Source organism: Cygnus atratus, chromosome 3, assembly GCF_013377495.2.
Source record: "Cygnus atratus isolate AKBS03 ecotype Queensland, Australia chromosome 3, CAtr_DNAZoo_HiC_assembly, whole genome shotgun sequence".
In the NCBI taxonomy this organism is placed as follows: domain Eukaryota; kingdom Metazoa; phylum Chordata; class Aves; order Anseriformes; family Anatidae; genus Cygnus; species Cygnus atratus.
In genome coordinates, this window is record NC_066364.1 from 76,434,351 (window position 1) to 76,722,708 (window position 288,358).

The window sequence follows — 288,358 nt, forward strand, 5'->3', positions numbered from 1 at the left end:
AAACTCACGTGGTTGTTTTCCCAGTGACATGGCTAATTCACAGCCCAAAACCCTGCAGCTGAGCTACTATTAAAATAAGGCAGCTGGTGAATTGGCTGGAGAAAGAATAATGAGTCTGAGATTCTCCCCCTGTCTCTGCTATGGATTTGTGCTGTAAATGAAATAGCTCTGTGCCTCCATTCACACCTCTGTGAAGGAACTAGACTGCCACAGTGAAGGCAAGTAAAGGACTTCACAGGTTTTCTGGAGAATTTTGAAGGCAGGTAACTTAAATGCATCAAAACAGGAAGATGAATAATATTATAGCTAGTATTATACTATAATACTAATAGTATAGTACAAGGGTACAATTTGCAAATGTTAATATCATAATCACAAATCACTGAGTATTACAAAAATACTTTGGTAAACTTCAGTTGGTTTTTTTTATTATTATTTTGTAGCACTCATGCTTCTTCCTTGTCAGTCAGCAATAGACTACCACAGAAGCCTGTTTTCATCTATAACTTATCTATTCCTGCTAAATCCCATCTGTGAATCAGACAAGAAGACTTCTAATGAGTGCAAGTGTTCACTATTTGTACTGAAAGATATAAAATTCACAGAAAGTTATTTTTTCATCCAACCACAAGACAGAACCAGCAGTAGATAACTCAGTTTATTAGTCACATATGCCATTCACATACTCAAATATATTGTTTATGTACATGCACTGCTAATGCAAAAAAATGCCTATACAATTCCTATATTTAGACAGAGACACTCCAGAATGAATAATTAACAAAGCAAGAAGATCTAATGTACAAATTATTCATAAACCCTGTTCCAACTTCCATTTGAAGACACGCACCAATGCTTCCACACTGTGCTTTGGGTCTCCCCATGCCTGGGGCAACAACCACCTCCTGCAGACAGCAGAAAGGCAAGCCTGGGGTTTTGGGATGCAGTCTCAGGCAGAGCACCACTCTGCCACCAGGACTCCTGTGCCCCTGTCCAGGTAGTTATTCCTGCTTTGGAAAAGGAAGTTTGGCATGCTCCTCTCTCCTGGCTGAAGGTTTCAGTAGCTTTGCGTGCTCACTAGTAGCAAGTTTATCAGATCATGACTGCAGTTGCTCCCATCCAGTACAGATATTGCCTCCTCTACCCTCTGTGCCCTGCCAGTCCCCAGACACCCCAAAGGACCTGCCTGACCCCTGTACCAAGTGTGTCACTCTTGCTAGCAAGCAACTCCACTCCAAAGCACCAGAGCCAACACTCTGCCTGGTCCAGACTTGTAAAGAACTGTCATGGCAGAGAAAGCTGGCAAAGAAAACTTTTGGAGATGCTGCCACTATCCATCCCTAGCTGAGAAAATCAAAGATTTATTAGTGGCCAAGGAAGACTAACAGGAATTTGCAGGAAAAATGTTCAAGATGTTCAAGCAATGAGTAGGGTCAAAGCAAAGGGGGATAAAGAAATCCCTTCAATCTGTGGCTGAAACACCAGCATTATTTCCTAAGTTTTGTATGAACTAAAGCAAGCTATTCTTGCCACATCCTTAATTTAGTATCTAATAAAGGAATAACAAATCAGAAGAAAAACATTATGCAAAACAGAATGAAAAAGAGAAAACCTTTTCAAAGGTGCTTCAACATATGAAGATCCTGTGCTTCAGTTCAGCTTCTTAGGTCATGGATGCAACCTGGAGTTCAATGTTACTAATATATTGCTGTATATTTTTGTTAATAAAGATTCTAAACACTGCTGTCAGTAATACATTAATCTGAAGGGAAAAAAAATCCCATTAAGATCCTCACATTTGTGTATGTGTGTATGTGTGTCTCTGTTCTTGAAAGCGGGGTTGCCAGAGAACACAAACGGGGGAATCATGAGTCAACAATCTTCTATGTTCACATAATGTCCTTTGGGATTGTGTATGTTCTAGCACAAAGCCATATGTTATGTGATCATGGAGAATAAGCATTTAATTGTTACTATTATATACGGCCATGACTTTTTTTTTTTTTTTTGATGGATCATCTGAGCATTGTTTGCATAGCAAGCACCATAGAGTCTACATTTCAAGCCAAGCGGCTAAACAAATCATTACCGTTTCCCATATGTTATGTGAACTTCATTATTACCCTTCACATTTGGAACTGGAGGTGACATTCTTTTTTGTAAGCATTGCTTTTTTGGCATTTCATATTTACATCTTCAAAAAGAGTGTCATAGAAAAAAAATTTAGGAGGGTCTCTTCTCATCAGCTTTTGAGGACAGTCTTGAGAAACAGGATATTCTCCCAAGCAAAGAGATAAGAGGATAAGAGCCCCACTATTCCAGCAAGGAGCAAACACAAGAGCATGCAGATGGCAACACAGATCGGTTGTACTTTTTTTGTACTTTGGGGCACATCATATGCGACATACAAGCTCTGACTTGCTGTGCAGCATAAAGTCTTTGAACTAGAGTTCAGACACACCGCCAGGCTGATCAGTCAGTGCATGACAGATTTTCTGTACCAAAATTGAAACAAAATCTTTGAATCATTTTGCTGTCTGGACCTCAGAGACAGAGACAGTGAAGGATGAGAGGGAGAATAGCAGATGGAGGGAGAAAGGAGAGCCACAGTGTTCTAGTGTTATCTTAATCCATGTGTATGTGAAATACCTCCTGGTCTTTCATAGTGGTTTACACTACAGCAGCCCTGAACCTTGCAGCAGCTGAATGTACCTATGCTGAATTTTATGCAGAGTTATAAACATAGCTGTATTTTTTCACTGAGACTAGGCCAAAGCATGCAAGATACCTGGAAGAAACATCTACAACTCTGGTCCTGCTGCACAGATGTATTGGGCTTATGGGGCAAGGTTTGGTAACAGGAGAACTGCAGGTGTGGCCTCTGTGAAGAGCTCAGAACCTGCCCCATGTAAGATCAGAGCCAGCTCCAGTCAGTTCCAAAAGGTACCTGCTGCTTGCCAGAGCGAAGCACTGGTTGTGCCTCTGGAAAAGCAGATTTAAGAAAAGGAAAAACCTGCTGCACAACAGCAGCTGGGAGAGAGGAGAGTGAGAAAACAAACCCTGCAGACCCCCCAGGTCAGTGCAGCAGGAGGTCAGGAGGTGCTCCAGGCGCTGCAGCTGAAGTTCCCCTGCGGCCTGTGGAGGGGCCCCTGGTGGAGCAGGCTGTCCCCCTACAGCCTATGGGTCCCACATGGGGCAGATCTCCACGCTGCAGCCCATGGAGGAGTCCCCGGTGGAGCAGGTGGATGTGGCCTGGAGTTGGCTGCGGCCCACGGGAAGCCCCCACAGAAGCAGGCCCCGGGCCGGAGCTGCAGCCCGTGGAGAGGAGCCCACGGAGGAGCAGGGGTCTGGGGAGAGCTGCCGCCCGTGGGGGACCCGTGCTGGAGCAGTTTGCTCCTGGGGGATGGACGCTGTGGTACGGAGCCATGTGGGAGCAGTTCTTGCAGAGCTGCTACCTGTGGGAAGCACACAGAAATGCAGAAGCCCTGGAATAACATAAATGACAGCAAGCAATTGACTTTAAAACTTCAGCTGGAATCAAGGAAAGCCACTCCCACTTCCTGCTTTATTCAGCAAAACAATGTCAATACAATTTGAAGCTGTGGTTCTGCTATTAAATTCAGGCCACTCCAACACAAAATAATCTACCAGGTCTGGCAGCTCTCCAGGGGGTTGCACTGAGCAAATCTTCTTCTCACAGTCCACAGATACCATGTGGTTGATGTGTATTAGAACACAACCTGAAACCATTGCTTTCACTGTTTTTTTGTTTTGTTTTGTTTTGTTTTGTTTTGTTTTCCAGTAAGTCTAGTCACAACCTCATTTCTGATTGAGGCATTCTTTACAATGAAAAAAGGTTTAGCAGACAACAATTTATGGGACAAAAATGGGAAAAATGCACTCTTTTTTCCTCCTGCAAAATACAACATGGAAGTGAGACTAAGCTGGTAAGCATATACTATTCTCAGCCTGGAAATTCAGAATTTCAGGACATCTATGAAAACAGTAATGGAAAGGAATGCAAATCACTTACTAAAGCAGAACATAGACCAGCAGGGGTTTTGCCCTGAAAAGGCAGAGTAGCAGAACTTTCTTCTAGGCTGGATTTGCAGAGATGGGCAGTCAAGTTCCTAACCCCTTAAAATCTTTTACGTTTCTTGAATTTGTTGATGCAGAATAGGTAAGAAGATCTGGTTGAAGTTTTTTATTTTTCCATGGAGACAGTTTTCCATGGGAGAAGATGAATTCTGTGGAAGCTTCATAAAACAAAAACTGTCAGAGGATTGGCTGCTTATTCGCTAACTCAGCCTGCCTGTGCTTTGGACTCCTGGTTCTTCTGTACGTATCCTGATGGGCTAGCAGTTTGAGACCTCTCCACTCTTGTTCAGACTTTGCAGGAAGATGATATGGATCTGGAAGCCCTTGGTTTTCCAGACATCGGAGGCTACTTCAGGTTTAGTAAACATCTCACCAGTTCCCCAAGCTTTTTTCCCCTACTATATAGGCTAATCTGGAGGTTGAGTAGTGGACTCCATGTCTTGCTCCCTGTACATCCAGAAACTTAGATCCCCAGTTTCCAACACTCTGCTGGCTCCTGCACTGCTTGGGAGCCAGAGTAGCCATTCACTGTCTCCTAGACCTCATCTGGGACTTTTGGGGTTCCACTTCCCAGGTATCCAACTTGTCAACTAACATTTTCCAAAATTCTCTGCTATTTTGAAAAGCAAGATGGTGAGAAGGTAAGCAGCCTATCCACCTGGAAACCAGGAGAGCAGAACATTTGATTTTATGTCTCTTGAAGCAGAATTTCCCAGAAATTCCATGTTGGGAACAAACCCCCAAACCTGCCCTTTGACATTTTATCCTGGTTTAAAACAAAGCCCTTTTCACAATACAGTACCATTTTCAAGGAAGCATTTTCCTAGCTCCACTAATGGGGTTATTCGCTAATTCCATTTCAGATGTGAGCCAAATACACATTGCCTCTCACTTTGAAGTGTGCACACAAAGGAAGGGTGAGGGCAGCAGAGCTAAATGTGAGTATGACTTTGAATTTCTGCAAAGTTCTATCCCTTAAGGAAAAAATGCAAAGGATGATCTCTGGAGTCTCAGGCATTTCATTTGAGCCTTTTTATTTTTTTTTCCTCAAAAAGGAAAAAAGAAAAAACCTGAGTCCTTTTTGCAGTGTATGGCAAATTGCAAAAGCAGAGGAGGACAAGCATCTAGAGAAAGGGTTAAGGGACAAAGGAAAGCTCAGAGTGTCTTTTTTTGAAATTACTTTCAAATCCAGACTTTTATTTTTTGGAAGTTTTTCCAGCTGAATAATAGTAAAGGAGTTGGGATTGGGAAGGAAGTGGCTGCAGCAATTCATTTCATTTTATTATCCTTTTTATAGAAAGATCTCTTATCTATCACACAGAAGGTCAGTTTTAAAGGGAATAGTCTTCAGTGGGTTGCTTGATGCTATGGACCTGTGAGTCTGGAGCCAGTATCTTTAGCAAAAATATCCTTTCTGCTTTGGCTATAGCTTTTGCTATCATATATGACCTTGGGAAAACCAGTTAGACCAAAACAAATACTTAAAATCAATCAGTTCACCAGTCTCATTTTCTCAACATCCTTTCCTTTGCTCCACTTAGAGAAAATCTAAGAGGAACTTTATGCTCCTAGTGAATATTAGAGAAGGTTAAGGCTTGAAGCCCCTGTATCTTTCATATAATTTGGCAGCCTACTGGAAAGAAATTTGGAAAAAGCATTACAAGAGGAAACCTCACCCTTCTTACAGGTTTCCCTCTGGGAAGCTATTTCCTTTCCTAATTACATTTTTATAGGTGTCTACTTAAGTAATGTATTAACTGCATACAGTAAATACGAAATGCATAGGGATGTTGCTAGGTGTTAGTTCCAGTTGTCATTTATTAACTTTAAAATGTTTTTCCAGCCTATGTGCCAGAGGACTGTGTAGGATGATGATGGTGTGTGTATACTATGACATATATAAAGGGTGTGCAACTTCATTACGCTTAGTGAATGTCCACAGTTTGAAGAAAAATGTCTTAAATCTCCAGTCTCCTCCACCCAAACTATATTCGTTTTTACATCATCCAAGAAATCTTTTTTAACCGTACTTTAAATTATTCCAACTGCTCTCAACATGCAGATTAATAAAGAATGTGTTTAAAATATAGATAACATCTAAGATTATTTGTATTAAGGCACCAGCTGTCAATCTGGAAAGTGCAAGAGTGAAAGCATTTCTAAAGAAGAAAAAAATTATATTGATGTGACTCTTGAATGAAACCTGAAAATGTATTTTACGACCACCATTATATAACTTTGTTTCCTTAAGCAATTTTAGTATAACTTACATCATAAAATCGAAAAGCTACAGTGGATGAAAAACGCTTTGGATAAATTAAAAGAAAAAAAAATCATACTCCTGCGTTAGGACAGAAGAAGGTAATTTGCATCTACTGGATCCCACAACTCCATATTGTGATTTGTTTGTCAGAGAGAAATTCTCTGTTATGACTTCATGGGTGGGAGGAGAAAGGCAGAAAGGGTAAAAGAAAACATACCACCATGTCAGACCACTGATCGTAGTGGTTTCAACTAGAGGAGAATAAAAACGTTTTCCAACTGTACTTCATAGCCCAGAATCACACATGGTGGAAGGCATTTCATTCATTTGTTCAGCTTCTATTTCCTTTCCTTGAGATGTCTTTTTATCTACAGTTGTGGAGAGCATATTTTATATTCATTAGGCCAAGCTCCCCTGGTGTAACCCTAGCTAAGTGTATGGAGTTGGGCCAGGAACACTTTCAGCCTCTGGTCTCGTACTTTCTGGAGCCATTACCACCTGAAACCGGCATCCTCCCTTGAGGCATGGCTTTTTGGTCGGCCAGTCGGTATACACAGACGTGAGGCAACACTTTCTGCCTGGTGATTGGTAGCTGCCTGTGAGTCCGGTCTACAAATTGGTAAAATGAGATACTTTGGGGTATTGTGGGAGAGTAAACTATATACAGGTATTTCTCTCTTCCAAAATGAGAGCTTAAATGGCAAGTTTAGGGGCAGGTGCTATCCTGGGAAAGCAAAAAGTGCTTAATCCAAGCATTTTGGCAGATCTCTGAGTAATAGCATGGAAGCAGAACAGCAGCTACATTGCTATGTGCTGTTATTTTTCACAGCTCACATTGCAAGTCAGCTCTAGGATGAGTTTGCCATTGCAGGTTCTGCAAACAAATGGGAAGTACTCAACCAGTGTTCCAGTCAGCCATGAATTTGGGCCTGTATTTAAATTATAGCTGCTATTTCTTACTTTTTCTCTCACAGTGGTTTAAAATAATAGAACATGGAGTGAAGATTCAGCTACATTTGAGCTTGTTCCCTGTAAGCACAATGCAGCTTGACTGTTCACATCACCCAAGGAGAAAGACTCTGGGTAGTGCTTGTAGTCAATTAGAACTCTTCTTTCATGTAGAGATTAAAAAATATGTTGGATTAAAAAGTCTTTAAGAGTAATAACGCTCAAAATTTTGAAATCCTGCCTTGTTTTAAAATTAAAACAAGGCACAGCAAAATCAGGTTAACTTTTATCCTTCACTTTTACTGCTATTAAATGCCACATCAAGAGCCTGAAACAATGAAGAAAATGCTAGCTTCAGATGGTCTGCATATTTCCTTCAGCCTTAAGAAAATTGTGTAATTCTTTTCTACTGTTAATTCAATCGTTCAAAGAAATGTTATGCAATAATATGCAAGCTCCCCGTATATGAAACAGCTAATGAGAGAAACAGCAGCTGGGAGCCTCCGGTCACTCTCCTAGAATGGCCAGTCCTGCAGTGGAACACTGTAGCCTTTACAAGAAAATTGCATAAGTATTCAGATAATATATTGAAGAATAAAGTAGCAATACATTTTTTCCTGTCCTTTTCCAGATGCAAATCCCCCAGGTCTGAATCAACGCAGCCAAATGGCAACATTTGATGCTACCACAATACAAGGCCTTTGAAGAGAAGTCAGAGCTTTAACTCATCTCAGTTTTACCATTGCAAATGAAGAAGGCTCTTTAAAATGCTAGCAAAGATTAGGTGTAAGACAAATGTGACATTGTTGTGGCTACAGTGCCTGGTCCAAGGACTAAGTTGTACTTGCTTTTCTCATGGCAGGAACCTCCTTGTACCTAACAAGTGGTTAGGTTCAAGGCCAACAAATTGTTTCAAAGTCCATGTCTTCAGATTGAAAAGAAAAAAAAAAAAAGTGTGCATATAAATATGTGCATGATTGTTTTTTTCAACAGGGGGCTAATGCATGTACACAAATTCCCGATGAGCAAAGGGACATTAAATAAGCACTATGAGATAATAAAGTACTGATAATACTCACGTTTTTGACCTCAACAGCATCAGTAAAAGTTGAAGTGCTCTGTTTTCACTGGAAAGCTAGAATAAAGTAGTAATTTCAGCTAATTATATCACTGAAAGTCCTCTCCCCTAGCCCCCATCTGAACTAAGTGAAATAAAAGGAACACCTTCTTTGGCAGTAAATATAAAATCTAAGAGCCAAGTCAGCAGGCGATTGACTCCTCCACCCTCCAGAATCTTTGCTTATTAAATTTACAGACAATAATAAATTAAGAGGGGCTGGAAGCACTTGGGAGCACAAGGTCAGAATTCAGTGTGATCTTGGCCAATTGGAAAAATGAGATGAAATTATGCAGGAGAGAAGTTCAACATGGAAAAGTGTGAAGTTCTTCCATTAGGAAGGAGGCTCAGCTGCATACCTCTGAGGGGGGCACCAACTACTCTGTTAGCAGCTCCTTATAAAGGGCTCTGGGACCCCAGCAAACCTATGGGGTGAACACAAGTCAGTAGTGCTACATATCTGTAAACAAACTCAACACCACAGTAGAATATCAAATTATGAGTGCTATATTTAAGATTCACCAAGATATGCCTTCAGACTACACAGTACTGACAAGGCGTGTAATGGTGTAATCTTCTGGGAGCACTGTGCTTCCACAAAGAGCAACACACAGCCGGAAGAAGTGCAGAAAACATCAAAAATGAACAGAGGTCTGGAAAACAAGACCTATGAGGACAGGTTGAAAGACCTGGCTTTGTTTAGACTTAAATAGAGAAGTCTGAGGAGAGACATGATAACAATCTGCAAATATGTAGAAGGTTGCTGCAAAGAGAGGACAATAAATTATGCCCTGTGCTTTATGGATTAAGACTGAGAGTAATGGGTTTAAATCGCACCAAGGGGATTTCCCACCTAGGGAGGCTGTGGAATCTCAGTCACCAGAGGTTTTTAGGAACTGTTTTGTCAATCATCTGTCAAGAATGATTTAGAAGTAGTTGCATTGGGATGGTGGGCTGGGCTTTGGAGATGACTTCTCAAGGGTTCATCTTTCTTCTGTGACTGGATGACAGTTTCAACCTAATCACCACATTATCTTACAACACTTTTCTTCTCAGAACAGACTTTCTCCCAGTAATAAGCAAAGCAAAACAAAACCCAACAAATCAAAAACTCTCCATCACTTGAATGGAAGGGAAGGTGTGAATTCATTTGTTCACATTAGCTAAGACAGTGCAAATATTTCACTGTGGTTCATTTAACTTTGGCCAAAACATAAGATTAATCTGGAGGCTTTTAAACAATCCAGGAATGAAACATATTTCACTTTATGTTAAATAAATTTTGCTGTTGCTATAATTCTGATCATTGATGGAACAACATTTACATCACTTTTAGTCCAATATTTTTTTTACGACAACATTTGGCTTTCATGAAAATATATACAAGAAAGGCCTTCAGCCAAACATTACTTTCCAATTAGATATCTTTTCTGATAAAGATACTGTAATGACATAAAACATATAAAGATTTAACAAAAGCAGTTAAAATAGAACTTTCTCACCATCAGTTACTTCTGTAGGTCTCCTCAGCCATATACAGCTTTCAGGGCCTCCAGTGTTCACTCACCCAAAATGTGTTACTATTAGAAGTATACCATTATCCTTTGAAAGTTGTTAAAATGCTTGAGACAGAGTCCTCTCCTAGCAGCACCCATGTTCACAAAATTAAAAAAACTCATGCTTTACTGAAGCGTAGAATTCTGAAGAGCAGAGTCTGGCTTAAGTGATCATGGAAATGCTGTTTCCAACTCAGACAATAAGATAAAAAGGATTATCCCCTAGAGCATCATCTTACTGTCTTTGAATAAGATTACTCTTTTAAACCTCCAATGATTTCAAGGAGAGTACTTTGAAGCACTGTATGCGGTTGGTCTTCCATTTTTGGTGGTACGTTTTATCACCAAAGCAGGTCATCCTAAATGACATTAACAGCAGTTTCACATCACACCATTTCAGTTTCAGTTTTGCCACTTTTTGAAATCGTTTAATGCAATTTTTTTTATATATTTTACCCTCCTGTAATAAATACCATAAAACAAACAGATCTCGTTGTTTAAAAGGGAAAATACAATTCACAACATGATTTTCAAAAGATTATTAGGTATGTTTAAATGAAGGAATGATGGAAGGAAAGTAAGCATAAATGCCACTGACTACCTCCAGATATTTCAGGAATATTTAACTATGTATTGAAATGTGACCATCATGTAGAGTGGAAAGCAAAATAGACTTGAAGAATGCATCCAAAGAGCATTTCTTTTATGGTGAACTAAAGAACTGGAAGAGACCAGAGGAAAGCGGTGTTTGTTCATGGGCTTGCTCTTCTCCTCGTCCTGATAGTGCAACCCAAATTTGTCCATCTCTCCTGGGGTCACTGCAGGAATATAAGTGCTAGGAAGCTACTTCTCACCTCACATCCCTGTGTAATATATCTTAAAAAAAAAACACCTGTGTTAGTAATAGTCAGTAGTTTGCCTTTTCTATTCCTGTAACCTCTTCCATCTTTTAAACCCCTGTTGATTTTCCCACACCCTTCTTCTCCATCATATCTTATTCTCTTTCTATTCATTCATTCTCAATAACCTACAACTCTCTAGGACTTGCTTCTGTTTCTATATACTTCTTTCCATCTCTCTATCCTCACTTCCAAGCTCATATTACACACCCTATGTCTACTCAACACTTATAGCACATGGCCCAGCTTTAATACTCCCATTCTCTTTCTCATGCCCTTTGCCATCACCACTTCTGTTTCTGTCCTTGAGACAGCTGCTCCATCCATTCTTACTCTGAAACAATCTCAGTCATCCACAGCACCGTCATTTATCATTGTCTTATTTCTTGTGCTTCAAGGAAAACAAGATGTCTGTTTCCCTTTTGCCTCAGTAGCCACCTTCTCTTACAGAAACCTTTTTGCTTTTTTCACATCACATACTATTGATAGGTCAAGGGAGAGCTTTTGATACAGCTGTGTGGGCTCTTGTTGTGAAAACATGTGTCCTCCTGAACAATGGCTACGTGCATTGAGGCCCTGCTTCAAGGATATGGTCAAGCATCACTCGTTGGTGGGAAATAGATAGTAATTTCTTTCCTCTGCGCTTCCACACAGCCTTTGCTTTTTTTTTTTTTCCTTTCCCTTTTCCCTTTAGTTAAATTATTTAATAATAATTTTTCCTTAATAATTATTTTTCCTTTAATTAAATTATCCTTATCTCAACCCATGAGTTGTTTCTTTCCATTTCTTCTTCCCCTCCTCTTCTGAGGAGGGGGAGTGAGAGAGCGGTTGTGGTGGAGTTCAGCTGCCTAGCAAGGTAAAACCACTACACTCAGGAGTGACTTTAATGCTCAGGCTCTCACTCTTGTTCTCTGCCTGAGCTATGCTGCAGGTACACCTGAGTCTGCCCTTGTATTTTCCTGATTCTGACCCTTATCTTGACCTGATGATGTCATCTGCTGATTTCACCTCAGACCTCCCTCTTCAGTACAGACTTCTCTGACAATCTGGACTGTTGATCCTGGCTCTTGCTGCCTGGTTTTCCCTATTAATATTGCATTTAAAAAAAGGAAATGTAATCAAAACTGCAGGAACAGGAATATAGAACTGCCTGTTTCCTCTGCCCACGAAGAACTGACATGAGGCCTGGGTCATGCTCTTTTCTTCAAGGCATTACTTAACAGCGTCAGTGTTACTCAGCGTAACCTACAAATGAACAATCAACATATATCCACAGGGTAAAGCAGACCATTTTCTCTCAAACAAAGAGTTTCTCAATTTTTTCTTGTTTCTGGAAGCTTTTTTCCATGCTTTCTTTTCCATTTTTCCAAGCTCCAGAGTTTGCCACAAACCCAAATAGTATACCTATTCAGTTAAGAAAGGTTTCAGTTTCATTCCACACAGGAAAATGGGTAATACCTGATATTTTGCAGACCACTTAATCCCAAACAGTATTTAACAGGATCCACTTCAGAATTGTGCTGGCTGCTTCCTGTATCTTCTGACCTTTAAAGAATGATACCAAACTACTCTGGCAACCCATTTTAAGAACCCATTCAGTGACACTCAGTAGAAGATGTTCAGCTGGGAAAGTCCCCCACATAACAGTTCCCAGAAAGACAGGAAAACACCATTCATTTCCCCAAAATGCAGGACATTCAAGGATATATGTTACATGGTAAAACAGCAAATATTTAATGAAATTAGGCTATTTTTCTGCCAAACATTTTCATCACACATTGCCACATAGTCCTTCAAAGCCAAAGTTCTAATGTTCATAAGATATTTAGGAAATACAGTAGTCACTTCTTTTCAAATAAATGTCTGAAAGCGTGCTCAAATTCCTAAAAAATGACCTATTAAATATTTACATTCACAGTTTTCTGGGAAAATTTTTGATAGCTGAGATATATTTAGTTAACCAGGAACTTTTCCTATTTCCCTTTAGGACTGTCTCATTTCAAATAGCTTTGTCTTTATGACAGGAACTGAAAATACAAACCTTAAGGGTTCCCTGTTTGAAAACCAAAGACAGAGTGCCTCTGAGGGCACGTTATGCTGAAAAGAAGCCTTTTATGATTGTAATTCTTTAGTAATTAAATATACACTTCTCTGTGTTTGTGATCCTCAAACAGATCTCACAAGGATAACCTACTGATTATGATAAGTTTAAATACAATATGGGATGGTAGCACCATCCATGACTCTTTTTTCCTCATGTTTGCCATTAGAAAACCTGATTTCAAGCATTTAACTTTGCCAGACTTGAACTGTGTCAGCTAAAGTTTTCCATTCTCAAAACCACAAGTATTCAAGCATTTCTGAGGAGTCCAGGGGGGATTATTTTTTTGATTTTTTTTTTATTTGAACATGTGACAAAATTGTAGTAAATTTCCATTTGAAAAGATCTAGTGCCTGTGTGGTAAGGCAGATTGTCTCACCAGGAAGGAAAAAGGTGTTAACAAATTATTGGTTTACCAACAAGCTGCACATCTGCAAGTCACGGACAGATGAAAGTCTCTATTCAGCTTGGATTAATGATGCTGTGGCTATTGCCAAAATGCCCTAAATTGCAAACCAGAAAGCCTCAGAAAGCTGAGTCTCACATTAAGCAAATAGAGATGATCCATTAGATTTGGAAGAAGAGATCCTTCTACAGAGATCAAACTAGCCCAAGATTAGGAAATGTTACAGGGATAAGCGTTGGCTGATTGGGGACAGAAAGCAGGTAGTCTTAGAAAGTAAGATATCTACAAAAGGGAAACCTTTCCTGTTTACTTCATTCCCATGGAGACTGTGACAACCTACGTTCTTACAGCAAGGATTCAGGTTTTTTTGAGTATGGCCTCCCTTCAAAAATATGGATTTTTTAAAATGTACTAATAATTACAGCTCACACATCCTCAGCAGAGATTTCATATTTTCTGAAGAGTCTATCTCTACTAAACAGGCTGCAACCCAAAGCTGAAGAACACCTTCCTTGCAAATACAGCTTGGGCCATGCTAGTTTTCTGTATTTGACTAATGATTCCTGATGTGGAGTCCAGAGCTTGCAAATGAGAAAGTTAACTAAATGAAGTCTGAAGAAGACTATCCAAAGAATCACTATGATGAAAATAAAAATTTCAATCCTGCTGATAACTCATAAGTGTAGCGTAGTTTATCAGTGTGTAGCCACAGGATAGAATGTGCTCTCTTGGTTAAACTGGTTTTGAACTGGAAAAGTATTCAGGTGTGTTATACCACATTTGCTTTGATCATACCAGAACTGATTCTGATATTCAGACTCCTGAGCATTATCAAGCTGTGTAGCACTCCTGTAGTTATTGATGAAACACTTGTATTGTGGAGAATATCAGAGTATGATACATAGTGACAGCATAGGATTTTGCTTCACAATGCTAAAGCATTTTCAAAAGAACATTTGCTAAGGAATTTACACAACTTATAGAAGTGTCTTGATTTATATATACTAAATATTACACGTATAAATTGGAGGTGCTGGTTGAACATAGCATTCTTTACCATACTGAAGGTGACTTGGCCATACTGATTGATTTGACATAGCAGTGGGGAATCCATTTTTTAAAGTGGAGTGATTAATGAAATTTAGTGATTCTGTTCTGGCAAATTAAACTGAAGTATAACCACAGTTTTCCAATAGAAAATAACATCTGTCTCCTTCAACCTGTCACATACATTATCTCTATTCTTATCTGTTGTCAATGAAGGCTTAGAATAGGTATTAAAACAAAAGTTTTAAAGAGCATTTATCTAACAATCTTTTTCTACGATGAAGACAAGTAAACTAGGAAGAATACAAAAAAAAAAAAGGAGTGATTTTTTTCATAAGTTTATTTTCATATTATTTTAAATATTTTCCAAAAAAATAATTAAGAGTTATTCAAAGGCAGAAATAGTTTACTTACATTTAAAGGTCGTTGAATAATATCAGACTGCAGCAAGACCATAATTTTTTAATAAGACCTTTATCACATATTGCCTACAAAATTTACAGAATGTAGGTAAAGGGTAAAACAGTAAAATTCTGCCTTCAAACAACATTCATGCTGATTCCAGTAACCCCAAAGTTGTATAATAGAAAGACTCTCATGGCACTTGAGAAAGACAATTCTTCTCCCTCTCAGATTAACTTAAATATTAGGGCAAAGGCAGAGGTAGCTTTAAAACTGGCAGAGTTGTTATTTTAACTGCAATCTAGAGCAAAGTGGTCACAGGCTAGAAAAGCTCTACAGCTTACACCCAACTATAAACACTCAAAGTGTCATCTGAAAGCCACTTCTCTGGTGATTTCCTGGAATTAAGTCAGAATGAGTAGTCTTATTTATTGATCTTTTGCCCTTATTTTTGCAATAAAGGCATCAGATCGTACAATAGAAAAACTTTGAGAATAGTTTGAGGAATTTGCAGAAAAGAAAATCAGAAGAAATCTGTACATTAAAAGGGAATATTATGCTGCTTGCCTATGGCCAGCTACTGGTTGCCTTTCTCTCAGCACGTCGTTATTCTCAGAGTAACAGGTCCAAAGCTCCATGTGCTGGCAAATGTCAGGGCAGAAACAATTGGAGTTTGCCACCCAAGGTGGCTGTGGTGAGCTGCAGTTCAAAAGAAAAGAACATATGGCTTTAGTAAAGATCTTTCCAGAGAGTGAAGTTTGCTTTAGTGTGCAACCAACTGAATAAAGACCATCAAGAAGATATTTACATTACTTCTATGTTAAGAGATCCAGAACTTACTTTAAAAAGTGCAACAACATAACCTCTAGACTATTCTAACCCAAATTAATCTGAAAATTCCATTTTTCCTTAGATTTTTCTTTTCGAACTATTTCAAATTTGTGTCAAGATCAGGTAACATATCAACAGTCTGTAAAACCAAAGCATATGTTTAAACCACGTAGAAAGTTAAACAGGCTTCACTGCGTTTGTTTCAAGAAAGGAACATGGAAGAAATATGAAGGAGATGGAATAAATGGAGATGGAAAACACTACAAATTAAATGAGGCATACCAACAAATGCAGTTTTCAGATTTTCATTGGTGTTAAATGTAGTATAATTTCCTTTCCAATAAAGTATATTGAAAAAGGACACAAACCTTTATAAAGAGGCAAGCCTCAAAGACGTGTTAAGAGCTGTTAGCTGCATTAGCTTTCTTTTAACAATTTCACAAAATCTTAATTTTAAAATAAAAGTACTATTTGCTGCAATTTCTTCTATAACAAGCACTTGAAATTCTGCTATAACTCAGATAGTGATGATCTACAAGTGATACCTTTTATTCAAGTTTATTCATGTTTATCCTTTGCATATCAGGATTTACAGTGACAATAATCTGAAGAGCTAGAACCACAACCATATCTCATGCTCTAACCAGTTCATCAGAATATGGTCTCATCACATCACTTATACTTCGGTTTAACTTTTTCTCATCTTTATTTTTTTGACCTGTTGTTTGACATGTTTATTCATTTGCTTACTTCCTTTGGCTCAATAAATTATCTTTTTGGCTTTTGGGCTTCTATACCCTCCTTCAAAATCTCCTATGACAAATTATTGTAATCTCTCACAACTGTTATCTACAAAGACTGTGACTTCAATTTTCTTATATTCTTCTTTCTTACTCTCACTTCTGTAATCTTAAAACTATGAACTACCCAGAACTGTCCAATCTGCTGCCTGTAACTGTATTTTTTTTCCAATATCAAAGTAGTAATATCCACACTGCTATTACACCTTTCACAAATACTTTTATTGGCTCCTTATCTACCTCTGTAACTTATTATTGGAAAGAGGATATATTTATAAAATATCTAAGTAATCTATCCTAAGTTTCTGTATCCATTTATCTTGTGAGAAATAAAATGTTTTTATTATTATTTCAAATTATTAACAAAGAGCTGACCTAACCTGAGAAATCAGAGATGGATTCTATTCTAACTGAAGATTCATTAGTAAAACAATTGAATTTTTACAAGACCCAAGGAGGTCATCTGTTCTATCTTTCTGCATAGGTGAAACCACTGAAGAGTAGAATGGGTTAGCTATGGATTTGTCTTGCCAAATCTAGGAGACCAAATCTAGGAGAACTACAAGGATACAAGATTTCATGACCTGTTCTAGTTCCACACTGCCCTCCTAATGATTTTTTTTTTCCAATTTCCATCCTGAACCTCAAAAACTGCAGCATGTGGTGGTCACTGCCTTGTGTCATAGCCTACTGAAACACTGGTTGGCTTCCACCTGTTAAATGTAAATGCATTTCCTAAAGTACTGTTACATTCCCCTTCCAGAGTCCTACTGTTCATCCACTAAAAATTGTCTTTCTACTTCATCTGATCATTTTCCACATATTTTACAACACCAAAGCACAGAATCATAGAAATATTGGCTGAACTAAAAATGCTCACTTCCTAGCTTTCACATCTCCTTGTTGGTCATGTGCTCTAAGCCATTGATTTTCTCACAAGTCTTTCTCTTTTCCTTTCTACCACTTTTTCAACCTGCTTACATTGGAAGAAGATAAAAGAGGCTGCCCTTAGGCTGTGTCACTCTCCTGAGAAGCATTACACTCTATCTTTCCATGGGCAAAAGGAATATTCCCTAAATAGAGTCAGGATTATAATTATTATTTTTAATCCAACTAATGTTTTAAAAGTCTAATCAAAATAAAGTGATTATTAGACAGTTACAATGATACTATCACTCATAATCTAAATTGCCTACTTGTTACAGAAAAGCTTCACCAAAAAGAGTTTTTGATGGGATCGGTGAGTCATTAGCATCCCGAGTTCTTCCCTGCAAAGTTAGCAGTTGTTTGTTGTTTTTTTTTATTGACATATATAGCTAATTCCTGAATTGTATTTCACCTTTTAAAACTGAGTTTATTGCAATGTCACCCTACCCTGTTGACCTGCTTTCTTGTGTCAACTGACTTTAAATCGTGTATTTATCCATTCTTTCCCGCTACTGAAATAGGACAGAAAGATCATACAGGTATAGGAGAATTTGTCAGACGACCGCATCAATAGATTTCTTATTTCAGTTCCTGTGAAAAAATTACATGTATTTCTACCTCTGTGACCATGTCTAAGTAGTATGGCACAGCAGTAGTGAATATGTAGAACGAAAGTGTTGGTGCAGAGGACACCTGTGTTATTTGTTTCAGAGGGTTAATGTAACCAGGTCTACTCTAGTCCCATGGATTGAAAACCTGTTAGCACACTGAGTGCATCTCTGGAGTTCATCTTTTGGTTTAACTTCATCAGAGACAAATCCAATTCACACCCTCAGGGAGTGTACAGTAACAAGAACCAAAGTTGGATAAGCAGGAACTGGAAGATTCCTTTCAAAGGCATTCAGATCCAAACTAGATTGCTAATACTCACTCAAAGGCAGTCCAGTTTAGCCTTCAGATTTTAGAATGACTCATTGCTTAAAAAATAATTTCACTTGTTAAATTGGTGTATCTGTTTCAGAAATGGCTGAAGATAATGCAGGAACATCCCAACAACTGTTTTACATTGTGTATTACGTTTTGGACAATATAGAAATTTTACCTAATAGTACAATAGCAATATAATAATAGTATAAAGTTAATTGCAATCTGCATTAACATGGGCCAAAAGAGCTACTAAAAATCTAACCTGTAGTGCCTTTGAAATCTCTGAATGATTACACTTAAGAGCTATCAAAACTGATAAAGAATATGCTCACATATTTAGAATCCATTGAAATTTGAATATTTTTTTCAATAATAAATTATGTCTAATTTATGATAGTATTATATTTCCAAACATAGCCTAAAGAAGCACAGTGAACAGAAGTTCCAGAAGGTCCTTCTTGCATATCAGAACATGTGGAGCTACTGCAGAAACTTAATTTTAATAGACAAAAAAGCCAAAAAAATAGCATTTCAAATATTGACAAGAGAAAAGACAGCAAGAACTACAGGGAATAGCTGCAGTGTTTTTGAAATGATTAGCAAATATATTCCTTAGTTTGCTAAGGCCCAGGAAGAAGAATATACTCTGTAGTGAAAAAGGCATAGTATTTTTTCTCTAAAAATTTGGAAAGCTATTCATTGACTCAAATAATTCTAACGTTTCAGTTCAATTATTTCATTTCAAGTGATGTCAGATTTGTAAGGGATTTAAGTCACTCGGAAACTGAAATAAGTGCCATTTTAGGAAGCCAAATAACATACAATGGTTATAATGAAATTATTATAGCTGCAAAAAATTCTTCATTTCCACTTTTTCTACTGCTGAATTAGTAAAATATTTGCTTTGGGCTCCAAACTTAGGAAGTCTTGGTTTCAACCAATTATATTATTCTTTCTTCTCATATATATATTGATGGAATCATAAATTTGAAACTGTCCTTCTCAATCATTTTAAAAAAAGGAAACAAAATATTTTTAAAAGACCCTATCTCCCCCCTTCTGAAGTCCAGTCTTCCAGATCAAGATTGTGTTTACTAGGTAAATATTCTCCTGCAAATATATTGAACTATGCAACTCCTATCAGCCATTACTATTCTAACCTCAGTTACCCCAATTACTCAGCTATGCAATATGCTATTAAAAAAAAAAAAAAAAAAAAACATGCTCAGAAGTGGAATACAGGCAACTGACAGAATTCACATGCTTGCACCATATACTCAGGAATAAACACTTCCATTACTTTGCTCACAGCATCATATCAACTGTGAGATGGAGGCAACACATTGGAGCTTCCCTGGAAACATTTTAATCTCCTCTTATGCCTTGACTAAGCAGGGACGACTAGATCAGTTCATTTGTTGTTGATTGTTTAACAGATACATGTAAGTGATTTTTATATAGTATGATGAAGTGTTATGGGAAAGCCCATCGTGTACTTATTTGTTCTGATTATAAGATCACCTTTTCTTTCTTTCTAAAAAAAAGATTAAAAATATAGAATATAAAATAAAATAAATAAAATAAAATAAAATAAACAAATGTTTTCAGCTGATCCTCACAGAAACACTGAGCTTGCAATTGGATGACAAGGTTCCATCCTGCTGCACTGAGTCCCACTCACCCCACAGACTAACACAGCTGATTCTGTTACTGCCAGCAGTGATGGTGACACTGGGCACAGAAGATGCACCAGCAAGTCACACTGGTGGCACAGAAGCACAACCCAACAAAAGACAGCCTCTCACTGTGGCTTTGAGTACAAGTTAAACAAAAGTCAGAACAACCGAATGTCGTCTTAGCAAGTAATTGTTTTGAAAATTAACTTGGAATTAGTCACACAGATAAAACACAGTTAGAACTCCTATCTCTGTAATGCTATGCAGCATTATCTTCAGCTTCATGGTTTTCAGTTAATTATGACAATTGAGAAAAGGCACTGCTCAATGGGTTTGAAGTGTGGTACACAAGAACAAGCACCATCTTTTACTGCACATATTACAATACTCTCACATTACTCACTAATACAATAAATATAAATTTCAGGCAGTAAGCATATATAACAACACATTTTTGGTTTTATCACCTTTAAATGGATAGATGTGATCTCTGAAACTACAGGCAGCACACTCAGAGCTACAATACACAACTGTGACGGAAACTAATGTAGCTAAAGTGAAATTGACAGGAGTACCACTAAAAACTAGTGTTTACCAGTGAAAACACAGTCACCAATACAGTGGTACTTACTGTTGCTCTTGAATTTTACATTGGTTTGACAGCTAGCAACAATCATGAGCAAAAGGACAAGCAGACAATACAGAACTTTATTATATTTATCCTGTTCTGAAAGTGATGTCTAATGCAATGTAACATTCAGCACCTTTATCCCTGAAGATCTATGGTACACAAAGGACTTACCAACTCTGTTTTTGTGGTTTAACACTAGAACAGAAACATATAAATAGCACTTTGAAAAGTCTTGTTTTCTTGAAAGATGACTGCTTAATCTGACAGCTATACTCTAAGCGTTCAATCAGTTAGATCAAAGCCACGTTTTTTTTAACAGACAAGAGAGAATAGAAAATTTTAATAGTTAAGATAGCCCTCCTATTGCAAAAATGAGAACTGAAAAAATATAAAAAACAGTTTAGCAGTTTTTAATCTTAATACCTCGAGGCATAGTCTGCACACATAATCACATAGAGAGTACAGACAGTGGCATTCAAGATCTGAAGACTTTTCTGTGTTCATAGTACCCATAGATGATATGCTCACTTTTTTGCTCTTGTTATGCTCAGTGCATGCATAGGGTTCATGGAGTACATCTCTGTATTTCTGTTCCCCCAAAACATGGAACCCACATCTCGAATTTCCAGAAGGAAATCTCTGAACAGAAGACTGCCAAGAAAATCAGTCTGCACATGTCTGAAAAAAAATCCACATGACTTAGTTGAACGGATTGACACTTAAGGTAGAATTCACTTCACCTAACTTTTGGTGTCTCTAATATCTGTATGTGTTATGTGTTATGTGGCTTGAATGTCAGAGATGGCTTGCATGTCTACAGGGACTCAAGTTCAAAGGCCAGTGTGACTAAGATATTAAAACAGTTGTTGAAGGAGTCACCATCAATAGATATACAGAGATGTTCTGGATAGGGCTTGGGCCTATAAAAAGAGGAAGAAAGCATTTTCTAGAATTGGTAGGAAGGATAATCGTGAAGAAAGCCAAATTATTCAACAGCTTGAATTTGTATCACGCAAACAATGCCTCACACTTGGCAAGCCTGAGTGGTAGAGAGGCCAAAGAATAAAGACATTTTTTCCAGACCACCTTATATGTGCAGAAGCCTTGTCACAAAACTTACAAGTAATGTAACAGATCTACTGTATTTTTCCTAGTCACTCAGAACAATCAAGCAGATACATAAAAACGTATATATGAGAATTTGAAGAAAAGAATAACTGAATGCAACCCAGAGTGTCTAACCCAGCTTTCTACTGAATCTTTACTGCAAAACCTTGTTTTAAAACCTCAAAATTTTATTTATATTTTTTTCTAAAAAAGTTTTCAGGAAATACAAATCTGAAAGCAACAGTACTAATTTCATGGCCTTACTTGGTCTTCTTGTCATTTAAAGTTCTTAAAATAGTTACAACATACAGATATGTCAGCAAAGCCAAAATGTGTGGGCATATTTGTTTGAAATTTCTGTCCAGAATACTCAGTGCTCTTATTCAAGTGCTTTTATCTGGAACGTAGGAACAGAGATACTGGACCTAAGACCCACCTAGTTAGACACCATCTTGGAATCTGACTCTAAGAGCACTATAAACAAACGCACAGGGCAGAGTGAGATACACTTGTAGTTTGCACTTAGGTTCAATGTAGAGACTTCTCGAGCCACATACAATTTCTACATATTCAGTAGTGTAGTTGAGGGTTGGCCCTGGTGGTCTCCCTAAACACAAGCAGACACTGTTAGCATCTAAAATCTGACCTCTGCATACATCCTGCTGCAGCATGGTAACTGAGTTCTCCCTCTGATGTGGAGCTTCCTGCCCTCACTGATCTTACCATAACACAGACAGTGTTACCATACTGGTTGCGTTACTAGGATATGAGTCCAATACTGCATTCTTCTTATACAAGCTTGGGAATTTCAGCCTGTACGTGACTCCTTCTTTCTTGCTGAGATTTATTAAATTGTTTCTTTCCGAAGCTGTTTTTAACAGGAAGCATACATCCACTGCTAGCAAGATTTAGTCTATGCTCCCCAAACATTTTGCAACTTTGTACTGAAGTGACTCACCGATTGTCCTTTTTCCAACAAATTTATGATAAACCTAATATATCACCCAGGATTGCTTTCACAGGGCTGAGCATTCTATTCACTCCATCATATTTTTTTAGGTTTTGTACAAATGCAACACTAATTCATTTCTCGGCAGCATAATTTATATTTTCTACATAACTATTTCTACCCTCTCTCATACCTCTGAGAATACAGAATTTCTGCATCTTGATCTTTGATAGAAGTCAAATCCAATCAGAAGTCAATGCAAAGCCAATCTTAAGTATTAAAACCTTAGTTTCTTTATGACTAAGATTAACTCTTCTCTTCTGGTCAGAGGTCTTGGAACCTCCTGGGCAGTTTCCTTCATGTATCATACTTTAAAATGTATTACACATTTAGGCACCTGCATCTCTTCGCTGTCAGCTTTTAGTATTACTCACGTGCTCCAAAAAGCAAAATTCTCATCTATATTTAACAACAATTATATATATTAAATTATATAATATATATATTCAATATTATATATATATTTAACAACAATTTTATAGGCAAATAAAACCAGTAATCCCCAATAAGTCTTTCCAAGGTGTGAAATTTACTTGACCAAAATACAACATGAATCAATTTGAAATCTATCTTCTTCCTTCTATACTAACATTTACAGATCTTTCTGTTTTAAATCTGGTATTGATGAAGGAAACCTGAAGGCATAAGCTACCCCAAATAACTGCAAACTCCTGTCATGGACCTTATTTGTTTGACTTTGCCTGCTCAAGCATAAGAATCTGTGAAAAGTGCACAAAAATACCAGCAAGACAATAATAAACAGACAAACAAACAAACAAATAAATAAATGCCCTCACCTAAAAGAATGTAATCCACTTTATATTTTTTCTTCCTTTAGAGATAATGAACAAACAAACACGTAACAGAAGATAGTTCTAATGCTTGTACCACTACTAGAAAATAGTTCAACACCACAGCAATGCAAATGCTCTGAGGATGAGTGTGATACAGAACAAGATTGTACAAAAAGTCCTGTACTCTCCAGATTTGAGATATAAGCCAACATCTGTTAAGTCCAGCAAGAGAGTTTCCTCTAACTTCAAGGGGAATTGGATCAGATCTTCACATAATAATAATAATAAATAAATAAATAAATAAATGGAACGACACACTAATTTAGAGTCACTCTTTAGAACTCACAACAATCAAAAAATCTGGTTTCCTTCTTGCTATTATACTGTTAATGACAACTTATGTAGGCCTCCAAATGCACTTTTTGTTTTAATAGGCCATATTAAATATTTCAATTCTAGAAAGCATGCCATTTTGGCGTAAACTCTAATGTGTGCAGAGAACTATAACAAAGTAGCAGTCAACATTCCTTACATAACTAAGTCCATATCAATACATCACATCCCAGCTGCTAGAATACAAATGAAAGGAAATGACTTTAAAAAAAAAAAAGAAAAAAGTCAGGCATAATAAAAGCATGGGGTGAGCTCTGATGAAACCAGAGAATCATGCAATAAACACAACATGTTTTAAAGAAATATGTATGGTGTTCTTTGACAGAAGAACTACTGGGAGAGCGTCCTATGTAAAATTTGTGTCATGAACTTATGTAAATTGTCTTTTCTTTTTTTTCCATTCTTTAGTGTGAGCTTTGCTCACTACAGATGTTCTCTATCTCCAGACTTTTGATTTTTGAATGAAATCACTATATTGGCTTTGTGACATCATACCTGTTTTTTTTTGTCAAAAAATATTGTTGACGTTGTTATTATTGCTATTGATTTCATAGCAAGATCGAGAAAGCTGGAGTGTAAAGAACAGTCATTTTAAAACTCCCAAACACCTTAACAATAAAAAGTGAACTTTGAAAAGGACTTAAGTACAATTGTTTTTTTCACACAATCTTTTTATTAAATTTGGCTCCAACATAAAGTTCTGTCCCAACAGGCACTCCATCCTGGTGGTCTAACACCTTGGGGCTGCTTGAAGAATGACTGTAGCCTGATACTTCGAAGCAACTAATTCCAATTCAAGCTAGAATGCATCAATCACAGTATATTCACTTCCAAACAGGTGGGTGGCTCACCCTGCTAATGGGAATGAGTCTACAGTGTGTAAAGAAAAATCACAAATGGCCATGCTGAGGAAATAGATGTGATATTACAGGGGACAAACTATATTTTTCTTTGCCAGAAATTATATTCCCAGGACAGGATAAAGGTACGGAAGCACAGCAATGAAATAAACTGCAATTTATTACTTGTGTATTTTTCTTGTGAATAAAAAGTAAACTTCTCTGCAGACCACAGCTCTTACAACAAGAGAATACAACAATTCACCTCCCACGCTGCAGAGGTACATGTGTCACATATTATCATTTCAGAGAAGTAGCTTAGTCCCTTGCTTTGCAATCACAGATATCAATATTAAATAATTTTGAATATAAATATAGATTTTTGATTTGCCATTTGTATGATTGCAAGGCAACAGCAATAGAAATAGGTAAAAACACTATATATAAATTCTTGAAGCAGCCCTCCAGAATTATGCAATCCTTTCAAATGCACTTCTCAGCTTCTCCATTTTTAATTGAAAGTGGACATTGATTTATCACTCAGTTTAACTACAAGAAAGAAAAAAAATATTTTCCCAGTAAATTTTCTTCAACATATTTATATGCAGAAGAAAACAACGGAAAGGAAATTTGTAGTAGATATTGATTAATGGAGGACAAACAAACACACAAACAAAACAAAACCACACAGTATTTTCAGTATTGTGAACATCATTTAAAATTGACTTTACATAAACATAACAAAAGGTCTAAAAAAACAATAATGGTTTTAGTTATGTGCTGAACATTTGTTCAAAAGGCAGTCATATAAAATCTCTTACTGCATGTCTAAGGTTCAATGTAATCAAAATAGTAAACTATGGGCATAAAAGTTCAATAATGAAAACTCAGAAGGGACAAAAAAAGGAAAAGTGAAAGAACTTATTTAATCTTTTCCTGGATTAAGGGACAGAGAAGGGGAACAATACACAATAAATATCAATTTAAGTATTCAATTATAAAAGGCAAAAAATAAAAAATAAATCACAACAAGAGTGATCCATTATGTGATTATGTTTAATCCATGTTCATATATGAAATTTGAGCAAAACATTGCTTCTTCCCAAAGCATTCATACTGATTTAAATTTCTAAATAGACCCACATACTTAAACCAGGGATTTCAAACCTTAGTACAAGACAAAACTCCAGTTGACTTCCTAGGGCCCAGACTGTAATAAGGATCTTTAACTTACAGTAGATGCATGCAGGTTTGTAAAATATTACTTCATACATAATAATTCCCAAATTGCCAAATACATTTCTAGTTCACCTTACACACAGAATTCTGGCCCTATCTAGCAAAGGCTAGCTTGTGTTTGCATCAAGTCTATTGAAGTCAAATCAGAAACATTTCTTGAGGCCAGTAAAGCATTTCTAGAAATACAATGCCCCAAACCAGATATGGTGACCCATGTAATGACTTAGAAGCACTTACAAAGAGTGAAATTTTTTTTTAATTTTTTGATATCTCACGTTAATATGATGCTATTCGTCATTTGATGCACTTAATACCAAACCTAGCAATTGGATGTATGTCTTTATGTGCCAATTATATCTTTATTCCAAAGAGAATATTTTCTAATTTGCCTTAACTGGGGGCATTAAATGAATCACTTTAAGCTCTTTCACTTTTATTTCCACCACAGATATAATAATTTCTATTTCTATGCCTCATTACTACTACCAATACTTCTTTTGCTCCCACTTTCTTTTCATTGCAACATTAATGAGAAATGAAGAGAATTCTTTTAGACGTTATGGTCATACTACACAACATTAATCTTTTTATCCTCACAACATAACAGCTCACTTATTTTCTTGCTTCTTTTCATACTTACAGATGAATATATATTTTTTATTATTATTATTTTGGGACTATTTTTAAGATCTTATTTACTTTGACTTTTCAAGTCTGTCATTTAAATCCTCTGTATGTTGCTAATGTTTTATAGATATGAATGTGCCAACAGATACTTGTCTTTCAGGAAAGTATAGTTAGTTTGCCTTGGAGGAAGGTCATCAAAGATCTTTGCAGGTCAAAAAGGCAATATTAACTAATAATCATAAAAACAGACGCTAAACTGATCAAAAAGACAGGTTGTACAAAGTAAGTTGAATAAGCTTTCAAAGTCCTAAAGATGGATAATGGGACTTCTTGTGAATAGATTTTCTTAGGCAATTTTACCAGTTCATTTTGTGGTTGACTTCTGATGTTGCTATCAGTCATGAGGGAAATAGTGAGCAGTTTGGGTCTGCTTGCACTATCAGCCTGAAACATAGCTCATGGTATACCATTTAAAAAATAAAATATAAAATAAAAATTAAACAAAATAAAATAAAATAAAACAAAATAAAATAAAATTAGGCTTTACTCCTCCTTTTCAGGGCATGCTGCTTCATTGGTCTCAGTTATGGGAGTTTCTAGTATAGTCAAAGCAGTACATGTGCCCTTCACCAGACAGTATAAGGCTAGAAGAGGAAAAGTAAATCTTAAATACCAAAAGCTTTGGCAATGACATCTTGTTCAGTATGAGATAATGTTCCCAACTGAATTGACTTTGAGAAGAAGGTAGAAAGGAGACAATAGTCTCTGAACAGAATAACCACTCTGCACACAGTTTGCAAACTCAAATTCTAAGAAAAGAAAAAGAAAGATAATTGATCCAAGAAGTTCAGGAAAGAATAGCACTAGGAATTATATTTTAGAACCATTTTGTACTAAAGAAGCAGGAGAAAACACAGTAGTAACAACGCACAGGAAGAAAAGAGAAACAAAAATGTAAAACAAGAGAATATTATTTCTCTGGAAGCACACAAATAGAATTACAAAAGCTTAGAATTACAAAAGGAGTAAAAAGCAATATATAGCAGACATATAAAGCATACTCCTGTCCCAAGAAGGAGTGGGACATATGTGCCCTTTCTTGGTACTACCTAAGTTATGAAGTCTCTGCCTTCAAGTGCTGGTGGATCAGCCACCCACTTTGTGCATGTACATATACACTACCATTAGAAATAAACACAACATAGCACAAACATTTCCTCTTCTACTATAATCTTGGTTTCATATTCCAATGGTAAAATCATGCAGTACATTAATTGTGTTTATGTGGGCATATATGCATGAGCTCATTCAACCAGCCAGAAATTGCTTAAGTGTTGGTTGTGTTTCAGATAAAGAACATTTAAGAGTCTTTCTTAATGAACCCACAAAGGTTCAGAAATCTGCATTTAAACAAGAGTGCTATGTCAATATTGCCACGTCTTTATAAATACACATCAATTAACATAAAAAGCACACAACACAGCATAAAATACAGCTGTTTTGCCTTAGGATATTGTGCTCAGGGAATTAAAAATGTCTTGCTTCTCTGGTTCATCCACACAACAGCAGTGAACTTGTTACATCTTTTCACTCATAGCATAACACATTCTATACTTACACAACTTGTTCAAAATGTACGGAATCTAAGCAGCCTGTGAGCTTTCATGTGTGAGATCTCCTCTCTGAGAGGTCATATTTAAAGTCAGTGCTTCTTTGCTAAATTTTCTTCCTGATAAAAGGCTGAGGAATGTCAGCATTCCTGGACAAAGTCCTGCTCCCACTGAAATCAAAAGGAAGGTCACCAGAAACTTACAAAAAGCTGTAATTAATCTCTAGCAGTTCATGGTTTATCCACCAACAAAGATCACCAATTCTGCTTTAGGTATTCCTATATCTTATTTGTAGAAACCAACAGAGACTCACAAAGAATTATCTCTGCTGAAAAATCTCAAGTAGATCAAAATGTGGAATAGGAATGTCACAAAAATATTTTCAGTTGTGAAAACAACAAGATTCTTTGGAACAGATTCTCATCTCTGACCAGTTTTGAACTGGGTAATTCTGGTTTCCATATTGTAACTAAATTTCCACTGGTTTGACTGATATCGTAGACAGTTATATCTCAGTTGCAAATGATCTTTCTACCACAAAATTTGACCACGCAATTAATTCTCAAGAGAGTAATCTCAGCTTTTCATAAAATGGCATATGAAAAGCTATGCACCTCAGAACAAAATCCATAAGAGCAGCATGCTGAGTAGGGAACTGTTTGCCAACAAAGCCAATGGAGAAATGATGAAACTGAGAATATCCTACATCAAAAAATATGGATCTGTTTCATGTATTATCAAGATCCATTCTGTAACTAAAAGTTTTTCTGTCCCTATGCCTCTAACCAGAAGTCTGTTCCAGGTCCCTACACACTTGGTTATTAGGCTGTAAACCAGGAAAGAGTTTTTAAATTTTTCCATGATCACTGTTTCTAAGGAGTCCTTTTCAAAAGTTTCATGGCTGGACTAACAACACTACGAAGCAACATGCCTTTCTTCTGCCCTTGCTCAAGTCCTGTACAGCATATACAGATTTGCACAAATTAGAGGGCAGCTGCTAATCTGGTTGCTATTTTTGTTCAGCCATGTATTTACATGCACCTCTCAGCTATTCCATTTTAAATCTGGGACACTAGAGTATATGGTTCAGCATTATGACAGTATATTGAAACCGACCTTGAAACAGTCGTTCCCATAGAGATTGTGAAGTCTCCAACCTTGGACATGACAGGACATGGTTCTGAGCAATCAGTTGTAGGTGATGCTGTTTAAGCAGGTGGGTTGGACCAGATGACCTGCAGAGGTCCCTTCCACCCTGTTGGTTTTGGTATCAACCCATAATGTCAGAAAAGCGAAGCACAGATCTGAGGATGATGCATAATGAACAACAAAGGGTGCAATGAAGAAAAGTACATTATTGACCTAAGTCATTATTATATGTGAAAGAAGGATGCTGGGCTTAGTTGGACTCTTGGGTACATTAAAGCAAAATTCAATTAAATGTAAAAGAATGAAAATATATAATTAGAGGTATAAAAATGTCTAATAAACCATTTTCAATGTATAAAAGACTTTTACTATATTCTTATACTAGTAATTTTGTAAAGTCTGCAAAATATACTTAGAACTCACATGGCTGGACAAATGATCACGAGTGGTTTCCAGATCATTTCTTTAATGATAGGTTTGAAACAACTTAAATGTAATCTCAGACATTCTTCGAAAGACTGCCTTAATCTCTGAGGCTGCTAATGTTTGCATGACATCATTGTCATTACAATCCTGTCTCTTCACTCAGTAACGAGAAAAACTGAGGGAAACATGAAAAAGAGTTTTTACTAGCATCCCACTCAGGTGTATTATTTCAGTTGCACAAATTCCACTTTAAAATCTGGACATTAGCTCACAGCAAAATACTCAAAAAAATTTTTCATTGAATCCCAGCCACAAAAGGGTAGTCAGGCAGGACCCTTTATAGTAGCTGTTAAATAACCCTAATTATCCTTGATACACCAGAGGGATGGATTTTTCCTCCTGAAACTAAAGCATGTATCAGAATCTAACAGGATCACATTTCTTCTTTTCTTACTCCACATTCAAGTGACTGAACATGTTTACTTAGAGTATATTGCTTTTTTTTTTCAAAACCCTGACATTCTCATACTACTTCTGCATTTAAAACAGTCTCTTCATCATGAAATAATGTATCACAAAAGAAAGGCAAGTATCAAAAAAGTAAGTCTTCTGTATGAAGGAATTTCTATGACTTCTTGCATTCAACATTTTCAAAGCAAAATACAAGAGTAAATGGAAATTTTCAGTATGATTCATCTTGAGCAGTATTATTTTCCCCCGATATGGTAATTACAAATATTTGCACTACTGGCATAAATGTTATGTGTTACAAAAGCCTAAGCTGCAAGAAAGCATAAATGTATTTTAAAAGTAGGTGTTAACTACTGATCACAAAAGCAGCATGATGTACTGAGGCACAAACAGCATAATGAAGTCATTTATACCAGATTTTTTTTTTTTACCCAGCAGATCTAAACACAGCAGCTGAAAGTAACTGCAAGTGGACGGACTTCTTCAGAGTAACTACATTTACAGTTCAAATTGTCACAAGGGTTTAAAAGATTCTTAAAGCTATGAAGACCTCTTATTCATAGTAAATCAACATTCTCTTAAGTTAGTTGTCCCAAAGAAAGGGCTGTAAAAGCAAAGGTTAAAACAGTTATCAGTTACCACAGTCACAAGAGGCATTCAAAATATTATTGGGTTTTAATTTACTTTTGAGTTAACACTTTAAAATAAAGAAAATAAAGAGTTATTAATTAGCAACCCTTTTATATGCCCGTAACAAACTGTTGGCTGAGATGTACTAAGTCTGTAAAATTACAAAAATTCATACTAAAAATAACACCAGTGTAATTTTAAAAGCAGATGAAATTCATGGAAATGCTAAATAACTTGAACTCTGCCCTACCTCTACTAAATATAGTATGAGCTCTTTATGTAAGTTAAATTTACTAAAGCCTCTTAATATTATTAATGACTTTTAGACACACTCAATAATAAGCATGTATTCCAAAATTCAGTAAAGCAAAAGTGCAATGATTAAATTAAAAAATTCATGACATGTCTTCCTCTGGCATAAACTGGCTGAAAACAAGGAAATGTATATTTGCACTTTCCATAAACATTGATGTGACAAAATTAATCTGAGATACAATGGAACTTTATAACGTGAACTACAGAAATGAACCTTCCTTCTTCAATTCATGGAAATGTAATTTCATGAAAAGTCATTGCAGTGGTATTATATTATCACTTCCCTGAAGAAGCAGAAGGCCCAGGGAGATTCCACTGTGTCAAAAATACTTCTGGAAGCAGCTATTGAATGTAATTCTTCAGATGAACATCGAAGAAAAGAAACAGCCAAATGTGTTTTCCATGTATAATGAAGTACAGTTGTTGGCAGTCAAAAACCATAAAATAAAATGAAGCCTCAAAGCTTCACTGCATGAAAAAATATCTTCCCACTACTTGATGACATAGTGCAACAGTTTGTACATGAAAGAGTCCAGGTAGCTCATTAATAGCAATCCGAATGTGACTATAATTTCCACAGACCCATATTCTCAGAGTCATGGGCTATTGTCACTTGGAATCTAACACACTAAAAATCACTGATAAGCCCTAAATCTGAGTGCTTTCCTGCCTTTAAAACAGGCAAGCCCACGGGTCAAATAATGGAAGATGCATTTTTACAGTGCAGGAAACTACGAGGCAGCTACAAGACTCTATGGCAGGATCCATGCATTTTTCCATTCATGATCACTCCAGTAAGCATACCTTGAGGAGAAGGATCATTCATCACACTTTTGCCATTCCACCATTGATTATTTTAACATCTTCCCAATAGATCTGTATTTTCAGATGATCCTTGTTAAGGTTAGCAATTACAAGAAGTGTTCTGAGATACATAGTTTTAAAGGTAAAATAGGGCATCACATATCAAATGAAATTAAAAAATAATAATAAAAAAAATCCCATGGACACAAATATAGATCATTAATTAAGCACAGTTTCTCAAAGAGTACAAATGACATTTATCTGAAGTCACAAATGCTGCCTCTTGCTTTCACTAGTAGAATGCAAAGTATTCCTTTATTCCTTTATCTGGTAAACTCTAGACTGTTAGAAGAAAGCTCAAGTTGCTGATTCACAAGTAATTTGAAAATTATGCACACCCAGCTGTGCTGATTCATCTTGCTCACAGGCATTTTCTACATGGCCATTCTTCTGACATGATCTTCACCTCCCTAGTAATCACTGATATGCTAAGTGGACAAGCTAGTTTATCAGTCTGTGCACTGAATTGCCAGTGGGACCCGATCAGTGGGCACATCTTCGCTTTCATATTCCTCAGGTGAAGCTAGGTCCTAGCATTAACTAGGACCACATATAGCTCTTTTACTGAAGAACAAAATAGTCCATCCAGAACCACACCCATGGAATCATGTGTGTCAACAATTTGAGTATCTTCAAGTCTGCTCTGTGCTAGTCAGATTAGGGAAGAGCCCTAAATCCCTATTTTAATCCCTGTGCAATTAGGCTACTTTCATTTTTTGGCAGCAAAACCAGACTTTTGTGACCAAGTGCAAACACCAACATCTTGGAGCCTTGATTATCCAATTTGAAAACAGGGATAAGAAGACTTCCCCACCACCCAAGGCTGTTGTGAAGATAGGAAGAATTTTTCTAAAAAGACTGTAAGCCACTCAAGGTACCACAAGCAAGAAGGAGGGAGAATTTACCTGTGCTGTATAGGTCAAGTTATTTAAGAAAGTATTGTTTTCTCAAATGTATTAATATACATACATAATAAAATAGAGAATAAGGAAAAAAAATCTGTCATCCTGCATTTTGGTGAAATTTAGATTCTAAAAAGAAACTTTTAGTGTGAGTAAAGTCTTGAGCAGATTTACCTTTAAATCTATTAAAACCAAACTACAAGTCTTAAGCCTAAATATAAATATGCCTCTCCAATAGTCTCCTGTTCCTGTGCAAAATATGAGATGATGGTGTGCATTTTTTTTTTTGTGTAACCTTGTACTGTTTCTAAGAGTAGGCCATCACATCTGGAATAGTCTTCACGTCTTCTCCCACAAAAGAAAACATGAAATAGAAGGAAAGCACAAAGTGATTTTCATTTTATATTTTTACTTGGTTAAACTAGGAAGTTTAATGTTTCTGGTAGCTGAAATGAACCCACCAAAGGTGCAATTTCCAGATTTCTCACCATTGGAATTTGACTATAAAACGATAGGCTCTACATGTGGAATTACTTATTTCATAATATGAATATTATTTATAAACAGATTATTTAACTTTGCTGCTGTATCAGAGGTAAGGACTATATTTTGTTAAGTTCCTTCAAATGATAGGCTTTGATGATATCTGATAACTTTTGGATGACATATATAGTATAAATATATCACATTGGAAAATTGCCATGAATGTATCTGAATTCATGCACTTTGAAAAGGGACTATATGTATGGGGGAGAAGGAAGAGGGGCATGACAAGAAGGCATACTATGTACTGAGTTTAGAAACTGCCAGAATAAAATGATCAGAACAGAAGATTGCTACTTAATTGACACATTCCTTAGATATGACTTCAGTGCTCTCAGTGCTGGAGATCCCAGCACTCAGCACATGAAGAACTGAGTGACTTGCCAGACGATTAGGAACAAATAGTTTTTACTTGCCAGATACTAGATCAATAAGCATAATCTGAACCATCTTCCATGGCCAAAGCCCAGGGACTTCAAATACAAGCATTTACAGAAGTATTGTTGAGACAAAGGCTCATACATAACATTTGTTATTTTACAAGAGACAATCAAATATTTTTTGTATGGCATATTTCAGTTCTGAAAGAAAACCTTGCTGATATACAATACTTGGGAAAAAACATTATTTAATACAGATTCAGGAGGCTGAATTCTTACAATATATAAATTCTTTGAGGGAAAAAATATATGTAAATGATTTGATTCTCTATAGCCATTCTTAATTATTTGTGATTTTCTACACTTTCATGTTCTTTTCAAACTAAGATTTTACAGGCTAACGGAATTTTTTTTTTTTTCCTACTTTAATATAATTCCTACAAATGCTTTTGGCAATAATCCTACAAATTATCAAGAACCTCAGGTATGTACTGTGGTAAGCTTTCTCTATAGCAAGTTAGTGACATGGCAAATATACAAAATGAAAAATATGTTAATTTTCAGAGCACTGAATCTTTACCAATTTGTGTTAACTTTTCAAAACTGTAAGTATTGAGAAATATTCTGCAGGAAAAACTGCAATGCCACATTGCAATTTGGAACAAAAATGCTAAAATAATATACACTCACAAAATACTCAGAACACTAAGAGAAGACTAACCAGAGTTATTTTCCTGGAATTTCTTAGCTCACAAAAGAAAAACATGGGAGAAATTAGATTAATAGCTTTCTTAAAATGTGTTTTTCCTAAGTGCACGATTTGTACAGCCAAATGAGAAGTTTAAATGTAGCATGTCAAGTAACAGACTCATTCAATGTGCTGTACCTCAAATATAAATAGAAAAACATTTGTATTAAGTAGCTCAGGGGGGCAGTTAGAATGTAAACATTAAATTTACACCTGAGTTTTAAAACTGTAAGACTTGTAAGGAGAAATCTACTATTTATATTATAACAGAAACAAAACCACAGAACTTCAAGGCATGAAATTTAGGGCATGCCTATACTGTGAAATGGACCATGGTGCTTGAGTCAACAGAGAATCAAGGTGTCAATATGGCTTACGTCACTATGCAGACTTGTGGGAGTTCACAGGCAATGCAGCCATGTTATCTTGGTATCACCTTGCAGTTAATAAAGCTGACGAGTTATGAGCTCATCTACAGTGCCAGAATAGAACATTAAACTGTCCCAAGCCACAGATTGGCTCACTAGTACTCCATTGATCAGTTTAAGTCTGGTGAGAATAAATCAAGGTTGGAGTCTTCATGCACACCTACAAAAATATGTCCTTAATGCTTTCAGTGCTCAGAGATACTACAAGGGCACATTCACTTTACCATAGCATGATTCATAATAAAAGCATGGGTCATTCTTCAGGTAGAAACTATACGAATGTCTAGCTTAGAAAATATTTCTGGGATTTTCTTGAGACTCCCTTTGGCTTAAATTGATGTCTTACAATAGATAATTCTCTCCAGGCAATTGATAGCAGATACCCACAAAACTAGTACTACTTTAGAGAGGATCTTAGTGAAAGCCTTAGGAATAATCATATCAGGAAAGCAAAATGATATGTAGTAGTTTGTTTTTGTTTTTGTTTTTGTTTTTTTTAAAAAAAAAAAAGACCGAATCTGAGCATTCTTCCAGGGAAGATAATGGTTACCAAAAAGTAATTTTCATAAAAAGATGAAGATATGAGATTACAGACATAAAAGTTCACAAGAAATTAATATCTCATTCTGAGTCATGTTCTCTAAGGGTAGAAGTCATCAGTCCCTCAAAGAAGTTAAAGATGTCAGCATATGAAAAAATTAAATGTGCTTCCATAAAAGAAATACTGTGCAGAAATTGATATTAGATTAATCTTCAGATTCACATAATTCCTCATTCTAAAGGGGGAAGAAACACACTAGTATCTGGGACGGGGTCTTCCTGATTGAAAGAGATCTGATTACATTCAACATTAGAATGCCAGTCCACGTCACTATATGCTTGCAAGTTCCTTTCTGTTATTAATTAAGTGTCAAGTAAACTTGCTTTAACCCTCAGAGTCATACAATATTTCTGTAGTCTGCAATCAAGAGTTATCACTACCACGTATGTGAAGTAATTTTCTTGGAAACATGCTGCCTTGCTCTCCTGTGCACTTATAGTACCAGAGGAAAACAGTTTGAAAGAGGAGAAAATAAAGGACATATATTAGAGTCTCAATTAAATACAGAAGATAGGTCCAACTGGAATTCTTAGACTGGGCCTGGAGCAGAAAAGTCGGCATTTTCTTATGGGTGATCCTATTGACGGAAGAGCTAGCAACAGAGGGAATCTGAGAAAATGTCATTTATGGGGGCAAACCCCAGCTGGCAGCAAAAGCTCCTGGCATTGATTCAATAGTCCAGTGTGAGACCACTACAGACACCACTGCTTTCAGGGGAAACAGAGCTCTGTACTTTTTGTTTCCTCCATGCTCTCCTGAGTGGTTCACATCAACATACAGAAGCATCACTTTGGATCCAAATTATTCCTGAGATTCTTCTGTAGCACACCAGCCTTGCAGAAGATGAAAATGCCCTTCTTGACAATAATCCTTGAAACCGAGAACTAAATTTTCAGCTGAAAACACCCAAACTTTTCTCAGTAGCTAAATAAGAATCCAAAAATGAACATCCATGAGTTCCTGATGGAACAAAGAAAGTAGAAAGTATTTCATAGACTTTTTCCTGGTACATCTGGCTGACTCAGGGTTTGGATACCCAAACACTTAGCTGCATGTGTTCTTCCTTTAAAAACAAAGACACAGGATACAGCCATCCAAGAGTCAAATCAGGCCGCCAGAACCAAGGCACAGGTGAATCTCAGTCAGTTCATCTAGAAGATAACAGAGAGCTACCACTGAAAAAAATGACAAAATTATTACTAAAATGTCAACAGGGGAAACGTAAGGGCATAAGGAAAATTCTATAGCAAAGGAACTTTACATTCATTGAATAGTTAAGAAGAGAGATGGTATACGCTCTAAGAGCAAACAGTACAAGATCAGGGACATGTCCTAAGGAATTGCAGAGGCTATAAAAGCCTGTTTGCTGCAAAGGTTCACAGATCAGTTTTTAATTTTATCCTTACAGCTCTAAATCTGTCAAGTGAATCAGTAGGTGTCTAGAAGTACATGAAAAATTATTGAATTCAGTCCAACTGTACCTGACTGCAATAGTTACACAGAAAGTAATTACAGGAATCTTTCTTGAGGCTTTCAAGATTTTAACATATTTTTGAATAATTTGTGAAGAAAAACAAACAAACAAACAAACAATTCTTTATGTACCTTCCAGAAAGAACTGTGTTATTTTGTTTTCCCATGTATTATGTTATGTAAAATCATGACTGTGGCTATAGATATTACTCTAGTAGGCTTTACTACAAATTTTTGCAATTCTGTGGCAGCCTTTAGACACAATATTACTCCAAATGGAAGAAATGGCTATTTCCACTAATGACAATCAGAGCAAAATCTACCATTTTTATCCATAATGTGAACACACAGAACACAAAAGCAAGCTTTTCATCAACAAATCACTATATCTACAATAATTAAGCTCCCCCCCCACAAAAAAAAAAAAAAATCTGTATTTAGAAATAAATCGTGTCCTCAAATATAAAGATTTTTCACCATATGTATTGTATAATACCCTATTTAGGCCAATGAAATCCCAAGCTCTTGGCCTGAAAAGCAGATTCCACAGCCAACTAAAATAGCAGTGTGGATTTGGTATAAACATTTGATGAAAATTTGTCAAACCCAGAGTTTTCAATCCCATGAGGATATTTAGTATTCTAAAGGAAGAAAATCCTTGTGTCATTAATTAAGCTGTTTTCCAGTTTTTCTCTAAATCTTTACATGTTTTAGAATATGGACCTGGTGTAAATTAATAAAATGTTATTTCTTTTTAAATTAGAATGCTTACAAATACAATTTTCTTCCCAGAAATCTGGGATTTAAAACTGTATTATTCAAATTTTAAATCAGGAAAATTGGATCTACTTGCAAAAGTATGTTTGACACTGCCATTCCTATTAGTCCACAATTATTCAGTATTCCAGATAATCCTTTGCTTTTCACATGTAAACAGTAAATGAGAATCTATTGTTCCATAACACTATCTTTCTTCCCTATGGCTATTAGAGAAAAATTCATTTTGCTTTACTTAGTGGAGTATATCAAATTTGTAATGTCATTATATTGCCTGTGTAAGGTATATATACACGTTTTGTTCACCTCATACATAGTTTTTTTTATTTTTTTTTTTATTTTTCATTATCCTTGCTTGTTTTAAGAATTTTTCACCTTGTAAAAACAAATATCAGTTCTACCCTTTTCTGCACTTTAAAGCTTTGCACTCTCATTTTGTGAAGACACAGTTCTTTCTTTCCTTCCAGATTCTGTTCTACTTGGATTTCTATTTTGTTACTTTTATTGTTTAACTTTATACAGCTATTTGAGTACCCTGTTGTGTTAAGTTGATAATACTTATTTTGAAGGATACTTTTAAAGTCAAATCACTGTCAGCTATATCCTAATACATTCCAAAGAACAAACCTGTGATATGGATGCATCTCTTCTCTGTATTTTTGCCTGCTTCAGGTTTCTCTTGGTCACAGACAGACCAGAAACAGGGAGAAAGCATTTATCTAGTTGATATATTTTTCAAATTTTGCAAATTAAAGCAAATAATCTTTCACGCATATTAAACTGGCAAGGCCTGTGTATGCACAATGTTAATGCTTCACCTTCCAAAGGTACCTTGTGAAGAAACAGAAGCAAACACATTAATAATATGTTCAACATATAAGTTTAGAGTAGAATGGTGCAAATAGCCTTCTGGCAATTTAATATTTCAAATGGGAGAACATTTTTAATTAACATAATTATTTTGACACATTTATTCAAATGTGTGTTAATGACATAAGGTAATACTAATCACAATTTTACCCATAAAGAAAACCTTTTCCCTTGATTATTTCATTTGAAGAAGTCAAAACTGAAAGAAGTTGCAAGACTGATGGATCACTTTGGAACAGCATAGCCTGGCGTTGCCATCATTCCGATAAAATTTAATCCATAAGGAATATTATATTGCCCTCCATCGGAAAAAACAACAAAAAAAAATTATGGTAAAATTGAGAGGGAAACCTAGCGATTTTTAAAGAGGAAGCCCCTATTCCACCCTCTTCCCAAGAAACACTGTTTCATAGCACTTCATGTAATGATAAGCAATACCAACAGAAAACATTTGTAAGGGTATCTGCATATGCCATGAAGGATTATCTCTTCTATCTTTGTGAGGATAGATCTCACAAGAAAAATTCTTCTGAAGATGAAATATGGATTAGTAGAATTGCAATGGCAAAGCCCAATAAAGCCCTGTCTCAATGACAGGTAAATTTTATTTAGTACATGTATGGATCCAGGAGCCTCAACCTAACCCAGACCTGGCTAACTATGCTTCTGCAGTTGAGCAGAACACTTTAACTATAGGAACTGACACCAGGAGTTTCAATTAATATTCTGAGAATTGTATTTCTCTGCTTTTGGAGTGGTTACTACCTTGGCTAAATAATGCTATTTTTCTAAAATGAAATTTCATATCTGTCTTCCCCATTGCTTCTTTCCTAACCCTCTTTCTTTCTCTATAGGATTTTCCAAATTTTGTCTTCCTTTTCTTCTCCCCTACTTGCTGGCTGCTTTGTCAGTTGAGAAATTTCTCTTCTGTTCTCCTTCCCTTGCTCCAGAGATGCAGTCTCACATATGAACTTATTTCCTCCATTTCCTCTATTACTTATTAACATTTCATTGTCAACTGGCTCTTTGTCCTTCCAGCGTAAACATTCCTTAGTTTCTGTGTCCTCAAAAGGCCTGCTGTTGTCCACACTTGGTTGTCCAGCTACAGACCATTTCTCATTTACTTAATAATAAAGATTGTGCTGTTTGCAGTCAGGTTCTGTTGTTTTTGTCTGCTGTTGTTTTCCTTTTTGTTTGTTTGTTTGTTTTCCAGCCAATTTCTCTAAGGCACCTTGTGCCTTTGAATTTCATTGAATTGATTCCTGACAGTCCTTCTAATGATCTGTTCCTAGCCATAACTGAGAATAATCATGCCATCCTTATTTGCTTCTGTCTATCAAGCTGCCTTTAATACAGCTGAAAAACCTTATCCTGGAGTCCAGACATCACTTGTCTTCTTTGATTCTTCTCTGTCCTGATTATCTTCTTGCTTCATAAGTTAGTGTATTCTCATTCCCCAGTCAATGCCATGCATCTCACAGAAGTCTGTTCTTGCTTTTCTATTCCCCGTCTCCTCACATATTAACTTCAGATAATGACAAACTACTACTCCTCTGAGTATGACACTACTCTAGCCCTATCTCCACACCTATCTAATAATTCACCATTATTTCAAGTCCAACAAGATTAGAACTAGGCTCCTAGTTTCTACTTCACTGTAATTTTTGCCCAAACCTTCTCTGTCATTGTAGACAGCAACTGGTCACTAGGATAGATAATTAGCACATCAGCTGCTATTTCAGTTTTCCTTTACATCATCATCACATCTAGGTTGTGTCTTAGTCCTACAAATTCTTTCTGCTTCAGGTCTCTAGGATATGGTCTTCTACACTCATTTAAACTGTTAAATGTTTATCTAAGCGTAGGTCTCATTACAACAATATCCTTTTTCCTGGGCTCATTAATTGCTCTTATGCTTTTTTGGGTACTTTACATTTTAAACTTTGTAGCAACTTAATCCAAAATATTTACAAGCAGCAGAATGACAAAGAACAGGTTAAAGAGTTCACAGATGATTTCTGGATCATACATCAGCAAAGGTATTAGACAATGGGGAAGCTTGCACTAGAAGCAGACAGTGCTTCAGCTTATCATTTTCTATGGTCAGTGATGAAAGGGCAGTAAGAGTTCGGTGAATCTCACATGGTATCTATGACCATTGTTCACCCACCTCACAGTCCATAGAAAAATGTAAAGGCCCTTCCTCTGGAGCTTTTATTGTAGCATCATCTTTAACTTTGGAATAAATGTCTCCACTGATTCAATCTCCTACATATAAACAAACAAATAAATAAATAAATGCAAATTTGCAAAGTTTATTTCTCCATTAAGCTTCATGCATCTTATTTACACAGGAAAAAAACTCATGTATCAGCCATCTTTGCAAAGAAGAATTGATTAGCCTATCCTATTTGAAAGAGCAAAACAAGTCTTGTGAAATGTTTCAGAATGCTTACATCAACGATCTATTTTGACATTTATGGATGTAAATTAATCTAATTGATTCAAAACTAATTTCATAACTGCAATGAGAAAATAAAAAAAGATGATGTCTGAATCACAAAGAAAATTAATCCTGAAATGATTATAAGGATAATTATAATAACATTTGAGGTTTACTGTTATGGTAATATAAAGTAAGAGAACACATATGAAGTATACTATTAGTGTTCCAACATATTAATTCTTGCAGGTTATTAATATAACATGGTAATGTTTGATAACATTCTTTCACAGCATGACTAAAGAGCCCATACAGACAGGTAAGTCTAGAGAAATTCTTACATGTTTACTCTGATAAGCTTGATAAGTCCTCATAGACAAACAGAAGAAAATGACAGTGATTTGAAAATACAAAGAGATGGTCAGCTATTATTTTTAATTTAATTATCACAATTCTTTAAATTCAAAAGATTTACTAGCTTCAAAGCAATTTACCTGTAGTTAATTATTATTCTTTACGTAACCATTCAGTTAAAAACAATTTTCACCATATTACCTCTGCTATAAAAATATGCATTGCATGTCTCTAATAAATAACTTAAAATGGGCATTCAATACAAATTGCAAATGTAAATCACAGATTAAGTTTCTCTGGAACTTAGAATACTTTACTTTGGGCATCTTGAATGTCTGTCTGATGTGAAGTTCCAAGAGTCACCGTTGCCCCTATATTGTCCATAGAATCCCCCTACAGCACAAAGACAATCTATACCAAGGCAGGGTAAGCAGGGTGAGCAATCAATAGAGTGCAAAGATAATCAGGGTAAGCAATCTCTGAATTTTGTTTAACTACATGCTGTAGCAAGAAACTTTTTGAATCAGACAGACAAACAAGAGATGTTTGTGAAATCATTTCTCTCAAAACATACATGTTCTTACCTTATTGCTAACTCCCTGCCTCATCTGTTGGAGGTATAAAAAATTCCCTACTGCTGGTCCCAAAGAAATACTTCTTGAATAAATTCCTAGAATTCAGTCAAAATGGGTAATTCTGTCCACAATTTCTCTTGTGGCTCCCTTTGCTTTCTTTCCCTTGAGACCCTTTTCTTACCTACAATTAATTCACACTCATAGACCTATTTCTTTCCCACTTCTCTCCAACTCTGCTGCTGACTCAGCATCCATGCAGTTTCCACAGGGCACAGTTTTCTTGCAGACCAAGCATAAATGGTCAGAAGCCTAAATGGTCAACGCATTTCTGGCAGTCTCACTACCCTGCCAAAGCTCTTGACAAGCATATCATGGCTGACATGCAATAATTTCTTGAGCACATGGTAATTCATCAGTTTTCCATTATTATAACTTTTACATAGGAAGTCATAAACAGCAGAGATGGAGGCAGCCGTTTGGTTTTGCTGCAAATACTTTTATGATTGATCTTTTTCTGCCATTTAATATAAAGCAAAGAAATACAGTGTGTCATAGATTGTCATAAGACTGTCAAGAATGTTGGGCTACCATTCATCATTCATCTTCAGTATCCATGGTCCATTAACACAAATGACCCATTCTGCAGATATATCAGATTCCAGAAAATTTGCTAGCATGGTATCTTTTTAAAATACTGGGAAGAGATTTGTTAAAAAGTCCCTGAAATACTTTGAATGTTGCACTTCAGCATCATAGACAAGAAGATCAATATTAAGCTGATTTTCGATATGGTCAGTTATGATCAGGCTATACTGGTAACTAAGCAAATATATACTTTCTTTTCGAATTGTATTTTACACCATTTCCAGTGATTTACAGAACTAAGCCAAAAATGATATAACATCCATGCTGAATTTCCAAAGCAAAGTAGTGTTCAAGTCAAAGCTATGCACTGCCTAGTAGAGCCACCAACCAATCAGAGACTATTTGAAATGACAGTGAAGCAGCTTGGATAAGGTCACATGGAAATCAAAAAACGCTGCCATGAGTTCTGAGAAATTTAATTGTCCTCGGCCTGTACTCCTCAGCATGGTATCAGATCATATGTGGGATCTAGCTGTGTAAAAATATTTTTTCAGCTGTACTGACAGGAAAAGACTGTTGCCTAAGTTAGCTTCTCATCTAGAAATGTTCAAATATATGTAAAAGCACAAACAGATCATTAATTTGCTGTCATTTTCTGCAATACCATGAAAGATTTCTCTGCCATTACTCCTCAGAAATAGAGTTTCTTTCTGCTCAAAGAATTAATTAACATGATAAAAATACCTGCATTTCTTAAGTAGCAGGAATGAATAGATGTCTTCAATAATAAGTCAATGTCAATGTCAATGACAGCATTATAGCACCACAATTATAAGCAGGATATAATGTCAGCCACATATGGTTAAAGTACACAACTATGCATGGTAAACAACTTTCCTAAGATACTTAAATCTATAAGGTTGATTTACCATAGATCAGGCCAATATTTTCAGAACCTGGGATGGAACTGGACCATTAATTACCTTTATAACAGCTTTCTTTCTTTCATAGTAGCTGTATGTCCCCTACAGAGTTTTGGTTTGCAAGACTGCATCCCCTACCATCACCATCTTCAGTCAGACACACATTGCCACTGAACAGAAATGTTCAAATGCCGTGTAAGAACTATGAACATGCCTGAACATCTCTCGTTTGGCAACACTGGTTAGTTAGACCTGAAGTTTTCTTTAGGAGGAGGTGATAAATTCTAGATTTTCAGATGATTTCTACAAGTATGTGTACAGATAGAAGGTTTTACTCATGCCAAACAATACCAATGTGAATTCAAAAATCGAAAAGGACAGCTTATGCTTTTATAAAGACTAATACACAGAGGTGTGACCGTAAAATCCAACTGTGAAATCAATCTGCTGTGACAGAAAACAGTTGGTATAACATTTATATTAGGAATTTCAGAATCAAATGAAACTAAAAGACATTTTTTGGATTCTTCTTCAAGGAAACCTGCAGTAAATTCAAACATATTGTCAAACTTGCACTTTCTAAATCAACATGGGGGTGGCTGTTTACTTTAGTCTTGGAATAATCTTTCATTTTTGTAGCCAATTAGCTATGAATTTATCAACAATAAACAATAAAAGAAAGCAACTCACTTTTCTCATTCACAACTGAAAGAAAGACTTCACTAGTCTATTTCTATTCTGATGTTATCAGGAAAGTGGAGGGATAACAAACGGATATATGCTGCAGTTTTCAGCAAACACGTTGGCTTACTAGCAACCAGAAAGTTACCAACAGCTCATTCCTACCTGACCATAAAGCCACTTTATATGCTAGAATTAACTAATACTAATTCAGTGTAAGTTTTGTTTCTTTGTCTTTGATCCTTTTTTATTCTTCCCCACAAAGCAAAGCAGCATACAGACTTATGTCAGGTTTCTTGCCCATTTGCATCATGATGCAGTAGAATATAAAGATTTGGCCAAAACCAATTAAAGTTATTCCATGAAAATGCCAGCTAGATCCTTCCTATGATTTTAACATCTACTTCATGCTGCTGAAGAATTCACATTTTTCAAGCTAGACAAAAGCAAGCACACACACAGACACAAAAGTGTGAACAAGTCTTCTTGTTCACTTTTTACTCAAAAATGTCTAAACTGCTTTTTCTGAACAGCTGAGGAGAAAAACATGTGTTAATAATTTGTCCAGAGAGCAAAAATTTCAGAGGTTAGTAAACAAATGACATGCTAAAATGAAAACATTCACAAAAACTAAACTATGATTCAACCCTAATAACTGTTTATAGCAACATTTTTTTTTCTATTTTTTTCTTCATTTTGTTTCACTTAACTTATTTTTTCTATTGTAGGATTGGCACTTTATAAAAAGACAGATATGAGACTACTTTTAATGCAGAATAAAGATAGATTACTCAGACTACTGGAAAGGAAAAAAAATGGCGACTTGACTACTGACTTGTGATGGCAAAATTTCACAGTTTACCGTCTCCAACATAAATACGATAATATAAACCACTATGAATGGATAAATACAGTGACATAGGAGAAATACATGGAAGGGATCGAAACCATCAGCAATAGCACCACTGCTATTTTACACGAATGAAGGTGTACGTAAGCAACTGTCAATAAAAAGAAATTCTGCTCTAATAACAAGGTAATCAAAGTGATTCACTCCCATGCTAAGCAAATATAACTCAAATCTCAGCCTCTCTACAGCAGTTTGGCATGCAAATTCTCTTCAACCTCAAGGTCTGGAAAAATTCTGCGGTTTGGCAAGAGTGCAGCACAAGGGTACAACTGTATACATATCCTGTATTAATGAAGGAAAAACGTACTATTTCTTTTAGAAAAAAAATACTATAATAATTAATACAAATAATTTATCTATTTTTCAATAAATTGCCAAAAGTGTAACCAGATATTCTGATCTTTCACTATCCCCCCGCAATCCAGTAACTATACCCGCATCTGAAGCAGAACAGCTTCACCACTCTGCAGACTGAAGAGGGAAGACCATCACATAAGGAGAGATGCTGGAGTTGAGCAAGGCAGCCTGATCTGCTCCCCATGTAGCAACAAACACTACTAAGAAAAGGTGATGGGTGATAGTAGTGGGTGACTCTTTTCTGAGAGGTACGGAGGCACCCATTTACCAACCTGATGCACTCTCTAGAGAGGTGTGTTGCTCATATGAGGGATGTCACTGAGAGACTAACAAGCCTAGTACAGTCCACTGACTGTTATCCACTGCTGTTGTTTCATGTGGGTGACAGTGATGCAGCCAGGAGCAATCTGAGGAGTATGAAGGATTACAGAGTTCAGGGAGCAGTAAGGGACATTGGACAGGAGGTTGTTTTTTCATCAGTCCTTCCGGTCAAAGGCAAGGGGATTGAAAGGGCCAGTCGAACCTGGCAAATCAACAGATGGTTACAGGACTGGTGCCACAGCCAGGGGTTCGGCTACTTAGACCATGGGATTCACTTTGAGAAACCTGATCTGTTGGGGGTTGATGGGGTCCTTCTGGCAGAGAAAGGGAAGAGCATCTTCAGTCATAGGCTTGCTAAGCTGGTAAAGAGAGCTTTAAAATAAATTTGCTGAGGGAAGGGAACCTCATTCCATCCTTATCCTACCAATTTTATGCCAGTGCGATAGATGCCTAGAGCCTGGAGAAGGGTCACAAGTCAGCAGAAGAGCGCCTGAAAAGCAGCACAAATGGATTCCAGCCATTTCAGGCAGTAAGTCAGCTTCATCAGGGGCCCAACTTGAATGTCTCAATGCTAACGCATGTAAGCATGGGGAGTAAACAAGAGGAGTTAGAGATGTGCACATGCCTGCATGGCTATGATTTCACTGGCATCGCAGAGATGTGGTGGGATGGCTCCCATGACTAGAGTATTGGAATGGAAGGATACTTCCTCTCTAGGAAGGACAGGCAGGGAAGATGAGGAAGGGGTATTGCCCTCTATGTCAATGAGCAGCTGGAGTGCCCGGAGCTCTGCCTGAGAATGGATGAGGAGCTGAATGAGAGCTTATGGGTCAGGATTAAAGGGAGGGCAGGGACAGGAGACATTATAGTTGGAGTGTGCTACAGGCCACCTGACCAGGAAGACTGAGTGGATGAGGCGGTCTGTAGACAGATAGGAGCAGACTCATATTCACAAGCCCTGGTCCTCACTGGGGACTTCAATCACCCCAATATCTTTTGGCAAACAGAAGGACATAGGCAATCCAGGAGGTTCCTGGAAAGCGTTGATGATAACATCCTTCTCCAAGTGATAGGGAAGCCAACAAGGAGAGGTGCCATGATGAACCTCATTCTCACCAACAAGGAGGGAATGGTAGGGAATGTGAAGCTCAAGGATAGCCAAGAAAATGACCATGAAATGGTGGAGCTCAAGATCCTTAAGGCAGTGAGGAGGAAGTGTAGCAAGCTCACTACCCTGGACTTCAGGAGAGCAGTCTTAGGCCTCTTCAGGGATCTGATTGGTAGAGTACCATGGGACAGAGCTCTGGAGGGAAGATAGGCCCAGGTAAGCAGTTTACTATCCAAGGATCACCTCCTCCAAGCTCAGGAGTGATGCATCCTGAAAAAGAGGAAGTCAGGCAAAAATGCCAGGAGGCTTGCATGGATGAACAAGAAGATCCTGAACAAACTTCAGCACAAAAAGGAAGCCTACAGGGGGTGGAATCAAGGACAGGTATCCTGGAAGGAATACAGAGACATTGCCCAAGCAGCCAGGGATCAAAGCTAAAGCCCTGATAGACATGAGCCGTCAATGTGTACTTGCGGCCCAGAAAGCCAACTATATCCTGGGCTGCATCAAAAGAAGCATGGCCAGCAGGTTGAGGGAGCCACATTCAACTCTGAGGCCGCCAACATAAAAGGACATTGACCTTATGGAGCAAGTCCAGAGTAGGGCCACAAAGATGATCAAATGGCTGGAGCACCTCTCCTGTGAAGACAGGCTGAGGGAGTTCAGGTTGTTCAGCCTGGAGAAGAGAAGGATCTAGTGAGACCTTGAAGGTGGCATACAAAAAAGTTGGAGAGGGACTTTTTACAAGGACATGTAGTGTTAGGACAATGGGTAATGACTTTAAATCAAAAGAGGGCATAATTAGATCAGATATAAAGAATAAATAATAAATAATTTATAAATAAATAAATAATTTATTTATTATGAGGGCGTTGAGGCAGTGGAACAGGTTGCCCAGAGAAGTTGTGTGCCCCATCTCTGGAAGTGCTCAAGGCCAGGCTGGATGGGGCTTTGAGCAACCTGGTCTAGTGGAAGTTTCCCTGCCAATGGCAGGAGAGTTGGAACTGGGTGACCTTCAAGATCCCTTCCAAACCAACCCATTATATGATTCGATGAAATTTAGAGTTGCAAGCCCTGATTTTCTTCATTTAAACAACATAGGAAACCAGCTAATGAAAATACACTTTAAAATGAGACTGTGACCTATCAGGCATTTTGCATGGAGGCATTATGTATGCAGAATCCTCATTTTGTGTAATGTCGTTTTCCTTCCCAATGGGGTGGCTGTCACAAGGTTAGCCACACTTAGCAGAATTTGAGAATATATCTTTAAACGTAGGGGACTACTCCCATTGTAGCCATAGTGTCTTCCTGAAATTGTCCCTCACAGGAAGTTATTGGACCACCCATAATACATGCTACTTAAGCGCTATTTGTTATTGATGGACCTTCCCTGACTGCCAGCTTATTATGATCACCCATTGTGGGTTTGCATGAGGAATGCAACTCAGGCCATTCAACAAAAACAGTGAGAGTCTCCATGAGTTGAGCTAAAGGATGAAAAGCTCAAACAATGAATAAATGATATAAATGAAAGCAGAATAAGTGACTTGAGTAGGTTCCAATCCCATCTTCAAAACGGATCCGTAAATTCTCACAAGCCTACATTACTTGAGTGTTTTAAGACCCTAATATTTAGTCCATAAGCCAACATATGTAGCAGACACCTTACACACTCTTGTGTGGGAAATCCTGGAAAAGTACAAAAACCTCTGATACATTCAAATGGGTTACATGTTCTTGCAATCTACTTAGATTTCCAGGCTACAATATTAATGAAGTGCCACTATTGCCTTGTGAACATCTCTGTCACAAATACTGTTGTATGGCCTAGTCTCTATTTACATTCCAAAATTCCATTTGCTGCCAAATATTGTCCTTACCATGTACTGTATAAATCTCAGACACTTTGATGTTCTCTCGGTTTTAACTGTTGCAATATTCATTTTGACTTTTAAGTCATTCCAATTTTTAAAGCCTGAAATTCATAATTTAGAAGCATAGCGGAAACGAAAATGAAACAAGAGGATGCACAGTGGATATGGTTTGAATGCTGTCCACTAATGATCTGTAACTTAATTCTGATTAAGCTTAGCTCTTAGGAAGCCTTCATTCTGGGTCTTGAACAGAACTCTGGTGGACCCTGTCATTTGTTCTAATTTTGAACTCTGAGGCCATAATTTGTGCTCATCTGTTAGAAAAGAACTGAAGTTAGATAAATGAAATAATGTCAGAAAAAATGTATACATAGATACATTGAAAGGCACTTAGCCATCTATTATATAATATTCTACTAAGCTAAAGTAAGTGATTTTCAATACTGCTTTTTACACTGTACTCATTGGCACTACTTCTTTGGAATCACTGCACATTAAAACTCCAAAAATAACTCAGTGGAACAGGAAATGTTTACAGAAGTGGGAGCTTAAAAACTACAACCGGTTTTCACTTCAGCCATAATCACCCTGACAGGATGGCCAGCTGTAGTGATATCAGTCAAATGGATTCCAGACCTGGTATCATACAGTTTATTTACAAAAGTATTTAATGAAACAAATAAAAATCTCTTGCCTCTTTACAATTTCCCACACAGTGCAAAAGGATAAAGAAAAGCCTCTCTATTTCCTAGCAGAAGTCTAAAGTATGTAATTAAACAAATGGATTAACAGTTGTTTTCTTTTACTTGATCCTGGAGAACCAGAGACCAGCCTCTTTTTCCTCCGGACTCTTTCATGGTATTTTCTGTTTGCATTTCCTTTTTGAAGAAGTCAGAAAGGCTGGTCCTAGTCAATGCAGTTATATTACTTCTCCTTGCATGCAAAAAGGAGACAATATAGCTCATTTTGCTGTATAAAACTCCCTTGCATTGGGCAGTCTTCATTGGCTATATAATCATCGCATTTTTTTTGTAAAAGGTTAATAGAGATTTGCGCTTTAAAATAACCTACCTAAAAGAAGTATTCCTGTCACTCTCACACACCCTGAAGTTCCTTAATGCAAATCGTCATTATTCCATCTGAATGACTTAGATGATAATGAATTTTGTTAATTTGGTATTGCTTCTTTTTTTCCTGTCTCTCTTTTTTTTTTTTTTTTTTTTTTTAAGGTTTTATTTTCCTCCAGATAGTACTCATCTTTTGCGGCTGACAGATTTATAATGTGTATATTCACCTGGATGATATGGCCTGGGACTGAAATTTGTTTTCAATTTGAAACAATTTGAAATGGTTTCCGAATTATTCCTCCTCATCTCTATTTACCCACAGAATGAAAGTTCATTTTATTGTTGGGTAATCCACCTTTTCCTCAGGAAAATATTTTGCAAATCGTAGCATATTCAAAAGCCAAACCATGGTCTTAAATGACATACTGCATTCTCAAAGATTTTCAAGAGAAAAAGATAATCTTTTTAAAAACAATAAAGGCATATAACTTACATTTAAAGAAAGTGGAATCATGTATGTTCCATACAGAGCTTTGTGTCACTTACAGCAATCTTGAAATAATGCACCTAACTTTCCTGAAGGCCTTATTATTTACAAGATGTTTCTAAACACTCTGTTTCAGTATCTAAAGTAAAAGTAACAGGAGCTGTTCAAGTCATGGGATAGTGACGCTTGCATAACACTTGGTAAATCAGTGGGAAAACCAGTTAAATGTGCCAGATTAGCAACTTCCCAATGGGGAATGTATCATATTCTGCAGTGCAAACAAAACACTTTGAAGTTGAGTCATTCATAGAGATGATTTGTTCCAAACTCCAAATATAGAGTAAATCTGAAATTTGGAATGAGAATGCACTTAGAAGCAAAAAACACTTCTCTCACTAAGTATCATAATATAACTGCATAGATACGTTATCGATGGGAGAACCTCAAAAGTTTCATTTCAAAGCAGATGCCAACATTTCAAATACTAGCTGGACTCTATTCAAAACATTTAGATCACGTATAGCTACAAGAAAAACAAAATGGTAGTCTATGTCCATACTTCACAATCAAAATACAGTATTCTTCAAGGAAGAGAAGAAGTTTTGGAAATCCTTAGAAATTTTGTACGGAATCACAGCTTGGGTGTCCCTCATTTGATATTTTTTTAACCTTAATATAAGTCCTAACAGATATTCAGCTAAAACAGCTCAATGAAAAAGTGATTTTTTTTCCAAACACTATTTTGTTATTACTATTACTTGACAGTAACTAAATGATAAATGGTACATATTTATAGGCATCTATTGTTATGACTAATGTATTCCTCTAGGCTTTTGGACTCCTTCTTAAGCAAAGACAAAATATGTATTTCTTAATTTTGTATCAAATACAGCATTAATTCATATTTCATATTAAATCAGCCTTGCAAATAAAATGGAAAGAATGCAACTTCTAGTTAGAATCACAGGAGAAAAAAAGATGTGCTCCAGATACAATTAAATGTTTCCAGACATGGTGTGACATCTGGTTTATAGTACAATCTTTTGGATGTTCTCAAGATTCATCTGCTAGTTCTGTATCTTCCACTCATATGAAATTCTAGCTAAAATACGTATATATGAAATAGTAAACTTTATGCCATACTCTCCATAAAATCATATGAACTGAAATCTCACTATATGACTTTTCTTAGAATTATATATCTGTAATTTCTGTTTTCCCTTTTATTATTTCCTATATTTGACATTATACATTTACAAAAAATACTTCAACTTAGGAAAGTTAGCTAAAATCTGGCAATTGGAATCAGATGTTGCTTTTCACTACTGCACTCTTCTCACCCCCAGTGTTCCATCCACATTCAGTCCAGGCAATTAAACTCTGATTATTCTGTTCTACAAAGGCTCCTATACTGTAGCCATCACCATAACATTTCAACCCTGAAATTGTAAGTATAACAGACATAATGTCATTCTGCATGGCTGCACATTACATTTCAGTGTTAGCTATTCTAAACCCGCGAAGACCGACTGGTGGTTTTGGGATGGAAACAAGCAAAGCTGAAATTTTAACTGGCACCCGGAAAGCTTTAGAACAGACTGCACAAAATGCAGTAGGCTAGATATTTTGTTTGGCAAGCAGGTAATTGAGGAGGGTTCATGAAAATGGTAAGGAGAGAGAATGTAAATGCACAAGGCTTGCACTAATAAACTCCCAGAGACAAGAGCTAGCTCTCCACATGCAGGGCCAGTCAGATGTCTTTGCACTGCAGTTCTCAGAGACTAGGTTTTGGGGAGCTAATTAGTTATCTCTAGGCAAACAATAAGCCAATAAGCTAATGTATAGCAACACAGAGTTTTCTGCAGACATTGCAGGGCTACTGCTGAGACAGAGCTAGTGAAGGCTAATGAACTCAAGCTCTCTACATATGATCAGTATCTGCACCAAAATCCCTTTGCCCATAATAAAAGTATTCACACTCTACATAATTTTTAATTGCCTGAAGTGTGCAAGACCTTACAGAACCAGGGGAAATAGTAGTGTGGAAAATCAGCTTTCAAAACTTTTAAACTGTAGTAGATGCATGGTAACAATTCTCTCAGTGGAGTCCATCACTCATCCTGGGTAGTACACTACTAGTTTACGAATAATTTTACTTTTAATATTTTGCTAGTGGGACACATTTTCAAATTGGCAGTGGATCTACTAGGATATTCTCACTTTCCCCAAGAAGTTTCTGAGTGCTAAGATATCTCCAGCAAATTACAATGTTCTGAAACATCCCACTTAATTTTTGCACATGCTTACAAGGAGAAAAAAAAAAAAAAAAAAAGAGTAAGAGAAAACAGAATTACATGACGAAAGATAGAAAAGAGCTTCCTTAGATCATCCATGTGGTTTAAGCCTGCAAATGACATACTTTACAGACTTGTTCTGAGACTCAGGAAACCTCATATAATGTAGTTGCAGCACAAGGTCTATCCTAAAAAGCGCTGTTGAATTTATGGTCACAAGTTTCAGGTGCACACTGTGAGACTATGGGTGAGTTTTCCTAACTTTAGGCAAGGAAAAAAGAAATTTGTTCATTCAAAGCAAGGAAAAATTTAATCTATTTCTGCTCAATATACACAGCTCTAATTGAGATTTAAAACCACGATTGCTTTATCCCTTTTTGGATACATTAAAATTTAGCTATCCTTGCCTTTTCCTGAGGTCTCTGCATATGGCATGACCTGAAAATTGTGAGACTTTTGAAAGAACTGAAGTAACGGGCACATACATAAGAAAATATGGAAAAAAAAAAATATCGCCTTTTAAGTTATAAGGCTCACTGGGAGAACACCTAGCAGGCACCTGGCCTAATAGGAACCTTGGACTTCACTAAACAAGTAATGAAAGTAAAGTCAGGTTTTGTTTATTTTTTCAGAAAATGACAGAAGCACTTGTAAGAAGTGCATGGAAATAGCAGGAAAAAAAAAACTTGCTTTTTGTTTAGTACTTACTAAAGGTATCATGAACTCAGCATCATCTGTGTATAGTTCTAGGATTTTTTCCAAGCAAAAATAAGAAGCTTTCCCAGTGATTTTTATGTGTAAATACCTATTGAATATAAAATTTAGTAGAATCTAAAGATAAATTGTATAGATCATCTAGTTGTGGTGATGCCAGTCTACTTTAAAAATTATGAAATCTAGTGATTTTTCTCCAAAAATGTATGAAACTTACAAGGAGTTATTTTCTGTCAGTGTGAAAAAATGCAGACTGAAATCTTATCAAAAGGGAGTTTCAGCGTCATTTAAAGTACACCATGCACTCACAACACGCAAAAAAAGACTCCATGATTTCTGCTTCCAAAAATGAGAGCAGAGCAATAATTTAAAATTTCAATATATGAACAGATAAGTTTCAAATCACACTTTTCAAGATCACAAGAATCACTATTTCAGGGTGTTTTTTTTCTTTTTTCTTTTTTTTTTTCCTGCAGATTTCACCTGGAAAACTGTAAAATCTCTTCAAATGGTGATAGTACGTCAGTTGTCTGTGTTTCTGCTGTTAAAAGTTGGGCAGCTAGTCCTAACAATAAAGTTGTAAAAAAGGGTGATCAAAATCGTAATGTATAGAGTTCTTTATTCCCTAAATTTTCTGCTATTGCCATTACTGATAGCATTCACCAGTGACATCAATAATGGCATGAAACCTGAATCAACCTGAGCACTAAAAAAAAAGGAAGTATAAAAGCCTGATGTGTGGAATTAAGAGTATTACTGTACCATAGATATGACACGTGTTCTTAAAGGGATTAGTTAGATGCAGTCCATGTTATCCATCTGTTCAGGTTTAGGGAAAAAAAAAAAAAGAAAAAAAAAAAAAGTGTGTGTGTGGGATTTTTGTAAAATAATTAATGTCAACTGTGAAATTAAATGGCCTTGTTTGTTACCAGCATCGTAATAAAGAGCATTGTACCTTTGCTCCAACAGATGCTGGAGAAAGTTAATGGTGAAAAACAATAAAGAGTTACCACTTTTGGAAGAGTGGAGCAAAGCCTTATTCATAGAGTGGTTAGGGAAGAAGGAAGAAATGGAGAAAACACAAAAAAAGAGACTATGGCACTTTTGTATAAAAAAGCTCAGGCGTTACAGTAACTACTATAATGATATCAGCTACATGCATTGGCTAAACATATAGAAATTTTTCGATGAGATCATAGCCACAAATATGAGGTTTCAGTTGTTTTTTTAATGACATAATCAAAGATCTGATATAACTTTATTCAGGTCACCAGCAAAATATTTACTTAACATATAAATGTAAAATAAAGGTAGAGTTAATAAATTCAAATGTGGAGCTAACTCCGCCTTTGGGCTGTGGAAAATACGTGAATTCCTTCATCCTGTCTTGTCAGCTTATAAAACTTCTACCTGTTATGTCACTTCCAGTCATCAGAAAGGTCACAGAGATTTTAACTGCATATAAATTATGAGAATGACTGTACAGGGTTAGACCAGCCCAATATCCTGCATCTGATAGTGGCCCAAAGTAGATGCCCAGGAAATAAGAATGTAAGAAGAAATGAACTTTTAAGAATAGCAAGTTATAAGAAGAGACTAAGTACATCATCCCTAATGTTCTGCCCATAGAACTTGAAACCCAAACACATTTCACGGTAAATGTGATTTCTATGTATTCTAATTTACCTGTAATGGATTTCTTGCCTATGAATATGTCCAGTCTTCCTTTAAAGCAATATAAATTTTGAGCATGCACAGTATCCCATATCAAGGTATTCCAAAATTTAACTATTTTTAGGGAAAATCCTTGTTTCATTTGGTTTTAAGCTATGGCATCTTCATCTGATGTCCATTAATTCACTATTGGAAGATGAACAACTATTTCTTACCCATCTTCTGCATGCTATGAAATTTCCCCATGACTTCTTTAGACATCTCATATAACATCTCAGAATTGCTTCCTTTCCAGGCTGAAGAATCTTTATTCTAATCAGTCACTTCCTCTGTCAAAGTCATTCCATGTCTCTGATCAACTTTGTGAGTCTTTTCTGAATCATTTCCAATTCTATTACATCTCTTTTTTTTTTTTGAGATTGGCAGAACAAACTTGCACATAGACTGTCATGTATGTGTACAATGACATGATGTCTGTTCTGCTTTCTGTTTCTTTTCTCATAACTCAACATAGTTTTACTCACTGCTACTGGACATTAAATTGATGTTTACATGCAGCTATGGAACCCCAAGATCTTGTTCTAGATCAGTAAGGACTGGCTCAAAGCCCATCAGTTTGTAAAGACATTTTTTCCTTCCCTAACCATGTGTATCACTTTTTAAAATAGAATATAAGTGAAACCTGTGTTTAATTTTTCCCCAGACTCTGGCAACACTGCCTATTTAATATTGTGACATGTCTGTTGCATCTGTTCTTATTCAGAATATTTACTGTCTTCTTTTATTATCTGTCCTTGCTACTTGCAGATGAAAGATTTGTATTAAGTTAAAACAAATAATTGGAATAGTGTAGATTTCAGAACTTGACTAACTACCTGAGAGCACAGACACATCTGTAGTGCCAATATTCAATGCCTATTGCCTTATTCCTCCTCCCACTTTGGATGTTTGCTCTTACCCCCCTGTCTCATGGCCTCATAAAAACTTGACCTCATAAAGAATTGACTGGAAGATGAATTGGATCAAGGCATTGATCTGGCTGGAGTAACAGAAAATTGCAGGAGGATATTTTTTATGTCACAGGCCCTTTTCTACATTCTATACTCTACCTATCTTCATCTCAGGAATTAAATATGAAAACATGTTTTGATATATTTTATATTTCCACTACATTAAAATAGTTGGTTTCCGTTTTTGTTGCTGTTGTTGGTTTTTTTTTAAAAAAAAAAAAAAAACTAGTTAAAATATTCACACAAAAATCTGACAAACAGGTTTTTTTTCAATGGTAGCATTTTTTCAAGTGTTAATGTTTATTTAAACATCAAGCAATACTTTTCCTTTCTACTATTTCAATCTCTCTTTGTTCTTCTGGAATGAATGAATAAATGAATCAATGTTTTCTGACATTAACACCTAACATGTTTCTTTGCTTCTATATCTTTTTTATCTGAAGCGTCATCTGGATACATTCCTTTCAGTGTTTCTGTTACATGATCCTGGTGTTTTCCAAACAACTTACTAAAGACTTGTCCCCAAAATATAATTATACTAACTTTAAAGTAAATGAAGCATCACTGAAATACTTTATTGGTGATCTTTTTTATTATTATTATTATTAAATATGAGTTAAAGATATGTTTAAAAAAACTAATGTTCTAGGAAAATCTATTAAAATAATGCATGTGTACATACATTGATATGCTGTATTAATTTCCATTAACTTCAACCACATTTTATGTGTGAACAAATAAAAATTAGAATTGCCTATTCTCTTGATTGCATGATCCTTCTGAGATTTTCTTCAGGAAAGCAGCAGTGTAGCAGAGCAAATGCCGAGGAGATGGTCTACCAGGCCATTTTCCATATGTATTGGCTTTCACCTGATATACAGGCTTTTCTGTCACAGTCATAAGAGTAATTGACACAGGGTCTAGTTTTCCTACCTTTGCATCAACATTGTAAGGGGAAGGATATAAGGATATAAAATTCTGACCAACTTTACCTACTATACTTTTTCAGACACAAATTCTATTGTTAGTGTTTTTTTCCTTCTGTTAATTAAATAGTTTGTAACATGACAAAAGGCAACTAATAAATAAGGAGTAGGAACTCTAGGAAACTGCAGGAAAACATTAATCATTGATAAGCAGCTGTAGTAAAAATTAGCCTCAGTTTCTTCTATAATGACTATTTTTACTTTAAATTCACATCTTAGACTATTCCGTGTTAGATGTCATACAAGCAAAAATGTTTTCTGTTTTATTACAGCATTTGACAAGTCAAAATGAGAACATTGAAATAAGATAAATGACATACACTAAAACATTTTCTACATTACAATTGATCAGCCTTAGAAAAAAAATCTTAAAAGCATATTTTGTTTCAGGTTATTCTCTTATAACTGGAGGTTGTATCACATCACATTTCTTTTTCTGTCACTCTTTCCCTGTTTCCAGGCAGTGAACCAGCTTCTCTTGGAAACCAGAAATAAAATAACCACAGCCAGGGAGAACAAACATGCTAGAGTTTCATGCTTCTGCCATCATCCTCTGTTGATCCTTCTTCAGAATATCTGATCTAAGAAGTGGCTCACTTGCATTCAGGTGAAAGAGTAACACACTTACTGAGGTAACATTCAAAGATGAGCTACAGCTTTATAATTTGTTTTTCTCCAAACCTAACTTCTCTTCAGTGCATAGTACAGGTCACTACCTGGTCAGAGAATCCTGACAAAAAAAGACAATGTCAGAAGCCAATGTGACTCTCTCCAGGTGTTCTTAGCAGGAGAGCAGAAATGAAGGACGTAAATGTTTGAAAAAGTCCCACACATGGGCTTGTAGTATGGCAGTGGGAAAGTGATCTATTTGTTTCAAGAAAGGTTCTTACATGAGTAAGCAGCTCACGGGATGGGATACTGCTTAAGTTTGATTTAAAAAAAAAAGTCACAGGATGTCTCAGCTAGCATGATATGGTTCATCTATGTTTTTTTCATAATTTAATTACAATCTCCTCAGATTACAATACAACCATTTTAACACATGAATAACCATAGTTGTTAGACATCTCAAATACCACTCTTCAGAAATGCAGCAGCTAGGAACAATGGCGATCCCAGCTCTTGAATATTTCTGCAGCATAAGAGTTACAGGATGCCCTTATCATGATTTACTCTTTCCTGCCTCCTCCAACACATTCTACAGGCCTGAAAGGAAGAAGGCAAAACAGAAGCCACCATCTGCCAAATCAGCTAATGCAGAATGCTTGTTAGAGAGTGAAGAACTGGGAAGTTCTGAGCCTGCTGTTCTTTATGCAGTAGACTGGAAGTTTGTAAGAAAAGAAGCACAAAAGGCAGCTTTAAAGAATTTCTGCTTCCCTCCTTCCCCACATTGTGCTGTACACAGTTCAGATACAGCCAGGAGCTAGGCCAAAATGTTTGGTGTGGCTATATCATACTCCATTGGACAGCTGGAATCATTTTATGTTGCTATTTTAATTTGAGACAGAAGTTGTGTCTGTTTTTCTTTTCATATTTAATCTGTTAGCTAAGATTTAGCATTCTCTTTTCCAAAAGATCATTTGGAATGCATTATATTTGACATTTCATTTTCCTTGTGTTTCATCTAATTGTACTTTTAACAGCTGAATTCCGATTTCTTATACATCCTCTATACATTTATATCATAATTGTCAATACAATTGACAATTATGGTCCTACATTTCTTGAAGACCATGTAAGAAGGTAGAATCTGCTTGGAATGCAAATGCATGGATTTTAATCAAAGTGGGGAAAAACACTTTGTACCTGTTCTACATGAAAGACCAGGAACTGTAGAACTGAGCTCTCCCCAAAAACGGTTTCTAGTATCACCAAGCATTGGACTGCATTCTCTGAATGCTCTTTGTTAAGAGAAATGCTTGATGATGACACCCAGATAGCAAGACAAATGAGATATTTGAAAGACAACTTCCTAGAGGGCTATATAAGATAATTAAATCCTAATTCGTAGTTCTATGTAAGGAACACAATTGAACAAATTCCTAATGATTAGTCCTTTAATTCTTCCTGTTTGCCAAAGCTTCCTCACTTAAACTTCTCAGGACAGAGGAGGAGACTGTATTTGAAGCACAAGATTTCCACTGCACAAAATATTTTTCTACTTGCCCCTTTGTGAAGCATGAAAAGTAGATATTCATTAGTTTATCCTTTTCAGTGTTATATTATTGGGTCCTGCAGGACAGTTGTGTGGTGTGTGAGGGGAACAGGAGAGGTTACTTTATCTGGCCACTTTGTGTCATTTGAAGGGTAGTTTTTTTAAGGCATTGAGCACACTGATTTTCAGAATTGTTAAGATCAACTGGGGCTTTGGGCATCTGATTTTTGCTTTTTTTTTTTTTCAGAAAGAAGACATAACTTAAAGTGCAGAAACTATTATTGTTAACCTTGCAGCTATTTTCTCTTACCTCTCTCTGTAGGGCTTTCACTCCCTCCCTCTAGGCACTCTCTTCATCTCTCCAACATCATCACTTCTTTCCACACATATGTAGGTCAGTTGCCTCCAATTCTTACAGTTAGTCTCCACCTTTCCCCCTTCGTCCTCATTTTCTATCTGATGATCTCCAAAAAGCTGTCTTTTCTCCAGATTATTCCTATGACTACAGTTGGTGCCTTTCCTTCCTGCTCCCAGCCAATCCTATCTCCTTCCAGTCCACAAGTGACCCCAGCCCTCCCCATCTACATTCTTGGTAAATAGAACTCAAGTCGAACAGCTGAGTAACCAATTTTTTAGTACCACCCCTTAAGTATCATTCAGGCTATTAATGCCATTCAATAAAATATCTACACTTGTAAGAACTACAGTAAAGATTTTATGACATATGTGCTATAAATTGAGAAGCTTACTAGTGCAAGCATATTTATCTAAAATCATATGCTGTACAGCTGCGGTTTGCTGGCAACATACTTAGAATGGCTGGAGTATCCCATGGTTAAACTGAATTATATTGTCCTTGCTAGCAGAAGATTTTTTTTTCCTTTTTTTTTTTTTTAGAAAAAAAACACATCCTTCTTCAGTGTTGTCCTATGTGCTTACAATAATTTCTTAAGTATAAGCAAACTTTTCTGCTAAACGGCATTAACTCTCATACTAAGTGACACACAGCATTACTGTTTATTAGAAGCTGCAAAAGAAACATTATTCCTGCTATATGCAGAGACAAAAGTGCAAAGTGAGAAACTCTGGTTATAAGATACCAAAGATTGGAATAAACTCAGTAGGACTACCTGCTGTGTCACTCTGTTAGATTCTCCACAGACTCAAGTACCCTCATAGTACGATTGTGATACAACCAGAAGTTTGTTTTCCGCCCCCGCCCCAATCAAAGCAGTCCTTACAAAAGCAAAGACCAAGATTTGTAAACATAAACAGTAACTTAAAGGTAGGAACCAAACTAGGCACTCTAAGGAATCAGGCCCCCTTTGAGAATTCCCACATGTGGTAATGCTGAAGCCCCTCCTTTCCCCCAAGCCACTTAGAATAGGACTATATTTAGGATAAAAGACAAGCTATAATTTTGTGCTTTGACTGAATTTCTAAATCCATGTAACCTTTGCAAGTTGACAGATTATGCAGCTCACTAAATTCGAAGAGTTTCTCATAGACTATTATTAACAAGTTATTTGCCTGTTTCTGAAGATGTAAGCTACACAGCTACCTCAGTCAATGACTGCTAACATTTTTTTTTTAAAAAAAAAAAGCACTTACATAAAAACAAACAAACAAAAACCAAGCAAAACAAAACAAAAACACCACCAAAGGTCTCACTCCTTGTCACATTTCTTCAACAGCCTTCAAGGAGCTGTTGCCTTTCACAGAGTTCTTTTTATGCATATTTTTGGCCCAGTCCAACTTTTCCTCCTAAGTCTTGTAGTCTTAGTCTCATAAGAATAAGCAAAGATACATGCATCTGCCTTTGGCTGCTTTACACACAAATTTGTACCATTTACAAGTGGATCAAACTAAAGCATCCTTTAGCTGATGAGAGCTAGGAAAAGTTGTCTTAGTTCTGCTATTCCAATCTCTTCTAGAAATAATACTATGATAATAAATCTCTATGTTTGAGAATAAAAGAGGAAGGCTGAACATTACAGTGAAAAAATAAAATTCAGTCAGACTGGTGTTTCAGTAAATTGGATAGAAAAATTAAACTGATGTGCTCATTAAATTTAAGAAGACAACCACCTCAAACTGCCATTCAAGTCACAGAGATTAGTCACAGAAATGAGAGTACACAGGTTTGGCTAACAGTACAAAGGGAAGACAAGGAAAGAATACATTCAACCTCAGAGAGTATGTTATAAACAAGGTCAGCATCAGGCTTTTTTTTCCTTTTTAATGCAAGTATCTTCTTTATTTGGATGAGGGTAAAGAAAATAACTTCTCACCAGACACAAACTGTAGTACAATCGTTGGCAAAGACAGTCCTCATACAAAGCCTGCATTACTGCAAATTACTGCTCATAAGGAAAACAAACAACTGAAACCTCCTCCTCAGCATCTTAAAGTAGTACGTAGAAAGGACAGAGCTGTGAAATAGTAAGTAAAGTGTTGGAGACTTGATGTTAAGACACACAAGGAAAAGTTGACTGACTGCATGTACAGACCCAGCTCATCAAAAATGTGAAATAAAATATGCTAGCTTAAGCAACTGCAGTTGCAAACATGTTTTGTTTAACATATACAGTGGCATAAAAGTAAAAAATTTAAGATAGCAAAATAGCTTGCTCTTAAGCAAAATCACTTAAGATAGCTGTGCACATCACAGAATATGCTTGAAGGCCTCTAAAGTAGAAAAGATACTAGAACAATTAGTTTTGGTAATTTGTTATATTCAGGAATAACTAACAATTCAGTAGTACCACCCTTCTGCCCCCGCTGCCCCCCCCCAAAAAAAAGTGTCTCTTTTTTTCCCCTTTAACGATAATTTTTTTAAGCAGGACAGTAGTGCGTTTAGAGAATATCATTTTATAGGCATATCAACTGTAATTGTTTAACAAGCATAGTAGAGGCATACTCAGTTCAGCTCAGGCAAAAAAAAAAAAATCCTAAAAGTCTAGGAGACTGTTTCTTCTGAGATGAATAGCAACCCACTTGCAAAAGTGTATTTGTTCTGGAGTTAATTAAAACCCAAAAGAAAACATTCAGTCTTCAGATTTTTACCAGGTGTCCTTTTCCACAAATATCCTTACATCCCTTGTCTCAGTATCTAGCTTTTTGAGGCTTCAGGAAATCTTTTCTTCCCTTTATAGATTTGTAAGGTTTTATCATCTCATATAACACAAGGGGTCCTCTGTTCATTATCTGCTACAAAGCTGCCAGATTTTAACTTAAGTGAACTTTCTGCCCTGTGAACAAATGTCCTGACCATTTTTCATTGCCTCTTCCTTGCTGCTTTCTCATTAGGAGAGCACTCACACTCCCAGACACACTCCTCTGAAGTTTTCTGACATGACTACAGCTTCCCCTTATAGATCCAAGTGAGCTTACTTTCCATCTTCTGCTTCTACTTCTTGCGTGAGTATAAAGGTCACTCCAGGAATGGAAGATCAGAAAAGCCAACAGCTGGCTGCTTATTCCTCTCAGACAGAAAATTAAAGGAGAAATAAAAGCTAAAACTACCAAATTCTATTTACATCTATTTTTGATATATTTGTGACTAGGATCAAAAGAACAACGTGAAAGAGTTTTCCTGACTTCAGAAAAGTCATATTAGAGGTCAAGCTGGTCACAAGTTTTATATCTACATGATTTAATCTCTGACAAGGTAGTCCTGAGTCCTAAGGAAGAATATCATACTGGAAAAAATTTGGCCTACATAGGGATGACACAAGACTGATTTGATACTAAAGCCAAAACTCAGCAAATTAAAGTCTGAAAAAGAATTTTCCGTATCGCTAAAAAAGCTACCTCCATTGCGGAAAAATATATGATGAAGTGAACCATCAATGGTGGACCAAAATCGCAAAAGAATAGCATTTTTATACCATTTGTTCTGAAGTGAAATCTCCAGATGTGACCACCAGGGAAAGTATACTTTGTTAGTAGCTAGTAAAAGACAATAACTCATATTTCCAGACACATCCAAAACTACCTGTAGCCAATTCTGACTCAAGTGGTGGTTTTAGTGCCTAACTGTCTGAGAGATCCACAAGCAAACCTCCTTACTAGGAGCACAATGTATGTCTCCCTTCAAGCAGGTGAGCAGAAAATCAGTATGAAATTTTCAGTGAAATCCAGAGCTAGAAATCTAGCTGTGGAAGAGATTTCCAGATCTCTATTATTTATTTAAAATTCTCCATCTGAGAAATAATTTACATACTGTCAATTATTTTCTAACCTAAACTTGCCATGATATAACAATATGCCTGAAACTAATGTCATTTGAAATATAGCTGTACTCACTGAGCATACAATCAGACAAATTAATGCAAAAAAAAAAATCAAAGTAACAGTTTGAATTAATATCTTCCACACATGTACATTATATATTTTCCTGATAAAACAACTTGTGAACTGTTTCATTCACATTATGAGCAAGCAATTTTTATTTTTCATTTGAAATTATGTGGAAGTCAAAAGATGTTAATGCTTTCTAAATGACAATTTTAAATTGTCATGCCTTCAGTGGTAAGAGATTTCTGGCATATGCAGAATCACAAACATAGAATAATTCAAAATTTAAGGAATTCAGGAAATAATATCACCTAGCCTATTCAAAGTAAGGTCAACACTAAACACAGACCAGGTTGCTCAGGGCTTTTTCCTTTATAGTCTAGTTAGGGGTGGGGACTAGCAAGATGCTGTGTTTGGGTTTTCTTCTTTCTTGAAGCTACCTCTCAGTATATCAGTTAGGTGGTAACATCAAACTGTCATACTTACTTGCTTTAAAACTATAGACAAAGATGGAAAACAGAACAGATTTGCCACATTTCATCAAATGCAAACGATATTTTAATCATTTTTTTTAATCAAATGCCCTACATTAATTTATAGTGCATGCATTTAAATAGTTGTATATTTCAGATGGGTAGCCTTCTGGAAACCTAATCCAACCTTCTACTCAAAGTAAGGTCAATACAAAATTTGGGTTATGTTTATCAGGGCTTTTTCCATAAAAATCTATTTGTGTGTGTGTGTGTGTGTCTTTTCACTGTCTCTCAAAGCTACCCCTCAGAACATCCATGAGGCTGTAGCAATGCATACTGATATCAGTTATGATTCAGTCCTGAAATAAGGAATTCCAGCACCCTACATTGGCTCACAGTTTGGAGATCTTTGGAACCTTTCTTTTTTTTTTTTTTGAAAGCAACTAGCAATAAGAGAAGTAATATGTGACAGCGTACACCCAGCTTGTACAGAGATGAAACCAACACAACTATACAAAAGCCACCAAGAAAACCAGCAGATGGCAATAGTGTCCCCACTTGCTTTTATTCTGCTTCAAAATCATTTCATAAAGAGATGATTTATTCCCTCCCCATTTGGATGATAAGATTCCCACCATATTTTAACTTAGATTCACACAAGTGTATTGAAGTTAAAAGTTGCAGTTTTTGTAATGAAAAACTAAAATATCCCTTAACATATATTCCTTAAAACAGATTGAAATTCAGTTAATATTTGTGGTTAGCTAAATACTTTTCCCTATATAAGTTTTGAATAATTAATGAAATAGGGAAAGAAGACAGAGGCTAAAACTGAGAAATCGTCTTGAAAATTAAAATAAGAAAACCAATGCCATCTGATTCTTCTTCTCTGGCTTTCATGGCAACCATTTTATAAATAACTCCAGAATACCATATGATGAAAGGAAAAATGCCCATCAGTAAAAAAAATTTTTTAAAAAATCACTATAAATCACCAAAAAATCACTACCCATCCAGGTTTTCTCTCTTTCATTTCTGGAAGAACATTTATGCAAGTGAGACTTATAATAATGGTTGGAACAAACTGCCTCATGGACAGGTGCTGGGCAAGGAACCACTGAACTGGAGTGCTGCCAATACACCTCGCGCTTGTCTGGATCTTTCCACAGCAGAAAGATCAGCCAGAATGTTTGAATTTCACTCATCAGCCACTTCCCTTTTTTCACCCCTTAATCTTTCCCCTGCCAGTGTTTCACTTTGAATGCAATGGGGCTTTGTGCAGAGGTTATCCAGAACATAATCTAATTCTTAACTGTATTCATTCAAACATTGGATGAAACAAAAACAGTGTCGATGTTAAATCCCTAACTAGTGGTAGCAGTAAGTATAAAAATCTTGCAGTGTTGGAGACTCTGGCTGCCTCATACAAAGTCTTTCTTTCAAAGCATGGGATTACTATTTTCTGATTCACATGTGGCTCACTTTTTTCCACTCTACGAGATCCTCATTGCATTTTTAGATGCCTCTTCTGCCTTCTCCTAGCACCTCTGAATATAACTTCATGCTAACTCCTTTACTGGAAAACCTAGGTGTATATATATATGTTTTTTTGTTTGTTTTGTTTGTTATGCAACTCCCCCAGAAATACTTAGAAAGCTTTTCAGACTGCTTTACTGCTTTATGGAGAAGAACTTAGTTAAGCAACCTTACATTTCAGCTGTAATCTTTCAAAACAGCAGTTTCTGCCTATTTCTTGGTTTTTGGTAAGGTATTCCTGATAACATCAGTTTCCAAATCTTCCTCCAGAACCATAACTATGGGGAAAATTGTAACATGGTTGAAATCCACAGCTCTCATTTCTCAAGGAATAGCTCTTCATGAAAATGGGTTTTGGTCCTTGATCTTCTGGCTCTTAGCCACAATACTGAATTAACTGTGTGACGTTTTATAAAGTTCATTACAGAAGGCTTTTTGCCCAGAGGCACACTCAGTTATACCATCCACAGACAGCACTTACTTTACACCTTTTGCTCATTCTGCCCCTCTTATCAACTGATTTGTCTGAACTTGGTTACTTCAAAGTCTTGAGTCACAGTATTGCAACTAAGCCACTAGACTTCATCAGTTGGACTCTGATTATACTTTTTCAGCCAAAATGCATGCCAACAGCTGGAGCACAAGATGATGATGCTGGAGGACTACAGGAAGTCAGCTGTCCCCTTCAATATATAACACCTTCACACCCTGCCCACTCCCCCCCCCCCCCAACCAGTGCTAAATCTGAAACTAGTCTTCATACATCTGGGTGTAAACTTTAATAATCTGTACCCTTTGGTTGAATGTATTGTAATTATAGAATCATAAGGGTTGGAAAAGATCTCCAAGATCATCTGGTCCAACCATCACCCTACCACCGATGTCACCCACTAAACCATGTCCCTAAGCACCATGTCCAATCTTTCCTTAAACACCCCCAGGGATGGTGACTCTACCACCTCCCTGGGCAACCCATTCCAATGCCTGACTACTCTTTCTGAGAAGAAATTTCTCCTAATTTCCAACCTAAACCTCCCCTGGTGCAACTTGAGGCCATTCCCTCTAGTACTATTGCTGGTTATCTGGGAGAAGAGGCTGACCCCCAGCTCCCCACACTTTCCTTACAGGTATTTGTAGAGAGCAATAAGGTCTCCCCTGAGCCCCCTCTTCTACAGACTAAACAACCCCAGTTCCCCCAGCCGCTCCTCACAGGACTTGTGTTCCAGGTCCTTCACCAGCTTTGCAGCCCTTCTCTGGGCATGTTCCAGGGTATCAATGTCCTTCTTGTACAGAGAGGCCCAAAACTGATCGCAGCACATGTAATGCTGAATCCAAAGACCAGAAATACATAATGTTCACCACAGAATAGCAATTACACATTTTCTGTGTTCAAACCACATACGCAAAAGGAATAAAACTTCTAGAAATTCTAAAATCACAGAAATACACCTTCTTTTATATATGGAAGAATGAGATATGTAAATTAAAAAAACCATACTCTTAGATGTAAAGAAATTAAACTCATTCCATAAATATTTTTGAAGAGTAGCGACTCTTGTTGAGGGGGTAGTGAAGTAAAGAGGAGATACTGTGCACTCCAGGGTCATATACAGAGAGAGAGTTACCATTGATGACACAGACACAGATTTCTAGGTTGGAAGAGACCTCAAGATCATCGAGTCCAACCTCCGACCTAACACTAAGTCCTCCACTAAACCATATCGCTAAGCTCTACATCTAAACGTCTTTTAAAGACCTCCAGGGATGGTGACTCCACCACCTCCCTGGGCAGCCCGTTCCAATGCTTAATAACCCTTTCGGTAAAGAAGTACTTCCTAACATCCAACCTAAAACTCCCCTGTCGCAACTTTCGCCCATTCCCCCTCGTCCTGTCACCAGGCACGTGGGAGAACAGACCAACCCCCACCTCGCTACAGCCTCCTTTAAGGTAACTGTAGAGAGCGATAAGGTCGCCCCTGAGCCTCCTCTTCTCCAGACTGAACAATCCCAGCTCCCTCAGCTGCTCCTCGTAAGACTTGTTCTCCAGACCCCTCACCAGCTTGGTCGCCCTTCTCTGGACTCGCTCGAGCACGTCCATGTCCTTCTTGTAGCGAGGGGCCCAAAACTGAACACAGTACTCGAGGTGCGGCCTCACCAGAGCCGAGTACAGGGGGACAATCACTTCCCTAGACCTGCTGGCCACACTGCTTCTTATACAGGCCAGGATGCTGTTGGCCTTCTTGGCCACCTGAGCACACTGCTGGCTCATATTCAGCCGACTATCCACCAATACTCCCAGGTCCTTCTCTGCCAGGCAGCTTTCCAACCACTCATCTCCCAGCCTGTAGCTCTGCTTGGGGTTGTTGCGCCCCAGGTGCAGGACCCAGCACTTGGCCTTGTTGAACTTCATACAGTTGACCTCAGCCCATCGCTCCAGCCTATCCAGATCCTCCTGCAGAGCCTTCCTGCCCTCGAGCAGATCAACACATGCACCTAACTTGGTGTCATCTGCAAACTTACTGAGGGTGCACTGGACGCCCTCATCCAGACCATCGATAAAGATATTAAAGAGGACCGGCCCCAGTACCGAGCCCTGGGGGACACCACTTGTGACCAGCCTCCAACCAGATTTGACTCCATTCACCACAACTCTCTGGGCCCGGCTATCCAGCCAGTTTCTAACCCAGTGAAGCGTACGCCAGTCCAAGCCCCGAGCAGCCAGTTTCTTGAGGAGAATGTTGTGGGGAACGGTGTCAAAAGCCTTACTGAGGTCAAGGTAAACCACATCCACAGCCCTTCCCTCATCCACCAAGCGCGTCACTTTGTCATAGAAGGAGATCAGGTTCGTCAAGCAGGACCTGCCTTTCATAAACCCATGCTGACTGGGCCTGATCGCCTGCTTGCCCTGCAAGTGCCGCGTGATGACCCTCAAGATAATCTGCTCCATGAGCTTTCCTGGCACTGAGGTCAAACTGACAGGCCTATAGTTCCCCGACTCTATAAAGTATGACTCTATAAAGTAAGAAGAAACACTGAAAGTAGAAAGCTTCACTACAGTTTCAATATATAAAAATAAAGAAGGTAAGTCTATGGGAATCAAAATAGCATGCAAAGACTTGATGGAATAAACTGGCTGTTGGGAAGCCTTGGTTTCTACAGCTTAGATAACAGACTTCTATCTATATATTGGTGTACTAAAATTAAAACATTACGCTGAAATATAATGCTGCTAACACATTGTAGTATTATTGATCAGTAAAAAATAAAAACTGTCATTTCCTAATGCTAAATTTCTTTGGAATATTCTTTACCTATATCTGAAAGGCACAAAACACAAACAATAACAGTATTTCAAAACATTGTCATAAAGCTATTCCACTGTTTATTCCAATACAGCACATTTAAAATAACATTGATTTGTAAAATTTTCAGGCCTTTGAGTAATTAGGGCAGGCCCAAGTCCCTTTGTTAATTCCCTGTCCCAATGTATTTTTTTTTAAATTCTCTGGATTAGGAGCAATCTACTCAGGTAATTTGAGATGGATTTATTTTTTCCCCTACGAGTATAGGTTCATAATACATTCCTAGGCAGAACTCTTCTTTGTAAGCAATGAGTCAGAGCATTTATTGCTGCAGCATCCCGCATGAGTTTACAGTGGACATCATAACCACACCGTAGTTGAAAATAGATGAACAGTTTAACATATAGCTGCACAGTAAATTGACATGTAAATATGAGAACAGTGAAAAACAAAGTTATATTTCCCAGTATAAATCCATCTCTAGACAGAAATTATCTCTGTGTGTGAGAGATGGTGTGTATTATAGAATTGTATAGACCATAGGTCTTATATATCAGCAAATAAAGCTTCTATCTTCTAAATAAGCAAAAAGTAGAGGCGTGTATGTGTGTATAAAAAACCTTTGGTTATTTCTTTAGCTTTGTTTACTTTTCACATCGTTATTATATTATATGGATGACGGATTATAATATCCTTTTCTGAGTTTATCCTCAAAATAATCTCAGGAAAGGAAGCATGATTATTTCTTCTTCAAAGCTGAAGCAATGGGAAATAAACAAGGAAGAGGTAAATTGCGAAAAGGTCCCTCCACAGTCTGTAAAGATCTAGGAACAGAAATAGCCAGGAGTCCTGAGCTCTAGTGCAGATTATACCTGAGGAATAGTCAGATTGGACTTCCAAGTCTCCAAGCAATATATGTAATTGGAAAAAAAAAAAAAAAAAAAAACGACTTTTGAAATCTTAAAAAATGTCCCTTAATAATCTTTAAATATCAAAAATATCAAGAACCATAAACTAATTATTTTTGTGTTTGGCTAGTTCTTAAAGATTCAAAAACTACTTATAAGGAGTACTTATAAGACACATTTTGAGGAGGATAGCAAAGAGTGATGAGAAACGCTCATGACTGGGCAGAGAACAACTGCAGAAGAGAGGGGACGTGACGACGTAGGTTGATATTGGAAGAGTCATAATGAAAGAGGTTGAACTATATGGTGTTGAGCATATTACACAGAAGCTTGGGTAGGTCCTGGAATACCAACGGGAATATGACTTGTGACAAAAAACTCAAAAAAAAAAAAAAAGCTAGATTCCATTAGTTCCACTGATTATAGGGAAGTGTTACTTTCCCAAATTATCTTTAGACAAACATGAAGCACACGGGTGAGAAAGCTTACAGTGAAGGTTTTACATGTTATAATTACAAAGAGAAAAAAAAAGTCTTACCTGTGGAGATGTGGGACTGAAACCCACATTGATGACACATTCTCTGTGTCCCCCCCAGTTTATGTAAAAAGGTACTTGAATGCATCTCGTATATGTAAGCCTTAAAAAAAAAAAATATATTTTCACTTAAAAAAGCTATGAAACATTCTCAAAGCAGTAAATGAGGACAAAATATTCAATCTGCAGAGAAGTTAGAAATGCTTTCAAAATAGTTAAACAGGTATAAATGACATCAGCATTTAGAAGGGATTTCTATAGCTCAGGATAATTTAACAAATGGTTAACTAAAATTAACCCAAATGATATATAACATATATATATATATATATATGTGTGTATATATATTTAGAAAGAGTAATGTAATCTTTTCCCCTTGAACAATTAAATATTGAGTATATCCCAAAATGTATTTTAAGGGTGTTCTTCATAATTTAAACCCTTTATTTTAGATAGAAATATGTATAAATCTAAAATCTTCATTTCTAAATTTGGAAACTCTTATGTCTGCTGCCACTTGAAATAGAATCCTTTAGTTTCTACACAAGGCTGTAGTTTCAAATTGAACAGCATAGAATTCAATAACAAATCAATAACTATTATGAGCAGCACAGGTATCAGTGAGAAAAAAAAATGCTGCCTGTCTTCACCTCTCTAAGAAAAGAGTAAAAAGTGCTTTCCAAGGAGTAAATTAAATTTAGTATCAAAACAATTATACTCTTATTGGTACATCCTCAAAAAATGGAATCGTACCGATGCAGAATTGTATTAAGAAACAAATCCAAAATCCTATGAAAGTCATAGACATACTGATACTAAGAAAACAGCTGAATCGTGTATTTAAATTAGTGTTATCTTTCATTAAAAAAAAAAAATGTTTTCAAATAGAACTGGTTGTATAGGTCCCCCACTAAAAACTAGTGAGAGTCACATGCTTGCACATAGAATTACTTTATACTGTGTTTTTCTGGTATAAAACAACAGAAAGCTGGTAATCCAAACTTCACACTTGCAATAAAAAGCTAAAATGTTCCATTGCATTTTTTAAATATCTGCTGTTAAGCCTCCGAACATGGACTTTGGAGGACAGCTTAATATAACCTAAAGCAAACTGTGCACAGGTACTGTTACAACAATCTATTACTCCATGACTTCCCTTTAAGATTTTTGTTGCTATGCCAAGATGAATTCAATCATTCAGACCCAGGGCAACTCAGTTGCAAACTACTACAAGATACGTGTCCTAAAAACTTGTGGACTCAACTGACAAGTTTTCCAGTTTATGAAAAGGATCATGGACCTAGGCAGCTCCTGAGAATCACTTAATGCTTCACTCAGAAAACAAATCTCATCAGCTGACTCAAACGATTCTCTAGTCCAAGCCAGCACCAAAGAAACATTGGATAGTACTCAGTGTCAACTATTCCATTCATGACCATATTCACTGAGAGGCAATCCAAGAGTCCAACTGTAAATCTACTTAATTGCATCCTGTTTATATACCTCACAAATTCTGAATTCAGTCCAGGATATGGAATTAAACCATCTACTGGCTTCAACCAAGCACCTAAAAATGGATAGAAAAATAAGTATCCATTTGTAACCTCTGGATCTTTTGTAACATTCCATATGGATATTGCCATATTAATTGGAGAAAGCATCAGAAAACCCAGTAATGTGTTAAAATCATTGTGTCCTTCCTTAAAGGACACCAAAAAAAATGTTAATTGGCAACTCTGTCTCAAACAGTAAGACCCTCCTCCCTACTTTTTATGCATGTCAGGAAACTGGTCAGAATAAGTATTTGACTGATAGTAATACACAAGCAGCAATTTTTGTTTTAAAACGTAAGGCCATACCACAACTACTATGACTTACTCCACCTGGAACATGATCAGTTCACAAGGGAACACAGAGGCAAAGAGAACCCAAATATGATTAAGAGATTAAAGTGCTGTAATGACACCCACCCCAACCTTCCCCCTCCCCCCCCCCCCAAAAAGAAATAAAAGGATATAAAATAGACATGATGGAAAGTACAAGAAAATATATCAGTAGTAAATTCAGTCTGTACACAGAACTACTCAAGTTCTTGCTGTTGTGAAATTTTCCATGCAGAAACACAACTTATGTTTATAAATACCTCCAGTTTATCATAAGATTCCTCTTTATTGACTTAAAAATGCTAAGACATAGTTTTGGTTATTTACTTCACACTACAAGCAGATTACGATATTGCCAAGTAATTTGACTTAAAAAGAAAAGGTTTCAGAAAAGTTTTTAACATCACAGTAGCCTCCAAAATTTCCCTTGTTTTATAGGCTGCACGATCACATCCATTCATTCTCCTCCTTCCATACTGACTCTCCATTTTTCTCCCTGATGATACTATACCAAGACTCAACTGATATTAACATTTATTAGATGCTGACATCTCTGTGTGCTGCTGTGTTTGTTACCTCAGTAGCTGTAACGTTGTGCTCTCTACTTCATACCAAGCTGTATCACACTGTATACTACCTGGCTGTATGGTACAGACTTCGCACAGGACTTTCTTACTTCCAAAAACAGAGAAAGTGCTAGCGAGGACTTTTTCTACTCCAGCAAAGATGAGGAGTATAGATTGCAGTCAGGTTGTACTTCACCACCACAGTGCCAGTGCTATCATGTCTACATAATTAATGGGAAATATCAAAAAAATGAGCGAGAGATGAGATGCTACTGGGGCAAGAAGTCCAAAATCCAAGAATAATCCAGGAAGGAAAGGGCTACGCTGAAGGAGAGAAGAGCAAGTTACACTTCCATCTCCTGAACAAGATGCTCCTCTGCATGTAAATGACTGATGAAAGAGGGTATTTATGAGAAAAAGAAGAGATCATCCTTACCAAATGCCTCTCCAAAATCCTGTGGACCTCTTGTCAAAATGGTTCAATAGTATCACAATACCCAGTAATGCTATGACACTTTTGGGGTGTTTGTGTCATTAAAGATTCAAATTATATTCCCCATCACTATTGTACATATGTCCATGCCCTTTGGAACTGTGGGGATGGCAAAAACAGGACACATGTCATGTTGCTTAATACACTACAGAACTCTTAGATATAAGATTTTAAACAGAATAGAAATGAATGAGGAAAATACTGTAGAGAATAAAATAAGCTTTAAAATTCAGGTGTTTGGCATCAGCGTAATTCCTCTGGACTCTGTTCACCTAATGCATGGGGAGCTAGTAAAATAGATTTATGAAATTATTAATGTTCTTATTGTGAGTGATTACTTCCCTTCACAAGCTAATTACTCTTCAGTTGAAATATGTTGGAACAGCTGCACCAGTTCTTCTGCTAACAGTAAGACCAGTCTTTGACAGAGAAGAATACGCATCAGACTGGACTATGCTTCCTATTACTCCCCATCATCTTTGTTCCTTCTGACCCCAAAATTGCCTTACTGTCACCTTTCTTTTCTTCTTTAAGCTACTCTCCTCCCTCCCTTTCATGGAAGCAGGCACAAGAAAAAAGTGAAGGCAATAGCAGCAAGAGTCAGGAGCACAAATGCTCTGAATCACAGGCATAATGTTTTCCAACAGGTTCTGAGCCAAAAAGAAACATGGCTTCATGTTTTAATGAAAAGAACGTATCACAGAGAGATGGTTAGTGAAGCTGAAATTTTTCCATCATAATTCAGTGGCTTACAAAACTTTGCCAAACTTATGCAATAAAAATAAATTTTCCATTCCAGGTTCTCAGTTTTATTTTAATTTGGGGAGAAGAACATTCATTTTTAGCTAAGTCTCTATGTCCCAATTCCTCTTTTAAAATAAATGTTATAACATTTCATTGTCCTTTTGAAGATAAATCCCATGTTTGTGAAACACAGGTATTCTAGTAATTTATGCTCTTCCACACTGTTCCTAGATCAACACTTCAGCTCATACCTGATGTTAACTAATCACACTTCTCAATCTACAAAGCAATCAAGCTCTTGCCACCCACCTTTCAAGAAATGCTTCTTAGTGATGAACTAGAGGTTAGGCTAGATGCAGCACTTTTCTGAATCAGTCACATTGTGTAACAAGACAAGAGTCAGAGAAAACTAAAGACAAGCAGATACAGATAGAAGCCCACATGTAGCTAAGCACTGAAACATTCATTGTGATGAGGATGACTTCAACTCAGATCTTTTCTAGAGACTACTTTCACACTGAAGAGCTGCTACACAAAACACACAACAGGGCTGTGAAACCAATTTTCCCACTGTATTTCAGAAAATTCTCTCCCAACAGAACTACTGTTAAACTTCTTTCTAGTACTGTATTTCTTGTCCTATAAATCTTTTTAGATATAGTAATTCAGCTTCAACAGAAAAAGTGGCAGTCTGTTTACATCCCATAATAGTTTATTTTTATTACGTTGTGGTAGCTATCGTCATCTCTTCCAAGAGCTGTGCTTTTAAGGAAATTAAAAGAAAACAATTAAAATCGAAGTACTTTTGACATGTATCATAACTGAATGTCATTGAAAGGAAAATATCACCACAAAGAGTGTATAAAAACGGCTTCTGTTTAATTAACACTAGTCACATATATTTAAACTAGCCAATGATATCCTAAATCGTGAGAATCGAAGTGAACTTGTTGCAAGACTGAAAATGAACTTTTCAGTAAATTTATTATCTTCAATAGTTAAATATATACATATTGTATTTTAATGGAAATGATATCCAGGTCTTCATAAGTGGAATAACTCCAATATAAACATTCTCCTACTATAGTCCACCATCACTCTAATTTTTACCACATTTCTGATGTCATTCAAATTGTTTTTCTATTCTATACTTACTAGATGTTTTTATTATTTTCTTCTCTATAGAGGAAAAAAAGAACAGTAAGTGATGTATGTATAAATGATAACATTATACTAGCAACAAAAAGAAATAATGTTGAAAATATGAATTCAATGATAGAGAAAGAACAAATTTTTCAGCAAACCAAGTTAAAAAAGAAAGAAAGAAAGAAAGAAAGAAAGAAAGAAAGAAAGAAAGAAAGAAAGAAAAAGAAAAACAGTCTAGGAAGTACTCAGTAATACCCCAAGTGCATATAACCTGCTACAGACTTTAGCCAAAGTCAATCCCTTTTTTTAATATTAAGACCAAGTTTTTTGTAATAAAAATACCAGTTCAGTAGATACAGGTATTTCCTTTCCATTTCTGTCTAAGGGTCAGCCAAAAGTAAAAATAATTTACCTGTACCTATAGCTTCCAAACAGGTTTCCTGCACCCATAACCACATACTTACTTGTGTTTCCTTTCACTTGAAGTTTGAAGAATATTTGGAGTAGTCAGTTTTCATTAAACCCAGAGTGTGAGAGCGTATTTAGCACCTTATATGTATGTAGAGGCTTGTGTTTTCTTCTTTAAATTTCTAGCAAGAGACGGGGAAGAAGGGTGAAGGTCCCTCCTCGAGGAGGAGAATTTATAACCAAATGGAAATCTACTTAATTCTATTACACTGGTAGAGAGGGTGTGCAAAATAAATCGACTATGTACCTGCAGAGTTTCACTATAAATTATTTCCTCTGTTTTCTTATACTGTGCCTTCAAAGCAACCTTGTCCCCATCTGTTCCCACTGCACCCTAGTCTAATCCATGACCATGTGCATTTGAGTCAAAATACTTATATGTCTACTGTCCTCCTGGGAAGGGGAAGAAGGGGAAGCAAGTCATAAAGGGCAACACTAAAATCACAACAGAAAAAAAAGTCTTTTTTAAATCAGTTCTTGCTCAGGGACCAGAAAAACAACAACACTTTCAAGAAAAATCCTTTCTAGTTGCTGTGGCTTTAAACTGGAGTACCTTCTTTATATACACATCACAAATAAATAAATAAATAAATAAATAAAAGACCTAGCATCTAGCATACCTAATTTGACCTTACATAAATATAGATTTTGTTCTTCAGAAATTTTGCATGAATTGGACAAAGCCATCCCTTTCCTGGGACTACTACTACTAATATTTCAAGCGAGCTCCAGAAGATGAAAGTGTTAGAGCCTCTGATGGAAAATAAATAATTTTACTTACACTTTTATGAAAGACATCTGGAATTATTAGTAAGGCATTAGTCTCCATTTGCCTCCATCAGTGCCATCAAGCCTGGTGCATAGTCCCATGCTACATGATAGAATTGTTTGGCTTGCATTCCACCATTCCCTGTTTACACTGGAGCTGCATCTCCCATTGAACCGTGTATTTTTCCTAAACGTCAAGCTTAAAAAGCACCTGAACTACTTACACTAAAATATAAAATAACAATCAGCCTGGAGCAGACACCCAGCATGGAAAGTTTCAGCACAAAACATTCCCAGTTATAAGCAACTGAAAACAGAATTATAGTGGAAAGTGTTAGACTACTGTAACTACAGCCATCAGTGCCAACTCCACACATAATAAAACAGGCTTCACAAGTATCCTAAGCACTGATTAACACTCTTTAGTCCTGAGATATCTTATACAATGGCAGCATGGAAAGCCTTTTCAAGCCTGTGTCCAAAATATTGAGTACAATACGCCCTTTGAGAGTCCCTTCCCTTTCTAATGTCACTTGCAGAGGCTGTTGTTCTGGTGGTCTCAGGAAATTGCCCACTACTGTAGGATCTCAGTTTCCATCTGAGTTCCTTTCATATAACCACCAAAGGAGTAATAGTGAAAATTAATAAGGCTCTTCATTATTAAAAATAAATATTATCAAGTTCAGACCTTTCAAAACACAGGGCACACTCTTCAAAAGTATCAGTATGATGACAGTTATAGTTAACATGCTTTATATAATCTTTTTTAGTGAGGAAATTTAAACAAATCTAACCATAGCTCAGCTTCACTTCTGTAAGTTTCCCTTCTTAGAAATGTCCGATTTATATTTTCCCTGATTTTAGCTTCTATTTAATTAACCAATTTCAAAGCCTCATATATACACGATTGTTTTTATCTGTCTGTCTCTGTTATTTATGTAGCACCGAACACTGCTGTATTTAGGTTACTGTTATAACATTTTGGTTTGGCAGAGTGCAGAACTATTATTTGAAGATTTTGTTCTAAGAAAACTTACCTCGCCTCTAGTTACAGCTAGAAACAACACGGTTGTACCATACCCACTCTGCAAATTATTCTTTGCTGCTAAAACTGTCTTCTGTATTAACTTTACCAATAATTCCATTCCTTGTTTGTGTACTGGTATTGCCTGTTTGACAGAAATACTATGAGATTCAAAAAAATGCAGAGGACCCTCATTTGGGTGTTTAAGCATAACACAGAATTTCAATAGCTTTACAATGGATTATCTTACCTTAATAAATTTGCAAGCACAATGTTATCAACTAGAAGCACAACAGGACATATATGATACATAAAATTCTTCAGAGGTGTACACTGAGACATGCATATAGAAAACACATGACCTGTGGTTATAAGTCTCTATGCATGCACTTTTAGCATCTCACTGTTGTTTTTGTACATAAACAGCTATTACACATGCATGCATACCAAAATGAAACTTGGGTATTCATATCTACTTTGACTTCCTGTTTTGCTTACATTCGAATATGGGGTATTTTCTCATAGAATAATAATAGTCATAAAAGCCAACCACGCTGCAAAGAGTCCAAGAAACCAAGGTTCAAGAGTAATACAAAGTTGTATTCTTCTTTGGAAAGGGATACATTTTCTCCAACAACAGCTGGCAGAGAGGTAGTCACAGTTGCTGTCATTCATACTCTGCCATGGATTTTCTTCTGCCAGCAACGTCAGTCCTGGTTTTTCCACAGTAATCGTTACTAATGCTATTTTCTCCAGATGCTTTCTTTTAAAGCCTGAGTTAAACAATATGGACATATAAAATATAACTTGAGCAAAATATAATTGGGATGTCAATGACACTGAAACCCAAAATACCTCATATAGTCCCTGCCACTGCTTCATATAATACATTCTGTTCTGCAAGCCCTCTGGTACATTGCATAGACTGACACAATAAATACTAATACAACATTGCTATCAGACATTTCTAAAAGTAATTTTCCATCATTTCCAGAAAATATCTTACTTTTTTTCCAAACCCAATACTAAAGTCAATACTACAGCATACTCTACTGATCAAAGATACCTAACTTAAAATATCACTGATACCATACATTTATCACTCCCAAGAGATAACAATATAAATATATACAACTTCTGAACTATTAGAATGATAGAATCATTTACGTTGGAAAAGACCTCTAAGATCATCTAGTCCAACCTTTAACTCTAGCACTGCCAAGTCCACCATTAAACCATGGCAATAAGCTCTACACCTACATGTTTTTTGAAGACCTCCAGGGATGATGACACTACTTCCCGGGGCAGCCGGTTCCAATGCTTCACAACCCTTTCAGTGAAGAAATTTTTCCTAACATACAACTTAAACCTCCCCTGGCACACCTTAAGGCCATTTCCTCGTCTTATCACTTGATGCTTGGGAGAAGAGAACGATCCCCACCTCACTATAGCCTCCTTTAAGGTAATTGTAGAGTGCAATAAGGTCTCCTCTGAGTCTCCTTTTCTCTAGGCTAAACAACCCCAGCTCCTTCAGCCTCTCCTCATTGTGGTGGTTTTACTCAGGTAGGCAGCTGAGCTCCACCACAACTGCTCTCTCACTCCCCCTCCTCAAAGGGAAAGAGGGAGAAAATACAATGCAAATGGCTCAAAGTTTGAGATAAGGACAGGGAGAACACTCAACAATTATGGTGAAGGGCAAAACAGACTCAGAGTAGAGAGACAGTAAAATTTATTGCCTATTACTAACAAGCTAGAGCAGTGAGAAACAAAGGAAAGAAACCAAAACCACCTTCCCCCTATCCACCCTCTTCCACTTCCTACCCCCAAGTGACACAGGGGAACTGGTGAATGGGGGCTGCGGTCAGTCCCCAATGCTTCGTCTCCACCGCTCCTTCACAGTCACTCTCTGCCCCTGCTCCACATGGGCTCCCTCCCATGGGATGCTGTCCTTTCCGAACTGAAGGAAGGCTTCTGCAGGGGCTTCCCACAAGCAGCAGCTCTTCAAGAACTGCTCCAAATATGGGTCCGTACCACAGGGTCCATCCATCAGGGGCAAACTGCTCCAGCACGGGTCCCCCATGGGCGGCAGCTCCCCCCAGACCCCCTGCTCCTGCGTGGGCTCCTCTCCACGGGCTGCAGCTCCAGCCCAGAATCTACTCCAGCAGGGGTCCTCCACAGGCCGCAGCCTTCTACAGGGCAGATCCACCTGCTCCACCACAGTCTCCTCAATGGGCTGCAGCATAGAAATTTGCTCCACCATTTTACACCATGGGCTGTAGGGGAACAACCAGCTTCACCATGATCCTCTCCAGAGGCTGCAGGGGAACTTCTGCTCTGGCACCTGGGGCACCTCCTGCCCTCCTTCTTCACTGACCTTGGTGCCTGCAAGGCTGTTTCTCACCCCCTCTCTACCAGGGGTTTTTGTTGTTGGTGTTTTCTTTCTTAAATATGCTCTCACAGAGGCAAAAACAACATCGCTTATTGGCTCGGCTCTGGACAGCGGTGGGTCCTTTACCTAACATGGGGCAGGCTTCTGGATTCTTCTCACAGAAGCCACCCCTATGGCCCCCCACTACCAAAACCTTGCTATGTAAACCCACTACACTCACAAGACTTGTTCTTTAGACCCTTCACCAGCTTTTTTGCCCTTCTTTGGGCACACACCAGTACCTGGATATCCTTTTTGTAGTGAGGGTCCCAAAACTGAACACAGTATTTGAGATGTGGCCTCGGCAGAACTGAGTACAAGGGAACAATCTCTTCCCTAGTCCGGCTGGCCATGCTATTTCTGTTATAGGCCAGGACGCTGTTGGCCTTCTTGGCCACCTGAGAACACTACTGGCTCATATTCAGATGGCCATCAACCACCCCCATGTGCCTTTCCACCAGGCAGCTTTCCAGCCACTCTTCCTGCAGCCTGTAGCATTGCATGGGATTGTTGTTCCCCAAGTTCACAAACTGGCACTTTGTCTTGTTGAACTTCATACAGTTGGCCTCAGCTCATCATTTCAGCCTATCCAGACCGCCCTGCAGAGCCTTTCTACCCTTGAGCAAATCAACACTTGCACCCAACTAGGTGTCATCTGCAAACTTACTGAGGATGCACTCGATCCCCTCAGCCAAATCATTGACAAAGATATTGAAAGAACTGTCCCCAGCACTGAGCCCTGGGGGACACCACTAGTGAGTGGCCTCCAGCTGGATTTAACTCCATTCACCACAACTCTATGGGCCCAACCACCTACCCAGTTTTTAACCAAAAGCAGCATACACCCATACAAGCCTTGAGCAGCCAGCTTCTTCAGGAGAATGCTATGGGAAACAGTGTCAAAAGTTTTAGTAAAGTCTAGGTCGACCACATCCACAGCCTTTCCCTCATCTACTGAGCGCATCACCTTGTGGTAGGAGATCAAGTTTTTTCAAGCAGAACCTGCCTTTGATAAAACCATGCTGACTGGGCCTGATCACCTGGTTGCCTTGTAGTTGCTACGTGATAGCACTCGAGATAATCTGTTCCATTGGCTTCCCTGGCACAGAGGTCAGAGTGACAGGCCTGTAGTTTCCTGGATCCCCCTTCCGGCCCTTCTTATAGATGGGTGTCACATTTGCTAACCACCAGTTGACTGTGACCTCCCTGAATTGTCAGGACTGCTGATAAATGGTGAAAGTAACTTTGTGAGCACTTCTGCCAACACCCTCCATACCCTCAGGTGAATCCCATCTGGCCCCATACACTTGCTTATCTCTAAGTGGTTTACCAGGTCACTAACCATTTCCTCATGGATTATGGGAGCTTTGTTCAGCTCTCTCTCCGTGTCTACCAGTTCAGGGGACTGGGTACCTACAGAACAGCTGGTCTTGCTGCTAAAGACTGAGACAAAGAAGGCATTAAGCACCTCAACCTTTTCCTCATCTCTTGTCACTATGTTTCCCCCCACATCCAATTTCTTGTTTATGTATTTATAAAAACATGTTTTATTGTCTTTAACAGCAGTAGCCAGATATAGCTCCAGTTGGGCTTATATTTTAATTTATATTATAATATCATATTATATTATAATTCATTTATATTATATTATAATTTTCTGTAATATATATTATAATATATTATAATATATTAATATTAATATATTAAATATAATATATAATAATTTTCTCCCTGCACAGCTTCACAACATTCTTGTAGGCCTCCTGAGTGGCCTGCCACTTCTTTCAAAGGTTATAAGCCCTCTTTTTCTTCCTGATCTCATCATAGCCCTCTGTTCAGCCAGGCCAGTCTTCTTCTGCCTGTCCTATTAGCATGTCCTATCTCCTCCATATATGTACATCTATAGCAGATTTTTCTCATCACAGAGTGATTTGCTAAAGCTCATACAAGGTGTTTCAAACATTGAAATAGTTTTCTTTTCATAAAGTTTTGTATTTTTTTGTTTTTGTGTGTTTTTAAGGAACAGTATTTGAAACTTTGCTGAAGCAAAAAGGTGTTTCCCTACAATGAATAAAACATTATCAAAATGTCAGTATACTGTGAGATGTCCAATAAAAGGAATTCATGCACTAGGGAAAGTAAGGAGGGAAAAATAAATTATTTCAAATAATAAAGCTCCTTTCATTATGGTTTCTCAAAGCCAAAATATATGCAACCAAGTAAAGCAGATGATGAGTTTAACAGAAAGCAGCATTGCATTTTTAATATATTTAAGAGTGGCAAAATAAGAAATATTTTAACAGCTACACATATTGATATAATTACAGATGAAAATTAAGAATTCTGATATATAATGCAATTTTTTTTTTAATCCTTAACGAAGAATTTACTAGTTTAATCCAATATAGAAAGTCATAAAGAGATTGTCTGATTTTAAATGGTCAATTTTATGGCTAAATAAATACCTGGTAATAAAACATTAAAGAATATTGCTCAGTAGGTCTGAAATTCTGTGTGGAATAACAACCTCTGTAACTATTTAGAACTGTCAACTACAAACAAATTCTACTGTTTGTGTTATGCCAGATGTAGAATACAACCTAGTCAGCAAGTACAACTACGTCCAGGTTTGCAACAAGCAACCATTCACAGGCTTACAGAATGCTGTGGATATGCCCCCATGACCAATCTCTGTATCCAGCATCATTTGTATAATGGGAATTCACTGTAAAACTAATTTTTGCACAAATGTAAACATTTAGAAATTCTGCAAGTGGTTAGTGTTGATGTATAAGCATGAAATCAACGTATCGTGTCTCCTGTTTCTCCTTTCAGTGTTGACGCCCTCTGGAAGGGAACAATCCTACTCTCTCTAGCTTTGCTGCCTTCACATTTTGGAGAAAATCCACTTAATCCTGGATTTGGAAAATGTTTCAAAGGCATTGCTATAGGCAAAATCCTATACGTTAACCAAGAGAATAAATAAAATGGAAGACAACTTCATACAATACCCTTGCATTTTTGTTACTGATGTAGCCACCTCTTATGCCAAAAAAACTCTGGGTTTTCAGTATAAGCCAGTCAGTGAGAACTGTGAGCCCAGTCTTTTAGACTTGACATGGACACAGAATTTTATGCTAGCAAATTGCATTTCAACACTGGGGCCAAAACGTGCCCCTTAAATCTACAGTTCAAAGAGAGAAAACAAGAATCTGAAAACAATTAAAGACCCAAATCTCTATTTCTGCATTCCCTACTTCATTTCTGGAAACTTGGACTTTATTCAGAGAGCCTCAAGGTCTTCAAAGACAAAAATGAAGAACCTAATTAGACATGAAGTAAAACAGTTAGCTAGAAACTACATGGAGCACAGGAAAAGGATTAGCTATTTCTATTTTAAAAATCAGTATTTCATACTCTCCAGATATTTTTATCCTTTCAGAATAAGATTTCTTTAGTCAGAAAATATTTAGGTAAACATATTTCTACAGAGCCCAGGAAAATGGAAATCTCAGCCCAGCTGGAATATTTGTCTAACATCCTTAGCGCTATTGCTTGATAGTTAGAAACCTCAAACTGTCCACCTGTAAAATGGCCAGAAATAACGTCAAAAAAGTAAACCTGCCTCATTTATATACTTAGGCTATTTAAGATGAAGAGAGGAACTGATACAAAAAACGCTAACTTTCTAGGTTTTCTAATCAGTATAAATTATGGAAAAGATAACCACGGTTCAAAACCATGATACGGTGTGTACCTGCCTTGATCAGACTGCCACTTCCTATATAGTTCTTGATAAAGGTTCTCTTCAAGAACTGGAAGTAGGCACGTAAGGGAACACTTACAACCCAGGATTTACAATATGTACAGCTTTCACACTAACAGACACAAAAGCAGTTCACATGAAAACAAGGGGTTACTTCAGCCAAACAGAAGCTATACCAAGCTGTTGTAGTATAAAATAGGCTGTATACTTCGTAAGTGGAGTAAAAGGCAGGCAGAATTTGCAACCCTTTGTTTATAACAACATATTTTAGTTTTCTGATTCTGTGCCCTATAAGAATATGGTTTTGATTTTGCTGTTAATCAATGCAGCCAGCACATATTCTTCTCTGTCAAACACGTTACATATTGTGAAATATAAAAGGCAGTTCAAGATTAATGTCTCTCAATCATATTCCAATTCTGTCCCTTCTGGCTTTAAAATCAATCATATTTGTTAACCATGGGGTGCAAACATCACACTTGATAAATCAAATGCCAAGATGATTAAGATGCAGTTACTGGTCAGTGGAAAGTTACAAGATAACCAAATAACCTTTTATCCACACTGATGCATTTGTATACTGTTTTTTGAATTCCAATGGACATTCACTCATATAATTCACATTCCTCCATTTTTATGCAACTTTTATCAATTCCCATGGACATTCATTCATTGAATATAATCTGCAAAAATATCTGGCTTCTTGATAATCTAACACTGTTACAGTTGCACATCAGTCCACCTCTCAGGATGTTATTAGTTTAACAATATGAATGGACGATTCAGTGCCATGCTCAATTTTATTTTTCAAAAGGAAACACAAAAGTATATCCAGTGTCAATGTTTCGAAGAGAGGCCTTCTAAAAATGCCCCAGATCTGTATTTTGTCCTAACAGTAGGGTTGTAGAAAGTTTTCTGCAAGTTTCTCAGACTCTGAAACTTGACTCGGTTTTCCTGAGGGGGCAACAAGAACAATGAAAGATCTCCACAGACATGTGATACAAATTATGCAAAATTCCAACCCAAGAGCCACACTAAAAAGTATTGACTGGCACTGGGCCCACCAGGGACTATATGCCAACTGGAGCAGGATGCGTCCAGCTATTCAGCTTCCTATGATGAGCAACCATGTGCCAAAAATTTGGACTATTGGCAAAACCATGCTCCATGCCTCTCTCTTCTATCAACAGTAATTCCAAACAAAAACTTTAACGCAAAAGAGAAAAGGCCTTACAACTGCACCTCTTTTTGTACATATACCTCTTTTTATATTTTTTTTTATTCATCAATGACCTTAATTAAAATTTCAACTAAATATATTTATACCTTGTATGTCATGAGCTGGGATCAATATTAGGTACATTGTTTAAAGGACAACACAAGAAACTTCTATACTGTATTGCAAACTATATTTTCAAATGCAAATTACCAGAAACTTGAAGAATACATTTTATCCTGGAAATGACAAGAATACATTAGCTACTGCCAAACCTCCAGCAATCTGCCAATAAAATCTCTAACCTTAACACATGATTGGAGCCAGTATTTCAAAACTGGCCACAACAGTAAATTCCTTTTGCTCTGAATTTGAAGCTGACCAGAAACCCTGTGTCATAGTCCTAATGAGTCACCTAGAAAGACCTAGAAGAAAGTTAAACAGTTTTTCTAACCAACTGTTTTGGAATGATGTGTTTACAAGTAACCCAGCCCCATGCAGTGAGAGCAGCTCAGTTTCAAAGGCCTGTACGACAAGCTTGCAAGCATCTATCTCTCAACAAACACCAAGGAAAACATCGTGCCAACAATGCAGGACTTACTGAGTTAAAATTAGGTACATATTCAAAAAAGTAGCAATACACTTTTAATTAAGACTCTTTGCTAAGCGTAGCTAATTTAAATACAGTTGACAGTGAGTGAGAAGAGACCTTGTCTGGGGAGGACATGCATTCAAAGTCACCATAAATTTTAATGTTCTAAATACTGCTGGATGCCTTTTCACTTTGTAGCATCACTGGATCATACAAAACCAGTAATGAAAGCTTCATCATTCTGTATTTGGTAGCTTAAATATATTAACATGTAGTAGCTGCATAGTTCCTAGAGGGCAGATAATATACACACTACACGCGCTACATAAAGTTGTGCTACAGGGGATACCATTCTCATCATCTTTGGTGGCATGTGGCAATTGAGAGTTAAACACTACGAAAGCTTTGAGAAATAACGTCCTAACAAGTGACTAAAAGTGGTAAACTTTTGTTGTTTGGGGATTTTCCAAAACCAGGCAAAACAAAGAAACTACAGAACAGGAATCAGATGTGGCTGCTACATAGTAGTTAGGTATATAAAAGTATAATCCTCCTCAGTTTTGCACATTAAGCTGAATCCTAGGAACATGCATGAAAGGACTATGCTGTGTAAAATACAAGCAGCTCCTACAGTTTTGAAGAAAAATAAAAACATTACTTACACACTTGTCCTCTGATCCACTGGCTATAAACCGCCCACAAGGAGATACTGCAATTCCACATGGGTAGCAGCGGCTACTGTGCCCTTCAAATCGACGTTCACACCTTCAGAAGAGTTTCAGGAAGTCATTAATAACAAAAACAACCTAGCTCTTTTACTACCATTTTCTTGAAATTCTACTGAAGCCTTATTCATTTTCCTCAGTCTACAAACTTAACTAAGGCAAACACACAAATTAAGTTATAAATGACTCTGTCCCAAAATGTTGTGAAAATTGAAAATAAAATGAACATACAATACTCCAGGATAATGCCCAACTTATGTTTTGGCCTTGTTCTGTTTACAAAGGTAGAAACATCACTAGCATCTAGAAATGAGGAGCTGTGAAGTATGCTGTCAAACTACCCCCAGTTAGCTATCTCAGCAGGGAAAGCCAAAACAACCCTGCTTTAAGGGGAGGGTGTTGTGAAAGCCAGCATACACTGTGAAGCTTTATAAATCTCCCTCAGGCAATTTCCATCAAATCAAGATGAAGCATGTTGAAACATAATGTAAATAATTATTACTTGCTTTTCTTATACCCAAATCTGAATATTTAATCTGTGTTGCTCTATTTGCATTCTTACTCCATGCACTCGTTTATCGAATCTTATAAAATCAAGAATGGCAGCATACAAATGACACTCCAAAGTCATAAATCTATATACAGTACAACTGTAGATAGCTTCTTACTTATCTGTGTTAATTCAGTCTAAAGGAAGGAATACATTTAAATTTAACACAAGGAATTAGTTTCCCATTTTTAATGTTAATACTGCAAAGCAGCATTACTAGCAACGTGGAGTAAGTTTTTGATAGCTAAGCACACTTGGGCCATTTAAAAACATTTTTCAAATGAGATGAAGACTACTATCCATTTTAAAAAAATCCCTGGTTGTAAAGAACTGTGATAGTTTTTTAGTCATAACAAAAAAAGGGAAAAAAAGTCTGATTTAGAGTTGTTTCAATGTTAAAAGTCATTTAATACATGTACAACTTAGAGTTTCTATCACATTCAGAATGATCATCTGTAAATGTGTGCCTCATTTCAAATCTTTTTAATACCCCCAAGAAGGTGTCATTTCAAAACAATCTGCATTTTTCTTCTGCCTTTATTATGAATGTTATCACACTGCCTTTCTTCTTACAAAACAAAAGCTTTGCCATTATACAGCTGTCATATATTCTTCTTTTCATGTATGCTAAGTCCAGGAACAAATTTGAAAGAGTAAAAACTGCCAACACCTGTGATATACACTTTTCCCTGGCCAGTGAAATCATGGACACTGTGTTAATTCAATTGACTGAACTTGCGTGCAGAAATGTCTAAATTTTTATACCACGTTGTTGTTCTTTTTTTTTTTTTTTTTTTTTACACACACATGTATGTCTGAATGCCAAGTTGATCTTGCTCACCCAGGTGAAACAGCCATACTTAAACAAAAATATCACTCTGAGACTGATCCAATGGCTATCACTTAGCAAACCATAAAAAGGACAATTTTGAATGCATTTAAATGCATCATTTTATGGAACCTAACTCTCAGCGCATATTTGGCTGAATCTCTGTATAACAAAACTACTGATTTCAATGGACATTTTGAGTATAGAGTAACCAGACTTTTCACTTCAGGCAAATTCTACCATAATAATCTTGTAAACAATCCAGTTTAAGAGAACACTGCAGTTAAAAAAAAAAAGTAAATTATAGAGACAGCCAATTACTGTGACTAATATATAAAAACGTTCTTCTACTTCAGTTTCCACCATAGGTCTTGGGTCAAAGTCCATAGACTTTCAATAACTAATCAATGCCATTGAATAACCTGCCTCTACTCAAGTTTCCTGTTGTCAGCAAAGGACAGTAGCAATTGTTTCAGTCTCCTCTCAAACACAGCATTCTAGCACACATAAATCCAAAGGTTATGTAATGGAGAACAAGTCACAGAATACATGTGTAAATTACACTTTCAAAGAGGCAAATAAATTATATTCATATATTCTCTGTCACTCCTGAATATGCCTTTGGAATCACCATTCTTTTTTAGGTAGACCACTAGCTATGAAGACTAACTCCTAGTGTTTAAGCTCTCATTCTCAGGGCCTGTAAATGTTAATTTCCCTAATGAACTGTCTCTTTCTCACAGAAAAGTCTCCTAGTAAATCAGTGACAACAACTTCTTTGCAGCTATGACTAATAACTCAATTACTCTACCTACGAATGGATGCATAAGAACTTACACAATTACAGGGCTTCCACAGATCTTTTCTATGCTACACGACAGCAATGTAAAACAAAGGCTGAGTCATAGGACAGTACCGCTTGCCACCTTGCTAGTACAGCCACAGTAATAACTAACATTCTGGAATCCACTTTCTTAGTTGTTTTCCTACTCAGAATTGCCATTATAATCAGGATGTATGTTCTATTACTATCCTGCCCACTCAAAATTGGGCTCTAAGACATTTCAAAAAAAATAATAATAATAATAATTCTAGTTAAATTTTCCACAGAATCTAGCAGAAACTGTGATATACTGCCTATTAACTCCAGATATCTCCAGGTACCACAGTGATGAAAAGAAGTGAAAAGAAATCTTAGAATAAATAGATATAATGCATATAATTTTAGCTTATTCTAGGAGTTCTTTTATTTCAGCTTTTTTTTTCCCCTCCTGTTCTGTTAAGTAGCAACAGGTGGTGATCAAACTTATTTTGGATATTGCAGGTTTTCCCTGGCCAGCTGGCATGCTGTCCAGCCTCCTAAGAATAAATCTTTGGTCAGAACTTTTCAGGAGTTACCATGGCAAACATCTGGTAATTGCAAGGGACAGCAAACAGCCAAGTTTTCCCTATGTTTTCCAATGTACAGCTTTTAGTCTACTTTCCAAAATATGTATCTTTTTATGTCACAAACGACTTGTAGAATATTAGGGGGAATAAAACATAATGTGGTGTTTCTGTCTTTGTAAGAGAATGATACCAGAATAAGACACGTCTTTATAAATCAGGGAATACTGTCACGAATGAGTATTTCATTCTTCTTGCTGCACTAAAAATTGACAGCAGACCAAAGTTTTTTTTTCTTTTTTTAACCACCTTGCCTTTTACTTTATCACTTTGTCCCAGTGCTCTGGTATTTGCTCAGAGACCTTTCAATACTAGCAGATCAATCCACTGAGACTATGAAAATCTAAGTATAACTTGACAGGAGTAGTAGCTACCTCAGATGTTCTGTACATGTGGGTTTCATTTAAAACACACACTGAACCCTTCACAAAGGAGCTCAGGATGCTTTCACCAACAGAATCCAGCAAGGACCACACATTCCCCAACCCGTATATTTTGATGTATCCCCAATCCCAAACTTGGAGGAACTCCAGCCACTGCTTATCCATTTCTCCTTTGATATCCTCAGGTAACAAGATAACTCAAATCTCTGGGAGAAAAAGAAAAAAAGATGAAACATCATGGGATCCTCAGGTTGACCAGAGACCAAGAAGTAATCAAATTCTGGGTATGTATATACATATATCTTGCTCAGGATGACATCAAGCAGTTAGTTCACAGTAAAGCAGTTAGTTCACAGTAAAGACAGAAACTGAAGTCTCTGAAAATTGAAGGTAACTCATTCAAACTGCATGTCTGACCCTAATGCTCTCAAAGTGTAATTGTTAGAAAATGTATCAGATGAGTTCCATGTGGCTGCAGGAATTCTACTAAAGTACATTGCCAGGGGAGCTTATTATCTAGTTGCACAAGATCATAATACTAGCTGGAGATACTACCTTAATGTCAAAAGCTGTCTTGTATAAAGAATTGGCAAATCTTTTCAGAGGCTGAAAGAGGGTGAAACTGATTTTTCTCTCGGATCTTCCTTCAAAGCATTATCGTGAATTTGATTAAACCACAGAAGAAAGTCAGTATGTCCAAACAATCCAATATTCTTCCAAACTCTTCACTGTGGTCCAATAAGCATACACTGCTTTTTTCCAGAAAGAGATGAGGAATGGCTGTTTCAGCAGCAAACACAGTTAGAGCAGCTGAACTTGTATTCCTCAACTCCTCAGAGTGAGCCAGAGGCATGCTGCTGCTGCCACCAAAGGTGATACTGGCTGGGGGCTCCTCACAACATCTTACCCCTGACAATCTCAGTAGCAGAAAAGGTAATTTAGCAGCTGTCACATCTGCCTCCCCAAACATAACATAGTAGCAGCCCAGTGCTCTAAAAAGACCAAAAATATATATTAAATGGCAATAATATGGGGCTGTGGTAACTTTTCCCAGTTCTCCTCACCTCTGCATATAAAACAAGCACATCTGACAGAACATGACCACTGTCCCACTCCTCCCTTGCAATTTAATTCCTGGTTTTAACTGTCCTTTTCCATCTTGTTTTCTTATTACATATCACAACAGCTGTCCCAGCAAATTCTCTATCTCTGTATCTCTGTAACAAGTAGAGAACAGCAAGTGCTAGTTTCACAGAAGCACAGAATGGTTGATGCTGGACAGGACCACCAGAGGTCACCAGGTCCAAGCCCCTGCTCAAGCAGGATCATCTAGAGACAGTTGTCCAGGAACATGCTCAGATGGCCTTTGAGTATCTCCAAAGACAGAAACTCCACAGGCTCTCTGGGCAACCTGTGACAGTGCTCAGTCACCTGTACAGTAAAAGAAAAAAAAAAAAAAAAAAAAAAAACTGTTTTTAGAGGGAACATTCTGTGTTTCAGTTTGTGTATATCACTTCTCGTCCTGTCATGGGACGCCACTGAAAAGAAACTGGGTCTACCCTCTTTACAGCCTCTCAATGTATTTACAAACACTGATGAGATTCCTCTCCCTCTACCCCCTGGATCCTTGTCTTCTCTGGGCTGAATAGTCCCAACTCTCCCAACCTTTTCTCATAGAAGAGATGCCCAAGTCCCTTCAGCATTTTTGTGGCACTGTGATGGATTCTGCCTAGTAGCTCCATATTTTTCTTGTAATACTGAGACCAGAACTGGACACAGTTCTCCAGGTATAGCCTCACCATGGCTGAGTAGAGGTGAAGGATCACCTACCCCAGCCTGCTAGCAACACTCTTCCTGATGCAGCTCACAACAACATTAACCTTCTCTGCTCCAAGGGCACATTGCTGGCTGACATTCAGCTTGCGGTCCACCAGGATCTCCAAGTCCTTTTCTGCCAAACTGCTTTCCAGCCAGGCGCCCCCCAGCATATATTTGTGCCTGAGGCTGTTCCTCCTCATGTGCAGGACTCTGCTCTCCCTCTTGTTGAATTTCTTGATCTTCTTGCCAGTCCATTTCTCCAGCCTGTCAGGAGACCTCTGGCATTTCAGTCACTCTTCCCAGTTTTGTGTTGTCTGCAATCTTGCTGAGGGTGCACCCTGCTCCATCATCCAGATTATTAAAACAGACGTTGCATAGGATGGGACCCAGTACTGCCCCCTGGAGTACTCCACTGGTTACTGGCCTCCAACTAGGCCTTGGGCCACTGATCACTGCCCTCTGGGCCTGGCTGTTCAGCCAGTTTTCAACCCCCTCACTGTGTGCTCACCCATCCCATACCTTATCAGCTTCCCTGTGACAATCTCACAGGAGACAGCGTCAAAAACCTTACTGAAGTCCATGTAGACTATATCCATTGCTTTCCCCTTGTCTACCATGCCAGTCATTTCAACACAGAAGTTTATTAAGTTGGTCAAGCATCACTTCTTCTGGTGAATCCATGGTGACCACTCCTGATGACTCTTGTCCTTCATGCTTATGGAAATGTTTTCCAGAATTAGTTGTTCCACCACCTTCCTGGGGCTTGAGGTGAGGCTGACCAGCCTGTAGTTCCCTGGGTCCTGCTTTTTGTCCTTTCTGAAGGGCTTTTTCCTCAGAAATTTATAGAAACTGTGTCTTCCTGGTCAGCTAGAGATCGGAAAAACTTCTGAACAGATATTGTATTGACCTGATAACAAGGTCCATTGTCAGTCCCAGAAAAGGAGAGGTGATGAACCAGGTCTAGGGTCCATCCACGGAGTCCAGTCAGGAACAGCAGGGGATGAAGATGGAGGCAAGACTGTAACATGTGCCCAAGGTACTTCCTGAAGACTGGGCTGCAAACAGAACTCAAGGCAAGTTACCTACACTACCTACAAGGTAGGTCTAAAGTCCATGCAGAAAACAAGGCTGGAGGCATAACTTGAGACAAGTGTAATTACAATATGCTTCTGGCAGACTGAATGCCCAAGCCTACATTTAAAAGGAGCACCTGGAGCAAGGTGCAGAGTGTGTAGGTGGGGGCCCAAGGCTGTTCAGGGCAGTTAGGGCCCAGTGGTACACTCAGGGCCCTGACAGTGCAGTCTGTAGCTCAAGTTAAGCTACATCTGAAAATCTGAGACAAAGCCAGGCCATGCAATTAGTGTCATAAAGAAGGATGAAGTTGTATAACACCGTGACTTTAGCCACATTTTACTGATGAGCAAGAAGGAAGAAATTCACCTTGAAGAAGAAAAGCTTTCACTATTTCACATTCTGGAACTTCTCTTATGAATGTGATTGCTTGGAATGTGACATACAAGGGAAACAGCAAATTGCTGCCGAAATCTGGACAGATGATTTTTCTCAATATCAGCCAATCATGAAGATAAGGGTATTCATGTAACTTTGCTGGCAAACAAACTTAGTTGTAGCATAAGTGTTTAGTCAATATTCTAAACATTTGATAAACTGCAGAGGGCAACACTTTGAATTCATGGTTTCCCCTAGTATCATGAATGGAAAAAAACTTCCTTTATTCTGGATGTTATAAATCACAATTATCTAATCTGCAAGTTGGAGGAAACAAAAAAAAAATGAAGTGATGCAGACTGGTAAGACAGAAGAACTGTCATGTGAAATTTAAAGGACAAACATAATAAAGCAGCTGGTATTTAGTCTAGTCTACCATTTGGGGTTGTCATGGTTTTATTGTGTAAGGGAATGGAATTTTCCCTAATTAGGTTTCTATGCTCTTTCTATGCATTAATTTTAGAGCAGCGGGTTACAGAAGTAAATCTGTCTCTCACTACCCTATGTCTTCATGAACATAGTTACTGAAAGCAGGCAGGACTGGTGGATAAGGAGACTTAGTCTATACTTGGACCAACCATTTTTTTTCATCAAAAGATGAACATTAAATGGTAGAGGCAACAGGAACAGATTCCTATGAATCAGTGCTACTCTTGACATCTGGGGGGGGGGGGGGGGGGGGGGGGGGTGATGTCTCAAATACATTCACCAGAGAGATAGGAGGAGATAAAACTGTAAAAGAGATAAAATGGTAAAGTTTCTATATTTTTATGGGCAATTAGGAGTTACAATGTTTCATCATAAAGAACACAAAATCTTTCAAAAACTGTAAGCATGCATCAAATGTTGTTGGTACCTCCTGATTATTAACTGTTAGTCTGACACTTTCTTGGGAACCCTGAAGCTGGTAACTAATATTCTTCTCAGTTAGATTCCCACTGAACCTCAATTTAATTTCTGTGCTCACTGCTTGCAACTTGGACCATAGATAATATTTTCACTTGTCCTCCAACTAGCCATTCTTTTTAGACAAGACAGACTTAAAATGCTCTTCACAATGTCTTCACAGTGTCTTGGAAGATGATCAAAGGTCATTATCTTACCCCAATGTATGCATTCACAAAGCCTGTTAATTCATTATTGTAACCTGAAAGAATAGTAGCCAGAGTTTTCTTCTTCCAAAAAGATCTAACCTCCTTAGTTCTTTATGCTGCTTTGTAGACTGTCTGAAGTTTTTCTTAGCTACATTTATAATGAAGAGAAGAATGCAGGAGAAGTATACAAATATTCAAAATCTTCAGATGAAACTTTAAAAATCCATGCATTTCAAAGTAAATGAAGCAGGAGTCTGAGTAAGTCCAAAAGTCACTAATAGGATCCAAGATTCCCTCATTTATTGGCAAGATGACCTGGCTGTGTGAGGTTGGCTGACAACATCAGAAGTTTAAATGTCTTTTCTTGTACCACCTTCAGAGGAACCCATAAGACTTCCTGGCACTCTCTGAAGTAGCCCTGGAATGCCTCCAAACCATCCATAGTGAAAGATGCAGATGGATTTACAGCTTTATCCACCAAGGATGATGAAAGTGGAAGGTGCAAAAACACTTTCACCAACTTCAAGAACAAGAGAAAACATACATAAATGAATTTTCACTGGGGAGAAAGGAAAAAAAAACAGAGTATGATAATACAGACTGAATGGAAAAAGTCTTGTGAAACTCAGAGGGGAAAAAAAAAAGGAAGAAAAAAAAAAAGAAACACTGTTCAAAGCCTATAAAGCTGCAGGCCAGGATAAAGTGTCTGAAGATATACTCTAAGCAAGGACCAAAAAAGAACCTGAGCATTCTGATGTGATTCCTCAGTTAATAATGATAAAAACAATGCAAGTCAGAAGAATGAAAAAAAAATGAATCATCATTAAAGAAATTGAACAAAAGAAACAACTAAGGAAGAAATTGTGCAGAATCTTTGAAAATGATTTCTCATGATTTCAACTGCAGCTTTCCAGAGCACCATGCTCTCAAGTTTTCCCAGTTCATCAGCATTTTTCACTTTATAGTGTCACTAAACATAGTATCAGTGGATAAAATTCATTAAGGGCAATAAGCAGGTTAAACAAAAGAAAAACACTTTTCACTGTGGATGCCTGAGGCAAATACTTTGAACAAAATAAACAGACAATAAAAGCTGAGATCTTGCAGTTAATGTTACTATCCACAACTCTGCAAACAGTACAAATCAGAAGGTTGACTTACCTTTGCTATATTTCAAAACACTGGAAAATGATTTCACTTAAAAAAAATAAAATTAAAAAAAAACTTATTCTGTCAACTTCCCCACCCCCACTCCCCACCCCCACCCCCAAAAAAAAAAAAGTAGAAAAAGAGAGATCTTTCCAGCGGACCATTCAAAATACAGTAATGGCAGATGCACCACCTTTACAAATCAGCAACTTCAAGAGATTAAAGGAACTGGCCCATCATAAGATTGTTTAGGAACTAATCTCTCCTCTAAGTACAAGGAATGAACTGGATTTGATTGGACAAGACCTATGAACAAAAAAAACAAAAGTTTTCAATCTGTGTAACTGTATAGTACACCTAGCACTCTGGTGAAGACTTGTTCCAAGTTCAGATAGAGCTTTCCAAACTCAACCATTTCAAAATTATTTATGTAAAAAACACCTGGTGAACACATTAGGAAAAAGTGAACAATTTTCTTCCTTATGAGAACTGAAGAGTAGATTTTAAAATACAGAAGATTTAACCTCTGGCCAGAGGAATGAGGGAAAATTTCATTTTTAAAAATTTGTGGTTTTTATTCACAAAAAAAAAGTTACAAACAATAGCAAAATGGTGATTTATTTGCTCTATTTTTTCCTCTACAATGGTTACTGTCATTGATTGCTGTGTAGTGTGAAACAAGCATACATATTTACACAATACCTATTGCGCACCCTGAAAATATGGATAATTAAGGACTTGAATAAATTTTTTGAAGTTTGGCTAGCAGAACTCAGCAGACACTAGAATACACTGACTTTGCCAAATTAAATATGGAGCAAGAACATACATAAATTATTCCCCTCTTCCCAGGACATATTCATTTAATTGATTGCACAGATTTTACACTTTAACTATTTTACCATTCACCTGCTCTACTTATATAAGTATTTAGAAATGAAGAGACAGATAAGTGATCTGTGAAAAACTCTCTACTTTTTCATTACTCTTCTAGCAACACGGTTTGAACAGCTTATTAGAAAAACATAAGAAGGTAACGGATTCCAACCTCAGCAGTCTCTAGTTTCATTACTTTCTGACATTCAGTACAGGTAATAACAGCAATGCTTTTGGCAAGAACATATGTGCCCCCTATAGGTTTAATGTATTCTTACCACAGAAATTTGGAAATAATTGAAACAACCATTATGTATTTCTAAACAGAAAAATCAGTATCAGAAAAAAAAAGAAAAAAGTAAAAAAAAATTCTTCAGTAAGTACGTTTACTTATGCACAAGGCAAATATTAAATTATTCTTCAAGACTTAAGCATCTTTCCCATCCAAATCGTTTTTCTTTTAAATATAATTCCTGCACAAAAACCTGCACAAAAGAGATTGCCCTAAGTATTTCCTTTCCTGTGCGGTGTTCCCTCCCTGCCACTCTCTCCCTCTGTCCCATACATTTCCCAAGTACAACAGCGAAAAGTGCAGCATCTTGTTCTGAGTTTATCATAGAATATTATGCGTATTTATAGAACTGTATAAGTGATTTATAATAATGCTGTTACAATTGCATTTGTATTTTAAAAGCTGGATCATAAATTTTACCTCCTTTAGCAGTAATGACATGCTGTTTTGGAAATACCATTAGCATCAATATACTATTTTATATATACAATTAGATCTCTGTAAGGTGGGTAAGACATGGGTGATAAATCTTGACTATTTAATGGTTTTCACATAAGTAACTGCAACTGAGGAACCAAAGGGTAAAAATATACTCAACATTATGTTTGGTCTGTTAAAATAAGTAAATTCCAGTTAGCCCAATATCCCTTAATAATATGCATAATACTTTTTTAAAGGCCTGACTGCAGATCTGATTCCACACACTATTTTCTAATAGTATACCACAGGAAGTATGACAACTCTGAATAGAGACAAAGCATGCCTTTTTATTCCAGGGTACCTAATTCAGCCTTACCTGAGAGTTCGTAAATCCCAGAGCTTGATGCCATCACCTACAGCCGTGGTCACAAAAAGATTGTAAGCTTCAGGTTGCTGAGTGCTGAATGCTGACCCCTGAAATATTAAAATTATTTTCAAATAACTCTTCTTGTGACGCTAAATATTTAGTCCATTCAAGAATAAACAATATATAGTTTGTTAGACTGTGCGAGTAAAAGTTTTTCTGCACACATACAAAAGAGCACAGAGGACCACTGGCATGTGGAGGATCCCTCTCAATGCTGTCACAGAAATGCAGCATTGCCTCGCCTTCTCTCAGGGCTGTCCCAGGATAGCCACAAGCCCTTTGAGACAGGAGTGACACCCACTGAAATTAGTCAAAGGGAAAGGCTCTCTGGGTTACCAAACAGACTGACAGGGATAGATGCCTATGGGTACGGGGTTAACTGTGGTATTCAAGAGAATAACATTTTGTGATTGCACAAGACTTTATGGGCCTGTGTGTACTGGAGTGGTTGAGGGTCTGGGTACCAGCAACTGGTGGGGGACCACAGGTCAGGTGGCCTGTTGGTCTGAGTGCCAGCTACTAGAGAGACTGGAGTGAGGGAAATTAAATGCCAGCAGTAGAGTTGGACAACAGGTAATAGGAGACTGAGGATCTGAGGTGTAAGCAACTGAAGCAAGAAACAGTACATAAGCCAGCACGTGATCCCTAGCAAACTTTAAGCTGGTCAGTGAGCAGGTGAAGTGGTTTGGTAGCCAAGTAAGTGTGTGTGTCTCAGAGAGTGAAGAACCTGGAAGAGCTGGCTACCAGAAGGCCCAGGCCAACTGCCAGAGAGACCATATAGTGAGGGGGTCGACTGAGGAACCCACCCACCTGTGGAGGGGGGTGAGGAGGGGGGTAGAGCTGAATGAGACAACTCGGAAGAGCAAAGATCCAGGACCAGCCATCAGATGAACAGCATCTAAAGTCTAAATCTCATTCCTGGATTAATCCTAAGTGTGTGCAAGGGTGCTGGTCTACACCAGCAGCTGGGGTAGGGCTACAGGTCTCAGGAGTTTGCTTACCCAGGTGCCAGCAGCTGGAGACAGCAGAGATCCAGGGCCAGCTACTGGACAGGCTCTGCCTAAGCAAATCTTCCCACTAAAGGACTTTCATCCAAATCATCCAAAGAGGGAAATATGATGAGGCTGCCAGTGATGCCCATGTTTGTATGAGTGCTGAGTGTTGTTGTCTGTGTTGACCTGTGTACATGTATATATGTGCCAACTGGGAACAGAAGTTCAGCCTCACTGCTGGTTGGACCCAGGGGAAGGGACCTATGGCAGTCTCAACTCCATTGGGTTACTGCATTCATCTACTTCTAACAATATTTTATCAGAACTTCAGGAGCATTATTTGGCTTTGTAAAGATGGCAAGATTCAGTTTACACAAACTTCCTGGACCTATTCTATATTTTTTCTATTCTTCAGTTTTCAGTTGACCCTACAAAAAACTTTACTCCAAAAGCCTCTCCCTGTAATATGTACTAGTTTAACTTCACTTCACTTTCCTTGCAGTAGAAAACAATTGTTATGACCCTCAGTTATTAAGAAGGTCTTCAGAAAAAGGTTGAGGTTGCCACCACAAAAATCCTTTAAAAGCAGTAAGACCTCAATACTTTCCCAGATCCTTAAAGGAAGTTTCAAATTGTACTTTCTATCTTCATTCAAGACCTTCTTATTACTAAGGGATAGCAAACCATACCAGGCATGAACATCGCCCAACAGCATGTCAAGAAAGTTTCATGTCATCAAAACAAACTAATTTTACACCTTCTCATAGACATGGGCAAAATATTGATCAGTTATACAAATGTGAAATGGCCCATGGCCATTCATTAGCAAATCATATATTCCAATGATTAATTAGAAGACTGTAGCTTTCATAGAATGAATGATCAATTAAAATTTGTTCACATTAAAGCAGAAAATGAATATATAATACCAGCAGGGAATATTTTCAGCAAATTCTAGTTTAAAGTTACTTTTCTTGTTCCTCACATAGATGAAAATAACATTTAGAATCTGAAAAGAGGTAAAAATAGAAAACCTTAAGGAATCAACTATCTTTACAAAGTCTAACTACATTATACAGCCAAAGTAGTCCAACATTTAACTATAAGCCATGTTTATCCCTGGCATAAGTGGGCACACTTTCCACTGACTTCAGTAGTAATTGCACTCATTCATACCAGGACCAGTTTTGGCTTCATACCTTTAAATAACTAAATCTAGGCTATCTTTAAACCTCTGATTTTTTTAACATCCACATTGGCAAACCTTGACCTTTTTGCTGGCTACAAACTTCTTTCTCCAGGGAACTAAATATAAAGAGTTTGAACTCCTCCTTTCCTTTCCCCACCATTCACATTCTTGATTTGGCTGAATACATCACAGAAACCTCAAGGCCATTTCCCGCAATCAGTTCTCGACTGCCAGGAATCTTCTATTCCTTACGAAAACTGGCGTATGGGTGGAATGTGCTCCAGTACTTTGTCAAGAAATTTCCCCAAATGGCAAGACAAAGTGGGGCACTCAGAACTAAAAAGACTATAGGAGCTTTCACTTCCTAAACTAAGGATTACCACAGCCTGTTCTAACAGATGAAATAAACTACACTGTGCCACTGATTTTCTAACAAAGACAAAGCCTACACATTCTCACATTAGCTCTGTATATGTATTCTGTAAAAAGAACAATTACAAAAGAAAAAGACAATATTTTCCCAAAGGATGGTGTTCATTAAGTTACAGAGCACCCTTATTTTATGTGCTTTGGATATTATTCACTATCTCTTTCTTCAGTCAGCAGTCATCACAGAGTCTAATGAAAAACACTCCCTAGATAAGTACATATTTACCTCCAGCAACACTCCTTTACTTTATGAAGCATGAACAGTAATATATGTGATCAAATATTAATATAAATCCTTTGTTCCATCCTTGCCCTGACGTTTTGTCAGTAACACTTTTCCAATCTAAAGCCATACTTGTAGCTTCAAATTACAATTGCTACTGAATATTGCTGTAAAAAGTATACTAGTTGGGATAGCAAGCTGAAATGTTATTTATCCCTTCATGTTTTTATAGTCTGTTAATTTATGAGAATCTATTCTAAAATACAAAGTAGTAGGATATGCTAACACACTCTGCAGTCCATATTTGTTGCTTCCCCTAAAAGGACACAGTTCAATAGAATCCCTATCTCATTCACTGATTACATATAAATACCATGAATATCATCCAAACAGTCTGGCCGGCTTATGCTAAAGGCATCAATCAATAGCTGTCTCAGAAAGTACTCCACACCTTCCAGGCAAATGCATACCTTCAGACAGGTTTGTCACCACAGCTAGGAAAAAAGTAGCTGACTGTTCAAATACTATATAATTTCTGAGTTTCCTATTACATTTTACATCATATACATTTCCTAGTGAATAGACCAATGTATTTTTAAACAAAAGGTCCTGGAGAGAAAACCAAAAACCTTGCTATTTCTCTGAAAATGAATGTAACCTCTGTGCTTCCTGGTAGAACACAATACCCTCAAAATATTTGCCATTGGTGATAATGGACTCCTGTTCAAAAAGTATATTTTGCAGCAGTACAACTGTGTTGTTAACACTAAAGTTCTGAATCTGCATAGTCTGATCTCAAGTTGACACCCATTTTTGTATCTCAGTGGTTTCCAAACTGAGAAACAGAAACACAACTTTGATATTTCAGTCAATTTATTTTACTACATGACTTAAACATTAGTATGCAAAGCAAAACATTCATGGCTCCAACAGGAACCATGCAAAGTCAAATAATAATTTGGTAATCATCAGTAATCAATTTTCTTTAGGTGATCTTATGCATCAAAACAAAATTAAGTTGTAAATCACTATTTGAAAAACAAGAAGTTAAGGCAATGCAAATACATTATTATCAGCTTAGGACGTTCACCTTGTCAGGATTGGTATAAGACCTCTAATGACTATTTGTCAAAGTGTGGTGAAATTACTACAGCCAGAATAGCAACATTTGCTCATTGCTTCAAAAGGGAGCTTAATGGCACCAGTAGGGTCTAGTAACAACCTGCACTAAAAAAAAGTGTCATAAGCAGTTTTGAGAGTAGGGTCAGGAAAACAGAACACCCCCGTCCTAGGTGGATGTTGTTTCCTCCGTGCTACACCACGATTTCTCTTGCTCCCTCTCACTCTCTCTCTCTGAAGCCTGCCCTGTGTGCCATGACATAGGTTAAGGGAAGAGTGAAGGTTCACTTCAGTGATAAGTGGATGATTTCCATCAGTATCCTCAGGCTGAGGAGAGCAGTGAACCTCCACCTGCCATTTCCTGAGGAAACGATCTGAAAACTAAGCTATTTCATGAATCTACAGCAATATCATCACCACATCTCCAAAGACTGTGTAATTAGCATAAACATCATTTCATTAGGAAATTGAGTAGCTGTACAGTCTTGCTGATTTCTACCCAGAAATTTTTAACCTGCTCCACTGTTTAAATCCAATCTGACAGAGAAATAAAAGTCTAGTGATAAATATATTTCCACAAGATGTGTAAATGAGTAATTAGCATACAAAAATTCAAACCAGAACAGCCATTAAGTGACTTTGTTTTGAAAACCATTAGCCAGCCAACACGAGTCATTCAGAACAGGCATGCATGCAAATATTGTGTCTCTCTCAGTCAGCTAGTAATAAGGACGTGACAAGATGATAACATTGCAATCGTGGAAGAGTGTTAAGTGAACGCAGAACAAAAGTGCAAGTGGTGCAAAAGAAGGTCATAAAGAATGTAATACTCAAATTGGAGTTCTGGTGGGTTTGGAAGGTGATATTTATGACACAGGCTTAAAATCCTTTAGAAAGGATACTCAATTCATTTCATTACTGCTAGAAGAACCTGTATACAAAGACAGATGAGCTTTCTATCATCAACATATGGCATGTCCTTGAACAATTGAGGACAATTTGGTGCCAAGAGTCTTTGTTAAGGAAACAAGAATACGATGAGATTTTTAATAAGCATTAATATGCTCAATTAAATCAAGATCATAGAACTTCAAAGCAAGCAGTATAAAGCCTAAAGTTCTGCAAGTAATTTAATTGTGTAAACTTTAATCATACCTCAAGCTGCAAGAGCTAGACATGTCTTTTGTGGTTTCCTCTCCCAGACTTCAGTACCTAAGTTGCACTATTTTGGATCCAGTCCTAAGGGTTCTGTATATAATCAAATCCTAAATAACTCTACTAATCTAAACTTGGTGACAACTGGGAAGTGGTTTGGCACAAGCAGTACAAATATAAACAAAAACCTGCTAGTAAGCATGCTATGCAGAAAAACTTCTTCCTTACATGAGTTTTAGTCTGTTATGATTTTGTACAGTTTACAGCTTTCTTCTAGTGTTTTTCTTCAACCAATATTTTAAATTTGGCACAGCCTCACAAGTATAGCTCTAAAATGACCTTTTTGTAAGCTTTGGAATACCCATGTTCCATTCAAGAGATGCTTGATACATTCTTGCCCTGGTTTCCTTTGTGTAATGTTGATGAAATAACACAAATTCACAACAAAAATACTGTTCTGTAGAATATAAGGAAAGACCTGAAGAAAACACTATTCTATTCTAGAAAACAATTCTATTCTATATGACAGATGGATAGGTATAGTGAGAATAAGTTTATGTATGTGTGGGCATATATACACATACACAATATGTGTATATATACACACACACACACACACAACACATTACTTTCAACCACTGTTGCAATTTAAGGTTTTCAAATTAAACAAACAGCATGGTATTAAGACATGCAGCTATTCCTACAGTTAAAGAAAGATAGAGGAAAAAATAAGTACAGCAGTATACACAATGCTAGCGTACAAATACATTTTCACTGCATTCATTATTCTTCATCTCACTATAAACATGTAGCAACTCAGGGTAGCTTCTTACCCAGCTTCTTACCAACACAGTTGTTTCTAAAGATTTACCAGCCAAGATTTCTTTCTTACACCTCTCTCTGCTCTGGCACTCAATAATGACTATTTGTTCCCCAGCATCCATGTAATTTTTATAATTTTCTTCAGCATTATACTATTGAATTTTTCATTTCTGAAGTAATCCTCTACATTAAAAGCAGAGTTTAAACTGACAAGACTTCATAACTGCTACTGCATTTAAAGATGTTTATTTTTCATACTGAAGGAGAAATCCCAACCTTCTGGGAGTGAGCTTTAGTGATACTGCTCTCTTCAATTCCTCCTCATGGCCATTACCTCCCCAAGGCTACTTTCTTCCAGTCCTTGCATCTGTCACATCTGGACCCTTGCAAGACTCTGAGGTTGAAGGACTTGAGAAGGAAAGACATAATCAGGGCAGAAGGAGCTCTGGAAAGAACAATAAACTACATGGTTGTGGATGACCAGGACAGAAAAGAAAAAAAGAAAAAACAGGTTTACACTAGGAAGAGGGAATTATGTACATGAGAAAGAGGAAAAAGGAAAGAGGCTGTAGGAGCTGGAAATGTGAAGACGTAGCTACATAAGTGGAGCTCCTGGAATGATATAGAGAGATACAGCATAGCTTCTACAGGTGAAATAGGCTTGGAGATGTAAGCTGGCCAAGTGACATACGATGAGAGGAGCAGGCTTCAGACCTAAGTTATTCCAGACCTGGGGCAAACTGTCAGGAAGCTTGAGCCAGCACAACCATCATAGCAGTTGTCAGTGTGAAATGGAGAACAATGACAAAAGACTAGTTGGAAGTCCCATCTTGTTGCTGCTACTGCTTTCATCTCCAGGAAGGATGAGCCAGTAGGAACGGGCAGAACCACCACCACACACACACCTCACCTAAAAAGAGAAGGGCCAACTGCAGCAATTTCCTAGACTACAATAGGAAACGTTCCATGTATTTATTCTCTCTCTCTCCACACTGTATTAGCATGTACTCCAGGTTGATGTGCAATATTACACGGAATGTTAGCAAGAACAGAGATTACTTTGCACAGTTCGTGTTTCAGATAAGTGATAAGTTTTCATCAGCTGTAATAAAATTGGCAGCCTCTATCTCATGCAAGGGTATGGTCTGATTTTACAATAATTATAGTCAGGATGATTCAACACATTCCTAAAGCTAAAGACAAAGCTACCTAAAGCCGTAGCTAGGCTACAGCTTTCTTTATCTATGCTGTGGCAAGTAATGATTCAGTAGGGTAGTACGTCATCTTCAGGATATCATTAATAAAGCAAGACCTTACTGTACTAATAACTGCCTCTGCAACACAGGATGTGCAACACACAATTAAACTTAAAATAATTTCCTAATTCTTGAGGGAAAGATGACTTTTACATTAACTTTGTTTGATAGGCCAGACAGGGATATTTTCAAAATTAGACAGAAGAGTAAGGCCATAGATTCTTAGATTTAGTTGACATTTAAATAGTTCAATGTTGTTTTGAACATTTGCCTATAACACATTCTAAATTTCTGTTGTGTCACGCACATAATCCAGGAGTATTTTTACAGAAATACTGATTCAGCAGCAGGTTATATGCATGTACAAGTAATATGAAAATTTTATTTAATTTTCATTCCCACTTATCTTCTAAGTATATTTCCATATTCAGAGTAATAAAATTCTAAAGGGAAACAAGATTACAAGATTCACAGACATTGGTTAAAATGGGTTCCATCAAGTAAAAATTAGCACTCCATCATCTTCTAAGAGATATACTTTATAACCATCAGCGCAGCCGAATATTTTATGTTTATATATAATTATATATATATATAAATCACACAGATATATAGATATTTGTAATTTTCTCCTAAATTGTTCAGGAAGAAGACTCTGCATATTGTTCTACCATACATCAAACAATATCTACAGTGAAAAACATATTCCAAGGGATAAAATAAGCTTAATCAAGTACCCTGAAGGCTGAGATAAATCTCATGCCTTGTCATTTCTTGCAAATAATCTCCAGAAATGACAAAAAGAACTACTTAAAGTAATTACGCTGCAAGTTATATGTACTTGTTTACAGCTGCTGCTGTTCAAAACCAGCAATAACTGAATCTCATGCTGGTCATGTATGTTGCTAGAATCCCCCATATATGCAACAGATAACTTGCAGATAGGTTTCTCCCACATTTAATTGAATCAGATCTTCATTAGTATTTTATAAAGACCTTCTAAATATATTTTATCTTTATTATTACTATTTATTAAAAACAAACTCCTGATCTCCCCCACTTAATGCTTATCAGGTTGCATCCAAAAGCAATGTTGGAACATGGGAATTCATTTGTTTTTGCATGAAGTCAAAACAGAAAATGCACTTCAAGAATATACATAATGCATTGCAATCAATAGTGAGCATGAAACCTACAGGAAAGCCTCCATAAATTTTATGGTGTGGGCATTGGTTCCTTAAAACCAACTATTTCATTCCACAGATTTGCTTCTACTTCACCACCCCTCCCCAGTAGCTAAGGTAGTCACATCCTTAGACTGCAATGTATTTTGCACTTTAAACAGGATATAGAATTACAAAAATACGCAGAATTCTATGTGTATGCTATAAAGTATTTCAGCATATTCTCTTAATGCAAATGTTCCAAGTTATATTTACTCTAACAGTTTAAATTATACTAATGTAACAAAAGAGCTGATGATATAATTTTCCTACAGACCTATCTAAAGTATTAATTTTATATAACTGAAAAAATAATTGAGAACCTTGATCTATAATTTTCCCCCAAATGGTCAATTTTCTTTGCTATACCACATGTCTCTAGGTTTTCTCTCAAGCGAATAGTTGTCCACAGCCTTAAAGTTTTTCTTGATTAAATAACCTGAAGCCACTCAGCTGACCAAGCAAAAAGAAAAGCCAAAACTTAAAGCTTGTATGTGTAACAAATAGTACTGAAATAGTTAGCACAATTTTAAGTGTTTTACCAGATCACATCTCTCAGGAAAACCCACAAAGTTATAAAAAGTAGTAATAAGGAACTGTTTTAAACCCACAGAAGCAAGGGCTTTCCAAATAGGAATGAAGAGCCATACTCAAACCTAACACAGTAGGCATTCCAGCAGGAATGTACAGGAATATAAGATTTCCAAACATTCCCAAAGATGAGTGTTTTAAAGCCATCCACTCCGTTGTAATACTGAGCAATTTTTCTTTCAATTTCTGAATGAAACAGATGACTTTGGATTCAACTTTATAGAATGGTTACATAAGACGTATAAGATGACAAACCTAAATTCTCTCATGAGATTCAACAAATTAGCAAGAGGAACCTATCATTCATTTACATAGAGACTAAGTTGTACATTCTGTACATTTTGTAATTTTGTTTCAAGTACTAAAAGCATAAACAAGAAAACTCTGACTGAGGAATGGCAAATCCAAGCCAATATCTGAAAAATATGGTTCTCTTCAGTTCCCAGCACCTTGTACTGGTTTACCTTCTGATGGCATTTCCTAAGGGCTATGAATTCATGATTTCTCCCTGATGATTTTTACCTGTAAACCTTCAGGATGCAACAGTGTATTTCCATCATGCCATACCTGGGCATGATATATTAACTCAACATCAAAGTGACTGAAAACCAGGCTGAAAGGAGAGAAACTGTTCAAGATCATCTACTCTTCAAGTATGTAAGCCCACACTAGAAATTATTATAGCATTATGATATTGCTATTTGCTCACAAGACTTGATTTCAATCTCTTGCTAAACCTACAGGACTGACTTTTATTTCAAGTGTCAGATTCAAGTAACATGGAAAGAAACTATGGCACAGTTTATGGACCCTTTTTCAAGGGACATAAATGTTCAAGTATACAACTAAAATCAAAACATTTATTCAAAATGTAAAAAATTGCCCAGGTTTCCATCACAGTAGAAGAAATTTCACATAATATATCAACACGTGCAGATTGTTCTCTTTCTAAAAGCACTGTTCTAAATAAAAAATAGATAGATGGATAGATAAACCATTGCTTGGCTTAAGGCTGTTTTATGGCTACTTTACACAACAAATTCTGAAATGGAAGAAAATAATTTTCATGGCAGAAAAAGCAAGATTGACAGCTTCCTTATACGAACAATAAACTTAGATAATAGAGTGATTAAAATCCATACTCCTATCACGTCCAATTTATTCCTTTCTCACATAATCTTTTGGGTCAAGAAACTGCACAAGGCCCTTTATCTCACCTTCTTGTTCAGTTTGCACATCCAAGAAGCTTATAGCTACCTCTACTTGTAAGAAACCGTGTTTATACACAGTGCAGTTATAAGCACTGCAGGAGAACAGCTTTGGGCAATAGGAATTTACTCTGAAAATAGCCTTTTGCTGTTATAAAAAAGTTTGGTTGTTGAGGTGTTTTTTGATTGATTTGTTTTTGTTGCTGTAGCTTTTTTGTTTGTTTGTTTGATTGGTTGTTTTTTTTTCTTTTAATTGTAATAACAATGATGATATCAGTAAATACACAAATGATCAACCTCTTGTTCCCATGTCAGGAGAAGAATATTGGAGGAATATGTAGCCACTAATGTAAGAAATACACTCTGAACACTATATGACAATTTTGGCCCTTTGTAAAAAGAACACAATAGGAGGCTAGAATAGGTTACAAGACTCATTAGAATTTTACAACTCCCTTTATTTCCCCATGCAAGAACTGAGTGTTAAATTGGTTTCCTCTTTGTCATGAAATATTTTGAGATATCAAAATCCAGTATGAATGTTAAATAACATCTACATTAATACTTCAACAAATCAGTGTGGAAAAGCCTTCTATTTTCTAAACAGCATGTTAAAAATGCAGGTCAAAAATATGGGAAGTGTTAACAGCTATAAAAATGACTAGCAGATTACAAACATTTTAAATATTTACAATTAATGGTTCCTACTGAACTGCAGTATTACAGTCTGGCCCAAGTAAGGCAAAGGGTAAGTAGGATACACTGCCCTGCTAGCAGGATTGTTCAGTCATTCCTACTGCTGCCTGCTTTCCACAAGAGAATGAATGAGATCTTGTCTGCAGACATGCCTTTATCACACAGAATTAGGTCCTTGTAGTACTATCAATATGCAGTAATATATAAACCTTGTTTTGGCAGATCTGATGGACTGATCTAGTATGAACTTCTGGAATCACTGCTTTGCTTCGGCCTTCATTGAGGTCAAAAACTTCCAATGCTCGGTTGCTGCCAGCTGTAAGCACAATATCTGCAAGGTTTTGTGTGTTAAAGTTAAACTGATCTTAAGGAATAAAAGCATATAGAGAGAGACCAAATATATATATATATATATATATATACAGATAAATGTTCTGTTTTATTTAGTGCTCTACATGCAAAAATCAAAAATCTTTGTCCTAAAAAAAATTATGTCAAAGGCTTAACTTCAATATCACAAAAAATGTGGTATTTCTACAGTAATAGAAAAAGAGTAGTAAAAAAAAAAAATCAAATGCTGATTACTCTAACTTAAATTCTTTCCACGTCATTAAATCCAAAGGTTTGGTTTTTTGTTTTTTTTTTAATGAAAATAATAATTTGTTAAAAAGGATACAAGAGTAGAAATCATTTACTGCTGAAAGGCTGGTAATCTCCATTGTTGAAGCCATGGGAAATTTCTGGATCAATTTGCAAAAAATTCTCTGTTTGTATCTGAAAAAAACATCAAATGAATGCTAGTGTTAATGAAATAAGTTATGATATGTGGCCACCAGTAAAATCCAATTGGAATCACAAAACAAACCAAAATGCTTAATTTTATTATTAAAATTAAAGCCACAGATCTTTTTACTTGTTGCTGAATTCTATTAAATTTGGTAACAAAACTTTTTCAGATGAAAAGAAACATGACATCCGTACATGTAAGACAGATCTTCGATCAATATGAAACGCCAGGCAGTGTCAACACATCACAAGAAATCAAATTTTCCATGTTGTATTCTAAATGCAGACACTTCTATGCATTAAAATAATTCTAATGAAACTGTAAGTACTATACTTCCATTTTAGTGTATCTATCTAATATAAATGTCCATGGGTAGCACACTTACAGGAATAATTACTGTTTCTTTCCACCAGCACAAAGTTTGGAAAACTACGATCATTTGGCAAAAGCAATATGTTTACTAGCAGGATCCAGTCATTAAAAAAAAGATTAATACTTTTGCCGTTCTCAAATGACAGTCTGCTGAGCTTTTCCAGGTAGACATCAGAGCTACTTCAGCAACAATGGTAAGGCATAAGCTAAACCACAGTGGTCTACAACTTAATCCAAGATTTTTTTTTTTTTGTGGTTTACAGAGGCATTTTATCCAATTAAGCTACAAAAATAAGCTGCTCTAGACCTAGGGATAACTGATTTATCGCCATTTTGGAGTAAAGATAACCAAGCTAACTTTAGACACCTGACTGACATAAGAGGAACAGTCTAATGAAGGCAGTACGAAGCTTCCTCTGGGTTAATTTACCATCCTGGAAGAAACTTACTGAAACAGTTAAATTACTCCTAAACGCAAGATCAATTGTTTTGAGTTAGCTGAAGCATCTCTCTTTCACAGTGCAGTCTACTAAATAGATAGCCCACATCATTGGGTGTTTCCCAGATATCATTTCATCTAGAAAGTAAATCTTCAACCAATTCAGTAAATACATGGAAATACAAGTTAGGTCAAAAATGAACAAAAGTAACATGAGTAACATGGGAAAAAAATAGAACAAGAGCACCCATTAGCAGAAAAAAAAAATATATATATATATATTATATTTAAGATCTTATATTTTTTCGATGCAATTCATTTGACACATTTAGCATACACACTCAATTCAAAGTGCAAGTCAACTGAAATTAAGCCAGACATTGTGGACACACTGAGTTGGACACTGTACATTAGTTCTTGTCTCTTAGAGGTTAAAAGCACCTCCATAAGCTAAGAATTAAGATCCAACACAGAAGGTAAGTAATCAGCTTGTGGAAGAAAGGTATTACATAATTCAGACAATACAAAAGCTTAAATGCCACTTGTAATATGTAAGAATAGAATTTGAGAATAAAAATGTATGTGCATTTTTGCTTAAGTTTCAACAATCTATGTTTCCAGTTAAAATAACTGCCTGTGTTATACAAAAGATTGCAATGTATCTTACAACGGGCTTGTTGAGAAATTTTTCAGAGGAATTAACCCAGTAAAGGTCAGAAGGTATTGCAATACTTAACAAGATAAAGTTGTGTAGAGTACACAAAAAAAAAGCTTTTTAGACTGTTGAAAGATATTACAGCTTATCAGTAAGAAGATGCATTTCATAAAGTAACTGTGCTTTTAGCTGCAGAGAATCATCAGGACGTGATTTCTGTGCATATAACGAGCCTTATAGTATAGGTAGAAAGAAAATATAATAAAAAAAGTAAGAAATCTTTATAAGGAACAATTATTTTTATTTTCATTTTTTACCCACCAAAAGTGAATAATGAAAATAAAATTCATACAAGGTTAAGAATTCCACTTCATGTCTGGAGAGTTTTCATAGATAAATTTGATGGCCCATCATTAGCAAAGCTAATTTCCTTGTTGCAAGACTTCCAATAGGATTGCACTGTCAAAGCCAATTGTGAAGTTGTTTTTAGATACTAGAAAACACTAAGAAAAGCCTTATAAAATACTGCACAAATGAAGACCAAGAGTGCAGAGTGTGTATAGGCAAAATTCCAGATCACATGACTACTGAAAAAGTTATTGTAACATAAACAGGCCCTAAAATTGTCTAAATTACACCACAATCTCAAGCCAACAGAAAGCTTATGATGAGGGCCAAAAATGGCTGCAAAGTATCTTCTCACTATGTTTTTTTCCAAGTCTCCAATTCTATGCAAAGCACAAAATCTCACCTGACAATCTTATATACTAGATATCCAAATAAAATAACAGTTTTGAAACAATCAAAATTACAATTCTGTTCCACTTTAATGCCTTCAATTATTACAACCTGGTAACAGCTTTAGTGATTAATTTCTAATTTCATGTCCTCCATACTATGGGTATGTATTCATTTTTGGGGAATACATTTACTGTATGGTAATTTTCAGGAGAATGGTATATCTTCAGAAACAAAATATAAATCTGGATTCTAAGATACAAAAAATGCAATGCTCCTGCGATGACTGCAGAGACAGGTGTCTGCTTTCCAGCAGGCTGTAAGTCATTTGCTGAAGGCATTTTTCAGGAGACCCAGATAAAGTAACATTTTCATGACACACAAAAACTTGCCAAGTATGTTAATATATGCTAAAAATGCAAGATGAATAAGCAACTAAGTTTAATAATAAATAAATTAGTTAATAATAATAAAACAAAGCTTAATGAAGGTCCAATATTTAAAGTTTTAAGGAAAACATCTGCACAAAGTCAAAACTAAGGACCAGACCACAGATACCATGAGATTAAAAGGTGTAAATCTATTAAAAACATTTTATCATGCGTTTAAAAAATAATCTTTGCACACCAGTTCAATTCTACATTTCCATACACAGACTTGAGTTCTATTAAAAAAAAAAAAAAAGATCAGTTATGTGAAAAGGAAAAGAAATACTTCATCTTCTGGAATGATTAGAATTCATCCTAACTGAAAAATAGTTTCATACTACAGAAGAGGATAGATGTTATTCACTGACTGCTTATAATGAATCTTATATCTAAGAAAGGATATAAACAGGAAAATTTAGAGCATTTAGAGATTGCTGTTTTGAGAATGTTGTGAGAAGTCATCTTATGATGTGTACGTCTTGTCTGGTTCCCTCCTTTTCTGACAAGATCAAAGAGTGTTTAAGCTCTTTGAACTAATGGCTAAAGCTCAAAGGAACCAAGCTTAGAACATTCATATTATCATACTGCTGAATTTGGTCTACACTGTCCATTTTATTAAGAAGTCTAAAGTGGTTTAAAGTTGTTTGCATGAATATAGTGATCTTGTTAATTATTAATTTAACAGAAGTACCTGAAATTAACACTCTTCCAATTATCAATAGCATGCTAAATTTTAAATCCACTTACCATGGCCTTTTCTTCACCCATCTATAAAAAGTGCTAGCTAGTAGCTTCACATTTCATCATAGTAGACATTATACAATGGCTTTAAAATGCAATGTTTTGTTTACTGGAATGCAGTTTCCTTCATTTTAACTTAATTTTAAATTGCTTATTCTTATCTTTAAAGTAGCACATGAAACTAACTATAAAAACAAGATGATAACCTCACAGATGTTTTGTTCTGCTCAAATTCTTGTGCAAATTAAAGGTAATTTTTTTGAAGCTCTTAATTAAACAGAATAATTTACCCTTCTTTATATCAGCATACACAACTGCTGATGACAGTGGAAATTCAACAGTAATTTTGGAGAACATAAATAAACTTGTTTAGATGGTGAATAATTTTGAGATTAATCATAGTTGTAGAAGTAAAGATATCTGTATTCTATTCCCAGAGCTGCAGTAAATATCCTGTATGACATTTATAAAGAACTTTTTTTTTTATTTCCACTTCTTAATTCCAGTTTTAAAACTGAACCAATATTTAACCTTTTAACTAGGTTGTTGTGGTGCTTAGCTAATTAATACTTATGGGCAGTTCTTTGAAAGCTCTGCACAGAGAAACACTGATTTGTCATTGTATTGTCTTCATATCTGAAATACAGTAACAGTTAATTGGTTAGCCAGATGGCATTGCCATGCTCTCCTAATTAAAGGTATAAAGCATGCTTTGGGAGTTAGATCTAGCTTTTCCTTGATTCAGCTCCATTCAAGCATTCTTCCAAACTTGACTCAGAAGGCAGAATTAAAAAGTTGTGAGAAACAAAAGGAATGACACAGCATTTCGTAAATGAAATGCTGGGAAATGAACTGGAGGGAAGCCACAAGAAAGTGTCAAAGCAAATCAACCTTCAGTACTTTTTTTTTTTTTTTTTTAATAGATACATATAATCAGGCCTCAGACTAGTTTGTGGATTTGTTGTAATGTCTACAGTTATGTTTGCTCTTTTGGCATTACTAATATCCCAGTGAGTCTAATTGCATATTTTTGAGTTAGTGTTAATCCATCAAGGAATACTGAGAGCACGGCAATAACAAAAGTGTTGGTATAAGCACAATCCTACACACATTAACAGCTTTATATCAGGATATTACACACTTCTAACAAAGTAATTTGAGAAACACAGAGGAAGATCAGTGCCCAAGTCCTTGCAAAACTGCATGGATGGGTGCTACGTCTACACCACATTCTCCTTCTAGCATCTGAACTAGCTAGCTTAAAGGTAGTTCAGATCAGTCTTTTGCATCTAAAACCATACAAGTAAAAGCCACAGCAACTCCCTCCATTAAGGATTTTGACAAGAAACAGGAGTTAAAGGATAACAAATGCCAGTGGATTAACAGTAAAACCAGGCAGGTCACTGAAAATCACAATTAATCAACTATTTGGAACCATTTACAAACCAAAATCAGATTCAATACTATTCATTATCACAAATGGACACTATTCACAGTATCAACTAATAGAATTAAGATTACAACTCCACAGTCTATTTGCCCTTCTACTGAAGATCTATAGTGGTAATATAAAACAAAGCAAAATATCCCTTCAAGGTTTTTTAAACACTATTGTGTCTAAACAGATACATTTATACATGTGTATACACAATACTGCTGAAAGCCAGCAAGAGCAAAAGAAGAGCTGAGAGATAAAAGGATAATAAAACACTTCAGCTACAATTATGAACTAAAAGATCAGAAAAAGTATATCAGATTTAATACAAAAACTTGATTCCAGGTCAGAAAGAAGAAGACACTTAATGATCAATAGAACAGTGTTAGTAAAAAGTACTTGAAGAATGCTTAACCATGAAGAAACAAAGAGAAAAATAAGTTAATAGAAGTAATTAGATACAACATAAAAGGTAGAAAGCCAGTGAAAATGATGAAAGCAATCCACTCCATTTGACACAGAAGGTAGGAGACAGTCAGAGCATATTGGAGTCTCTGAAAGAAAATGTATTTAGAAATACTCCCATAAGAGAAGGAACTGCAATAGCCATTCAAAGGTAACTTAATATATTAATGCACAGTAAAATGTAAACAGACAGAAGGTAAAGTTCAGAAGGTCACAAATTGTTAAAAGTAATAGAAATATTATTTGCACCAGATAAGGTATGCACTATAAAAATTGACATTTCCCTTTTTTTTATTATGCAAGAATAAAGACCTTTTACTATTGGCTTTTACTATTTAATTCTTTCTTCTGTAATATTTTTCCTAAGATAGCCTCTTCCCTCTACCCAACTATCCCCCCCTCCCCTCCCAATAAAAAAAAAAAAACACCCTCAGATCAAACAGCATTTCATGTATTTTCAATGCTCTGTTAATGAGAGATTTAACTCACTGTTTTAAGTCATCCTTGGTTGTGTCTACATGGAAACTTAACAGATGAAATTCAGCTCCACAACACAGCAATATAAATGCATCCATAAAATAAAACTGCACGAAGCGTATAGCCTTATGAAACATACCTTTGCCCTGTTAAAAAAATATATTAGTAAGAACGGATTCTAAGATACTGAATATTTTTTGTTTGAGATAGCTGGTGCTAAAACGTAATCTCCCTGTTAATCTCACCACATCACAGAAGGTTAACCTGATATGTAGTGGCCCTTCCTAGTTTTCATGTCTATTAATCTCAAAACAAAGTTTTCATTGTGCTTAAATGAGTTGGCAGTATAATTAATAGCAATAGTTTATAGCCAATTAAATCTAATACAATCTAGCCTCAGACACTAAACTTCCATCTGAATTGTGGAGTAGACTAAAGTGAAGGAGAGATGAGCCAAGGCAAATAGAAAATACATAGCAGACATTAAAACTAAAACTTCCTGACATGCCTACTAGGCTTGGCTACCGGCCTTTTTTCACAAATTGTCATGATGAAAGCCTAATTTGAAGTCAATGGAGATCACCTGGATTGTAGTATCAGTTGGAATGACAACCAGTCAGTAGCTCTGAAAATCAAGCCATATGTTCTTTCTACAGAACCATTACAAGTAGATGAAAGTGAAAAATAGTGTCCTCTGAACTAACCCAACAGGAGTTTCTAGTTACCAGAATTAGGGCAGGTTCATTCTTGCAGACTGACCAGACCCTTACGGTTTTGTCTTCTGATGCAGAAACTAACCGCTTCTTGTCATGACTCCAACCAACAGAGTTAACTGCACCATCATGACCTAATAAAAATAATAATGAAAATATCATAAAACCCATTTCTTGCATTTATACATTTCTCCAGAGTTAATCATATTGTTTTAATATAGTTATACACAATATTAAAATACATTTTAAATACAGGCTTCAAATGGTTGGATTAAAACTAGTAACAGTAAACCACTCATTGATTTTTTTTTTATTCCACCAAAATATATGGAAAAAAGTCTCTCATTAATAGTCAAAGTTCACTAAATGAAATAAGATCAGAGACATATCGAGATATTCTACCTGAAATCTCATACACATTTGTAAGATATTGCCTCTGTTGCTATAAGGGGGCTCGTATGAAAACTTTATGACATAAAAAGGCATTTATGTTTTAAAGACATTAACATTTTAAAAGAATAAAAACTAGTAGCTAAATTTTCTTCAGCTTCCTGTAATTCAGATTTGACTCAGCTAGAACTACAAAATGGTGCTATACAAATACAGAGCAAAGAAACATCCTTATGAGTTAGCAACAAAAACATATTTACAGATCTTTGCTGCCACAGTGATATTAATAAATTTTATCCCCACACCAGACTGAATAAGAAGCACTTAGTGGTTATAAGGCTGCTGTCATTGATAGGGAGCCTTTCTGCTACAATTGTTGTACTTTTCTTTTTCATTAAATGCTGACTGTCTCAGAGTTAAATTAGCCCTGAATTGGATTACAATTACTCCAAAATGGGGGGTGGGAACAGACCCTTCCATGGAAAACAGAAGCTTGACCATCAACCTCTAATACTTCTAATCAATACTTCTAATGTCTGGAAAAGCTTTCTTTTCATTCACAGAGACCCAAACGCCAGTCTGAAAGAGGCTACCCAGACAAGGATGTTAAGAGAATAGTTTCATTTGGTTTCATCCTCTTGTTGACAGAGTGAATAAAACAACTATCACCGACAACATCACTACCAAATATTTCAAAATGTAGCTGGGATAGTTAAGGTCCAGAGCCCTATGATCTGCTGCAATGGCCAAACGGCAAACAGGATGATTTTCATATAAGACTACAGCACTTTGCACCTGCCTGCTAGCCCATATTTGGCTCATGGAGAGGACCGAAAACCAGTATCTAGTCCACAGTACTGATGATCATGTATTATTTTTCTCTGACTGATAAGTTATCCTGATTGCTTCATCCCAGATTGCTTTGACTCTGCACAGTCCTAATAACAGAGATTTGGAAGACCAGCAAAACTGAACTTAGCAGCCCGGACCTTGTAAAGCCTGGTTAATTTTTGTCATGGGTCTGCAAGAAATGTAGTTCTGTGGAAAGGCTCAGCCCAAAGTAAACTCCTGGATCCCAGGAAGGTTACTCTGGCATCGAAGGCCTTCAGGATCTGAATCAGGCTTCATATGAACCTCATTTGGAATGCTTAACTTCCAGTGCTTAGAAACTGATTTTTCAGAGCTGCAAACAACCAGATATTGTAAAAGAAAACAATGTAATTGGTGGGATGATGATTTACAAGGAGAAAGTCAGGAAGGCAAAGCTAGTGAGTCCCAGAAGGATTCCCAAAAAAGTACAGGAACTCACCATGGCTATGGCAAATCAATACATATTCTAGAAGTCTCAAGCACAGAACAACTGATGTTGACTTCATCAAAGTTCAGTGTTTTTAAGCAAGAAATATCAGCAGTTATAAAAGAATCAGCAATCTAACTTATCCACAAACAATGATCATTCTCATTTTTCAAAATCATTGGGGGAATATTTTCAAGAAACATTCTTGAATTTCAGTTTTAAGAAAAAAGTTACAGTATTAGCCAACAGAAAAAATCTGAGTATTAGATGGTAATCAAATTTGATGTTAGACAGAATATGTATTAGATATAATCTAGAGGCCACTTAAGACCTTGGAAAAAGCTGCAGTATTTTATTTTATTCATTAGGTTTTTATTACTGAGCTAGCTGTTTTTGGAAAAACACAATGCAAGGCTAACTACAGCAGCTTCAACAGGACTATCGCATTAGTTAAATAAAAATTAAGAACCTGTTCAAAAATTATGGCTTAAAGTATTATTGTTTCTCCATAACAGCAAAAAGACTTGGCAAGAATCAGACTTTACCATTTTGGTGTCACAAGGTTAAGAACAAGATCAGGAACTTACAAAGAAAGAAGTTCAGAAGTCACAGACATCACCCAGAAGGTAAAATTATTAATTCATTCTAAAATTATATTGACACTGATCAAAAAGATCAGAAAAGAAGAACATATATCAAACTAAATTAACAAACTTTGGCCCATACTATGCTGCTAATTTGTCCAGATGAAGTCTAAAAAAAATCTCATCTAAACTTAAAACATTCAAAGTTCTTATGCTGCCCTCTTGTGCACATTTTCTCTTTAGTCAATGGAAGACTTAAATGAAATATTTTCATTTTAAATTACAGGAGAGCTAATCAATTTACCTCAGCAATTAAAATCTTCTGTGGTAACATATAGCTACAAAAAGGTTAATAAACAAGATAATTTAATTCTCAATTACCAAAAACATAAAACTTTCACCAGAAAACTGCATGAGTACTGGGTAAGTATATATGTAAGTACTGTACTTATTTTGTCCTCAAAGTAAAAGTTTATTTGGAGGCTTTGGTTTTATAAACTCATTTGGAAGCCTTAAATTATCTGCATGAAAAAAAAAGGGGGGGGGGGGGAGAGAAAAAAGTACTGACTAGAATATACAAAACAGTTTTCCAAAGTGGTGAGGAACATGAGAAACTTTAGGAAAATCTGAGGTTTGGAAAATTGGAAAGGCTGTGTAAAAAGCTTAAGAATTTCTTCACTCCAGGTCCCCCAATCCCAAAGCAAAGGGGAGATGATGCCAGCTGGCTTGCAAGAAGCCAGTAAGCTTCAAAACAGGCTTTACTCAGGGTTCCCCAGTCTTGAAGCACATTGAGAAGGACAGCAGCTGGTTTTGTAAAAAGAGTTCTTCAAAGGGCCGTGCTGGCTGTAACCCTTTTAAAGCTGGCCAACATCACCTGCGCTTCACAATAGCACACAGACACCTGAAGAGCCAACACTGAGAGGAATGCAGAGATAGTTAAAACTGTAACTGAGCACTTCAGGGAACAAAACTGAATAGATTAAGCTTAAAGTAAAACTGCTGTTGTTATACCACCCTTCAGTGATGGAGCATTATAACCATATGTTTTCAACTATCAGCAATATTCAGGTGTTATTACTGCCTTTTTTTTTAAATAAAATACTTTTCATTTTCATTTCTCAATAAAAAGCAAGCTTTAAATTGCCATTGAGTGCAACTGAGTAGGAGTAATTCATCAAAGTTTTTAAAGAAAAAAAAAATTATAAACTTCCAAACAAGGATTTTTAATGTAGATGTATTTAAAGTGGTACTTAAAGTAGAAGATAAAGTAGATTTCATGATAATCTAAGCTGTGCAGAACTACATGAATGAAATAAACAAGTAACTGATGGTCTGAGATTCCTTCTCCCTACAGTAGTGTCTCAGTTTCCCATTTACGCTGGTTTTGAAAAGAACTGTGCACACAGGTTGCATTCTTACACTCCCTGAAGTGCAATGTGGTTTGCACTTCTTTTCAGAAGTGCATCAGAAAAGAGAACAGAGAACAGAAAATTGAAGATATCAATGAAAGAAATTAAATAGTAGCTAGCAAAAACTAAGGAAGTTAACAGCACAAAGCCAGTTGTCAGTAGAACAGTTTATCAATATATATATTTTTTTCTTTGTAAAGCAAGACAAACAACTTGTACTTAACACCTTAATGACTGTCACTTTTTGTAGCACATAATCTACATATCACATATACCTTGAAATGGCTGACATAATCTACACTGTGGCCACTAATGGAGGCAGCGTTAGTGATGATTTCCTCTTTGTGTGAGATAACAGTTGAATATACACGTTATGAGCAGGGCAATAAGGTCTTTCCCCACCCACCCCCCCCCCCATAAATCTATAAACTTAAATAAATGTTTTTCTTCATGTAACACCAATTAATCTGAGTAAAGTCATTGTGCAAGTCACAAACTGAATCCAGGAACGGTGTCTTGAGGTTTTATTTTATAGAAAGACAAAGCCTTTCATTAATAACGTGTTTTGCTTTGTTTTGTTTTGTTTTAAATGATCCCAAGTACAAGAGAAGTTAAGCAGGTATGATCTTGATCTCCCTGGGAATATTTAGACATAACACTTCAGCGCTACACTTACTCTGGGGAAAACATGTTGTTTTGTTAAGTAAGAAAAATCAAAATTCAAAGCACACCCAACTGGGCACATTTTAATAATAACTGTACTGAAGTCTGTGAACTAAAGAGACATTACTAAAAGCAGAAAAAAATCAAAGTCTACATGCAAGATGCTCCATCATTCTGTTTTTGCTGCTAGCAGTTTGGGCTTTGCCAAGAGTTTGATTTCAGTTAAGAAAAATATCTTGTGTTTGCCTCAATAAATATCATTCCTTGTGTTTGAAAACCATAATCTGGGAAAAGCCAAATTGTGTGGTTTCATCAATTTCTTATGTGATGAATTCATAGATGTATTTAATAGGAAACCAAAAATAGCTTTCCAAGCCTGGCTGTTGTAGACTTGAGAAGTCCATTAACACCACAGCCTATGAAATATTACTATTTCATACAGAAGAGTCCTACAATATGGCAGATGTCAGTTTAAAAAATGGTATTATCCATTTGTTTCGAGGATATCAATAATTAAAGAATAATCTGGTATTTTAGTTTGTAAAAAACAAAATGACAATCTTCTTAATAGTTCCTATTTTTAAGTACACTTCATACTATGACTGAGCATCAATATTCATATTTTATAATTTTTCCATGGATAGTGGTTTTTTTTTTTCCACAGTCTTCCACAAAATACAATTAAAAGTATACTCGGAAAAAAAAGGTACTCAGAAAAAAAAAAAAAAAGGGGGGGTTTACTTAGAAATAATTTTCAAAAATTGCTAAAAATACTGAAAATAGTCTGCTTTTATTCTAGATAAGGCCTACTAGTAAATGGCAGTCATTTTCCATTATGACGTTCCACAAAGTCAGTCCTGCTCTATGAATTTTAGTCATAACATTTACTACTATAAAAAATTGCCTATAGAAATTTAGAACTCTTAAAGGCTAATTTTACAATGTTAAGTAATGCACAAATGTACGTGCACACACACTTTTACAGCATGGGTTTCTCCATAGTTCCTCCTATTTCAAATAGTTATTCTTTAGAAGTATGTAGTTGCACACCAATCACATAATTTGCCAAGTCATCAGTCATTTTTTGGCTAATAATCTATTAGAATATATTACTGCAATATACACAATATTTTTATTATTGCAATATATTGCTTTTACTATTTCTACTTAATTATTGTAATACACACCCACACAATACCCACACAATGCAGATTGCAATATATACTGTGATACATTGCTACTGTTTACCTCCCAGAAAACTGAGAAATTTGAAAAACTGGTGGGCAGTTTAATTCTAGAGCAAAATTAACCAGTCAGAGAAATAATTTATACTTCCTGAATCAGAAGCATCTCCCGCCCCCATTCTTTTCAGGGTGATGTAAGTGGAATTTTTAATTAATACACCACTTTAGGTTAAACGCAATTATATACTATCCTTTTAATTATGTAATTCATAAGCTTACCTGAAAAAACATTACACGTATCGGTGAGATTGGCATTGAATATCAGTATAGTCTTGTCAACCAGCCCGCAAGCCAGCTGCTCTCCATCCCCTACAAAGAGATTCTGATGATTTAAATTTGAAAGCAACAAGGATATAATGTGCTGTTCTTTTATTCATAAAAATCACATGCCGCTACAACAGAACACACACTAGGTATTCATTTCACATTTAAAAAATTTTGTGTATGAATGTCATAAACTCACACTGCAGAATTTGGTAGGAATTTGTACACAAATTCATTTCTTTTGTTCCTGACATTCTCACAATAGTTATTCACCACATGGCAGAAATTCACTTTTTACCAAAAAAAAAGTACTAAAAATTTTAAGTGCGTAAATTTTTAGCAGTCATATAAATCTATTTCCTGACTTAACTCATTTTTCTATATCTTCATATTAGAAGTTATATTGCCTTTTCATATATATTAAAAAAGCACATATTAGTCATTCTGGATAACTTTTTAAAGACAATATTTTTCCTGCCAGCTTCACCCCAAAATCTATTCAAGTGCAGTTGGATTGTCTATTGGTATTATTCATTAACAGGAGCACACACTGACAGGATAGTCACTTTTAATGTTTACATTTGAATAATGAAGAAAGAGCAGATAAATGAACCAATGGGAGGGGAGAAGAGCCAGAGAAGACAGCACAGAAACAAAAAAAACGAATAGCACAATTCAAATCAATGCTACCAGGTTCACTATGAAGAGCATCTGTGACAAGGGAAAGGGAGTAAGTCATGGTCAACTGTCGATACAGCAATGTTATCCAAGTACTATCTACCTTGCTGTTCCAGAATCCCACAATAGATCTTTTTATCCAAATGAATCATGAGAATATGACCAGATAAGAGTCCCATATCTCTAATCTCTGAGAACCAACTACTAAAAGTGAATTTTTTTTAAAAAACAGATGCAAAATGGAGTAGATGTATATGCTAAAGAGGCATTCCAGAATCCATTTTTGTTATCAATTATTAAATACACCAGTATACTAAACTAGCAGAGCTACCTTATAAAATTTTTTATTATATCTCACCAGCAATATTTCATCTGTGTTTTTTTTTCTCCAAATGCTAGTAACTATGCATATTAAATAATGTTGTTCAATATTTTCCTAAAAAAAAATAAGTAGTTCTGGATAAAATACCCAAATAAATGCATGCCCCACAAACCCCATAGTCTTTAAGCTAGAGTGTGGTGCTCTTCTCCAGATTTCCACATGCCCCCCTGCTTTTCCTTAATTTTGACAGTATGTATATTCAGCATGAGAGCTGATTGGTAAATGTACCATGTAAGCGATATAACATAAGTCACACACACATAACTAACAAAACATACACCTTTTTGTGCATACAGAATGAAAGAAAATCTTTTTTCTTATAAATGTGGAAGCTTGTTTAATGGAACATCATCTCAAATCCTATGGAAAACTGTCTTTTAATAGTCACAACTTGTAACACCTCCAATGCCACAAGAGTATGTTTATTAAGTTCAAGAGGATTTGTATTAAATCATTAATGCAAGTTTACAACCTCAATTTACTTGCTTTCTATTCAATTTTCTATCTCATATGTTTAAAGATGCACATAAGTATTAATGATTGTGATTCATAGTTTACAATGACCACTTGAAGGAGTGCTGCAAGCTGCAATTCCAGTTTGTAAATTTGCAACAGCAAATGTATTGTAAAGGTCGGAACCATGTGGTTAACACAACCTATAACAATAACAGAACACATCTTTGCAGGCTTACAATCCTATGTTTCTTTTTTACTCAAAAAAAATATAGAAAAGATTTTGTTAAACCCTGTTATGCGAAAATGTTCCTGTTTAAGTCTGTGTTTGTGTGCATGCGTGTGTGAGATACAGACAGATAGATAAAAAGAGAAAGAAAGAAAGAAAGAAATGTGTTCCTTACTTGGATTAAGTAAAAGCGTATTTCCTTAAAATGTATTACCAAAACCATAGTGTTGGTTTTTTGATTGTTGTTTTCGTTTGGTTGGTTGGTTGGTTGGTTGATTTATTTATTTATATATATATATACATATTTTTTTTTTCTAAAAAGGAGCCTTTAATTCTAAGATCATGGAGCATTCCTACAAAAGATCTCTCTGCAACTGATTTCCTTCATGAGCCATAAAAATAATTTCTTCCAGGTCTTTAGGGAACACTTAGGGCTGAAGTATGTTTTAGAAGTTACTGACTGCATCTAGTTTGCTTTTATTTCTTGAAGATGAAAATTGTTCTTGTCCCCAAAATACTTATAAAGATATACATTTTTAAATACTTTGTATGTATTGTGGTTTGCAGAGTGTAGATTGATGTATTTATATACTTGGAGATACATTTGATCACTGAACTAGGAAGTTATTTTTGTATAGTATTATTTATATGGATTGGAAATGACTAAACCTATGACAAGACTCGCTTCTCAAAAGCAGTTAAGAAAAATACTCTTCTTTGGATTATATTCAACAATTCTTTTTTAGAGTGTTTATATATAAAAACTGAATAATTTTTACATAAAAAATAGAAGTATTCTGATTATTTTTAAAAAGAACTTCAGCCTCTAATACACCCTAACAACACTAAGTAAATGTCTCAGAAGATAAACTTCCTTAATGAAAGAATGTGTTAGACTACTAATTTTCAAGTTGTAATGGAAAAGTGATAGAATGAGTCCAAAGGCAAACAAGATGTAAGATCAGAGAGGAATTACAATCCTTTTGCATACATGTAAGCAGCTTACATGCATTTGGAAGTTAAAAAATTATGACCAGACAGTAGATGCCAGAGTTTTCTGGGAATTTGCCTAGCAAATCCATGGTCTTAATAAACCACATCACACAAATTTTGTTTTTCTGTCTGCACAAGGGACCAACAGTACCTTTTATAACACCTATACATACCGGAATACTGAATGCAAGAAATTGGGGTTGGTTTACAAGTAACAGATATCTCTCTCTCACAGTTGATTGGAGGAGAACTTTCCAATGGATATTCTTTACGTGTACTTCAAAAAAGGGAAAGAAAGAAAGAGAGGAAAACTATTGAGATATCTAAAACCAGTAGGCTGTCATTTCAATTATGAAATAAATGTTGTTTGGGGTGTTATTGTAAGTATCTTTATGTAAATATTCCCTGGAGAACTTATGTTAAATCCAGGACAAGGGGCAGAACAAATTAAAAATTGTCATATTTAACTCCTATAACTGTTATAAATTCATGAAATCAAGAATTAACATGGAATTTTGCAGAAAATCAAAGTTTTTAAGTTTTATAATTATCTAGTGAAATTATTTAAAGAACACAAACTACCTTGTTGTGACAGTAAGAAATATGAAAAAATATGTCCATATATAAAAGCAAGAGTGACACTTATCTATTTAACAACATACTAAACAAAACAGTAAGTGCTAAGTAGCTTAATCCATCACAAAATAATGCAAACCAATATTGAAATCATCTGAAGTGCTCATCTAAAGGCTTGCATGTGTGTGCAAGGAATATAAAAACTCAGCCACCATCTACTAAATGTTTAAGAGTTTAAGAAGAAAAATCAAAATAGCATTCATCAATCTTTATTTTTATGTTTGTACTACAAAGAAAAATGACTATTTGGTAGAAAGAGAAAAAAATGTGTGTAATATCCCCATTTAATGTACCACACAAATTAACATAAAAGTGCCAGCTCTAAAAAAACATTAGCTCTTTGTATCCACAGTGATGATGAATCCACTGGCCAAACTATCGTTATGCAATCTCTGTTTAAATACACTACATTAAGCTTGATTTGACTTAAGATAACATGATTTTAGGAGTGAATGAGGCACATGATAGGAAATCATTTAATCTCACCTTGCCACATTCCATTGCTTTTCTGACTAGAATTGCAGGTTAAGAACTTGTTGGGACCTTGCCTCCAACCATAACTAACACCTATTTTACATTCTAGCAAAAAAAATCCAAGTAAAATAAATGTGTAGATTTTCTGCGTAAGACTTAATCAGTTTTAATTGTCAATCTGATCATGTGAATCACTTGTTACTTTTTTTTGTAGCAAATTTACAAAGTATTTTAGTTCCATTGATACTCCTAACTAAAGCATTCCAATGAGAGAAGCAGTTACAAATAATATTTATGATAGAACTCATTTTAATTTGTTCTTCTTCTAATGCAGTTGCTAGGTTACCTACCGTTCAACACTGGTCTTCCGCTTTGATATATAATTTTTCTTCAGGTTATTATTTGGAGAAAACTTGGTCATTCTACAAGAAAGAACACAGACTCTCCTATACGAAACATTAAACATTTCATCAAAGAGAAGCAGTTTGTTTCAAACAAAATATAACCCTAGTTCCTTCTTACTATTTATGCGTGCTACTAACATCAGAAGGTAAGATAATGTACACAATGAATGAAAAAGGTATCTTTAATGATCTAATGCTCAAATTTGCAGCTAAGTTCTGCTTTCTGTGAGTTATTTGTTGGATAAAGCATTCTGAAAGCCAAAATCCATTCTCATAAAGTCCTCAGATATTTCTTTCTGCAGACTGAAGAAACGAGAAGAGTTTCAAGAAAGAGAGAGAATACCTAGTACAGATTTTGAAAGAAAACTGGAACAACTGAAAGGGGAAGGTAGGTTTTGAGTTGACAAAACACAAAGCCAGCAAGTGCAGCACAACTCCTTCATATAGCAAAACTAATTTCAGCAAATAATAATAATAATAATCATCATCATCAAAAAAAAAAAGTAAATGGATAAATGAATAGGTGTCAAAAGTCTTTTCCCTAGCCAGTTTTTCCCTATACTTCAGCAGAATTATCATAGACTTCTCAGCTACATTCCCTGAGAAATGGAGTCCAGACCCTCTGGAAACTGCACTTGGCAGACACTCTAAATCTCTCTCAGTAGTGGCAGCACAACACTTAGCAAAAATGGAGACATTTCTTAGCATGCTCTTTGCAAGAGATGGCGCTGTGTGCAGATCACTGAAGAGTGAAAGACACTCCATCCTGAACCTCTTGCACTACATTTTAACACTTCTTACTTTCTATTTCATAGGTCTGAAGACTGGGGAAAAAACAAAGGTGATTTTTTTGGATAAGGTGGAAGTCTGACACCCTGTTAGAAAGCAACTCAGAATGTTTCCCAGGGACTGCTCTGTGGTGGGTGGGATGAATGAAAGATATGAAGTTATGAAATAACTATCCCACACATCATCATGATGATGGCACACAACCAAAAGCTCTTTCAACTGACAGGTAAACAAACAAGACACAAGAGATGAGGGTGCAATTTTATAGAAGCCCTTAAGCCAGATTTAGTTTCCTCTGACACTAATTTTTTGATGAGGGAACATTTCAAGTCATGTTCTCAATGAACACTTAAATGGTGAGTTTGATAAAACAAGGAAATTCTATGCCACAAAATTAGGGATGAGGTGAATAGGTCTTTCCTGAACTAACAGAGTCCAGTGCTCCTGTTCATCCTACCTTACCTAAAGCTTTCAGGTTTAGAGAAACTGAAGAGAAAAGACAACACAGTCTGTATATTCACTGAACCAGGAACACACAGAACACATCCAGGAATCATGTACCTCCGCAAAAACAGGTCCATTATTTCACAGTGACTAAATTTATTTTGAGGTCCCAGCCTCTTCTGGTTGTTCTCAGAATATAAAACCACAGCTCCCAGTAGCAGTCTAAAACTGTAAACCTAAGTGGTTCTTTCCCCAGACCACTTAAAATGTACAGAAGAAATCTATTGCTGACAGGCAAAAGCTGTTCTTGATGCCTCAGTTCCAACACCCACTTGCATCCAAAATAAGGATAATTTCTCATATAATACCTTGCACCATTATATTTATGCTATAACAGTTATAATACACAAGGATGGTACTGTCCAGCATAATCCATGCCAAAAATGAAGTGCCTTGTCTAGGATCCCCTTGAGCTTTGAGATACTGACATAAAATCTCCATTTCTCTGGGGACCTCTACAACAACACTTCTCATTCCATCTGAGTGAACTGTTCATCCCAAGAGAAACCTTTGCAAGCATCCAAGGGACATAGGCAAAGTTACAGCAACTTTCAGAGAACTGTTTCACAAGAGATTTTAAAGGCTCCTAAAAAACAACTACCATCAAAAGGTTCTTCAAAGACAATACACACCAGCAAGGAGAGGTTATACAACTCAAAAAATTGTAACATAGCCCATCTCAACAGATGTCTGAGATGAAACGAAAGATGTACTTCTCTGTATGTTGACCTCAGAATACTCTGTATGTGTAGAACAAGGAAAAGAGCTAAATGGGTTTAAGTGACATAGTACTTGGAAACAGGCATTGTGCAAATGTACACAGAAATTTTCATTCTAAGACACCGAACAGAAGCTGTAATTTTTTTGTTTTACAACACATTTTTAAAATATTTTGTTTGTTAACATAATATCTACCTTTTATGGGTCATTAATTTCACAGTGGTGAGACTACACATACCTATTATGTGATAAAATATCACAAACCAGTAAAACAGCTAAAATACTAACATATCTACTCACCGTGGTGCTGCTGTATAACCTGATGACTTAATTTTATAATGGAAAACCAATGGCTGATCTTTCACAGTGCTTTTCACTCCTATAGTAAAATAATTTAATATTCATTAAAGTGTTTCTTAACATTATATTTTTACAAGTTTTTAGATGCATAGTTAAACTACTGCTCTGGCAATTTTTAATGTCTCTTTATGTTACAAAGCACATTTATGACCAATTACTCTAAAATAATGAATATTGAGAAAAGGAAAGAAATATAAACTGCTCCTTTGCATAATATCCCTCCTCCAATAGTATCAAGTAGGAACTTTTCTAAACTTTGAACTAACAAAAATACTGTTCTGAGGAAATTTTTTCATAATTCACTCACAAATTTGTTTTGTAATTGCCTATTTTATGCTTAGATTTTATAAGCACTAGTTATAATCTATTCACAACCTATATTTGTAATATGGAACAAATCCAAAGATTTTTAATAAACTGACTGGCAGGTACACATAAATGTTTGTTCTTTTATGTGGCTTGAGAAGTCATTAATTGTCCTGGTTTCAGGTAGGACAGAGTTAATTTTCCTCCTAGTAGCTGGTAGGGTGCTATGTTTTGGATTAGGATGAGAGGAGCGCTGATAACATGCTGATGTTTTAATTGTTGTAGAGCAGTGCTTACACCAAGCCAAGGACTTTTCAGCTTCTCGCTCTGTCCTGCTAGCGAGCAGGCTGGGGGTGCAGCAGGAGCTGGGAGGGGACAGACCCAGGACAGCTGACCCAAACTGGCCAAAGGGGTATTCCATACCATCTGACGTCATGCTGAACAATATATAGGGGTGGCTAGCCGGGGTGGAGGAGGGGGCCGGCTGCTCGGGGATAGGCTGGGCATCGGTCAACGGGTGGTGAGCAATTGCATTGTGCATCACTTATTTCGTACACATTATTACTATTAATACTATTATTATTATTATTATTATTATTATTATTATTATTATTATTATTGTTATTCTTTTCCCTGTCTTAATAAACTGTCTTTATCTCAACTCACAGACTTCACTTTCCCGTTTCTCTCCCCCATCCCGGAGAGGGAGGGGGGAGGGTGAGCGAACGGCTGTGTGGTGTTTGGCTGCCAGCCGGGCTAAACCACAACATTAATAAAGGCTGCATTTATGCTGCTGTCCTGAGAAGCCTCAGCCTCCAACCAAAACTAACTTATTAGCATTTCCTATCAGCAGAAACAAACTAATTAAATAAATGGTGTAAAAGGGGAAAACTTGTTCATATTCCCAGGGGAAAACTTCAGGTGCATTGGCAGTGATCTTGTGGGCACATTTACCTATGTTGAGGATAGATGCACCTTCAACTCCCACCAGCTAACCTCTCTCTTTAAGTAGTGAAGAGGCAAAAAAGGGTCCTTCCTGAGGAACTCCCAAAGAGATTTATTTCTTTACAGCACCTAAGCTATCTGAATGAGACATGTCAACAAGAGTAAAACTGGCATCAGTGCTGGGTTTCAGAAGCAGGCTGGAATTCTAGTTAAAACACTGTAGATGCATTCTCAGAATATCAAACAAAACTAAAAATATAACCTTTGACATTCTAGCACGTCCATGAAGTACAATCAATATAATCAAAATAGATTATTGTACACATCTACAGCTACCGGTAATTTTCTATCTTTTCTAAAGAAAAGTTGATGATGAATGTCCTGGTTTCAGGTAGGACAGAGTTAATTTTCCTCCTAGTAGCTGGTAGGGTGCTATGTTTTGGATTAGGATGAGAGGAGCGCTGATAACATGCTGATGTTTTAATTATTGTAGAGCAGTGCTTACACCAAGCCAAGGACTTTTCAGCTTCTCGCTCTGTCCTGCTAGCGAGCAGGCTGGGGGTGCAGCAGGAGCTGGGAGGGGACAGACCCAGGACAGCTGACCCAAACTGGCCAAAGGGGTATTCCATACCATCTGACATCATGCTGAACAATATATAGGGGTGGCTAGCCGGGGTGGAGGGGGGGGCCGGCTGCTCGGGGATAGGCTGGGCATCGGTCAACGGGTGGTGAGCAATTGCATTGTGCATCACTTATTTCGTACACATTATTACTATTATTATTATTATTATTATTATTATTATTATTATTATTGTTATTCTTTTCCCTGTCTTAATAAACTGTCTTTATCTCAACTCACAGACTTCACTTTCCCGTTTCTCTCCCCCATCCCGGAGAGGGAGGGGGGAGGGTGAGCGAATGGCTGTGTGGTGTTTAGCTGCCAGCCGGGCTAAACCACAATGAAAAAGATATATTTTCTACGTATTTTCTGGACTTAGTTTTACTATTGTTAAGCAAAGAAGCTACATGTACTCCCACAGCAACTGGAAGTCAGATGTTTGGTTTTTAGTCAAATATCAGGAACCTGAGGCAAAACTTTCTAAACTTACAGGTATTAACAGAAGACTCTCCAGGATAATAAAATTAATCAAAACATGTCAGTAAAAATAAGAAAGAAAATAAAAATTATACATAAAAATATATTACATACTGTGAAAAGACTTGCGGAAAATGTAAACATTCTACACATTTTAACTATTTCAAAACCCAAAGTTCTCAGAGGATTATATTTAAAAGAAGAAAAATGATATATTACCATTCATTACAAATACATATGTGGGATATGAAATATCAGCAGAAGAATAAAATTCTTTCTAATGAAATAAAAATAAAATGCCAAGTATAAGAGAAATCAATATATTCATTATAATAGGCACCAGATAGTGGAGTCAGTTATTGTTTTTAAAGATATAACTTTATTAATTAATATCAAATTTTTTTTACACTTACCAAGTGTTTTCCTAGAAGGTTCCTTTTTGTTTTTATTTAAAGCTTTAAACAATGGAGATTCTGGCAACAAAGAACACCTAAGTTATAAAGCCAAAACCACAAATCAATCAATGCAATGGACAAAAGCATTGGATTAGGAAAAGGTGTCAAAACTTTTTAGTTATTTGTGTGTATGTGTGTGATACCAGTTCGCTTTTCATAATTACCAATCATACGGAGTAGATCACTTATCATTTCAGATACCCAGCAGCATAGGCAAGGCTCAGCCCAGACTATATTCACAGGTCAGTGCATTTACAGGTTAAAATCTCATTTCTTTGAATTCTAAGTGGTGATGTTATTATAAGCACTGAAATCTTCACTTCTCTTCGCTGTAAACTGTACATTTTTCAGTGACTTCAAGATTTCAGTGTTTTCCTGGAAACCATTTCCAGGATCATGAAGGACAATAGTCATCAGGAGTAGTCACCATGGATTCACCAGAGGAAGTGATGCTTGACCAATTTAATAAAATCCTGGGATGAAATGTCTGGCCTGGTAGACAAGGGGAAAGCAATGGATATAGTCTACGTGGACTTCAGAAGGCTTTTGACGCTGTCTCCCATAAGATTCTCACAGAGAAGCTGATGAGGTATGGGATGGATGAGCACACAGTGAGGGGGTTGAAAATTGGCTGAACAGCCAGGCAGTGATCAGTGGCCCAAGGCCTAGTTGGAGGCCAGTAACCAGTGGAGTACTCCAGGGGGCAGTACTGGGTCCCATCCTATGCAACGTCTATTCTAATAGTCTGGATGATGGAGCAGGGTGCACCCTCAGCAAGCAAACAAACAAAAAAAGAAACAAACAAACCACTTCAAGTTATACTGTACCGGGCAATGACTGATAGACTCTTCTCACTTGATCTTATGAAAATACCACTCTGCTGAGATCTCAGCAATGCAGGAAGGTTAACCTCCAACACAGCAATCACATCTTCAAACATCGAGGTGATCAAGCATAAAACCTGCAGCAATTATACCGCAAACTAACACTCCATGTACTTTGTAATTTAAGCTCTATCACTAAGTCATTTACAGTGGAGAATTATTTTGTGTCATTTATGAAATTACTCAAAAATATCCATCAATTTCATCTCACAGAGTATTAAGCAGTAAAAAGTGCTTAATGCTTTCCTTCAAAAATATGCTTATGCTGCTTAAATATGTGCCCTAACAGACTTTCATACCTAACACTCACAGAAATTACAACACCTTCTACAATACAGATATTTCTGCATTAAGAGTCATGAGAAAAGAGTCACACGTGGAGGAAAGACTGGTTTCAGAGTCACAGTGAGAGCACACTGAGAACTGATTAACACAAGTGAATTACTTAAGTGAGAGAGCCTTCTTTAAAAGAAAATACTGCTACGTCAAATATGAAGCAAGGCCTAGACTCAGCTCACTTCTATAGGAAAACTAATATCAAAAATGGAGCATAGAAACATCACCTTCAGTTTCCTTAAAAGCTCTTTTGGTGATCTTCCACAGAATTTTTCTCACAACTCAGATAGCTTTAGCAGATTTCTTGGAAGGCTTTAGAAGTAGTTCATCCCAGTATTTGCTTGAGAAAAAGGTGTAACAACATGCATACCCTTTTTTCCCCTACAAAAGTGCCTCTACTCCCACAGTGGTCATTCTCAGCATCCAAGGTACACACCAACTACTATAAAAAACAATTCACTTTTTTCTTATTAATCACTTCAGATAGTATCCAAATTGTGAGAGCTTTAAAACTACCCAGCTATTAAAAGTACTAAGCTCCATAAAGAATCAACCACCTCCACAGAAACTACTGTGTAATTCACACCAAAAAAAACCTCAAAGGTGTACATTAATCTGTAAATGAAATGCAGAATTAATGCTTATTAAAAAATGGAAATGTAAACATTCATTAAATCAATGTTGAATACTTACTTTTTACAATGTTGAATACTTACCTTTCCATTAACTGTCTTCTTAGTTAATGCACACGATGCAGCAAACTGAATGCTTAGGCCACTGTAATCTTTACCAAAAAGAACATAGTGCTATAGAATTGTATTTACATTGAAAATGGAAAAAAAAATCATTAAAACAGAAAAAAAATTACACTAACTTGACACCATCATAACCCACTCTTTTCACTGTATATCATTCTAGCTTATTGAAGAAGCTTCACATTGTAAAGAGTAGTAGAATAATGTCTTGTAGTTAGGTTGTAAAATTTGATAAAAAATCATCGCTAGCCACTACAGAAATCTAGCACTGACGCGTTTTGAGACAAGTCAGCAATGACAGAAAAACATATAAAAATAAAATATTAAAATAAAATATTAAAAAACACTTTGGTTTACCAAATAGCAGAATATAGTAGAAATAATTGTTATACTTTTATATCAGGTGACAAAGAAAAGCAATCCCATTATGTTGTAGTCAGATACTTTATGGTCATACCTTTGTAACATAAAAAAGCTTCCAATTCAAAGGTTGTCAAATTAATAATTAACAATCCAGTAGAGGTTCCTATCCAAAAATAGCTAGTATTCAGGGTGTAAGTTCTATTAAAAAAAAAAAAAAAGTGAGTGTGATGAAGAAGCTGTTCTTATTACAAGATATAGTAATACTCATTACCAATTCCAGTATGACAACAATAATAAATCACCCCAATAAAGATTTTAAGTCTACAGTATTTTTTTTTAATCTGTAGGATAAAGTAAAAATCTTCAATCAAACTTTGTGAAGTTTTGAAAACTAGGAAGAGAACACAATTCTTGATGTCATGTAATTGCTCATGGCAAATCTAAAACAGCATAGGATATACTTCAAAAATTACTGTGGTTTGTAAGAGCTGGGAGATGCTGTAAAAGCACTGTATGCACACAGAGTAAATTCAAATGAAGAGGTAAATCTACATACATCTTTACTTTTACTATCTGAACACAGAAAAAAAAACAGTGAAACTTCAGGTATTTTGGTAGACTACAACAGCACAAGAGAAGAACTAGCAAAAATTAGGGGAAAAAAAAGGCAAGCTTCAACTGTCTGCATCAGCCTATGCTTAGTGGCCATAATATTGCAGTTATGTAATGAAATACAGTGCTTGCCAACACCACAGAGCAGACCAACTGGCTACAGTTTCAGTCAACACCCTCACGGAAGTAAAACGTTATCAAGCATAACACGATTATAACAAATAAACGTTGCCATTCTCAAAAACTAAAAATGTTTTGATGCCACAGTAAATAAGAACTGTCATAAATATTTAAATATTTTTTGCAAATAGAAGTGAGTACACTTATCTATTTGATTTGCAAAGTCAGACCACAAAAGTTGAAATGAGGATATAGAAAAACACAAACTTGATGCTTGGCATGAAAAGAGTCACCACAGTGGTTTAATACTTTTGTGCTCTGTATAGTTTTATTTGTGGTTTGCACTGCTTTCATACACTGCAAATACAGACTGATTTAATTTGTGAATTCTTTGAAATGTTTATACAGTGAGAAGTGGTATTATCAAGTTATTAGGAAAAATGATATCAAGTTATATACACAGGAAGTTGATCTCACACTGACTTTACAGTAATAAAATGCCATTTGTTGCAATGAAATTATTCAAGTTCAAAAAGCTTAGGGAAATATGAAACTCATAAAATTTTTGTACACCAGTATTGCAGAAGCGTTTCATTTTTGCATTTCTTTGCAGGCAGGAAAAGTGGTAAAATCCAGGACTGGTCAACTGTTCAGACAAATCTGAACCTCTACTAAAACCAACACACGATAATTTAAAAATCAAACAGAAAACTACTTCTAACCACAATTTTTTAAAACAAAACATTGTGAAACTTTTAATAGTAAGAATTTAAAAATCATGGTGGTTTAGAAGCAGAACAAAATGTTCTTGATGCCATAGCTAAAAGGCTAAGTAGTCTTTACAATGCCAGGTGTACAATATCAGGCAGTACCAGGTAGGTGGAGGAAAGTGATGCTATCTCTATTGAGAGCTAATGGGGGTATCTCTATTCAGCGGCTTATTTTACTTAAGCCACTGCTGTGAATTTATTTCAGGCAACCATGTCCAAAAAAGACATTGAAGAAGAAGTGAGACTGAGTTTCAGAAAAAGTTCAAAAGAAAATGTTAAAAATTGGTATGAGGTACAGAAAATATGCCTTATACAAGGCTCAAACTATTTTATCCAGGATTAAGTGTAGAGATAACTTGTTAGTCAGCTGTAAGTAGCTATGCAAAGAGGGAATTTGATAATAGCTGGCTCTGGGTTACCAGAATAAAAAACATACAAAGAGCCAATAACTGTACATCACAAGTAATTCAGATGAGGAGTAAAATGGAATGAGTCAGTTACTGGGACAAGCTACGTAGGGACATAGCAAATTCTTCATTGCTAGAAAACTAGCCTTGTTTAAAGATGTCAGATCAAATCTATAGTTTTCATGAAGGCAAAGCTGTCGAGATTTGAGAGTGGTATTATACAAGCATTAAAACAAATTGACTGTAATAATTCCTCTCTTGGTCTTAGAGGTCTGATATCCCATTAAAGTAAGTCTGAGATGTATGTCTTAAAACTCACCATTTCCTTCCTCTCCAAGGTAGAAAATGTGGGCATCATGGAAATAACTGTTTGTAAATAATTACTTCAATTTGACATAAAGTCAAACAAAATGATCCAGGACTGATGGATATTCTTCTTCTCTCTTTATCAAAAAAATGTTTATAAACCTAACCAGAGGATTAATCAGCTATACCTGTACAACCCACCTGAGAGCACAGACTGGAATAAACATTTTCTAAAACACAACTTGGCTGAGAAATTTCTCCAAGTGCCAGGTATAAATAACAAAAACAAATTGTTCTATGAAACATTTATTGTGGCTGTATCCTGAATAGACTCCTGGATATCTGTTAATTTGGTTAAACTTCTCTTCAGGAAAGAGCTGCAATATAAGGATTAATTTAGATATATATCCTTCACCTGGCCAACCAATTCCATAGGAAGGAGTAAAACCATCATGTTTTGAAATGTCTGTCTCTCCGACAAATGCTTGGCTAGAACAGGTTATGAAATTTAAACTTATTTACATTTGGAAGGCAAACTGACACAGGCACGCAGTGAAGTGACTGCATGAGACTTATTTCCTTAGGAAAGCAAGCTAAAAATAAATTTGGCTTATTAATTCTAATTAAATATTTTTAACTAGTTATTTCTGATCAGCTGGTATCAAGAGATACCAAAGTGGATATTCCCAATGCCATTTTCATAAAATTATTTTTCAGGCTAGAAACCTGTTTTAACTTTGTATCACTTTCTGTATACTATCTCTCTAAGAATAGGTCACCAAAACTTGCAGATCACTGAATATATTCTCTGTTTTACCTGTTGCATTAAAAAAGAAATAGTAAACTGCAGTGAAAATATTCTGAGAACCAATAGGAACTCCTAGGAATAGATTCCAGCTGTATACTTGGTGATATTTTAAGGGACTTACATGTTTTCTTCGTTACAGAAACATTCTGAATAATCACAGTGTTCAATTAGGAGGATAGACAATGATGTTTCCACTGGCCCTTCTGGTCTCACGCTGTTTGTTTTGCAAAGCTTGGAATTATTTTGTCTTTCACCTAAAGATAGCCAATCAACAATACCAGCTATCAACAAAACAATGAAATGAGGGAAACGGATGGCATTTAACATAGAATTAAAAGTAACATAGTAAAATAGCATGAAATAAGACCACAGTCAATTTCCATTTCAAAAGATGGAGATATCCTAAGAGCCAGCCTTCTTGAAATAGCTCTCCTCAATACTGTGTTATTTTTAGTGCTATTTTCTTTCAAATACTTAGTAATAAGTTCTGAAAAGCTTACTTAGGGACTGAAAAGGATTTGCAGAAGTTAGGTGCATTCATATCAAAAAGTGACTCTGAAAGCCATATACCAACAGCCCCTAAATATGCTGGGTGCTTTTCCATTTAGCCTGCAGGTTCCCTTTGCACTAAGTTATAGAATCATAAAATCATTTAGGTTGGAAAAGACCTTGAAGATCATGAGGTCCAATCAAATTCCCTTGGCACTAAAGCTACAACATAATCCAGAAACATGATGGAAAAATTCATCTTCCAAAGGAGCCTCCAATCCATTATGCTTGTCCAGTTCACACCTAGGAACTACTAGCACTGAACTGAAAATTAAGCACAGACATAACATCACTCTGTTTCAGACATCCAAAGATGAAAGCAACAGGCATGTATTTTACATAATAACAAGACATTTACCGATCTTTCTCATTAGATTGAGATGTCTGCCTGCGCTATTGCAGATGGGCCAGTGGGCAGCTAAAAATACAACAGTCATGGGTCCAGAAAGAGAGCAAGCAAGGGAAATGAGATCTCCCCTTCCCCAAAGAAAGCTCCCTCTTGTTTGTCTTTAAGAGAACTTCAACTCACTTTAGCTAGTATGCAAGTAGTCTGAGTGCCTCATTTAGGCATATAGAATATCTTTGCTGAGGTACATTATTAAAAGACTTATAAATACTCTGTGTTATACCCCTAGAAAAAACTCCACCAATTAAATATATCATGGAGGCTCTGGTGTGGATGCAAATAAATAAAATAACTCCTAGAATCTTCGAAGATAACAGAAATGGTACTTCACTTAGACAATGGATGAATTTTTTAGGAACTGATGCAGTTTGAACTGAAGCCTTGGGCAATGACTTTAATAATAATAATAAAAGCTCAGTATTTAACATCATGCAATAATTTTTATAACATTAAGGCCAAAATGTTATTACAGACACACATGCATAATTCTTCCCAAGTATTCCAATCCCCAGCTATATCTCAGCTTCAGTAAGAATTCCATGCCACCGAGATTCATTAACTTTATCACTTATAGTAAATTCTCATGGTATCAAAGGCACACACCCAGTTACCAACAGCAACTGACATATATCAGCTTTTTAGAAGCACTATGCTACCTGATTCTTTGCCAGATTTCCAGATTTTATTACAGAATTTCTCCTGCTCTTTCTTTAAGTCAATACGTGCCATACAACGGTAATTATGATCAGTGATTAAACTGAAGATCCGGAGCTGCAAGTAAAAAAAAAAAGCAATTGCAGTAACTTTTTGATACTAAACATAAAGCTTACATGGATAAGAAGTACAGATCCAACATTAAAATGTAATTAATATATTTTTATACATTATATATGATGTAACTAATGATTTTTTAATATCTGGAATCTAACTTTGGACCGAAATTAAATTATATGAATTTATATTCCAAGATCATCAATGGGTATTTTCAGTATCAGCAAAAGAAGCCACTGTCAATTTAAACTGCGTGTCTAATTCCCATGTTTAAGTCTTTGAAAAACACTTCTCACAGATTATTTCCTACTATTAACAATCCAAGGTATTGTGCACACAATTGCTCACTGAGCCATGGAAATAAATTTCATTATTACCTCTCTCTTTTTAGGCACCACTATAGTTAAGTGTTTAAACAACAACAACAAACAGTCTTTAAATGCTATAGGAAAGTCTCATGTAAATATATTCTTAACATTAAATTAAAGAAAAGCTGAAATGCATATTCACATTATCACATTTTGCTTAGAATTCCACCGTGCTGAAATCATGGCCTCTCTGATTTATTGTCATGGGTTTCAACCGTTGGCCAAAAAAGGAGAATCCTGTTTTTCACCTTTTTTCTCTTAAAACGGCTGTACTTATAGACTCTCAGTGTACACATGCTATGTACTTACTGATTGTAGTTCTAAAACCTTTCCCGGTTTTCAGGAAGAAGTTTGTATTTTATAATAGAAGTATTATATACCTTGCATGGTTCATGCTCAAAGCACTGAATTATGCTTACAAAAATAATTATTGTAACAACTCAACATTTGTATGCAAATTGTTAAGATTTTTGATAGATAATTAATAATAGATGACAGTTTTATCATACAGAGATTAATTTTTATGTCTAATTCTTACCTGTCCGTCACCACATCCAGTGATAATCTGTTTATTTTCTTCATCAATTATTAGACTTAGCAAAGGAAATGCTGCTTCAAAAGAGGTGCAATTATTTCCACAGTACACAGAAATCAGACATTTTATTAAAACACACAATTCAAAACCGATGCCTCCTATTGATGAGGACAGGTGAAAAACAACAACACCCTTACTGCAATCCTTACGGTTGCAAAGGGCCCTAGATTTTGCATTGCAATGGGCTTTCCACTTGCAGGTCTGCAGCCTGCCTTTCATCCAAGTTGCCATGACAGTGCTTTTGGGTAACCTTGTAAATCACTACCATGGCAGTGGTTTTCCACATCCTTTCACCCAAGCTGCTATGGCAATGGTTTTCAGAGCTCCTGTAGTAGTAGTTTTCCCTTGCTGTTCCTACACAATTATTCTCATGGCCTTTTACCTGCAAATCCTAATATTACTGTTAAAAAAGCTTTCCAAATGTTGCGATTGCCATAGGCAATGGGTGTGGTCTCCCTTCTTCCTCTCCTTTCCTACCATGTGGTTAGAGCTCTTAGTTTACTTTTGGGCATATAATAATAATAATGATACGATGATGAATAATAATTAACAAAGCCTAAATACTAACACCCATGCACCTGTTGTCTCTAGTCAGAGTGTGCTCCAACCTGCACTAGCAGCACCATAAGCAGGAACGATCAGCACAGGGTTTAAGCAGGTCCCAGTGAAAACTATATGTTACTTTAGGAGACATTTTATTGGCGAGGTGTGTCCTTGCTGCACTGGAGATGTTTGTCTTCCTCTTCTCTCCTTTTGTTCTCATCTTTCCACAAAAGTAACTTACATTTTTAAAGTCAATGTATGCCTTCAGCTAGAGACCCTGTTAATAAATCTACATATGGTACACATCATGTCCTTTCATGTCATATACAAAACTTGAAAAAAAGAAAGCCCATAGAGAGTGGAGCTGTATCTACAAAATAAAAGAGCTCCTATTTGTGTATCTCAGTAAATGCCAAGAGTTATATGCACTCCCTGTACAAACAGAAATGCTTATAAAAGTACACTAAAACTATCTACCCTGAAAAGGAATGACTTTAAAGGACAATATATTTACTAGCATACGATTTACTAGAAATATTTTGACTAGCTCAACTAAATACTTCTATAATGATTTTATTTTATTGTGAGGGACAGACATTATGAAAAGATACATAAAAAATAAAATTTACCTGTTAATACTCCTGACTGATATATTAACAGGCCAGTAGAATAGTCCCATACCTTTGGGGAAAAACAAATAAATAAATAAAGATAGGCACCTACTTAGATCTTTGAGGAAAACACAAACTTAAGGGCCATCAAGTGGTGAAAACAGGGAAACGCAGCCCTTGATACAATATAGTAAGGTTATTTTCAGTAGCCGTTGTTTTGTTGTTTTTCACCCCATGTTCACCTTTGTTTAACTGATAAGGAAACCCACTTGGTATGGATACACAAGCAATTAGAAGTTAAGAGATCTTGAAAGTTACGCTAAAATAATGTGTAGACATACACTTGAACTAGATTTCACACAGGAAGCTTGCATGATTTCACAATTTTGCTATTGGGCCCTAGAATAAGAGATTATTAGTAGTAATAATGCTACTTATTACGATCTATAGATCCACAAAAAAATCAACTTTCATTATTAACGTGACTGTTTCTAAGGGATGCATTCTAATGCTTAATAGTTGACTAAGAAAGCTAAATAAAAACAAAAATTTCCTCTCATACTGCTACTTCTACAAGCCTTCCTCAAAACAATTTCTTCTACATTTACGATAGCTATCACAGCATGGATTAAAAGCATCGCAGTCAGACAGCCCCTGCTCTCCAAACATGGCTGTGTGCCTTTGTATACCTCCCAAGCTTTTCTCTTTGTTCATGCTTCATTTGCTCATGAATGTAAATATTATTCTCCTAAAAAGCTTCTTCCTAGATTTTGTTTTTCAGTTTATCTGAAGAGATTCTCACCCATTTCATTTCTTTAAACTAGTAAAAGGGCTAGGGCAGCATGAGGTTTCGGATGTCCTGTGTCCTGTAACCACAGGAGCCAACTACCATAGACTCCAGTGTTGCTGCCTTACAGAATTGCCCCTAACCTGCAAAATAAGGCAGGGCAAATAAAGTAGGAAGACAGTCTTACTAAATTATTTGATAGACTTGAAAGATTTTTTCATCTGATTGTCATTTTAGTCCCAATTTTTATCTAGCTGAAAAGACCTTATCATTAGAACTTTAATTTATCAACTCTTCATCAAATACATAAGAAAGAGCATAAAGAGCATTTCTTTAGTCATTTTCACCTTTATTTAATTTATCCAGTCAACATAAACTAAATAAGAAACAATCAAAAAGTCAGAATTATTATTTCCTAAAATTCTAATTCAATCTTTGCATTTCCTTTGTCCAAGACAAGGACAAAAATGAAACCAGCATTTTCTCCAGAACAGAGTTCCATAAAAATTAAATTTGAAAATAAATATATGCATATTTGATACAGCAACATTTGTTTTCACTTTAGCTTGTTGAATCAAATGTTGGGCTATGTTTACAGGGATATAGAGGACAATCAGTAGAAGACTAACTGCTTCTAATCAAAACACCCACCCTACTATCTTGTGAAAGACACACCTAGGTTTACCCAGGCTCCTTTTTCCTCCTTATTGCCTAACATGTCTTTAACTGTCATCGTGTATACAACAGCAGCAGTCCATGGTGTCATCATGTAAAATGCTGTGTGGCAAAAATCCTGGCAGCATGTAATAACCCAACCATGTCATGTGAGACACCAAAACAATATTCCTGTAACAGAAAATTCCAATCATTGTCAGCAGACTCAAAGTGGAATGCTTTAATTCAGTTCAGTATACTGAAACACTTCAATTACAGCCAAACAGATCAAAATATGTTGTGTTCATTTGCTGGATAATAAAAATTACCAAAGTTAACACTTCATCATAGAAAGTTTTGAATATATAAAATGCGTATTGTTCTTTAAAAAAAATAATAATAATTAATTTCTATAATAATTTCCCTAGCAACTCTTAAGAACAATGTCCTGATCTCTACAAAGTCAAAGATGATTTTTGCTTAACTTGCAGTAAACATTTATAAAGCAAAAAGACAACTTTACTTCAAAAATTCACTATATATCTTTTAAAGTGCAGCTCTACAATTTCCTTGCCTTAAAGCTTCTGTCTTCAGACACTGATATAAGCACATTTCTCCGCCATGTGCAAAACTCAGCAGCAGTAACTGGAGCCAGGTGACCATTCAGTTCAGCTAGTATAGCTTCATTCTGTGATAAGTTAAGCCAAAACAAAAACAAATCAGATTTAAAACAAAAACTGACAATTAGTTCAAGTTTTTAATAATTAATAATTATTATTAAAAATATCAGATTTGTGTTCAAAGTATGAATTCAATAAGATTTTTCTTAAGCCAAATGCAGCCCTTTATATCATTCTGCTGGCAAAAACACTAAATGCTACATTTCCTTCTTCAAAATGAATGACGTAGGAGTAATTTTTCAGATGTTGTCAGAATGTTTTCTACTTCTAAGTTATTGAGATATTGTTTCAACTTTTTATTCTAGTCTCTTATCCAGTATACGATGCATTATAAAGCATTAGTTAATACTTACTTTCATGTATATGAGAAGATGAATGCACTTGATTAATTATTCTGACACGACTGTATCATTATTTTAGTTGAAAGAGAATAAGCTAAAGGAACAATATCAACATAGCTACAAAGAATGGTATCTCACCTTTGCGCTTAACACGTAGATCCGATTTTCAGCACATACTGCCACTTGTTGATCATCTGGACTAAACCTTACATGAAGCACTATTCCCAAAAGAGTTCCAATAATAATTCCTTGAGGTGTTATCCCTGCAGAAATTTTATTAAGACTCAATAAATTCTAAAACTCTAGTACAGTTTGATTCTCAGAAACATTGCATAACAGTTACCTAGCCGCACACCTATGCCAGCATCTGTCAGGAAGATGTACAGAATAACACAGAATTTAATAATCAGAGACTCGTAAAACAGCTTGGAAGGGACCTTTAAAGATCATCTAGTCCAATCCTAGGCTATTGAAAAGCAAAGCACAGAACTATGCACCAGGATTTCTCCATCTGCCTCGCTGCCTAGACAATATCTGGTACTCACTGAAATACTAATAGTAAGTGTGCCAATCAAATTATATTTTCATTGAAAACTATCAGGAATGGGATTTTTGGAGTAGGGTGATGTGCCCAGAGAACCCAGTGGTGACATGTTCATTTTGGAGGTAAGAAATCCTGATTCAAGCCCAGTAGCACAGAGGTTTGAAAAATATTTCTTCTGGTTGAGTATTTCAGCCACCCAGCCACTAAGCAAGGGGGACTTTCCTTCTCTTGATTTTAATTCTTCTGTGGGAAAGGGCTAAAGGAGGGGATACATCACTAAAAATCATTACAGAGTTTGATGATAAAACTAGCTTTGAGAACAGGTTCATGTTTCATCCCTCTCTACACCACAACATTATGGCCATCTCAGCAGTTCAAGCAGGTTGGCTTCTGCAGATTTGTACTTTATGACGCTACTTTTAACAATGTGGAGAGGCTTTGGACATCTCATTAAATTTTAGGATTTCATAGGCAGAAAATTAACTAGAAGAGTCACAACAGCTATAGGTGGTCCATTTCTTGGTTTTACCCTAAAGGCTGTGGAGTCTTTTAGAGCAGATCAATGTGTCAAGGTCTATCAGACTGGAGAGATGGATCACACAAAGAATTCCTTAACCACCTTGATACATTTGTTAAAAATATGGTAAGCAAAAGCAGGCCAAAACAGCATGAGAGTACAGTCTGGGGGGAGAAAGACTGCTGAAGAGCCTGTGGATAGAGAACAGGGAAAGAAGGAAATTGAGCAGCAGTGAATCTGGCTCTCAAATGTCTTTGTATTAGAACTACCCATACCGTCTATCTGTCTCCGTTTACTGTCTATACCTATCTTCTATTTTTGTCTTCCCTATATTCTCAGTCCTGTTTCATGCCCACTCCCTGAATTGCTCTTTGATTCTCTGTTACACTTATATGGATTCAGATGTAATGATGACATATATTACAGAAGTACTTAAAATGTTGATATTTCTTTACAACATTTATTTTCATAATATGTAGAATTGCCAATTCAGTGTGGAGCAGAGTACAAGACACAACTCTCACACATTAAATCATAGGCAAATCTATGAAATTTTTAGTAGTGATGGACACCACCACATAACTCTTTCACTGGCTCCAAAACTCTTTCACTGGCTCCAAAAGAGGTCCATAATGATTCTCAACTCTTACACTATAATAATATTTTTTGGACAGAGTATCACTGGGACTCTAGTCATGACTTTCAGGGTCTTGCTCTCTTTCATTCTCTCTCTACTTCCCAGTCAATTTAAGCTCAAAGAGGCGTTAGCACTGCTCCCTAGAATCAAACTCCATCTGTTGAGGCTCCAACACTCACTGGTGTTCAGGATGTTAGAACATCTACCTTTTTTGTGTCCTCTCACCATACCTCTCCTTCACTCATGCACTCTCCCAAATCAGATACTTGCACAGCTCACACACACACACACACACACACACAGGTGTTTCAGAGGCAGGAGAGGAAGGACCAGACAAAGCAGGATGGAGCACACTAGTTCTGCACATATTCCAGAAAAGTTAGCATTTAGTGATTTTGGCATTGCATGCTTAGTTATGCAGTGCTGGCATGCTTACAGTGTCAGTGTCCCTTTTATGGCATAGTGGTAAAACCTAACTGTCTTTACAGTGCTTCTGTGAGTTTCCTCTGGCAGGTCTGTACACCAAGGTCTCTGTTGTTGCTGCTGCTTGCTCGGTTTTCCCCAGCTGTACCAGGCTCCCAGCAGCCCACCAGCTGCTGAGCAGTGCCCAGCTCCGTGGCCAGGACCACGGCCAGTTCCCGGCTGCGCCGCGTTGCCCCTGTGGCCCGTAGGTAGCTGATACTCTACCTTCTTGCTCTTTCTGCGCACATTCAGCCAGATTCCACACGATCACGCGCTCACGGGAAGCAGAGCAGACAAGAAGGGGCTCGGTTTTATTTCCAAATGACAGCGCGGAAACCGAGTGCTGATGTCCTAACAAACGTAATGGCTGACAAACGCACATAAAGAAGAGTTAAATGAGTCACTTCAAATTAAAATTACAAATAGTGCAAAATTATAAACGGATAATATTTGAGCAATTAACAAAATTGTTCCAAACTCATTTTTATTTATTGCTCCAAAATCACTTAATAAATTACAATATAGCTGCACTGGGTCTGGCTGGGACCAAGTAAACATTCCTCGCACCAGATTGTATGGTGCCATTCTGGATTTTGTGACCAAACTAGTGACGACAATACACAACATTTTAACTGTTGCTGAACAGTGCTTGCACAGCATCAAGGCTTTCTCATTTTGCCAGCCTGTTCCCCCAGCGTCCAGCAAGTTGTATGTGGGCAGGCAAGAAGCTGGGAGCTGACACAGCTGGGACAGGTGACTCGAGCCGGCCAAAGGGATATCCCATACCAGTGACATCAGGCTCTGCGAAAGAACTGGAGTGTGAGAAGATGCTGTTAGGGGTTGTCTTCTACGGTAGTGATTGCTCAGAGGGTGGCTGGAAATTGGTCTGTTTGTAGGAAGTGGTGGGCAATTGCGTTTTTCATCACATCATTCTACCTCTTTCCTTTACTCATTAAACTGTGTCTCTCGACCCACGAGTTTTTCTCACTGTTGCCCTGGGGATTCTCTCGCCCACCCTGCTGGGAGGGAGCGAGTGGGTGGCTGTGTGGCTGCTGAGCATGATCACTTACATTGTTCACATTGGACAGACATAGCTCCCAGCCAACGCTAGCATCTTCCAAGCATAAAGGTGAAACCTGACCCTGTTACTATTTGTGCCTGCCTTCCCTGTTAGCGTTCCTCTACAGCAACAGCCTACAAAGAGAGGCGCTGTGGTTTTACCTGGCCAGCCGGACTCCAGACGCACAGCTCCCTTTTATTCAGAGGGAACGCGCAGTACGGGTGGCTGCACGCCGGCTGGACAAAGCGGGCCGACAGCCGGGATCTCACCGCGTGTTTTTCGCAGACGACGCCGGCTTTGCCTCTCCCTCCAGCGGAACACCGCGCCCCTTCCCTTTCCATCCTGCCTCAGACCCACAACGCGGCACCTCCCGGGGCCCGTCCCCAGCTCCTCACAGCGAGGGCGGCCCCGCGGCCGCAGGGGAGCGCCCCAACGGCCGGGCCGTTACCACGGCAGCGCGACGCCGACGGGGCGCGGCCGCGACCGCCCCCGCCCTGAGCATCGGGTGCTCAGAGGTGACCCAATTCACCGCACGGGACACGCAGTATTTCTTTCCTAAAATAGCTCGCCCCTGAGAACGCTGGATAGGAGCTTTATTCTGACAATCTGCACGAGTGATGCAGTTATAAACGCCTCATGACGGTTTAGTCAGCGGTAAATAAAGGCTGATAAAGCACAAAGGTGCTGCTCAGGCAGGCAAACGGTGCTGAGGAGTACAGAACTTGTTCTGAAGCATGTTGTGCACTTGTCTGCAACTGTTCCTGATCATTTCAGTGTGCTTTTTGCCAATTCATTTCACTACAGCTCATTCTCATCTTTCAATGTTTGTAGCTACAATACTTCCAATGACCCACAATTCATATAAATTAGGGAATGAGAAGAAATCCAAGAAACCATCAGAGATCTTGAATTAACTTCTTACCCGATCAAGCAGGAGTTAAACACCAACTCCGTTGCCACAGCTGAACCCCGATCCAGTAAAGTCAGTTTGATCAAGATGGATGCAGTGAGAAATGTACAGCACGCTGCATCCACAGGTGAAGTACCCCCTAGTGATGTCCCATTCCAAAGCAACACAATGCTAAAGGACCCTGGCCCCAGCAGGTTGTCGTAGCTTGGATATCCACCTGTTCCACATGGAACTACTAGCTACATGAAAATAAATAAATAAATAAATAAATGAATAAATAAAAAGACTTACGATGTTAGGGCATTTTAGGGAAACGCCAGTTCCTCATCACGTCATGTTTTTGTGTGCTTTCGTGATTATTCTCAATATCCAATCATTTTAACAGAAACTTTAAATAATGAGATTTAGCAGCTTTAATAGTTTAATGTGTTTTGAGCAGTTGGTAAAAGACTGACGTTGATTTTAAGAAAGCTCAACCTTAACAGAATCCACATTTGCAGGTCCATGCAGCCCGTTTTGTTTGTGACAGGCATGGACAAAAGTTATGTGGGTTTGAAGAAATTGGAGAGCTAAGGTTTGAAGACAGAGTATTATCTCATTCTATGAATACAGGATCCCTGAGATGCATAAACAACTTCTCTTTTATCACCCAGTACACAACATTCTCCGTGAAGATTTTTTTATCAATTCCAGTCCTTCAGTCTTGCTTAGCTTTAAAGATTTCAGTCAGGGTAAGGTGCCTGTTGAAATCAGTGGGCTCTCAAAATCCTTTTTTTTTCCCTCTTTCCACGTTTTTTTTCCCCATCCTGTGATCTTTAAGGTGAAGTTTGTGCCGCCACAGGAGCTGTAGTCAACTAGAAATGACACAAAAGCCCAGCGCTGGCCTCCGCCGGGCGCAGGCCGCCTCCCGCCCCGTCCCGCCGAGCGCCTCAGCCGGGGCGGTGGTTGCCAGGGCGACGGCCGCGCCCCGCCGCGCTCTCGCGATAGCAGGGCCGCGGGCGGCGGCTCGCGCGCGGCCGTAACGGCGGTACCGGCGGTAACGGCTGTAACGGCCGTGGCGGCGGTGGTGAGTGGCGGCCGCCGGGCCGGGCTCTGAGGGGGGCGCGCAGGGGGCGCGGCGAGGCCGGAGGGGCGGCGCTGTGCCCGGCGGTCCCTCGGTGGGGCCCCGGGGTGGGGCTTGGCCGCGCCTCCCTGCGCCGCCGCACGTCCGCGGAGCCGAGCCGGAGCCGCGCCGCCGCCGCTCCGTGCCCGCGGCCTGCGCCGGCCCGCGGGGAGGAGGCAGCTGAGGGGGGCGGCCGGGCTCCCGGCACTGTCCAAGGTCTCCCGAGATCTCCCGGGCGCCGGACAGGAGCTCAGGTGGGATTGGCCGTCGCTTGTGCTTAGCCAGGTGTTTTCTGCTCCGTCTGTTCCTCCCCTCGGGTGTTGCTTCATCGCCGCCTCGGCTCGGATTGGCTTGTTCTCTGATCCAGAAAACAGCTTTTCTGTCACTGTTCAAAGGGCTTGGTCAGTCTGGCAGGTTCTGTGAGCGCTGCGCTTCCTTGCGCGGTGCTGCCTTCGCAGAATTGTGGCCTTGTGTTCTAGAGGCCCCTGGGACAGAAAACTTGTTACTACAGAAATGCTCGTACGTTTTTGTCCCTAGATCTGGCTAGCTGGAAAACCACTAAGCTTCAAGCGACGTCTCGGTGGAAGTAATGCAGTTTGTTTACATGCTAGCAATTTACCAGCAGCTGTCACGTTTAAGATAATTGCTCAGTCCTCATGGAAGGCGTGAGGGGGTGGAAATCTTCATCTGAAACATCAAGGTGCATGTACTTCCAGTTCCCACACTTGACCAAGACCGGCATGTAAAATTCGGTCAGCTGTATGCTTTGAAAGGCTTTGACAAAGTTTAGAGCTTGCTGCTCTGTGCACGTGCTCTTTGTGCAGCTGTTGAAAGGACTGGAGTGCTGCGGGCATGCTCAAGCTGCCTGGCTGGGAGCGTGCAACAAGGGGGAAGGGGCACAAGGGCCTTCGTTTGGTAACAGCCCTTTCCCTCTGCCCCTGGTCCCAGCAACTTGAGCTGTCTGTTTTGTAGGCAAGTGCTGTATAGAGCTGAGCATTTGTACGGTAACAAAAACTTTATAAAAGTAAATGCAGTTCTTCAGTGAAGATATGCCAAATTTGGTCATAGAAATAATCCATGCTGCAGAACCATAATTTAGTATATTGTGTTATCTCAGTAGATGATCTGGTTTTAGTTCTAGCTCCCTTCCCACTGCAGGTCAGAATGCGTACTGCTTCATACATGCACACATATTTGCACCTGAACTGTTTTCTGAGGTCATTTAAATCCTACCATACAGAGCTCTGAACTTAGCAACAGAGTGGTTTTTTTTTTTACTGTTTTAAAAAGGAAAAAAGTTAGCGAATGTACATAACTGAAGTTGTTTAACTTTGTGTGAACTAGAGAGGATTTCTAAAAATTACCGAATTAAAAACAAAACTGATTCCTTCCAGGAACGGTGTATACTAAATCTAAATTATTTTGTATTTGCAGGGTAGCGCACGTGACAGCAGGAAGAATCAGAGTAAAACTTAATAGTCATGGCAGCACGCTGGAGGAGAGTCCTGATAATATTTGTGGCAGCTCAAGTACTATTTGTGGTAAAGACCTTTGAGGAAGAGGATGTACCTGAAGAATGGCTTCTTCTTCATGTTGTTCAAGGTCAGATTGGAGCGGGAAACTACAGCTACTTGAGACTAAATCACGAGGGAAAGATAGTACTTCAGATGCGGAGTTTAAAAGGTGATGCGGATTTGTATGTATCTGATGTAACTCTTCACCCCAGCTTTGATGAGTACGAGTTACAGTCCGTAACTTGTGGCCAAGATGTTGTCCACGTACCAGCACACTTCCGCCGCCCAGTGGGAATAGGGATTTATGGTCACCCCTCTCACCTGGAGAGTGAGTTTGAAATGAAGGTCTACTACGATCGAACAGTTGTACAGTATCCTTTTGGCGAGGCTTCTTACAACCCAGAGGAGATGGAAGCAAACCAGAAATACTCACACACCACAGAAGATGAATCTCAGGATGAAGAATCTGTTTTCTGGACTATACTTATTGGAATCTTGAAATTAATACTTGAAATTCTTTTTTAAATTCATATACACTAGACTAAATCAAATTTCAGCCTGTGAAATTGAACATGAATAACTTTCTGTAATATTTAATACTCTTTGTTGTGTTTCCTGAACCAGAAAGAAAGTAGGGGGGTGAGGGGGGAAAAAGCCATATTTAATTTTATATTGTAAAATCCTGCCCTACATGTAAAATGAGCAGCAAGCACAGTATTTGCAGCATTCAACTTTAGAGATCAGGGCTTAAAGATGAATGTAGAGTTGGGAATCTCTAAACAGGTGCTTAGGAAAAAAATCAGCTCTAATCCTTTTTTTCTATCATTATTTTACAAAAAGCAAAATACAAACAGCTGCACTTCAGTGCCCCCTCTCAATCTCAATCATATTTTAAGATAAAATCTATTCTTTCTCTGCCAGGTATCTGCAGTAGAACTAATTCGCAGTGGCTTTGGAGTGCAGTCAAGCTGAGGAGCCTAGGGTGAAGGAAAGAAAAACCAAACAATCACCTAAGGGGACAGATGGTCTGTATTTTGACTGCTTGTGCTCTACATCCCATCAACCATCTGTAAGCAGAGGCCTGTCCGGTCACTCAGCACCTCCGCAAATCCATGACCAGAATCGAGTACACGATACTTCAATATTACTATAGGGAGAGGAAGCCTTCAGCTGTTGTTACTTGTCAATATGACATTCTAATTCCTCATTAAAGGCAATGCAGTATATAGGATCTTAAGCTTGAGAGGTATTTTCTTACACCTCCCTTTACAGCTTTTTGTGATTTTTTTTTCTTTTCAAAAGATGTTTACAGGATTTTTTTTTTTGGTACATTTATATGAATAAGTCATTAGCTTGCAAAGAAAATTTTCACTGAAAGGAAGTTGCATTATATTGTAAAAAGGTCAGATCATGCTCACTCTTCCCTGAAAGTCGGTATTTTTCGCTTTGGTTGAGTCTTTCAAAATAACCGATTGCTATGCAAATAGTGTATATTTAAATTGCTCTGTAATTTTCTTTTCACAGAGCTTACTGATGAGTGCACTGAAATAAACAAAAATGTTACTATAATTTTATACAAACAGTGCATGTACAATTTAAATTTCATTAGTGAAAGCCTTTTCTTTTTGAATGGGAATTTGACTTCTCTGTCTAGATAGCTGACAGGACATGATTACTGACATATCACAAAAATAATTATATAGCCAAAATTAAGTTTATTTGGTAAAAAGAAAAAAAAAGTGGTATTGTTCCTCTTAAAGTGGTTGGTTAAATAGCACCAAAATATCACTTTTAATTTGTGCAGTTAAATTTTGGACAGCAAGTTGGGTTTTTTTTTGGGGGGGAGGGTGGGGGTTAGCCCTCCTTGCTGTTTTTCCCCCTTCTTCCTCCTCTTCTGGGTACGGGAGAGTCTTTCTGACAACAATCACAAATCCAGCGACCTAAGAAAAGAAAGTTGTCAATTATTGGGAAACTACCTTTTTTACTCACTCATCTAGTTATGTACCTTTCACCATTTCAATAGGTGCTCATCTGTTTCTAGTACTTCCTTTCATGTACACAACCAGTGTTTCTCTTTAAAATACAAACATCTTTTCTAAAAGATACAGAAAGCAGCACATCAAATTCACTGTCCCTTGCAGACTCGGTGCACGTAACAATTGGCTGCACTAATGTTTATGGAGCTCAGGGAGTAAGTGCCAGCTCTGCTAAGGCAATGGTTATTAGGAAAGAAGAGACAAACTATGAGGTGGCAAGTGAAGATTTTCAGATGAGTGGCCACAGTTCAAGGTTATGGGCAGTAACTCACAGCAGAAAGGAATGGCAGTTGGAGAATGTTGCTATTGTGCCACAAGGTAGTGGGTCCCATTCCCCAAACCAACATCAGTTATTTCAGCGCAGTCAGGCAGAACAGATTAAACTGCTGGCAGAGGTTCAGCACTAGACCTTATACTAAAACCCGTTTATGGAGGGAACAATAAAGGGTTGAGCATGGATATTAACTATTTATATTACAACAGCTGGAATCATAAAAGCTGCTTTGCCTTTTTTTTTTTTTTTTTTTTTTTTTACTTTTGTAGGAATATAATTATTTTGCTTAGATTCTGTCCGTAGATCAGCCTGAAAGTTGAATCAACCACAGAACCTGGAGTAAAGCAACAGCAAGCTCCCCGTGCTTCTCTAAATGGGAATATACAATATATTTGAGGTAGCAGTTACAAGGAATATTGTCACTGAACACTTTATCATGAGCTTACTTATCATTGATTTATTATCACATGAAAAGCAACACTGCTACCAGTCACTTATGTCTGAAGTTTTCTTTACATTGCCTTGAGTCGGTCAGGTGATATGAGTGGCCAGGTAATTTAAAAGTACAGGCTGTCTGACATTTTGGTACTTCCAGCTTTTACATTTAAGAAAAAAATGGGAAGGAAGGGGGTTTAAAAAGGTGTTTACAAATGCTAAATTGAGCATACTTTTTAATTTAGAAACTGAAATAACAAACTTTGTTAATGTGAAAGCTATACTCCAGCAATATGCAGCAATAGAGGCCTCTTTACAGGTGTCTTTTATGAAAAGAGGTAATTTTTCTCAGTGTTCTGTGGAAATATTAAAAAACAACACTAGCTCTGAGTGAGCCTGTTTGGATTCTGTTGTAAAAGCCAATTATATTTCCTATACAGGAAACGCCAGGTTAAACTGTGCAAAACCAAATACACAGAAATAAAGCTTATAAAAAAACTCTCAGGCCCTAGTGTGTGGATGCTTTCCAACGCTATTGCTTATTTTTACCCTTCACACTGATTTTAAAGCTTTAAAAAGCAACACATATATTTTGACAGAGAAACCCCAGGACTCGGAGGAGGTGGGAAGGGAACAATTAACTCTTACTTTATTACCTGAGGGGATAGCGTCAAGCCCCACACAAAAAGTGTGATAACCACGGTCACATACATCACAGAACATCATTTCTTCTTCGTGGTGAGGCTGCCCACATATAATGCATGTTTTACACTCCATACATTGCCAAGGATAAGTCTTAATCATAGCAACAAGCTCCGGGGTCATATCGAGGCAAGAAGGGTGGCCTGGATTAAAATCAATATTATTAATTATGACTGAAATGAAATTTAAAATTATTTAGATTGCATTGAAAGAAGCTGAAGCTGAGCTCGCCTCCTGGAGAAACCTAACAGCACGCTGAATGAGACAGCACATATAATCTTAAACAGGGATGAAGCTTTAATGAAGGACAGAAAAGGCAAGTGAACTGTTGGTAAACAAGTACAAATATTTCCACAAAAAGATCTGTCAAACATTAGGAATGTTTGAATCCTTAGGAATCCAGTTAGTTTACACGGATACTTACCACTGTTGTCACACTGGGAGCAATGTATAAGAGCTTCAGCTTTTCCTTTCTTGTTGGACTCCTTACCCTTCAGACAAATTCCACATATAGCATTTGGAATGACCTTTGGCTGGAAGGGTAGAAGAGGGCTATAAATTCATTCCAGAAGAATTTACAGATTTAACAGGAAATGTAACATTGCTCCTTAACTCAAAATTAATGGGTTATCTGCTATGATGTGTGAACCTTAACACAAATGGCAATAATTGACAACCAGCAGCATTTAAAAAGTCTTAGATTAACCACATAAAATTTTGAACTTGGCATACGTGTAGTGGGCTTTACATAAATGGAACAGGAGCAGAAGCACGTACTAGTTTCTTCCTCTGAATTCACCAGCTAACATACCCCTAAATTACATGGTATAGCATTAAAAAAAAATCTGGTATAGAATACTTCGTTATGAATCTCCATGCAGATTTCCTGTGTGGAAGAAGTCAAATACAATTTTCTATTTTCATTGTCTTTATAGAATATAGAAATTTAATTACAAAAGCAATAAATTTGACTTTAACAAGTTTTAAAATATCTGGTAAGCTATGTTACATACTGCTGTCTTACCATTCCTTCTTAAGTCCAGTCGTAACTGCAGTAAAAAATACATACCCTTGCATTTAAATACACTTTTACATTTATAGTATTTCTAAGCGATAATCTGGAGCCTATTTGGGCGCATGAGACCCATTTAAAAGGTATGAGAGAAATAGTAGGCTCTTAAATGGAGTAACATTTATTAATTCTGTGTGCAAACCCAAAAGTTTTATCCTGATGAGGACCAAAGAAATAAGGCATGACATATTTCAGAAATATCTTTGTGAGGACCAAGAAACAAACCAGGCATTGCATACTTCAGACATATTTCAGTAGTTATATTATTGAGCTTGGACCTCTGCATAATGAAATTAGTGAGAAATAAGGGTTAAAATTAATATAGTACTCACTGATATTAACCACTAGTCCCAGAGTTTTAGTCCCAGAGTTTTGAGACAAAAAAAATGTTGCTGCAAAGATGCAGCTACTAGCTGGAATTCAAATTCAAGGCATATCCTGTTTTTTAAGGAACTAAACAGCTTGTCAGTAAGCAAAAACATACCCAATCAACTACCAACCACTTCTGGGGAGAAGAATAAAGTTTAATTAAAAAAAAAAAAAAAAAAGGAAACCAGAAATACATATATTAAAACAAAGAAACAAAACAGGAATCTTTGCAATGCAACTTATCCTCAAGTGTGTCTATCCCCCCAGCCAGTCTTTTTCCAACACCTATATCTAGTAAGATAATATCTTAATTCATTTTTAAGTAGTCAGGACACATTGCTTTAAGATTTCTGAAGTTTTACATCTGCTTTTTTAAGTTAAAGCACAACTACAGTCTGCTCCAAATTGTCTAGTCTGAAGAGTTTTATTTAAAAAACAAAACACCATAAGAGATGTTTATAGGTAACTTCCTTCAAAAGATGACAGAGGCACTCGTACAGACTTTTTTTGCTTATTTATTTTAAAAAAGCATAGTCAACCTGTTTTATACATAAATATAGTAAAACGGTAAGAGAAGTCTAACATTCACAAATGTCTCTACAAAGTAATAAATATAATGGAAGCAAAACCACACAAAATCATTTACTATTCTATGTGTCCTACATGTACACCTTTATACCCTGCTCCTCCCAACAAAAGTGGCACATGCTTAAACCTCATCAGTGTTGCAGCATTTACCCTTCTGTTGTTTAGGCTACATTCTAATTTTTTTGTTGGTGTGTTTTTATCTACTTCTAAGTAAACCAAGCCTTTCTAGAATAGGAAGTGCACTTCTCTAATCAGACTTCTAACGAATTTGAGTATCACTGCTTTTAATATACAGCAGCATACTCCCTTGTACTCCGTCAAAACTAAAGTGAGCTACTCTCCGGTCACTGTACTTGCATTCGGTTATGTGCATTAACACTCTGATATATATAATTCTAAAGTTAGACACTGATACGGGTGCATTTATTAACAATGCTTCCATCTAATTCTTACTTCACTAAATTGTGTTTATTAGAAATCGTGCATTTGGGGGGGGGAATAACAGCCTATTAATAATAAAAGTTCCAACAGTATGGAAGGGTGGTTTTTTGTTATGTTTTTTGATTTTTAATTTTATTTTTTACAAAAATGAAATAATGCAGGACTTCACATTTCAAAACAATTCAAGTTCTACCATCATAAATGGCTTTTAGAAACACTAAAAAAAAAAGTGTATCAAATCCAAATGGGAAGTGACAATATCCCATCTGATTAGAGTACATTTTGCTTTGTACATCTTCATCTTATTAGGGGGTAAGGAAGGGAGAGAGAAGGAATGCTGGGTCAAAATGATGACTGCTCTGTAAGTTTTAACTTCCTTGCTGCAGCATGCAGCTCTCAAAGCAAGCATTCCAATCACACTATTTTTATAAGGTCCTATTCTGAATGCAAAGGGTTCCATTTGCATATACAGTGACCTAAAACAGAAGTGTTGTAAAATATAGTTTCAATACATTTCAGTTTTATGTGCAAAAAAAACCTCCTGTACTTTTAACAGTACCCTGTGTGTGCAATTGCAATAGCCAGTCCTGCAGCAACAAAGACTCGCTACTTGTAACATGACAAAATGTAAAACACATGCTAATTGTTCTTTGTTAAAGAACTGACAATAAAAACGGCTCCATATAAAATACATCATTTCTTTTGCTTAAAAATAACTCAGTGGAAATGTATGAATCCTTTAATACTCATAATGTGTCTATAATGATACATTTGCATGTTGATGCCATAGCAATTATCCTTCAATTTTAACTACATGTAACCAAAAGTTTACTGTCCTACAAAAATAGTCAGATATTAGAGAACGATACAGAACAAAAGTATTACAAAGATTTAGAATTCACAGGGACAACATTTTAAATCAGTTAAGCCTTCAGCTCGAAGTGCCGTAACACTCAGGCACGTACGGTAGGTATATCATTATCTGGTGTTTTTAAATGAGCTAACAAACAAGATTCTTTCTGTCTTAACAGTTAAAGAAGCTCATATAATTGTGTTTACTGAAAGCATTTAAACACTCCCACAAACAAGAAAGCCGGTTCTCTCAACATCCCAACACAGCATCACCATCTTGACTTATCAACAGGTTGATGGCTGATGCAGGCAGGGTACATTGACATCAGAAAGATGTGGCACTGTCAGTTTACAGTAATGCCTTGTTACTAATACAGTCAGTGACTTTTTAGAAGTAAGTAATTGCTATAGGAATCCATTTTCAAAATGCAATGCTGTATGCTACCAGTATGACTTTTAAAAAAATGTTCTGCTCTGTAAATCCTCTCTCTATGCATTCATAGATTGGGCTAATCAAGCACACAGGCATCTCAAAGTTAAGTGAAACTTCTTTCTGTAAACCTGTGGCACACAATCTCCAACATCAAGTTAAACAAAGCTAAAAAAAATTTCAAGTGCCATCTTTGGATTTCTTGTTCGTGGGAACATCAGTATGCATTCTGAGTCTACAACAATTTGCAGAGTTACATATAAAAAAATAGATGTATGGTACCACAGTCTAAATCTCCGTAATTTGCATATGTTTTAGTAAGTTTCTGAAAAGAGAAAACGCAACTGGAGCTTGATACTTGTTACGAACTTTTACAGTTACTGTATGTACAGAAAGTTTATCCAATTCTTGTTGGAAATTAGCTTCTTAGTTATAGCTTACTTATTGTTAACTTGGTAAATACAGATAGTAAACAGTTATGAATATAAAATACAAACCATCAACAGCGCAACTTCTGCTGAGACAGTTTCTCAGTATGTACAATCTTGTCACTGACAAAAATTTTCCTTTTTCATACCCTCTCAACATGCATTCCTGATTGCTACATAAACCCTATGTTAATGTAGTGTCTTCCTTTTTTATGGGCCTATTCCTGCTCCCACATGAGTCAATGGAAAATTTTAATTCCTTTCAGTGGAACAGGACTGGGCACTAATGTGTTTTAAATGTGTTACATTATTTTCAAAACCCCTCTTAGTATGCTGAATAATAACATAAATAATGTATGTCAATTCCCAGTTTTCCTGAATTTTTTTTTATCTTAATCTTTTATCATCCTAATTTTTGAAATTATTATACAGTAATACTGATGATTTTGGTCTTAGGTTTGGCAATCACTGCTTCATAGCTAAAACGTATTAACATCCAAACCAAGTCAGATAAAAGCATATTGCCTACAAACTTTCCTATATAGTACAAACTACATAAAAAGCTGTTTTTCATATACTCTTAAAGTGGTCATGTAGTGTTGCCTATATGACTGTAATAAGCTTCTCGTCCTTCATACCATACATCGTAACATCTCAGGATGAAGGACTATTTGAAATGAACATCGACACAATGTGTTCAGCCACATAGCTGCACTTTACAGCACTGATCTCTAGGTATGCTGCCATACAAAACAGTACAAAAAATAATGGATACCTAGTGCTAGTTTTGAACTGGCAAGTAATTCTGACTGCTATGTCCAGGCAGACAGAAAGATGTAGAGTTCCAATGACAAATCCACAATAGACTGTTCTAATGTAACTGCCTGGGAATCAGAGAAGTTAACAGAAACAGAGGCAACTGTATAGCTAGAGTAAAGGAAAGCCTCAAGTGAAATAAAAGCAAAAAGGAAGTAAGGAAGCAAACAGATGGAGCACACAACAGGAGAGCAGGTAGTGAAGTACAGCAAGCAGAAGTTCCACATTACTGAAAAACAAATATTTCAGGGAGAGGCTGGTCAGTATAGAAGTTCAGTCAGGGGCTTTTTTCTTCTACCTTGTACCCAGGAACTGATTTGGATAATACAGAACGTTTGGAACCATCTTTTCTTGGAGTAGAACTTTTGTCTCTTGTTTTTTGTCTTCCCTGAAAAGAATCCTCCTGGTTGTCTGTGGCGCAATCACCTTCAGATACATTGCCAGACGAATTGTCCTATAATAAAAATACCATAGCTATATTTTTTATTTTTTTGGATAGACAGACAAGTCTTTCCTATGCCCCTTAGAGCCAACTAACGTAAAAGAAGGATACATCTTTCCTTCTACAAAAGCATGGGGTGCATCACAATCTAGAACACTTTTTTCATAACCTTCATTATTTATCTTTTCTCATGCTAAGAGACTGGCATCAGCAATAGCAGTTGTGTTTTCCAGTTGATCTTGGTACCAGAGTGGAGCACACAACAGTGTAATTCTTTGAACCATTTTCCTTTGAAAGTCAGCAAGAAATTGACTATATGCATGATGTTGTTTACAAAGTAAAGGGCCAGTGAAAAGTTAAAAGTGCCCTGGCCTTGGATTTAAAGTGTACGACCAAATAACACTGTCTTTAATTAAATATGTGAAGGTTTTTACTGCCACCCTCATCTCATGTTTTCACCAGGAGCACTCTGAATATTTCATTTGGATTGCAGCAGAAGAACACCATCGGAGGAAAAACACACTTGAATATTTAATACAGAACCAAACATCAGATTTCATGCTGCAGTTAAAAGCATTTTGAAGAATGGGAAGGTGAAGAGAGGAAGAGGTTCAAAGAGAACAATAGACCAATGTAAGCATAATTAAGAGCAGCAGCACAAGATTTTCCTCAGAGAAGTGTTAATAAAGGCCTCCAAAAACCTTCAGCAGATAACAACATAATTAATTACGTTTATTACAATAAAAAACAAAAGGCCAAATAACTGTGGTGCCCTGCAGTAAAAGGCACTCAGTACAAATAAAATAATCCACCTGTGCCCCGGAACCTAAAATCAAAACAGACAAAACAGACAGAGGGCAAAGGAAGGAGAAGAACACAAAAGCAAAGCTAATTACGTGGCAAATAGAAATGGTATTGTTTTGCTTTTTTTTTTTTTTTTTTTTTAACTAGGGGAAGAATTATTCAGAACAAGTCCATTAAGACACTACAGAACAGGAAAACTGCTATCTGAGTCCAAAAATGGGGAGGGTAAAAAAGGAAAAAGCATATTGTAGGACTCACCAGGGAAATCTGATAAATGTTAGGCAGCTTAAGACTCAGAAAAATAGACTTGGCAACTGTCCACCTTTGTGTCCAACAGATATCTTGCCCTAATGACTAGAAAAGAACCCCTGCTCCATAGCCAAACCCCCTTCATAGGAACCTCATCTCATATATTCCCTACACCTTTCCAACACAACCACAACATTTTCTCTTCTGCATTCTCTCACCAAAAAGGCAACTGAACTTCTGTGTTAAATGGAAGGACAGCCTGCTCAGTCCAATTATTTTTCTTTACCATTAAGAGAAATGGAAGTCAGTGGAAAAGGGAATTAGGAAGAGGTGATTAACGACCAAGTGTAAAAAAAAATGGAGTACAATTAAATCAAAGTTTTGTTTGACATTTAGCATGATGTTTACTTTTTTTTCCTCTCTAAAAAATACAAGCAGAAAGGGTGTATTAACAGCTATCCTCTGTAAACCTACAAGCTGACCCTTTCTTTTCTTCTTCAGTTATGAGTAACTTGTGAATATTTAAACAAAATAAATATTTATATGGAGAAATATAGCACTACATATACCCACTATCTAACATGTTAGTCAATTGAACTAGAAACTGTTAAATGCATTTCTGGTTTCATATTGTTTTTCTTAGAACTGGGGTTCCATTTCTAGAAAATGGTCATTGCCAATATACCACCAACACCAATATACGAATGATACAGCTGTGCTTGGACAGCCCATCTGAAGCTCAACTGCTCCTGAGCACCTACAACACTCTCCAGGTAGGTATGTGAGCTTCCCTTAACTTCCAGTAACTGTTAATTTGGGGTTTGCATAAACGGAGAGCACATACACATCTTTTTAAAGATGTATTGTAAAACAAACAAAAAATCCCACTGCTTTCAACCTTTTCTTTAAGTTGTAATAAAGTAACTGTTTCAATATTGAGTACTTCCTGCTTCTACATTACAAAAAGGCAAAGTTACCAGGCTACCAAGTCCTCTGCTTTAGTGATGGATTCTGTGGAACTTCAGTAGCAAAATATACTGTGACCTGAACTAAAGTTCACACCTCTCAGAAATGCTAGCAACCTGACCCGTGACCTGAGGAAAAGGGAGTAAACAAAGAGCGGCAGTTGGGAAGACTCTTCAAAACTTCTTTAGAAACAAGTAAGAGAGGGCCCGATATTACAAATATTTGTTTGATTTACTTTAAAAATGGAGCACAATGGAAACTTGGATAGAAAAGTTATAAAATAAAAAGAAGTACTAAAAAGGCAAGTTTATGATTTTACCTCATTTTGCCAATGTTAAAGATTCTACCAGGAAATTACTCAAACTAACAAAAGCGAAGGGAAAGGATTTTATTTTGTTGAAGAACACTTTCAATTTGTCTCACCGAGTTGCCTTTGGTTTTCCGTTTCTCATCACCTCGCCCTTCCTCTGCATCATCTGAATCCCCATCACTGTCTAATGCAGGCAGTTCTGGATCCAAAGGAGGTTCGTAAAGAGCTGTGTTTAATGGCAAGTAACGAAGTTCATCTGGAGAATATCTAAAGGTAATAAAATAAACAAACAAATGCCTTTGTATTTTATGCATGGATATTATTTACAAAATAATTCTTTATGAATTTATTTTGAAAGTAAGAAATGTGAATAATTTCAGCTCACTTTTTCAGGAAAGCACATAAAAAATGCAGGAAACTTACTAATTTCTCTTCACAAATTAACTAGTATCTAGTACTTGTCATCTTTGTGTAGGTAAATATTCATGGAACAAAGGAAGAACATATTTGCCATGTTCTAAACCTTTATAATCATAAAAGGTCACCTGAATGTCTACAGATTTATAATCAACCCATGTTACTACACCCAACAGACTATATACTTTGTTGTTATAAGTATGTAGCGTGTGCACAACTCCAACCAAAGGCACACAAATGGCTGGGGTACAAAGCAAAATAAGTAAAGATGATCTATTTAAGACCAAGATTCTTGAGTAATGAAGGAGAAAAAAAGGCAAATAAAAATATTAACAGAATAATGTGAAGATCTAATCTGTATCTGCTCATAGCCAGATACAGCTTAATGTGTGTAATTCCGCCCCCTTTTTTTTATTGACCTTAAAGACTAGGAAAAAAGTTAGAGACCTCTTACTATTAAGGACAGGTAAAGGGTAGGACGCTATTTTGATGTACGCTTTGAAAGGCTGTGTCCTTCATTAAGAAGGATAGCCAGTTTCACTTATAGCTTGTATGCTCAAAATAAACAAGATTTCTTGTATTTTTAACTCAATTAACTTAATAAAATTCAAGTCCTTTAAGAATACCCTTTAACATGCAAATTTATGGGGGGGCTGTATGCACACACACTGGAATGAACAAGGCAAATGCGTATTAAAAGCTTATCTACAGAAAACTTCGTATGTATAGGATGAGTAGTACCACCTCTGGTGTACAGATGGTACAACTTAGGCAACAGTTTTCAAATCAGCCTGCGTTCACCAAAAGGGAGCATCCCACAGGGAAAAGTCTAAAATTTGTGTAGATGTTCAAGTCTACACAATACATATTTAATGAAATAGGAAAATTCAACTAGCAACACCTTTCTCCCTCACCTAAAAATCTGACATTAAACTTAGCCCACAAGATCAGTCGCAATTTGGTGGGATTTTTTTTTTTTAATGTTAAAAACTTTCTAAAAATTTTTAAGAGGACAGTAAGACCGTCACATGGAAAGCACCTGACCACAAGCCAGCATTACAACATTTTGACATAGCGATATTAATCTTAGCAAACATGCAGAGGCAGAAGGTAAGTAAACATGTGAGGGTGGCAGGAGTGATATCAGTGTCTGCTTTTACCACAGTAAGGGGCTGAGCTGGTGAAAGCTCAGGCACCACAATACATCACTGGAGGGAACACTCTTGCAGCCAGTACTACATTTATGTTGTTGACAGAAGCCCTCATGCTGTGCATTTATTAGACTACCAAGTGACTCAAGCATAAAGTTAACTCAAAACTTTACAGTAAATACATTCAAATGTTTTCCATCAGCTAGATGTAGAGAAAATAGATCACTGCAAGAGAATCAGCAGTTGCAATGGTTTTGTTTTAAAATACCTTTTGTAGTACTCCTGGAACTGGCCGGGTATGAGAGCCACTGGATAAGGACTAACCTTTGTTCTCTCTGTAGGTAAGACTTTGTATTTTCCTTGAGGCACCTGGATAATCTGTGGTGTTTAATACAAAATAATGAAGTTCTCATTTCACATCCGAACTTTTGAGCCTTCCCTACCCTCCACCCCCTGAAACTATTTTTGAACTCGGTCTCTCCCCGTTATTGAGTTGGAACAGCTATCTGAGTTCTCTCAAGGAGAGCTCAATTCATTCAAATGGTAAGAAATCGACTCTCAAGATAATATTACAGATTTACATCTAATCAGGAAGTGCCTAGTGAACTGAAAGGCAAGAGTACTTCTAATGGTATAGTATGTAAAATAATTTTAAAAAATAAATATAGCAATTCAAGCAATAAACTTTAATCAATAAACTTATACGATAAGCATCTTTAATATGAATTATCAGTGAGTCCATGTTGGTAAAGGGTAGCAAAATATTGCCATCTAATTCTGAAACCTGACTGTACTACTAAAAAAATCCCACTAGCAACACAAAGGAAGCTTATAGAAGGTCTTCTTTCAGAATTAAAGTAATTATCTACTACCCTGTATGCAACACGTCTCAATATCAGAAAAATGTAAACTTTTCCCAATATACTACTATACTGTAATAATTTGCAAAGAGAAAAAAAATGCTATACTGTCTTCACACAAGCAGTGCACTCCTGCTTCAAAATGACAGCTAGCATGTGTGGTTTCTATTTATTTTTTTTAATCAGGCACAGAGGCATAAAATATATCTAATACAAAAATAATGTAACACCTAGCAAAAATACGGACATGAAAATTGATAGCGAGCAAGTACTCCTTTAGATAAACAGCTTACTTTTTAAATCATTACACTGTTCCGGCAAAATTTCAGTAATGTTCAAAAAAAAAAAGAATGAGCCACTTACATGAACAGATAACAACAGAAGCTTCTTAGTAACCTAAACATCCCTCTTAATATTATGCTGTTCCAGCACATTAGAGACATGACAAAGTAACATTGAAACTTTAGAAGTTTCCTCAGACAGAAGTGTTCTCCCATTTGAAAAAAGATTTTATATTAGCTATATTTGAAATTATTATTTTTATTAATATTACCCAGCAAAACTGTTAATGTCTCTACGTAACTGTAACAGGACTATTCAAACCCCCTGAAGATAAAATAGTTAAGACAGTACTCATAAACACTTTTTACTAAAACACGCAAGGAGCTACTATTGACATTGAGAAGAAATTTAAATCTGCCTACATGTGTTTGTAAATCAAAATAGGCTCTTCTTTCTTCCATTCGCTCTCGGTTTAAATTACTGTTGAATTCTGCAGCCTTCTTGGCAGCTTTTTTTATATATTCTGGAACTTTACTGGCTTCTACTTTCTGTGTGTTCTGTTGCTGCATTTGCTGAAATAAAAATAATTTTATTAATTTACATAATTTCACTATCAGTTTTTGAGCACCCCTTTTTTTAATACATGTATATTCCATGTTACAGATTTGGTTCCCTTAGCACACTATTTACTTACAGAGTACTCTTTATAATGATCTGTTATTCGCTGACGTTCTTTCTCTTGCAGTATAACAGAATACTCAGCATGTTTGGCAGGGTATTCTTTAATCATAAGATCAATTACTTCATCACTACGCAAAGCCGTTAGACCTAAAATAGATAAAAGCAATAATGATGCTATCTGGCAAAACTAACTGTAGGTTATTTATATCTGACAATGATCAGCTGAAGTTTTTGAGGAGCTAAAGACAACAATCTACTATGCACAATGCTTCTCCCTCTCTCAAGCAGGAGTGAACTTATGACATTCAGCTTTCAAGGCTGGTTAAGAGTTTGCTTCTCCCCAAGGAGGAAAGGCTCATTTCTTTTCTTGCTTACAGCTACAGAATACAACTCCCACCTTCATATTTGACTGCCACCTACTCAACTCCACTGTGAAGCAGCACCTTTGCTGTAAGCAGGACCTCATGAACTGTTACCTTCAGTTTCTTGTGTCGGTAAACTGTTAGTTTCATTAACTTGTACAACCTTACCTTAAATTATGAGGTTAGGTTCTCCACACAAATCAAGAATCACTATGAGGGCAATTCAGAACAGCAAACTGCATGCAGATGCCTGACTCCTAATTAAAGTATTTCAACTCAGAAGTCAGAACGTGACAGTTTGCAGCTATCATCTCACGCAGAACGCCTCTTTGAAAGCCTCCAATGCAACCAACCTCCACTGACAACAGAATGGAGGCTGGCATATGTTACTACCACTGATGATAAATATAACTATCCCTGCTGTTTACAGTTAACACAGCACATACTGTGTATGTGAGACAGAATATAGCATTTTGCTTCTACTGATAAAAATCGATACTGTTCTCTCTTGCATATTTAAGTAAAAAAAAAAAAATCAAGAGAGCTGGCAGGTGAGAAATAAAGGTAAGTATAGCGAGAACTGTTAAGATATAAAATGATTTAATATTTGCACAGATCCATGACACACAGAAAAAAAACGTGACAGGCATCATTTAATCTCTAGCATGTTCCAAGTCATGCATATTAGCAGAGGAAGAACAAATACTTGAAGGTCTTTCAACATAAAATGCATCAAGGGCATTGTTCTATTTCAAGTACATTTAAGTGCTTCAATATGCACCCTTCCAACATCTAACACATACGCTGATTTGTATAAATACACTAGTGTTTGCTGTGTCCCAGCTCACTCAGCAGAACAAGACTGATGGACTTTTCAGTTTGAAAAAGTATGTTGTTCTCTTTTCTACAAGGAGAAAAAGGCTCTAAAAGTTAATTTACAACATAAGTTTTGCTGAGTAATTAGAATAGATCCAAAATTTTTTTTTAAACAATAAATCTGGAAGACCAATATCCTTTGGCCAATTAACACAAATTAAGAATGAAATATAAACCAGTTTTCTTTTCAGAATTTACATTTTCAGTTGCAAATGATCCAATTCTTCTCTACTAGACTGAATCACATTTTCAGTGTGTCACTTTCAATACTGTAACAAGGAAGCTAACGATCTTTTCTCTTACCTAACGTGCACTGAGTCTCTGTGATAACATTTAGTTCTCTGAGGTAGAGTTTCTCCTTGTGAGAGAGATCTCGTCTTTCTAAATCTCGAGAGAAAACAAAAAAAAGCAATAAAAATGTGTGAAGTTACTCAAAATCCCCCAAAAACAATATCGAAGTAGTCTGAGAATTTTATTTCTATGTAGTGAGAGTCTACACAAAACTACTATTCCTATAAACATGGTAACATTAAAAGTTTATTTTAAATTTAATATACACTGCCAGGACACATCCGATTTTTCTGAGAATCCTGCCCATAGTTATGATTTACAGATATACTAAAGAAACCTGCCATGAAAGCTTGGATGCAGAAAACATGATCAAATACTGAAGGCATATTTAACTTTTTCTTTTAATATGCCTTTTAAAATGAATTCCATGACAGAAGAACCACGTATGATAAATCTGAATTATGAAGGCTGAAATCCTAGAACCTTCCCAATTCATTCTGAAATCCTTCCACAGATAAAATAGAAATTTTGCCACAATTCAGGAAACAGGATACAGAGATAGAGCTATACAGTAAGAGATCACCAACAAAATATCTAAGAATAAAGCTGAGGTCAGTTTTCAAAAGCTACTTGCTGACCTTAACCCTTAATCAGACTTGTCTGCAGATTTTCAGTAACAATACTGAAAAGTCTTAAATTGCTTTGAAAACTGTAGTATACATTTTCAATATGCCAGTAACAAAATCAAGAAGTACAAAATACAAAACTGAGATATACTTCTGCCATGGAATTTTTTAAACAATTGGCTCATACTGTCGTCAAAAAGACACGGAGATTACATTCAAACGTATGAGAGCAGAGATTTTTTTAGAAGAAAAATTTAGAAAAAAACACACGCAAGAAAACAAATACCTGGATATTTTCTTTTAAAGGAAGTCACACCCAAATATTCACTGACTTGCTCCTGAAGCATATAGTATTCCCCTGTTTCATCCGGTGGCCACTTGTACTCTATCAAGTTTTCAGCAGGAAAATAGCTGTATCTGAGCATAAAAAGAAAAAAAGCATTAGAAGAAATCAAAGAATATATAAGAGGGATACTTACATTTCTAGAAATTCACTAATTCCAATTTACATTACTGACCACCATCTACGGATAGCTGGACGATTCCTTTATAACACCACATCCTCTTAACCTTTTTCAAAGGCATTTAGCTACACCCCACTTCATATGTACTTCCCAAAAGCAGCATTTATCAACATGCTGAGAGAAGAAACACAAAAAAAGGGATATCCATAATGGTGGAAAGGACATCAGAAAAAAAGCAGATGCTACAGTGTCAAAATTCACTCCAGAAACACGTAATATTTTTAAAACGTCTAAGCTGTGCTTTTGATTATAAATTAAGACACAGCATGTTCTGCGTGGTTTTAAAATATGACCTCTTAAAATATGCCAGGAGAAAAAGACACCCAGCTACTTACAGGACATTCCCTCAAATCAGAAGCTACATGAAGTATATAAAAGCAAAGAATGTGGAAGAGATAATACTTAAGCATACTGAACACTACAGTAAGACTAGCAATAAAGAAATGGTATTACCCAAGATCTTGACTAGAGGTTTCACAGCTCCGAGAACTGTCCCCTGAGCCCATACGTCGTCTTTTGGATGGCTGGCTGCCATCATTGGAATTTTCTTCTGTGTCATCCTGAAACAAAAATGCAAATAGGTATTAAAAAATTAAAAGTATTCAGTGGATCATTTAAAACACCAAAAAAATACCATACGGCAATGTGCAGTTCAAGTATACCTGAAGTAGTGAGCTATTTAACAATACTCTCTACAAAAAACGGATAGGACAGATTATGCAGCAAATTATTCTTTGACAGAAACTAGCTGTAGGACACAAAGTGGCACAGAGAACTGGTTGTTTCTCGCCTGCTGCATATATGGAGTACTCAATAGACAGATGTGGCTCTGACCACCAAGTTCATCATTCCTGATGTAAACTACCTATGGCATCAGCAAAGCCAGGCAGGTATAGACCCAATAAACTTCCCTCACTGGTGACAGTCAGGGATAAGACTAATTCTCTTTATCAGGCTTGCTCCCAAAAGCAACAGTAAGGACAGAGCAAAAACTTTTCTTTTGTGGAGAGGAAAAAAAATAAAAGAAAAACTAAAACTACTGTTTAACTCCTACCTAAAATCTCAAAGCCTTTAATAAACACCCTTGCATAATTACAAGTGAGAAAGAGGAGATAGAAGTAGCGAATTGTGTATAGTGACCAGCAGTAGATCCAAGAACAAAACAACTGTTTAAGTAACTGAAACTCTGGAATAGTATGAAAGAATCACTTTTCGTAACTTTTGTGAAAAGTTTAAGAAATAAAAATTAACGTGCCAGAAATAAACGGATCAAGCCCACGATCACACTCTGTTAAACAGTGACAAGAACTATTATTAGGTCTGCATTAGCTAGTGTTTTTCACTCTAGTATGTTTTACATACCATATCACTTGAAATACTATTATTAAAAAAGAATTCAGCAAATAATAGTTTGTTATATAAGGCTTCATAGCACTATAATCAAGACAGGTTGCAGGAGAAAAGCGTCTCCTTTACTTTTGGTTTATTTCATGTATTACAGAATTCTTTACATGACTTTTTCTTTCTTTCTTTCTTGGGGAGTTTTTACTCCAACTCTTCTTCAAGAAAGAAGAATGTCTTTCATACAAGAAGAACAAAAACTTAAAAGCAACGTCAATGAAATGGCAAGCAGCATCTCTACTAGTATTACCAACAATAATGCTTCCTAGTATTACTAAGAATACCCTGCATAAACTCAACTAAATAAACTAACCAGCAGTCCCAACCAAAACAATATCACACTAGAGTTTTTACAACACAGCTGTGTCTCAACAGCAGTTCACTCCTACTCCTCACCCAGTACACTAACGCACTCCAAAAATACATAAAGAGGGCCAAAGCTATGGTTTCCTGTACAAAAGCCTATCTACATTCAAAACAAGAAACTTCCAAACTTCTGTTTTTAAATGATAAATCTCAACGTGGCCTTTAAGAGAGAAGACCTTGCGTAAGTTTTTCTTTTCTGCCTCGAGACTTCATTTTTATTAAGCCTGCAAAGCGCAGGCAGCACGCACAGGAGAGCGGAGCGTGCTGTGTTTACATCGCTGCTTTCGCTTCGCATCACGCAGGCTCGGGGCCCAGGAAGTAAAACACTGCGGGCAGCCGGGCGGTTTGTTGCAAGGGACTTACCAGAGAACGCGAAAACATCTGCACAGGCTGCAGCCCGACCACAGTTACCGTGCGGAGAACACCGCTAAGCCCAACAGCCCAGAGAGGCCCCTCCGGCACGGACAAAGCTCGACCCAGCCGCCCCCCACCGGCCTTCACAAAGTTGCAGCGCGAGGTCCCGGCACAGCACCGCGCTCCCAGTCCCACGCAGACCCCTCACCGCCTGACGGGGAGCCCCAGCGGCCAGAGCGCCCCCCGGGAGGGGACTGCTGGGGCCGCATCCCGGCCTAGGCAACGCGCGCCCGGCGCTGCCCCAAACTTCGCCCGCCCTCCGCCGGCGGGCCGGGGCCGGGCCCGTGCTGAGGCGGCGGGGGGGGGAGAGCGGGCCGGGCCCGGCGGCGAGGCCGCGGCTCTCACCTTGAGGGACTGTGCGCCGGGCGTGGCCGGGTCGCTGTCGCAGAGGCGCGGGGACAGGACGGCCGCCATCACCGCCGCGGGGGCCGCCGCCGCCGGCTGGGCGAGGAGCAGCGCCGCCGCCGCCCGCCCCGGCCTCGCGCCGCGCCCGGCTCCGCCCCCCCTCCCCCGGCGGGGGGTGGCAACGGCCCCTACCGGCCAGCCCGGGCACGAGCGCGGCGGCTCGCGCAGATCCTGCTCCGCCCCCCTCCGGGCAGCCCGCGGCGACCCCGGCCCGCGCCGCCGGACCGACGCGCGGCCCGCCCCGACGGCAGCGCCGCCGCCCCGCGGGCACGGCGACGGGGACCCGCCGCCGCCGCCGCCTCCGCCGCCGCGCCCTCCGCCGCCGCCGCCGCCGCCTCCTCCTGCCGCCGCCCGTGCGGCCGCGCGGCCCGGCCGGGAGCGCGGCGCCGATCCGCCGCGGTAGCGCTTGTGCAGCAGCGCGGGGCGCAGGGGCAGCATCCCCCGCGGGTGGGCAGCGCCGAGCGCCGCCGCCGCCCGGCACGGGAGCCGCTAGCAGCCGGCAGGGCTGGGCTGGGCCGCTCCGCCGCCGCCGGGCTCCCGTCTCCGGGCTCGTCAGCCGGGGACGAGCTACGCTTGTGAACCATCAACCACCGCAGGAGGGGTGCACGGGGGGCGCGCTCCCCCCCCCCCCCCCCCCGGAGGAGGGCACCGGCGTCCGGCCCCGCCGCTGCGCGCAGGGAGCGCGCACGGTGCGCGCCGCCCCGCGCCCCCCGCCCGGCGCCGCCCCCGCCGTGGCGGGCGGCTGAAGGCAGAGCGCGGACAGACCCCGCCGCAAAGCCCCCGGCCCACAAAGCGCCGGGCCCCTCCCACGGCACGGTGAGGGACCCCCGCCGGGAGCCGCCCCGCCGCACCGGGAGCCCGGCTGCGAGGCTCGCACGCCTCTGCTTTGAACAATGGGGCCCCGCGCTCCGCCTCCGTGCACAGCAGCCCGTCTGCGTGCCTCGCGGATCGGCCAGCGCTGCTTTGAGGAGCGCAGCCATCGCTGTGCACGCCCGGTGCGGACGGGTTGTCGGCAGCGGTGGCACCGAGCGCGCTGTCAGCCTGTCTCGGCCATTAGGACTCACGCCGCTGAAATGGCCAGGCTGGCTGAGCTCGGCCCCTGGGCACCAGGTTGAACGCTGCTGATGCTTAACGCAAGATTGGAACCCGGGGAAGCCGGGGATTAAATTCACACCTCGCTCAAGGCAAGCCTTTGGAAATGGTGCACAATACAAGCGTGCAAAAGATGGCTTCCCACTTCACGTTTCTATACGAACCGGCATTTTATCATAAATACAACCGAGAAAAAAAACTGAGCGCTGCCTCCTCTTCAAAAAGCACACGTTTAAGAAAACAGACACCTACAATTTATTGCAAGCATTCGTTAACAGCTCTAGGTATGCAACAAACATTCAAAATTGTACAAAGTCTGGCTTTACACCAGCTGCTTCAGAGCATTATGACAGATGAAGCCCACATGTACTTAACCACGCACATTTCAGAAGTTATTTTACAACGAAAAATGAGCAAAATTATCCCAACTATATGTCAGCATCTATATTTTAGTACCGGATTTTGGACAAATGCTGTTGGTAGACTAATGTTCTGAAAATTTTCAAATATACCAAGTCCTGTGATGCACAAAAATAGGTGCGCTTTTTAGAGCATTACTCATAATAGCAAGCCATTACCAAAGCCAGTGCTATAAATGTTTCCGTTTCATATTTAGCTGAAACCCAACTGTCTCTTTGAACATCCCAAACCCATCTGCTGGCAACCTAAAGGAAAGAAAAGATAAAGCCATTTGTGAGATTATATATAGCACAATTTTTATACTTTAAATAACACGTGCATTACATAAATGCTGACATAATTGCATTATGAGAGCCACAAGTAGTAAAAGCAACTGCAAAATGACAGTGAAAATGAACAAATGCTATCTGATATGAAAATATATATTCTTGCTTCACATTAAAGCTCCCACCCCGGTTGACCCAGAAACATCTACACCAAAAACTCAGCTCTGTCATGTTCACTTGTTACCACTTTAGCATACTGTAACAGCATCCCTTCAAACATGACATCGACAGACACCATTTCTGGCAACAAATCCAAGTAAAAAGTGATTGCCACTTCCACCTCTACCAGTATACTTGTGACTATTTACTGGGCTCTCATTTTTTTGGTAAAATTCTTCTGAAAGCTAACGTGTAAATTCACTGCTAAAATAAATATAATCTTCAAGAGAAAAAAAAAAAAAGTTAATTTGGAACATTTCAGTAATCCATCTTTCTCCTACAGCTCTACACCCATATAGTACGAATTAGGAAGCAATGTACTGCACCACAGCTCCAGGAAAAGTGAGTAGATGTAGGACCTTCATAGACTAGCCTCAGACAGAATCCCTTCAAACAGTATTTCACAGAAGCCATTAAGAACAAGGTATGACTTCACCTGAGCAAAACACCAGGTTTTAACACCAGCTGCAGTTCAACTACTACAAGTGTTTTCTAATTCTCAGCAAGAGACCAAAAAGTGTGCTGAAGGCCAAAGAGAGCTTGCGACACATGTAAATTATCACACAACACAGGAAAATTGCAGTCAAATAAATAGTTTTGTTTTGGTTGTACCAAGTTCAGGTCACTGTTGTCCCAGGTGTAGTCCCGGGAGTATCCATTTGGTGGCAGCTCCAGTTAAAACAGTTTCCACTCCTTTCCTTGGCACCTATTCCTTCCCATATCACCCCCTGGCACAACTGCACTGCATTTTACGCTGACATTTGATGACCTAACTGGAGATCAAACGTCTCTAGAAATAGAGGAGGAAAAAAATATTCACTGATGTCATGCAGTTGTACTGGCACAGCACACAGTGGAAATAACCGGTTGATAGAGAAAAACAGCATGGGCTCCTTACCACTGTTACTGAACTCAAAACAAAACAAACAAACAAAAAACAACCTAAACCAAACACACACCTTAACAGGGTTAGTCAGAAACACAGCAGTGCCTTTGTCACCTAGTATACTACTTTCCTATGGAACCTAAAAGCTCCAAGACTACTTCATGTTACATTGCTCCATGTGGTTTAACGCCTAGGAGATAACATACACTTCTAAAAATTACTTTCAATTTGCAAAAGGTATTAAGAATAATTCGTTTGCTCACATGTATGGCTTGACCTGCCTTTTCCACAATTAGCACTGATACCACGTACTTATAACGGTCAAAGCCCATTTCCTTCGTAGCTGTTAATATCTCTTCAGAGATTGAAGCACACAAGGAGGGACTAGAAACTGCATCATATTTGTCTTGTTGAAGTTTATTCTATCAAAAACAATTTTGAAAGATCTTAGTTTTCATCCAGGTAGTTCTTTGCAAGAAACTTTTACAGGTATTTTCATTAGAAAAAATAAGGAGTAGAATAGACTGTAAAATATAGCTGCTCCTCTCAAACAGCAAAAGCTGCACTATTTTTAATATGAAATGCTTTATCTATTTTTTGAAAGTTACAATTACACATATACAGCCAATCTCATTTCAACAAACAGGGATGTATTATTCTCCAGCACTTAGGCTCAGTTCACTGGAAAATAGTTCTACAAATACCTGTTCCATATATTGAAGGCCTGTCCTCAGAATTACAAGAGTTAGTTGTAACTTTTCAAGATATCAGTAGCAGCTACATTTTAACAGATTGTTCTCATTATTTTCTGCTTAATTTTTATGTGTGGCAGTCAGACTGTCAAGGACACCAAGCATATGTTATGCTGGTCAAGTGACATTAATAGAACCAATCAAAGTAGAATTTCACAAATCCAAGATCAGGATCTTTGGATATCCAGATATTTTGGAGGCCAGGGTACTTTGAATACTATAGCTTACTTCGATTAGAAATGGGTAAGAGTTTAAGCTTCAGCTCCATCTGAACAGCACATGCTTAGTGGCTAACTCGCAGAGGGCCTTCTGCACCTTGTGAAACATAGCACATTTATACTACATGTGTGCCAAAACTTAAGTCTGCAAACATTTATGCCTATGTTTTAAGTTCATATTAATGGAACAGCGGAAGTTGCTTAATCTTTGCAAGACAAACTGCTGTTGAAAAAAAAAAAAGTAGAAAATTCATTTAAAAAGTACTATACCGTTAGTATTGCTTGAGCTTTGTCTCTTACTAAATAATCCCGAAATTTATTATATGACTCCAGTCTGTATGTATTAGCATATTTTATCTTTGCCCTACTAGCTCTGAATGGCAGTCGCCTAGTTTTTGTTGAATCACTGAAATATTCTTCTTCCAGGGGAGCTAAAGGTTCAAAAATAGATTGCTTCTGTTTTCCTTTCATCTGTGCAAAAATAATAAGAAATTCTGCATTAGATGTAAATGGCTTAGTGTTTTACAGGCTCTAAATGATACTTTATGGTATATAGTTACGAGGAAAAAAACAGTCTGTTATGAAAAAGCAGAAAAGCTAGAAATTTCACATCTTTTCCTCTGGCTGTTTTGAGACCTTTGCTTTCACTGAAAAAGAGAATGGTGGTTAACTTTTGTTCAATTTTCATTTATTTTCCAATGAAGCCTCAATTAAGTTTGTATTTAATCTCAGTCAAGCAAGTATGCCATACTAGCACTCTGCATTCACTCCATTTTATAGGAAAAAAAAAAAAAATACCAACATGTGCCTGAGACTGTTAATCACAATTTCAAGCTTTTCATTCAAAAATTATACACAAAATCCAAAATATATGCTTGGTTCATTTACTAGGAAATTTTACTTGTCCTCACTGCTGTGATGCTACTAAATAAACGCCTTATGTATTAATGTCTTAATTTGCTCATTAAAAAGAAAAAGATACTTTCATCTGCAAGCTTTGTAATTTTGCTTGAACTTCAAAGCAGAGTAGTAATTCTTTATGTGTCACGAGAACTCTGAAGATCCAAGTTTTCTCCCCATCCAGCTCATGCAATATCATTCTTTTAATACACATAACAAAACTTGGCCTTCTATGAATGCAAGCAGCAAGTCTGATGATGCATACAGATGTCATCACCTGCTGTCCTCCACAGTTGGCTTAAAACACAACTGTAAAACAATAACAAAAGACAGAGACAGAAAAGCACGTGGTACCAATGAGATTGTAACAACTGCTACAGACCGTGGTCTTCAATACCAGCTACCTCCTAACCACATTCCAGTTTTGCTGATTCTTCAGCCCCTTGCTCCACTTTCTTACTACAGAGAAAACTTAGGCCAGAGAAAATCATCAGCTACTTGTCAGAAGAGAGCATGAGGGTGATATAACACCCCAGGGAAAGGCTTACGTTAAAAGGCATAGGGAAAAAAATACATTTGTGGGTAACAGAAAGCTCTAATAATAACTATTTGAAAAGATGCACTACTTTGGGGTTCACAAATCTTTCAGTCAGAGGAGTTTGAGAATAAGGGATGCAATGCAGTCTCTTCCTTATGATATTGCTCATTAGCCATGTTGACACTAGAGATATTACCTACATCTCTCTCCCAGTTCCTCACCGTTAGATAACTCTGCTACAAACTAGTGATGTTGGCAGCCCTAATGCAAATTGGCTGCAGGTGTTTGTTGTTACTATGCCAACAGCACAAGCTCTGAATAGTACTGACACTACACTAAAATGGAAGGAGCAGACAAATTTGCACTGAGGCTGTGGACACTCATTGTCAGAAACTCAGAACTATGAAGGTTAAGCTATGAAAGCTGTAGCGCCTATCTGCTTATCCCTTGTCCTCTAGCAGGAGGGAAAAAAAAAGTGAAAGGAAAAAGGAAAAATCAACTCTGCTATCTGAGCTTACCAGATGAATATCCCAAACCTTTTCAATATAACTGAGTCTGTGAAAATGGTTACAATCTAAACAGCAACTCTTCGCTATTGTGATTGAATATGAGTCACAAGATCTTCAGCCTGTACAATTGCAGACGGAAGAAAATTTGTGCACCCAACTTCAAATGGTGCTATTAGAAGCTTAACTGCTATTAGCAGTGACAAAAGTTTCCATAAACGTTTCTTCATTTGCTAATGAGGTAACCAAAATCCTTATTGATCTCCCTGCACAGTTTTATCATTATGATTGTATTAACCAAGACTTTCAATGGGTTAATAAGTAAATCCACTTCTGTATTTCACCATACAAACACTAGACGGTACGATTTGCTTCTTCATGTGCATTATTAGCGTGGGATTCCAAGTTCTAGCACAGTGTTGGAGGTCGGACTCTTCTCACAGATAACCAGTGACAGGACTAGAGGGAATGGCCTCAAGTTGTGCCAGGGGGAGGTTTAGGTTAGAAATTAGGAGACATTTCTTCTCAGAAAGAGTGGTTAGGCATTGGAACGGGTTGCCCAGGTAGGTGGTGGAGTCACCGTCCCTGGGGGTGTTCAAGGAAAGGTTGGACCTGCTGCTTAGGGACATGGTTTAGTGGCTGACATCGGTAGTAGATCGATGGTTGGGCCAGATGATCTTGAAGGTCATTTCCAACCATAATGATTCTATTCTATGATTCTCAGTGTTGCCGTTACATTTCTATCGAGCCTCTACATCCTTCTGTATAGGCCCTATCGAAGCCAGACAACCTGGTTTCACATGGGCTGTACAGAAGTCAGCTCTCACGGTACTGGACTGTGCCGTGCTGGCTTAACTTTGGGAAGGCAGGAGCTCGTACACCGAGGGATGAGAGCCTCCGCCACTTGGACAAAACACCATTTCTCAACAGGTCGGCTTTAACACCTGCGACAGGGCCACCAAAGCGGTGGCGAAGCGGCCACCCCCGCCAACCCCCCGGGGTGCACGCCGCCGCCGCTACAACCGTTGCCGCCACCTTCACACCCTCCAGCAGCCGGCCCGGCCGCTCTCGCTGGGCAACCGACAGGCTCAGGCGCCGCTCAGCCTTGGGACGCGTCTCCATGGCTCAACGCAGGCCAGGGGCCAGTGATGCCGACCCGCCCTCGCCTCCTTCCCGGCCGGCAGTGTGGGGGCGGGCGGGGCCTTCCCTCGGGGCCCGCAGAGCGCCGTGACGTGGTGCGCGGGGCGGGCAGCAGCGAGGTAATGGCTGCCGGACTGCGGCGGAAGAGGGGGGAGAGGGAAGCGCTACTTCGGTTCTTGGCTCCCCGCCGCCTTATATTCGGGGCACCGGGGGGTTGCCGCGGTCCTCTGGGCTTTGCTCTGTTGCCCGGCCTCTGCTGGAGAAGCCTGGGGCGCCTCGGAGCGACGCGAAAGGCTGAATTTCGTGGTTTGTGAGCGCTTGGGGTTGGTGGGGAACCGCGGGCGGGGTGCTCCCGATGGCAGCTGGTAGCGGGTCCGTGTAGGAGCGGGGGTGTTTGTGGCGTTACCTGTGCAGTTTCGTAGCGATTCCCTAAAGCCTTGAATTCAGAAAATAGGTCTTGTGAGTCTGAATTCATAATTTAAGAGGAAGCAACGTGTTGCGTATGTTTATTTAACGCTAAACCCCTTACATTTTTATTGTCATCCTTTGTTTTTAAGCAATTTCTTAACTTTCTTTTATGCCTCTTCAATGGAGAAACTTTTTTACTAAGTCAGAAATATATTCCTTCCCATTAGTGTGAATGGTTCTAATTTTTGCATATTCTTTCATATTTATGATATATATCTTTCATTCTATCTTTTTGCATATTCAGTATATGCTTCTGAATGAGTCTAAGTTCCCATTTAGACAAAGATGCAGTTAGTATTTATATTTGGATTGTTTTACCATTACTACCAGCTCACACAGAATTTACTTGCTCTTTTCTTGCTGGCAGCAGGAGACTACTGAAGCGCTTGGTTTTGCTTGAAGTAACATCAATTTCTGCACAAAGGTCAGAGATTTTGCAGATCATATGTACAGGCTGTGATCCTTTTTCTTCTGTCTTCAGGCAATCACAGAATGGTTTAGGTGGGGAGGAACCTTAAAGATGACCCAGTTCCAGCCCCCTGCCATGGGCAGGGACACCTCCCACCAGAGCACCATCCAACCTGGCCTTGAGCACTTCGAGTGATGGGGCATCCGTAGCTTCTCTGGGCAGCCTGTGCCAGGGCCTCACCACCCTCTGAGTAAAGAATTTCTTCCTTGTCACTAGCTTGGTAGATGTAACCATTCAGAAATACACCAAACTGGTATATGCAAATAAGAGTAATTCTGTCCCTCCTCCTCCTGACTTTTCTACAAAGTGGCTCTGCTCAGAGAATTCCTTTCATAATATGTATAGATGAAAATTGCATTCCAAAACTTAACCTGTTTACAGATTCTGTATTACTTGTTTACAGATCCTAAATTGCTATCTGTGTATCTGTGCTTACAGGTATCCTTCAATAATAATTTGCTTGTTCTTACATACTTTCTTAATGCAAGAACCTTTTTCGTGTGTTCTAGATGGCACTCCCAGACTCAGTCAGTACTTGTCTTTCTCCACCTGTGCATTACATGATTTGCAAACTTGGATTTGAGAAAAAAGACATCTATGATATTAATTATATTGTGTCTGAAAATGGAGAAGTACATTGGCAAGCCGTTACAGAGCATTTGCATTACCTTGAATCAGGTTGGTGTTTACCTTCTGTAGTAATGATACATAAAGACTGATGTAGAATCTCAGTACAGTTGATAGTACTACTGGCTTAGTCATAACATTTTATTACAGTATAGCATCAGTTTCACTTGCTAGAGTATGTATATTACTTATCTACAAGGAGCTTTAAACATTTCATCCATGTTTATTATTTAGTTATTGCTAACTCCTAAGATTCATGTAATCTGCGCTACATAGGTAGCTCCTCCTTCCTTATTCTGCTCAGTTCACAGCTCCTTGTGTGTTTATGTAGGAGAGAGGCAGAACTGAATCTCTTGCCTCATAATTGGTTTCTTCTATGCTGTTTATATACTTTTTGCAGTAAATTTAAAACACCTGGGAGCCATCAGTAGTCCTACTATTGCTTCAGTTCTTATTTTCCCAAGTTTCACTTCTGTACGTAGTTTGTAATTGTTTGTTAAGCAAAACAAAATATCTGTGTCCTGATGAACTGGCTGATTTTTCGTTTGGCAAACTGTAAGCTTTTAATAATTTCCAGAGATGGTAAAAATGATAGATATATCTGCCTCAAGCAGTATTTTTCAGTGAATCAGAAGAATATATTTTGCTTCAAAATGTCCCACCAAAGAAAAGCAATGATACCACTCTATAAGCACCACATCCCTCTGCATTCTTTAACAGGTGTAAGTGGTGCAATTTGGTCGAGGCTTCTGAGCCTGCAGTAGCTTCCAATTTGGTTGCATAGAATTATTGTACTCTTTCACTAATAGGTTCTTCCCCTTTCAAAGAAGGTAGAACATAATAATCCCCTTTAATTCCATATGTTCTTGCATTAAGTCTTTTTTATTTTGTTTTGGAGAAGGCATTTGATCTTACCTGGTTTCACACTACACTTTTCCGTAGTTCATTTGTGTGCTCTTTTGGACAGTAAATTGTAGTGTATCAGTTGTGTTAAAATAATCTGGATAAAATTGTTTGAGCTAAATATGTACACGGGCTACAGGAGGTTTTACTTCTTATGGTTTTTAAAATATTGGACCTTTGTAGGTTTGGTATTCTAATCACCTTCTGTTTTTCAATTGAAGATCAAAGTGTGGATTATGTCAAAAGTGTACAATCACTTGGACCTATATGTGAATCTGTTAATTTGCACTTTAAATCTCTGACCAAAGAGCAATTTGTAGTTCAGTATGCAGTATGGTTCCGCTGGACAAACTACATGGAGGTATGGAAATGTCTGTTGACAGTTTGTATTTTGACGCGTGATCTCATTGTGGAAGTTCAGTATAAGAATACACAATAGAGATCAATGAACCGAAATGATTAGAATTTGTAACTAGTTGTCCTTCTGTGATACATTGTCACTTCTAATTTTCCTGACTCTATGGTTAGATTTTATATATGCTGCCACAAAAAGAACACCTGGTGCTTTGGGCCTGTTCTAACCTAAGATGGTAGGATTTTCTTTTTCTGTAAAGACTAATAATAGGTGTCTAATATCAAATACTACTGTGTAAAGTTAGTTATAATGTTTCTTTAGATGTGAGCCTATAGATAAGTTGTGATCAAAAATACAAGAGATGGGCTAGGGAAGTAGCCCTCCAGACATCTACAGTTTTATCACCGTGGCATGGTTTTCGTTTTGTAGTTGCATAATGACAATCACAGAGGAATATTTAGGTCATGTTTTTGTGTTCCTTTGACAATTTGATTTCTCCTTCTGAATATTTAATGCAACGTTCTTTGTCTTTTCCCAACAAATCACAGTTATTTCTTGAAGTATTTGATGTTCTACAATATGCACAAGCTACTCAAGTTGCTCTTGGCTTAATGAAGCTAACATCATGCTTGGAGAGAGCTTTGGGTGATGTAAGTGCCACTATGTGTATTCAATTGCAGATTTGGTTTTATAAAATGAGAACGAGCTCTTGGATTTAATTGCACTTTGGAAAACTGAAATTACCCTGTAATGTAGTAGTACACAGTAGCATAGTAACACCTGCAGTTGGACAGATGTTCTTTTCTGGATCCAGTTGTGCTAATGGCAGTGTTCTGGTTCCCCTTCACCTGTGCTGGTAGAGTTGATTGTGTGAATGCACTCACTAATTTCATTTAAAAAAAGGAATGTTTGCTTAATCTGTGTGCATATAGTAGGTCTTTGCTGCTCTGAATTATTTAACTGAAACAGAGCAGCATGCTTTCCACAGATGACCTGATGATGTATTAATTTCTGTGAGGAGAGGCAGGAGCAAACATGGGAGTGGGCTGCTGGAGAACTTTCCTTAACACCCTGATTGTTTTCAGTAGTGAAAATGATTACTGGATAAAATAGTCAAGCTCTGTGTTTGAAATACAAAGAAATATACTGAATTATTTATGCTTTAATTGCTTGTACCTTTTCTTCTTCTTTAATAGGTATATTTACTGATTGGTAAAGATTGTCCCTTCCTTCTAAGAGATTTGCTTGCTTCTGAGCAGCTTGCAGTTGTTTTTGGACAAGATGTAGTAAGTGCATAGTTCTGAAATAAGTAACAACTACAGAGCTGTTTTTTTTTTCCCAGGTTTCCAAACATAACCTTTGCTTGCACTGCAAATTTTGTAATATATTGGGAAAATTTTCATTACGTCAGTGTCACAGAAAATCTGGGAGATATATGGCAAAAAATAGTGAATATTATAATTGTAAATGGTAATGATTTCTAAGGCAAGCCCATATGTTTTTACTTGCTTTTCTACATGAAAAGCCCACATACACAAAATTTCATATATTTGGCAAGGGGTAAGCAAGCCGCAGAGTTGTCTGCCTCTTTTTGAGTTGTACTATTGAAAATACACACTTAATAAGCAGCTTCTAATAAGCTGTGTTTCTCTTCACTGCCACTGTAGTAAAATGGTTTATAACATTTACCATACTACTTTTTTTTTAATAGAGAAAAGTAGTTAGCCCATTCCCATTTACATAAAAATAATAAAACAAAATTCTGATGACATTTACCCTCTTGTGTAAACAAAGTAGATGGTCTTTCTCATACAGTTTTACAAATGTAAATTTTTTGTTAGGACTGAGTATAGGTTGTATCTTGTTAGCCAGTCTAGTAGTTTTATAAGGATTATTTCTGGAATTCTTAGAGGCATGTGGAAAAGTTCAATTCTTATAGTTAAACAGTTTCCCTTTTTGTTTGATAGTGGTCTGGGAATACAACTTTGAATGCAAATTCTGCCTTTTTTATGTAAATTTCTGCTAAATCATTGTGTATTTATGTGATAAGTAAGAGCTAAATTTGATCTTATTTGTTTTCCTGTCATAATTGTCTAGGATGTTTGTAAGTTTTATTCTTTCCTTATTGTATTCTATAGCATGTACAAAAAAGTTAAGATTTCCTTTCAGTACCTTTGGGATTTGCAACTAGTTAGTTGCCATTACTGTGACAAGCTGTGCCCAGTCATTTTGACAGTAGGCATTATAGTTTCTCAATAACTTCTCAAATTTCCTGTCAGGGAAAGACACAAGGTAATAAATAATAGATTTCTTCATGTAGTAATCATTTTGTTTATTAATTAGATGGATGTACTAAGGGTATTCATTGGATCACCGTATGGTCTGAATCTTCGTAATGTTTTGTGGCATGGGTTTGCATCCCCACAAGAAATTCCTGCGAAGTAAGTTAATAAAAAAAAAAAAATTCTTATCAGTCAGATTGACAGTTCCTGAAAAGCAATTAGTAAATTTTAGTATTTTAGTACTGTGTCCTAAGGTCTTTGGCAGTATCCTGACAATTTTCTGCTGCTGCTGTTTTTGGAATTGGATTTCCATAGAATACTTAAGCCATTATGAAACTGGTCAATTTTAGGACCAGTGTGTTTTACTAACAGGAAAACTGAGAAGACTTAAGGTCTTTTGTGAAACACAGTTCCTTGTCTGTTAGGACAGTCAGGAATAACTTGGAACAAAAAGCAGGTTGGAGGAGCAGCAGCAGCAGCCAAGTAGAATACACTGATGCTTTTTTTTTCCTAATTCCACATTTTGTCATGCTTGTAAATGTAGTTAATCATTAAGCACCCCTACTCAAAAGGGATGGGTAGAACAGGTACTGGATCTTCTTTGAAAGAGCAGAAGAAACCTTTGTCCCCAACCCACAAATGTGGATTTTTTTCAATAGATTTGGTTATGTAGACTTTTCTAATATGTTATGGTATTCTCCCTAGATATTGTGCTATGCTGCTTTTTTTAACTGCAGGATTGGGTCAGTTATTACAGACATATCTTCTGAAAACTAAATCTATTTTAGTACATCGACCTTATGTGACCTTCATTACCTTAGAGGAGCTTGTTGCATTTCCAGGCAAGTATTTAACCTTTAGCTGTTTTTTATTGCTTCATTGTCCAAAAGTGCTGTTGAAAATAATGCAGTTTCCGCAGTTCTAAGATTGAATCTTTTAACTAGAATATCATATGCTGTCTTTAGATGAATCAATTGTGCTTGTAGGACCGCTTTTTAATACAAAAGCAATTCTACTCATTATTGAATCAAAAAATACTGTATTCCAAAATAATTGCAGCACACTGAAATGTGTAACATTACTGCTTATGAAGACTTCACCTATATGTTCCAATCTTTTGATGATGAAAACTTATTTTATTTAATAGTCATACAAAATCTTTAATTTTTTCCTGAATCGGGGGTTTCAGGTGCAAAAGTCCCAGCAGGAGTGCTCTGCATATTTCAGGGAAGGTAGTGGTGAAACAGTATGATGCCTCATCTTCAGTACCCTGATGCTTTTCTCAGGGAAGGACCTGAACAGTGTCAGATGAAAATCTCATCACTGTAGTTTCAGACCATATTAGGTGTATTTCCATTGTTTTTAGAGGAACAACAACGTATGAGGAATCCTGGTCTATACGGTGGCCATAGTCTGTGCTATTTAATCAATTTCTCAGTGAAACATCTGTTCACGGAACTGAGAATGGGGCTTTTTGAAACCATATCAAGCTGATAATATTCAAATCATCATGTAGTATAAATCCTGTAGCTGTTGGTGTGCTTCAGAAAAACATCTACAATTAAGTTGTACTTATTTTATGGCTTGTCATGGAATGTGTTTATGATATGATCTTCTAAGTGTCTTTTTTCATTATGTGGTAGCATTGAAGTATAAAGTATTTATTATGCCAAATGTTGGTACAGAAAATCTGATAAAATAGAAACAGTATTTTTAAAATACTATTGTACTGATTCTTAATGAATTAAAGTGATTAAGATATATTATACTTTTTGAAGTATTTGAAGCAGGTGGAGAACATCTCAATAGAAACTGGGGCCAGTTGCTGTGTAATCTTTTAGTCTCAAAAATTGTAGGCATTTTTTACTGTGTTTATGCTGTCACTTTATATTATTAGTAGAAATGCAATCTTATAAACTCAATTTCTGATATTAAATGTATTGTGATTGCTGTTCTACTTGCATAGTTGAAATAAACTGAATAGCTTTTAAGTCTCCCTTTATAAGTGCTAAAGTAATATTTTCAATTAAATGTTAAGAATGAATTAGAAAAATGTAGATTGCATGTAACTTATCAATGTTGTTTTGCTAACTTGCAGATCTTAATCATGAAACACTTTGTGTAGCAGAAGAGCTAGTGCAAGTGTCTAATTTTGTATTTAAATCAATGCTACCATTTTGGATGGCTGCTTTAACAGCTTTCAAGCAAAGCAGGTAATAGTTGATTTGTTTTTTCCCTATTTTTAGTCTTGGTCTGTAGTCTTTAGTCTTTCAATTTCTTTAGTCTTCTCATTTCTAGATATTTACTATTTATAGAATACTAGTCAGCAGCACTTGTGGATTCCAAAGCTTTTTGCTAAATCTGTTGCCTAAAAACATATAATTATGCATTGTAATGATGGTCCCTCAGAAAGTTTGTGGACTTATTAATTTATTTTGTGCCAACTAGAAATATAGAAATATAAACTATGTATTGAAATCTAAGCTGAGGAACTGCTGCAGATGTAGTGAAGGAGAAGAGCTTTAGAAAGTGAATGGAAGTAACTCTTCAGATATTAACATGTTTTAAAAAAATAGTACATTTTTTTCCATCTTCTATGATCCACCTTTTTGTAAGTTAGTGTCATCTCTGAGCTGATTTGAACTAGGTGGTCAGCTTTTGTTGGGCACAGATAGTCATTAAAATTTGTTTATAAGGTCCTCATTACAAAGGAATTTTGGTCTGGTTTGTTTGGCCTGAAAGAATATCTCTAAGATGGCTCTAATTTCCATTTGGATTATATTTATAAGGGAAGAAAAACCCTTTGGGTATCTCTGTTATTTTTTCAGGTATGCTGACTGTGTGATTCTCTTACTTCCTCAGCTGGAAGTTGGACTCAGATTGCTCTTCACTACAACTAATAAATGTCCAAATCGATTGCTAACAGCTGAGGTAAATTTCTGTCTAGTCAATTAAGATTTAGTACTCACAGGATTTGCAGAATAATTATTCTAGAAGCAAGGTGACACTTGCAGTTTTTCCTCCCCAGAAATTCCAAGAAATTGTGGAACATCATTTACAAATTTCCAGTAAAGTTTCATTAACACCTTTTTTTTCCCTTACTAAAAGTGGTCTGAAAAACTACTTGAAGGTTAGTGTTCAAAAACAGTAGTTAAGGGAGGAAAGCAGATCATGTTATGTTTATTAAAAAAAAAAAAAAACCTTGCTAAAAAAATCTGAGTCTTTTTTTTCTTTTGAGTTTTTTTGCTATTCATGCACCTCTGGTATCTCACATATATGAATAAGTATAACTTCAGTATGCCTGTCTATTTTGAAAAATCATATAATTCTTAATATCTTTTGTTCCAGCCTTCTGCTCTCTACACCACTTTTGATGAGGTAATTGTGATTTTATTTTTTTTAAATATGGATCAGTGAAAGAATTCAAGCATGTGCATGTTTCTCATTAGTAAAGATCAGAAAGCACTTTCTTGTTGTGTTGGATAAGGCATTACTTCTAAATTTTTGCAAATAGAAGATAATGGCAGAAAACATACTTTAAATTTGGCACCCCCCAGAAGGTATCAAAATCAATACAAATTTTAATGAAGAGTTTTTGATTTATTCTAAATGCTTTTATTTTTTTATTTCTTCATCTCAAATAAACATATTCTGCCATTTTCCTAGATTCAGCTATTCAAAACAAATACAAATAAGCCTTGCCAGCAGAAGTCCTCAATTTTACAGCCCTTCCGAATTGTCTCAAATAGTCAAATATTTAATCAGTAGCAAATATACACCTTGTTTCTGGAGTGGGAGAAGTATTTGCTTAATATTAGAAAAGCTATTTACTTAGTGTTTTTCCTTTGATTGTTTGGCTTTCAACAATGCATTTATATTCAAATTACTTTTTCTAGATGCTAAAAAAGCATTTGGATAATGAAGAAATCAACCAGCTTCCTTCAGTTCTTGAAGAACCTGCCATGGCAAGTGTTTTGAAAAATTCTTTTTGTGGTTGTTGTAATTTTGTTTGTTTCTCCTTTTTGTTGGTTTTATTTTTGTTTTCTTTCAGAATAATGATATATTTATGATCATTTATTTATTCCACGTAGCTTATTTCAAGCACCAAGAACCAAAAGGTTGTTACTTTTTCCACTGTGAAATATACAAAGTAGTACCTGACATGCTACATTTAATTAGGTTCTAAGATTGTCCTGTATGAAGTACAGATGTCTCAGAGGTGTTTGTTCTAGACTTCTGAAGATCATCTGAGTAGAGCAGGAGAAAAACTGTTGCCACGTGAGGAAAATTAAAACTGTTTTCTGACTTCCTCTGGGGCACATGTAATACTAGGTGGGCAGATGGCATAAGAACATAGCTGCAAACCTACCAGAGAACATTCTGCATATTGTAACCCAAACGTAACAGTGAACATGAAAACTAGAGGTGTTGAATTTAGAGACTTCTGAGACTGCAAGAAAGACATGAGTTTATTGCACTGAGAGTCAGAGGCTTTGTAGGAATTGGGACACAAATTTAAAGGAAATTTGTTGTTACCCTTCATGAAATAACTTGTATGTTAATTTTGAATTTCCTGAGAAGGTAGCAAGATGGACTAGTTGCCCTTTTGTTATGAGCATGGTGTGCATTGTTTTCTCTAAACATCTAAACGCCTTTTTTCCTATAGACACAGTCACATATTTATTTTTCAGATGATATTCTGTACACTCACCACCATTGGTGTGAATTTCCACAGGAATTTCTTTGGGATTTCTTGAACCACCAGGAGGGTCCACGTATAAGAGATCATTTAAGCCATGGAGAGATCAATCTAAAAACATTTCCTAGAGAATTGGCTAATCAGATAGTTGCATTTGCAATTACACTTCTCTGTAGATTCTCAGATGAAGACACAGTTGCTTTTAAGGTAGGGATCAATATTATGCTGTCAGAAGAATTTTCAGTTCTTTTGGGTGCCGAATGTATTTTTAGATAGTGTCATGACTACGTATTTCTTTACAGCAGCTTTTCATGGAAATAAAGTGTTCCTCCAAGTAAAAAACTGTGCAAGTATGTTTTTCTAGTGTTGTAGTAAAGTAAGTACAGAAAGTTTTCTGGAATAAGTCGTCTTACTGTATCTTAATTTGATTAACTATTCCTTATTTAGATAGTTGATCCATAGATTATAGTGATAGTACTATATATGATTTGTCAAATTATATCGATACTTAGCCTGTTTATCAGCTGTATTGTTGGAAAGGTATATAGAACAACTGTAGCTCAGCCATTGAGGTATGTAATGCTTGAGATTTTCTTTCTCTCTGAGACAGTATAAATCATGTTTCAGAAGTGGAGATGCAATTTGTGTCCACACTCTATATTGTGAATTTGTATATACCTTTTGTCTAGCAATACATGTTCCTTAACATTAGCAATTATTACATTCACTGTCACAAATTTCCTGTTCATATTTGGCATTACTTCCTTCAATATGAAACAAAAACCTTTGAGACAAATCTTCCATTTATAATTTGGATCTCTTTTTAGTTTCTCAAGATTTGCATGCTGCTGCATTGAGAGTTCATGGTTACTTTTCTCTCAGCTGCAGTCAGGTTTCATTGTTGAAATATGCCAAAGAAATCAAGCTTTAAAAACTCATTGTGCTGATTATTGCTTTAATCCCTCAGACATTTGAAATTAATTGACTTCAGTAGTGTAGGTAGCTTGCATAAAGTAAAGCATAAGTTTTAGTCTGCATCCAGTTAGGACAGTTTGAAGAAAATGTTGTATTTTGTCTGCTGACTGTCAACTGTTGATTTTGTAATCAGGAACACATGATCATAAAACCACTGATGAATTGTGCAAGTTGCTACCGTTCTCGATTTCATCCAATTTCCCGACTCAAGAAACAGGTAAATGCTTACAGTCGAAAGCATTTTAGTCCATAAAATTTTGAATCCTTAAAATTAGTCTTAATTATTGTCTTCATGCTTTGATTACCCTAACATAAACCTTAACAATTTGTGTCAGTTTATACAATTATGACTACTGAACTGATTACCAATTGTTGCAGTTTTTTTTCTAAAATAGCCACTAAGAAAAATAAAATGTTATCTGTCAAAGATAGTACTTTACATACAATTTTTCATGGTACATTTTTGAATCTTAGGTGCTGGAATGTGTGAAGAGCATTCACTTATGGCCTGAATTACCAACAGTGCCTGAGGAACATGTTCAAGCAGTTAAAGGGTACGTATATGCTGTTTATAAAAAAAAAAAAAAAAAAAGTAGTTCTCAAAATCATTATGAACAATAGGATTTGAGATGAAAAGTGTCTCAAAATTCTTTACTAGTAAGGTGACAGACACCAAAGAGGTTGTGGAAAGAGCCCTTTGTTTTTCTTTTTAAATTAATCTGTGCTATACATATTTGTAACGCAAATACGGTGTAAAAACTACAAGCAATGCACTAACTAGAAGGCAATGAGGAACCATTTGAAAGCAACACAAAGGTGTTAGTGACTCCCTGTTCTGTTTCTGAAGAGATACTGAAGGAGCTGTTAGGAAATTAAACTAGAAATTAAGCCCATCACAGCAAAAACAAAAAGATGTCTCACCAGATGTAAAACAGAAAAGAATTGCTTATTCTGAAAAGGGCTTGGTAACTAAATTAATGGAAGACTTTACACAAGATATTAAATAGGAAATTACACTGATTTAGATCTGACAGGTGAAAATGGAATGCACCAGGCACATACATATTCAGTATGCTTCACAATTTTAATGAATAAGCAGAAAATTAAGAGGAGTTTGAGAGTACTGAGACTGAGAAAAGGCTGATTTTAATTGGAGAAGGAAAGTTATACTTAAAGGGAAAACCAAGACAGTAGAAAGAGGGGTTATCAAATACATTGCTATCCAAAATATCTACATCTGAATCTATGCCATTTAGACAAATGACCACTATACAATGTTGTCATCTCAATCTTACTTTTTTTAATGTTTTATTTTTTTAAGGTTAGAAGGAAATACTGAAACTAGTTCTTTAATTTTGAAGATGGCTGAAATCCTCTGTCAATTACAGCAATATTTGCCCCAGGATTGCTGTAGTCCAGATGATCCTATCAATAGTGTTGTAACAGAGAGGTAAGTTTGTTTTCCTGGTTCCCACTGTCAACTTCTGCACGTAGCTCAGCACGAGAACTCTCAAACCTAAGTTACTCATTTCCCTGTTTTCAGAACAGTACTTGAAATATTGCGTGTATTTTTCCAATATTGCTGCTGCAACAATGAGACATTGTAGATCTGGGTCTTTATTTAGATTTAGTTTAGAATTCAGCATTGGAAGAAAAAATCAGACTGGGGAAGCAATATATGTAAATATGTATGTGCTGACTAGATTAAGTTGGCTTTAATCTAAAACTGCATCAGAAATTTTGTTTTAATGTTTGATGTCATAGCTATGCATGGCATTTAAAAATAGTAATATGTCACTACATAATTCTTTTCTTATGTGTTTTAGTAACAAGATTCTGAAATAGAAAATACATTGTTACACTTTTCAGACTTTAGAGGTATATGGGTAGGTCCAGTTAAAACTGACATGGAATAATGATCAAAACAACTTGTCTTTTAATGGGCCTGTTGTACTCTGAAGAGGTTCATGACTAAATAAACATGATGGAACAAAGTGCTCCTAATCAAACCTATTGGGTATGGGCAGGATAAGGCAAAGAGGATGGTATCCGTTGCTTTAAATATATAGACTGTGTGCCTTCCATTTTCTATTCATCAACTTGCATTGTTCTAATTTATTAAAAAGCAGCCCAATTGCTAAACTGGTAAACCATTTTAAGAGTTTTCTGCTTTTATCAGTTTTACTCATTAATGTTTTGCTGAGAGATAATTTTGGTGTGAAGGAGATTAAGAAACAGTTCTGTAAGAACAGTGTTTAAAGTGAAATGTGACACATTATGTTTGTAGATCAGAAAAGGACAGGAGAAAGGTATTTGGTCACCCTAACAATTCATAATCTGGTGCAGTTGATTAAAACAATGGCTGCACCACCTTTATATTAAGAAGTGTTAAGTCTGCTGTTTGTTCTGCCTGTAAGAAAGACAATACACTAGTGGGAGTATTAGTTAATACCATTTGTCTGAGTAAGTTTTGTTATGATAAATGATAATTCATTGTGAATTGAAGTATAGTGGGAGGCTCCAACCACAGCAATGCTCTGATTTGGTATATTCAGTGTATCATTTCAGCTAGACGTTCTTGTTTATTGTCATTGTATTTCTTTGATTTGAAGTGGGAAACACATTCATCACCAGTAATTTTTCAATTGTATTTAGTAAAGCGATAGAGTACACAGAGTGTATAAAGATCTTTTTTCGGTCATGAGGTAGGAGTAATTAGTTTTCTAAGTTAAAACATTGCAAATCTAACCATACCAAATATGAAATATATTTCATGTTAGATGCGTCTAGCAAAAGATTGAAATTAACAATTACTTCCTCTTTTGGAGGCTGTTGGTAAAACTTTGTGATAAACACATTTGCACACTCTATTCTCCACGACCTGTTCTGGAAGTATTAGTGGTACTCCGTAAAATATGCACACAGTGCCATCAAGTGTCAGAACAAGTTATTACCAGCACTGAGTTGAGATATAAACAGTGGATGAAAAAGACGCTACGTTCTCGCCAAAGGCATAACTATGTACGAATGTTAAACAGGTTGGTTGATGTTTTTTCTTTAGTTTGTGGCTATGTTTATGGTGCTGTGGTATAGTGGCTGCATGCTGCTGTTGCTAGCTTCCAGTGTTTTGTTTTACAAGTTTAAAATACGCAGTGTTTATGTTCTCATTAAAAATTTCAGAGTTAAGTGTCAACACAGGTTTATGTTATGTAGTAATATTGAAATAACAGAAAATCTCAAATTGGAGACCAATTTAATATTGTTGTTTTTTTTAGCACTGCTAGACTACTACACTGTAAATTATAAGCTTTCAAATAAAAGTATCATTTAAATGTTAGATTATATATATATATATATATTTCCTGCTTTTCCTATTTAAGCATAAAAATGCCATTCGAGTTTTACCTGAATGCAATATGTTAAATTGATTTCAAGACTCTACCTACTTTAGTTCTTCTGCTTTTTATCATGGCTGGGTCAGCATCTTTTAGATAGAAGAGAGATTTTTAGGATTCCATTAATTTTGTTCCCATTCACAAGTGTTTTTCAAGGATTTACGAATCTACTTTAAAAACTGGGAAAACTGTGAGCATGATTTTCTTGGCCAGGTTGTATTCCTCAAAACGTTAAAACACGTTATTTAAGAAACAGTGTAAACTGACAATGTGTATTTGTAATTCAGTTGATCTCCGTTTTATTATCTGTGGGGTAGTGGGTTCTGGTGAGGTTTTCTCTGGAGTCTTAATTATATGTATTTCTCTTATATTCCTCTTCTGAGGTTTCATAATTCATAGTCTGTATAGTTTTGATACTTGGCCTGTTTTTGTCTGACTTTTGTAGTCTCTTTTTGTACTATTAAATATCCAACTATTTAGGATGGATCCAGAAGTCTAAGGAATTTTTTATATTAGTGATTTCAATTTAATTTGGATTTAGTTTGTTTATAATTAAATACTTTTCCTTATTTCTAGTATTAAGTTTTTGTCTCCGGTGTTGCGGCTCATCTTACTGTTGATTACTCTGGAAGTAGTCAATGTCCATTTGATTTGTAAGAAGACTCCTTTTGATTATCAGCAGTATCTAAAGTGAGTATATATAACTTATATTGTGATAATTGGGAGTTACGCGCACTCTTTTTGTGGCCATTTGAATAAATTTGATCTGTAATGTAAATCCTGTAAAGAAGAAAAAAAGGAATAGCATGACTTATTGCAGAAGAATTATCATCCTTCTTTCTATCATTAGTCATCAGTTATGTTATACAATGTTCACTAAGGACTAAAATAACTTAGTTGAAAATATGTGGTTCAGTTATTCACATTTTTAATTATTAGACTCCTCCTTAGTATAAACAGAGAATGATCACAGTGAAAAATTTAGTATATAAAAGCTGTATTTAATATGTTAGTAATTTTACTCCTCATGTGTCAGTTAACAGACGATCGTATTCTGAAACATCTGACAGAAAAGAAAAGCACTATGGGGAAAATTGTATTACACATTATATGACTGCATTCTTTCTCTGTCACTGTTTAATTGCAGTTCTGAAAATCATTGCTTCTAGCAGTGAGAATGAACAAGTGCATTTCTTTCAGAAGTAGAAGAAAGTAGCAACTTTTAAGTCAGGCACTGAGAGCTTTTTATTTTTAAGTCCTTTAATGAGTTTTTCTTCTGTTTTTATTTCTCATAGGTTTTTGAAGTCAGTCTTGCAGTATACTGAGAACTTGGTGACATACACAAGCCCAGAGAAAAACAAGTGGGATGAAACTGAAGAGCTTACAAATAAGGCTTTGATAAAAATAAGGGAATTCAGTGACAGAAAGCTAACGTTAATTCAGTCAGCTACATAAATTAAATAGTTTTAAGGTTATTAGGATATTGTTATATCTTAAGAGTTTTGAAGTCCTCAAACTTGATGAGTCTAAGGTTTAAAAGCAAACTTCATCAGTCATTGTAAAATTTTGGATGCAAAATGTATTGTTTTTATTAGAAGACTGTTGAGACTGGAGTTCAATAATCAAGCTTCTGAAGAATGAGCTGTTTGCCAAATCCATTGAAAAGGATTGACTGCGAGTCCATTCAGGATGATGCAAGTTCTACTTTAAGTATATTATGTTTTGTAGCTTGATTTTTTTTATATAAAAAGTTTTTTATTATACTGAAAGCACCTAAGAAAAGAGCATGAATAAAAGCTCTGGAAAAAAAAATCAAATCCCTAAAGATTTATTGTATGTGTTGATGAAATACACTGGAAATAGTTTCAAGTGCTGTGATCAACAGATTAAGAAACAATGAATAGTACAACATTTAAGGTAAAGTAATGCTCATTGACAGCTATAATTGTTTTTATTAGTTCAAAACAGCCAGGTCATGCATGATGTGTGTCATTTGTTTAATTTATCTGCTCATTCCCAATACATATCTAGTTAGTAAGTTAACTGCATGTAAATTAAATATGAACTCTAAAGTGTACACAATCACAGACATGTATTTACTATGGTTCAAAAAGTTATCTTTGTGTTGCATACAAGATTCCTTTGAATATATCTATATTTTTTTCAAAATACTTTCTCCCATATTCTTGTCTGCAAAGACTAGAATTTCAAAGGAATGCATCAAGTTAAGAATGGATTCACAGAAGACAACCAATCTCTATCCATTTCTTTCTCCTATGGAGAGCAAAACCAGAGGGTAATGTCTGGAGATCGTTTGATTATACAAACGATTAGAGATTCAAGTTACATTTTAATAAGATTCTTTGACTGGAAATCACAGTGAGAGAATCACTAGTTCAGTGAGGGGGGTAGATATAAAGTAAAATCATGTTGCTTCCTTTATGCTACCCTTTCAATATATTAGTTGTAATTTTGTAATTTAACTATGTCACTTTCCAAGGTTTTTTAGTTATCCTAAAAGTAAAGGATATGAAGAAGTGGGAATTAGAGAAAAAAGGATTTAAACTAGGAATTAATTGAATGCAATCTTTGAGCCACAGTATAAAATTTCAGCTTTTTTAACAGCTGAAGTGGCAAATTTAATTATATTTGGAAGATGCATTTTCTATCTGACTTTGCTCAGAAGTGTTAACTTCTGCTAGGCGTAGCTTGGTAGTTACTTTTATGACACTTGCTTTGATGGTGGTAAGTGTTGTAAGGCAAAAAAATATTAAAGCTTTGCCTATTTGTTGAGGAAAGATTAAGAAATTAAAACTCCTAGTGTTTTAAAACTACATAAATAGATGACATACTTTCTCCGTGTTGAAAATATGTTCTTGTACTGAAAAGCACCTTACAGACCGTGTGTATTTTCAACAACATAAAAGTTCTCCTTTTCTTCCTATATTTAAACTTCATTAAAATGATATTGCACACTATTCTCTTCATCTGTGTTTACCTAAGGAGGAGAGCATTGACAGTTTCTCATTTACTAATTAATGCCACAGATGTGTTTTGCTGCTTTAAGTCTGCAGTAAGAAACATGATGGACTTCTGGCAATTTTGTTTTTCCTACCTCTGAAGCTCCCTGATGGGAACATTGCTACCGTCTATTGGTTAGACAAATCTGGAACAGACTAGGACAATCCAATTAATTCTGTCTTGATGCTGTTATTTCTTAGACATTTGCAGTAGAGCTGCATGCAAGGCTTATGGTTTCTTCCTGTTGTTACAAGACTTACAGAATAGAGTTGCAGAATAAGTTTATATTCTACAATGCACCTAGGAGAGCAAATGGCGAGAGACATGATAAAATCATTGGTTTTGTCCTTTATCAGTTACTTGAAATGACTTCTCTGCTCCAGTTGTTATCTTTGCCATCTGTTTGGAATCACGTGGAGTTTTAAGATACAGTAGGTTCAGAGTCAGGACTCCCAGTATTCCCAAGAATAAAAGATGTTTGGAATAACCAAAAGTATCTAGTGGGTACATGCATGAGTAAAGCTGACAAAACACTTGATGTTTAAATGCAAGTGTTCTGATTTTCTGTTGTCCTAAACATAATTCTGGGACTGAGCTGTCCAAAACTGTGCAGTCTCCTGTTAAATGTATAAGTATTTGCTCAGTCTTTTTAAAAATGTTTTCGTTCTTGAAATTTCAAATGTCTAGAAGAGTAGAAAATGTCTTCTTGCAAGCGTGGCATTTTATCCAAGTATTACTTTTGCCACTTTTATTTCTTGGCCCTGCTCCCTGAGGTCTGCATTTTCCTGAAGGTAGTACAGTGAAGGCGAATAGACATAGGTGCAGAATCTGTAAAGTAGTCTGAGGAAGGTAGTTGAAATACTTTGTTTAAAAAGGATCTCTGAAACCTGGGTAATACTAATGAGGGAGTGAGAATTCTTCAGTTAGTTCTTCCAAGTTCAATAAGTCAACTTGTATTTGTGTGTGTATATATGCATATACATATATTCTATAATGTGTCCACACAGATACATATAAAAAAAAAAGCTGTTTGCTTCTATTACTTCCTGAACTTACAAGCTAATGTTAAGCATTCTAACTCAAAAAAAAAAAAAAAAATTACAGAAATTTTGAAAACATTGAAGAAAATCAGGCATCCATCCTGGCTAAATCAGTGGAATTCATAGAATCATAGAACGGTTTGGGTTGGAAGGGACCTTAAACACCTTAAACTACTAGGTTGCCCAAAGCGCCCATCCAACCTGGCCTTGAACACCTCCACGGATATTGAAGTGTTCACCACCACCCAGAACTTATCTGGGCAACCTGTTCCAGTGCCTCACCACCTTAGGAGTGAAGAACATCCTCCTAACCTCTAATCTAAATCTCCCCTCGCTTAGTTTAAAACAATTCACCCTTGTCCTGTCATTATCTGTTTGAGAAAAAGTTGCTCTCCATCTTTTTTTATAAACCCCCTTTAAGTATTGAAAAGCTGCATTAAGGTATCTCTGGAGCCTTCTCTTCTGTTAGCTGAACATCCCCAGCTCTCTCAGCCTTTCTTTGTAGGAGAGGTGTTCCAGCCCTCTGATCATCTTTGTGGCCCTTCTCTGGACCTGCTATAATGGGTCCACATCCTTCTTGTGTTGGGGGCCCCAGATGTGGATGCAGTACTCCAAGTGAGACCTCACAAGCGCAGAGCAGAGGGGGATAATCACCTCCCTCCACCTGCTGGCCACTCCTCTTTTGATGCAGCCCAGGGTATAGGTGGCCTTCTGGGCTGCAAGTGTGTGCTGCCAGCTCATGTCAAGTTTCTTGTCCACCAGAACCCTCAAGTCCTTCTCTGCAGCTGCTCTCAGTGAGTTTTTTCCCAGTCTATACTTATGTCTGTGATTGCCCTGACCAGGTGCAGCACCTGTCCCTTAGACTTGTTGAACCTCATTAGGTTCACATGGGCCCACTTTTCTCAAACTTGTCCAGGTCCCTTTGGATGACATCCCTTCCTTCTGTTGTATTGACTGTACCACTCAGCTTGGTGTCATCTGCAAACTTGCTGAGGGTGCACTCGATCCAATTTCCTATGTTGTTGATAAAGATGTTAAATAGTAATGGTCCTAAGAGACCCCTGAGGGGCAACACTTGCTCCTGGCCTCAACCTGGACATGGTGTTACTGACCACAACTCTCTGGGTCCGCCCTTCAAGCCAATTCCTTATCCATTGAATGGTCCAACCTTCAACTCCCTCTCCAATTTGGAGACTGGTATGTCATGTGGGGCTGTGTCAAAAGCTTTGCAGAAGTTCAGGTAGATGACATGGGTCAGTCTTCTCACTTATCAACTGATGCAGTCACTCCAACATAGAAAGTCACCAAATTGGTCAGGCACTATTTGCCCTTGGTGAAGCTGTGCTGGCTGCCTCAGATCACCTCCTTGTCCCAAATTCCATTGCATCTTCTTGAATATCCCATCTAAATGATAAGAAGGGCATCTTAAATTATTTTAACATTTCAGGAGTTCTGATGCAGCCTGTCATCCACCTCAAGGAGAGGTTTTAGATAAAAGACTGAATTAAACAATAAGAAATGTAATGCTTTTAATTCAAATTGGAATGGATATAGTTTTCAAATATGAGTAGAGATCCTATGCTGTTGAAACAGGAACTGGTGAAAATTAATGTTGTAGGAAGTCTTCTGAATCCATTGTCTACATCATTATATGAATGTTGTAGTTCATTCACATAAAAGTTTAAAGAAAAGCTTATCTCTGAAGTAATTCTGTTGCACTTGTGTGAATATTTGTGGGCTTTGGTACCCGGTTGGGATCATGATGATGAATGTGTAGTTTATTGAGTTGGGCACTGTAGAAATGCAACAAAACGTCAATTATGTAGGAACCTGTGTGTGGAAACGAAGCCTGTCCATTATTGTCTCTCTAGCATTTTCTAGTTATTGTTCACCACCACGATGGTAGAAGGGGTTAGAAACAGCATCCTGTGTCCTTATAAAAATGTAAGTCAAGTGACAAATATTTAAAACATTTCTGGGGTTGTTATTACTATTGTATTATACGGGAACAAAATTGATTTACTTTATCTTTTAACGCTCATCATCTAGCAGTTTTCAAGCAGCCTGATAGTCTTTGAAGCAAACGCATGGTGGCAGTGTTTGGTAACTCAAAATAACATCACGTCCTGACATTTACTCTCATCTCTTTCCGTTGAATGTGTTTGTAAAGAAGTCAAGTTTTCTGCTAATCTTGTCAGCTTTGTTATTTGTTGTGTGTCCTTTATTGTGGCTGTTGCTTCTGTTGAAAGTTTTTTCTCTCCTCATTTGTTTCAGATCACTTTTGGAGAAATTGAACAACTCTAAAAATGTTTTGTAAATTGCATTCTAATAATAAGATAGAGGTTTATCACTCACCACATTATTTTCTGAGGACTTTTCAAATTTGCCAGTACTCCATCAAGCTCCCCTCTCCTCAAGGAGCTTGCGGATAAGTTCTATGAATTTAATAAACAGTTTAATTATTGTTTCTTACAGAACATGAGATAGTTTGACATTCCTAAAAGAAAAGTTTCCAGATTATCTTTTGTTAATTGCTGTGGTATCATGAAAACAAGTCTTATCTCAAAAGCAAAATATATCTTTTGCACAAAAATGATAATTGTCAAGGAATGTGTTTATTGAGAAAATTGCTCTGAGGTCTTAGCCTTATTGCTATGGTAATGATTTTTCAGCCTGTTAAAACTGAAATGTGCTATTCGTATGCCACCCTGTGAAGAAGATAGAGTTGAGCATTGATTGTTGGGTGGCCTCTGAAATCCATGTCCACAGGAGCACTTTCAGACCATGCAAAGAGGTTGCAGTTAAAAAAGATTTTCATTCACATGAAGCAGTTTTTGTACACTGTGAAATCTTGTGTAGAAATGTTGGAACATCCCCAACAAAGCTTGTTTCTGCCTTATACTACAGCAGTGCATCTGGTCCATGTATGGTGTATCACCTTTTTTTCATAAACTGGTCTGCAGATGCTGAGCAGATTCCTGGAGTAAACTATTCTTGTCCCATCTACTTCAGTGCCGAGTTTTTACTCCACTAAGGATCTGCCCCATGCTGTTTGTGTTTCCCTTGAAGTGAATTGGCTCCTATCAGTGCTTCCTTTTTGGACTTGCATCTTTTCAGGGGACTAGAAGAATGAGCCATGTATTTCAGATAAAACTGCTATATATATTAAAAAACAAAACAACAACAACAAACACTAATTAACTTAGTGGCTTAATTCACAGGGAAGTGGAGATTGTGTGGGACCTCACAGCTATAAACCAAACTCTTAATTTTTAAAATATTTTTTGTGTTTTAGAAAGAACTTCATTTAAATTATTTTTCTTTTTGAGGCTTTTTCAGGGTCAATGCTGTTAGATCACTTGATTTTTGCCTTTTTAAAATTTTCAGGGATAAATGGATATCTGTTATTTAAGAAGTCTTTTAAGTCATATAGATTTTCAGATAGAAATTGACTGAAAGGAAAATACCTGTATTTTGCCTCCCCTGGGCCCCAGGCAATAGGGTATAAATAATGGGTAGTGAATACTGTGGGAGATGAAACTGGCATTTTATCTGAAGGTGAGAATCCAAGACAATATATACAATTAAAACCAGCAGCAGCCTTGCCTACCAAAAAGAGTCCATGCCTTCTGGCATTCTCCACTGAATACCTCCTCTGTTCATCTTCCATGTATATGCATCTCACAGTTCCTCTAAAAAAAAAAAAAAAAAGGCATAGTAGATCCAGCCAGCACCAGTTTGTTTTCCATGTTTTCTTTTCTCTGTAAGGGATTAGTTGTAGTAACAGATTTCATGTGCCAGAAAGTGGGTGAACATTAACTATTTTGTCATGCACTGATCCTTCCCACAGCCCTGCAAAATTTGAAATGCAGGAATGGTTATTCATTAACATTTCTTTGTGTCTACAGGAAGTACATTTACTATGTAAACATGTTTTATATAGAACATACAGCTGTTTTGAACGAGCACTCAATGAAACATAAGAGTACAGTGCCTACACTGCCACTTCAGAAACTCCAAGATACCACAGCATTGTGTTTTGGAAGAGCAAACACAAAGACTTTTCCTGGAAAAATGAATAGTGGGAGTTTCTTAAAAATAAATAGATAAATAAAATGTATTATTTTGATTGTTATATATCTGAAATGCCTGGACGCTGAACTACTGATGTGCAGTTAATATTTAGAAGCAGTGGGGTGGAAAGGGGCTTAAAGTTTGTTATGCTCATTTTAGTACAGATCCCGTTAGAGAAGGAAGATCGAAGCACCTTTAGAAAGTCTTCAGACTGGGAGGTATATTGCTACAGGAAAAATATTATGGTGTGGAGGAAATGTACCCCCAAAGAAGCTGTATGGTGTAGGCCCCCTCATGTACAGTTTACTGTTACTGGGGACCACAGGACTGACTGGGATAGGTGTGCTGGGAGAGGCAATATGTACAGCATGCCAAGCCCTAGGGCAGCTCTCCTCTACCCATGAGGGTAGATACTGGGGTGGTTAGCCAGCATTTGGACCATGGGCTGGCATATTGTGTGTTTGTGTTTGCCCTTTAGCTGAACTCAGCCTTGCTCAGAAAAGCACAAAACGAGAGAGGGTGGTGTTGGCTGTTTAACAAGTCCTACGTGCATCTCCTAGGTGTAACTTTTATTAAAACGTTAAGGAAGAGGGGGGTTTCTAAATGTGTTAATGGGAAAATGGTAATATACTTAAACCGGCAGCATAGGACAATGATAGGAGATGATGATTAGATGAGCTCATGGATGTAGGACCAATGGCAGCTCTGTAGGAGTGGAAGGTTAATTCTACGCAGTTGGTAAAGAAAAGCTAACCACCCCTCCTCTCAAAAAAAAAAAAAAAAAAAAAAAAAAAGCTGCAGTTGACCCTTCAGGATATAATGCACTTGTGTCAACATGGACTCTGCCCAAACATTGTTCTGTTGTGGAAGCAGCTGGATGCCCTGCCCTCTGGTTTATGTAGCACCAAAGGGAGGGAGTAAGGAGGGATGAGGTGAGGGAAGAGAGAGGGGAAAGAGAGGCAGGAGGGAAAATAAAGCGAACCCAGCTCACCCCTTCAAACAATAATGCTCTCCAAACTGAAAATGCCCTACAAACTGGCTCTCTCAGAGCTTATTTCTTGATATCCAGCGACCTGCATCAGCAGAGAAAGAGCATCCACCTCGAAGTCAGAGGAGTTGTTACAAGGAAGCAATTTTTCTGCTTCCTTTAAAAATATTTTTCTTAGGGAAGATAGGCAGAGATGGGGAAAGTGGGGCGGGGAGAGAGTAATGGGTATTCCTGTCTGGCCTGCTGTGTTTGAGGTCTAATTTATAATACCCCGTGTAGCACGATGGTGTCATCTTAATGGTGTATTAACGCTGAAGTCTGGAATATTTATTTGGTTGAAAAATGCAGCCGATACTAAATACATCTCCAGGGAGATGGCTGTGGGATGATTACCGAAGTGATGGCCATCAAATTGATAGCATTTCTCTGTCCTCCTGGGTCCGCTGCTGTAAAAGTGGGACAGGGTATTTTCTGGGCGAGAGTAATGGTGGCTGCGCTGTCCTCGGGGGCAGATGTGGCCCAGCACCTGCGCTCTGCATCCCGGACAGACAGGGCTGCTGCACAATTATCTCCCAGTTTGCTCTAATTTCTATTCAGATTAATCAGCGGTTGCTTGACACGAGGAGTCACGTAGTGAGCTTTTAAAGCTCTGCCACGCCATTTCTGTTTGTTTGTTTACAATCTATTATTCATGCTCGAAATACTGGCCAATTTAACCTCCTGATTTGTAATATTTCTTTTTTTTAAATGCCAGAATTATTTTACTTTTTGTTGTATTGTTGGGTAAGGTCAGATTGAGTGGAATAATTTGGGGGGGGGTGTTTAGTTTGTTGATTTTTTTTTGTTTTGGGTGCAGTCTCTCCTGTGCATTTGCATACGTATAATACATATAATATGTATAAATCCGTGGAGGTTATTGCTGTATTTTTTTTTTCACTTGACTAGCCGTACCAGATAATATGAAACAGTGCTCAGTAGAGATTCTTAGCATCCCTTACTTTCAGCCAGTTAATGTGTTGAAGAATGAAAGACATATTACTGAACTCAGGAGAGGGACCGGAACATTAAAATTGCATATTTTTTTTGTTATTTGCACTGTGGCTGTGCCCGGACATCCTAAGTGAGGTTGTAAATCATCTGAACTGAACGGGATGACTCAGTTTTGTTGTGTGATGCTGTGTACAAATCAGGAGTGAACAGCCATTTCTGTGAATACATGCATGTTTAATGGAAATTAATTTAACCCAGTCTGTATCAAAGCTATACTCTGGATATTCTGTTAGGACATTTTAATTGAAATGCAAGCAAGGTGCAGTCCTGTCTGTGGGGAAGATGGGAAGTGCAAAGGAAGGAGCCCTGCCTCCCTGTGTCTGCTGCACCATTATATATAGCTGGGGCTTCTGCAGGCACATAGGAAATGGTGTGTGAGCGTGAGCAGGCTGGTCATGTACGTCGGTGGGTCTGTCATGGTTGGGATTTGCTTGCCAACACCCTTACTGGATGGCAGGGATTGCAGCTGTTAGCAATCAAGAGGAAGCTATCATTTCCTTTTGACTTTTACGGACTGGCCTAATATGAGTTCTATTTATTCAGGTGTTTTTATCCTAATTTTCCAAAGATTGTGAGTTCGACCTTTGTATATGTAGTTTCCCCTCCAATTAGTAAAAAGCATTTAGAAACGTCAAGAATAGGACTAGAAAGGGCCTCCTAGGTGCTGTGTGCTGCTGCTGCAGCCAACCAGATTGCATGCTATCTTTTTCATCTGTATCAAATACCAGAAATAATAAATCTCGCCTACTCTTCTGTTTGCCATACTGCTGAATTAGAACCTCGCTCACGTTGCTTAGAAACCCTTTTCTAGTACCCTTTTTTTTTGTGTGGCCCATTCGTATTCATTTATTCTTATGCCAGTGTTGTCCCCTAGTTAGGTAGCTCCTCTCCCTGTGTAATGTTTACACATCACTTTGATGTATTTATAATAAGGAACAGTATCTTTTCTCAGTTTTCATATTGCTAGGCTAAACAAGCCCAGCTTATTTAATGTCCACTCATAAAACAGGTTCATTATTTCCTGGATATGCCCAATAGCATTTCCTTGCACCTGTTCTGGCTTCAGTTCCTCATCCATGGGACCAGACCTGCAGAGGACGTTGTACCAGCATCTGGAGTCATGGCAGAAATACCTCTCTGCTTGCACTGGTTTTACTTCACGTACTACATGATAGGACCACATCTGCCTCTGCAGCATCTCCTGTTGATGAGTCATTCTATGATCACCTCATAAATAAGGGTCTTTTTCCTCTTGATCTTCCTTAAGTAAGCATGCAGGTTGTTTGTCTGTTTGTTTGTTTTTTCCCCCCCCTCTGGAACAATGCCATGCACTGACAATCAATCTCCCTTGACCCTTCCTCACTTGAAATACCTGTTAAAAATATTGCCCCTGATTTTCCAGCTTCACAGGATGCTTTTTTTTCAGACTCCTGAGGAGTCTACACAGTCCTTTCTTTATTTCAGAGCTTCTTAGGATGTAGCGGCTTCCATCTCAAGAGCCTCCCTCCCATTAGCCATCCACACCTTCTACAGGAAGGAGAAGCTTTCCTCTAGGTTTCAGGTCATGCTAGAACAGCTGTGATGTCTACATCTTCAGAAAAGCCTCACTTTCCTTGCTTTTTATTGTATTTAAATGCCAGAATTATTTTACCTTTTTCTTGTTTTGTTGGGTAAGTCCAGATTGAGTGGAATAATTTTGACTTGAGTGACACGCCTACTCCTAGAGTGGCTTCTTCGACGGTCAGCCCCAATTTCCAGTATTTTTGCAGTCTTTGTTTAATTCAATACACTTTTTGAGGTGATCACTCATCCACATGGATTTGATGCTGTCCTCACAGAGTTCTCCCTTTGGCCAGAGGTTTGACACTTCGCATAATTTTGTCTTTTTAAAGACCCTCCAGATTTCTTCCAAAATCTATGTCAGTGGGATTTTTCAACCCTGTTGCCCTTCTTGTGGCTGACTCGAGTGGGCAGTGGTGTTTGTCTGCTGCTTTCACACAGCGGTGCCCTGTGCCAGCAAGGATGTGTGGATGCAGGGCTGGTGCCCGCTCCAGGAGAGACACCCACCTTTTGCTGCCTCCTGCGGCGGCATGTTTGAACAAGAAACAATAACACGCTCGGTAATGGCGCGAGTAAAGTTTTACCAGGAGAGCAGGTGCACCAGCTTGGAAGATAAACTCCTTCCCCATGTGACGATAAGATAAATGATCCGAATCTTCTGATTTAGTTAATGTTTCTGTCTTTAGCCTGCTGTGTACACAGCACCCTGCGGGATAAGCTGCCCAGAACTGTGTGCCTCTGTATGCACAGAGCCGTAATAGTCAGCAATATCGTCCTCTCACCTGGTGTCCTTAGCTAAACAGCCTTTAATCATTACACTTCATTAATAGGTGTTCCTTATTGTGCAGTGCAGCAGCTACCTTACATTAAAAAAAAACTAATAATAAATAAATCCAGTGCCAACATTAAACAGCATCATTGGCTGCGAGCAGAGGATCTTGTTTCACTGCTATTTCAGGCTGTCACATTTCTCTGGATCAATATTTAAATTATGTCTGAATTTAGGCAAATGTTTTTGTTCAGCTGCCTTGAGAATTAGAGTTAATCCATCTTTCTCACCAAGGGAAAATTCCTCCAGAGGCATCTCGCTCTTGTTTTACTGCTTATTGATTATCACTCCCAGTTTGCACGTTACTGGCTGCAGCGTTCCAGCTGCATCTGAATGAGCAAAAGAAAAGCCAGCTGGTGCTCTGTTGTTCTGATTTTTATATCAGCATTTTGGTTTCAAAGACATTTATCTAATCTTATTAACTGGCTTTACCAAGAGGATTTCCTCACAGACTTAACCAAGAGAAAACAAATAGACAGCAAGGAGGGGGTGGTGGAGGATCTCTTCTGATATTCCGCACAGAAGCATTCTTACCTACTGGGAGAAAAAATAAATCAGGTTTTCCATTTACTAAAATGCTGGCACGTCCTGACTAAGGCAAAGCCCCTGAATTTCCCTGGTATGAATGGCCTTGCAATGGGTTTTTGCAGAGAGAAGGCCAGAAGTCAAAAACTGCAATGGGTGGAGAGGCAGAGGCAACGGGTCCATGCCTGTGCTCAGGGGTACACGGACAAGGCACAGGGGACTGTGGCCATGTCCCTGGCATGTCCCTGTGCTCCCTGCCTAGCTCACCTGTTGCATGTGGGGCTTTCTGCAGGTGATCAAGAGCCACCTGTATGCTCAGAGAGAGTGCAAAAATGGAACCGATTTGGGGAAATTAGTTCAAAATGTGCCTACACATCTGGGACATCTGAGATTGAGAGTAGCAAGCGCACAGGGCAAAGTCCAAGTACTCGATGAAGCACAGACACTGATCATGATATTCATAAATTCACAGTCTTATTGGAAATAAAATAAAATACACATATTTCATTATAGGCATACATATTTCACTATAGGGTTCCTTAAAAATAGTTGCTGGTGAAACTGGATTTCTACTACAAACAAAGAATCATGTCTTTAGTCAGTTCTTTGTCAATTGAGCAACTCTCAACTTCATCAGTTGGGCTGTGTGTCCAGGGATTTCTCTGCCAAAAGGCCCCCCAGAATGGGGAAGATTATCCAGTTCTGATTTAAAGAAGCTTACAGCAAGGATGACTGACTAAAGAGCAGTCTCTGAGAGTGTTAGGAAAAGAGAGTGTGTGAGTGAGAGGAGCTTCACTTTCTCATATGGGTGCAGTGAGAAGAATTATAGCTCTCCTTATGTTTTGTGGTGAGTGGAGTCAAGGTCCATGGTGGCATATGTGGACTTGCTGGCTTTCCTTTCTTCCTTCTTTTCTTCTTCTTTCTCTCTCTTTTGCTATGTGCAGACCCCACACTTATACAAAAATCTTATGTTGATTCTTAAGGAATCTTTATAGATTCACATGTATTAGCAACAAGGATCTCTTAACTTAAAAGCTCTACTTGGGGCAGGACCAGGGGAGAATAAAAGATTGCTGCTTTTTCATCGTAGAGTGGTGGATGGCTTCTCCTATTGGGAACGCAAGGGAGGTTCCAGGGAATCATTGCACTGGAAATCCCATCTGGAGCAAGATCATCAAGTACCACCAGCGTTTCCTAGTTCTTTCTAGGTGCTGTGGTTTTCCACAGACAGAGACTGTGTTGTGGTTGCATCACGCATCTATCTTTTTCTTCCCACAGCTCCTACCTATCTGTAGTCTCGGCACCTGTCTTCACGGGGAGACTAGTGCAAAATAAATGAAAAGTGAGTGTGGGGAGTGAATTTAAAAGAATGCACTGAATTAGCTCCTTAAATAGATGCCTTTGTTCCTCACAAAGAAAGTCTTTTGCTCACTCCACTTAGCTGACCTCCAGAACTGGCTAAATGTAGGTAGCACTCAGCAGAAAACAAGGTTTTTGATATGGACCAGCCACTCCATGCTATTTCCCTATTGCAGCTGTGTCCCAAGATTAAAAGAGCTTCTTGGATCTCCAAGTCTTGCATTGTGCACCCGAACCGGAACATTTCTTTATTGTGTGAACAGATTTGTTTCCCTCTCTCCCCTAATTAAAAACACATTCAGTGAAGCAGGAGCCCTTAGAAAACCTGGATGTGCAGCAGAGTATGGGCTTTTGATTTTAAAATCTGAGTCAGTTTCCCAAGTCCCCATGGCCCGAACCCAGGCTATTGAACGGATCTTAACTGTGCTGGATGAGAAATGCAGCCAGTGGTCTTCTTTCTTCTGGTAAAGTGGGGCTGCCTGTCGTAAGAATAAAGCTTGTACATCCAACAAGTGAAGTTTTGTTGCAACATTCTCCAAGTATATGACAAAGACCATCCCAAAATTTTACTATCACCACTAAGAAGCAAAGTTTCCCACCTGTGGGAAATTTTTGTGTGTTTGAGATTCAGTGTCAGTGCAAATCATGAAAATGAGGGAAGCTCTCTAAATTTTTTAACTTCTCTTTCCATTTGGCAGTTTTACTTCAGAATAGCATGTCTAGGTAGATGTATTCTCCCTGTCCTTACAGAGGATTCCAGGATTCAGGTGAAATTCCTTCAGGAGAGTGTGTCTGTATTTCCTCTTTCTCATCTGAAACTTTTTACTTAGCTCCCTGAGTCAATGTTTAAACAGTTTTACATCCTTCTCCTTACCATCAGCAGGTGTCTTTGCTGCTACTAATTTGCTTCCGTATAGCTGTACACTGCTGAACTGATTTCCTTGCCTAAACAACCTCTAAACATCCCCACTGTTGGATTAATGTATGGTTAGTAAGTGACTGGTACTCCAGCCAAGGAATGTTTCAGTTTTGACAGCCGAGGAGGAATTCCAATGCATCACAACATTTTATGGCTTAACAGTACCATCTGAATTGCCTAGCTTCTACCATAAGTCCTAAATTGTACATAGATAGTTATTTTGTGCCACCTGCAATATCATCACCCCTCTCTCCCCACTGATAAAAATATGTATAAATATATATTGTGTATGAAGTCACACCCACTTACTGGAGATTGACACCGATGATAATGATTTGCCATTTCAAATTGCACTTTGAGGACTATCAGTTAATTTTTAATAAATTTAATCTAAGAGCTTTGATCTTGTAGTGTCCTAGTTTTTTAATTAAAATGCCATATGGTACCAGGTGAAATGCTTTGTGGAAGAAATCTAAATCTCCTTTATTTTGCCCTTATTAATCAAATGTGTAGTTCAACATCTGTTCAGCATCCTCTGTGAAATATATTTTTGTATTTTATCACGGTAAAGTACCCTCTTTCAGTCTTGATATAACTACAGGATGCAGAGCTTACAAGGAGTCACGTAGGTTTGTACTCAAGAACTTTTTCTGTTATGACTTTCTGTGTATGTTTAATTACTTTTGTGCAAGTATCCAACCAAGGTGGGTGTAATCCATAATCTCTGTTCTATGTAAAGAATTCATTCAAAGTTTGCCAGTCACTTGGGAAATAACCAAAAGATGACTCTACTGTCAACATTTGCCAGGGATCATTTTGCATAGCAGTTTGGAAGAAGCACAAGTTCATGACTGTTTCTTTTTTTCCCATGAAATATTGTACAAGATGATGACTTGGTAGAGATGAAAGCTTATACACACCTCCACAGCTGGGATGTGAGTGGTCAGTTTAGTGAATTATTCTAATTAGTTCAGGTTCTGTGGACTCAGCTGTATATCTAGACCACATGCTCAATCTAATCTATCAAAGAAGTAAATGTCAGATTTCAAGTCCAACTTCCCTTTCATAGAAATTTACATTAGGTTCCAACTCAAACACCAAATGTCGACTCCCTTCTGAAGCTGGCTACTTCTATGAGCTTCTCTGTAGGCTGTGGATATTTACAGCACCCTTCCTTTCTATGAACACCTGTGTCTTAGAAGGACTCAAAGCCACCCTAGGTTTCCCAGATACATATTCCCTCCCTTCTTCTTCCCCATGTTCCCTGCTGCCAACCCTTCTGCCAAGCAGACCCCCGGCAGCATGGGCTGTGGTCTCCACCGGAGGGAGCTCGAGGATGAGCTGTCTACCACCCCACTGCTGCAGCATCCTTCCCCGGACTCTGGCTGGTGGAACAAGCCCTTCACTCCACCATCCCTTCTTCTCTTGAAAATTTGGTTACTCCACTTGAGGGGAAGACAAAATCTGAAAACCAACTGGCCAAAAAACATATGCTGCTGGGTCAAATACTAATAGGTAAGAACAGAAAGTCTTTTCAAAAATTTTCTGGCCATATCTCCCATTGCTGCTCTTCTCTGCAACTCCATACAGATTTGCTTCATCACGTAACCTTTTTCAGTGCCCTGTGAATCACTGTCCTGTCTCCTGCAGTTATTCCTTTGAAGTGCTTTCGTATTGTGAGCCTGAGGACCATCTTTTGCCATGGGGTGAGATGAGAGCTATGGCATATGGATGGGTTAAGAGGTACTCAGTCGGTACCTGCCCTTGAGACAGCACCATTCTTATTTCTTCAGTTACAAGATCTTTTGGTTGCAAAGCAGAAGCTGCAGCTTTTAAGTGGTCACTGCAGTCAGTTCATCCATCTGTCCGTGGGTGGTTCTTTTATACTCAAAGTGAACTTGCTGTTGAGTTTTTTCCTCTGTGCAACTCCTGTCCAACATCACCGTGATATCGGAGCGTGGCTGCCACCCTGCATGAGCACTGAGGAATTTGAGCCTATTTTAGTGAAGCATTTGCCTCCTACTCTGCACCCTTCAGAAGCTGGAAAACTGCAGATCCAGCTCCCTTGGAGAAGACATGCATCAACAAGCAGCAGAGCGTTAAATAATAAGGGTCTGAAATTTCTGCAGATCACTGGTTGCTCACCTGATCTCGGCTTTATAGGTCACTAAACAGTGACAGAAGGTTTGTGTGCTGGGACCCACATGAAACGCAGGTCCATTGTGGAAGCATCTGCTTTCTGGCTTTGAGCATCATGGTGCGGTTGTGGCCTTCTCTTCTGTGAAGAAAAGGGAAACTGCATTTGTTTGCATACGTAACTCATAATTTGTAAGAAACGCAGATGTTAAGATGCTTCCGTATCCCTGCATAAATAAATAACAAATAAGGACAAGGTTTCTGAATTTAGGATGCCTTTTTAGTGCACATTCTCAATGGACTTCTCTTTTCTGAGTATAAAGTGCAGTTTCTTTTGAAAAAAGAAAATCAACATTCACTATAAATGACAACTTGTTATGGATGTAAATATTAATTATACATTGAAATTCTGGAACTGTTTTTACTAGGAGCTTGTTAGTTTGTTAATTATCATAATTATCATACAAGGGAAAAGGGGAGACAGAGAGAGAGAGACTGATTAGTGTTGGTAATTTGCCTCGTCCTTTCTGTGCTGTTGCCTTTTTTTTTCATTTTGGGAAAATTAATTCTGTGAAATTATCACTAGGGTGCTGTGCACTCCGGGACACGTCTGTACGATGCAGGATTGTTCTGGCAGAATGCAGACTTAATTCATGCTTGGCACCTTTCCTGTCCCTCTCTTCCTTGCCATGTTCGAGTCTGCCACGCTTGGGCAATGCCGTATCGTTTCCTCAAAATAAAAATAAATAAATAAAAAGAAGGAAAAATAGGAACAGACACACAGTGCTCCTGAAACCTCAGGCAAATTTGAGCTGACAGAAGAATAAAGGAAAATCATAGTGTTTTAATTACGATAGAATGGAGGAAATTACCCCTAGGAGACATGGGGCTGCTGGTGGATACCACTAGGAACTAGAGCCATCCTTAATGTTTTGGAGTGGTCTTAAGGAAAGATTCCTGCTCTTGCTGACTTAATGGGCTCTTGTTATCTGTTTGCACCTGTATGGGTGGAACAGCCCTGGGTCCTGAGAGAGGAGCACAAAAATAACGGGTCCAGTGTAACATTTGCTCATTCAAGTGTTTTAATTGTCTCTGAGATAGGAAACAAATGTGTGTTTAAATGTCTGTATTTCATCATGGCAAAAATTTGCCTTTGGGTTATTTAAGGTTTCATGCTGCCTTCTGGGTTGTTGGATATTCAGGAGAGAGATGGAAAAGGTGGCTATGAACCCAACAAATTTACAAAGAATGTAGAATTAGTCAAATTCTGTGAAGGCTGTGAGAAACTTCAGAGGCACCTAATCCGACTAGATGAATGGGTGACACGGTGTCAGATAAAGTTCAGCACTGTTCAGACAAAGTGTTGCACACTGAAGGGGAGAAAAAAATGGATGTGCTCATATAGCTCACAAGGCTCTCAATTACCTGCAGGGGCTTGGGAAAGGCAGCTGAGTTTCACCGTGGACAGCTCAATGATCATTTGGATGCACAGCACAGCTCTAATTTATTGGTCAGGCAAGGTGTTAGACTACACAAGGAACAGGACAGAGAATAATGTGTAAAATACAAGCAATTAATAATGTAAGTCAATGATGCATTCACATTTGGAATAACATATGCAGTACAGGTCACCCAATACTCCCAAGTTCACAAGAAGACTGCACCAAAGCAAGACAGAGTTCAGAGAAAGGTGACAGGAATGGAAAAGGACACTTGAAATTTCTCATGTGAGAAGAGGCTGACAAGACTAGACCTAAATTTACCTTTAAAAAAAGATGAAAAAGATGTGATATTGTATAAATATTGTAAAGGTAGGTTGTGATATAAAACTAGCAAGTAGAAAGCGTATTTGGTGTGTTACAATTCAGGAACAAAAGTGGAGTGGCTAATCTGAAAAAGCAGCAATCGCAGAGCTGATTAGGAAAAGAAAATATTTTGCACATGTATCATTGGCCTCGATGCCACCAGGCATTATCTGCTAAGCCTGTAGCAGCAAGTAGTGTGGCACGACAGGAGGGACTTGCAGAGAAAATGGCTGGTGCTGGGCACCCTCCATCCATGCTATGTGCATCTGGGGCTTTTATGCCAGACTGGACCCACTCTTATCCCATAGAGCAGACACCCACCAGCAGCAACTAGTGAGTTGTACTCCTCAGGTGCATACTCTGATTTATTTTCATCTGATGGAAACGAACACTCTACACCATGAACTGTCTAGTTGTACACAGGGACCATGAGGAGAAATGATTCAAAAAGCACACCTCAGATCCAAACTAAAACATTAATGCAGATGTATCTTTTGTGCCCAAGAACTTACTAAGACTCAACATGGGGCTTGACTTTTGTACTGTAACAAGAATAAACAGAATTATACTAATGAAATTTAGAAGAGATTTTAATAAGCAAAACAAAGCTTTACTTGTAAAATAATGTCAGGTTTTAAGTTTAAAGATTATATGTTAATGGGGGTGGATTGTCCCATATCTTTCAGGTTTGGTTTTCCTCTGTCTCTTTCTGAAATATCTGGTGCTGATAAACATTGATCAATGTCTAAGCGAACCTCAGGTCTGCTTCTTCATGACAGCTCCTGGACTAACATGTTCTCCCTCTGCCTCTTTACCACAAGGCTGCCCCAAAGATTCATGAGCTCCTGCAATGAACACCAAGAAAGTCTAAAGGTCACAGCAGAAGCTGATAACTACTTTCTAAAAAAACTATTTATTTGGGGGGGGGGGGGGGTGTCAATAATGACATGTGGATATTTAACATTTTGAAGTAAAGGCCAAGGAAGACATTTATGTCAGAAGTCCACTATCTTTTTGTATCTGGTGATTTATGCCATGAAAGGACTTATCTAAGTCTGTTTACTAGAAACTATTTGAAAAACATGAGCATGTTTAGCATGTATTTATTTAGCAAAGTTTCTAGGAAGTTTCTTTGATGCAGACTCTGGAATGGCCTTTTAGCTGAAGACGATTATATTTTGCAATGGATCCAACTGATGAAATATTTAATTATTTTGCTGCTTTCAGTTTGTCAGAGGTATTCATGTCTTCCATACACCAATTAGAGTGAGGCTGAGGCGACCTTACAAACCAAGCTGCAGGGTTAGGGACAGGAGGGTGGAGAGGGCTGTATGAGCATGTGGGTTTTGGGATGGGTACTGCCGACTGACCTCACCCATCAGGACACACACACTGGGATCCCTCTTGCAAAAGCTGCTAGAGTAGGAGCAATACCACGTACTATATACTCTTCTTATGTCTTGATATGCCTTTCTCTCTTGCATTCTCTGTAGGCAGTAGCTGAGAGACTGCTGGGGGGGAAGGTGTCTGCTGGGAGATAAGGATCAAGTGAAGGAATAAGAGGAAACGCAAGAGGGGAAGAGAGCAAATGTAAGAGAAAGAGGTTTTGGCATAAACAAGCATGGTGGTGACCCCAGTGAGGGAAATGTGAGGACTCTTTGTTACCAACATGAACAACACAAAACAACCCATCCTGGCTGGCTGCAGGGACAGGGAGGGCCAGAGCAGACCACCGGGCCCCTCAGCACATCCTCAGCACCCCCTTCCTGCAGCAGGAGCATCCTGACAAAAGTCTCGGGAAATTGCCCTGTGGAGACCACAGGGTGACATCTGGAAGATGCACCTATCTCTGGAGGAGAGTGGCTCTGCTATAATTATTCATGTTTGATAATTAACCAGGATGTAATTAGATATAATCACCCTGACAACAGTGTGCACCTTTTTCAGCAGACAAGGAGGAGGCCTTGTTGTCCACCTGTGTCTGATCAAAAGGGATAATAGAGGAGCAAGCCATTAGCGTGCACGTGGTAAGAGAGCTGGGCCAGTGCTCCCATTGAAGGCCTGATAAGTGATACAGCAGGGCATGGGAGAAAATAATTAATTCATGATATTTTTTAAACTGTCTTTGCCATCATGACCTCAATTGTCAGTGGCCAACCTGTTTGAATAATGCTGCATTAAAAATAATAAAAAGAAAAAGGGGAAAAAAAAAAAGAAAGAAGGAAAAGAAAAAAGGCCAGGGCAGCTAAAAGAGAAGAAAACCATTTTCTACAGCATCAGCAGGGTTCAGTAAAATTATTGCATCCCTTTGTTGCAGCAAACAACAAGAGAACAGCTGAAATGTTTTGAATCCATCTGTGCATGGCACCTACCCAAAACCTGCTTAACATAAATGCACCAGGACCGTGACAAGGGCCCTGTCCTCTGCTCATCCAGGCAGATCGCAGCGGTGCACAGAAATCCCCTGTCTGATGAAGGAAGGCTGAGAGGTGCCAGCTCGGGCCTTGCCCCAAGGGCTGGCAGGGGCTCTCTGCTTCAGTCCTGTGGCAGCTGCCCACGAAGGAGAGCAGGGCCATAGAGCAGCAGTGGAGCCATGTTAGGGATGCCTCCAACACCCAGGGCAGCTTTGGCCGAATCTCTAAGAGCAGACACTCTGCCACACACCACTAAAGTAAGATGAATTTCACACGTGGTTCCCAACTAAAGGCCGCAGTGGGCTCTGCTGTTGTAGTGGGTAAAGCCAGTGCCTCAGGCCTTCTGCTTGAGATCTGAGGGTTTCCTCCTGAGCACTGTGCACAGCATGGGGTGTTCCCTCAGCAGCTGTGAAGGCTCCTTGAGGATGCCAAAGTGTCACTAGTTTGTACCTGAACTGCAGCCCAAGGTTTTCTAAAGAGCAAGGTCTCCTAAAGCAGAGACTGTGCTACACGATCATGTTTTAAATACATTTTTTAATATGCTTTACATTAGAAATAATTAGAAGTTAGTACATTGCATTAGAAAATGCTGTTAACTGGCTTTCTGAGAGATGGTGTGCTACATGCTCTTAGACCACCACAAAAACAACATGCTGGGGTCAGAGTCAGAGTACTGCCAGAGTCAATGTTTCAAGTCAAACAAGCAGCCTAGCCAGAACTAGTCTCTTTCTAAACAACCCAGCCACTGCAGTTTAATACTTTTCCTGCTCCCAGGACTGAACACTTAGTCTTAGTCAGTTCAGAGATGATGCCTGCACCTGCCTGTGGTTGACTCACCTTGTATAGGACAAGCTTTGGATAGCTACCAGCACCCCACTTCTGCTCATGGTGGCAGCAAGACAAGCTGTCCACAACCAGCTAGCTCTAAGTACTTGGTCTGCCCCCATGTCCTCTTTACACAAAGATTTATTTATTGATTTTCGTTATTTATGTATGTATGTATGTATGTATTTATTTATTTTTATTATTATGTATTTTTACTTTTTCCTCTGGATTTTGCTCCACTTTCCTCCAAAGCAACCATGGGCAAATCAGATTATTAGAAGCCCAAAGACAAATGCATGTTTTTGTTGTTGAAGTCTTAAAACCCCTGGATGAGACTGTAAGTTAGGTATTGTTACTCATACCCCAAGATCCCTTATTTCTGTGGTTTCCCAGATTCTCCTGCCTCTTTCCGTGGCTTCACCTTGACATTGCTTTCTGTCCCTGGGACCCTGGCACATACCATGGTGAAAATACTGAAGACAAAGCACCCATTAGAGAGTCTCCCCATCACTTTAAGCAGAAATGTCTCTATTCACACAATTCAAGTTTAGAAGTTTGCTTTTTCTAGATATTTCCCAGCATTTTCTGTGTTTCGGTGCTCAGTTCTGCTAACAAATGGACTCACTAAGGCATTTGTAGAAAGCAGAAATCGGAACAGCATGAGTACAGATGAAACCCAGGTGTGTTAAAATACCATGGCAGATTTTCTGTTTGTGTTTGTTTGTTTGTTGTTTGTTTGTTTGTCTGATTGGTTTTTCATAGCAATATTTATTAGACTTAGGAGTTTGGTTTGTCTTTCTAACAGTGCCGGGGAGGCAGCCTTGGGAAGCATGGCAGCCACGAGCCCTTCTGGACCCCCAGCATTTCAGGGTCTGACCCTCGGCTCCAAATGTAGCAGCACCAAGAAGGCCACCAGCATCAGTTACAGCACAAATATCAGTCACACTGCTTTTAGAAACAGCATGTGGGCCAAACCATAGCCTGGCTTGGTAGATCCTGTGCTCACCAGAGCATTTCCAGCCATGGTTCTGCACCCAGGATCAGGCACCTGTAATATTTCCCAGCTTCCCACAAGGCCTCCACGTCCCCTCCAGAAACACAGCCCAGCTCTTGCTGTTTTGTGACGCTTCGGTCAGAATGCTCGAGGGGAGGATCATTTCCACCCTTCCCTCAACCATCACACAGACGCCTGATGAAACAGGGCGGAAAGCGAGGCTAAAAGGAGCCGGCCCAATTAGCGCAGCACCCTGGGACGGGCGCTTCAGCTGGGCCCGCCATGCCGCCCGCCGGGCCGGCTGCAGATGTGTGAGCGATGAATACCAGGCAGAGGAGCTGGGGACCTGGCTGCATTCAAAACCCCTGCCTGAGATTTTTCTGCTTCCTTTTTCTCTTTCTCCCCTTTCACCACATGAAGCACGCGGTGGGCTGTATGTGCAAACACTGACAGATGGTGACACCCGGCTCCAGCCCCGGCAGATTAGAAAGAGAACCTGGTGTTCAAGGGACCAATTACCACTCTGTCCCCTCGGGGAAGAGCATATCAGATGTTTACTGGGGGTTAATAATAAATGAATTGAAAAAAAAATTGCTCTTCGAACACCATATTCTGTGTATTCATGTCAGCAGGTTGTAATTAGCTAATTAAATGCTTGGACTGACAGAACGGCCCCACTGGGGGTTGCAACATTACAGACCGCTCCTGAAATATGAGCAGGAAACATCTTGGAATATGCAGGCAGGAGAGCAGTTAACACCTCACGTTTAATGGGACACCTCTTCCTGCAGAGGTTACCAGGGGACTGGGGAAGAGGGCTCGGACAAGTCCTGCGTCTGCGGAGTCTGCTGCCAAAAAAGCCAGGGACGGTGTGTGGGTGAGAGGGACACGTGTGATGAGGGAACAAGCGGTCAGGGGCTCTCGACAGACAGCAAGCCTGGAGAATTAGGGTGAAGCTTTTGCAATAAGAGTGCAACTCAAAATGAATATCAGCTCACTGACAGCTCCCGGCCCAGCGGTGGTGAGCGAGCTCCAGTAGACACGATCTGCTATCTCTAGGGGTGTCCAACCACGTATGATTACTTTGAGTCACAAAAGCTGCTTAGGCAAGATGAAAGGCCCACCTTCACCCTCTGGAAGGGGAGGAAATGGGAACGTGTGTCCAGCCCAGGGATGTTAGCTCAGGCAGCACGCCCCTGCCCTGGCTGCTGGCCCTGCAGGCTGAGAGCGTTCGGTATCACCAGCGTGTCGTCGCTGCTTGTTTGCTTGCCTGGCTCCATAGTAGCAGTGGGGCTGGGCTGATGAACAGCAAGGCACCTGGCACGCTGTGCAAACAGGGGAGCAAAGCCCATGCCAAATTACAGCAGGAATAATGCATCTGTCTGGAATGTATCAAAGGAGGCGCTTGCAGCACCAGCAGTAGAAATGACAGCGTGTCAGGCTTTTCCAAGCACGGAGTTTCTTTGGTCCCATTCTCTAGACATATTGCTTTGGAGGTTAAAAAGGTGCTCACAAGGAAGCAGCTACTTCCCCATGGTCCTGGGTGGGACAGAGTCACTTGGCACCACCAGAGTTTGCCCTCTTCCCTTCCCTCCCCATCCCCATCCCCATCCTGCTCCCAGCACAGTGTGACGGGACAAGGAGAGCTACCCAAACTCTTGAAACAACGATTTCCCAGAGATGAAAGGCAGGGTAGATGAAAGGGGTGAGAAGCATTTAACAGATCCCTCCAAAATGTAAAACATGAGATATCCACAGAACATGGGAAACCGAAGGGAAACATGCCATTTTGCACCTTGCATTCATTACTGCATCGGATGTGCAGGGATACCCGAGGCAGCTCGTTTGAAAACCATTTTGAGACGTGTGTTAGGCTGTGTACCAAGGCAGCTGGAGAGCCCGCGGCTCGGGGTTGCGTTTTTGCTGATGCTGGTGTGCACAGGAGCCAGGGAGGACCACACTGCCAAATGCTGTGTGTACAGGGCTTCGCTGCAGCTAGGAGGTGTCATCTGACTCTCACCACCAGGAATGCTCTGATGAACTCAGGAGGTCTAACCAAACTTTTCTTTGCTGCAGCTGTGATGTTTTCCTCATGCCCCTGCCTGTGCTCTGTGCTCTCTGCTGTAAACATGCCCACCCAAAGAGCCTGAGAGAGGATGACTGCGATACACTGCTGCCAGACTGAGATGTATGTTTGCCCTGTGAAAGCTTGTTGAGCTTCCCTTTCCCCTCTCCCCGAGTGCTTGTTATGATTGCAGAGCAAAATCACCGCGGTCCCACGAGCACCAGTCTAAACTGTTCCCTCTCCTGCCCTTCCGCCATCCCGGGAGAGGACCTGCAGCCCTGGGGACCAGTTTGGCAGGGCAGCTATGAGGACAACCAGTTTTCTTTCTCTCCTTCCCCTGCATGTGAGGGAATAAAGCAGGTTACTTTTCCTGTGATTCATTTTTAAAACCTTTCCCTTCAATGAGCCAGCTTCACAAATCAGCGCTCACTCAGGTTCTTTTAAGGGCTTTCCAGCACTGACTTGTCAGGCAGATTATGGAAATAGACTTTTTCATAGTATTTGGCCCTCTCGGGCCAAGTTCAGCTATCTTTTCTGGGCCAGCTGGCTTCTGGGTGCCAGAAGAGCTGCAGTTTGTTCAGATGGTGGCAAAAGCTTGGCAAAATGAAGCCTGCATGCAGGGTTTCTTGGGCACACCATGCAGTGCCTTGGCTGCAGATGGGCGTGCAGAGGTGCGGGGTGAGTGGGCTCTGAGCAAGGTGGTTCCCCGTGGAGGTGCCCATAGAAAGCCTGCCCCAATGAGTCTCAGCACTGGTGGTCCTCACAGGCTCCCCAAAACCTGAAATGTGGGACATGCATGCGTCCTGGAAGAACTACACCATAAAGACAAAGCACAAGCAGGGAGCAGGCGAGCTGGGTCTGGCTGGGAGGAGGAGCAGGGCGGCTTTTGCCCATGGCATGACACTTTGCAGGAATGATTTGTAGGTATGGGTATATGCTGGCAGGGCTAGGATTACAGACAATGAGATGTTTTCTGTGGCAATATGCAACAGAGGGTGTGCTGTGCATTGCCTTCTCTCAGCTTAGCTCGCAGTGCCTATGAGGATGGGAGAGGAAGGCTTGGTGAAGCCTCTGGCTGCTGCTTACCATGTGCTGACCTTGCTCAGCCATAACATCCCAGAACTGAGTTACCCAACAGCATGAGCCATGCTTGTAATTGCCAATCAGGTAGCCACATATATTTATTATTTACCAGCATGTGCTTTATTGGTGTTCACTACAAGCTGTTAAGGAGGTGTCAGTTTTAATGGCAGCCATGAAGTTAATGAGTGGGAGGTGGAAAAATCCTGCCTGAGCCCCCCCAGCTCCTGTCCTTGTCCCCACAGAGCCAGCGATGCCCCCTTCACCGCCCTCCTTTCCAGTCTCTCTGGGAGGAGAGGCAGGATGAGGCTGTGCCGGCAGGATGAAGCCATGCCTGGTGCTCCTTGCCCTGCAGATTTGTAAGGCTTGGGCTCACCCCAGCCCGCTTTCAGGGATGCAGCACGACAGATGCAAGGCAGGCACGGCAAGTGGAGGCTCCCATTATTTTGGCCTTGGGCTCTTTACAAGCACTGGCCTTCTTGAGAGTCACCCGGCGTTTGGCCAGATCCCCGGTGGCTTTGCACATTCCTTTTCTTTCTCTGAATGAATGGTCTAATCTGGCTGGAGGGCATTGCAAGGCCCAATAGCCAGTTTGCTGCACCTGCTCATCAAGGATTGAAACACCTGCCGTGGTCGGGGCTTAGCATTTAAGTGCTGCTATTTGAAGACAAATCTTGTCTTTTGTCTCTGCCTGAGCCTCGTCACCATCTCCCCCCCTTTAAAAAAAAAAAAAAAAAGGAAGAAGAAAAAAAAGGCTGTGCATTTTTTGGACAGAGCTTATTTTTTCCTCTGATTTTCCAGAGAAACAACCCTTGCTTTCCCCATTAAGAGAATTGCTAGGAAATATTACTCACATAGCCCCAGAGGAGCACGAGCACTTTCCTTTTGCCTGCAGCTATGTAAAAGGGCCTGTGCTGGTGTTAAAGCACTCCAGTGCTCAGCAGCTATGCTCTGAAGCACTGTGGTGCTGGCCTGGTAGTGGCTGTCAATGCCGTGCAATGAAACGATGCTCTTATTGAGAGCAGATGTTCTTCCTCTACACAGACTCCTACCTATATTTTGACCTTTCAGTGTTTTTTTGTTTTTTGTTTTTTTTCAGGTTGTTTTCTTGTAACAACAAACAACTAACATCAAGTTGGTAGCTAATGTGGGTCTTATTTAGTGAATAATAAGAAGGAAGTTGTATATCTTGTGCCACTAAATTAGGAGGCAAGGAGAACAGATTTTGTCTAAGCAATTCTATATCTTTTTTTGAAGAATTTGTATATTTGGGTGACTAAGGTACTTGGACTGTGTAAGGAAGCCATGGTTTTGCAAGGTCTGTTTATTGAGATGTTGGAAAGATATAAAATGTACTAAATAAACTGGACAGCTGATACATCTCCAAGGGTAACAGAAAGCACAAAATATCTTTCTAGCAGCTCTCAGAAGATGCATTCTTGAACCAAGTTCTCCAACGCTTCTCTCAGTGATCTGGAAGGAAACAAAGTCATGTTGGGCACAAAGCAAGCAAAGGCTGAGAGGGAGGTAAGTGAGGAAGAGAAGGCTGCAGAGACGGGAGCTGGGCAGAGCTACAAACTTGAGCAAAAATGCCGGGAAAAGCATCCGTACCCAGCATAACAGAGAGGTCCTTGGTCTTCCCAAGTGCAACACCACCCAGAGCAAGGAGCTGGCGTGAAGGGCCAGGGAAGGGCAGAGGACAATGAAGTGCTGAAACAGTTTGCTGCTGGCTATGATGGATTCTCTTGTGCCAGAGAATTTTAAATCACATCAGGATTTCCCCATCTCTTTCTGCCACAAAAAATGAGAGATGCTTCACATCATTCCCGGGACTTTCATGTCCCGTGTTACAGAGAAGATCAGGCAGGATGATCACAGTGGTCCTGGCTTTACAACCTATGAACACACTTGATCAGAAAATTATTTTATCATAAGACAATCCCATGGAAATCTTTAGTTTATTTCTGTCCTTCATTTATCAATTTTTAATGTGTTTTGGAGACATTTTTTGACAATTATAACGTAATATTACATACATGGGGAACAAATTTAGGCCCAAAATAAGAACATGTTCATCATTGATGGTCAGCCTATGAAATTCTCTACCTTGGGTACAAGATGATCAAAGACAGAGCCAATTTTCTGGGGAACAGCTACTAGTAAAAGACAAGCAGGAGATGCTGTATTCATCTGCGCAATTGGATGAACTTGTTGCAGGGCACAGATCAGTTGCTAGAAGGCTGAAGAAGAAATGTCTCCCACAGGTAGCTTGGATAGAGTGCTACGTGCTCCACAAATGCCTCAGGAGACAGGAGAAGCCCATGCCAGCGCACTGGGAGCCGAGCCCAAGCCTCTTTCATGAAAGACACAAAGAGTTTTTAAGAATTTCAATCGGCTGAGTCCTCACACAGTTTTATGTTGTGGAGCCCTTGGTGTCTTTGTGACTGTGGCATTTGTTTCAGCTAAAGGATGAGAAACTGCCCAGTGGGAGCAAGGCTGGGGATGAGTTTCCTGTTGTTGCCTTTGCCTGAAGCATTTAGCGGGAGGTGGGATGTCAGACGTGATTTGATCTGGCACAGGTTTTACTGATACAAATTCCCTTGGCTGTCGCCTTTCAGAGGCTACCCCAGCAAAAACATAAAACAAAGATCAGAGGCAACTCTACTTGCACATCCTTAGCAGTAAAGAGAGAATATCTTAATTATCCTCTGTCTGTGAGGTTAATCATATAGGACTGTTGTCCTATCCAACTACCTATGAATTTTAACTAGTGTCATCTGGTGGAATATGATTCAAAGAAGAAATTTCACGTTGCCCTACCTGGAGGTGCTTGTGGCTTTGTCCTCTATGTGGTGCGACTCCCTGCTTTCTGGCAACATGGCACTAGGATGGGTTGTGCCTCAGATACACATAACACACAGATTAGCCCATAGTGCCAGACCCATGCCTCACTGTCACCAGCACAAATTTTTAGTGTTTCTCAGGTGTAAATTCATTTTACAACATATTTTCTCCAGTGGGAGACTCAGACCAGGCTAATTCTCAATTAACATTAAAAAAAAAAAATCAGCAAGAAAAAAAGGCTCAGTGGCTTTGAAGTGGAGGATGCTATTCAAGTAACTTACCATAGAGAGTTAATGGTTGCAGTGCAGTGGGTGGAAGTAAAGCCACTGCAGGTGTGTTTCTTAATGAGGTGCTAATTGGGCAGGTGCACATAAATAGGGGGACAGGGAGGGCTCCCAGTCATGGGGCTAAAGAGGATTCTGCGCTGGGGAGGGCACTGCTGCAGCTGGAAGAAAGATTTATTTGTTTGATCTGTGACATTATCTGTGTGTAATCAGCAGAACAGGAGGTTGTTGGTGCTGGTAATAAGGAGAGGGCTGTGTACTGGAGGAGTAATGTGGGTAATGAAGGCTCAGAGAGATAAGATGGGAGGGCAGGGGATGGGACTGCTGCTTGCATGCTTGCTTGGGAATAGAGCTGAGTTATTTGCAGGAATACTGGAAAAAATGTGAGGCTTAAAGGAGAAGTTGTTTGGGTGTTAGAAGATGTTTTGGGGATGTGCAGTGGCAGCTTTGTTGATGGGGATAGTTCTGAGTCCATTGGATCAGATATCTGTCTACAAAACTGCCACTGCACATCTTGCCTGGAAAGAAAAAGTACGCATGATAAAAGAAGTACAGAGGAAAAGAAGGTGTACTTAGAAAATAGAAAAAGAGAGAACAGATTGATGTTCTCCCTGGAGCTTCCAAGTAAATAGTGCTCTCTTCTCCATTTCCAGAGAAGATGAGCCCTCATAGTAACCTCGGTTCAGCCATGTATATCCTGAAGTTTTCTCTCTACTTAGGAGAGAAGGTTATTGGTAAGAACAGAGAGATGTTATTCACTTAGCTTTTGGAGCACCTATGTTAACAGGTTACAAGCATAAACAGTATCCAGCACAAAGATTTTGTGCTTACGTATTAAAACCATCCCCTTCCCATCCGCTATTTCTTGCTAGAAGGCTCACTGGTGGACTTTGGTGGATTTTTTTTTTCTTTTGGCTTAAGAAGCAATTTGTAATTAGCTTTCCTCTACCATGCTCCCTCCCTGCCAAAACAAACTTGTCAATAAAAGTCTGGTGTTTAGATGCAAAAAAGATGCACATTTAATTAAATGTGAAGCTGGTTTGTGAGAAAGGAACGTACGGAGAAGCCACTAAAGAGTGTCACGCAGAGTGTAAAGAGCTGGAAGCAAATGTTTGAAAAAAAGGAACAGCGTGGATATTACGACCTCAAGCCACAAACATTGCGGCAGGGAAGCAAATGGTAAAGCCAGCAATTTCTGGGTACTTGGGAAAAAAAATAAATCTGCCAGTCGCACTGAATTAAGGCCTGAGAAAAAAAACACCATGAGACTTGAGAGAGCTGTGTTTGCAATGTATGTGTAGAGAAGCAGATCTGGTGGGCGACTGTGGATGCTATGAGAGGACTCCATTTCCACATCTTCACCAGCTCTGCTAAACAAACATACGTTCTTGTTAAACATTTCTCCTGAGATGACAACTATTGACAATACATCTTCTTGAAGCATATGACAGCTATCAAACAGAAATAGCTGGTGGTTTACAAAGTTTCCATTATTCTCTAATTGCTGAAGGAGCTGGAGGGTGTGACTGGCAGCCTGACATTGGGAATGCTTTAGCAGTTACTGTTTTCACATTGAGTTTCTGCACAAAATTTTTCAAGTGCAGAAGTTGTGCTCTGACATCAGAAGTGTTGATTCAAGGGAAGCATCAGTTGGAGCCTTCTGTTCAACAGCAGTCTGAGAGGATACACACCCTTTAGGAAAAATGTGTGTGTCAGCAGTGGTCCACTGCTATAAAAACTAATGCTGGGAGTCAATTCATTCGAGCTTGTTGGGTGTTTTGTGCACTTCTCATCTTGTGTTACTGAAGACAGACAATGCTGACTGAGGAGAAGAAAAGATTTCTCTACAATCTTCAAATGTGCAAACAACACGAGGCTCTAGTTTGATCTCTGTGTGGAGGATGCTGTTGTTGTGAAACACTTGCATGCTGTCCAAGAGCTGCTATGACATGCTGTTGCATTAAGCTGAAATCAGCACAATATGCACGCAACAATGAGGATAATAAAGTTTATTTTCTTTGGGAGAATCATATAAAACATCTGAAAAGTGATGAAGCTTAACATCCTCCTTGAAAATGAGGGAAATTTTAAAACAGTCAGCAAAAATTTCATTTTGTACTGTATGTTAATAGACATCTTATTACAAACATCAACTACACAGGACTAGACACTGCATTAATCTGCAGGTGAAGCACCTTAGCAAAACTGCAGTTGATGGTGTGTGAAAATATGTTTCCGTGATGTTGAGACAAACTTGTTTTCTGAGGAAAGTAGAGTGCAAAGACAAGTATTGGAATTATTTCCTTTAGTGGCATTTGTTAAAAATGCACCTATTGGAGTAGAGAAACATGCTGAATCCCTTCTGGAAAAAACAACAATAACAAAAAGAATCCTACACAACAGTTCAGGTATTTTAACACCAGACATAGGGTTTGAGTTCTAACTGGCAAAATCCTATGGGGGACAGGGAAGGAAGACACTAAATAAATGGGAAATGAATACAGACACCCAGCACTCCCATGATTTTGGGGTCAAGAGAAGAACTAGGACTTCTCAATAGTGCTTTGGACCTTTGAAGGTATTTCACTTCACCAAAAGCATTACTGGCACCTGGGAAAATAGTCCCAGCCAAAATAGTCCAAGACTATTCAGTGGTCACAAGGTTGTGATTGTATTTGATCATTCTGATTCTTGGACTACATGAGTTACAAACAGCATTACTTTTCTGCAAACAGTTAACTTACTATTTTTTATTCTCAACTATCTGAGCTAATGTAAAGTCATGGAAAAGCTTGCTTCTTGTTTCTTTTCAGGCTGCAGATGAGAGCTGAAGATAAACAGCCTTCAAATTGCCTCTTGCTAAACACAAACAAATACAGGAAGACAGACAAATATCAGCAGCATATGCATGAAAGTTGTTTAATAAATGATGGTGTATATATAATATGTCAAAGATGGCTGTCTCAACACCATTTTCCATGACCAAAAAAAAAAAAAAAAGTAATTTTTAGTTTTAACTAAAATACAATACTAGCGACAAATAACAATAACCCAAATATTTCATAGGATCATAGAATGGTTTGAGTTGGAAGGGACCTTAAAGACCATCTAATTCCACCTCCCCTGCCATGTCGACTTTGGCTGTCAGTCTTCAATAAATTTGTTAACAACTGCCACCATTCCTACCTGGTGCTTTCTTAACCAGGAAGAAAATAAGCATCTTGTGATAAACAGCCAAACAAACAAGCAAACAAAAAAAATCAGACTTCTTATTTCTATCTAGGTCTCTTATGCAGAGAATGACAGGAGTAGGTGGCTGGAAGGAGACAGGGTGTCCAGCTGTGCTGCTCCTGCTGCATTGAGACCATGGTTTTGCCCAACTCAGTGTTTAAACACCCATGAGGAGGATTTTGGTCTCACAAGCTAACCTGCTTCAATGTTGTAAGTGATGATTATATCAAGACAAACGGTCTATGATACCTTTCTAATTATTATGTTTTCCCTCTGCATTACTTATATCTCTTTGTCCCTTCATAAAGCTATTCTTGGCCTGTCCTTGGTGGAGATGAGGATTAACTAGCCATAGTTCTCATTAAGGCAGCATCCTTTTGTGTACCAGGAGGTTCTGCATGTCTCGTGTTTTACTCTTTCCTCCTCCCTGCTCACTGCCCCAGCTGAAACCTCAGGGCCATTTGAAATAAGCATTGTCAATGGCTGTCACAAAACAAGCACATTCACCAGTTGAAGATTTTTTTTTTTTCACTTTCTGTGAAAAAAAATGTCTAAAAGGCAACATTGCACTGCTTGCTCTGCTTGAATTGCACTGTGACCATGACATCTTTTCAGCAGTGTCACTGTTCAGCTAGTCTGTGCACTGGATTTTTCTGTTTTCTGTTTACAACTGAGAACACAGCAAGAGAAAGACCATCACGGGGGGTCCTACTTTTTAATTGTGCGAGCCCTAGCACAAACAGGCTCTCATCTCCTCTCAATCCCCACTGAGTGATTTGCACCTTGATTTGCAGAGACGTCAGTGGCAATGTCCCCCAGGACCCCGGTGTTACCAGGAAATAAGGGCTTCCATGTGGGAGGAGACGTGTGGGCTGCGTACTTGGCTTCATGATTCATGGTACCTGATGATGTTCAATGCTGGAGGAGCCATGAGCTGAGGAATGTGTGCTGGTAGCAGTATCTCCCAACGCAGAGAAGACGCTCCTCTCTCATACCACACCACAGGCATGGGGTACGGTGGTAAAAGGCAGCCTTAACCACAGCAGATTTTTTATTCCTGTGGTCCAGAGGCTAAACCACAGCTGCCAGTGGTTTTGATGCAAGTGCTGCACTTACCGTGCAGCAGATTAGGCTGGACTTGCACTGCCGAGTCCCCATAAACGTGGCTTGCTCCCCACCTCTGTAGCCACTGCAGGAGCTCCTGCAGCCACCCTGTGCCCAGCCCAGGCACTCCAGCTGCAGCCATGGCATTGCCTGTCAGGGCTGGGGGGGAACTGCCTGCAGCTTCAGCCTGTGCAGAAGGATCCCTGGAGGCATCTCCTCGGGTGCACCAACAGACACGGGAGCTGGTGACAGGGACCCTTCAGAGGGCATTTGGGCATAAAGTTGTCACAGGCTGGGGATTAGGACAGAAAGTCCACTGAAACCAAATGATGGGTTAGTTGTTTTAGTTGCTGCAGATGGAGCACTCTGAAGTAGTAAAACGATTAATTCATATTGGTTTACAAATATTTAGGATTTTATGTTTATGATAATTAGAAATCCCTGGGACATTTCTTAAGAGTTTTGTTTTATGTAAAAGCCATTTTCAGAAACTAGTAAAGAGCATTAGCATCTTCTTAAGAAATTAAACTGGCAAAATCAAGAGAGCTCTGACACCTTTGAAACACACTTCATCACTTGTTTCTCAAAGCCAAGTGTACAGACAAAGCACCTGTCTAAGTCTGAGGGAAGGTTTTGAGGGTTTCCTGTTACTAAGAGGTGAAAAGAGGCACCTTTCTCTTCAGGTTATAGCTTTTGTGGCTCCCAAACCAGTGAACTGCAGACACCAAACCTGAATCCTTGATCCCGTCCAGGCTGGGCTCCCTGCTCCTCCTGCCCTTGCAGGCAGGCACTAACACAGCCAGAGCACAGTGTGACATCCTCTTGCTCACCACTCGCTGCCACACCACTGCTGGCCTGCTGAAGGTGTTCAGGGAATGTCCTGTGCAAGAGACAGAGACTTCAGAGCCATCTCCAGTGGCAAGGACATGTAGAGGGAGAGGGGAGGCATGCGTGAGCTGTAGCTGAAATGCCAGTCTCATGGCCAGTTTCAGTCAGAAAGTGATTACAGAGAACATTACATCTCTTGTCAAGTTTGTTATTTTTCAGAGCTGTTTTAACATTTTCCTGCAAAATGAATCCCAGACCACAAATGGTGCTTGAGGTGTCAGTATCAACCACCAGCTTGTGATTCACCTGCTTCCTTCAGGAGACTGGTCAACAGCTTGTGCTCTTTTAAGGAGTTATTTATTTCCAGAAACAGCACAAATATTTTCTATGCTTGTCTTCAGGAGTTGGACATTGTGTGGTCCCTGAATTCCTGTCACTGATGAGGAGCTCTTAACAAACTCAGTTCCTCAGGGAATGTCAATGTCTAGTCCAAGATGTGGTGTTTATCCTCTCAGATTGACTTGCACCCAAACAACCAGGCAAGCACTGCCTTAAAGTGGCAAAATTATTCTAAAAGAGAGTGCATTTCACTGGATATCAAACTAAAACAGAATAGATTTTTGATGTCATTCATTACCAAAGGTGCTAGTGCCAACTCGCAGCGAAAGGAAGAGAGAAATCTTTCTTCACTTTCTGCACAACCAGAGCATACAATTATTTTGCTTATTTCACACCCTGTTTTCCACCAGTTTCAGGCACAAGCGTTAGGATTGTTGCCTTCTTCATTCCTGCCTAAATCAGAATAAGATGTCTTGCTTGGCTCGATGGTAGCTGTGGTGTCGCTACTGCCCCAGAGCACCCATGGGAGGAATTGGCATCAAAGTCCTGACAGCATCTGACAGAGGTAAGATGCAAAGAGCACAGCCACATTTTTTGTTGGTCTGTCACTGAGGTGGTACCAAACACCCTGTGCAGCGGCATCTGCCCCAGAGCAAATCCTGCAGCACTGAGCAGCTAGGAGATGCTGACTTGTGTTAACTCAGCACCTCATCGCTTTGACAAACCTTGTATACAACGTCTAGGAAATAGCAGCTTACAGGTATAGACAGACAAGGGTCAACGGTGGGCCATATTCTCCTCCCTGCCTCCCAACCTCTGCCTCCACCTAAAAACCTTGCTGAATAACGTTACAGCATGAAGCTGGGGGCCAGGGAAGGAATAGCTCCTCAGGGTCTCTAGCAGCTCTCGGTGTGGCAGTTTTAATAATGAAATTAGTTGATGCTGAAAAGCAAACAAAGAAGCCAAAAATATGTCTCGCTTTCAGTATTTCATAATTGAAACCTTAAACATTATGAGCACAAGATTTGCCAAACACAGGTCTCAGATTTAGCAGTTCACGGTCTTCAGAGTTAAATGCCTGGAATCTTGCATTAAGAACTAATTTTAAAGACTGTATTATAAAATTAGTTTCAAATCCCTTCATTCCATTTAAACACATGAATATATATAATGCCATTTTAGACAGAAAATTGAGCAAAGCATCAGCAGGAGATGTAGCCTGATTACTGTGCATGTTTAAAAGAAAATGCTGTGCATGTTTAAAAGAAAAACACACTTAAATGCTGTGACATTCGGTTTTTAAGAAACCCAGTTTAATTATATTTTCCCTAATTAAGGATTTCATTATAAGGGATCACATGATTTAATTATATCAATACCCTAAAGACCTGATTGTGAACATAAAATGTGGATTAAAAAGATGCCTCATCACTTAATTACCTGCTAGATTGGAACAGATCCATGTTGTAGGTCAAAAGGGACATAAAATGCAGGCTTCTGCCTCCCTCTTTGTTGTGTGTGAAGGGCTCTGTGCATGGGGAGAGTGAGGGGGGAAGAGCTCTTGTGCATGTAATGGGAGTGATAATTACCTGTGAACAGCTTTATAAGCATATATTGAGAAATTCAATATATATTTTTAAAATTATTTATTTATGTAAAGGTTTTGGTGCACTGGTAGTGGAGGTGAGCTGCGTTGTCCAACCTGCAGCCTGGTGAATGCCTGCATATCTCTTCTTCCCGATACACAGGCTCTTGTACTTTCAAAGGGAAGATGTCAAGCAGTGGGAAACCTTGGGCTGGGTGTGCAGCTCCTCCTGAAGTGAGCAGATGGGTACCCAGCACCACCACGTGTAGCAGGGGCTGGGGCTGTCTCTCCGAGAGCCTCCAGCACCAGACCCCTGCGGTGGCCACATGTCTGGAGACTCCCAGCCTCTAAACAGCTTGGGCCAGGGCGGGGGAAGGAGGGGAGGAAATCTTCTGGGATATCAGTGCAAAGCTGGCTGCCGCAGTAAATTTTAACCTGCTCACGCTTTGCTTTCCACACTTTCCTCCCTTTCCTACCCTCTAAACAGCTTTTTCCCTTTCCAGCTTCCTTCCATGTCCCTTACAAGCTCCTACCTTCTAAAGCTAGAAATCTGACTTTTGCACGTGGTGATCCCATACCACAGAGCATCTTCACTCAGCAAGAAAGAGTCCTATGGAGGCTAGGTGCAGGTTTGTCAGTGCCCAGAGCAGCATGGTGTGAAGCAAGCCAAGCCTCTTGGAAAACCACCACAACAAAGATCCCCATAACTTTTTGAAGGAACTGAAGGGATGAAGCATATCCACATCAGGTTTGTTTTTTCCTCTTCCTGTCCCAAAAGCCAGCTTTGCCTTTACCCAGACCCTGTCCTGATGTGGAAAATGGCTCCTGAAGGAAATGTTGCCCAGCCACGAGAAAGGAGGGTCTGGGAAGAGGTGCTCTGTTTTCTAGGGAAGAAACCCCCAGGCACATGAGGGTGGGTGCTCTCTTAAGAAAGAGGACAGCCTTCAAAGTGTCCCTTTGCTCTTTGGGGAATGCCTGTTGGCTGAAGTAACCCACATCCTCAGACATCACCCCACACATCCTGCTGCAGTTGCGGTGTCCCTGCCTGGCATAAGATAGGAGAACAATTCCTGAGAGCAGTTTGGGTTAGCAGGGCTAGGTGAGATTGAGGTCTCCTGGCTGTAAGGCAATTCCTTAGAAAGCACTGCTGAAAGCTGATGCTGATACATCCCAGATCATGTCTTTGGCCTTACCAAATGCACCAAGTGGAGCTGGAGGGTCTGTGAAGCTGCGAGTTGTTTAGGGCTCTTCCCAACAAACCTTGACAAATCGTCATGTATCACCCCATTCCTCCTGCCCTGGAGTCATGAACACCCCATCCCTCCTGCCCCGGGGGCACAGTCACCCCATCCCTCCTGCTCCAGCACAACGAGAGCAAGGAGGAGGCTTTGTGCCTGCTGTGCACAATGGGGCAGTGTGCCTGAGTGATGTGAAGCAAGGGAATACACTTGACTGCTAAATTAACATCTGCAAGTGGCACAGTGCTATGGGATGAAGACCCATTCCTTTTACTTTGATTTGATCTTATTTTTCTAAGCAGGGAAATGCCCCAGTGACAGAATCACTGCAGATGGCATCACAAAGCCCCGGCTGGCACCAGCTGAGTTGGCACAGTAAGATTATCATGTTCGAGTTTGTGTCTGTCTTTTCTTTTTTCCCTGCTTTGCTGTGCTAATAGCATTTCTGTTACCATATAAGCTCCAGTCAGATCTCAAAAGGAGAGATACCAACGTAAAAAGTAAATTTCATAATCACTGGCAAAAAAAAAAAAAAACAGGTTGCAGACAAAGCTATGTGGTACTAGTCTATTTTGTGTTCTTATTCTTTCTGTTTCCCTCCCAATCTCTCTCTCTCACACCCAGGCTTAAATAGGGGCTGGAATTGAAGTCGTGGGGTCTCCAGGGCTGTACTGCAGAGCAGCGCTGCTTAATGGGGCAGCTGTTGGAGAGAGCCCAGCACATGTTTCCTTTGCAGTTTTCATCTTCATACTTCACAAGGCCCACGGACTGATTGATGGAATTCTTTTTTCTTTTTTCTTTTTTCTTTTTTTTTTTTTTTAAACATAGCTTTCTCGAGGCCTAGAGCCTGCTTCTCTCAGCCACACTGAACATATGTCCACATATTCCCTTGGGCAGTATTTAAATGTGTGCATCCATGTGGCTGTATTTGTTTAGTGTGTGCTCCCACTGATCTAATGGGACCTTTCCCATGACCCATTGCTTCCCTAAGTTTGCCACTTGCTGCTGTCAGGCGAGAGAGGCTTTAACTTGGATGGCTGTAGCTGTAAATGAATGGGATTTTTTTTTTTTCCCTTTCAGTCCTTTCGACTGAACCCTCTTGCTGATGGATCATCTAACACAGTTCGGTTGAGAACCCTTCCTCATGCTGTTAAAAAAACAGCCAAACCTAAACAGACCCCATCTGTTACAATCCCGTGTCGATTTTTGTGAATGCAAAATCGGTAGGGCTTCTCTCTGCTTGTTAATAAACCATCCTTTGAGAGCAACACTCACTCCTCGGAAATGCCCAGTGAGATGTACGTTGTATAATGTATGTCGTTTGCTACACTGGTAGCTCTGACACTAAACTTTTTGGTAAGAGGAAAAGCAGTGGCTATGCACGGCGATGACTTCTCTTTGAGGAGGCACTGTGTGGTTCTGCATGACATTTAATTTTCCCAAGGTAAACAGCTCAGGGAAACCAGAAACAGAATAAATCAGAATAAAAGCAGTTTAGGTGTGTCTCTAAAGACATTTCTAGCATACACAACCTGCTCGAATAATACCAATATGGCTCAGAAGATAAGATTCAAAGCACATTAGTTACATTTCCAATTAATGCAGCTTCATGGAGGGACCTGATCATATCATACCTTCTCTCTGTCTTCCTTTTTCAGCTAAGGGCTTGAAGAATCCCACAAGACACAGATAAAAGAGGTGTTTGAATGGGTATAGGAACCATGGCTGGCTTGACGTAGTTCACAAGGGGAAAAGCTATACAAATCTTCCATAATCAGCATATGCACACACTTGATGCTGTGCCAGGAAATGCCATCATATATATAAAATTATATATGCAGGGTAAAATAAAAAAAATATCCTAGAGTTCTTGATCAAGAATTGGTCTCTCCTGTGCACACTGATGCAGTGAGACCATCCCTGCCCCAGTGAGCATCAGTGGAAGTGCGGTGGGCTGAGAGCTGAGGAGAGCTGCCCTCATGGCACCACCAAGCTGTGCATGGGACACTTCTTCTCCTCCCTTCTGGCAAATGCCTTCGGCCTTGTACTGTGCCACCTCCCCCTGATGCCATACCATGCCAAGTCCTGCTCGAGGTGGGGCTGACAGCAAACCTTCCATTCCTGTGTCCTGGGCAAAGGTTTGGGCTCCCTCGTGGAGCTCCTCCACATGGATCGTGCTGGCAGCCAGGAAGAGCATATGGGAGTTCACCCTGGAAATCCAAATGTCAGCTGCAAACCTAGGTTCAGCTATCTATTTTAAATTGACATAGGCTGGGGATTAAATTGCTGAAGAACAGGAATGAATATACAAAATACAGAGTGTTTGTTAAACTATATTTTCTATCAAGTAAAGGACAGCTATGCTAGGAATATCAGTAAGACACGTGTCGTGGACTGAGAAACAACACAAGGGAACTCAGTCATCCTGAGACTAAACTGACTTTTCGTTAGAGGATTATTTACTAAACAAGAGGACGGCCGCTGTAGTCCCACACACGGGACTGACTTCCCAGGGCTGACTTTCCGGCACTGCCTCGTATCTCTTCCCTCCTTCAGCCTCCTCTCATGTCTCTTCACGGAGCTCAGAGAAATGACAGTCTGGCCAAAAAAAGTGATATGAGAGAATGCTGAAAGTTGAAGTGAGCAAGACCTTTGCCCAAAGACCATAGAAAGTGATGACAGTTCCTTGCTGGAGCAGGTATCAGAACCTTGAAGACCCTTGGCCTCGTGCTGTGTATTTGTTACTTGTCCTCCTTGCTCTAGTTCCCTCTTCAGCATCATGAGATGGTTCATCAGGATGTCCTCTGCTCGGGGTCCCAGCGCTTTTGGGTTACCAACATGGTGCAGTTGTGGTTCACTGAATCCTGAGGCACCCAGACCCACAAAGCTCATGTGTTAGTGCTGTGAGCTGTGCAGGTCTGGCACAACCTGCACAAAGAGCAGTGATAACATACACATACGCAGTTCGTAAGGGTTTTCCCCAAAGCTCTCACTTAACCCTCACCAGCGTGGTCATGTTGCCTCCTGCAGGAAGGTTTTAAACAGCTTTGCACAGCAAGCCACCATTGAGCAAATGCTGAACACAGATGCTATATCCAAGATGCTTTTTTTTATTTAGGATGATAAGCACAATTAAAATATCATAATATCAATTTCTAACATACTTCTATATTTTTAAGGTCACATTGTTTTGTTTGTTTGTTTGTTTGTTTTCCTCTCTCCTTATTAGCAGCAAAAATTCAGAGGAAACACGTTCACTGCCAAAAGCATGAGTAACAAAAGCCATCAGGTTACCTCAGGGGCTGACAAATGACAACATGTTATTATACATATGGTAAGTCCCACTGTAGAGATGTTGCCATGTAATCTTTTGTTGGGATATTAATCACCGGGGTTTGTGTCACTCTCAAGAGGAAGCTTAAGGTGAGGGAAAAGCTTATTTACCCTTTCAAGGAAATACTTCTTTTCAAGATGATTTTTAACATTATTTTACTTAATCTACTGAACAGTGCACTTGCTGGAAAATACTCTGGGAATGAGTGACCAGTGCAGCATCCTGATTTTGCTAGAGTTTTGGGGGTTACTTTTTTAAAAATAAATAAATAAATAAATAAATCATTTCTAGGTTATGGGCCTCAGGAGCATGGCAGGCACTGTTGTATGCACCAGGTACCCATCACCACCCATCTGCTCCACTGCCTTCAAGCATTTAAGGATGGTTGCAGACACCAGTTTGTACACGCACTTTGAGACTGTTAGAAAGAAAACTCCAGAGGCATGTACCAAATACATATGATTTAGACTTTTAATATTTGTGGAGCATGACGATCTTTCCCAATACTCTAGTACCACACGTGCATCAAGATTTATTTTACAAAAGTCAGAATTAATGATGCAAAATGATTCTGGGCTACTCCTTTGACAACCTGTGAATCCATCTGGGCTTCTCACTACAGTAGACACTGCTGAACATCCTTCTTACAACAGAAAGCAGTTCTGGTTTTTACCTTCACATAAAGATGGCATCTGGCTTTTTACCAAAATAATTTGCTTCCTAATAACATAAGTTGGTGAATACATGATCCAAAAAAGTTACAAATTTTGATAAGGTGCATTCTCATTCACTTGCATCACGAAGAAGAAAATATGGTTTCAGCACCTACAGAAGTAGCTGCCTTTTGTGATTGAACTAATGTTGCTCATCTCTGCACCAAAGTACTTTGGGTGACTTTTAGCTTGCTGAACAAATAGCACTGTTAGAATGAAACACTAAAATATACACCAGACATACAGTAGTGCTTGGGGTGCTGAGGTATTCACAGATGAGGAACTGGCCTTGCCATGGGACCCTGCCTCCCAGGCCCTGCACCACCAGGTGTTATTCACCAGGGATATCCTGGTCTAACTTCCCCTGTGGTAGCTTTGTCTTTCACACAGAGCATGCTTACTCTAATATTTTTTTTAGTATCATGTGTCAATCATTTATTTTGGCACAACTTTACCAATCCATTAAACATGTGTTTCCATCCATGGCTATCCCTGTATGCATTTCATTCAGACACTCAAATTCATCCAGACCCAATATTTTTTCCTGTGCTGATGACCTGAAATCTGTCCTGTGCAAGAGGACACAACTGGGATGTGGAAGCATAGGGATCCATGAGTGCTGCCAGACTATACATCAGTTTCTGGTGGGGGCTTCTATAAGTTTACCAGGTGTATTTCCTGTGATCACTTTTGTGCAATGATCACTTTTGTGCGAGATCAGAACAATATTTTTTTAGGCATTTATTCTGATACTGAGTGAAATTCCTCATTCCTTGAGTCTGTTTCTTTCTGGTCCATCTCAGGAATAGGATGTCCTTTGCCAGCAGCTGCTCTGACCCCATGATTGACCTCCCACAGCCACCTCCCTCCTCTCTGCTGAGATTAGCAGTCATTTTGGCAGCTTTGATTCTTCTTCTCAGTTTTACCCCTTGTGCCTTTGTCTATACTGGGATTCAAGCCACTCTGGAGCAGGATGAGACCCAAACGTCAATCTCACATCCTGGTTTCATCAGAAATTGGCTTGCTAAGAGTTCTGAAGTGCTTACGGCCCTGAAGTGAGCCATAGTAGAGGACTACAGTCTAGTTCAGATGCTACTATTGTGATCTTCTTCTGTCCTTCTATAAGGAAATGGCCATGTCCCTTTGTAATGGGTTATTTTGCTGTGTTCTTGCAATGTGACATACGAACTATAAGAGGAGTGCTGAACATAAAGCAAGCAAAATAATTTCTCTCCACTTGAAGGTCTCAGCTGGAGTGCTGTGTCCAGCTTGGGGCACCACACTGCAAGAGATGTGCGGACCAGTTGGAAATGGGCCAGGGAAAAGTGATGAGAGAGCTCAAAAACATAACCTATGGGGAAAAGCTGAAAAGACTGAGGTTGTTTAGAATAAAGACAGGACTAAGAGGAGACCAATAACATAAATTCAGCTATGTAAGTGGTTGCTGCAAAGATGAAGGAAATAAACTCTTCTCTATATTGACTGTGGACAGGACAAGAAAAATGGGCTGCAGTGGAGGACTGCAGATGGGTGCAGCCTTGGCTTTCTGATTAGATGGAGCAGCAGGCTGAATCTGTGCAAGATGATCTGAGAACTGGAGAAAGAGGGAAATCCAGAGCTCAGATTGTCCCTCCCCAGTGCAATCCACACCTGTAAAAGTAACGTGTTCGACCCAGAGCAGAGAAGGAGCCTGAGGCTGGAAGGAATGATGACAATCAGGCCAGCTGTGGGGAGAAACAAAATGTTTGTTTGGACAATTTGCATCTGTTGCTTTTCTTAACCGGATAAGAGAGTACACTATGTAATATACACACACCAGCCTCACTTACCGACAGAGACTTAAAATATTTATATCATAGACAAACAATGCCAAGGAACTCCCCTACAAATGCAGTGATTTAATAAACACAGTACTGCAATGTAGCATTTATCTTTATTATATATAATCAGCTGTTGCTTTTACTTGGGTAGAAGCAATGTCAAACTGAGCCAAGGTAAGACAGCAGGGTTGGAAGGTTCCCATTTCCCCAGTCCCAGACATACGCACCTTTTTGGCATTTGCTAGCCCGTATGGGACTTAAGACTGTGTGAGGCACAGCTCAGCACATCCTGCTCCATGAGTCCATGAAGCACTGGCGATCCCAGAGACCTAATATGCTCTCCCCTAGCAGACAGTTTCTTTCCTGTGCCTTCAGCTGTCAATAAGGATAAGCATCTTCCATACCTCCACTGATAAAGCATATATGTATTTATCTAGGATAAAGATGCGCGTTGTTTCCCAAGCAAAGGTCTTACTGAAATTACAGGTTACCTCTATGTGAAGATCTTTATCCTGGACACTTGGCACCAGGCCTCAGACAAACCCAACTCAGTGCTAGCAATTCAGCTGTTTTCCATTGTACAACAGTGAAGAAAATAGCAAAGGTATTACACTGTGACTTTAAAGGCACTTTCTAATCAAATGCTAACACTATATAAATAATTTAGGGAATGATTGGCAGAACAAACTATCTCAGGTGCTTTTTCTCCTTCAAGAAAACACTGTTAGTGCCTGTGTGCACACAAAAAAAAGAGCAAACGAGCTGAAGTAATGGGTATTTGTCAAAGGTACTCATAATCTCTATAAAGCTAGGATTTTTTTTCATATGTTTATGAATGTGATCTAGTCTGAAGCTTTATCTTTTTCTCTAGCAGCACATTTCTTCCACATCCATGTAAAATAGGGAATTGCCCCCAAAAGCACTTCTTTAACAAACCACAGTTTTTAAATAAAGCTTTGCTTCCGAAGAAAGAACTTCAGAAATTGTTCCAAAGTCAGAGTGGAAGCTGGCCCATTCTGCTCAGACTTGTGAAAACATGATGCCAGCAGCTCAGAGAGTGGTATGTACAATTTTTGTACAGTATGAAGACGCAAATGGATGTAAATGCACAAATATTACACTTAAGGAAAACTTACTCCCTGGTCAGTGTGATGCCAGAACTGTGTCCCTTAGCAGGTTCTGTTCCACAAGATTTTATCTCAGCTCACAATAACCCCAGTGGCCCCTCCCCACCAGGTTTCTGACACGTCCATACCCACCCCACTTGAGCCCTATATTAACCTACCCAAATAACACTGGCATACATGCCCCTTAGTGCTTTTCTAGACAGGGTTATTTCCCTCCCCATCTCCTTCTGACTGAATGTTTATTTAGAAAACAACTTGTTTCATGTCAAAGCAGGGATAAAGTTGCCTAAGATGGACATCACTAGAAAAAGCATCTGCTAAATAATGCTGAACGCTTCATGAGTATAGGCGCCGGTGTAATCTGATCACAAATTAACTTAATTGAAAGCAGAATATCCTCCTCCTGAAGATATGTTTACTTGCTCTTACCTGATCTCTTGGGAAAGTACCTGGCTGTGGTGTCTCCCAGAGCCAAGACAATAAGATCCCTGGAGTGAAGGAAGGAATATTTTGAACAGTACGTGGATAACCTGAAATTACAAAACTCTCAGGTGTAGGTGAGGTTCTCGAGGACACTACTAACAGGTGCTGTCACTGGCTCCCAAATGACAGCCTCTGTCACAGGACTCATCTGGCAGTGATGGGAAGATGGACAAAGGTCACCAGTGGTGTTTCCACTAGCATCTAATGATATTCTGTTACAGTGCATATATGCCTGTGAGATTTTGACACGTACAACGTCAGACACGACAAACTCTGTCATCTGATTCCGGAGGTGGTGTGGCCATGGGGTATGAAATATGTCCTAAGTAAAACCAGTGACAATGTGTCAGGATGGGTTATCCTCAGCCACCATGCATGAAGGAGTGTAGTCCCAAATTTTCTTTGAGAGTACACAAGGACATGCAGTGACAAGGACAAGAGTGTGCTGCATGTGGCACCCTGGGGTCCTTGTCAGAGGTGACACTGCAGAGTCTCCTCTGGCTCGGGATGCATTTGAGATGCTCCTCAGTGAGGCTGCTTGCTGCAACATGAAAGTGTTATCAGAAAGGTAAAGGAGAGTAGTCATCTGTGTGGCAAACCTACAGCACAAAGCCTCCTGCAACACCCAGGTGCTGTTCAGCAGCAGAGGAGGTACAGGAGGGCCTGTTCAAGGATTTCTCCTTCTTTCCCAGCATCCTGCAAAATCCCCTCCTAATTTCTGCCTGATGCTCAAAGGGGCTTTGGGACATCCCCTGGTATGTGACAACAGGGAAGACAGAAAGGGGTCCCTTTCTCTACCAGGTTTAAGAGCAGAGCTGGGTCCCTCACCCCTGGCTACCCTACAGCAAAGCAAGCAGGGACACCAAACGGAAAAGGCTCTTCCTGGCTTACTGGAAGGGTGGCTGAGGAGCACCTCCATGACCACCACCCTCTGTCATGGGAATGATACAGGGAGTCAGTAGGGCAACCCTGGGGGCTTGTCCTCACTGAAAAGGGGCTGTCAGTCCCCACTAGCAGCCATCAGTACCTAGTTCCTCCACTGCCCAGTCAGGTGGGCATAATTGCCTGAAAGACACTGCTGTACTTGTGCCATGAGGATGAACATGCAGTGAGAAGGGCCATGGCCATTGCTTAACGGAGCATTTGCTCCGTAAAGGAGGTCACATCAAGGCCTGGACACTGTGAAGGTGCTCCAAGGGTGTTGGGGAATTCCTGAAGACTAATGAGCAAGTCACGTCCTGTCCAACTTTATTCCTACAGGCATTGAAATGATAGTACAACAGTGGAGCTGCAGCTCCTTGAACTGAGGTTTTGATTATAGATGTCAAAGACACCTAGAATATGGCATGGAGAAGTGAGTGCTGCCAGAGAACTGTGGGATGGAGGAAAAGGATGTGGGGCAAGCAGGGGTGCAACCTAAGCAGAGACAGTGTGCCAAGGCTTGGTGCCCACAAGGCACATTCACATCATGGTGGAGCAGAGGCTGGAAATTACGCCCAGAAAAATATTCATCTGCTGCTTCGTGTTTTCACTACAAGTCCATTGTCATGTCTCAGCAAATTGTGGGCTGTGCCTCATCAAGGCAGAAATGTGTTTCTTCCTCCTTTCCTATTTTGATGTATTTCACTTCCATATAATCTCCAGAGGGATCATTTAGCCTGTTCAAACACCTTATTAAGGAAGGAGGGCATTGTTCTTTGAGCCTTTGTGCAGTACTGGAATGTGTCTCTTCCTGAGAGCCCCGTGCATGGCCAGGCCTTGATAAAGCAGTGCCTGCTTTTCTCTCATTGTTTCACGTTGCTTTTGCCTTTCTTTTTCTAGCTCCATTTATCCGAACACTAATTTCTGTTTATAACAAGAAGCGGTTCCCGCACCTCCCCTTTGTCGCTTAATTGAAGGGAAACTGAGCAACAGGTGGATCTCAGGAAATATCATTAGTCCCTTTTGATTGTTTTTGGCACTTCTTTGAAAGAAAAGTTCGGCTCAATGCAACTGGCTATTTGCTGTTTCCAGGCTAATTACTGCAGGACTCAAATGAGGAGCACATTCAAACATGTCTAATTTAAAGAAGGTGAGCTCTTCGTCTGACTTCAGTGGGATTATTCAAAGACTCAGATTTACATGTGTGCTTAAGGACTTTGATGAAGCTGAGCCATATATCCAGAGGCATAAAGGAAAATGAATCCCTTGAGTAGCACAGAAATACAGTTCATGTACAGAAACACAGCCAGCCATAAACCAGCATGTTCATGTTTATGTAAGGGCTTCCTTTTAACCTACTCTTTTGTTCGGAGAGAATAGAAACAATATGGAAGGACAAAAGCGTTGTTGTGTGTTTTGTTTTGAGAGGTGCTTGTAAAGGAAGCCTGCAACTGGAAAAGAAAAGCTAACCTGGGAGACTGCTACATTAGCTCCTTGGCTAGCAAATCTGAGAAGTCCCCAAGAAGGGGGAAGGATGCTAAAGAAAACAAGCATGACCTTCAGCATGTGGTTTTATCCCAGTAATTCCCAGTAGGACTGAAAAGGCAGAAGCTCATAGTGTGTTCCTTCTATCATTTTGTAGACAACGCTCTGATTTCTGCTATTTTTAAAACTAGAACCCCAGGGGAATATTGCACTGTTGAAAATCAGCCAAATGCATTAACGAAGCTCTCCACCTGTTACAAGAATGCAGGCAAAGGGCTGGATGATGGCAGCTCCCAGTTGATGGTCAGCAGTCAGGATATTCCTTACATGTGATATACAGCAATTACGGACCAGCTGAAAATCCAGTCTTGGGATGTGCTTTATAGTTCACGCCTTGAACAACTAGGCAAGTCAGATGAAAAGAAGAGAGGTGGGAGTATCTTTTGTAATTTCAAGGGTAGAACAATAGGGACATGAAACCTGAGAATGTAGAAGGTCCTCTAAATTTTACTCGTCTAGTGATACTGAGCTCTCACCATTGTCATCTGAAATTTAGACTCGTCTTGTTCCTCTCTGCTGAGAAACTGCTTTGAAATTGCTCAGCACAGAAATTCTTTGACATGCAATGTGTCTCATGCTGTTTGGAGCAGGAGTAATCACAGGGTGTTGACAAGAGCAGGGCAAGAGGTGGTACAGCAAAAACACACACACACTCAACTACAAAAGCTAGGAAAGCCAAGGATAAGGAAATCATGACTAAACAAGCAGTTCTTCCCTTGACATGGCTACAGGGGTGGGAAGTAGAAAAGCCCTGACTTTTCAGAGATGTCTTTATGGGTTTATAATTGTAAATACCCCCTTTTTAAAGGATGTATTTAGGAAGCAAAACTGTTCCCTTTTCATGAATGATCTGTTTTACAGGGCTTAAAAATATGTCAAGGTTTGCTGCAGTAAATCCTTCTCATGCTGTAACTGAGTAATGTAAGCAACTTGGGTTGCCGTTTAAACAATTCCCAGTGTGTGGCATGGCCAGTGCAGTTTGAAATGCCTCTGTCTATCTAAACAGAAACAGATGTTTGAACAGCAGAGCTGTGCATAAGTCATTCTTCAAACAGTAGATTAAAACATCTGTCAGGACCATTGGATGGGACCAGACAAGCAGCAGCAATATCAGCTGGGCCTGCCAGTCACGTCTGCCTCTCCCTGGAGGTGGAAGGGAAAGGATGGGGGTGTTTCTTCTAGTTTGAGCATCTTACAGCCTCTTATTTTGCCTTGTTTCTACAGTCATGCAAGATATTAAGGACCTGGCTGTATAGACTTGTGGATTAACCTCTCTCAGCCCTGCCTCCTGTAACTGGGGTATTTTTCTAGATTTCCACTGTCCCTGTTAATGCCTGTTGCTGCTACTGCTGGCAGTCGGTAAGAAAGCTGTGAAGTGTTGGGGACGTGCCAGGTTACAGCATTTTGCAGTTATTTCCATCTGTCCTTCATGTTTCAGCATTTCACCAGTTCAGCGGCATTGCAACCAAATTCTTCAGGCCTCATTGGGTCAAAAATATGACAGCCGACTAATCTTCTGACACTTGTCTGCAGGAACTGTGCCACAGGCAGGGCATTCATTTCCAGCTAAGCAAGAGTCCAAACCAAACCCTTGGATTAACACCTCTTTTGCACTCACCCCCACCCCAAAATGTGAGCCAAGAAACAGAGTCAAGAAACGGTTCCAGTTTTTTTGGTGAATCAAGTTAAAACTCTGGATGCAAGCAGCCCCTGAAGGATGACCATTTTCAGTCTGGGTCTGAAATCTAACCCTTGACACCATCCTGTGTTTCTAGGCCAGATTTATTCTTGCTTCTTATTTCAATGTCCAGCGGAATAAATGGGAACAGCCCTACTCTCCAGACTGCTTATTTTGGGGTGGAGCTGCTATGGTTGCTTTCCCAGCCTGCTCTTCTTCCAAGCATGCTCCTGCCCCATGATTCAGGGCCTGGTCTGCTATGTTGTCCCGGGCAGACCCCTTGCCACCACACAGGGACTGGTGCTGAGGCTCCCTGCGAAGCTGGTGGAGCTCTCCTTTCCGTACAGACGGGTCGCACTCTTGTCTTGTTTGTCCCCCAGCGTCCATTAATTGTAGGCTGTAGCGGCAGCAGATTACCTCACGACAGCCTGGCAGATGTGCTCTCGCTGAACAAATAAACTCATTTATACGGCTGTAATGACTGTTGCTTCTGTGCTCTCATCATGAAAACTCCAGCCTATCTACAGCAGTTTATAAACAAAGCTGCTTTGCCTTTATGGAAAAGCAATTTGTGGCTGAGGAGCCTCGGCTGCGACTCGTGCCAAATAGAGCTCGGGCCATTTCTCGGGGAACAGGTGTCCACATCATTAAAGCCACCACCCCCCTTGGCATTAATTGCCGTCCCTGTTGGCACACTAAGAAAAGAGACGGGGGTTTGTCTGGGCCACAGGGACTTGCTTTCCAGCTCCCTCCTCAAGGTAGCCCTGCTTGTGGTGGTGCTGCCATGGTTGGGTGACCACCTGCCTCGGCCACTGCTTTCCCAGTGCGTGTCCTGCAGGCCCTGCTCTTCAGCTGCCTGGGCAGGGAGTGCTGGGGAAATGTGGCCAACACAGGCTGGTGAACAAACAGCATTCTTGTGGGGGAAAGAAGGAAACTGTTTATTAGGCAGAGCAAGTTCATTAACTTCCCCCTTCCCCTCTGTATTTATTTTAGCTGTCCCCTTACTTCCCTCTCTTCTCTTTTGTTTCTTCCCTTTCTTCCTTCCGTGTTACATTATTGTTGCCAAAAGGAAAGAAAACTTCACCCTTCTTGCAGCTTTAGAGTGATAAACTATGACTAAAAAACACATTGTGCCCCAAAAGGTAGCAAAGCACAGAATCACGAAAGGGTTGAGGTTGGCAGAGACCTCTGGAGCCCATCTGGTCCAAATCCCTGCTCCAAGTCAGGAGGTCCAAATCCTTGTCCAAAGCCACCTTCACAGCACAGAAGTGCTTCCTGATGTTCAGAGGGACCTTCCTGTGGTCTAGTTTGTGCCCTTTGCCTCTGATCCTGTCACTGGGCACCACTGAAAATGCCTGGCTCCGTCCTCTTTGCACCCTCCTTTCAGGGATTTATACAGATAGATAAGATTCTCCCGAGCCTCCTCTTCCCCACACTGACCAGTCCCAGCTCTCTTAGCCTTTCCCCGTAGGAGATATCCTCCATTTCTTTCTTCAGTATGCCCATGTCTCTTGCACTGGGGAGCCCATTGCACAGGCATGCAATCTTCAGTTGTCTCACATCTCACGTCAGCCCTAGACAGGCTGTTGGGCAAAACACCCAGTTGGGTGGGCTTCTTTCTCATCTGTTAATCACACTTAACTGTCTGAGGTGAGACATCCCTCCCTGCCTGTCTCCCTAACCAGGGACTGTACTCCACCTCTGCAGCCCTGCAAGCCAGCTGCACGTTGCCACGAGCACTGAGGTATGTGGGAAGCTGGAATTTAGTGGCCCATCTTCCCTGCAGACAGTCGTGGTGGTTAGCATCACACACATCAGCCTGCCATGGTTGCAGCGACTTGCCTCTGCTCCCTGTGGTAAGTCGGGAATATATTGATAGCATTTAGGGAGGTTAGGTTATATCCACACTACAAAGTAAACAGGCTGCAAGTGACATTTTAATTTAGAACCAAAGAAGGGGTGACTGGCTTAGTTAAATGCACTGGTAACCTTGAGGTGGGGGGGAATGGGGGTGGGGTTCAGTACAGATGGGAGCTGAGTTAAAATAAGCCAGGGTTCATCCTGAAATAAAGATCTGCTACAAGAGGAGGCCTTGCTCTCTGAGCAGAGTTGGTCTTGGATCCACGTTAAACCTGAGAAAGAAATGAGCAGGACATTGCTGCTCCAACAGCTAGGAGCTCTGGGGGAAGTGGCCATGAAGCCACGGGAGCACCAGTGATGCTGTCTGGCGCTGGAACAAGGAGAGCCATCCCCAGCAGCTGTGGGCAAGCCATCCACATTGCACCACCCACATCCTGACAGCCACAGCCAGGTTACTAGCAGGGCTGTGCCATTTATCAGCCCCTCTCCGTGGTGGCTGCTCAGTGCAAGGATGCCTGGCAGGCTCTGCCCTATGCACCGGCATGAGGCATGAGCTCACAACCTCCTCCCTGCCCTCACTGACAGGCCGATGGCAAGTACTTTTGCAGCTGTCTAAACCATCAGGAATAATTGCTTCCCTTTCCCTGTGGCTCCTCTCCAACATCAGGCAACAGCAGCAGGGTGAGCACTGCCTCTGGCTTGCAGCAAGCCCAACACAGGCTCACCCTGGGCCCTGCTTGCCAGTTCTTCATGTTTGCTCTGAGGCACAGAGAAGGAAGAGTCAGGGACTAAAATGATATTTAGGGACAACCCCAGCAAGTGATATTTTGCCTTCCATTACCTCTGCTGTTTTCACTCTCTGCAGAGTTAATTACAAATCAGTTTAATTGTTCTCTCACTCGATAACTTCCTAATCTCTCTGGGCCTTGCTGCACAGCGGGCTGTAAGGTCGTATTTTATCACTTCTCCTTCCATTAACCTCACCACGTAAGTCTGTGGTATGCTTCCCACTCTTCCCAGAACCTTAACAATTAAATTGATTAAAGCCGACTTCAGCAACGACTCCATTGAGAGCCTCCCCTCTGCTCCCCACCAGCCACGATGGCTGCCACACCACTGGGTCACCAGCAGCAACTCCCCACCCCCACACCTTCCCTCCCATCACAGCACCATGCAAGGCAGAAAAACTGGCCAGCAATGCACGAACAGCAGGGAAATGAGGAAGAGGGACAAAAAATCACTCTTAGGAATGTGCTCACTGCCTGAAAAAAAAAAAATACTGGCAACCTGCAAGAAATTATAAAACCACCCTGTGTCTGCCATGAATTCAATCTTGGATGCCTTCCTACAGACACTACTGACTGGCATCCTCAAACACAACTCTGAATCATTGCTCTTTGCTCTGGACTGTCCCAGTAGCTCACTGACTGGGCTCCATGTTTCAACTTGAATGTAGTTGCATACACTGAGCTTAATTTTGACTTCCACCAAAAATCCGTCCCCTTAAATCTTAATCCACTACAGCATTGCTTCTTTCAGTAAGTGTTTGTGCAACAGAAGCTACAGATCTAATGCAGAAATTAATGAGTGAAAACTTTTCACTCTGGAGAACTCTTTAGGCATTCGTACTAAATGATAGTAATGAGGCCTTCCAATTGCTTTGTGTGTGAGTCTGAAAACATTTTGCTGCTTAGCAGTTGTATATGCACATAGCCTGCAGTAGTGTGCTGATGTTTTTTTTTGTTTTGTTTTGTTTTTTTTTAAGTTAGTATGTTACTTTAATCCAAATTTTTCAGTCAAGTAAGTAATTTAAATGGGCACATGGCCTTAGGACATGCCAGATCTAAACTGTCCCACACTTTCAGAAAATCTGGAACCAGATCTCAACCTCATTAGTCATCATGATAATTGTAAAGGATAAAAAACAGACCACTGACTTAATCATTCCTGAAAGTTGTAACTATGTTTGTATCTTGAACTCTGACTGGTATTTTCAACAGCGTTATATGGCTTGTTCTTCAGACAGCCATTTTTCAACATTTCTGAAAATCAGGCCTGAAATCAGACACCAATTTGACACACAGACACAATGCACCCTGAGCCACCCATGCTTTTTGAGAATCTCGATTTCCACTTAATTCTCAAAACATCAGAGAAGAAGCATTTAATAACCTCCTTAGAAATAGTACTCAACATAATAGCAACAATTATTTTCTTTAATGTCAACAGTATTTTTAGAGAGATACTTGTTTTTTTCTAGGATTTCAAGCTGTTGAAGAAAACAGCTACGTGAGTTAGTAAATCACCAAGACCTTCAAAGTCTTTGGAAGGCATTGAATTAGTTTACACACCTTTTCTTCCATCAGAAAATAATGCACAGGGATCTGTTACCTGTCAGCTTGTACCTAATTTTTATATCATTCCAAGTAGCCAAATCCATTATACTCTAGACTACCTTGTGTTTTCACACCTGGGAGTTAGTTTTCCATTCTGGGTGCCACACCAAGACCACCTAATGACTCTTTTCTGGTTGAGATTTGAGCGCTAGCTGTCCTTCTTGGTCATGTTTCCCTTGAAATGTGCACTCTGCACAGCTGGAGGTGGCCAAAACCCCAGGGCACACTGAATAGCAGGGCTAAATGGGACAATATGGACTGTAACCTACTCGTATGCCTAGTCAGTTCAGAGGAATTGCATGTAATGGATTTGTTCAAAAAGTTTTTGGGGGTATTTTTTGACATCATTGAATTTTTTGTTTGTCTCTGGTGACAGCTTCAGTAACCATGGAGATGAACATTTCAATTTGCAGTTCTTGTTACTGTTCCAGACTGGGCCATGCGGTACACCAATATCGGTTCAGTTACTGGAAAAGCTTCTTCTGGAAGCAGTGTAAACCGTTTTCTACCTTGCTGAACTCAACATCATTTCACCATGTGAACTAGAACGTCTTACAAAAAGAAAGCTATAAAAAGTCCAAAGTGACCTTTAGCTTATGAGTTACCATTCATCTAAGATGAAAGCTTCATAACATACCTGCTGATATCTGGACCCGCTTTTCTAATTTCGTGTTTAAAACTGTAATTTTCACCCCAGCTTCAGGCCCAGTTTTTATGCCTCTGTTCTGATTGAGAAAGATCTAGTATTGCTCCTATTAAAAGGATGAAAGTGGGTGAAAAACTAAAACCCAGGGGAACTGCTGGAATTAAGGACATAGATCTGATGTGAAGGTCTCCTAGATTTCTTCCTGCCTAGAAAGATGACCATCAGGCACGCTTTTCTCATTCAGCTTGGAGTAAGTGATAATTATGGTTGTTCTGCATTCCAGAGGAGTTTATTAATCTGCTGCGTGCAGCAGCTCACAGCTGAAACTGGCATCCTGAACTTCCAGCTGTTTAAGTTTTCTATGCAGCCTTTTTGCCAGCTTATGATTGAATGGCAGAAATGTCAGCACAGTGTTAGCAGTCATGGCAGCAACCTTAAGCTCTGGCAGGAATACTTAAGGGAAAGAGTCTGGAAAAAATGTCTCCAAAAATGTACCTTTGTGAAATTGTTTTCTGGGAAAACGGTCTATTTTGGGCTGACTGGCCAACATAAATGTCAAGGAGTAAATATTCCTTGTGGTGAATATCTAGCCAAGAATATTTTTGTACTTTCAACTTTTTTTAATGGATCGTATTTATTTTTTCTGGCCACCTCTATTAAAAAGTAGTGGTATAAGTCCAGAATAACTTCACCGGTGTCTACTGAGCTACACAGATTTAAAACTTACATAGCAAAATTGGCATGGTGCTGCGAGAGTTGAACAGCACAGCCCTAACAAGGTGAGATTGCACAGCTCTCTTCAACCTCCAGGAATGAAAAAATCTTTTACACCAACAGTGACTTTTCATTTCCAGTCTACTGGGTGCAAAGTCAGTCCTGGCTCCTGACTTCACTACCTATCTCCAACCATAGTCTGCAAAAACAGCTCTGTTAATGTACTATTATTCCTCACATCCCTGGTTGGCCATTTGCAGGGTATTCGACTCTGCTCTCACCAGGGTTCAGAGGCTCCCATGTGGTGATTGCTGTCCACGTTGTGGTGTGTCCCTCCAGAGGTATCTCCATTTTAGTGTCTGCTTAAGTGGCCCCTGTTTCCTTTCCAGTCTGCAGACAATTTTGAGGGCAGCAGTTTCCCTTTAGCAAAGGGATGAGGACAAGCTTGTTTGGTACCTGTTTATTTTCCTAGTTTGTGACCATGGAGGAAGAGAAGGAGGCAGAACAGGGTTGCCTTCCCTTGTCATTTGTCATATTAAGCTTTACTTGTCTTCGAGCATTATGCACCAGCATTACTTCCTTTCTTTATGTTTCACATGTGACGACTTTTACGTGTCCAGTTGTGACTTGATGCCTTTGTAGGTATTCTATGACGCACAAAAGCCAGAAGGGGAAAGAAAAAACCCCACCCACTATCAGAGTGTCTATTGAACTTTGTTTTCCAATTACCTAACAAATTGCTGACTAAGGACAGGATAGGGCGGTGGAAATACAAGACCTAAATGCACTGTACATTCCTCATCTGTAATGACCAGAAAAAGTGGGTGTTTGTTGGCGGTTTTAGCCAATTTGAAATTTGTCTTGGTTTTAACCCAAGCAGGCTTGAAACCAAGACAAACATTCTTTGATGTAATCTAATTGTGACTAAGACCGTTTGCATAAAGGTTTTAGAACTAGGATAGGAAGAGGAAAAAGACCTTGAAAGCATTCCAGTGGAAAAGTCATGTGCACTAGGACTTTGGTTGAATCAATGGCATCCAGCAGCCCATTGTTTTAGTTGTGGCTTAAATTAATACCTGACAGCAGAGGAATTAAAACGCTGCTGAAGTCATGTATTCACTTATTCTTGTTCTTTCCAGTCATGTTTGTACAATGATAGCCTCAGGTGAAGAACTAATAGGAAAAAAAGGACTTTCCCTGCTTTCATTCTCACTCTGTTCCAAAAATGTATTAATAATCTAACTCAAAAACAGGTCCCAAATACTTTAGCCAAACCAGGCTAGGCTCACAAATTAATGAAACTACACATTGTTGGAGAGGCTGGAGAAAAAGTCTGGAGAGCGCCATAAGAGGTCCTGAAGTAGTACAATGCAGGTACAAGCAGTGCCTACTTTTTCTCCTTACACAGAGCTGTGAGTTAAGGGTGAGAGCCTCACCCTTGTGAGGCTACCCCAAAAGCAGAGTCAATGACCCCAACCAGGCTGTATGCATCAGGAATGTCATGTTTGGATTCTGATTCTCCTTTCCTGTGTAACCCATCATCTCTGAATTACACCAGCACCATTAAAAAAAAAAATCTGACCAAAGGATTTTAATTTTTTGTGTCACAGGATCAAGAACATGACACCATATCACCATTCTACTTGTTACTGTAACCCATTTGCCACTAATAATCCATTATGGTTTGTTTCTCAGTCTTTCAAACACAGATTCTTCCAAATTCCAACCGGGGACTGTGGAAGTATGGTACAATAAGCAATTTGTATACTAGGTACTGTAATACAACTTTCAAAGTAGCCTGAAAATTGACCAGCCCAGGCAAAAAATCTGCTCATTTGACCTTTATGTTTAATGATAATGAAAACATCCACTGATATTTTGCCCTCCCTGGCAAAATACCCTCTCTTCCTGGCTTGTGCTTGAGTCATAATTTGCAAGACAGCAACTGTGATTTCCCTAGGAAAGCATTCATATGTACCTGTTATTGCTTTCTGCTTGCGAAATTAAATTAAAGACTTGGAAAAACAAAATTTTAAGAGTTTAAAACTCATCCACATTATTTAGAGGTGCTGTGCCACACTGTATTGAACGCAGGATATTCTGATTACAGGACAGAAATGTTTCTTAATTAGATTGCTATATTTTGCATTTCCATTTACAGCAAGAGATTTGAGTGTTGGACAATGCCTAAGTATCCCTTATCTTTTTTCAATATCCTAAATAAACTTTTTTTTTTTTCAATCAAAAACTCATTCTCTTTGATTTCTCCGTGAAGACCTATGAACAGATGAATTACTTCCCTTCATATTGGCTTGTTAACCAGATGGCAGCATGAGGAGGGTGTGTAAAAGGATATTGGGATCTCCACATTCTTAGTTCTTATGTCGTTGTGAAATAAGCATATAACCGGCTCAGTGATTAGTTCAGGAGGATTTCTCTGGAGACCACTGGATGATTAATATATATACTGCATCGTCTAGGTCAACTGAAGTGACAACTGAGAGATAGTATGCTAACAGAACAGAACATTACAACCCAAAAGAAATACAACACTAGTTAAATCCAAAGGATTTTCTAGGTGTTACTTTCTTGTAACATTCTCAGCAACTTCTGAAAAGCTGCTAGTTTTTGGAATAATGCTTTCATAGATTAATGCCGCTGATTAATAAGAGCTATTATTTATGGTGAAAATCACACAACTGCTGGGTCTAAAGGCTTATTTTGGGCTGAAAGCTTTCTGTACAAAAAGTTGTTGTTGGGAAACAAGGGACTGGTGTGTTACTGTAAAGGATAGGTTGTAAAAGGGATGCTTAAAAGGGGCCCAATATGGTTTGGATTGCAGCCAAGGTCTTGCATAACAGGATGCCTCATAAAAGAAAGGCTTAGAGGGGTATGGTTAAAAGACAGACGTTTCTTTTGAGCAAAGATGTGCCAATGGGAGGATCACTGACAAATCTTTGTTCACTATTATGTGTCCATATAATTAAAAAATGTTTGTGTTTGCAGCCATTCCCAGATGACGTTGACTTGTTTAGAGAATCACGGTTTAAAGAAAAAAAAATAGACTAAGACACACCAAACTCAGTTCAGCCAGGGATATTTTTTTGTGTCCAGATTTTAATGTCCTTCAAGGAGCAGAAGTAGGAATGTCCCCCAAGCCTTGTGGTCAGGAGCACTGCATTCAAAGCTAGACATGGCTATGAATCTGGGTAACTGCCTTGCAAAGGCACATGGTAGGGTGATATCCAGTCCTGGGTAGTCTGACAGCCATTTAACAGGCAAGCCAGGGAACTGTTAGATTGGTTACAGGGACTTCACCAAAAGCTAGAGAAAATGATCTTTCTAATGACTATAGAGAGAAACTTTTAACTTCAGCTTAATTGTCAGGCAAATATTTGCATTAATCTGTTTTACATTTAGAATCCATTAATTGTATGCTAGAGTAAGGTATGTAAAAACAGCATTTTGGCTTCTTTCCATTTCTACAGGCAACGCTTGGTGTTGGTCTCCAGAAACCACCCAAGGCAAGTGTGACAAGTTTGTTTTCTCTAATGCTAAAATGCTGAGTACGAAAAGACAGTCAGCCATGGCCCTCTGTCAAGATTCCTTTTCCCAGAGTCTTAGAAGCAGACCAAAAGGGTGACTCTACTGGGATTTCACTTGGATCACAAATAAATGCCTCTGGAGCTACTGCTGCTAAAAAGACTATGACTTTAAAGAAGAAATAAAATGTGCAGCTGGGGACAGACAGATGTGCTTAAGCAGAGCATCACCAGCAACAGATGTACCTATGGTCGGCTCCTGGACAGTGCTCCCACAGCTGTTTGCCTCCGCATCTGTGAGAACTATCCACCCCAATAACCCTCCGTCCCCCATGCTACTGAGCATGGCCTGACATTCCTCTTAGAGGAGTAAGTTGAGAGCTCATCAACAGTTGTGTTTACTTCAGCTGTCTGTGGAGAAATCAGCTGTGAGCCTAAGAAGAAAAAATTGTCATAGACATTCGAAGTTCATGCTTGGCATGGTTCTGCATGTGAGTGTAGCACCAAGACAGCGAAGACCCTCCCAGGACAATTTCTCTCTCAGTTACAGTGTAGTAAATCTAAATCCAAAGTACAACTTCTCCTTTCAGCATCCTGCTCCATATTTTCTGTCAAGAATGAGAGAATTAGGTTGTCATGACCAAAGACATTGCCTCAGTTCCCAGTGTCTTGTCGTGAGGTGAAAATGTAATTTTAATTTTGCAGTAGCTCACTTTTTGCATATGTGCTACTGGGTTGTATCAAAGGAGAAGAAAGATGGGGCCACATCTTTAGACAGAAATTTGCTGAGGTATTGCAAAAAAGCAGGAAGAAGTCAGGTTGGTTATTGCCCTTCAGTGCTCATTTGATGCTGCAGTTCTGGTTCTGGAAGCAGAAAATGTTCCTCTGAGCTCCAAGAAGCAATAAGAGCCCTTTGGTAGATTAGATCAATACTTAACATGTAACAAAAAACCCTCTTCATATGCTGGACTCCCAAGAATAACATGAACCCAGTATTGTCAGTACTCTCCTATATAATTTTTTTTTCAATTGTGTAAATGCTTATATCTAAGTAATTATACCACAGAATGCAAAACAGACTTTCTTTATAGAACAATATTCCAAAGTGGTGAACTCCCATGCTATAGCTTGATTGTGTGCTTTTGTCTGTTTAATTTTTTGTTTGTTTAAATTTTTTGTTTGTTTGTTTAATTTTTTGTTTGTTTGTTTTTTACTGAATAGCCAATGCTGTGATTAACTGCGTGATGAAATAACAGCTTGTGAGGGACAGAAAGGGTTTATCAGGCCTCTTCTATGGGAAGGAGAAAGCACACAAGCTGAGCAGTCAGATCTGACAGACTGAGAGTGAGATAGCCTCCTATAAGTATTTTCAGACCGAGCTGAGTCCTCTTCAGCTAGACATCTGAACATAGATCTCAACCAGGCCTAGATCCACGCACTGTAATTATCCACCTTTGCACACTGCAATTACACCACCTGTAATATATTGGAGCCTGAAGCTAAATTTACAGAAGTCTCATTTCATTGACTGCAATAGGTTCTAATTCCAGATTTAAAAAAAAAAAAAAAAAAAAAAGCAGAAGTGGAACTTGTAATGAGTAATGAGAGGGGAAGAGGGGAAGGAGATCCACATTGAAGTTTATGTTGGTGGAATCCGAGATTAAAATGTTATCACTCAATATATCTGCCAATATTTTGATGTAGGCATGCCATTGCATACTGCTGGTTTCATGCCAACAGAGGCATTAAAAATAAAACAAAATCAAGACTTGCCCCAATACTAAATGTAACTAAAATTCTGGCATTGCCATATACTTCTTTTTTGCTATGTATGTATATATTTGTGTATAGCTTGGAAAGTAACCATAGCATATTCTAGCAGGAGTCAGACAGGTCAGTCTCTGTGAATTCAAGATAAAGCTGCATGCCTTGAAAAAAAAGCTAGGTCTGGAGACCAGGCTTGAGATAAACAGCCATCTGAAAGATAATAGATTTGCCTGACATTGTTGTGTTCAGTAAATCATAACAAAACTTCAGAATACTGGAGAAAGGCCAGGAATTGGTGACTTACATTATTGTTTTATTATCACATTTTGGAAAGGTAAAACTAATAGTGTTGTTTACTTTAATTAATATTAACTAATTCTTAACTCATGGCTGCCCAAAATCCTCCTGCTTCAAAGCACAACATCCTCACTTTTCAGCTATGCTATGTAAAAGGTCTGCCAGCCACATTGGAAGGAAAAGGAACTGAGGAAGAGGGGAAATATCATTTGAGAGGACAACATGCACCTGCTCAGACTGTGTTTCAAGCTCATTCTTCTTCGTTCTTTTCCTGAAATGGAGGGATTCCTACAGAAGCTTTTTGCCTTGTTAAAGATGAATATAAGTAACACTGCAAGGAAAAGTAAAAAAGCAACTATTTTCACCACAGCCATATTTCAGAGCTCTTTCTATTGTAGAGCTGTATTTCCCAAAGGTGTCTACCCAATGTGCATGCAGTGAACACTTGCAAAGTCTGCAGAAGGTGATGTGTAGTGGGGAGCACATGTGCAGAACTGAAATACAAGCTCAGGTGACACAGAAGACAGAGACATGGACCAAGCTAGTATCCATGCTAAAGGCCTCTGGCTGATTTCTTCTGCTGCCAAATTGCTCTCACAATTCAATCCCTTCAGGAGGTAATGCCGTAAAAAGGGAACCAAAGCGTCTTGGTGGGGTTTGTGGACATTGCGCCACAGCCAGGCACCTACCCTGGAGGAATCAGACTGTCCACATAGCACAGCTCAGGATACCAGTGAGCAGGGGTGTCCTTGGTGACACCTCTGCATTCCTGACCAGGTTACCCTCCAGTTATTAAATATACCTTGCCTGCAGCAAACCTCAAAGAAAATTCTTCTCTTGAATCTGTTGCATAATGGGAAAGGGAAGAATGACTAATTCTCGAGTGCTGATATTAGTATGTTGGGGTTTGTATCTAAACTCCTAATGAGCAGACTGTAAATATTTGCTTAGAGTTTCTTGCTCTACAAGGCTAGACAAAACTCTCCACAAACCACTTTGTTTTTACCATGCTTTTCTTCTGATATCTTGTTTTAAAACATTTTCATCAGAGTTACTAGAGGTTTGAAGGATGCTGCAGTATTAGTCTACAGGATCAAATTCAGAGGTGGGCTGTGAGTTAACTCCCTACAGCTCAGATCTCACCAGAGCTGCTAACAGCTGCTCTGTCTGTGCAGGACGAGGTAGACTCTACGGCATCTCGGCAAACAGGCAGAGCTGAACCTTGTCCACCATCCTTGCTGATGGGGTGTGAACCAGTCTGGATCTGGACCCTGTTAGGACAGGGTTCTGTGAAGACCTACCTAGTTCTGCCTATTTTCCTCTTTTTTTTTTTTTTTTTTTGAGTCTTCTGTACTTCTGCTTTTGACTTGAAGAAAGAGTGCCAAAAAGCCAGGAAAAATAAAAAAGTTATTCTCACAGAATTTCAAAGCTAACAGCAGTGTTTTGGGAATTTTGCAGGGAAGCTTTCACTTGAGATTCCTGGCCCTCATGATTAGAAAGACAGAGTGTAATTTATGCAAATTAAATGAAATAAATATGTTTTTGTCAGCTTAATCCTGCAGGGAAAAAAACAAACAAACAAATAAATAAATAAATAATAAAACTTCATAAAACTTCAGAGTAAGATTGCCTGGCTTTTCAATGAACACTGACTCTGTGCTGGTTTCCTTACTTCTTTGGAAACTTGAGCCTTTTCAAGGCAATTCCTTTACCTGGAAAACTTTACAAAAGGCAGACCTCAGAAGAGCCGTAGAGATCTCAGACCAGATACAACAAATGTACCTGGCTCTCTGTAGCCTATAAACAGGACAGCACCAAACTTCACACTTGTAGTCTGAAGGTACTTGAGCACACAATTACATCAAAAAAGTGCTGTATGATTTGGGGGGGTCATGTGCCCAGACCCTAAACGCAGCACTTCAGAGTCAGTTGTGTACTCCTGTTGAACATCTCTTCAAACGAGCCTTGTACTGCCATCATCTTACAGGGTCCCTAATGAGAACCAAAAACTGCCGCACAGTTTAATTAGGTGTATTGACAAGGAGAAGATAATATAACTGTGTTCAAAGAGTATACCTTAGCCTGAGCTGGAGAGAGGGTCACAGTTCAGTACAAGAACCAGAAAGTAGTATTGTTCTCACAGCCTCAACAATAAGACAAAAGCAAGCTCTCTGGTACTTTGGACCAGACTTCTCTTTGGAGTTAATTGGTACAGCCAATGACTCAAGGGGAGCTAAAGTGATTTACACAGCTGAGCAGTTGGCCTATTATGCTAAATTAGCATTATACTCCAGATGTAAGTGGACAAAAGGGCATGCCTGAGAAAAGCAGTCTCTCCTCTGGACTGCTGCAGGCTGGAAAGACTGCAGGTTGCATAGGCTAAAATGCCCCAACCATGGTCACAGTGATGAACCCAATAGGACTGAGGATGATAGGACTGAAAGCCTTGGGGCAATAGAGGTGAAGAGTAGCATCACATGCAGGTAGACACTTGTGACAGATTTGACTATAGCTTTACTGAAACAGTGTTAGTGGTGGCTTAGCCACATGCAGTTATTTGCATTGCTAATAGCAAACACTGATGATTTCATCATCTGTCTGCACAAAAACTGAGTCCTCTGTAAGCAGTGATGTTCCTTTAGCAAGTTCTCATTGAAATGTACTATTTGCTGGCTCTTAAAATGAAAAATAAAGCCTTTATCAAGGAAGGTAAGGAGTAGGTGATCTACTGAAATCCTACTTTATGATTTGGAGTAAAAATAAGTAAGTAATTTGGGCTACACAGACACTGACTCAAGCAATCCCACTTTTAAGGGATTTCAGTCTTCAACTTTCCAGGCAAAGATTCAATGTTCGACATGCAGGTGTTTAGGATGTACCTTTATAGACAAAGATTGGAGTGTGTAACCTGATGCAATTCAAAGTTTTAGGAATAAAGATTCCAGACTTAGCACTTTAAGTCTTTCACAACATACTGACTAGGTAGCATTGAAATTATGTAACTATTTATTACATACAGAAATTATCATAGCAGTAATGATATGATAGAAGGAGATCCTATTTGCTGTGAAGCAGTAGCACAGCATTGGCCCAAAAGGATCTTCCAAACATTTCACTGGTTCATTAACAAACATTTCACAGTTCAGTAAATTCCAAACAAACACAAAAAAAAAGGACACTACCCAAGCTCTCAGTGTCTTCTTTAACTTTGAGTTCTCTCCTGCATGTTTGGCTGACTGCAAGACAAACTTTTCAGCCCTCATTCTCTGAATCTGTACTTCATGCAGTTGATTTAAAATGGAAGTGTTCCTGTGAAGTGCCGAGAGTGATTCAGGCTAATCTCCTTTCCTGTAATGGAAAACTCGGAAATGGATAATGACAGTTATTTAATTTAGAAATTCAGGTACTTTCATCTGCTGATGCAGTATCTTTTTGTTGGCAAAAAATAACAGACATGGAAGTGTGCTAAGTAGAGCAACTCTGTAGCTTCAGCTTTTCCATGTTTGATATGATTAGTGATGTGAGAGAAGCAGTTGGGATATACAACATCAATGAGAGACAGGTTAGGGCATGGTTAGATGGTCTCTAACATGATCGCTCAGAAATGAGATGCAGGCATAACCTAAAGTTTTCCAGAGGTCAAGCACTCCTCACCGGGCCACATTTTGGATCACACCCTATGTAGCAAGATCTCTGATTGCCCCAGAAGGAGACTCCTGCACATTGGAAAATTAATACATCAGAGTCCAGATCCCCCTTGCAGAACTGGAAGAGTTTTCATCCCAGGGATTTGCCGTCAAACAAGGGACTTGCTGAAAGGATCAGGTTAGTTTGCAGTGAGGTTAAAAGATGCACTAGCTTAATTAACAGCAGGGCAGAACTTGGCCATTCTAATCAAAAATGAAAAAACAATAGAAAACAGCTTCACCTGATCTGACCACTTCCTTGCAAAAACAGCAGGAGAGAAAATGTCCTGTTTTCAGATGAAGTTTAGAAAAAGATGAGAAGTCAGTGTGGTCAAGCAAAAGTTACAATATATAGTGCTAGGTTCCACTGCCAGCTGACTGGTTGCACGAAGAGACATGATGGGGGAGGCTGAGCAGAAAGGCAGGATGTCTGCATAACCTCCAGAATCAGATCATAGGAATGGCCATGCTAGGAGAGGACAGAAGTCTGTTTTCCAGCCTCTAGTGACCTGCACCTTCAACATTTGCAGATGTAGAGGTTCTACCTTTTGCACTCAAGCTCCCGGGTATGAATATATCCCCACAAGAACAATAGGGGATCTTTCAAAAATGCCTCATGGAGTCAAGGAGGAACTTGGACAGTCCTGTGCTCTTAAACTATATGATCATCATAAAAACCCAGCTGCCTCCTCATCTCCAACTGGGAGTTAGAAGGTCTACACCACCTCTGTGCCTTTTCTTTTCTAGTGTCCATTGTGTGGAGTAAGTTAACAAATGACTCAATTCCGAATGCCCTGGATGTTTTTGTTGATGCAAGTCATTGTGACACAGGTTTTGGTGTGAGAGTGATTACTGGAGGCAGAGCGCTTCCATGCCAGGCATACTCACTGGCGCCTGGGCAATGCTGGACTTGAGAATCAATTAGTCAGTGATGTGTCCTGAATTACAATTATATTCAGTGACTAATTGTGTGTGCTGTGGTCATCCTTCCTCTCCTCTAATGTGTTCCTGCTAATTAAGGATGCCAAGAAGATCTCTTTCAGCCTATTAGGTAGATGCAGGTGGGAAAGAAAGCACTTGTGGAGAAGTGAAAGGAGAGGGAGTTAAAAGAGTTTGTAGTACAGCTAATTTTTACCATTTGTTTAATCTGTTACTAAGGCTCATTTGTCAAACTGGGGCTGCTGCTCCTACTCCCCCTTCTCTTGTTCACAGTAATGAACAGCCTGGGAAAAAATTATCCCCTTCCAAGAGACCAGCAAAGAGGAAGAGTTGATGATAACGGTCCTGGGAAGTGAGGCAGTTGTGCATGGATCACTTCCCAGGACACAAAGGCTGTCTGCACACACTGCACCCAGGAAATGAGGTTAATGAACACCTGCTCACAAGGACAGTGAAAAGAGCCTTCTTCACAGTCATGGTGACACTGGGCTCTCTGCTGCTTGTTTGCTGAGACAAGTGGCTAGGCACAGTACACAAGCGATGCAGCGGGTGACTGTCTCCACAAGACTTTGTCTGAAGTCGGTGGGGAGTTGCTTCTTCAAGGCATGGGGACTTGGGCCACGCGTTGTTCGATGCAAAACTAGCTTGTCAGTTGGCCAAGAGACAGAGATGAGGCAAAGTGACAACATCACGTAAAAGCTGAAGAGAACATTTTAATGGTAGAAAATTCAAGTGGTGGGGAATGTGCTCCATGGGGGCTAATACCTTATGCGCTCTGCCAGCTATAAGTGGTTTTTGGGACTTCTTGGTGGGAAAATGAATGAACTTTTCAGCTGTAAGACTGGTGGTAAAGTAAATGGTGGTGCATGAGATATTTGAGGCTTGGTAGTTTGTCAAGTTTGTGGCAGTTTTCAAAAAAGCTAGAAAATAGCCTTGTGAATTAAGTTCTACTGTCTCACTTTGGATCTAATTTTATGAGTACAACAGGCATTCTATCCTTCTGGAAGGAATGGAGTGGCGTTGTCTGCACCTGAATGAGGGATGTGTCACTTAATTCTCAACGGACAAACTTTAAGGTGATCTTTCATATTCACCTGGTGTGATTTCACTGTAGACAGTAGAAGTTGTCGCTGTTTTCTTTATATAAAACAAACAAATGCATGTGATTAAGGATCTTTTGCCTTGACAGGAAAATATTCAAGTCAGGAAAAAGAACATACACTTCACCAATGTGACATCCCTGAGTGAAAATAGTCTTCAAAGAGTAAGTTGTGTCAGTCTGCCAGTCAAGGGACCAGAGCTCTCCTGTGGTCCTACAAACCCTTGTAAATAGCAGTAAGGTGTTCAGTTTAGTAATTAGTAGTAGCTTAATTAACTAAAGATTAGTCATTTAGCGGTTGGAATGTGTGTCTGTCTTCATGATAATAAAATGTGCTTGCAATGGCTTGCCTTTTTATTTATATGAAATATGGGGTATTTTTCTTTAGAAAATAGGGAAGCATTGACTATTAAAAACACAAAAAGAGACTTTCTGGACACTTTACTCCAGACCTGTGGTATCACAAGTGGGACCATGGTCACTGTACATTCTGTAGCATTAGCTAAACTCTTGGTTCCCTGAATTTCCAGGAAAGAAACCTGGCTGAGTTGTAATGTGCCATCTTTCTTGCTTTGCTTTTTACCAGTGGTCTTTGGAGTCTTTGTTGACATAAAATGGGATACAAGGAGACAGGAGAAGATGTCATTCACAGGAATATCATTCTGACATGGAAGTGATCCCAGGCCTCACCACTTAGTGACAACAGGCAACCCTCTTATTCCCTTTCAGGAAATAGTTAAACCCTGTCTTAAATGTACTTTGGTATTGTGCTTGTGTTTCTTCTATTGGAAAGGTCCTTCCTTCTCTCATTGCTTGGATCGTTGGCAACCTACTTCTACTTTTTCTGTTTTTTTTTCATGGCCAGTTAGCACTTGTTTGTTCATGTGCCAAAGTGACTTTTTATTTTAAATAGCTCTTTTCCCCTCCTTCAGGTTTACTGCTTCATGATGTATTTACAGCCAGCACTTCCATCCCCTCTCAGCCATTGCTTTGCCAAATAAAAATGGCTGATTTCTTCTGCTCTTTTGTAAAATGAATTTTTCATAAGGACACGGAATTACAGAATAATAGTCATAGATAATTGCTGGCTCTTGCAGCCAGCGCTAACCACAGAGTCTTCTTGTGCTAAAATGGAAGGTATAACACACTTCAGCTCATAACCAAGGCTAGCATGTTCAAATACAGAGTCCTAAGTCTTTATCTCTGGTTAAGATTATATGTAAATGGTCTCTTATACTAATGTGATGAGCACTTCAACCTTCCATTGACTTCAATGTCTAAGTACATTTCCTATTGCCTAAGGTCTTGAAATGATAAGCATTAGCACCAACATAGGACAATGCTGCCCTAATTGTCAGTATTTTCTAGTGTATTTCATTATATCTACATTATATGTTCACAAGAAACCACATCTCACTCACAGGAGCTTCTATAGCTCCTGACACTCAACTGGAATTTAAAAAGAAAAAAAAGAAAATAAGTTATTTCCATCTCCATATATACTAACCCAAATAAAGGAGAAGATTCCCCAGTGTCTGAGGAAGTTGGAGGTAGGCACAGGAAGTGATAAGTTGGGGAATGAGAACCCCGTAGTCCGCCAGTGATCTTGGCCTATTCAGTTTGAAATCAGAATAGGAAAACTAGAAAAGTAGTCAAAATGTTTTTGTAAGTGGTTGCTGTTTAAGAGGTGTGGTGATGAGGTTATGTTGAAGATTGCGTTTTCCCTTTTGTCTCTGTGCCTAGATGCAGATAAAACCAGTGAACATTCTGGATATGTTTTGGAGGGTGCAGTTTATCCTTTCTTTAATTTTGTAGAGCTGTAGGATAAAGGGACAGGAAACGTCCCTCTTTCTTCTCCCATTAATCATTTTGGCTTTCAGCATTTTCAGTAGTTGGCATTGGATTGGCAGTTCCTTTGGAAAGAAATAACCTTTGTTTAATTTTGTCTGCAAATGGTTTGCTGCAGTCCCAGATTATGATTCATAAATCTTCCCCTCTATAAATAATACAAGGGTGCGATGTCCTAGCTCTTTGCTCTTGGCTTCTTAACTTCCTTCCTGTCAGTATCTTCCCCTAATTCTTTCTTCCTTTTTACTAATTTGTGATGAGCAAGATCAGAATGGGCCTGTCCTTTGCTTGTTGAAATATTCCAGCTCCAGTTTCTTCAATCTTCTTTTATATTTTGGATTCATTTATCACGACAATGAGAACTCTTGGAAATAATCCATACTTACTTACTGATTTAGATTTACCATGAATGCTCTTCATTGAGTGCAATGAGCACTGGCTTTAGTCTATCAATCCTAGCTTCTCCAGTTAAACAGACAAAACCGTAAAAAAATAATAATAAAAAAAAATCTTAATTTATTATAGTTTTTACGTTGTCTTTCAAGTAACTTCACCAATTTCAGAGAATACAACAAAAAACAGAGGCATTTCAATAAAAATTTCAAGTGATGGCAAGTCATTGAAATGGGATTAAGAATTAGGTAGCAATTTATTTCATATAACTCTATAACTTGTCTAAGGTCTGACCCTTTATTTACTTTGGGTGCTACATTTTAAAATTTAAAATGCTTCTTTATGGCTCAGACTTCCCATATCCAAGGTTCTTCCTGCAAAAATCCTTTCTATCTCCACTGGGGTTAAATCCTCCAAGACTTGTGAGGAACAAAGAAGCTGAACTTGCATCTTCCTCTTGTTCAGCTTTGCCCATGGAGCAGAGCAGTAGAAAGTGTTACTATAAGGAAAAAAAAAACAGGACATGTTCTGTTCCAAAACCATAGGATGGAGTTCTCTGGGATCTGTGCTCCCATCACTGTGGGCACACTTTAGGCCACTTTATGCCTGTTCACTCTACTCCTCCCTCTGTCTGCTTGGTTTGTTTCCTCTTAACCAAATATTTATCTGTGTCATCCCTAGGATTTTATGGCACAAATAACCCCCACTGAGAACAGTCCTAAGGATGGAAAGGGTCACTTTATCCAAGTTTGTATTCTACCTCTAGGCTGTCAGCAAAATTCCACTGAAGCACACTGAAGTCTTTGTGGATCCTATTTCCTGCAGGGAAAACCCAAGATGCTGGTCTTTTTTTGTAGCAGAAAGACTGGTCCCTCTTTGTGTGTACATGCACACACTGGAGTCAAAACATGGAGGTCAGTAGGTTTCCCTGGAGCCTTTGAGCATCCTTCAGTACAAAGGAGAAGGGCAGAGGATATTAAGGAGAGGAAATAAAAGCAGCAAATGAGTAATAATACTTCACAGAATCAGGTGCAAATCTGCTCATTATGGTTCTGAACTCAGGCAACATGCCAGAGCCCAAGATAGAGCTCACATAGAGCCCTGGGAGGTTATCCACCTAAAAATATGGCCATTAGTACATGACACAGTTACTGCTTCTCCCACAGGCCAACTTAAATGATACATATTTAATGTGATGATTTGTTCAGGGGTTGGGGACCCAAAGAGAAACGAGAGGCCCAGAGCATCAAGTGAGCTGGGGAGGCACTCAGAATTGATTTCAGACATTAGCAACACTTGGAGTGACAGGCATGTGATGAAAGAGAAAATTTAACCCTGCCTTGCATGGTGGCTTATTGCAGCACTGATGGGAAAAAATGTCCCATTTTCACAGCTTTAGATGTTAGCACCGAAAGACCTTTTCTGCTCTCTTCTTGAAATGCCTGAGTGATCTCTTAAAAGCCTGCGTGGAGCTGAATAATTTTTATAGTTCTTTAACTTTTGCCTACACAGCATGTACATGTGGGGACCCAGCTGTACCCTGCCTTCCTCTCACAGTTACAAGAACAGCCCTACACATCACCTAACATCACGTCCTTGTTCATGCCCTGACCCCAGCCACTAGTGCTCAGCTGCAGAGAGCAAAGAGCTGGGGCAGACCAATCCCTGTTGATCACTTCTTAGCACTGTGAGTAAACGGAGATGATTCCTGTGTCTGGTTGGGTTGGGTAACCAAAAGGCCTCGTGAGAGACTAGGGCTCTTTGATCTTCAGTACTGGGGTAAGGACATTATAGAGGGAAAGATGAAAAATTCCTCTGTGGGCTTCTCTAGATGAAATACAGGCAGTCACCAGATTCATGCTAACTGGAAATAGGAAAAAAATCTATTTCTTTCATACCTCTCTCTTCATATATCTGTGAAGGAAGTGAACAGTTATAATGCCAACACAACAGATAAAAGATGCCAAAGTGTTTATAAAGAGCTCCTCGATGGTTGGATTTCGTCAACTAGCATACTTAGTTGAACCTTGATCCAGCAGAGAATTTAACCACGTGTAACTTTAAACCTATTTGTTATCTCAGTGGTGTTAATTGGGTGCTGCCAACGTACCAAGGAAGCAGAAGCACTTTACTGCTTCAGAGATAAATGGCATGGCACATTTTGAATCATGGACATGGGGCTCAGCTTCTATGTAATACCATCAACTTTGCTGCCTATTGCTGCCTTGTTAGCTTAAAAATTAAACCTTGGACTGCTTTTCACAATGAAGAAAGGTTTAATTTTGCCAGTATCAGGTAACAATGGAAACTTGGTACAGTTGGTACATACATTATATGTTTCAGAAGTTTATGAACCCAGGTTGATTTAGGGTGCAAGCCTACACCAAGCAAGCCTTTTCCAGCCTAAATGATTCTATGATTCTATGAAAACTTTATCCTTGTGGCTAAGCTTTGCCCAATTTGCTGTTAAAAATAAATAAATAAAAATTTTATCCAAAAAAATAATTTCAGGAGGAGCAAGAATCTTCAGGAAAGGGATTTTAGAAGTCTACATGACAGGTTTCTAAATACTTGTATCTTTACAGACTTTTGCAAAGTTTGCTCTGCTGTAATTTTATAAATGTGTCTTTCATTTTGGAGGTAATTATGTGCAGAGGAATTTAAACCTCACTTACTTGACAAAATGTAAATGGAAAGACTGCGTTCCCAATGTGAAAGTTAAAACCACAATAAGAGGCCCTGGAATGAGGTAGGAGGATATCCACAAGCAGTCCCAAAAACAGAGTAGGTTTGGGAGTGCTCTGTCAGGGAGTTATTCATTTTGAGGCCAGAAACTTCACAAGCTTCAGTTGTGTTGGTGTTTCATATAAACAACTGAATGCTCACCCAGAAATTTTAATCTATGTCTTTCAGAAAATGTCTTTGCCATTCATGGGGCAATGGAAAGAATAAAATGCAAGCTAATACACAAGAAATTCATTATAAGAAGTAAAACAGGTGTCTGTGGTGCCCCAGCCTAGCAGGGATTCTCAGCCAATTTGTTTAGAAATATGCCTGCTGTTAATTTAAAATTTAACATTCCCAGCCTGAACTCTTTCCCCAAATGCCCTACTTTTTGGAAACTCGGGAGTGTGCACTTATGCAGAAGAGGAAGCAGATTCACAGCTGTACATGGTTTTCAATCAGATTTTAATGTTTCATGTGTCACTCTGAAGTCTACTTTTAAAACTATTTTGTCCCCGTTTGCTCACCCTTTGACCCACGGAGAGGTTTGACTCATGAATCCTTACTCCCTACAGTGCATTTCCTGGCAGAAGACATTGAGTGTCAGGTCTTACGGGTCCACCGTCGCTCTGTTCAAATGAAACAAAAATCCAGCCTTGAGATACATGGGAAGCAGGTCAAGCTTTTAATCTTAGCAGTGAGCAGAGGGCTGAGCAGAGCATTTATAAGTCATTAAATCTTCAATTTTCTGCCTCTCCTTGAGGCTTCCCCTCATTCCCCTTGGGACTTCCAGGCATATCAGACTTACTTTAAATGCTTCATACAGTTGGAGTAGAAAAACTGCTGAAAAAAAAAAATGGGGGGGAAATAACCATGGAATTAATCCTCCCATGGACAGCCCAGCAAAACTTGCAGAGAGCCATAGCTCTCATTGCAAGTAGACAGTAGTCCTGTACATGTATCAGAGGTCAAAAACTGTTTTTTCATTGCCATGGAAAAGATCAAGAGAAAGCCACCACCCGTGCCAGTGTCACAAATGTGGTACCCCTGTGTGTAATCCCTCTTGCAGCAGACACAACGTCTCCCCAAGGTGTCTGCCCATCACTTGGTGGTGGTAGTTCACAAAGACATTTCCCAGCACCTTTGAAGCCTCTTGAGCACTGTCATCAATGCAGCTGTCCAGTAGGCAGCTCAATGCCCCTGAACATCTTGCAGAATTACTCTTGCTTTGCAGCCTACACAGAGACCTCTTCCACCTGCTGCATTAGTTAGTTTGGGTATAAGGAACAAGAAGCAGCAATGGAGGGAGAGTAACCCACATGTGATGGTCCTTGAGACTCTTTGCTGCTCTGCCCTGACCTTCCAGACCAAGCCTCTTTACACTCTCAGCCAGCCTCTGCTGCTACTCCTCAGCAGTCCCTCAGGGTCGGATCCAGGTGCATGGAGAAGGAGATGAGACCCCAGAGAAGAGGGGAGAAGGGTGAAGCAAAGCACTGCTTCCTTCTCCTGCCTCTACGCCCTAAGGAGGAACATGCTGTACCTGGCAGCAGCTCTTAATCAGAGAGGGTCCAGGCAAAGCCTCCTGCCGAGACTCTGCATGATGCTTGGTCAGACATGTGCAAGTGACTCACCACATGCAGGCAGGTTTGTGTGCTAACAAGTTACATAAAGCCCTGCCACACTATCTGAAGCACTACTGTGAGTCTTCAATGCCAGTTTGGGCCGCCTTTGCCTTTTTCCTGCTTTATTTTTCTGCCTGCCACTGCTGGGGTTTGATAGCTGAGACACCTTACTGGCTGTTCTTCAAGGCAGGGGTCAGACACATTTTCATCTCCCTTTTCGCACCCAACATGAGAAGGGCAGCGGTTTCCACATTCTGCTGGGATATATTGCTAACTTGTGCTATTCCAAGCAGTCATTCTTCTCACTTCAATCCCAGACCAGTGTAATTGCATTATTTTTTCTTTTTTCTCCTGCAGTTAATGCTGGAGCAGCACCTCAATGGTCTGTGCTTAAAATCAAACCCCTTGGTTTGTGGAGTGCGTACATAGTAAGGAGAGACTGCTCTGCTACTGTGCAGCATATTTGTCTGGGGATAAAAAAAAATAAGAAAAAAAAAGGACTTTTTGACCATTTATCTCTGTATTTCATTTCAGAACTCAATAGTTTTGCCTCCTGAGCTCTTTTCTTTCTCTAAGATCTCCTCTTTCTCTTGCTGCTTCTCAGTAGGCACCATCTTTGCTTCTGACTTTTGAGTTTGTTGTTACCTTGGTTTTATTCCCCCGTTTTTTTTTTCCTCTGCCTTCTATACCCAGGTGACTTCAGTCACACCTTGGACTGCAGAAGCAACCCTGTCTTGATCAACTTACATCTCTGTCTTGTCTTCTCCTTTTGCATTCTTCTTAACATTTCTGCCTGTTCCTTCACTCTTCCATCTGGCTATGTGCAGCCAGAATGACAGGCATTGAACATTTTCCTTTGCAGTGCTCCCCTTACCTCTTTCACAGTTTTTAACTTTGCTGTCATCTCCATATGCATCCCCACTACCTGATTTGATTCTTTTCTCTCCTCCCTTTTCATCACTCTGGCTTGTTTCTCACAAATGTTGAGTATTTTCTTTCTTTCCAACACTTTCTTTGTTTTTCTTCCTGTGTTTTCTGCTAAGTCCCTTGCCCAGACATTGATTAACTCTTGCTTTGCTCTTTGACATTTTCTCCTGTCCACCCCAGAAGGACTCCACACAGACTATCTCTTATAACACCATCTTTCTCTTCTCGTCAGACACATCACTCCCCATGTGAATCCCTGGCCACTCTCACTGGCATCCCAGGGTAAGGTCAGGTCTCTTTTTACTTTCTCTTTGAAGCTTCATGCAGCTACACACCAGCCACCATCCTTGATTTTGCTTTGTGTCATTCCTTACCCCATCTGCATATCTCAGAGCTGGTCTCTCTTGTCTCTCCTCATTTGCATTACACTCTTCTATATCTGATATACTTAAGGAGTCTGAAAGATTCATGTGGTCAAATTTCTGTTTGTAGTTTTGGCTTGGAAGAGTACCTTCACAAAGAGATCTTGTATCACTATTTGTTCATATAGCTTCAGGAGAGGGGGACCCTTTCACGTGGTTAGGTTACCATTTCACACCTCTGTTGTGCTGCTGATAACTCGTCAGGGAAAGACTGATGCGCTTCCTGTCCCGTCCCCTCACTCCAGATGCTAGGACAGCCGTCTCCACTGCCCTCCCAGGGAAAGGGGCCCCACTCTGCTGCAGTTAACGATTGCTGTTTTTTAATGGCAAATACCATTCAGCTAAACCAAAAGCCTGAGGAAAAGCAATTTTAGGTTCACTTCCTAGATAAGAAAGAAAATTCCTTCCTGTTACTGATTCCATAAAGGAGAGCGAACCAACCTGCAGAGTCTGATAAAGTCAGCCCTTTATTTCAGCTCTGGCTATGGGCTATGTTCACACAGAAGACAGGCAGCTCACCGGGGATTAATGCAAGAGAAGAAAGAAAATGATTTGGCTCTCCTACTCCCCTGAGGGGAGCTGTCTTTATTTTCCAGCACTGAGGCTGCAATGATACTGTTGATGATCCCCCTGCGGTGACTGTAATTCATAACTTGCTGCGTATGTCACTTGGGAGCAAGAGCTCCTGCAAGTTTGGATTTTCCTGACCAGCCCTGATGGCTTTTTTGCCACTCACTAGTGTTCCCAGAGCCATAGTGTCTGCTTGGGGAAGGAGGCTGGGGACCCTGGCTGATGCCTCTGCTGGCATCGCTGTGCTCCCCCTGGGTTGGGCTTATGGTGATGCTGCTCTCTGAGCACCCACCTGGGTCCCCATGGGTTTCACACCATTTGTGGTTTTGGCAAGCATGTGCTCTGCTCCCTTTCTGTCACCGACGCTTGTGGCAGTGTTTGTTTTTCTTTGCTTTGAGCTTAATAATCGGCAGATCCCGGTGTGGTAGCCGGGCATGCTCGCCGTGCGCGGCGGGCAGCAAGGGGGATGCTGCCGAGCAGCGGTGTGCTGCTGTCAGGGTGATGGCTTGCTTGAAAGGCGGTGACAAGTGGTACAAGGGTGGGAAATGTGTTTTCCAGACACTCAACCTTAACCACTTCCCCTACTTTCCCTTTCAGATTTTCTGTCTATCTGGCTCATAGGTGCGGCCATGTCCATCAGCATCGCACACACACAAATACAGCAAGCGCCTTTGTTTGCCAGCATGGACTAACCCTCCGGCCATTTATTCTGAAAGATGAAGGGAAAATGTTCCCACGTATGGGTTTTGCAGGAAATGGGAAGTAGGCGACAGCAACCAGGGCCATGACCTGGCAGACCTCTCTGTCTCATGTAACTCAATCTTGTGGCGGGTGGGGGAAAACAGGGAAGAGAAGTCTGGCCCTGGGACTGCAAATCACGGCCTGTGATGACAAGAGGGGGCCTAATAAAACTCAGCACCCTTCACTTTTAAATGAAATGAGTGGGGAGGGGGAGGGGGGAAAGGATAATTTATTGCCTAAAGATATCTCGGGGTATCGCTTTCCTAGAAATGCCTTTCACTGGCCTGTAGAGCTTCAGTGATGGAAAATGTGAATACAGCTTGGAGCAGTTAAGGTCTTTATTTGAATTAATTATAACAGCTATAACAACAAGATTGTGGAGGATAGGGGCAAGAAGGTCTTGCATTGCCCCCATCCCGTCTCACCGCTTCATCCCCTGAGTGCTGCCCTCCTGAAGGACAGCAGTGTAGCTGGAAAGGGCAGGCTAGGGTGTCTGGGTGGCTGAGGTGGCAAGGACGTTCCTGCAAGGATGGAGACCCACTACACAAATTCATCTGGCTGGCTTAGGTGCAAAATCCCCCACTGGTCTGGCACGCCAGGATGTGACAGTGCACAGAGGAGGCTTCTGGCTCCTTTTTGGAGGAGTCATTCGGTCATTCCTGTTTTCATTGTTTCATTTTGTTAGATTTTGGGTTATGTACAGTAATTTTCAAACAAAAACAAACCAACAGCAATAGAAAAACTTTGGGAGTTTCAGGAATTCTGCTGCTGTAAGCACTCAGAGCACTGAGAGGCTGACGTCTCTCTGCAAATGTGAAAATGGGCTGCGAGCAACAAAAACAGAAGCCCCCATACACGATCCAGCGCAAACTTCTTTCTGGTTGGGCTGCAATTGGATGTCTTTCCCAAAGGATTTTGATAGCTCTCCTTCTGGACCCAGAATTTTTTTCTAATTAAATTAAATAGAAGGGAAGAATGAAAGGAAAATTAATTAAGAGTGTTTTTTGTTTGTTTGATCTTATTAGATGATTAAGCTCAATTTTTATTGAATCTTTAGGCAGAGATTCTGGTTTGTTTAATCTATCTGTCTGATTATTATTATATTTCTGGTAGGGTGAACACCAAAGAATAAATGGAATATAATGAAATAAACAGAGCCAAGTGCGGCTGTGCCCTAGAGCCATCCGGTCTCAATATACAAGTGCGTGTTTCATCTCTCCCAAGCAGAGATTTCAGGGCTCAGCTGGCACCAATAAAGAGGCACCACACCAGGGGGGAGAGCTGTGGCTCTGCTGCATAGGGCCTGCCCCAGCACCCTGCACAGGGTGAGGGAGGAGATCAGCATCTTCGCAGAGCCTCTACCTCCCAGATGTACGATGCCTAAACCTGCTCACCGCGTCCCATTGAGCTGGAGCTGCAGAGCTTTTCACATGCCTCAGTAATAAAAGTTGGCTGGTTTCAGGGCTGTGCTAGAGGCATTTGGCACAGCCGGTTGGGCCAGCTGTGAAAAACTCAACTGGTTCCCAGAGCACCTGTTAAAATCTGCCCCCAGCCAGCCCCACCATCCGCTGCCACTGCTGAATCCCCTGCCACACGCCTGGCCTGTGGCTGTCCTCTTCCTCCTCCTCACTCCCCTCGGCACCAGCCCTTCCCCATCATTATATGAGCCACTACCACCAGGCAGCCCTCATGTAGGAGATAACCAAACACACATCCTGCAGTCTCATGGAAGTGGGAAAGTTGCTGCTCCTCCCATCACCCATCCTGCTGCGACAATTTAACACTTGTGCTTTCTGTGCCCAGCAGCTTCCACACCTCGGAAAGCCCGAGGAAAGGGAAGGTCAAGGTGTCCACCCTGCCACGCTGGTCCCCACGGCCACCGTTCCCTGCCAGGGCTTCGCTCCGCACCCTATGCTGTTCACAAAGCAAACTAATTCTGCTTCATCTGCATGGCTGTTCGGAGCATCTTCACATTGTCCTAAGGACATCCCGATCTTCAGCATAGCTTTCTGTTCATGGTTTATCCAAGGCAAAGCTCTGTGGGCTTTTCCTTCAAATCCAGAATGAACTGAGGACTTCCACACTTCAGTTCAGACTAAGGCAAAGCTTTCAATATGACATTGTAGTGGATTTTCTTCTCTACCCCTAATTTAGATCTTGTGACCTTCTGTGCTATTGCAGCCTGAGAAGAAAAAATATCTTCTTTCACCTTTGTGCACGCTAATTCTTAATAAATCTTTTTCTCCACTGCTAAGTTCCTGAGAAGCAGCAGGAGAATATTACATGCATTTTACAAATGGAAAATGGGATGCCAGCTGTTCCAAAACAGCCTTGATCCAGTGCTGTAGTTACTGTATTAACTTTCCCAGCCTCCGTTTCTCCTCAGATTAAAAGCAAATTAATTTTAGCTAAAACCCACTCTCACTTCTGATATCCTCCTGATACCGGAAATAAAGAACAGAGGCGCAGCTCAATCTACTATTCTGCTTACCAACAGAGACTACTCAGGGTTAGCAAAATCATATAAACACCAAAATAGACAGAGAAAGGGAAGCAACAAGGCTAAAGAATATTTTTCCAGCACACCAAGTAAAAGGGAATAGGGATCTGACCCGACGAATGAATGCACACTCATTTATTGAATGCCCCAGGGTGGGATCCAGTCTGGAATGTTGCCCGGGAAAGACCAGAGTTTTCATAGTGGGAACAGCCCTTGCTGCGATGGACTTGCTGAGAGAAAGCGTGTCAGTGTAGCGACCACTGGGTGAATAAAGAGAGGCTCATGTTCTCAGAGGATAAGCACCCAGGTGTGATCTGTCTAACAGGACTTTATTGAATTATTCAAACACCTCTTAAATATGTGAGTTTGTACGAGAAATCACGTGAGCCCAAGCTGTCCTACAGAATCATCAGTGCATCTTGTTTCTGCTCGGGACTTAAAAAATACCTGGAGAACAACCTCTCATACAAAATTTTTGTTTTCCACTTCTGGCCATAACCCCAGAGGGGAGAAGCCACTTTATAAAAAGTAAACCAGACCAAAGTTAAAGTCCTTGTCAGGTTGGGTTGGTGCTGGTCAGCTGGCTTGATGCTGTTGAACAGGGTAGTATTTCTGAAACAGAAGTTTCTATTACATACTGTGGTAATACAAAACTTCTTTAAGAATGAGCAAGATTATTTCTGTCAGGTGTACTCCTAGCATTAATGTTTAGTGCTGAACTGCTCTTTGGGAGCGGTGTAATTCCCTACACATTGCACAAGAGAACGTATTCCCCCTGCCCTCCTGGATATTCATACTCTCTGCTGGAAATGCCAGAGCTGTTCAGAAATGCAGTGCACCTGCCGATCTGTTCAAGGGGTGGTATCCACATGCTGCCAGGGTGGAGTTAACATCTGGTTAAACATTAACCCGGGGCTCAGTTCCATCCTTTTACAATGTGTAACCTGCTGTGAGTAAATGATAAACTGCTCTGGGTGCAGCCCTGGTTGCCAAGTACTTAGCTCATGTTTCACGTTGTTGCTGTTCAGGGCAAAATCAAATAACTGTCACAGGTAAGTGGAAAAGATGCTTCATATTGATTGATTCCTTACTCAGAAAGAGAAAATAAGATGAAGATTACACTGGAAAACACGTTGCCCAGTTCAGTATTTTCTATACTTCTAAGACAACAGCAAGAAATGACAAAGCAGAAGCAGGAGAAAATGACCTGCCACTGTAGGACAGAGCTCATAAGGGACTGCCTCTCATTCTTCCAATCACACCAATATTTCTCCTCCTCTTCCTCCCCCCTGCTTGCCCCTCAGCTCCCAGTGCAAGGCGTTACAAACCTGGGCACAGAGCCTGGAGCTGCTGGCAGCTGGAGCCAGCCAGCACAAGTGCCCCGCTCACAGCCCAGCCACCGCATCTCTCCATAAGCTCATCGCAGGCTGAAGTCACTGCCCGGCCTCCCTGAGAGCCGGCAGAGGATTGTGCAATCATCCACATCCACCACCCAAGGTGAGAGGGGAGGGCGTCCCCTTCCTCTGCAGCATCCGGCATCACCTCCGCTCGGCGGCAGGATGCTGGCCGAGGTGGACATGGCCATGCAGCCAGCCACACGCCCTCCGCAGAGCTAAAACAGCAGATGCAGCCCACTGTGACCTCTAGCCGGGCTTGCCCTTTCCACGTGCACATACATGCCATGCTTTACCAACAGCATTCAGATTCCCCAGTGCCCAAGATGTCCAATCTTTGGATAATTTCTTCCCTGGCCTGCTTCCTGCAGGCCTCTGTGTGAATTTGTTGCTGTCACCTCCCGTGAGTTGACCCTCAGTATTCAGAGGCTTTAGGATGCAAAGTCGGGCACGAGGCTTCAAAGCTGAAGAAGATAACATACAGTTCAGCACAGCTGACAGGTGCTTGCTTTCTGGCCTCAATTTGAGACGATTTCATCATTTTTTAACCCGTAGAGATTTTACACGATTATTATGGTTCTTCCTTCTTCTTTTTCATGCATGCGTTTTTCAGCTGTCCTCTCCCACCCCTGCTTCTCCCTCTACCTCACACCCACAGACACTGCAGGCTTCCTGCAGCACTTTTATAAAGTGCCAGAAAGGAAGTGACCTGCTTACATGTCCAGCTCGGCAAGCTGCCTCAGCAATGCTTTTCCTCCCTCCCTGCAGCAGCACAATGTCCTCAGCCCCTCCGTGCATCTGAAACAGGGCAGCTGTGGGCTGCACCACCGTTCACTCTGCTGACAGCTGCCCTCCTGCACTCGTGACAGCTCTGCTGCAGAGCCTGCATCACCAGCTTCAGACAGAAGTGGCAGGATAAGGTTATAACTCTGTTATTTAATATTATTATTATTTTAATCAGTGTGAACTGCTCACAGTAGATTGCTCGCTGAAAATAACTCATTAATCATGGGAGTCGCCCACGGGAGGAGCCGCCCAGAGCCCTGATCCGGCAGCGCTTACGCAGCAGGATGCCCCTGTTATCAGTGAGGAAATCCATGCGCCTGGCTCTACGTACACAAGTGTCCTCACTAGTTCCTGAAGGCAGCAAAAAGAGAAAGTCCTGCCCAGCCTCGCGCAACATTATTGGTAACTGCTGCAGTGAGATGTTCCTGTCTGTTTCTGCCCTGCTAAAGAATGAGGCAGTCAGTCTGCCCTCATCGAGACTCAAGCTGACCCTGCAGCAGTCCCCCACAAAACTTTATTTTCTCCCCTTTGATCTTTCTTTTTTCAAATTCCTTGGGTATATAAATCCCTGTAAACTACATTCCCAGATCCTTCTGGTTCTATGTGAAGCCCAAACTGCAATTCCACAGCTAAGATTTTAGAAGATTTCTTGCCACCATCCTAATATCACAGATGTTAGCAAAATAAGAGCTGATCATTCTGTCTGTTCCTTTGACTGATGTACAGTTGTATATCCAAGACCAGTCTAGGTCTAACCACCTAACAAGTTAGCAGGGACATCACTTGGGAAGATGGCCTGATAAAGTAACAACAGGATGGTTGTGCTTTCTGGATTTGTACCTAAGTTTTCCCCTGTTCAATTTTATTTCCACTCCTGCCAATATTTTCATCTGCTCTTTTTTTTTTTGCTTTTTTTTTTTTTTCCCCAGAGTAATAGCATGGAGGTATGCAAGGAGATCTTAGGGAAGTCCTACGAAAGAATTCAGCAATAAAACAGTTTTAAAAAATAAAAAGTTTAATGTTTATTCTATTTTTGTAGATCCCCTTGTTCTGTGTTAGAAGAAAGCCAGTTCCAAATCATGCTTACTATTCTGTGAGAGATGCTCACAGAAGCTGACTCACTTTCAGCTACTACTATGGAAAAATATCTCCAAAGCACCACCAGGTCTAGAGTCTTCTGGGACTGGATCCTGAGTGGGAGCAATTGGTTCTGTGCCACCAATGAAAGCAAAGACCTTTCACGTGGCATCAGAGTTCTGCTGTTCTTAGGAGAAGCACATGAAGCTCAATACTGATGGTGAAGTAAAAAGCAACTTTATTTGCTTAGGCAAAGGGAAATGAAAATGAAAATCGTCAGCTTGCAATCAGCAACAAGATAAGAAAGAGGACGTTGTTCTGGAAGTGCATTAAATATCTCACTCCCAAGTACAGTACAGGAATATGAACAGGCATGTTTATGAAATCAAGCACGGAAGTCTCTACTCAAGAACTATTGATTTAACCCAAGCCTGGATGTAGTCAGACAGGGTCTTTCTGGGTTAACAGGCTCTGCAGGCAATTGCTGGGAAGAGGATGCAGGAGCACCGCTGTTTCCCTGATCACTGGCATGGTTGCGTGGGCTCGCTGCCATCCGTCCCCCACATCTGGGCACAGAGGTGCCCCTACATCCGGGCAGAATGTGGGATGCCATTCCCTGGCTCTGCTGACAGAAATTTCACCTACCCACTGCCAGATGTGAGGCCTGAACTCAAAATTGCAATACAAACAAACCTGCCTAGTGAAAGCACGTGGTGAGCTTTCCAGTCCTAGCGGGATTGGAGCACTGTCCTGTTCACCTGCCTTTCTGACCGTACTAGCTTTTGGTCTGAAGGCCAGGGAAGAAGGGAGACCATTAGGGCCATGAGGCAGTGGATGGAAGTGCCCATCTTGGGCTGTGGGTCCAGTCGGTCACCATGGAGAGAGGCCTGCCCCATGCCCCCTGCCCCATGCCACCCAGGCCTGCTTACCTCCAGCTTATTTACAGTCCTTGAGGACAGAGGCTTTGTCTCATCATCTGTAATAAGGCCAGGTTTATTGTTCTTTCTCAGTTCTGCATTACAATTTTCTCTGGCCCTTTGGCAGCCACACTCAATTCCCTAGAGGTCTTTGCACATTATATTGGAAAATTACAAGCCAGCATCATTTTTTGTGGATTTTTTTCTTCTTTTAACCAAGGTAGATGCTAGCTACTAGCTACAAACATCACTGTGGTCTTCTGTAAATCCCATCAGGCTATTATTTCAAGCTATAATGCCCCTCTAGTTAATCCAGACTGATATTGATTTTTCAGTGTGAAGGCCGTTTTGCATGGTAAGGATGACAAATAATGTTTTTACTTCTGATGATTAAATCCACATACTGTTCAACTCAGATGTTCTTTTCAAGGGTCTGATCTTCCACAGCTAGTTTTTCATTTTCTTAGCATATGCGTCCTATCATTGATTGAGCTCAGTGGAAATGGAAGATGCTAACTGACCCAGAGAACAAAGTCTTTTTTTGGTTTGCAGATGGTTTCTCATTATTGTTATTCTCATGAAAAAGACTACAAGTATCTTTTGAGTTTCTCAGTCAGAAAATATATCTTGTCCACTTCTTTTAGTGCCATCTAGAATGTGAGATCATGTATTCTGTATGTTCAAGCCAAAAGAAAGCACATTGCACAGCAGACCGAGAAATTCAAAAGATCTCCTATGTTTTTACATTTTTATTTAATTAATTATTCCTGCACCTTTTCAGAAGTGTAAGATGACTGGTGTCTAATTCCCAAATCTTCTTTTTTTCCCTCTCTTTTTAAAATCAGTTTTTCAATATACCTATCTGATTCATACCTATTTCATACTGGATTCATACCAATTTCATACCTGTCCAATTCAGGTGCTCACAGACAACTAAAAATGGCCCTGAGTTTACTTCAGACAATACTTTAAAGACTGTAAGATAAAGTGCAGCAGCACCAAACAATTTAAAAATCTTAATTTACCAATGTATTATCTGACCTGTTTCTTCACTAATTCAAGCTTACAGTTGTGTCCACAACCAGTAACACTCCCTTCATGAAAACTGTTTTCCTACAGATCTGTTTCTTATGGTTGTTTAAAACTGATGGCTAGGAAGATATCAGCTGCAAACCAACTTCTCCGGTGCTCAAGGCCAGGTTAAGGCTTTTCTCCCACTCCCGCTCACCCTCATGGCTTCTCTGAAGTCTGCTGAATGCTGAGCTCATGCTGCAGCTTTTCTCTCCGTCAAATCACTTAAAGGAGTCACATATTGGATGTCCCCCTGGGCTGTACTGTGTTCTGAAACATTGATGAGTTTTACTGTCACAGTCATCTTTGTTATCTTCATCTCTCCACTAAATTTTGTTCCAGTAGAGCAGCAGTAACTTGTGCCCAAGTTACCAGGGGGCACACACATATCTGTACACACACACAAACACATTTACAGATGCATGTATGTATAGATATATCTGCAGGAAACAATTGCAATTTTTGTTGTTTCCACAGGATTTCAGATCAGGAATGACTAACAACGTTTTGCATTTTTTAACCACTCGTGCTTATTTATTAGTTGCTTGTGTTCATTATATTTGCTTAGCATGTATCGTTAGTTTTGACTTGGAGACAGGGTGTTCCCCAGCAGACAGAGCAATGCTGCCATGAAATTTCAACAGACCCACCTGCAGCTGCACAGTGCTTTCACCAAGTGAGCTCATTTCCCTCGTGGCAGCACAGAGATGGTTCGAGTCCATCAGGAGAAGGTGCAACTAATGGGACTGGCATTGCTGTCGCCCAGGGGACCATGCTAGTCTTTCCATACATAGCAGTAATGTGACTTTCACGTGTCCATGAAAGGTCAATATTTTACTGCACTTCCCATCTTGACCTCAGGAGAAAGGGTAGCAGAGCAAAGCATTTGCCCTCACCTTGTTCACTTGCACAGGAAAAATACGTGGACAGAGGGGTCTGCCTTCCTCCCCAAACCCCAGGTACCATGTAGGTTGAGCACTGATGAGGAAGGAGACTTTTATTTTTCTGCTCAGCAGAGCAAAACCAGGGCACAAACTAGCTCTCTGCAAGCAGAGACAGGCTCTGAATTCATTGGATAATCTGCTGCAAATTATTTGTCCAGCTCTATTAATTAATGTTTGTGAAGCACTTGGAGGGTTAAATGCCCTTGAGCCATCATTCACCTAAGCTTTGCCCCCAAACTGACATCAATGAAAAATCCTTAATGGTGTTGGTAGCAGCAGCAGCAGCACTGAATTTTCAAACCCTCCTGAGGCAAGAAAAACATGATTTTCCCCTTCATTTTATGGTCTGTTGAATCTTCTGTTTTTCTTGTTGTATAGGAGGAATAATGTTCATGGCCTTGGAGTATTCTTGTGGTTTTCTAAATGCCTCAGCTTTAATTTGGCATCTTCCACACAAAAAATTTATTGCCTCGTATACTCCTTTGCTGTGAATGCCATCCCCAATTCCACAGAGGGGTCCTCACATCTAACAATGGGCCCGCAGAGCTGCCTCTCAGCTGGTGAGGAGCCCTGCCTTGTGCCTTGGCAGGCAGGGATCGCACAAGAAGACAGACCGTGATCGGGGGGAGAGGTCAGCCCGGACCTTTAGCATTGATCTGAGTTCAACACACCCATCTCGGAAAATAAATAAGAAAACATAATAAATGCATGCACAGGCTGCCTATTAACAAGTCCAAACCCCAACATGTAAGAATAAGCTTTGTGAATAAGTGCTCTCCCCAGTGAAAGGTGCCGCGGGGCGAGTGGCAGGGACGGGAGTTGTTATGTCTGGTGGTGCCTGCTCTCGGGCTGGGGCAGAGGAGACACTCCTGGAGCCGGGTCTTCATGTCTGAGCCTCTCTAAGGGCTGGGGTTTGGGTTCCCAGCCTTCCAAAAAGAATGTGCTTGAATCATACAAAGAAATAAAAAGTATCCAGACTCTTCCAGCTTGCGCCTGTTACCCTAATGGACTGAGATTCAGATCCCTGAATTCAATTTCCTTCTGCAGAAATTACATTTAGCAGTTTCAGGGTTGATGTAACCCTCATCTAAAAGGAGAAAGGATTAGCTTCTGTCTCATCCACTCAAAGAACGTTAGTTCAGATGGAGAAAGAGGACAGGCAGTACAGACATCCCCCAATAAGTCTGCTCTTGCCACTGACTCCCCTCTCCCTCTACCCCTTGCAGTTGCCTTGTGGGTTGTCACAGCACCTATGGTCAGGGGAGCACATGAACTGCAACTTTAAGGTGCTCTGCAGCTGAGGGGAAAGACAGAGCAGAGCCACAGCAGCCCTTTTCTCCTTGTACAGTTGCTGCATAAGGGTTGTAGAGCATCCTACTGACATTGTTATTTCTTGTGCAGTAGCACATGGGAGCTGTGGCTGTTAGGATAACACACATCATGCCAGTGCTTCTAGTTTGCAATCAAAATGCTTAAAACACACAATGGGAGAAAAGAAATCCTATGGGACTGAGCAAGGAACAACCTATCTAAGGTACTCTCATGTGGTAAGTAGCAGAGCTGCAACCTTGAAGTCCCAAGCCCTGTTTAGAGTAACACCTTGCAGCTCCATAGCCCTAATGAAGCCCATGACATCGTTCCATGCATGAAGCCCATGCTTCATCCCATCTGTATGGTCCAAAACCCATGGGGATATCCACAGTGTCATACAACTCTTCATGTAAGGACTTTGCCCCAAAAATCTGGTCTGCAACATTTTCATGGCAGAGCAAAATTATGGCACTGAACTAAATGGTAGCTTGAATCCAGGTCCAAGTCTGCAGGAAGACAGGGAACAGCTGCCAGCAGTTTTCTGCCATATGGCACCACAGTGTGTGATACAGATCACTAATTTATCTATATCAGTCTAGGTACATACCTGAAGATATTGCGTTTTTGATAGTTTAGCTCATTTTCTCATTAAACGTCTGAAATTAAGGAAGACACACAACACTCCATAAGTGGTTAGAATTAGGCAATCCTGGTCAAGCAGATAGTGAAGAGGAATAAATTAAGAGACTATTTCCAGATTGGAATCAGGTCAGATAACAATCAACTCCCTTCCTTTGCCTGACCTGCAAATTCCCCACCCCACCAACAGCTCTTGCTGTGGCAAGCAGCGTCCTTCACATGTTGCTGAGCAATGTGAAAAGACAGGGGAAAGACTTCCTGCGAGGGACTTGATCTCCATTTCCAGGTGCAGTGCCCAGCAGCAAGGATGTCGGGCACACCGTGCCTCGCCTTTCCTAAGCTCCCCCGCCCATGGTCACTGCTGCCAAACTCCATGCGCTCATCGGACACGTGAAAGGAAAGCCAGCCTCTCCCTGACCCCCAACGACACGGACACTGGCTGCAGCACAGCACTGTACCTGTGTTGTTGGGAACTGGTTTTGAGTGAAAGGCGCTGTCAAGTTTCCCAGGACAGCAAAAAGCAGCACCATAGAATCACAGAATCACAGAATCATTAGGGTTGGAAAAGACTTCCAAGATCACCTGGTCTAACCATCACCCTACCACCAATGTCACCCACTAAACCATGTCCCTAAGCGCTAGGTCCAATCTTTCCTTGAACACATCCAGGGACGGTGACTCCTACCACCTCCCTGGGCAACCCGTTCCAGTGCCTGACTGCTCCTTCTGAGAAGAAATGTCTCCTAATCTCCAACCTAAACCTCCCCTGGCACAACCTGAGGCCATTCCCTCTAGTCCTATCACCAGTTATCTGTGAGAAGAGGCCGACCTCCAGCTCCCCACAGTTTCCCTTCAGGAAATTGTGTGCAGGTCTGTGGCTGCAGTCACCCCGTATAATTAGTAAAGGGATGGCTGGAGAACATTCATCTCGGTGGGCCAGGCCACATACAGCTATTCCTCTTCATGTCTTTGCTAGGGTGAAGATGGGTTGCATCTGATGGGAAATCCTATTAAATACTGGCCTGTTCTCCAGAGACAGATGACCAGTGTGAAGGTAAAAAAGGACAATTTTATACCAGATGTATACAGGTTTTCTGTCATGAAGTGGCACCTTTTCTTGTTGCAAGGTCCTTACAGATGTAGCACATGCAGCGTCTTCCAGGCCAACAAATCCTCAGTAACCTCTATCTGACAAAAAGCTTGGGGGAACAGGGATATTTTTCTCTGTGGGGATACCAAGATTGAGTAACTGTACTGGTTAAAAACCTGCTGTGGGAATTTCTATCTCCATGCAGAGCCAGTGCTTTACAGAATACTCAGCTGAGCCCTCCTCTGCCTCAAGAGCACCAGGTTCAGCCCAGCACTAGGGCCTGCTCTGAGCTTGCACCCAGGTCTGACCTAAGAGGTATCGTAAAATGTGTGGTGCATCCACATGCCATGTTTGCTCTGTGTTGTGACTCAGGATGCTTATCAGAAGCAGCTGTTGCCAGATGGCTTGTGTTACCACCATGGAGCACTGCAGAGAGTTATTTCTCTCTGGCATATTCTCCATCCAAATGTCCAAAGCTGAACATGGACCTCTCCAGCACGCACAGGTTACCAGGGTGTCCTCACGGCCCTTTGATGGGAGTGGCAGATGAGGACACACCAGAACTACATATCAGAAACTGATGTAATTACTCTGCTTCATGGAGTTTCATTTGTAGTGTCTGAAAAGTATCTCTTCCATTAACCACCTCCTTTGAAGGTCTATCTTCCAGCATGTTCTTTATGCTGCAGCCTTATGTGGTCAGAAATGTGTGTTCCCAGAAGGTCTAACACAGCCTCCCTTTAATCCAGGAGTATTCTCACTTGGGCACCGTGAGCCTGAGCAGGCTGGCCAGCAGCTCCAGCCCTCCTCTTCCTTGAGTAAATATAGCTAAGAGAGAAAGAGCTGTCTAAATCTCCTTCTGCTCCTCTCATTTGCACACAAGGCTGCTGAGCGTGTGCGTGTGTGCATGTTTGTTCGAGGAGGGGATCGGTTAATTAGGTGGTGATGGGAGTGAGGACACTCTCAAGGCCCTGGGTCTGCCCCCTACCAGATTCTACTGGCATTTTCTGAACATTTCTATTAGCTCAGTGGGCACAGCTTGTATGCAAATAAATACAATAATGCTCTGTAATTGTTTGGTATGATGGGAGCTTGGGATTCTTTTTTTTTTTTTTTTTTTTCCCAAGCATTGTTTCTATTTGTCATTACAGCTCACTTTCTAATCTGTCTTTGTTGGAGGTTTGTCTTTTTTGACATTGTCATTTGCATGTAGGCAGAGCTCTCTTCTCTGGCCTGAAGAGGCATTTAAGGCCAACTGTTTTTTATTTTTTTTTTCCTTTTTCTTCTCAGAGAAGACAACCAGAAAAGACAGGAAAAAGTGTTTGGTAAGAAAGACAAACATATAATTAGCATAAATAAATATAGTATTATTTGATGGTTTTCATGCATGTTACTGTTTCGACTGCTCATGAGTTGTTTCACCCAGATTGAAAAATATTCATATTTATATGTTACTCAGAAAGAGATGTGATGCCCTGGAGAGGCTAATTCTTGGTTTGCAGATTGTTTACAAGCTGTCAATTGCAATTTGAATATATTTGCAATTCATAAGTTTGATAAATAACATAAATCACGTGGCATATTTTCTGCTCCTGAGCTGTAGTACATCCCTGTATAAGTAACACCAAGGTAGGCAAGCATTTGTCTCTCCATCTGCCTCTCAAATCACACATTTAATGGAGCAAGCAAACATAATGCCCAAGAGTACCTCTGGGATCTCATAACAGTGTTCTACCCCGCTTGACTCCCTGGAAAGCTCTGATCTCAATGTGTTGTGTGTAGCCACCTTTCGCTGAGTCCTGTCTCAGTTTCAACTCACACATGAACAGGACAAGTATTCTGGATGTCGTCTCTATATGGCACCTAGCGCACCGTGGGACAGCCAGCCAGAAAGGAACAAGAGGAAACTTATTCCACAGCAGCTTCAAATTTAACACAGGAGCGGACGGCTGGGAAGTTGGGTCTGGCCTGGGGTGGGGGGTGGGGGGTGGGGGGGAGGAAGGGGTTGGTTTGTATCTCAGACACATGAGGGTGATTCTGTTCTTTGAAGGGATGATTTATGCAGTTATCAACACAAGGCAATTTGCAAATTGCATTTTACAATAAAAATGCCAAATTCAGCATTTATTTCTGGCTCCTGTTTGTTTTTGGTTTTTTTTTTCCTTCATATTTAAAATGAACTTTTGTAAGTACTTTCATAAAGAAAGAAAGAACCTTTGAATATTGCCTAGGTGTTTAGGTTATTATTTCAAACTATATAGTTACTTTTCATTTTGCTTCTCATTTGTGCCAAATTTGCTTGATGAAATTGAACCCAATATTGACAAGCATCTACACTATGTCCTTTCATTTCATCTCCTGGTGGAAACAAAATCCTGTTTCTTGTTCTTCTCCTAAAACCATGGATATTACATTGCATTGCCTGTGTGCATGAATAGGTGCAGCCACTCGAAGTGTCATGAATCAATATTTTCAAATTGACATTTTTCTCCACCTTTATAATAGCTCGAAGAGATTCTCTGTCCTTACAGTTAGATTTTTTTTCCTAATTTTGAATCCCAGTCTCTTTCCTGTATTTCATCCTTATCCTTTCTTGTCCTTTGCACTATAAAAAAACAAACAAACAAAAACAAAAAAAAACCTATATATTCCATCTATGGCAGCCTCATATCTGCAACTTCTCGAGTTTAACTGATTGTTCCCTCATTTTGCCTGACCTCTCCTGCTAGATGGCATTTTTCAAAACCTGTGATGATTCTCCCTGCCTTTTTCTAAACTGTCTTTAGAGGGTTCACATGTTTCTTGAAGTCCAGTCCACAAAACTTGGCTCTGTACCAGTCAGGACCTAGATAGATAGTGGATAGATAGGAAGTGTGTCTCAGATGTGATACTCATCTTTATCTATTCCCTGTAAGATATTTTTTTTGTTACACAAGTGTGATATAACAGAATCATTTTTGCTTGCGGTATTCTGTATGTAGTACACCGTCTTTTGCTATACAATTGTTGTCTAATGAATTTTCTCTGAGCTCATATTTTTGCAGATGAGTTTTTTCAAATAACAATTCTCTTTGTGTTTACTGAGCTGCATCTATTTTTTTTTCCAGATTATTTTGCCAATTACGTAGGGTCAGTTTTAGGAAGAACTAACAGAGGATACTGATCAATTGCTTTTCTAGCAACTTCTTTTTCTAGCAACTGTGTGAATCATAAGAATATTTTTGTTGCTGTCATTAATCACCCCTGGTTGGGCTCCCTGGCCTATACATGGTCTTGGACATCAATCAGGTAAGATATACTGATGGGTATTTACCAGCTAGTCGGTGAAGCATTGTGAAAATCTCTTATAACCCAGACAGCGCTAGAGAACAGAAATATGTCCTAGCTCGTTGTACTGCAAGCAGAGAGCAGTGGAGCTATTGAAGTCCTACTCTTTCTTTGATTTAGCTGCTCCAAGGCTGCCCTCTCTTTGTGTGTTTTTGCATTTGGTGGCAGTTGGGCCCCCTGAGACCACCTTTGCTCAGGGCTCTGTCAGGGAGGGTGAAGGGCTGGGGCTGCCAGTGCTCAGGGCAGTTGTGATCTGGGGGTAGCCTCAGGACACCCTCCCTGAGTCTAAAAGGTGGGATGGCATACAGCAAAGACAACAGATGGCAAGGCTGTCTGGGCTGATGGCAGAGTAGCAGAAATGGGCTAACCAAATCTTGAAGCTGACAAACTCTCTAAAACCAGAGATATTGCTGTCATAGGGAGAATTACTTATTGCTGTTTGTGGTGCCAAATCGCTTGCTTTAATAAGTTTTCTGTGTGGAAACAAAATATTTTAAAGAAAATTAACTAGTTTGATACAATATCTCCATGTAGACCATCCTCAAGTCTTTCCCACTCTCATTATGTGAAGTTCTTCTTTGAACTGTGTCAACCCACCATTAGCATTTGCCATGTGTACAAAGTCAATTGTTACCCTGAGGAATGGGACGGATGATGACATGCTTAGATAGTAATGCTTTAAATTAAGATTCCTGAATATGCCTCTGATGTACGGAGGTTAATTAAGAAGCTATTGTGAGCTGAATTAATACCATTTGTTTATTGAAAACATAAGTCACGAGAATTAACAACAAAGTCATAAATGTATTTCCCTAAGGGCCAGATCCTTCAGCTCTTACTCATTTGATCAATCTTTACTCAAATGAGTAGTCCCACTGAATTAATTGAGACTACACGTATGAGTTCATTTATCTGAGTAACTGAGGATTTGCACGGTTTGGTCCCACCAACTTAGTGTTAATCTAAAATGAATATGTTTTTAATGGTAAATTGGTATTTAGCTGGACTATAATGATTGTTCATATCCAAACCTTGTTTTAACAAGATTAATTGAGCCTGCCAAGTAAATACATGCAGTTCATTATTAGTAATCAAGTGACAGAAAACCAAGAATTACCAATTAAAAGCAGAATTCTGACATAGACAAAAAGCAAGTGAGAGGTTTCATTAGTTTCTTTAACAATACATACATTTTCTCTGACATCTGAATGGAAAGCTGGTATATCTTCACCACTGAACTGTGCCACAATCCCCAAGTTAGTTCTGAGTGAGTTTGCTCCAGAACCAAAAGCAGGAAAGCTGCCTGGGTGAGAGGGAGGGATGCTTAGCCAGAAAGGCAACAAGCCAGCCCATCCTGCTGTTGCAAGCCAAGATGCTCATACTATGTGCTACTGCAATGTTATCTAAATTCACGGCCATGTAAAAATATCAGCTCCCACCATGCTTGGTCAGGGATCTCCTTCTGCTCTGCTGCAACACTCTTATGTCGTAGGCAAGCCTAAGAGTCTGAACTCACCCATAGCACATGCTGGCAGCAATGAAGGTTTGTACAGTATCTGAGGTGGTTGTGAACAGTAAATGGTGCAAAAGGGGATGTCATTCCCTCCCCTGTGAACTCAGTTGTGTGCAAGATGCAGCCACCTTTCATGGTCATAAGACAAGGCCTGGTGACCCCAAAAGCAGAAGAATAGTTGTGGCAGAATATGATCCTTAAAAGTCCTATGAAACATCTCTGGTTGGGGTCAGACAAAGAGCAGCTGTATCTGTACCTCCAGTTGTGCCAGAGCTTGTCTTCAGTGGAAACACTTTTGGTCAGAATAATTAGTGGCAGTTTCTTTTTCCAGACTTCAGGATTTGGGGGAAGTTTGGAGAACAATCAACCATATGAACTGCTACTGTCAACAACCAGGAGGTTTGGGGTTGTTTTTTTCTTTGTTTGTTTGTTTTCTTCTCTGGCAACCTGTGTCTTCCACCTTACACTCCCTTGCCACTGTACTCCTTTCCAGTGCAAAGAACTGCCCAAGGACATGGAGGGAAAGGTTGTCCTTATGCCATTTCCTCCAAACTAGAAGGAAGCACCACAAAGAGTGTTTCCAGAGACTCTCCCTCCTTCAGGACTTCCAGCTTGGGGTGGGTTTTTTTTGAAGATCAAGGAGCTCAAAGTCAAAACAATGCCTCATTTAAAGACCAAAGAAACCAAAGCAAATTGACCTCAAACCTTTAGCAATTTAACAATTGGAAAATGATATTAATGCACACTTTGATGTTTGATTTTCCATGTTAGGAAAACAAAGATCATTTATCACTACACATTTCTATTCTCTGATTTCCTTTAAATTCCTCAGAGCTGTCTCAGCCACCTAAGGGATACCAACTCAACAATAAGTAAAAGCTAAAAAATTCCTGCCTTGATTTATAAGCCTCCGTGCTGAAAAAGAAGGTTGTATTTTGGGAGAAACTGCTTGTTACTGGGCCTTTTGTGACATTTATTTTGCCATTCCCAGTAGTTACTTACATTGTAAACACTTTCTCCATCCTACTTCAAAGGTATGTACTAAAAGCAACAATTTAATACAGCAAACTGAATAACAATAATAAAGGCTTATTTACTGGCTTGGGAAGCTATATTATCCTCCAGGATTCGGTATTTAGCTTAAGGAGCATAATTTTTTATTATTTTCTTTTTCTGCAGTCAGCTGTCACCCACAAAAAGCCGGAGTCCTGCCGGTGCAGGGTCCTGCACAGCGTGGGTCCTGCCTGGTGCCATCCCAGCCTCTCCCTCGGTCTCCAAGGCCACTTGCAGGGAGGCAGAAGGAGGAGAGGGGCCGCAGGCCTTGCTTGGCGTGTGTGTGGTCCCAGGCTGTGCCTCACAATGAAGCCCGTGGAGCCAGCAACGCTCAGCGCGCAGGCCGGGGAGGGGGTGCAGGGGGGGGCTGCAGGCTTGTTGGCAAGGGTCTCTCCTGCTTTTAACGGGTAAGAGGCAAGTGAAGGACTAGACAGGAGGCAATGGTATCAGGAGGCGGAAAAAAGAACAGGAGGAGAATACCAAGGCAAAGAGGCTGTGGAGGCTGTTTATGAGGAAAACTGTCCTGCAACAAGACAGGCCATAAACGTCGGCATTTGCATTCATCTGGGAGTTAAGTGATAAACGAAGGGTCTACCAGAGAATCCGGCCTGTCGCGAAATGCTGCAGGAGCCGGGGCGTTCCTCTGGTAACCCTGGGGCCCTTCCAGGGTCCCCCGGGGTTCACACCTCCCGCTGCCAGCTGAGAAGGTGGACATTAATGGCAGCAGTTAACACTTCAGATCACCAGGTCACGCTGCCTTTGCTCCCCATTCAAGCCCCTTCACAGTGAGTAAACATACAGGGCCGTAGACTGGAAATGTGTCTTCTGGTACTTCCGCAACACAAACAGTGCGGTAATGGAAAAACAGTCTGTTTATCCTCAGAGTGTTAGCAGATGGCAGTTCCTTCCCACTCCCTCTCACTGCTGCAAGCTGCAATGGTCCCTGAGGCCATCACCAGAGACAGGCCTTCTCCAAAGCCCGTCGGTGGGGTGTGCGGGGGGCACAAAAAAAAGTAAACTCCACATGCTCTTCTGAGAGACTTGTGCAGGAGCATGGATGACAAGGAAACAGGTGCACTCAGATAACATGTAGGTACATCTACTCTAGCTGTAGTACTGCACATACATGGCATGCCCCTGCAAAGAGGATCAGTCTGGACTTCCTCTACCATAAGCCAGCAGCCCGCGTGGCCTTGTCCTAGCCCACAAGGCAAAGGGAAAAAGGAAGGGCTCATTCACAGCATCTTATGTTATGAAGGTGGGAGATCTGCAGTTAGTTAAAGAGAGAACTATCACATCAGGAAAACTGCTGCCATGCTGACAGCCTTGACACCCAAATATCCACAGGGTCACCGACTGACTGCTTCTTGTTCTCTGACACAAAAACCTGAACATCTAGGCAGGACTTCAGGGAACTCACAGCTAGGTGAGAGGTGCAGCCTGCACATTCAGAATACCACACTGTGCTCTGCTGTCACAAGTAAGACTCACATCACCTCACTTCAGACATCCCACCTTCCTCCATGAGTAGTCACTCCTTTTACAGTCAAAGGAGGGAAACGTGCATTTCTAAGGAGTGACTCATCTGACATATTTTAGACACTTCCTCCAGGAGGAGGTGAGTTGCACTGCAGCACCTGCAGTATCTAGGGTGGTGCCTGGTTGTGTTGCAGACATTACAGCTCTGCACATTCTGCCAGCTGAATCCTAGCTGTCTTAAATCAGGCATCAAAGACATTGGATATTTCAGAAAGGTTCATCTTGGGTTTTCGTGCTCCTCATTTCCCCAGCTGTGCTGTTGTACAGAGAAGGTCATCAGTATCTATGGGCACTAGAGTTTGCAACAGCAGTGCACAGAAGGGAGATAATTTCAACATATTGAAACCAAAGTTTGGAAATCATCAGCGAAATAAAACCTAGGGCTGTATGCTGAACACTGAACATAGAAAGGAATACTGGCTAGCCTCCATTTGCTGTCACATCTTCAGGGCCAGACACAGGCAGCATGCATGGGATGGGAAGGGATGGGGAACTAGAGGTGCAGTCACTAGTGTGTGGCAGGGAGTGGGCATGTACTCTGTGCAGCAGCAATGATGGGTGCAATCTCCTCACCTTGTCTAGTAAATCTATGTTTGGTATCAGCTACCAGCATCACACCTGCTTGGGATACATAAGAGCCTGTGCACTTTTGGAGCGGTATGATCTGACGGCAGCCTGGAGACACAGGGTCACCTGAATTCTTTTGGCTTCACTTCCCTCTTCTCCCCTTGTAACCCCACTGCTGCTGAAGCCACCAAAACCACTCAGAGACAGTTGTGCCTCGGTCAGTGTGGATGGCACTGTTTTAGCAGATAAAGCTAATTTAGACTTCTGCTTTGAGCATGCCCAAAGACATATACACTTGAAAAGCACCTGAAAATTTAAAATATTCAGCAACCTGCTACCTGATGCAAAGAACCAGCAGCTCCTTCTCAGAATATCTCCTTCTTCAGAATATCTCACTGATGCTCATCACCACCAGCAGCAAGATGAGAAGAAACGCTGTGTCACTGGCCACACAGAGCCATGGGAATAGGGCACCAGTAGATACATGGCTCCGGCTACTCCTCAAGTTTTTGTTTCTACCATGGGGACTTGGTTTTGCACCCTTTGCTCCCCTCTCTGCCTGCAGTTGGGATGGCCACAGCCTTCAATCTTCTTACATGGCCTTAGTACTGTTGTTTAGAGATATCATGGAAAGAATGAATGAATAAATGAAACAAGTGCCAAGCCCACCTATGTGGTTTACTTAATCCTGACATGCCACAACAGAACATGGGGACTGCATCTTACTCAAGAGGAAGTGATGGTTCCTGTAAACCATGCATATTTCTTCGGGGGGGGTTATTTGCTTTTCACTGTCAAAGTTGCAATTACTCATTCAGACTACCACAGCGATGCATCATTCCTCAGTAATGCAGGTATGCAAGTTTCTCTTTGCCACTTGGAGAGGCATCCTGCCCTGCTCTTGCCTCCCAACAGCATATCTGACTGTGCTGCAGTGTCTGTGGCTGTCTCAACACCCTGTCACAGGAAAGCAGTCTAAGATCCCTTGTAGGCATATTTTAGATGTGTAATACTGATATGCTTCATAAAACATATCAGTACATTTCAAAAGTTATTTCCAAAGCTAAAGCTAAGCCCTCAAATTAAACAATATGAGGGAGTGGAAAGCATCCCACATGCCAAACACGAATCAGCACACATCTGAAAACCACTGAAGGAAATGGGCAGCAGCCGCTAACACAAAAGGAGCTGTTTTTTCCCCTGTCCTGTCTTTCATCCCAGTGGTTGTGAAACCACTAGCTCCAGCAGGAAACAGAAGGGTGAATTCATGTCATAGGATGTAATGGAAGGTAGGGGGCTGGAGGGACGGATGTCATTTCTGTGGTGTTCAGATTCACTCTGAACTGTGCTCCATTCACTTGGAGCTGTAGTTCCAGCCTGACTAACAGTCTATGGTAACAGCTGAAAATCCCTTATAGGTCATTCATATCCTAAGGTAATTCCTTGAGTGATTTTGAGAACATCAAAAAAGTAAAACCTACCTTCTGTCCACCTGGTACACACACCCTGGTGGCCATCAACATCTAGTTACAAATGATGGGTCTTGGCTGCCCCATTACTTCACAGTTACAGTCTTTAATCTCACTTCCAAAGCAGAGTGCTAGGAGAAGGTCACAAATGATTTATTGAGCTTCCTGGCCCCAGAAGGTATGTGTGAAAGCATGGCAGGTCTCTGCTTGCAATGCACAAGCTCACAAGCTCACAAGCTCACAGCTGCAGACTTGTGGCATTTAACTTGCTTTACCATAGTGAGGCTCCCACTGAGAGGCTGCTGTACCCAGATGCCAGTGTCCTTTATGCCTACCTCCTTAACTGCAAACCTCTCACAAATGCCAGCTGCAGGAGCTTCAACATCATCCTTCATAAGTTTTTCAGCTTGTCTGTCACAGTATGGTGCAGCTGAAGCATCAGCCTCATTGCTGGCACTAACTGGGTCATTTATTCCACTACATCAGTTTGTTCAGCTGAGAATAGGATACAGTATATTGAAGGCAGGGGATCCTATGTTTCCTTGCTAACCTTCCAAAGTCATGTCAAACATTAGAGGAGACGGAAAGCAGCAGCAGCAGCACACTCCACAGGGGTCCTTTGGGGTGATAGAGACATAAACTGACATAAGGAATATAATTCAAATCAGTCAAAATGTTTGCATAAATTGGTCTTTTTTTATTATTTTTTTTTACTGCAAATGACAAGAGCAAACTAGAAATCTGTCAGCAGTTCTCCATGCCCTAAAAAAAAAAAAAAAAAAAAAAAAAGAAAAATGTCTTTTCTCTAAGGCTACCAAGGATGAATGACTTACTGGAGCCAAGGATTTACCAGGGAACAAAGCTCTGTGGACATCCAAGTTTAGCACAGTGAAGACTGAGCTGACAAGTTCCGACTAAGAGGCAAGTGGTTGTAAAAGATACAGGAGTGGTTCCTAAGTAAGAGACTGCTCTAGTCACTTTGCAGAAGCTTATGTGGATGAAGCCTACAGACTCATTTCACACAGAATCACACAGAATACACGAGGAGGGAATGAACCTCTGGAGATCATCTGGTCCAACTCCTTGCTCAAAACAGGGGCAGCTAGGGCAGGTTGCCCATGAATATACCCAGTCAAGTTCTTAATATCTCCAAGGATGGAGACTCCACAAATTGTATGGGTAACCTGTGCCAGTGTTTGAGCATACTAGCTGTAAGGTTTTTTTTTCTTACATTTAAATAGGGTTTCCTGTGCTTCAGTTTGTAATTGTGGCCACTTGTCCTGTCACTGGACACCAATGGAAAGAGCCTGGCTCTATCTTAACTCCAGGCCATCAGGTATCTACACACTTTGATGAGATCTTCCCTGAGCGTTTTCTTCT

At 39.2% G+C, this 288,358-nt stretch overlaps 5 protein-coding genes across 17 annotated transcripts; 2 read left to right on the forward strand and 3 right to left on the reverse strand.

Annotated features, from left to right (window-relative positions):
• Positions 1–61,692: 61,692 nt before the first annotated feature.
• On the reverse strand, positions 61,693–145,665 carry WDR27 (WD repeat domain 27). Its single transcript, XM_050709824.1, is given in 26 exon segments — positions 61,693–61,777; positions 61,993–62,033; positions 70,402–70,455; positions 70,457–70,501; positions 86,155–86,257; positions 96,960–97,057; positions 108,123–108,244; positions 108,590–108,687; positions 114,463–114,596; positions 115,176–115,297; positions 120,970–121,059; positions 123,923–124,026; positions 125,210–125,281; positions 127,577–127,655; positions 130,397–130,473; positions 131,266–131,399; positions 132,375–132,442; positions 132,871–132,974; positions 135,921–136,053; positions 137,411–137,525; positions 138,432–138,502; positions 139,661–139,712; positions 141,658–141,771; positions 142,243–142,367; positions 144,490–144,631; positions 145,486–145,665. Coding segments are annotated over 26 exon segments (2,562 nt in total).
• A 1,527-nt stretch (positions 145,666–147,192) lies between these two features.
• C3H6orf120 (chromosome 3 C6orf120 homolog) lies at positions 147,193–150,081 on the forward strand. 2 transcript variants are annotated; one of them, XM_035539020.2, is made up of 2 exons: positions 147,193–147,300; positions 148,771–150,081. In XM_035539020.2, exon 2 carries the CDS (start codon positions 148,818–148,820, stop codon positions 149,373–149,375), a length of 558 nt encoding a protein of 185 aa, XP_035394913.1. In that variant the 5' UTR covers positions 147,193–147,300; positions 148,771–148,817; the 3' UTR covers positions 149,376–150,081. The 2 variants fall into 2 exon arrangements, with proteins under 2 accessions (XP_035394913.1, XP_035394911.1); XM_035539018.2 differs by lacking the exon at positions 147,193–147,300 and adding an exon at positions 147,421–147,590 and having other exon boundaries at positions 148,771–149,441.
• A 141-nt stretch (positions 150,082–150,222) lies between these two features.
• On the reverse strand, positions 150,223–168,824 carry PHF10 (PHD finger protein 10). Of its 3 annotated transcripts, none has more exons than XM_035539017.2 (12): positions 168,661–168,824; positions 166,588–166,694; positions 165,897–166,027; positions 164,997–165,074; positions 163,469–163,602; positions 163,197–163,346; positions 161,901–162,010; positions 160,178–160,331; positions 157,592–157,747; positions 152,722–152,830; positions 152,252–152,440; positions 150,223–150,790 (listed from the first exon to the last, which is right to left on the reverse strand). In XM_035539017.2, the coding sequence occupies exons 1-12, from the start codon at positions 168,727–168,729 to the stop codon at positions 150,705–150,707; spliced, it is 1,473 nt and encodes a 490-aa protein (XP_035394910.1). In that variant the 5' UTR covers positions 168,730–168,824; the 3' UTR covers positions 150,223–150,704. The 3 variants fall into 3 exon arrangements, with proteins under 3 accessions (XP_035394910.1, XP_035394909.1, XP_035394907.1); XM_035539016.2 differs by having other exon boundaries at positions 164,997–165,080; positions 168,661–168,809; XM_035539014.2 differs by lacking the exon at positions 157,592–157,747 and having other exon boundaries at positions 164,997–165,080; positions 168,661–168,808.
• Positions 168,825–170,043: 1,219 nt separating this feature from the next.
• On the reverse strand, positions 170,044–175,650 carry DYNLT2 (dynein light chain Tctex-type 2). Its single transcript, XM_035539021.2, has 4 exons — positions 175,553–175,650; positions 172,844–173,044; positions 171,867–172,025; positions 170,044–170,477 (listed from the first exon to the last, which is right to left on the reverse strand). The coding sequence occupies exons 1-4, from the start codon at positions 175,637–175,639 to the stop codon at positions 170,367–170,369; spliced, it is 558 nt and encodes a 185-aa protein (XP_035394914.2). The 5' UTR covers positions 175,640–175,650; the 3' UTR covers positions 170,044–170,366.
• A 93-nt stretch (positions 175,651–175,743) lies between these two features.
• ERMARD (ER membrane associated RNA degradation) lies at positions 175,744–193,932 on the forward strand. 10 transcript variants are annotated; one of them, XM_050709370.1, is made up of 19 exons: positions 175,744–175,776; positions 176,496–176,549; positions 177,104–177,272; positions 178,346–178,485; positions 179,028–179,129; positions 179,676–179,765; positions 180,823–180,920; positions 181,467–181,603; positions 182,860–182,974; positions 183,590–183,692; positions 184,110–184,139; positions 184,658–184,726; positions 185,497–185,667; positions 186,569–186,652; positions 186,910–186,989; positions 187,757–187,885; positions 189,264–189,473; positions 190,407–190,520; positions 191,126–193,932. In XM_050709370.1, the coding sequence occupies exons 3-19, from the start codon at positions 177,104–177,106 to the stop codon at positions 191,283–191,285; spliced, it is 2,001 nt and encodes a 666-aa protein (XP_050565327.1). In that variant the 5' UTR covers positions 175,744–175,776; positions 176,496–176,549; the 3' UTR covers positions 191,286–193,932. The 10 variants fall into 10 exon arrangements, with proteins under 10 accessions (XP_050565327.1, XP_050565328.1, XP_035394918.1 ...); XM_050709371.1 differs by having other exon boundaries at positions 175,762–175,776; positions 176,493–176,549; positions 191,126–193,154; XM_035539024.2 differs by lacking the exon at positions 175,744–175,776 and adding an exon at positions 175,777–175,963 and having other exon boundaries at positions 191,126–193,154.
• The last annotated feature ends 94,426 nt before the right edge of the window (positions 193,933–288,358 follow it).

What these genes read in the sequence shown, in the direction of transcription:
- C3H6orf120 (XM_035539020.2), top strand. Translation starts at nt 148,818, where the DNA reads ATGGCAGCACGCTGGAGGAGAGTCCTGATAATATTTGTGGCAGCTCAA.
- DYNLT2 (XM_035539021.2), bottom strand. Translation starts at nt 175,639, where the DNA reads ATGGAGACGCGTCCCAAGGCTGAGCGGCGCCTGAGCCTGTCGGTTGCC. An exon ending in AAGCTCAAGCAATACTAACG is followed by an intron (nt 172,026 to 172,843) that starts GTATAGTACTTT and finishes TGTTTTTGATAG; the next exon opens with AATAAACTTCAACAAGACAA. An exon ending in AGGCAGGTCAAGCCATACAT is followed by an intron (nt 170,478 to 171,866) that starts GTGAGCAAACGA and finishes TCTTTCCTTTAG; the next exon opens with GTTGCCAGCAGATGGGTTTG.
- ERMARD (XM_050709370.1), top strand. Translation starts at nt 177,104, where the DNA reads ATGGCACTCCCAGACTCAGTCAGTACTTGTCTTTCTCCACCTGTGCAT. An exon ending in TCTACACCACTTTTGATGAG is followed by an intron (nt 184,140 to 184,657) that starts GTAATTGTGATT and finishes TACTTTTTCTAG; the next exon opens with ATGCTAAAAAAGCATTTGGA. An exon ending in GATTATCAGCAGTATCTAAA is followed by an intron (nt 190,521 to 191,125) that starts GTGAGTATATAT and finishes TATTTCTCATAG; the next exon opens with GTTTTTGAAGTCAGTCTTGC.
- PHF10 (XM_035539016.2), bottom strand. Translation starts at nt 168,729, where the DNA reads ATGGCGGCCGTCCTGTCCCCGCGCCTCTGCGACAGCGACCCGGCCACG. An exon ending in AATCAGTTCCTGGGTACAAG is followed by an intron (nt 152,831 to 157,591) that starts GTAGAAGAAAAA and finishes CTACCCTTCCAG; the next exon opens with CCAAAGGTCATTCCAAATGC. An exon ending in CTCCCAGTGTGACAACAGTG is followed by an intron (nt 152,441 to 152,721) that starts GTAAGTATCCGT and finishes ATTTTAATCCAG; the next exon opens with GCCACCCTTCTTGCCTCGAT.